The sequence below is a fragment of the Clarias gariepinus genome, chromosome 22, assembly GCF_024256425.1.
Source record: "Clarias gariepinus isolate MV-2021 ecotype Netherlands chromosome 22, CGAR_prim_01v2, whole genome shotgun sequence".
In the NCBI taxonomy this organism is placed as follows: domain Eukaryota; kingdom Metazoa; phylum Chordata; class Actinopteri; order Siluriformes; family Clariidae; genus Clarias; species Clarias gariepinus.
In genome coordinates, this window is record NC_071121.1 from 21,589,422 (window position 1) to 21,842,489 (window position 253,068).

The 253,068-nt window shown below is 38.0% G+C and overlaps 12 protein-coding genes across 18 annotated transcripts; 9 read left to right on the forward strand and 3 right to left on the reverse strand.

Annotated features, from left to right (window-relative positions):
• Nucleotides 1-14,590: 14,590 nt before the first annotated feature.
• Nucleotides 14,591-19,033, forward strand: r3hdml (R3H domain containing-like). Of its 2 annotated transcripts, none has more exons than XM_053483072.1 (6): nt 14,591-14,658; nt 15,192-15,495; nt 15,578-15,696; nt 16,906-17,008; nt 18,365-18,480; nt 18,573-19,033. In XM_053483072.1, exons 2-6 carry the CDS (start codon nt 15,211-15,213, stop codon nt 18,700-18,702), a joined length of 753 nt encoding a protein of 250 aa, XP_053339047.1. In that variant the 5' UTR covers nt 14,591-14,658; nt 15,192-15,210; the 3' UTR covers nt 18,703-19,033. The 2 variants fall into 2 exon arrangements, with proteins under 2 accessions (XP_053339047.1, XP_053339045.1); XM_053483070.1 differs by having other exon boundaries at nt 14,592-14,718.
• A 1,895-nt stretch (nt 19,034-20,928) lies between these two features.
• hnf4a (hepatocyte nuclear factor 4, alpha) lies at nt 20,929-42,800 on the forward strand. Of its 2 annotated transcripts, none has more exons than XM_053483069.1 (10): nt 20,929-21,105; nt 38,864-39,038; nt 39,176-39,270; nt 39,683-39,789; nt 39,889-40,044; nt 40,580-40,667; nt 40,758-40,910; nt 41,049-41,285; nt 41,384-41,506; nt 41,751-42,800. In XM_053483069.1, exons 1-10 carry the CDS (start codon nt 21,057-21,059, stop codon nt 41,891-41,893), a joined length of 1,326 nt encoding a protein of 441 aa, XP_053339044.1. In that variant the 5' UTR covers nt 20,929-21,056; the 3' UTR covers nt 41,894-42,800. The 2 variants fall into 2 exon arrangements, with proteins under 2 accessions (XP_053339044.1, XP_053339043.1); XM_053483068.1 differs by lacking the exon at nt 20,929-21,105 and adding an exon at nt 37,302-37,458.
• A 3,236-nt stretch (nt 42,801-46,036) lies between these two features.
• On the forward strand, nt 46,037-51,648 carry ttpal (tocopherol (alpha) transfer protein-like). Its single transcript, XM_053482015.1, has 5 exons — nt 46,037-46,087; nt 47,874-48,336; nt 48,431-48,624; nt 48,728-48,838; nt 50,237-51,648. The coding sequence occupies exons 2-5, from the start codon at nt 47,895-47,897 to the stop codon at nt 50,501-50,503; spliced, it is 1,014 nt and encodes a 337-aa protein (XP_053337990.1). The 5' UTR covers nt 46,037-46,087; nt 47,874-47,894; the 3' UTR covers nt 50,504-51,648.
• Nucleotides 51,649-57,661: 6,013 nt separating this feature from the next.
• Nucleotides 57,662-84,210, forward strand: pkig (protein kinase (cAMP-dependent, catalytic) inhibitor gamma). 2 transcript variants are annotated; one of them, XM_053481991.1, is made up of 3 exons: nt 57,662-57,970; nt 82,086-82,264; nt 83,512-84,206. In XM_053481991.1, the coding sequence occupies exons 2-3, from the start codon at nt 82,114-82,116 to the stop codon at nt 83,595-83,597; spliced, it is 237 nt and encodes a 78-aa protein (XP_053337966.1). In that variant the 5' UTR covers nt 57,662-57,970; nt 82,086-82,113; the 3' UTR covers nt 83,598-84,206. The 2 variants fall into 2 exon arrangements, with proteins under 2 accessions (XP_053337966.1, XP_053337967.1); XM_053481992.1 differs by lacking the exon at nt 57,662-57,970 and adding an exon at nt 63,602-63,781 and having other exon boundaries at nt 83,512-84,210.
• A 6,022-nt stretch (nt 84,211-90,232) lies between these two features.
• On the reverse strand, nt 90,233-120,800 carry ada (adenosine deaminase). Its single transcript, XM_053482580.1, has 11 exons — nt 120,669-120,800; nt 113,439-113,500; nt 111,354-111,476; nt 106,736-106,879; nt 106,498-106,613; nt 103,933-104,057; nt 99,572-99,643; nt 97,380-97,481; nt 95,093-95,160; nt 94,565-94,694; nt 90,233-92,534 (listed from the first exon to the last, which is right to left on the reverse strand). Exons 1-11 carry the CDS (start codon nt 120,717-120,719, stop codon nt 92,430-92,432), a joined length of 1,098 nt encoding a protein of 365 aa, XP_053338555.1. The 5' UTR covers nt 120,720-120,800; the 3' UTR covers nt 90,233-92,429.
• Nucleotides 120,801-142,557: 21,757 nt separating this feature from the next.
• ccn5 (cellular communication network factor 5) lies at nt 142,558-149,580 on the forward strand. Its single transcript, XM_053481964.1, has 5 exons — nt 142,558-142,678; nt 143,257-143,473; nt 144,566-144,814; nt 147,103-147,323; nt 147,499-149,580. Exons 1-5 carry the CDS (start codon nt 142,610-142,612, stop codon nt 147,784-147,786), a joined length of 1,044 nt encoding a protein of 347 aa, XP_053337939.1. The 5' UTR covers nt 142,558-142,609; the 3' UTR covers nt 147,787-149,580.
• A 4,342-nt stretch (nt 149,581-153,922) lies between these two features.
• Nucleotides 153,923-156,768, forward strand: si:dkey-78k11.9 (P2Y purinoceptor 1). Its single transcript, XM_053482842.1, has 2 exons — nt 153,923-154,981; nt 156,655-156,768. Exon 1 carries the CDS (start codon nt 153,987-153,989, stop codon nt 154,959-154,961), a length of 975 nt encoding a protein of 324 aa, XP_053338817.1. The 5' UTR covers nt 153,923-153,986; the 3' UTR covers nt 154,962-154,981; nt 156,655-156,768.
• Nucleotides 156,769-164,422: 7,654 nt separating this feature from the next.
• On the forward strand, nt 164,423-173,766 carry pfkfb1 (6-phosphofructo-2-kinase/fructose-2,6-biphosphatase 1). 2 transcript variants are annotated; one of them, XM_053483197.1, is made up of 14 exons: nt 164,423-164,596; nt 166,120-166,245; nt 166,736-166,832; nt 166,968-167,034; nt 168,143-168,217; nt 168,327-168,383; nt 168,483-168,604; nt 168,706-168,913; nt 172,077-172,223; nt 172,311-172,415; nt 173,022-173,151; nt 173,252-173,314; nt 173,412-173,476; nt 173,600-173,766. In XM_053483197.1, exons 1-14 carry the CDS (start codon nt 164,494-164,496, stop codon nt 173,657-173,659), a joined length of 1,425 nt encoding a protein of 474 aa, XP_053339172.1. In that variant the 5' UTR covers nt 164,423-164,493; the 3' UTR covers nt 173,660-173,766. The 2 variants fall into 2 exon arrangements, with proteins under 2 accessions (XP_053339172.1, XP_053339173.1); XM_053483198.1 differs by lacking the exons at nt 164,423-164,596; nt 166,120-166,245 and having other exon boundaries at nt 166,768-166,832; nt 168,143-168,221.
• A 1,565-nt stretch (nt 173,767-175,331) lies between these two features.
• itih6 (inter-alpha-trypsin inhibitor heavy chain family member 6) lies at nt 175,332-191,496 on the forward strand. 3 transcript variants are annotated; one of them, XM_053482480.1, is made up of 17 exons: nt 175,332-175,573; nt 177,202-177,237; nt 178,941-179,095; nt 181,229-181,339; nt 182,843-183,090; nt 183,357-183,526; nt 183,615-183,731; nt 183,834-184,005; nt 184,109-184,380; nt 184,549-185,716; nt 187,361-187,387; nt 187,716-187,733; nt 187,816-187,869; nt 188,064-188,117; nt 189,690-189,803; nt 189,981-190,355; nt 190,990-191,496. In XM_053482480.1, exons 1-17 carry the CDS (start codon nt 175,463-175,465, stop codon nt 191,256-191,258), a joined length of 3,471 nt encoding a protein of 1,156 aa, XP_053338455.1. In that variant the 5' UTR covers nt 175,332-175,462; the 3' UTR covers nt 191,259-191,496. The 3 variants fall into 3 exon arrangements, with proteins under 3 accessions (XP_053338455.1, XP_053338457.1, XP_053338458.1); XM_053482482.1 differs by having other exon boundaries at nt 183,360-183,526; XM_053482483.1 differs by lacking the exons at nt 175,332-175,573; nt 177,202-177,237 and having other exon boundaries at nt 179,063-179,095; nt 181,229-181,408.
• A 131-nt stretch (nt 191,497-191,627) lies between these two features.
• On the reverse strand, nt 191,628-200,296 carry gdi1 (GDP dissociation inhibitor 1). The gene is made up of 11 exons (XM_053482484.1): nt 200,069-200,296; nt 198,340-198,447; nt 198,105-198,204; nt 197,417-197,551; nt 197,128-197,326; nt 196,327-196,458; nt 195,865-195,964; nt 195,142-195,313; nt 194,391-194,535; nt 193,689-193,743; nt 191,628-193,601 (listed from the first exon to the last, which is right to left on the reverse strand). The coding sequence occupies exons 1-11, from the start codon at nt 200,111-200,113 to the stop codon at nt 193,449-193,451; spliced, it is 1,344 nt and encodes a 447-aa protein (XP_053338459.1). The 5' UTR covers nt 200,114-200,296; the 3' UTR covers nt 191,628-193,448.
• A 1,981-nt stretch (nt 200,297-202,277) lies between these two features.
• atp6ap1b (ATPase H+ transporting accessory protein 1b) lies at nt 202,278-211,583 on the forward strand. Its single transcript, XM_053482992.1, has 10 exons — nt 202,278-202,434; nt 204,154-204,280; nt 204,795-204,869; nt 206,054-206,244; nt 206,405-206,436; nt 206,528-206,613; nt 207,915-208,156; nt 208,252-208,311; nt 208,420-208,648; nt 209,508-211,583. Exons 1-10 carry the CDS (start codon nt 202,349-202,351, stop codon nt 209,712-209,714), a joined length of 1,335 nt encoding a protein of 444 aa, XP_053338967.1. The 5' UTR covers nt 202,278-202,348; the 3' UTR covers nt 209,715-211,583.
• Nucleotides 211,584-220,558: 8,975 nt separating this feature from the next.
• Nucleotides 220,559-243,669, reverse strand: LOC128510589 (complement receptor type 1-like). The gene is made up of 14 exons (XM_053482991.1): nt 243,583-243,669; nt 243,012-243,130; nt 241,088-241,273; nt 240,877-240,976; nt 240,704-240,777; nt 240,443-240,622; nt 240,157-240,333; nt 227,118-227,315; nt 226,905-227,004; nt 226,731-226,804; nt 226,471-226,650; nt 226,185-226,361; nt 220,791-220,988; nt 220,559-220,677 (listed from the first exon to the last, which is right to left on the reverse strand). The coding sequence occupies exons 2-14, from the start codon at nt 243,070-243,072 to the stop codon at nt 220,574-220,576; spliced, it is 1,809 nt and encodes a 602-aa protein (XP_053338966.1). The 5' UTR covers nt 243,073-243,130; nt 243,583-243,669; the 3' UTR covers nt 220,559-220,573.
• Between the last annotated feature and the right edge of the window lie 9,399 nt (nt 243,670-253,068).

Genomic DNA, 253,068 nt, shown 5'->3' on the forward strand with positions numbered 1-253,068 from the left:
TCCATTATTTCTTATGGTAAAATTAAATTTGGTTTACGAGTGTTTTGTAATACGAGCCAGCTTCCAGAATAACCCATATATTTATATTTACTATATATATATATATATATATATATATATATATATATATGCAGTATATGGACACATTTTAATAAATTTAAAAGTTACAACGTGTGAAATGTCACTAAAGATAAGTACTTATTTATAGTAACAGTTAACAAGTTCCTTTTTTTATCGTAAAAAAAAAAGACAAGAAATAGTTTACATCATTCACATCTGCTTTAAGTTTCCCCCAAACCATAAACCATAACATCCAGTAGAGGGCAGTATAATCAATGCAAGGTGAGACATCCAAAAAACATATGTCCAGTGTGCAGTAAAAGGTCCTCTGTGTGCAAAAAAGAGATATAAAATAGTGAAATATAACAAGCATTTTAACCGATATCTGTTAGACACCAGAATAAGGACTTTTTCTTTCTTTTAAATGATTTTCCTTACAAATCCTATACAGAATCCTGCTGAATAATATTTTCAGATTTCTATGTCTGCTGCAAGTGCTGCACGTTTCGCCCTCAGTGCACTCTGGCTTGGCGAGCATGTGGAGTCTCATTCCCTGGACACATCTCACATTTGGCTTCATTGTCTCTCCATTCTGCTTTCCAGCATCATGCCAGATGGTGCAGTCTGAAATATCGGTATTTCAACGAGAGATGGTCATGAATTTTACTATTGTCTGGCTGTGAGTATACTTTGGATGTGGTGTAGGTGCACAGGGTGCATTTGGATCTTCTTTTTCTTCGTCTTTTTTTTTTTTACTCTTTTTTTTTTAACGAAAGTTTGTGTTGCTTGGACAATTCAAGAAAAGCACAGTTGCCAAAAGTTAAAATATCAAAAAAGAAGGACATCCAGTGCTTGTTTGAGTGGCATTGCTGCTCCATCTGCAGCTTTGCTACACCTTACTTATTGTGTAGGTTTGCCTAGAGGGGTGAAATTCCCTGTATAAAATCACATGCATATATGTGAGTGCACATATGCGGAATTTTAAGACTGTACATTTATTGTATCCGGGTCCTTTTTTGTGTAAGAACATGAACATATTTGTCTCTCTGGCTCTGAGAGAAAGCACTGCATGTGTTTTCAGTTGGATCTTGGGGAAACTGTGTAGCTTTTGCCCTGGTTTCTGTACAATGCTTCTTGAGGCAAAATATTTTCTCTCTCTGTCTATGGAATGATGGAATGACAATAAAAATAAGCTTGTCAGAAGAAGGAACCCTTTCTGTACCCCTGTTGAACATAGTTTTCAGACTATGTAACAAGTAACATCATCAATTGATTTTCTGAAGCAGGTCAAAGTACCAAGGTTATAAACTCACTCATCTTCTATACCGCTTTATCTTGTATTCAGGGTGGGCCGCGGGGGGTCTGGAGCCTATCCCAGGAGGCTTAGGGCAGGAGGTGGGGTACACCCTGGACAGGGTGCCAATCCATCTCAGAGCACACATACACATACACTCACTCACACACAAGACCTAATCTGCAGGTCTTTGGACTATGAAAGGAAACCGGAGTACCCAGGGAAAACCCACCAAGCGCAGGAAGATCATGCAAACCCTGTTCTTGGAGGTGGCAAGGCGACAGTGCTAACCAGTATACCACCATGCCGACTTAACGTTATACACTGAATTCCAAAATTAATGAAACCCTTAAAATTAAACATTACACAAAATTAATCCCGATATAAATATTATTTAGATTGGTAATTTGCTCTGAAATCATGATATGAAAAAATATTTCATAAAAAATGATTTAAATCGAATATTCACCAATCAGCAATAACATTATGATCACTCACTGATAAACTAAAAAAACAGTGTTAATCAACTATAAATCAACAAACTGCTGATAGGATCATAGGCACACAAGGTTCACCCAAGGCAAGCACATCTGTTCCGATCCCACAAAAAAAACAATGCAACAAATAGGAGAAAAAAAGGTCTCAAGCACACCCAGTGTTCCACAGCCTGCCATGCACAGGGCCCAGACAAACCAGCTTCCAAGCTGCCCAAATCCCAATATGATTGACCACCTATGGGATGTGCCGGACAAACAAGTCCGATCCCAAAAAGGTCCCATGCTGCAACCCACAGCACCCAAAGGATCCACTGCCATTGTCCTGGTGCCAGACACCACAGCAGACCCCTAGAGGCCCTATAGAGCCATGCCCAAAGAGGCCCATAAGGGGAAACCCAAAACCTAGGTAGTTATAATGTTAATAGTTTTAATGTTATAGCCGATCGGTGTATAATAGGTGTTATAGCCGATTTTAAGGTCACAAGCAGAAGTCTGAATGCACTATTTAGTTTGTGTTTGTTTGATTGTTTGTTTGATTGACAGAACACTTCACACTGATACTAGATTTGTGCATTCAAACTAGAACAAAATGTTCACAATCATAAAATTTTTACTCTAATGTTAAACTTAAAAGGCATAATTATGAAGCCAGGGTTGCCAGATTTAAGCAAAAATCTCAGCCTGAAGATTGAAAACTTAAAAGGTTGTGGAATTGGAAAAGGGAGATGCATTTTTTTTTTTATCAGTGGTGTGCGTGCGTTTCTGTTTCATTTCCAGACCTTATGAAGACCACACACTTTTAACATGGCAGCATATCTCTGCTGCAGTCTAACAAAAAATTAATTTGATGAATTCCAAACTGTTCCTCATCACTTATTTCCTGTTTCTCATTTCTTAATGGAAAATTCTTCTCTAAATGGTGTTTAATGACGCTATTTAGTTTTTTAGCTAAAAAAAAAAAAAGAAATGGTAAAATATTATTAGGTACTGTTATATGATAGCCATACTGTAAACATCGGCTCTCTGATTTGGCAGATACATTGTTTTTAAAACATAGTAAGTGAGTGTATACCGTCACATTATACACATATACATACATATATATGTACAACTACAGATATGAATATTTGCAACACAAATATAGATTGTAATGTTAAATTAAATCACATGCGTTATCTTTCCTTTAACTAATAATGCATAATTTCATTTACTTTTTCATTTATTCTTTTTTTTCTCATGAGAGGCTTTATCATGGTCAGGGTCATGGTGGATGAGGAGAACATTACAAACCTGGTATGCTGGAGCTGCCTTCTACCATGCATTGCCATAAAAGTTACATAATACACAACTTTTTGAAATTTTGAAATATACTGTACATAGAATAATGGCTGTTTACCATGAATGAATTGGATATAGAGTGGCAAGAAAAAGTATTTACATCTCTTTATCTCAGTCGGTGATCCCCACATGCTTCAAGGGGTCCATCATTGTTCCTGTACCAAAGAAACCTCAATCTGCTTCTCTTAATGATTATCACCCTGTAGCCCTCACCTCAGTAGTGATGAAGTGCTTTGAGCGGCTGGTCAAGGACTTCATCGTTTGTTCATTTCCAGACACACTGGACCCACTACAGTTCGCTTACCGTCCAAATTGTTCTACTGATGATGCCATCTCTCATCTCCTCCACACATCACTTACTCACTTGGACACTAGGAGGGGGAATTATATTAAAATGCTCTTCATCGACTACAGCTCTGCATTTAATACCATAATTCCCTCCACACTCAAAACCAAGCTGGAGCACCTGGGACTCAGCTCATCTCTGTGTCAGTGGATCTCTAATTTTCTAACTGGCAGACCACAGGCAGTAAAGATGGGCGGACATGTCTCAGCCTCCATCACTCTCAGCACTGGAGCCCCCCAGGGGTGTGTTCTGTGCCCCCTGCTGTACTCTTTGTACACATATGACTGTGTGGCCACATCACGCAGGACCTGTCATGGTCCTGTCACATCAACACCGTGGTGAAAAAGGCCCGGCAGCGTCTCTACCACCTCAGACGCTTGAGAGACTTCAGACTGCCCTCCAAGGTGCTCAGGGACTTTTACTCCTGCCCCATAGAGAGCATCCTGACGGGAAACATCTCAAAACATCTCGAACATCTCCTGCATGGTGCTGTTCCCGAACCTTGTTCGGGAACAGCACCATGCAGGACAGACGAGCTTTACAGAGGGTGGTGCGATCAGCAGAGCGCACCATCCGCACCAAGCTCCCTGACATTCACTCAATCTACAGCAGGCGGTGCTGGACCAAGGCCAGGAACATCGTGAAGGACAGGGAGTGCAGGTCAGGGAGCCCAGCAATGAACTGTTCTCTTCATCCACACAAAAATGACATAAATCTATACCTACAGTACTTTGTACAGCTGTTTTCTTTTTGTTCTATATTTCTTTGTATATTTTCTTTATTTTGTATTTTTGTTGTACAGTTATTTTATTTTAACTTTGATTTTATATTTTATTTTATTCTTTTCTAGTTAAATTTACTTTTTATTTTATTTTTCATATTTATTTCTTATTTCATAGTCTTTTATTTTTAGGTCACAAGCAGTTGTCCAAGCATTTCACTGCATATCGTACTGTGTATAACTGTCTACGTGACAAATAAAATTTGAATTTGTATGTGAACCCTGTGGAGTTAACTGGTTTTCTGCATTCATTTTTTTCAAAACAAATCAATAATTATACACAATACATGTAACAATGTGCTTAATCTAATAACCCACAAACACTTTTCTGACCATTTTTTGTGTCTTTATTAAACCTTCAGAGTGCTGAAGTAAAAAGTAAGTAAACCTTTAGGGTTAATAGCTGGTCAAACCTCCTTTGGCAGCATCGACTTCATGCAAGCACTTTCAGTAACTCTTGATCAGACCTGCACAACATTCAGAAGAAATTTTTGACCACTGCTCTTTATACAGCTGCTTCAGCTTAGACACGTTAGTATGATGTCTGGTGTGAATTGGTCTCTTGAGGTCATTCCTCAGCATCTCTATGGGGTTAAGGTCTGGGTTAAGGTCTGGGTACATTTACCTATTTCTGAAGCCATTTTATGGTGGCTTTACTTTGTCATAGTCTTGCACCACCATCTACTAAGCTTCAGCTGGCAGACAGCTACACTGACATTCCATCCACCCACCCATGGAGGCCAATCGTCAGTTACTATTGTATTTATTCCCATCACATGCGCATTCACACACTATGGGAAATTTAGAAACACCAATTAGCCTAATCCTCATATCTTTGGACTGTGGGAGGAAACCAGAGTACCCAGAGGAAACCCACCAAATACAGGGAGAACATGCAACCTCCAAGAACTCAGACTCAAGTCGGGAATCGAACCCAGAACATGAAGGTGCACGCAACAGTGCTAACCACTAAGGCATTGTGATGCCAAATTGACATTATCCTATTGGGATATTTTGAGAAACTTGGAAATTTATTTCAATTCTCATTGTCCAGGCCTTGAGGCAGCCAAACAAGCCCGATTCTTCACAGTTGGAATGATGTTTTCATGTTAGTAAGCTGTGCACTTTTTTGTGCCATACTGTACATAGTGCTGAGTATTCTTCCTAAACAATTCACCTTTTGTTTTTACAGTCCACAAAACAGTTTCCCAGTATCGTTGCAGATTGCCAAGGTGCTCTTTGGCACACTCCAGGTGTGCAGCAATTTTTTTTTGGAGAGCAGCAGCTTCTTCCATGGTGTTCTGCCCTAAACAATCTTGCGTATAGTAAACTTATGAACAGGGATGTTTGCCAGTTCCCGTGATGTCTACAAGCCTTTTGCTGTTACTCGTGGTTCTTCTTCACCCGATTGACGTTTCTGCATTGTCCCCATGTAGTCATCTTGGCCAGGCGTCCATTTCTATGTAGTGTAGCAACAGTACTAAACTGTCTCCATTTATAGCTAATTTGTCTAACTGTCGACAAATGGATGCCTAAACACTTTGAGATTACTTTGTCTCCCTTCCCAGCCTTATGCAGATCATCTACTCTTGACTGTATACTGCTTATGAACAGCAGACTTAGTGTTGTTTATCAGTCAAAGTAGCTCTAAGCTACACCTGCAAACTACCGACTCCAATTAACTTTTGTTGAAGTAATTCATCTATGGGTTCACTTACTTTTTTTTACATGGCAAACTAATGCAGATATGCTCACATATGCCACTGTAAACTCAAGTAGGTGGCACGGTAGTGTAGTGGTTGGCACTGTGGACTCTCACCTCAATGGTCAAGGGTTCAGTTCCTGCCTTGGGTGAGTCTGCATGTTCTTCTTGTGCTTGGTAGTTTCCTTCCACAGTCCAAAGACATGCAGATTAGGCTTATTGGAGCTCCCAGATTATGTGTCCAGATGTGTATGCCCTGCGATGGATTGGCACATTGTCCAGGGTGTATCCCACCTTGTGCCCAAAGTCTCCTGGGATATTCTCCAGGTCCCAGTGACCCTGTATACAGGGTAAGTTGTATAACTTAAGTTATATATTTAATATTTATTTTAAGGCACAAATCATTTTTATCCCAGTGTTTTAAACAAACAGAGCAGGTTTAAACGACAAAAGTGAAATTCAATGTTTTGATGACATTCCCACGTTTCATGACGTTTTTTTTATTTAAATGTATTTTATGTTATATGACAGTTGAAGCAGTACAAGTTTAGCTTGAATGTAAATTGACTTCACTTAGTGTTTCAGAATATCTCAAAGTGTGTCAGGTTCCTCACAGGCTGTACCTTAACATTTGCCAAATACATACTTCTTTTACCAGTAAACTTTTTCAAATACTAATTAGTGATTAGTTTTTCAGTGTTTTATTAAACGCCTTCAAGAGGCCATGTCTCATGCCTAATGTTGCTAGAAAGTCATGGAAGCTACAGAGTTACAGTGTGCCTTTGTACTCAAGCGTCTAGACAGGGTGATGTCATGTAGAGACGGAAGAGAGATTGTTGAGACAGAAGGCTTGATGTTGTTCCTCGAATATCATCCTGCCTAAAACCTGCTGAGACTTTTTGTGACTGGAAAGTGACCCTGCTTACCAGCCAGTAAGTAACTTTTCTTATTTAAAATGAAGCCCATATTTCTAAAAACGAATAAAATATGCTTAGAATTCTTTGTATTTCTAAGTACTGTATGGTACTGTACCGAGGTATTAAGTTACTCCTCATTTCTTTATATCACATTAAATAAAAGTATATATATTATTATTATGATTTATTGTGACAGGCTGATACAATATAAAAAATATGTCGTTTTTTTTATAAAAAAAAGAAAACAGCAACCTCATTTCCCCTCTCATCTGTTCCAACCAGTAATCATCTGGTATCATCTGCACCTGTTTCTCACTGGTTCATGCCTTATTGTTAGATGGTTTTATGCTTGAATGATTCATAGGTCACCGTGTGGCTTACCAAACAAAGTTAGTTAGTTACAGGGTCCTTCAAAGAGCCTGGAAACGTATTCCTTAAGACTATATATAAAAATACAAGAAAGTCTGGCTCTTTGAAAACCAAATCTAAAGAAATTAAGGATGGTTTAAGACTTTTGCACAGTTAATTCAATTGATGTTATTAAAGGGAGCATCAAGTAACGAGAATGTCCACTTGAACTTCTTCTCATTCGTGTGGACTCATGTGGACCTGGGTCAAGCACATGGGTTAATGTTCACATCAAACGTGAAAAAGGGGGGGGGGGGGAATCTTAGTGGGACTAGAGCAACAGTAGATCACTCCACTTCTGGCAGAGAAGGCAAGGAATTTGTGAGTACATTGAGAACAGGTTCACCATAAGTACAGCACATGATATTATGATGGCCACTCAGACTTGTGTTGCATTAATACAGTTTTTATAGAGGTAAATGTTCACAAGGATTCATTATGAATAAATATTCATAAGAAAAATATTGAAAATGTCATAAAGATTGATGAAACCAGGCTTGGTAGAACGTCAAACCAAACCTATACAGTTTGTGCTAGAATTACTGTCATTACCCAGCTTGGACGTGACTGTCTATTATAATGAAAGCGGTGTGCTTTTGTCTCTCCTGCGAGCAAGCAATCAAACCTTCCATTTACTCATCTGCAATTTTCTTCCAGGAAAGGTCAGTCAGTGTGAGCCCATTGTCTGCGTTCAATTTAAACAATCCGTCAGAACGAGCAGCTCAGTAAATTTGTTTTTTGGCCCGCCAGTTCAAAGTTTGGACTGCTGACATGAGAAACGGATCACTGTGCAGCTGAGGCAGAAGGAGCAGCAGGGGCAGGACCTGTAAACTTTGAGACACACTGTAGCTCCATCTCCTTTACCTTTTCCTTTGCAACGACGAGGATAATCGCACAGCTGTGCACCTTTTTTTTCCCCTTCTTTTTAACCTTTTCTGCCTTTGCTCATTTTTTCCTTTAATACTCTCTGGAATTGTGGGCTCTCTTTGTGCTCACAATTCCAGAAAGTGAGAACAGGAGTTTAGATCTTAAGCTCAAACAGACACTGAGTTTACTGTAGCCCCCCTCTCAGCCTCTTTTCTTCTTTTCCCTTTTTTTTCCAAGGGGATAATTGCACAGCTGTGCAGCCCCCCCCCCCAATCCATTCAGTCTATCTTATTCTGTCTTGTCCTCCCACGTGCAGTCATTTCTCTTTTTGTGAGAGGTAGAGACACAGTCGCAGCCTCAGCTTCTCACTATATCGTGGTTTAGCTGGTTACAAAGATAAGGAGTAAGGCTGGGGCTGATTCTTTGCTAGACCAGACTTGTAGATTAATGTAGGTTATCAGTGATGATCATATCAGGAGAATGAATTTGATTTCCATTTGCGCTGATTTTATTTAGACACATACGTAACCAAAAGGCAGAAGTGAAATATGGCCAGTGGGTTATTAAAGGTGATTGTGTTGGATTATTTACACTATCATTATAAATTAAGAGCATATTGTTCAATCATATTACAAACCAAGGGTATACAGCACTGTGCAAAAGTCTCCCTTCACTCCTCTTTTTTTGAGAAATAAATCTCCAGGTTTTCTGAAGGACTTTTTTTCAGTCCTGAACCTCTACCTGAGCAGTTTCAGAGGAATGTTTTTGGTTTGTTAAGCCACACAGGTGACCTATGAATCATTCAAGAATAAAACAAACCATCTAATTTAAGGCATACACCAGAGAGAAACAGGTGCAGACGATGACAGATGATCGGGCCGGTGATTAGTATACTGATGATGCTGAATGCTGAGTGGTTGGAACAGACGAGAGGGGAAATGAGGCTGCTGCTGCTGCTAAATTGTATCTTTAGGTGCTTTAAAGCCTGTCGCAGTAAAACAATTGTGCCCATAATTTCATTTAACAGGAAGTAATGAGGGGTGGGTCAAGACACTATACTGTAATTGTTTTTTTGTTTTTTTTTTAAATAAAAGGACAACTTTTCTTCTTTAATTTATTTTCTTTCGTATTTCTTTTTATTAATATTTATTCCTTATATATATAGTTTTTATTTTCTTTTTAAGGTCACTGGCGGTCGTACAAGCATCTTACTGCATATCGTTTCTGTGTATGACTGTGTATGTGACAAATAGAATTTAAATTTGATTTGAATTTGCTATCTGGAAAAAACATAGGATGAGCATTACACCCTTTAAACTTAAAAAATTGTTTGCACCATGTCATTCCTATATTGCTGAACCATGATGCTTTTTATGTCACGCTATTGGTAGGTATTAGCTCTTATAATCTATCCTCCAGTCTGTTAGGCTAGAACTCATTGGTTGGCCTTGTCATCAACTTGCTCAACAGAAGTCTTAAGTATGTGGCAGAATTGACAGGGATATGCCTGTTGCTAAATATAAATGCTACGCTATACAAGGACGCTTTGTTGTCTGGAGTGCAGGACGTTGTTGTACACATTTGTCATGCTAAACCATAAAACTGGCTAATATTCCACTTCAGTGGTTGCATTTTACAAAAACAAGCCTGCTATACCTCGGCTTTCTGTAGATATATTTGATCAGTGTGTTAATTTCCAAAATAATGAACGTTCAATAATGAATTTAACATTTTTTTTTCTTTATAGCCACACAAAAGGAAAATGCTATAAACAGATGTGACCAGGCTGCACTGAGCTTTGACCCAGGAGTTTTAGCTTGACCCTGGGAACCGCTAACTTCTTCTAACTTTAAGAAAACAACATAAATGGTGGACCCTAAATCACAAAGTGACAGGTGCTTTGTAACTGCACGGTCGGTCATGTTGGGGCATTTTCCTTCCGAGCTAGAACAAGCTTATCATACAAAATTGTTAATGTCAGATTCATTTGTATAGAGCGTTTAACAATATATGTTATCACGAAACGGCTGTACAGAAAACAAGGTGTGGGTAAATCTCCCTAATTATACGTACATCACTACAGTAAAGACTTAATGAACTAAGAAAATGTACTTCAGTAACCTTTGTATCCATCTCTGTGTACTAACATGCTACAGCTGCAACATCAGCCTATTCGTCTCTGGTTGAGAGCAACCTCATATTCATTATGAACGGTTTGTATTATGGTTAAATAATGCCTATAATTCTCCATGCCAGTTCTGGCAGTGTACCTCGGTATTGTTCATTGTGAACACACTCTCAGACTCCTGCTTCTCATGCAAAATGTAAAATATTTAGAAGAACTTTTTCCACAGATTTTCCAAAACACATTTCTTGGTTTAAAGGAAAAATTGTCCATCCTGAAAAAAAGTCAGGTTTCTTTACGATGTTTAGAAACTAAGTGTATTTCAAAGATGAATTCTCGATGAATATTTGCTTTGTTGTCCTTGAATATGCTCGTGACATCAGGGAAGAAAAATTCCACTGATACTAATCAAACCTTAAGTCAATAAAATGCAATAAAATATTGGCGTGTTTTTAACCCGGCAAGATATAAAGACAAGGAACATGCAATATATTAATGCATATCTAGTCACGCATCAGATAAGATGCGAGAAGCCCTTCCTGTCACAATTTCCTAACTGGGTTTGCCACCCCCCTCGACGAACTTGTTCCTTTAATAAATGTAATGTCTTTATGCATTCTTGTTATCATTTACTGTATATTATAGCAGTTTTATACTTCTCCTGCCTCTTTTTTTTATTTGTAAACTTTAGAGATTCCTCACAAAATGACTACAATAAATTCACGGAAACCTTCGCTATTCATATCAATAAATACACATAAAAGAGGGAAGTGCTCGCCATTGAAGTAATATTTACATTGTTACTAAAGATTGACAGCATATTAGAATGAACACTTTAGTGTAAACCTGTGTTTTTTCATCCAACTGTCTTTAATGTCAAATCTGCTTTTAAAAAAACATTAGCAATACTTCCCAGGTAAGCTGTAATGACTTCATATCACCGAATCCTATTAGAGGTAAGTGGCCGTCAAAACCATTTAAATGATTTTCGTTTAATAGTTTAGAAAACAACTACTCTGCCTGACTAAAAAAGCCATATCAGGTGCATCAGACAAAGAAAACAACTAAGGAAATTTGGAATTACTACTGGGTTAAGAAACCATCAACACATTATTAACACCTGGAAGGATAGTGCTTTGTGGAAATGGAATAATAATTTATAGGACTGGGATCTGGGACAACAGCCAGATGGCCAAAAGAAAACCACTTGTTAGTTAGACTAATTAGAAAAATTTTTATTTGCTTTAATTTGCTAGGGAGCTTAAAGATTAAGGACTTAAAAGTAAATATATGTAGATCCTGACTTACAAACAAGTTCCGTTCTGGGAGTGCGTTTGTATGTCAGATTTGTTCTTAAGTCGGGCAAAGTGAGTCTTATACACCTTTGAAACAAATACCAATCCAATTGAATAAATCTCTGTCCCCTTTCCCCATCATGTGGCCACCTAGTGCTTGGTGGGTTTCCCCTGGGTGTCCCAGTTTCCTTCAACAGTCCAAAGACATGCAGATTTGGTTTATTGGCCTTTCCAAATTGCCTGAGGTATGTACAGTATGTGTGAGTGTGTGTGTGCACTCTGCAATGAATTGGTACCCTGTCCAGGGTGTACCTGCCTCATGCCCCAAGTCACCTGGGATAGACTTCAGGACCCTGCTACCCTGTATACTTGATAAGCAGTATAGAAAATAAATGAATGAATGAAATAACACATAACACATGAAGGTCAGATGTTCTTGAACAGTATTGCAAGAACAGTATTGTCAAGTTCATGTGCAAAACTCATTAAGCAGTGATAAAACTGGCTCTCAAAAAGACCATCCCAGAAAAGGAAGGCCAAAACCCTACGTTCATTTATAGTTACCAGCCTCAAAAATGATAAATTAACAGCATGTTAGATTAAAGCTGTTACGAAGACTTTACAGACACATCTCATTATCGTGGATGCCTTTAGCATTGTTTTACAATGTAGAAAGAAATAAAAATCAGGAAAGACCATGGAATTAAAAAGTGTGTCCAAACTTTTGACTGATACTATATCAGAAATGAAGATTATTGAACGGGGAATGTGAAAATATGCATAGCGCAAATCACCCACAAAAATCACCAAATGTGAATATATTAGCTGTTTTGATTATACTCATAACCTTATTAATAATGAGTTCCTGTATGAGTCAAGGCCTTAGGAAAGAGCAAAGCTAAACCCATGACTTCAGCAACCTGCAGTGATTTTCCGCTTTAATTTCTATTAGTCTATTACTAGCTTTACAATGGAGCTTAGTGATGTGTGTTTGTCTGGGAGAAACTAAAACATGTGTCATTTCACTATAGCAACAGCAGGGTGAGCATTACACATCCTCCACAAATACTATAAAGCTTCATGGTGTATGTAGGAAATGCCAAAATAACGTATGCCTCTGGAGGAATCCTCAAAACAAGATTTGCTCGTTCCTCTAGAATGATGTCATGCTTGTGACATGTTACTCAGTGACTGGAATAAAACATGCATTGATTGAGTGTGACTAACATATCATAGTAAAAGACACAAATACATACATGTATCTTACTAATTCTTTTCGAAGTTGAAGGACTGGAATGCTCTCAGTGACCCCATGTACATGGCATGTACCTTGGCACCATGAGCAGTCTAGGTTGAGATGTGTTGCACATGGCATGACTCCTTCAAGGTTCCTAGAATCACGGACATCTGGTGCACTGGCTTTTGTCTGATAGTTGTTTTCATCTCTTTCATCCCCACCATGAGCTCATTATGCTTCTTTCTTGTGTATATGTGTGTGTGTGTGTGTGGTGGATTTTATAACAAATAAAATCTGATCTGGTGGATGACTGATAGGAGTAGGCGCAGTGATTTTTTATTTAATGAATTTTAATGCACAATCTATCATCAAATAATCTCTCCATATTAATAACATTACCATTAATTATCTTTATGACAGAGTGAAGCTTTCAAAGATTTACCAAAATAATATTTTTTTTAGGTAATAAAATGTGATTAAATGAACTAAGGGACAAATACATATGATGTCTGCGACTCTTTCTTTGTTCAAATAATTAAATATTTTGTTATAACTTATTATCCCATATTATTCTCATAGTTATGAATTAATAGTAATATCTCATATTTATGACACAGTTTTTTTTATTTTTTTTTTAACACTGCAATAGTTATGGCTCATTATGTCCTAATAGAAATACTATTTAAGAAGGGTAAAATTATTGGGGTGCATGAAGCAAAGAAAACAACTAGGGAGATTTAAAATGACTGGAACCGTCAACTTTGTGGAAGAAATGCGGTCCAATAAAATCATGAATGGAGATCACTTAAACATTTGGTGAAGTTGCATGGTAAAAAAAAAAAAAATCAATAGTAAAAACATAAAAAGTAAAATACTGAAAGTATAGTAGGATTGGATTTTGGACCAATGATAAAGGTCATGTGGTCTGATGAGTTCCGGAGCGATGGTGCATCACTTTAAGAAAGGAAGTGTGTGAAGCTCATCATCTATAGTGGCGATTGTACAAGCCTCTGGAGGCAGTGTTATGATCTGGGGTTGCTTCAGTTGGTCAGGTCTAGGCTCTTCTGTGGAAATTTGTATATTGCATAGGGAGTTTTTTTCCCCCCTGATGGCTCGGGTATAGTCCAAAACTCAAATTATGAAAAAGTGGTTCTGGGAGCATGCAGAATCATTTTTACAAATAAACTGAAGACCACATCATGTGCTGTAATCAAAGCTAAAGATGATTAAATGAAATTTTAGGTGTATAATTATGACTTAATAATAATAATAATAATAATAATAATAATAATTCTAACTGTATATACTGTATATCATAAGGACTACTCCTTCAGATTTAATCTCACAATTAAACTTTTTCATCATTATGAATATATTTTATTGTTTTTTTTTTAAAGGTCAAACTTCTAACTCCACCAGTTATAAAGTAATAAAATGGTTATGCAGAACAACCTCCAACCCCCAGGTGAAGTTTTACATTCCTATTGATTACTTCTGTTTAGAAGAAAAGGACCATTTGTGGGTTTTGGCTGAGGATCGGCGGGAAGCCTGGCGCTCAGGCCGAGAGTGTGTGCTGAAAAAGCAAAAACTTCCATCAACGTATTTTGTGAACTCAGGGACCATCCCTGTGGGGGCTGAAGAAGCTCAAGTGCTTCTGCTCTTCGACGTCAGATGGCTTCAGCCTCTGCACGTCCTGTTAAGTACGGTCAAACGGTGTTGTTTGCAAGGGCTGTCATTTAACTGCAGGTCTCTGCTCAGTTCCACGCTCAGCTGCTGGAATCCTGACTGAAGGTATGCAAAGACGGGAGCTCTCACGCTTTCGCTAGGGGGATTGTAGGACTTAATCACCAGGTAATCAAAATCTAGTGTGCATACTGTACTATTTATGTGTTTAAGTTGATGGCTTTACATTTAATCACTTAGTTGCAGAGTTCATTTGTTCATTAATATATTTTATATATATTAAATTTCCCTGTTAGAAAAGTTTTTATTGTAAGTTATTTGCACATTTATCTGCTGTATTTATTGTACTATAATGGTTTGCTGTAAGCAATCGTGCTCAATATCAATGATTTCTAACACTTATAGTATATATATTATAAATTATATTATTATACAGTATATATTACTTACATACTACTTATCTACTAGGTAAATTAGACATCACTGTTACTAGTTATGCTGAATTTATTGCAAATAAACTTTATGTAGATCAGTATATTGCTTATATTATTAATAATGTATATCTAAATGTTAATGTCATAAAATCCAACTATAATGCATTACGTTAAATAATACCATTAACCTCCACTCTATCCCAAAAGCTCGTTCCACAGCAGCGCCATGCGTGTGTCCTGCAGTCACCTGGTCTTGGCTGCCATCTTGTGGGTGATGCCATGCACCAGAGCAGCTATGGTTCTTACCAACACCACAGAGCTCTCTCCCCTCCCTGTGGCTGAATTTGGGATTGAACTGAGCTGGATGAACAGGAACAGAAGCAGCAGCAGCGATGTGCCTCTCAGCCGGAGGAAGCGCTACATTTCCTCCAGGGATATGTTGGATCTGCTGGACTACCACAACCGTGTGCGGTCTCAGGTCTTCCCACATGCTGCAAACATGGAGTATATGGTAATGTGCCTGCTTGTTAGATTTGTTTAAAAACTTAATAAATTGGTGATGTTTATTAAAAAACTGGTGTCTGTTTGAAAAGGTGTGGGATGAGCGGCTTGCGAGATCAGCCGAGTCCTGGGCCTCACAGTGCATATGGGATCACGGGCCGGCACACGTCATGAGATACACGGGCCAGAACCTGTCCGTTTCAACTGGAAGGTATTAAGAGCTTGTTGGGTAAAACTTTTATTGGACTCTTATCCTCATCATATATACCTCATCATATAATACTTTGCTTCCCTTATCCAGTGCTTTTGTGAAAAAAAAAAAAAAAAAAAAAAAAAAAAAAAAATATATATATATATATATATATATATTTATATATAAATATATATATATATTTTTTTGGAATAGTCCAAAATACTGAACATATACCAAAGAAATTATCTATTTGCTAGAATACATTATTTAAGATGAGGACAATTGTTTACATGATATGGACTTACAAGGGCCGTTCAAGTCTAACCAGGACTTCAAAATTCAAATTTTTTTATGAATAAAAGCGTAACACCATTGACATTTACAGAAGACTTTAAGCACAGTACAGTGATAAGATTCTTAGCCACAGTTAATTTAAATATTAAAGAAGGCCATACATCTGTGAATAAGAATTCTGTCACTGCAGTTGGTTCTATGAACATTCAGCAGGTGAAGAGCCTGATCCTTGAAAATCAACAGATAACTTGAGAAATCAGCAACTTGAGAAAGAGACATGTCTGTCAGTGAGAAGTGTATACAGAGATTCCGTGTATACGGAATCTTGGCTGGGAGTTATTGCAACACATCCCCATGCAGTCCTTACTTCACGCCAAGCTATTTCCACATGTTAAGGAGTTCCTGGGAGGCCAGCGTTTTAGACATAATGGAGGCAGTCCCATCATGTCTTCAGCGTACTAAGAAATCTTGCTACATTTGTGGTATATAAGCACTAATGCATTAATGCAGCAGGGGATTATATAGAGAAATCAAGGGAGTTTTTACTCTTGTAACTATGTTTTGTTATTCTGTGCAATCAAAAGTCCTGGTTTGACTTGTACACCACTCACAAACAATTTTATGTGCCAATATTTGTGAGGAAAGATATAATTTTTTATTGAAGATATTTTGTTTTAAGATTTTCACATAAAATTTGATTTAAAACTAGATTTGTTTGCTAAAAGAATGAACCCGGTTCTTATAACTTTAAACCCCAGTTTACATCATCTCAAGGCTCCCAAAGGGTCCAAATTTAAATCCTCTCGCAATATAAAAGCATGTTTTATACTGTTCTACATGTACAAATGACCCTAAATGACAAACCAATAACCCCAAAAATGTACGTGCTGAAAAAGATGAGACATAATGTATTAATAGTTTTATTTATTGTAGGTATAGATCAGTCATTGAGCTGGTGAAATCATGGCATGATGAGAAGTATTCCTTCTCCTACCCCACCAGATGCACCGGCTCTGTCTGCACCCACTATACACAGGTATGATTTACAAACTAACAACCCGAAAGCATAAAACTAACAGCTGAAACTTCTGAAGCCCTTCTCCTCAGCCCCACAACACATTATAGGTTTATTATGTTTACACATGTGGTTTATTCATTCATCTTCAGTAACTGCATACGAGTCTGGGTTTGGGTCAGAGTCAATCTGGTGCACACACATTCACACTTTTGGGGCGAAAACGTGTCAAATTAGAGCCAATCCACCTACTGGCACGTTATTGGGAAGTGCAAAGAAACCAGAGAACCTGAAGGAAACGCAAATACCTGTAGATATTGAGAGAATGTGCAACATCTGGAGCCATGTACTTCTAAAGCCAAGAGCTCAATAAGGAATCAGTTTCTCACCATATGTGCAAGTCCAGCTATTGGATCTTTTGACGTAGTTGTGACATACGTTTTGGGGAACTGACCTAAATAAACATTAATAAAGGAAACTCAAACAAAGGGAAAATCGCTTCAAAAAATCCAACAGAAGTAAAGGGCAAAATTTAATTCTGATGCTACTGGTTTGTAATAGCAGTGATATTACAGAGTATTATGTACACAGATCTGTTACATGGGGCAGTAGTAGCTCAGCAGGTTAAGACCAGTGGTTCAAGCCACGGTTGGTCCCTTGAGCAAGGCCCTTAACCCTGTCTGCTCCAGATGTGATGTATCCTGGCTGGCCCTGAGCTCTAACCCCAACTGCGTAAACTGGGATATGCAAAGAGAAGAATTTCTCTGTGCCTTAATGTACCATATATGTGACAGATAAAAGAATTACTAAATGCTGTTTTTGATTTACAGTGGGATTTTTTGGAATTTCTGTACAATGCACTTAAAGACTTGTCTTGGTGCAAATGTGGATTAAATATTAGTTTTTAAAAAGTGTTTACATCTGCACTTATTTATTTAGTATTTGCGTAATGTTGGGAATTTATGTTGAAGTTAATACTAATAATCCATCCATGAATCTACATAGAGGTAACTGGACGTGATGTAAGAAATGTAAGAAAAATGCAATCATATGCATGCGCCAGTCTGGGTCTTAACCCATGCACATTTTTAACTAAAATAGATTTTTTTTAAATCCATTCTAATGTGTTGTTAGATTCTGAATGCCACACCTTTTCCGTTCTTTCTATCCACTATTTTTTTAAAGTGAAAATAGCAACAGTGTACAAAAACTGCAACATGTACAGTAAGAATACAGGAAACAAATGCATTTCAGTTTCATGCAAGGATTACAAATATAGCTACAAACAACTTTGTAATTGAAAATGCACAACTAAGGAGAAATATAATTGATGCAGGGAGTCATTAACCCATGCATCCTGTTCATTTTGAATTGCAGATGGTGTGGGCCAGCACCAATAAGATTGGGTGTGCCATCAACAGGTGTTCAAATATGTATGTGTTTGGTGCTACATGGAAACAGGCCACCTTACTGGTCTGCAACTATTCCATCAAGTAATCCTTAATACAAATGCACTTCTGATTATTAACCCACTATCATGTTAAATACTTAAGTTACAGTAAGTGTGTTTCTGCTTATTTTACAGAGGTAACTGGGTGGGAGAAGCTCCATACAAAACTGGAAGGCCATGCTCAGCTTGTCCTTCTATTTATGGTGGATCGTGTCTCAGGAACCAGTGCTACAGATCAAAATCCAGAAGTCTCAAGATGTTTTAGTCGCACAGATTGAAGTAAATGACTGACCAAAGAGCGCAGAAACACATTGTTTTGTGTTGCACCACTAATAAATCAGTTGATTTCTTTTGTAAAATATTGCATTTTTAAACATAAAAAAGAGAAAATCCCACAGTTGAAATAACAAATCATCTCACACAGACTGGCTGATGTAATTGTTGTAGGGATCCTGAGAGTCAGTCTTGTGACTCTTGTGTTGTTTGTCTCTTGTCCTGTCCATGGACTGTTTGCACTGTTTCGTATGTTTGCATTACTGTAAGAGTAGCATTGCCGTTAGGTTCATGTTGAGAGTTAAGCACTTTTATGGTTTGTGTACACCCAATAAATTTTCTGACCTTATGATGACTTATTTGGAGTTGAATTGTGTTTCACCATATCCAAGTCACCATATTTTATCCAAATGTGTACGAGTCTCATTGAAAGGAAATGATTGTGTTCGGAGAAAGTCCAAAACACTTTCACAAAAAAGCATGTCCACTTATGAGGTTTAAGAAAAGTTCTTAAAAATATATCATTTCCATTTTTTTTTTAATTGATGCAAAACAATGCAAGATCTTACCCCTCCATCATTCGGTTAGGTTTGCTGTAAAAAAAATGGTCAAACTAATTACTTAGGCAACATGGTGTAACTAAGCTATTCATTTTGGCATTTAAATCTACTTTTATAACCCACTTTATCTTAAGTTATGTTGTACTGTATATCTCTCTTAATGACCTAAACTAACTTACTATACAGTATATAGTTACTTCAATATTTATCATTGTCAATGCTTTAGTGCACAAACCTGGATGTTCGAGAAGAAAGAACTCAAACCGCGCTAACATTTCACATGTAAAGTTCATCCTGGCTTGAATACAACAGAATACAATTTCTTTATCTTTTTATTCTTGATTACATTATAACAATTTCCATTATATCGGTTAACAACGTTGGATATTGTGCAACGAAAACCATGGTTCGGTTAAAATGTAAATCTGATCCTGGACCTGCTGTTGGGGAGAGCGTGAAAACAGGCTTTTATCACCTCCATAATGCTTTCTATTCATCCAGCCGAACCACTTGTGCTATAAAACAGGAGCAAAATGGCTTTTAAAACCATAAACTGCGGAACATGACCACTTCCTGTTCATACAGTGAATTAGCTATGGTATTTTTTTTTTATAACAGCATTACCCTGGCTAGTGAGTATAAACACAGTGAGTATAAACATACACCTTTTTAATTCATTAGAAAGATATATTTGTGCTTTATGAATTTTCTTTTTATTGGTTCCTATTGTGACTTAGGATATATTTTGGTGTTGAGTATTAAACAGAAGTCTGTGTCCATCTGTAAACAAATGCAGCCTAATGAATAAAGATGATAAATATGGCACTTGATCATTCATCACATTCATCCTGACAGTGTGTGAGAACTTGTGTGTGTGAAGTAGTAGTGTGTTTCATGAGGACACTGGAAAGTGAAAACCCCAGTGCTGTTGTGTAATTTAATGCTTTCAGGTGAGTCCATCATTTTATAGCCATGGGAAACTAAACACTGATTTATTTTCCACATGTTTCATGTGATATCACTGAAAGAGGATATTGTACAAGTGTAATTCTCTTTCTTATATCTAAACGACCGGATCCAAACTGAACCCATGTGCACTTTGGAGAACGAAACAACACAACCTAATAGAAAATCCCTGTACGGAAGGACATAATGTTGTTTATACGAGATATAATTATTGAAAAGTGGTGTAAATCTTAACCTATTACACTAAATTCGTTATATGGATTATTGAGTTCTTGTAGGTATTAGAATCACTTAAACTCCAAACGTCGATGCATCACAAACAAGTATATCTATGAATAACCTCAGCTTGGACTTCATTCCTTTTTCGAACGGTTTTAATTATTTACGGTTAAAGAGGTGCCTTAACACTGTGTACCTTTTTGTTTTACTCATTCACCAAATCATTCTATCGTGGATAATCTTTGAAAAACGATGCAAACTTGAGAGAAAAAAAACAAAACAATTCTGCTTAAATTAACACGAATTGTCTATTTGAGTTTCTATCATCCTGTTGCTATAGCTACAGCTGTCATATAGATTGCTCCTCTATATGAGCTTGGTTACTGTTTAACCTCCCCACCCACATTTGCCCAGATTAGGAGAATCAATAAGATAACAGGAGTACCGGCCTTCCAGAGCTCCGACAGCACCTTCCTCTAAAAAAAGGCAGTACGCTGCACCAAAACTCTTCCATCCACTTTCCATCTCAGACTTTAGTTGTACTTACTCAGAAAAGGACAGCGGAAGCAAAAAGCGACAGCTGTAGAACACGAGGAACGGCATGGTCAATGTTAACACTCAGGCCGGCACTAATATGGAGCTTCCGTATGGTGAGTAGATACACTTTCTCTCACTCTCTCTCACGCCGTCCTCTCTCTCGTCCTTTAGCTAACGGCTTGGTGTAACAGTGAACGAGGCCAGATGTTTCCCTGCTGACTTCAGGTAGAGAAATCTAGCCATGTGGGACTTGTCACAGACGGAGTGAAAGCCGCCATTAGTGTCGTGAGAGCTTTTGTTGTGTTTGGGAGGTGTGGCAGAGCCATGATGGCTGTAAACAGGGCCTACATGTAGCTACAGGTGAATGTTGCAGAAAGAACTTCCTCTTTTGTGTTACGCTCATGGAAAATGTTTGCACAAAGTAAATACGGCAGATCGTTGAAAAATACGTATTGTGTAAAATGCCATTTTTTTTATACTTACACAAACACGGCAGACAGATTTTACTGTGAGAAAATTTGATGAGTCCGGACATCTGACCTAATGCAAGTCAGACTTCATTTAGCTAGTTGAAACTCTTATTTAACACAGATTACTTACCTGGTGGACTTTGAAAATAATCAGTGCTACAACTCAAATACACAGTTTTTGTTTTAAAAGCAAACTAGTGCTTTAGTGGTCTACAGTAGAGTCAGGTGCAAAAGTTTGCATACCCATAGGGCCCTTCCAGTGAGGTCTTCCATCCTCATGTGTTGCAAACACGACAAATAGCTTCAGTTATTTCTTGTAATATCTATTTTAACTCTTCTTGATAATATACTGTATGCTCTCATGAATGGGTCTTGACAAAAATTACCATCTTGATTTTTGTTTTCTTATTTGTTCCAAGCTACGCCAACATTTTTAACTTTTTGGAATTATTTTTATTATTTTTATTTTTTTTATTTTAACATTTAAATACAGTGTTGGCCAAAAGTATTTAGACAAAAGTTTAATTCATTCTTTTAATTACATTTTAAATGTTTTTTTTAATAAGGACAATTAAAATAAGAATAATTTATTTATCGGGATGAATAATCTGTCTGGGTACAAAGTCAAAAAGACATACTCTGGCGTTCTCTGGGGTCACTCGCTCAATCCATGCCTGCTTTATTTTGTCCTGAAGATCATATAAAGGAGATGGTTTCTCGACTGCTGCAACCTTCTTCACCATCATCCAACAGTTTTCCTTTCAGTTTGAGTCTGGAGATGACACATGCCATGCCTTCAGAAGCTGAATACCAATATCACATTGGCAGTTTTTTCACTAGTTTTTTAGATGCATTGCACAAATGTTTAACCTGATAGGCATAAACTAATTAAATTAGTAAAATCACCTATTTTTGAATTGAGGTGATTCTATAACCTAATAATGTTGACAGACTTTAATAATAAATAAAGTTGAATAATGTTGACAGTCCATACATTAGAAAAGGGACAAAAATCATGTGACCTCAGCGACTTTAGAAATGGTTGAACCTTCTAGAATTTTTTATTTACTTGTTGGTTTTCACAAAATTGTGCAAAAAACAAAAAGCAAGTAGTGAGCAGCAGTTCATCAGAATAAAAGAATATAGTTCTCTTTTATGTCCATAATATATAATCCCCTGCTACACTAATGCACTTATCCAGGCGTTTCACTTATGCTTGGATACTATCAAGGTGGAAAGTTTTATTAGTACACTGGAGCCATGAACAGACTGAGTGCTTCATGGCTGAAATGCTGGCCTCTCAGGAACTCCTTTAATTGTCCAAAAATATGGAATTGGTTTGTTTACAGTTTTCACAGACAGATGTCTTTCTTTTACAAGTCCACGAGACATTATCGGGCAATTTTCAACCATCTGACATTATCTCACTGAATGTTCATGGCAACGACTGCAGTGTGCTTCAAGCCACCTCGTCCAGCATCGTTATTCATGGGCGTACGGCCTTCTTTAAAACACTTGCACCATTCAAATGTTTTACTGCGGCTAAGAATCTTATTCTTCTGGAAATTTCAATTGGTTTTACGAGTTTACAAGAAATTTCATACGACTAATTTTTATTGCTTTAGAGTTTATAGTCCAGGAGCAGCATTTGGGTCCACAGTGAGGCCTTTAATTCCACCTGTTTAGCTGTATGACTGGTTTCTCCTTCAGTTCTAAACCCCTTTGGACAAAAGAGTCTGTCAAATAAATAATTGTAACATTTACATTTTGGCTAAATGCCCTTTAAGCCTCTTTCTGGCGCTAAGAAACTCAGAACAAATGCATTGTACTGTACAGTCGTTTCACAATCAAAGAATGCTTCAGATTAGTGTTGTTCTGCTAATACGGGCTGTATAATTTCAAAATAGCAAATAAAAAAACCTCCATATTTATGATGGATTTACTAAACATATTCAGTAGCAATTGCAGTAAATAATTACCATGTTTAATCATGTAATTACAATGAAACAAGTAACACAAAGTTATGCCAAGAAATGGCATCATGTAAACACTATAGAAGGAAAAGTCAAATATCATACATTATAAAGTGAAACAATTTATTTCCTAGAGAAATGTATTCTTGCACTAAAAGTGAGATTAAGTTAAACAATTTCCATTAAACAATGCAAAAATAATAATCAAATATATTTTCAATGAAAGTAGAATAAATAAAACCAATATAGCAGTACAGTACAACTGACAAATTATCCTATTAAAATAAAAAATAAATTTAATAAATTAAATATTAATATAAATAAATTAAATAAAATTACCATTCCTACATGTGAAAAATTAACAAAAGGAAACAAAATATTGTAAAAAAAAATGTGAAAAGAATTAATTCATTTAAAAAATGTAAAAATCAATTGTGTAAAAAAACCTATTAAAAATCATGTGAAAAAATATGCAAATAAAAATAATCATGTAAAAATATCTGTAAAAATGTATCGTTATAAAAATAAATGCAAAGATGAACCACGCAAAACAATTATATTTGACCAGTCATTTAGAAAATCACAAGTAAAAATCACATGTGAAAATACATTTATCATGTACAAAGATCACTTGTAAAAAATAATGTGACAATCACATGCGAAATGAATTGTTTAAAAATCACTTTACATATAATAAAAATTATAACATAATAAATAACATAATATTCTTGATAATAAATAATCAAGAATATATTATTAATGAAATGAAAATGAAAAATAAATCATTCAAAAAATCACATTAAAGTAAAATCAAAGATTTAACATGGTTTTCTTATATTTTTCCTATTTTGTTATATTTTTATCATGGCACTCAAAACAGTATGGTTAACTTTAACCTCTTTAGCAAGATGCTGGCTGCAAGGACAAGCTTCGATGAATTGCCTAGCCGTTACAACCTGGGCAAATAACTCCCCTGCAAACTTAGCAGGATCCCTGGCTTAAAGTAAATAAAAGACATGCAATCGAACAGGTCTAAAGCGAGGAGGTATGTTTACCCTGAAAAAGTCAAATTACTCTGAGGAGGCGGTCCAGCACTCCACACTTTCAGGGCCTTTTAGGGATTTGCTGAAGAAGATTTTAAGATTGAGCAATGCTGCTAAAAGTGGATCCTACACTCAGTGACTTGATTCTAGGATTGGGAAATATTTTCATGATCAATAAGGTCATATAAAATTAAATATTAAAATACAAAAGCAAACTTTGCTGAGAGCTGGTTTAACAGAAACTATTTCTGTGTCACATGCTCACATTCATATAAATAAAAGATACACCTTGGCAGTACATTGGATAGAATTCACATTATATGTGAATTCACATATACATTGGAAAACCTGAAACCAGTCTAAAAAAATGTGCTGTCTGTCTCTTTGTATGTCTGTTTGTCTGTATTTATGTCTATATATCTGTCTGTATGTCTGCTCAGCCAGCACCATTTTGTAGCTAGCTGGACAGAATGTAGTGAAACCTTAGCAGTTGTTAGGTATCTAAACCTGTGCCATAAATAAAAGCAAAATGTTGTGTCACAGCATTTAACACTTTTAGGGATGAATATAGCAATTTACCCTTGAGTTAGACATGGCTATATGGGTAACTCAACAGAGCGAAAACTATGCAAAAGACACAAAAATGATGATAACGCACCTCATCAAGAAAAATCCTCAAGAAATAGAAATAAAAACTTGACACAGAATGGCTTACTCCAAAAAAAGAAAAGAAAAAGGGAAGTACACTATGAGAACTAAACCTTCAAAGGTGTATGCACAGATCAATGTATGCTTATTCTAGTTATTCTTTTGGGTATTGTTTTTGTTATTATTATGGTTATTAAAACCAGTTTTTCTCATATGTTCTGTGGCGTTAATAAAAAGCAGTAGTGTGAAATGTCACTATGAGATCAAACACGGGTCATTAGAGCAAACAAATCCGCAAACAAAACAGTCCGAGGTAAGGGGATGTAAAATAATCGACTGAGAACATATTGTTATACGCTAAAATCAAAATGCTGAGTAGAAGTGAAGTAATACTTGCCAAATTATGTCTGATTATGGCTAGACTTATTAAAACGTCTGCAGTACTTTTATATCTGCCTAATGTTTAACCTGCATCATAAGTGAAATCAAAATGTTACGTAAAAGCAATGCTATGAACAGTTATGTGCTATGTAATAATCTACTTTAATATCTACATGCACAATGTAAACAAACACCTGCACCAATCGATATTAATTAGAAAAGCCAAACTAAATAATTTTACTGGGATTAGTTCATATTTTCACTGCGGAAATAACAGCGCTGAAGTGGTATATGTGAATTTTAACTTTAAATTTAATCTTCATCAGAACTACTTTTTCAATTTCTCATCAGTGATTCATGCTTCGATTGTCATACTTCGACAAAAGAAGTACAACTTAGCGTAAACAAGGCATAAATACTTATGATAATTTTATTTCTTTGTATTAATACGTTAGACAGAGAGTTCTGCTGTACTGAAAGACAGTTTATATTATTGTAATAATAAAAGATACAGTAGTATTACTGATCACATTAAAGCTGATAAACTAATTTTTAGCTTAAGCCATTTAACTCTTTCTACAAACCCTTTTCCTGTCAAGCTAGTTTGTAATAAAAGTGTAGTCATAGATGTCCATAGATAGATTTAGCATTTTCCTCAGTTAGCGTTTCATCATTTCATCACTTCAGCAAGGATATCCTGAAATGAAAAAATTGGGGGGATATAATATCCATTACAGTCGTAAGACTAAGCTACTGTATGAACTGTTGTACAAAAATTAAATATGAAAGAAACTAGGCTATTGTCTAAATAAAGACACTAATCTTTGCTAGCCAGCTAGTTATTTTACCTAGCAAGCTGATTGTGAGAGGAAACTTTGCCTTGTTTTTTTGTGATACCACCATGTAACTGTCTGTCTGTGAGTAAGTTGTGACTAGTTAGCAGTGCTTTTTTTTTTTTTTTAAATGAATCATTTATTGCCGCTTGCAAAGTTGAAACATTAATTTACTTTGTCCTTTGTGATAAATTAACGGATCTGATGTGTGTAAGAAGGCGCCGCCTGGACTTTTCCGCCTACATGGATTCCCTGAAACTCTTGTTTATCCCATTAACTTTCCAGGAACCCTTGTTCTTTACTTCTGTGAAGTGCTCTTTCTTGATTAGTTTTATCATGGTTATTAAATATTTTACAGATGCTTTAGGACAAATACTGTATTCTATTGATAAACTGAAGATTTACAGCTGAAGCATAATTCCATGGCACCAGGTCATATGGACTACGTTTTGAAGTAATAAGCAGTAGACATGTTTGATCACTTTATCTCTAATAATGGCACAGACCAAAATTTAATATGGAATAAAATAAAAGTTTGATGGTAGTCAGTTACACTGGGAGGGTAAATCATAAGCAGGTAGAAGGTGAGATTCAGAGGCTGTGTGGCTAGTGGTGACTTACAGTACAGTAGGTGGTTAAGGCTCTGGGTTGCTGATTGGAGGGACAGCGGTTCAAGCCGTGTCACTGCACGCATGATCTTCGCTGTTTTGTCATTTGGCAAGACCCCTCACAGGACATCCGGGGTAAAACTTGTGCCAGAGCTTGTAGATCAAATGATCTGAAGGGGAGACCCATAGTATAAAAGGGACAAAACTCAAGAAAAAAAAGACATTTTAGAGTAAGGACTAATATGTGAGGAGTGCTGTTATAGGAAATAAATCAATGCCAGGGGGTGTGATGGACCAGAATGAGAAGTATCAACCATACTGTTGATCATTTTCCTATAATTACTCCTTTAATATCATAGCAACTTGCCAAATATTATTTTTCATTGGCTAATAGTTAATTTATTTTTTAAAATGTAATTAAAATTTAAATGTGTTAAGTTTAATAAATTTTATAGCTGACATGGTGGATTAATGGTCAGCACTGTGGCCTTGCACCTCCAGGGTCTGGGTTCAATTATCGTCTCGGGGTAGTTTGTCCCTGTGCTTGGTGGGTTTCCTCCCACAGTACAAAAACATGCAGATTAGGCTAATACAGTAGGCATCCCTAATTAACAAGATAAAGCGGTATAGACGATGAGCGAGTGAGTAAGTTATAACTTTTATAGGTTTTATAAGATTAAATGTTGTGGAACATCCATGATACAGAACGGTTTCTGTTGTTGTTCATGTTGTAGCATAAAAATCATCATTTCTTTCTCTCCTTTCATTAATTGGTCACAATAGAAAGAAACTGTAAACAGTCCTCTGGTATAAAGACTTTCCCATGGCAGAAAACTTTCAGATTATTACAGCAGCACTGACATTGGGCACTCCTTCCATGAATGCTAAATAAACATCATGGAATAGGAAGCATTCCCAGATTGACAATTACTGTACTGTATCTTTCTGATTATTGCCCAATTTTAAAATCAGTCTTTTAAACAGAGGTATTTTAAACAAAAAATGCTATCCAACAGTGTGTACTGGTACCTAAAGTGGAAGTGGAGGTGAGTAAAGGAGTATTAACTCCACACAATTGACACTATTTGCTGTAAACTCAAGGCTTCTATGAAATCTCAATGTGACAGGCATTAAGGGATTAGGATCACTAGCAGGCAGCGTGCAAGTGCTGCAAGGAGGCAGCGTCTCTCACACACATTCAGAGTGCAGGGTACACACACACACACATAACAGTGAGGCCTGAATGGGCAAGCTGCTCCATAGGAGAGGCTGAGGAGCCTGAAGTCGCTGGGCCTGCATCTGCTGATTAAAGAGCCCAGGATGTATGGAGAACATGGCATTTCGATGAATCCAGGTACTGACCTGCTAGAATGTACTCTCCTTTACATACCTCAAACTGTGGAATGATAGAGATGACTAGTTTACAGACTGTCGTTGTGTTGGATTTGTTTACAAGGCATTTAACTGTCTTGTAGTTTAGGGAAAGATGTTTGGTGCTACACTAATGTGTGAAGGTGATTAGCTGTGTGAAAATGGTGCATGAAATGTGATCCAAAATGGAAAGATTTTGTATCTATAGGATTTTAAAATGTGTAGGAAAGCCTTGAAAAGCATCCGACAGAATCAAATTCATGTACTTATTAAACAGAAAGAACATTTCCTCACTTTCCCATGTTCTCCATGCCTATTTTTTGTCATCTATATAAAGAGTTATACAGTTTACTGTCTGAGAAAGGGTTTCTTGAGAGTTCCTGAGATAGTACATATGCAATGGTGGCTCAAAGGTTAAAGCTCTGGATTACAGGTCAAAAGGTTAGGGGGTTCAAGCCCCAACACTGCCAAAACGTCCCTGTTGGGCTCATTAGCAAGCTCCATAACCCTCCATACTCCAGTGGTGGCCCATCACATCTCACCCAGACCTCTGACTCCAGCTTCCAAACAAGACAAAGACTTCTAAATAGAAACATTTCGTTCTATAGCGGTATTATAATAACAAGGGGTGTGGCTAATGCATTGAATTTGCATATGGGTGTAAAAGGAATTTTACATTCATTAATTGTTGATAATTATTGTACAGGCAATGCTTTCAATGCATACAGTATGACTTTGTGTTAGAATTAAGGCTTACGGTTATTGTGCTATTGAGTATTTTCGAATATCATGTTTGTAGTTCACCTTTATGTTTGTGTTGTTTATTTTTTTTTAAGGAATATTGTTGGATGTGGACAGTTTAGTAGTCTTTCTATACACTGGCATTAGTGCAAATTCTCTATGTTTAATAAGAGTTCCTAAAACCTTAAGAGAGATAAAAATTTAGGGTTCTAGATAAACTTCTTTTGAACACAAAAACACTTATTAACCCATTAACACATGAGATTTTCCACCATGAATATCATCGTTTCTATAGTTTTAATTCTTACAAATATCCTGTTCACATTTGCTAATATCAGTGTAGCGCTTATTCTTTTACTTGTACACGCAGGAAGACCACATGGTGGAGCTACTCGACTCTGCCTGCACCCAACTCAAAGCACAAAGTCTTTAACGAGCCATAGTAGTTCCACTTCTACTTTCTGTTATATAAACTAACTATACTAAATGACATACTAAACAATTTTACATCAAGGTATATTAGACATTATTTACTATATTAGTTAACACTAGCAAAGCATAAACATTACATTAATCAGTAATGTGATGTTAACAAAGCAATGTATCTTAAAAAATGGCATCTTGCGCATAGTACTAAAATTTATCTTGTGTTGACTATTATAAGATTACAAGAAGCTGGTTCAATTTGTAGTTATTATTATTATTATTATTATTATTATTATTAGCATTTATTCCTTGGCACTAGAAAAAAGTTGTATTATGTAACAGCATGTACAGTAAAGCATAGCTAAATAATCTTATTTATTATGTATAATCATTTCAGGAATTTCCTAATTAGAAATCATTAGACTATTAATATTCAAGATATTTTAAATAATAGTTATTATGAACCTTTTCCCCCATCCATGAGTAAAAACAACAAATGGAATTTTTATTTATAAAATCTACACATATATGATGCTTTAATGCCTTTAATGACTGTTTATGGTGGTAAATTTTTTGTTCATTTTATAATTATTTAAAGTTATTATTAAAGTTAATGCAATATCAATTAATACAGGTGTTTACTCACTTTATCACTGTGCTAACATTGTTTATGGTTCTTTAATGCTGATGTATATTTTTTAAGTACTGTAGTAAAAATAATAAACATATTAAGGAAACTTCTTGCTAAAGCAATTTCTGGTGCAAGCATACTGTAAATTATTATTTTTTTGAATGTCAATCTGCTTATTTTTTGTAAAATGCATTACATAACATGATTGGAGAATGAGTGTTACAAAACATGTTGGTGTATAAATTTTGGAACATGTTATTGGAGTACATAAAAAGTGGATAATATAAAAAAAAGATATTGATACATAATGTCAAGAAAAATGAAATGTCAGGAAAAATAATATAATAATAATTGCTTACAGTTAAATGAATAAACTATAAATTATCACAGTGATGATACTGTACTTACAACTCAATCATTGTGAACAAAATCTGAACAACAACAAAAAGATCAAAAGCAACCTACTAAACTTGTACAGTATTTGTGGCTGTAGATTGTATTTATACATAGATTATGATGAAAAGATTATTATTATATTGATTACTTTAAAAAAAAAAAAATTGCTAAGTGTCCACTTAGTATCCCTGAGCCAGCAAATTGGATTTAGCCAACTCGATTCTCAGCAAAACAATGGTTAATAATTGAAAGAACCTTATCAGAGGCCATGATTGATTTACAAAGAGCATTGCGTTAAATGTGTATTGATGCAATTGTTTACTTATTTGATGTTCAGGTAGCTTCTTGGGCTTTTATGGTTTTATGAGAAAAAAAAATGGAGCAGATAGAATTTTTATCATTTAGATTTTAACACCACTAAAATGTTACAAGGTGTCAGGGTGGATTTTATTCACAGGATGTGTTGCAAAGAGTGGTTAGCAAGAAACCTAAAGACATTTCATGATCTTTATCATCGTTTCTGTGAAAAACAAATCTCTGCTAAATTCCAGAGATACTACAGCGGAAAGGAAGATACTAAAATTTTCACCTCCCTTCCTCCACACTTGTCTTTATTACCCTATGATGTAGAAGTTTAAACATAAATACTTTTACGGTGCAGTATTAGGCCCTAGAGGTTTATGATTACCCAGATTACTCCACAGAGCTAGATGTGTTAGGACTCGGAGAACTTCACAGATAATTTTTAATCCTTATGGAAGAAGAGTTATTCTGTTTTAGAAGAATCTTGGGAAATCTCAAGTGTTCATATGATGAAAAAAGAAATCACTCGTTGCTTACAGTACGATAGTAAAAAAGAAGGATCATTTATTAAACTCAAAAGGATTATAATGAAACTAGTGCTTTATATTTTTTGCAGGTGTAAATTCAAGTATGAATGAACTAATTGATTGAAACTAATTTCAGTTGCAGAAATATAAAACAAAAAAGTTAAAATTTGTATTGATAGGTCACTAAGGACATCTTTGTTTTGTCTGTACACCTGATTATATTATGTCTAGGCATGATATTATGTTTTCACTTCTTTTGATGTATTTGTTGTTGTTTTTTTCTCTCTTAAGAAATGTCTCGGAAGAGTTAAGCAAAGAAGCCTTGTTTTGCATGGTAGAAGTGTGTCTAATGATATAATAATGTACATTCAAGCATTAAGCTACCCATTAAGTTATTTCATGAAAATGGATTTGAAATAAAAAGGAATAGCATTTATTAATTAACAGCAGAAAAACATTGCCTGAGCTACACTTTGGCTTGGATGAGTGTTTTCATGGTGTCACAAGAAAGACAATATATTTATCTGTTGAATACAGTATTTGTATGTTTATCTTTCACGATTTGATCCAAAAATGGACATGACCTAAAATGGAAGGGTTTTCTTTTCTTAAAAAATAAGAAAAAACCTTGAAAAAAATTCTGCCCAGTGAGCTTCATGTCCGACTGCCCATGCGCCCACACCACTTAAAATGATGTACAGCACTAAATGAAATGTAAGACTCGCATGAAGACAAAAAACTCCCAATCACATGACCAGATGCCAAGTAATCCTATCATCTTTAAAAGCAGAAAGCAAATTCGAAAAGCAACTACCCGTCTATTAGGAGAGGTTTTGACAGTTGCCTGACATGGTTTCAAATGAACTAAACACTCTTTAAAGCTTCTCACTGAAGAAGGGTTATTTGGGGTAAAAAAAATATTCCTTTTTTGTCTACAGAGAATCCTTAGATCACTAATTAGTCAAGTAATTATCTAACAGATGGGATTACATGCAAAACAATGTCTTATCGGTGACACCTACAACTTGCCGAGTTTGCTCTCTTTTTCTTTAACATCATTGATTTCACTACTAAGCCTTTTTGAATGTAGGACTGCTTTGAAGAGCACTAATCTGGTTTTAATGGAGAGGAGGGGCATATACCCTGCTTATCAGTCCTCAAAGCATATACAGTGATATGATTATGAATGATCTCGTCATATGTTCTTTAAGTCTCTTAATGCACGGAAATGGATTCGAGCTAAAATCAAATCAGTTCCGATTTCTTCTAATGAAGTAAAGTCTTTCACGCTGACAGCCAGTGGTTCAGCATGAGGGCTTGCACAAGCTGTGTGGTTTACAGATAGCAATCTGTTGACAAGGTCTCCCTCATGTCATTAGTCTTACGTACCTGTGCCATCTACCCCAGTTTGTCCATGCTGCCTTTTTTTTTTTTTTTTTACTGGAGCAAGCATATTTTCTTCTCGCTTCCACTCTCTTGTCATTCTTATCAAGGCATCCAAGCATCATAAACCATTTTCCTGGCATCCAAATCGAGAAACCGATGTATTCCCAAAGTTATTCACAATTATTCCAAGAGAATGTTATTCCATATAGGCCATACAGCTGGTGATTCAGCGCCATGTCGCGTTCAGTGGAAATGAAAAAGACTCATTCAAGAGAAGGTACAAATAGGCAGTGGTTACAAATGGAGTTTGGTCAGTGGTCGGAGATCCCTATTGTGAAGATAGACAGGACTTTGTTCACAAACTGGAGTTTGAAGTTTCAAAGGGGGAAATAGGCAGAGGAGTTACATCAGTTCGGAGCAGTCCTTTGACTTTTAGCCCCGGGCGGCATGGGTGACTGATTATAGGACATGGATCTGAAATAGCAGCCTCATATCATACTCAGAGAGTTATTAGGGAAGGAGAGATCCTGTGGATGTCCTCCATAATCCGTTTCCAAGTACACCTTTGTACAGTGATAAAAAAATCAAATAAAAGACGTTACGCATCATGAACATTTTTGGATGTTGTTACATATCGGCTGTATTAGTTTGTTTAAGGGCTGTTTAGTGGAGTCAGTGCATCTCTCACTGCTTGAGCTGGAGGTGATGTGATCGCTGAAGAATGAGGTGAAAGTTAAATCAATTACACTCAATCATGGGTCTTCAAGTTGTTTAAAAAAAAACTCCCTGAGGGCAAGGAACATTTATGTGATTGAGTCATGAAAGAGTGGATCGTTCACATGCTAATGAAGGCAATGAAGGCGCTCACAGTATCTTTGTTTTTTTTTAAAAGACCAGCAAAAATCCGTGAAGGATAATTTTGTAAAATTTAGATAACACATTGGTGCTAATCACAATCTATCATTTTAGACAGTTAGATGTATTCTTGCGTTCTTATAGTTGTTGGCCTGTGAATTAAATGGGCTTTATCAAAATCTAAAAAGTATATAAAAAAGTATACAATATACCAATACATATTGGTATATATATAGTAAATTCAAGGGGTGTTCAAGTCAAAATGGGACTTTTGATTGTATAGAATATCAGAACACAGTTATGAAAATAAAAATTCCCATTACTCTCTATTCTCAGCGGTTCACTAGTGCGTGGATATCATTGATTTAAAGAGTTCCACTTTGACTTGAGCAGCCCTTGTATTTATTATATATATATATAGGGGATGTGGCAATAACTCCCAGCTGAGTTCCTGCAATGTGCAAGTGGTGTTTGTGAATGAGTGAATGATTGTATGTACAGTTCACATAGACAGATGTGTCTCTTCCACAAGTTTTGGCGACAAGTTATTAATGATTTTCCAGGATCAGGAGTTTCACTCGCTGCAATCGGCTCTGAGACACCATCTTCATTCACAGACATATGGACTTCTTTAAAACGTTTGCACCATTAAAATCTTTTACTGCAGCAAGGTCCATCATTTGTATTGTGCTTGCAGCCTTTTGTATATGTATATACTGTACTGTATATCAACTTGGACCTAAGCTGTTCTGTTCCTGGAAAATCCAGGAGTAAGTGAGTGATTTTCAACATAAAAATACGTGCTGAAAAGGTCCGTCAATTTTATTTTACAAAAAAGGTGTGAGAGCGCTTGCTACAGTGTTTTAAATACATAAGAAAGTTACATGTCTAGTTAAGAGTCTAGTTAAAAAGTAGCTTCATTTTTTTTTACTTTTAAAGCCCCAATCAGGAATCATGCCAGAAGCCATAAAAACATTTTTTCCTTATCATTGTATTTTTTGTTGCTTCGGACAATAACAGCTATACAGGGAAAAATAATAATAATAATAATATACTGTAATTATCATACTATAAATATCATATTGGTTTTATGTTCCATTTCCTTACAGTGTCCTCTGTTTGATTCTGAGCTCAAATTCCTGCCTGTGCATAACATAACAAGTTCTCTATACAGTTTTTAACCAAACTAAAAAGAAAAAAAGATTTACTATAGGATTACTTTTACATGCGAGTGAATTGCTTATTTTAGGGATCTAACCCTGCCTGGTTAGAACACTCCGACTTTGCATGTGACGAACAAAGCTATAACCTTGTGAATTAGGTTTTATAGAGGTGTTCAGGGCCATCAGGAAGAGATCACACCACGCTGGAAGATGTGAGTTATGATAAAGATTGTAATGGTAAGCCAGATAAGATTTGCTCAGTGTGAGTCACTGATTTGCTGTGTCAGTGTAGTTAGAGTAAAGCTCTTGAACAAATAAGGAGTTTAGGATAACACAATGTGTGTATATGTGCATGTGTATGTGTGTGTGTGTGTATGTCTACTGCTAAAAAAATAAAGGGAACACTTAGTCTCGTTTTGACTTGAACGTCCCTTGTATGTGTATAGATCTACAAGGGGCCCTTGATTTGTTTTTAACAGTATATATTAAACACTTCATATAAACCTCTTGGATAATTTGTACATGGTGTTGCTTTACTACTAATATCATATGCTACAGTCCAACATATCATTTAATACATAAGCCACAGTACGATTCTGAACATATGGTACCGCATAATGTGTTCCTTGTCCATACCTAAATTGCCAGTTTGCTAGTAAGTTTAGGTGTTTTCCAGGCTACTCCAAACAACACAGCTAATTTTGCCAGCCTCATTTTGTTCCTTATGAATTTTGGCAAGGATGTAGAAAATTTATGATCCATACCATCATACCCAAGTCTTTAGGTAATATAGGTATCTAAGACCAATACGGAGATGCACATACAGTATGCATCAAGCAAACAATAATGTGTGTTTATAGAAAGATTGGGGAGTCCCAAAGTCAGTTTCCTTGTGCATTTTGTGCGTGCACTTTTATAGCACGTAGGTCAGCTCTGGGTTTCTTGTGTGTGTGTGTGGAGGGGTAGATGAAATTCATGAAAGTACATTTACTGCCCTCGTTGACTCTCTGATCTGGAGAACATTGACCCATCGCTTTGTACTGTCACTTTCCCTTCTACAAATATATCCACCCCTGTGTTTGCCCATGCCCTTACACATATGCACTCGCTGTGCTTGTTTGCCCAACCAATACTCTCCCCTTGGGTTAAAACAAGGCTGCATGCCGAATGTAACGATTAAGCTATGCACGGCCTTTCCGTAGGATAGCATCAGTTGCAAACTGGTTAATAACAGTTTGATAACAGTGAGAAAATCTTTATCTTACAATTATCACGCTATTGTATAGGTCGTATCGCTGTTCATTCGAATGATACCTAACTTACTATTATCTACTTAAGATTAAAGGTATACTGGTTTACAGATTTGTGTAGGGAATAATAATTGAGCTCTTGACTTTCAGGCATTTTTTATGGCCTTGTTATGTTCCCGGATCAGGACTTGTCACTTTTTTATCACTTTTTATCACTTGCAGAAAATAGATAAAGACTAAGACCCAAAACAAGACCACTTAGTGTCATGGTAGTTTTGAGAGTTGAGAGTTAAGTATCGCCTTTTTAACCATCGTTTTTTTTTTTTTTTTTTGGCATTAACCATATTCATATCGGTTTATGTTTAGAAAACCAGAGTCGTAGAATTACAGACAGTTTTATTTATGATAACATCTCTGCTACAATATTTGGTAGTTGATGAAATACAAACATTTTCTTGATTTGCATCCAGACTATGTTGTACCATGTGTGGTTGTCCCCAGCTAATAGACCAGTACTTGGACCAACAGCAAGATTTAAACCTGTCGGCCAGTTAGAACACGACTTATTAATGATGGTAAGGTTTAACATAATGTTCAGCGTTCTGTTCTCTATAGTTGGACCCAAAGTGAGTGATCATGTGCATATGGGTTTTCAGTGAACAATGAGTTCTTTTACATAAAGGTCACAATTTGCTGCTTGCAAGAGTCACAGCTGTTGTTTATTGTGTAAGAATTAACAGAGACTTATTAAACATTGCAAACAAGGCTGCCTGCCTCACAGCTTGAATATCGTGAATGCATTCTTGTTCACTTAATCAGAATATTAGTTATGAGTTACTATATATCTTAGATAATATTATGAGAATTTCATATGAACCATATTTAATGCATATATTTGAAAACCGGCTTCGAGGAATAGGTCCATAAATGCAGTTAGAGCAAAATAAAAAGGATGGGATGTCCTTGCACCCAGTGATGAAGTTGCTAAACCTTCTTACATATTGATAAAGAGTGCATGAGAGAGAGAGAGAGAGAGAGAGAGAGAGAGAGAGAGAAAAACAGAGAGCGAGAGAGCGAGACCATGTTTGTCCATATCTAAAAAACGATTCTGATTTAGCACTTGAAAAGCAAGAAAATGATTAACTTAAGGGCCACCTCACTCCATAACTGGAGTGGGAAGGTCTGACCTGTCAATCAAAGTCAGTTTCATCTTTGCTCTAGAGGACATGGCCCATGTCACTCAGAGGTGTCTACCTCTCCAAGGGGTGGGGCTTGCTCTAAAAGAAGGGGGGTTCAAACTCCACTGAAGAGCACAAGTCTTTGCCCCCAGTGTCAGGTAGCTGAGAATGCGTTTGTCCAAAGCACTAGCAGACATGGAGATGGCAGACTACAGCGAGGCCCTGGACCCGGCCTACACCACACTGGAGTTCGAGAACATGCAAGTGCTCGCCATGAGCACAGGTGAGTCCACCTCCCAGATGAACTTTGAGTTCTCTGAGATTATACCAGTTAGTGAATGTTTGGTCAAGTGTGGGATGATGAGGTTTAATGAGTTTCACACTCCTTTATAGACGTTTGAAGATGACTCAAAGTGCGCTTGTGTGCCTGCAGTGACTTAATGCATTTTATGAATGTTGCCCACTGATTCTGATTGTGACAGCAGGGCAGCATGTACTGTATGAGACTGAAATTCAAAGTCTGAGAGAGTTTATGGATACAAGCTCTGTCTTGTAGGCAAGCTAGGATTGTGTTTCATCCCAAGAGTTGCACAGGCAGAAATCCCAATGTGATTCCATCCAGCTCTTCTTACCTCAATTTGGTCGGTTGGGGATAAGATATCTGTTCAGAGTTGTATTTCCAGGGATGTTTGACATTGAAGATGAATGGACCCAGACTGTAGAGGATGTCACTGAACCATTCAGTGGTTTAGTCTCCCATGGCTTGTTTCCATGAGAAATCTAACCGGTTCCATTAACTCGATCCGGCATCTTGATTTAATGTATGTATTCTTTTTTGGGTCATGTTTGAACATCGTGACTGTGACGTGTATTTATTTAATTTTGCATTTAACTGTAATTTCAACTGATTAGTTATGCTTATGAGATCACACATTTAAATAGGGATGATTATGATTTCTAAATCTTCTGTCACATGGTCTTTACCATTCAGATAATGAATCAGTTCAAAAGGAGTCAATTAACAGAGCTATCATTTAACATGTTTCCCTTTGATCAGCTGGAGAAATGTGTTTGGGCTGTTCGACTTTAATGCAATCAATCACTGCTCCTTTGAGTAATCTGACAAAAGCAAACAACAAAAACTTAAAAAAAAAAAAAAAAAAGATGAATTATTACGGATTTTTACTTACTTAAATTATTTTGCCCTATTATCTAATAAATTGTGTAAAATTATCAATGGCTTTTAAATATATGTTTCTTTGGATAGTTTTTTTTCTAAATGTTTTTGAAACTCCCCAGTCAGTTCTGTAATCCACTACATCATTCAGCGTATTTTTTATTTTATTGATTTAGAGATCTTTTTAGCATAATGCACATTTCATTTACAATAACTGCTGGATGGCTGGAGCAAACACTTAAGCATACATTCCTCTACACTTTGTTTAGTGGTAAAAACCAGTTTGCCACTTTGCCATGGCATTCTGCCCACTGCTTTTCTATCATCTATCTGATAAACATTAATCCTTCTGTTTTTTCAGTCTTAGTATCTGATTGTGAGAACTAGACTTACAGACATACAAATTTACCATCTTTTTCTCTTTTCACGTCTTTATTTACACTTTGGTATTAGACCAAAGGATATCCAGTGGAGATTTGTTTTAAAATAAGAATTAAACCTTCTCTTTCAGACTCCTCGCCAGCTGAGGGTGCCAACCTGAATGCTGCCAACCACCTGGGCACCGGGTCTCTATGTGCTATCTGTGGCGATCGAGCAACAGGAAAACACTATGGAGCCTCCAGCTGTGATGGCTGTAAGGGCTTCTTCAGACGTAGCGTTCGCAAAAACCACATGTACTCGTGCAGGTTGGTGATTGATCGCCTTTTTGTCTTGTACAATCTCAAATCTTTATGAGATCTCTTTTGGTTATTGTACTGTATGACTTCCCGGTCTTACAAAAAAAATAGGCTGTTTAATTAAGTGCTTCTTTTTGTACTGACAGGTTCAACAGACAATGCATAGTGGATAAGGACAAGCGTAACCAATGCAGATACTGTAGGCTTAAGAAATGCTTTCGGGCTGGAATGAAAAAAGAAGGTATGCACCATCTTCCTGTTGTATTTGTGACATGTGAATAATGGTCTAATGGCAAAACAAGACTGAAAGCGAGCTTGTGTGGCTTATGGGACTGAGGCTGCTATTGCAACATCAGAGCGAGACAGACAACTTGTTAATGTTCACTCTGCAATGCACTGAAGTCTATGGCCAACTTGTGCTGAGCAAACAGTTCAGAGGCATCATAATTGCACTGCACTGATAAACAGGCCAACCTTGAGCATTTCCCCCCCTTGACTAATACAACCAATGCTAATGCACTCCACCTACTCCTGCTATGTGGACTGATTGATTAAGATCAACTCATTATACAGATTAAATTCGTGTGATGAGCACTCCTTCACCTTTCGCTTCACTAGTCATTCACTTATTCATTTTAATCTCTCCGGCACAGCTGTACAGAATGAAAGAGACCGAATTAGTACCAGAAGGTCCAGTTATGAAGACAGCAGCTTTCCCTCCATCAATGCACTCATCCAAGCCGATGTCCTCTCCAGACAGGTTGGGGCATTCTCTTTAAAATAATAATAATAATAAAATATATATATGTTGTTCTATGGTAGAATTCAAGGCTTAACAGGAACCTTTGCTATGCTATAGATCTCCTCTCCAGGTCCAATCATGAACGGTGACATCAGGACAAAAAAGTTGGCCACCATTACAGATGTGTGTGAATCCATGAAGCAGCAGCTGTTGGTGCTGGTGGAGTGGGCTAAATATATCCCAGCCTTCTGCGACCTCCCTTTGGATGACCAGGTAAGACTAAAAGTGTGTGACAAAGTTGAAGGAACAATCCAGCACTGTAACGAACATCCATGCACACGAGCCGTATAGTGATTTTTAGTAATATGTCAGTAATATTATAACCAAAAATATGCCAAAAAAGTTACAAAGGCTTAGGGTTGATAGTGAGACAGGAGTGAGAAGGGAGTTGGGATGGCGAAGGGGAGGGATCTGAAGAGCTGGTGGTTAATGTGTTTTGATGTCTCTGGTTAGAAAGTGATGAGCTGGTTTGAAAACTTACATGCTCCTTAAGACCTACGGAATCATTAACAATATAAGCACCAGGATGTGGTAACTGATTTGTGGACGTTGCTCATGAATGACACTGCATCTTCTTCCAAACCAATTTTCTCAGCACCCTGCCAGTGAGAAACAGAAGAAAAAAAAAATCTGTGAGAACCTCTCATATGATGATTTGAGATTTGTTTTTTTTTTGTATGTACATGTGTCAGTATGTACAGTGTTTTAACAAGATGTGGTAATGCTAAAGTTAAAGTATGTTTTTTAGGTGGCTTTGCTACGAGCTCATGCTGGAGAACACCTCCTGCTTGGAGCTGCCAAGCGCTCCATGCTTTACAAAGACCTTCTGCTTTTAGGTAAGGTGTTTAACGCTGAAGCACGAATTTGCCTATTAATGCCAGTACTGAATTTTATGCACAGGTTATATGTGATTCTCCTTCTCCTAGGTAATGATCATATAATTCCTCGGAATTGCCCGGAGTTGGAAGTGAGCCGGGTAGCAGTAAGGATCCTTGACGAGTTGGTTCTTCCTTTCCAGGAGCTCCAAATAGATGATAATGAATATGCCTGCTTGAAGGCCATCGTATTCTTTGATCCAGGTAGTTAGTGTATAAGATTCCAGAAATGAGAATCATCCAAAAATGATTGAGAATCCTTCACATTATTGCTTGATCCATCGTTTATGTGTAATTAATACATTCATGTTCTCTCTCTCTCTCTCTCTCATTCACTGGTAGACGCCAAAGGTCTGAGTGATCCAAGCAAGATCAAGAGGATGCGTTACCAAGTGCAGGTCAGTTTAGAAGACTACATCAACGACCGGCAGTATGACTCACGGGGACGATTCGGCGAACTGCTGCTTCTGTTACCTACACTACAGAGCATCACCTGGCAAATGATTGAGCAAATCCAATTTGTGAAGCTGTTCGGGATGGCCAAGATCGACAACCTGCTGCAGGAGATGCTTCTCGGAGGTATTAATAACAATAATAATGAAAAAAAAAACTTCATTTCTTGACATAATCCCAAAGGCAGTACACTTCATTTATGAATTTTTCTATTTTCACGATAGGTTCTGCTAATGAGGCCCCTCATGCTCCTCCGTCTCTTCATCCACACCTGGTCCACGAGCACCTCAGCAACAACGTCATCGTGACCACCAGCATGGCCACTCCAATTCATAATGGGCAAATGTGTAAGCTCTTTCCTCTAGCACGTTTTTCCTGTTCATACTCTCATGTACGGCAGAGCCAAACAAGCTAATCCTTTTGGTGAACTAATCAGGCTTACTTGGTCCAAAAAGCTCTTGTTGTTCTCCTGTACTTTTTCTAATGCCTTCAGAAATTTCAGAGCTCTTACATACATTTGGAGTGCTGTTCTGTGGAACCCTCGGCGTATATTTAATGCATTTTTTTTATTTTTACTTTCTGTGCCCACAGCCACACCTGAAACTCCAATCCCATCTCCTCCACCAGCTTCCAGCTCTGAGCATTACAAACTGGCCCAGGGCGTCATCGCCACCGTGCCGAAACAACCGACAGCCATTCCTCAATCCACAATCACCAAGCAAGAAAGCATCTGACCATCTCAATCACACTTTCTAAATCAAATTAGCCATGGACAACTGTTTTTATCATTTTAATTTTGAGGCAGCCATTAAAAGTTTACTGGTGTAAACCAGTTGCTCTGGGAAGGAGCATATATGCAAGTGGCAAAATATGTATAAAGTACATTTAGGGTTATTTTTTTATTGTTGTTTAAACGTTACAGAAAGCAACAGATGAAACACCCCAGTCACAGGTAATAGATTATGGAAGTCATAAATAATGTGAAAGAGGATTTTTTGTTTTTTGTGGTACATATTTATACTCCCCTAGGAGAAATTCATATTTCAACACGTCAACAAAGAAAATGATCTATAGAAGTTTATATTAATATTATTATATTAAAATTAAATAAATGTTACAACAGGCCTTTCATCTGGCAAAAAAATCAGATGCATATGTTGTACAGTATTTTTAATGACTGAGTTTAATATGAATGATTTTTTTAAAGTACTTAGATAGAGGCTACACTGTTTGTGCCTTACAAGCTTACAATTTGCAAAAAAATACTCTTCATGAGCTGTTTAAATATTTTGATGTATTATAGAATTTTTTTTTATCTTTTAATTATATATTTGTTGTGCCAGTTCCAAATGTCCAGTATTTAAATCTGTTTAGAGACAAAAAAAAAAAAAAAAAAACTGCTTAAATGTCCTACCCTATTACTCCTATTTTGTTTTGTTAGACAGCCGGAAGAGTGTGTAAGTGTAAATGTTCAACTGAAACAGTGTGTTTGGATCCAACATACAATACGGTTTGGGTGAGAGAAAAAAAAAAAGTGCCTTGCTGTACATTCCAAGCTTCAAATGAAAGCTGACGTGGGCCTTGCAAACTGATATTAAATGTCAAGGTTATATTTTTACATAAACGTATTTGGCCTGTTCATTTACTTTCATTAGTTGTTTGTTAATTTATATACCAGGTGCTTAATTAATATGTCACCAAAGAATTATAAAAACCTTAAGCAACCGAGCGTTTCACTCCACCTCAGCAAAATGTCTTCTGTAAATGGCTAATCAACCTCAAAAAAACAAAAAAAACTTTTTTATTACTGATAAAGGGAGACCAAATACCAAAAGTCACTCTGTTACATTATTATTATTATTATAATTGTTAATGTTGGGGATCCTTTAAAAAAAAAAGAATCCAATAAAAAAGACAAATTTTATACATATTGACAGTCATCTAATCTCCTAATCTTCTCAGGCAGTAAACTCGCTGGAAAACAGGACGATAAAAGTGGCGGCCTACGTGGCAGATCATGGTCAAGGATCCTAGTGCTGGGGCGTGTGTGTAGAAACTGATAAATGTCATAAACCAAAATCCAGATAGGCCAAGAAAGAACCAGGCGCCTTCCTTCTAAAATCTGCAGAGTTAATTGCTGGAGGGTAATGTTGGCCTTATCTGTCCTACATTAATGAGCTTACACTTTAATGACTAATGACTAAGTGGTGTTCTGTCGTCATCTGCACACGGCATGTCTACCCTTCAAACAGCAAATCAAACACTATACCACACAGGCTGGGAGCATTCAGTCAGCATTGCAGTTTCGACCAGGAGTTTCATTTCTGAATTAGCAACTATTTAAAAAAAAATTATAATAATAATAGGAAAGTGTATCCTATATAAGAACGATATCAAGGAAAAAAAAAAATTTCTTTCCTGTTTATAATGGTGTGAGATTTCAATGGTAAATTTTTTATTTATTCGCATAAAAACAAAAAATTGTAAAAAACAAATAAAAATGTAAATATTTGCATTGCAAGTAATATGATCTCCATCTCAGATTACAAACTTGCAAAGCAAATTAAAAGGATGCAACAAAGTTGCAGTTAACAAGGTGATACATATTATTAGATAACCAATTATTGGCTAACCATCTTTATACGATAGTGCAGTTGAAATGTAAAATCTATAATAAGGCTTCTGTTCATATATCATATTTATGGACCGAAACTTATGTCAGTACCCAGAAATGTCCTAAGGGGGGCAGTAGTGACTCAGGCAATTGAGGCTATGTGCTGCTGATCAGAGGGTTAGGGTTTCAAGCCCCACTACCATTGGGTTGCCACTGTCAGACCCTGGACCAGATGCTTATATTGAAAGAAAAAGTAGGACCCACTGATGTAAAGGATGGTTCTTGAAAATGGTGTAGAGTGGACAGTGAAAGAGCAGACCAAGATAGGGACACCATGAAACTTGACTATTCAAACCATGACCTACTCTCACTTGATGAGAAAAGCCTAAAAAAAAGTGTCCCGGGGGCTTGATATCCTGTAGAAGAGAAAGAAAACATACTGTAAAGAAAGATGGGTGAGGAAACTTGTTTTCAGAAATAATATGGACTACTTGATTCAGGGTCATTCCATTAATAATGGCTAAAAGTATGATACCAGGACATGAAGCCAGGGACGGATTATGGGTTGTGTGGGCCCCTGGGCAAAACGTGCTCTCATGTAGTTGAGAGGTGTTAAGGATTTAAGGATTTAAGGAGTAGTTTAGGATTACCTCATAATCAGAGGGCCCTCTAAGAGGCCCCCAAAGCCCCCATCCTCCCTAGGACCCCCTGGTAGCCAGAAGCCAGGACCATAATAGGAGGGCCTAAGAGGGCCTTCTAAAAGTAGGCTCCCATGCACCCATTTCCCTTTAAAGTTCCTATAGCAGGGCCGGGGGCCCCCTGCACCCCAAGGGCTCCTGGGCAGCGGCCCCGCTGGCCCGGTCCGTAATCCGTCCCTGCATGAGGCGGGGTGCCAATCCATCGCAGGGCACACACATACACCACTCATTTACACATGCACCTAAGCTGCATGTCTTTAGACTGTGCGAGGAAACCCACCAAGCACAGGGTGGACATGCAAACCCTCTATCTTGGAGGTACGAGGTGACATTTCCACCACTAAGCTGTCACGCTGCGTGGATTAGAACATAAAGTTTTAAAATAATAAGCCATTAAAAGGCATATAACTTTAAGAATCATAATAGATGTATAATTGTTTTAATGGCTGCACACTGTATATGCATATATTTTTGAAAGTTATAACAAGCCTAATTTTTTTTTTTTAATATGCAAATATGCAATTTTACACAAGCAGTAAAACATTCTGCAAAGAAGAGTTGTGACGTGACACCAAACACATTTTAATCGAAGTCTATTTGACTCAGGACAGCAATTTGAATGCTCTGGAGATCAAGTGATTTTTTTTTGCTGACTTTACAAAAATGTGCAGAAAAGATTCTTAGCCAGGACTGTAATTTTTAAAACCATTGGAGTTCCAAGAAGCATTTATGTGTCTGATTTTACGTATATTTGTAAATCTTCTAGGGTTAAAAATGTGAAAAATATTTCTCATATTTCTTTCACAGATAATTCCGAAACATGATGAGGTGTGCCGTTGTGGGAAAATAATCGATAGTGTGGTTAGCACTGTCACTTTGCACCTCCAGGGTCCGGGTTCGATTCCCGGCTAGGCTCGATTCTCCTCTCTGTGTGCATGGAGTTTGCATGTTCTCCCTGTGCTTGGTGGGTTTCCTCTGGGTACTCCGGTTTCCTCTTACAGTCCAAAGATATGCAGATTAAGCTAATTGGCGTTCCCAAATTGCCCGTAGTGTGTGAATGGGTGTGTATGTGTGTGTGCCCTGCGATGGATTGGCACCCTGTCCAGGGAGACCCCGCCTCATGCCCTAAGCCACCTGGGATAGACTCCAGGCCCAGCGCGACCCTGTATACAGGGTGAGAAAATGAGTTAGATGTCCTTAAAACAGATTTTTTTAAATGCAATTATGTACTATGTCGAAACCATATATTAGTCTTATTGCGTGATGTTAATTAAATATAAAGTTGAAATAATGAAATTAAGAATTAATGGATATCACAAGATGTTTAATAAAATACTTTTTACATTTTTTTTTTTAGCATTTTACCACTCAGGGCTTCCGTACCTACACTTAAAACAATAAATATTTTAAATATTGTAATGAATATCTGTTTTGCATAATCCTGTCATGTACCGTATCACTAAGCATCAGCTACAAACAAACGACTTAAACAAATGATTTGCGTCGAATATGGCAACCCGCCTATGCATGACGTCATCGCGCAAATGCCACGGAGCAGCCAATCAGAGAGCGCACTGCTCCTGGACACGGAACTAACTGCGGATTTGCTTAAGCAGGTCAGTTATCACTGCAGTTGTTTTCTAGTCGATTTCGTGATCGTTTAACAGCAAGGAAATAAACAGAAAAATCAGTGAAGTATTTGTGTTTTTATAGCGAGTATAATTCCTACATGAATGTGCGTGATCATCATGACAGAGACTCGAGGAGCTCGTAGCCAGCTGGCTAACTAGCAGCTGGTGTTAGCTTGTGGCTAATTAAATTTCACTGCATGATTTTATACACATGTTTTACAAATGACAGATGAGTTTCAGAGTGTGGGAGATGTCTCAGGTCCGGCCTGATCAGCTGATCTGATCCATTATGTTGACTAGAGCTTGCAGATATTCTGATTCATATAAATATATAACCTTTATTTATTTTAATTACTTCCTAATTACAGTACTTACCTGTTCATGTTAAACTCAGGTAAGTCAAGGTCACGAGGAGCTGACAGATGCAGAAGTAAAAAATAAATAAAAAAAGAATCAAGGGTACATATCTTTTAGGCATTTTAGTTTACATTCCTCTCATTTATTGTCACACCTATCATTTAACCTGTTTCAGTCTATTGAGCTTCACTTTACAGTATCAGACACACAATAAGAAGGTGGGACATAAAAAAGAGATCAGCTGTTTATGTTCCGGGGTAGACCCAATGTATCGCGATTCTTTTGTGCAATGATTCATGTCTTGCCACACTGACACCAAAATTGATAAAAAATAATAATAATATATATATATGGCTTTTTATTATTAAAAACTGTGCTTGTTAAAAGCCTCTGATCTGCCTTTTTCCCCAAACTCTGTCAGTGAATTAGTCTCAAACCCACTCATACAGCGGGTGCTAAATAGTCGAGTACAGTGGTACATTAGCATATGAATGCCTTGCAGATTTTCACCTTAAGAACTAAAATTGTGCAAGAAATGCAAAGCATTTTCGACAAACGAGCGACTTCCGGTCACGCATACTGTACTTACAGTAGCTGATTAAAATTAGTTTGCATGTGAAAAGCCAAGCAAAGCGAGCTTACATATATTTTTAGGTTTTTATTTGCATTTTGTGCAAGATTCAGTGATGGGTCCAAAAAATGTTAGCAAGGACGGTTGCAAAAAGAAAAAAGAGCCAAGTGTTGCGTTTTTAAAGCAGCCGGTGCCAAGAGGAATCATAAATTAAGGTTAAGTGAGGTTTAATGTTGACGTGTATGGTACAAGGCAATGAAATGCAATCAGCATTTAACCAGAATTGCATTTGTCGCAAAATTATTTGCATATGCAAACAGTACGCAATGAAGATCTCTATATACAGTTAGTGCAAATGTTTATACAGTAGGTGGATGCAATGAAGGAGGGTATTGCTTACCATGATATAAAAATTGCTCCAAAGTACATGCCTTTTCTAAATGTTTTGATAAAATTTTTGTCTCTAAAAACAATTATAGTGTTGGAAATTGGTAATATAGGTAATATTTTGGGTGGCTGTAACAAATTATCTGCATTTACATTATTTTCTATAAGAAAATATGTTTTGCAGTATGAAATTTCACTTTAAGAACTCACCTCCGGTACGAATTAAATTTGTACACCGCGGAACCACTCTATGTTAGAAGATTTGAGGCGGTAAAACATCACTGTTTCTTTATAATCCTACCGGTGGCGCACTCTGAACTATTTACACACTGGCATTCTGTGTTTTTGCAAAGGTTGTTTAGAAATAATAATTTTTGTTTAATTTTAAATGAAATGTCTTGTAATTAAAATGAATTATCTATTGTTAAAATGCTGCTCTTTGTTTTTTATCCCCAGACACGCACACACCTGTAGCCAATGGCACATCAGAATGGCCGCAGCGATCCCAGCCCTCCAGTGGATGCGATGGCGGGCGAGCGTTTCCCTGCAGCTCCTCCACCGATCTATGTGTGCACTCTCACCCCAGATCTGGAGGCCAAGGCACGAGAGGAGCTCCAGGAGAAGCCCGAGTGGCGTCTCCGTGATGTCCAGGCTCTGCGAGACATGATCCTGAAGGAACATTCCGGTCTGAGAACACGGCTGGACGACGCCTTTCTCTTACGCTTTCTCCGAGCCAGGAAGTTCGACTACGACCGCGCACTGCAGCTGCTCCTGAACTACCACAGCAGCAGAAGAGCCTGGCCTGAAGTCTTCCAAGACCTGAAACCTTCGACGGTGAAGCACGTACTTGAGCTAGGCTTCCTTACAGTTCTGCCCAGACCTGATCCTCAAGGCCGCTACGTTCTCTGCCTACGGCCAGGTGGGTTGGTACAGGGTTTACTGTGAACAAAAGATCATAAAAGGCCAGAGTTAAATGTTGAACGTTGCATGTTTTGCGTTTGTTTTGGTGACAGGGAAGTGGACGCCGAATGACTATCCGTTTGTGGACAATATCCGAGCCATTTATCTGACTCTAGAAAAGCTGATTCAACCTGAAGAGACGCAGGTGAATGGAATCGTCATCCTGGTGGATTATACTGGAGTTGGCTTGTCTCAAGCCTCCAACCCAGGCCCTCTACTGGCAAAGAAGGTTGTTAGCATTCTTCAGGTGAGTCTTTGCTCCTCAGCTTATTAGCAAATAAACCCTAGGCTCACTTATTTTGTTATAGCTTTTTGCTGTAATTTGTTAATTCTTTTTTTTATTGTTTCAGGATGGATTTCCGATCCGAATAAAGGCAGTCAATATCATAAACGAGCCTCGGATTTTTAAGGGAATCTTTGCAATCATTAAACCTTTCTTGAAGGAGAAGATGGCTGAAAGGGTAATTGATTCAACCTATTTTTTCATTTATGCTCATATAAAATGAAATAAAATAATGTGAAAAAATAAAATTTCATTTATGCTCCTATGCTTAAATGAAATAAAGATGGGGGAAAACAATGTTAAATTGTATTGCGACAACGTATTGCGATTCTCTGAAATCTCCAAAATCTATGTTTTTATATTCAAAGTGAGTCAAAAATAGTCCGCACTACTGTAATATTAAAACTTTTGCGCTTTCCACTCAAGGCTACTGTCTCCCCAGTCTCTGCAGTGCAGGTGTGAATGTGTTTCTTCAGTTCATTTATAACTGCGGTGTGAGCAAAAATGGATGCCCGACTTGTGATTTCCACGAAAAAAGAGCAACGTGCCATGATTTGTATTTTTTGATCTAAGGGTGTACCTGGTGGCGAAACAACTCGCAGTAGAGTGTAAACAGAAGCGTTTGTCTACAAACAGAATTTGGACCGATATTCTAAGGAAGGTAAACGTTTCCTAAAGAGAATTATTACTGGTGATGAGACATGGATTTATCCCTATGAGCCTGAGAGTAAATGGCAGAGCATGGATTGGAAGCATCCTCAATCGCTGATTAAAAAAATTTTTAGAAACTCAACCATCAGCCGGAAAATTCATCAATGCTTACAGTTTTCTGGGATTTTCAAGGACCAGAAGTATTGGAACATTATCAGGGAAAAAAGTTCAACATTGCTCATTACAGTGAGACGCTTATTAAAGAGCTGAAGCCTAAATGTCAGATTAAACACAGAGGACTGCTATTCAAGGGCACAGTGATCTTGACGTGTATGACGATGCACGTCCATACACTTCGGCCCACGCTGTTAAAACTTTGTTTTGAGTTGTTAAAGCATCCTTCCTATAGTCCTAATCTCACTCCATCAGACTTGCACCCGTTTGGTCCCCTGAGAGCAGCTCAATGAGGACATAGATCCATTTCTGATGAATTAGTGTAGACAGCGGTGACTCGCAGCTCAACCTAGGACATTATTAAACGAGGAAAACGGAAAGCAAGGAACAGATTTTAATAAATTATGTATAATAATGTATTATAAATTCTACAGCTCGAGTGCGGATATTTTTGGACTCACCCTTGTTTGTAAACGTTTGAGTGAGTAAAATGTTGCAGTTCCTCTATAATCCTACAGGTGGTGCACTTTAAACTATTTACACATTGGCAGACAGCACAGCTTTCTTTCTGCTAAGCTTGTGAAAAAATCTAAGCAGAACAAGTCATATCGAATCAGGATATTTATCAAATCGTGATTCCTAAATAATCGCAATACAAATCGAATCGGTTAATATTGTATCGGGTGCTCGCTGGTGATTCCCGTACCTAAGATAAAACCTGTACTGATGTCACCACTCTCCACTATTCCAGTTCATCCTGCACGGCTCAGACCTGTCGTCCCTGCATCGTGCCATCCCTCGCTCTGCGCTGCCGCAGGAATACGGAGGCATAGACGGCAGACTGGACATGACAGCTTGGACTCGCACGCTGCTTGACGCCGAGGAGGAGTTTGTAGTGGAGTTTTGCCAGCCTGATCCTTTAGAGGGGGCGCTTATGACCGACCCGTTGCTGTTTGAAGGCGAGCAGCCTGAGGACTCCTACAGGAGCCTGCGCTCGCAGCTTTACTACTGCTACTGATGTCTCGTCAGGCGGCCCGGCGCCTCCTGTTCCTCTAAAGATGTGTTATTTTTAACAATTAGGGTCAGAGATCGGGTTTTATTTTTCTTAAATCCCCGTGGGATTCTTACAGAATACAAATAAAAGGTTGATGGGACGCAGCATTAATGTTTATAGAGCATTAATAAATTACACTTTATAGGAAACATTTTCTGAGACCGCTATAGGGTCAGGAGGTCAGAAGTTGTTTTTTTTTTATTTACAGTATGTATAGCATCATTATTGCTCAAGGTGATGGTACTGGACTTGTTAAAGTGTTGACTGTTTTAAAAAGAATCCGATCTGCCATAAGGACAAACCCGAAATGCCAGTCTACGTCCTTTGCTATTGCTTTGTGCTTATTTGTGAAATGCACAATCATGCAAGCAGCTGGTTTTAACACTACTGTTAAATGTTACAACGCAACAAAGTATTGCCTTAATTTAAATAGGAGAAATTGGATGTACAGTAAGGATGTAAAAGCGTGATGTAAATCCAAAGCAATACTGACGTGCAATTACATTTCGTTACCTCATTTTTGCACTATGCTTTTTAAAAAAAAATCTTTATTTGTCATGTTCGTGCTTGTATTTTTTTATATGCTGTTTACACAAGGTGTATTATGTCAGTGTGTTCAGTGTGTACTGTTACTGCACAGTAAACTTGTCTCATATTTTGACAGGAAGTGGTGGCTCAGGCGGTTTAGGCTTTGGGTTGCTGATCCGAGGGTCAGGGGTTCGAACCGCGTCACCGCCGAGTCACCATTGTTGAATCCTCGGGCAGGACCCTTAAATGTACGTTATGCTCCATACAAACCAGGTACTGCCTGGGGGTTTAGAAAGTAAGCGCCAGAGAAAAAGCTTGTGCCAGATCTTCAAGATTAAATGATCTAATGTGGGGGGCGGGCGTCGGGGGTCAGCAAAACTTTTCTTATATTTTGACTTTAGGTTTACAAAGCATTTCTGTTCATTGCAGCCATATAATTTTTTTAATGGATATTGTGCTTAAATTTTATCATGCAAACGTTTTTATTAATGCAAGCATTTTCCCAAATCTCACCATTCCCTACTGTAGATTGTGCGTGTTGTGGCTTGTACAGCGCTGTAAAGTTATGAATGTAAAGTTATCAGTTGGTATGAAATAAAGAATTACCTTATTTATGAGGCTGGTTTGTCTTTCCTGTTTTGGGGTTTGTCTAAAGTGATGGGATTGTAAGCGTACTTCAAAAATTGTTTGTGTAATTTTTTTCATAAATGAGATTACATAAAACCAATTTGGTCTTAAATTTGCACCATACAGTACATTAAACTCTAGCCCAAATATCACAGATCATCTATAACATCATGACTATCTGCCTATTATTGAGTAGGTCTTCCCCTTTTCCCACCATAACAAGGATGCGTTCCGATGTGTTCCGATACCTCACCATCACAACCAGCGATAAACTTCATCAATTGGATCTACAGTAGCACTTCTATTGGATTGGACTACACAGGCCAGGCTTCACTCCCCATTTTGTGCCACAGTGAGCCTTGTCCACCCCTGACCCTGTAGCCAGGTCAACTGTTTTTCTTCCTTGGATTACTCTGGTATGTCCTGACCCTTGCAGTCAGTGAACATCCCACAAGAGCTGCAGTTTTGGAGTTGCTCTAACCCAGTCCTCTAGCTTTTCCAAGCTGGTCCTTTTCAAAGTTACTCAAATCCTTATGCTCGCCCATTTTTTTCTGCTTCCAACACGTCGACTTCGGGGAACAATTTTTCACCAGCTGCCTAATATATCCCAACTTCCACCCACCATTGTAACGAAATATTGAACGTTAACCTACTGTGAGACGGGCCAAATTGTAAAAGTGAGTACTACAGTAGGTCAGAGCAACTCCAAAACTACAGCTCTAATGGGATGTTTCTGGTCTGTGGAGGTCAGGATATACCAACAGGGGGACCTAATCCATATTGGGCAGGTGTCAGAATGTTGGTCAGTGTATATCACGTTGTTGCATCCAGGCAAGAGCTGTCATTCATGATTGGCTAAACTGGATCACAAAAAAATCAATCAAGGCTTCTGCTTACATGATGTTTAACTATTTGTTTCATCAAGGATAATGATGCACCTGCTTAATAACATGGTGTAGGTTTGACAGGCCAGAGCACAGACATACAGTATAATTACAGTGATGGGGTACCAAAAATACACACACTGGAAACTCCTAGCAAAAATGCTGCCAAGGTGGATTTCAGGGTAACTGAAAGTCTGGCGTAATGTTGCCACCCCTTGTTAGGGACCTACTACAGTAGTTAGCTTAAGGTGGCTTAGTGCTTTGATACCGTCAAGATAGAAAGTTTTCTCAGTGCTTAGAGCCATGATCAGACTGCCTAATTCACGTCTAAAACACTGGCCTCCCAGGAACACCTTTAATGGCCCAAATATGTCAACATGGATGAGAGCGAGGTCAGGACTGTATGAAGGATGTGCCACTAACTCCCAACCGAGTTCCTGTAATGTGCAAGTGGTGTTGGTGAATGATTGGGTGTACATTTCCCACAGTCAGATGTCTTTCTTCTGCAAGCTGGCGACAAGTTGTCCGCTAATTTTTAAGGATGTTCATGGGAACGATTGCAGTGGGCTCCAAGCCACTTCTGTCGGCGATCATCATTAACAGAATGATGTCATTTAGTCTCATAACCGTTCGGTGCTTAAAGTCTTCTGTAACTGTCAACTGGTTTTACACCTTCATTTATGAGAAATTTCATCACACATCCTGGTTTAACTTAAGCAGCCCTTGTGTTTACCCTCCATTTGGATTCTATTAGGATTACATATAATCTGTATAAAGTATTTAAAAGAATGTGCATGGTGTAAATACTGTACTATCACCAATAAACAACGGAAACTACGGTATAAGTTTTGCTTTGTTTCCTGATAAGAATAGCCAGTGGGAATTAGGTAGCTTGGTTAATTGGTATTTATAACGAAATGCGTCAGAGGTATATGTGTGTGTGTGTGTGTGTGTGCTGGTGCCCTATAATTGACTTGCATCCCAGCAAGGGTGTATTTACTGTAGTGTTCTCAGGCTGGGCCCCATATCCCCTTAAAAATGTGAGCAGCTCTCGGGCAGCTGGTGCAAGTCACGGTAACCATAAGGTTTGATTTATATTATACAGTAGGATTTTGAGTACAATCTCTGCTGGAATTGAGTCATCAAGTTTAGGCCCCTTGACTTTCACTTCATGGCTCTAATAATGCCCTAATGCCATAATAACAGTTTTTAAATAAAAACTCAAAGACAGTGTTGTGATTTAGGAGTTGAGAATATATTGCGGCATGGTGACGAGTTTTATTCATGAGCTACATTCAGCCTGACAGAATAATAAAAGAGGGGGTGTAAATATGAGGGCGATACACGGGCACCCTGCAGTCTGGACTGCTCCTGTTTCTGTAGTAACCACCCAGGCTTTGCAGACTTCAGGCTGTTGTTGCAAGACATGCATATTTATTTAATTTTTTATTCTTTTTAAATAAAGTTAAAGTTTCCTATTTTTTATTTAAAAAAAAATTAAAGCTTTATTAAAATCTTTGTCTGCAGTAATAAATAATATTAGAAATAAATAATATTAAAACACAACAGGGTGCTGTGATCCTGCATGACGTAAAGCAGGATTGTCCGAAAAAAGTTAAAGGTATTTAACTCCCCTTATACCAAAAGGATTTTTCCAATATTCACTAATAAATAATTGACATCATGTTTTTTAATGTATAGATGTGAAACAGATACGTTTAATCCTGTTGAGCATCCAGAAAAACAAGATACCTTCTGTTATTTCAGCTATAGAAATCAATCCACCTTGCACCCCCTTAAAATTAATTAGGCAAATTTTATTGTCTGTCCTGAAATTTCAACCAAATACACTGACTATTCCTGCTGAAACTTGAGCCTAATGCTTTTAATAAGAATCTCTTTAATGAAAAATGCACCATTTTAATAAATGCATGCTTTTTATTGTTTAATAACATGTTTAAAAAAAAAAAAAAACGTTATTACTTTATTATGGACCTTTATTATATCCCTATAATTTAAATGTTACTATAAAAACAATATCAGGGAGAAAAAATATAAATATAAATAAATATATATCTCTTACTCTAATATTCTGTTGGAACCCATATGCTTTAATTACTGCTTGCATTTACCATGACATTGTTTTGATAAGTTTGTGCAATGTTACAATTATTTAAGACCTGAGTTGCATTCATTTCTCTCCAAGGTCTTGTATTAATAATGGGAGAGTCAGACCACTGAGTAAAGTCTCCCCCAGCCCCTCCCAAAGATTCTCAATGTGGTTTAGGTCTGGACGAAATCCATCTGTGAAAATTATGCCTCATGTTCCCTGAACCACTCTTTCACAATTTCAGCCCAATGAATCCTGGCATCGTCATCTTGGAATATCCTTGTGCCATCAGAGACAAAATAATCAATTAATAGGAAAAAAAAACCTAATCAAGTAGTTAGCTGAAATATGTTTTGGGCACATAATGTTGCTAAACTTAGACTGACCACCAGAAGCAACCCCAAATCATAACACTGAACTGAGGGGTTGTATGGTAGGCACTAGACATGGGGAGTGTATCAGTTTCTCAAAAATGATAGTTTCACACTATCCCTCCAGGTATCAATGCATTTTTTCGGAAGCAGAGTAACATATTTGCCATGACTACAGGATGTTTTCTGACATAGTTGTTTAGGAAATGAGAATTGAATTTTAAATGTCCCAGTTTAATTTTTCATGCAATAACATAGCGGGTCATATTTATTATTATAAATTATTATGGGTCATAAATGAAATACAACTTACTTTAGTGTTTGCACCAGCAAGGGGCAATGGAGAAGTGAAAGACATGGTTACACTACCGTGTCCCATATAGCTGTGGTGAGTAAATAATAGAGTGTTCACACAATATTGTGTCCAAAGCACAAGTTAAGAACTTTGAGAGAGAGAGAGAGAGAGACACACACACACAAAATCGAGTTTCTGAATGTTTTCTGATTTATTAACAGGACAAAGCTGCTATACAGTCAGGTCCATAAATTTTGGAACAATTGATCAGTCATGGAGTAACAAGGGAGCACGCCACACCTGGCCATGCAACTATGTGTCCAGAAATTTGTTCCATTATACATGATAGATAGATACTTTATTGATCCTAAAGGAAATTGCAGATGTCCAGCAGCAGTGAAGACAGTAACACAAAGACAGATTTATCGATGTTTTTGCACACTGTATATCTTACATATACCTGTAGACAGTAGACACAGGGTAATGTGAGAGATGACCAAAAGTTACGAGTGCAATGCTAAGAACAAAAAAACAACAACAACAAAATACTGTATATATAAAAATAATAAATAAAGCATATGACACAAGTAATAATAATTTAAAAAGGCATAAATAAAACAAGTGAAATGAAATGAAATACTGTGCAACCTTGTTGTGCAATTGTACTTATGACAACAGTGCATATATATATATATATATATATATATACAGTAGTTGGAGAAAATGCAGATCAGTGATTGTCAACAGAGAAACTAGACGTTGGTGATTAGTTGTTGGGAAAAGTGGTTATCAGTGATTGTTGCTGGGAACAATGATGGTTGGTGATTAATTGTTTGGGAAAGTGGTGGTCATTGTCTGGTTGTCAGGAAAAAGGAAACCAAAACTGTATTTGTGTGTGTGTGTGTGCGTGTGTGTGTATTGAAATGGCTGTAATTCCTGAATGGATAATGAATGCCAAACGTTTGTCAAACGCCTTTTAATTCAACCTGAAAGTCGTGACCTCGATCACACACTGCTCACAGTATTTTGTTTGAAATTCAATGAGGTGGTGTACTGAGGCCAAACGCCAAGAAACATATTATCTTTCCAAAATGCTTTGACCTGACTGTCCTTAGCCATTTCCTGAGTGAATACAATTTACATATCACGCCCATTTTTACTACTACTATCAAAAAGCATGAATGATTTAAACGTTTTATAGAAATCTGGGGTGAGGAACTATAGGCAGTAGTGCCATATCAGGAACCGAGATCTCAGGAACACAGTTTAAACAGTCTATGGAAAATAGAAGGAAACATTAACATTGAGTGATGCTAAATATGAACTGGCAGCACAGTGGCTTACTGTTTCGTACTGTCACCAGCACCTCCAGGGTCTGGGTTCCAATCCTCTCCTCAGGTCTGTGTGCATGGAGTTTGCACGTTCTCTACTCCGGTTTCCTCGTACAGACCAATGGACATGCAGATTAGGATAACTGGAATTACCAAATTGACCAGTGTATGTATGACAATCGCGCATCGAGCTGGCAACCTGACCCCTTAAATTACTGCAACCGAAATGACGGATATGTCTCCAGAGTGGGGTGTATCCGTTGCCGAATGTCACGTGTACCTGTTCTACAAATTCTTAAGGTGTCTGTGTGTGTGTTACATTGGGGTTAAATCTATCACAACGTAGAGATCATGGTAGAAAAACAGAGATCATGGGACAGCACTGACCGCTACCATATAACAAAATGATGATTAAATGAATTGTGGTTCAGTAAGCTGGACATTTTTGTGTTTGTCTGTGTTTGCTGTCGGGTTTGGTCTCATCGTTTATATCGGTTTATCCTGTATACAGGATTGCGGGAGCTAGACCTGGCAAATCCCAGGAGACTTAGGGCATGAGGCGGGACACATCCCGGATACTGATCCATCGCAGGGCACACACACACACTCTAAGCAATTTTGGGTACACCTATTCGTCTGATCTGTATGTCTTTGGACTGTGGGAGGAAACCAGAGTACCCAGAGGAAACCCACCAAGCATGAGGAGAACATGCAAACGCCATACACACAGCTGGAACTACTTTCCGAAATAGAAAAGCAATCCACTGGGGGACAATGTGGTCCATATCAAACCTGATCCTTCTACTTTATTACAAAATCCCATTCCTGAGATTGTGTGTGTGTGCGTGTTAGATTGGAGTTAAATCCATCCTGGAAGAAGACTGGACCTCTAGCATGTTCTCACAGAATGATGATTAAACGAATTGTGATTCAGTGAGCTGGACATTGTTGTCTGTGTTTGCGGTGGGGTTTGGCTTTGACAACGGGGACAGACAGAAACATCTCGCTCTCATTGGAGCGACGGAGCCGAGGCGAGGTGCCATTGGCTGTGGACTAAAACTCCATTTTGCAAACAGCTGTTTGAGATCTAACCTCGCCCACTGCTTTTCAATGGGGTTGTCAAAGAAACGTCGGGCTTGACGACTCTGCTGCTGTTGTCTTGTCGTGACGGAGCCAAAGCCCTACAAAATGACGGAACGGAGAGCGTAAGGGAAGAGAGGACAAGCGGGGAGAGGAGACGGTCCGGCCGCGGGGTAACAAGTGGAGCAAATTCAGGCGAATGAAGGTTAGTCGTGTTACGTCTCGTCTTTGGTTTAAACCCCAACACACACACACCTTTAGCAGCTATTACGCTCGGCCATTTAGATGAAACGCATTTAGACAAAAGGAGGGGTTTATTTTGTTTGTTTGTTTGTTTGTTTGTTTTTGCGGCAAAGCGCCAGTCTGTCGTTTGATGCTTTGTGAATGTGAACGGCGTGGGTTTGAATCCCAAATGGCTTCCTACTGGATATTTAGGGCACTACATAGGGACCAGCTTTACTGTATATACATAGGCAGTGGTGCGTTTATACTGAAACAACTTGATAAATTATTATTTATATTTTATTTATTATTTATGTATTAATTGTTGCCTATTTTAGCAAGCCATAATCCTGCACATTTAAACTTCTGAACTTCTAATTGTCAACCTTGTTTCTTGTCAGCATCAGAAATCGTTTTGTTTTGTAAAAAAAAAAAAAAAATCCATATATCCTATTTAACGTTTTAACACTTCCGGTCTAATATTGTCACGTTGGTACGCGGTGACGTCATAGGCTGGTAAATTATTATCCGATTAAATTAAATACATATACATTTTCTTTAAATTTGTTATCCACCAAAAAAAAAAACATCCCAACCCCAAGGACAATCTTCAACCACGGTGTCACTCAACAACCAGGGCTTTTGTGAGGGGAAATATATGGTTACTGCACGTTCAAAAGGTGGGTAGAAGTCGCCAGATGACGTCACATGATGATTTGTATGTCCATTATGCTGTTGGGATTATTTGCCAATCAAAACGTGTTCCATGGGAGAAGGGCGGGCTTTTGGAGGACACCTAGAATAGAATAGAATAGAATAGAATAGAATAGAGTTTTATTAGAATATCAACTTGTTACATACTTGTGTATAAATTTGTGTATCTATCTAAAAAAAAATAAAAAAAAAATAAAAATATTTACACACACACGTATAACAGCCGAGCTCATAGCTCCTGAAACCCTACGATTCAGTCTGCAGAGTGTCTACAGCGATGTTGCATACAGCAGGCAGAAGTAAGGGGTGCTGTAGCTGGCAGCCGGTGTAGCGGTCGTCACTCACCATGTAACAGACACAGTGTTATCGTCACCTTTTATGCCACACTAGGAGGTAATAATGTATTTCCTAGGGAATGGGAATTACCAAGTACCTCCTGATACCTAGGTGCTGCTGTGATTTGTGTTGTGATTTCCTAAGTGTCACAATTTTATAAATATCCCAGTTTGATTAGTTTTATCCCCCCAATTTCATAAAAAAATTAAACAAACTCTGTAAATGATTTCCTCGGGCGATGCTGTGCTGATGATTATACAGGAAAAGCAATAGTTCACTCACTCACTGTCTATACTGCTTTATCCTATACAAAATCAAATGCAAACACGGATAAATTAATAATAATAAAAAAATAATGGTAAAAGATTTTTGCCCCACCTCTAATAGCCATGTACAATATATCTGTAGGTTGTTGGGAACAATGGTGATTGTTGCTGGGAATTGCTTTGGTTGATCATTAGTTGTTGGGAAGAATGGTCGACTGTGATTGATTATTTCGAACAATGCAGGTTGATGATTGGTTGTTGGTGATCGGCGTGATCAGTGATTGGTACAGCGAACTACACTGTTTGGTGATTAGTTGGTTGGGACCAATGGTGGTAAATTATTGGTTGTCATCTAATGGAGGATGATGATTGATGGGAACAATAGTTAATCAGTGATTGTTGTTGGGAATTGCTGTGGTTGGTAATTAGTTGTTGGGAACAATGGCGGATGGTGATTGGTTACTTGGAACCGTGCCGGAGAGCTTTAATGGGTTGACTGTCTGCAAATGTGTCACTTTTCGAAACAAAATTAAATGATGCCAAGATAATATTGGTGATAATGATACAAAAGGAAACTGATTGGCTTTAAAACAATATTAGAGAGAACTTGATGGTCTATTTCAGTTCCAACACCAGCTAATTACAATTTAATAAACACACCATGACACAACATAGCTACACCATAATAAATGAAATTCTTGTACATAACAAGTAATAATGTACATAATGTATGCAGTTAAAAAGAATAATATACAGCAGGCAATCATATAAGCAATAGAAATGTAATAAAATATGTACACTTTTTTTTATAACTGGAGCACTTTTCCTCTTCTGTCGGAAGATAAATATTCCTTTTTTTTATTTACAAGATGTACAAGAGAGGTATTCAAACTGTAGGCGGAAGTCCTCTGGGGCATGGAGGATTTGCTGGTGGGGAGGTGGGAGGTGGGGAGGGATATGCATAATGGATTTTACCGATGTAGGAAACAACAGAAAAATTACACCATGTACACAAGCTGCTGGGCTGTGAACAGAGGAGCGTGTGCACGACAGCGCTGCAGAAATTTGTCTCATCAGCTGTGAAAGATGGAGAGTCAGATTAGACTAAAAAAACAATTTGTGCTAAATGTACACTCACAAGGTGCTTTTTTAGGAACATATACTTATTAATGCAATCACCTTATCATGTGGTATAAACATAATGCATAACGTCTTGCAGATTCCGAGCAAAACCTTTAGGTAATGTTCACATCAAACATCAGAACGAGAAAAATGTAATCTTGGTGAATTTATTCAGAGCACGGTTTGTGCTCAAGCATTAGAGAAACTGCGGCTAATCTGGGGGTTTCACTCTGGATTTTAAACGGAATGGTGCGCAAAAACAGCAAACGTCCAGCAATCAGGAGTTCTACGAGTGAAACCCGCTTGTAGATGGGAAGCACAGAGGAGAACAGCCAGACTGGTTTGTCGTGACAGGAGGGCAAAAGTAAGCCAAATAAGCACTCTTTATAACTCTGGTGTGCAGAAAAACATCTCATAAAGCATGACACAATAGCAGAACCACTGGAACCCAAGGCTAAAGTGGGCGGACGCTCATTTGAAACTGGTCAGTTAAGGATGAGGAAGACATTGCCTTGTACAGTAGGTGATGATATACTGGATGTGTGTTTTATGTTCTTCTAGCTGTATCTGACAAAACGGTTTGAGTTCCACAGATGAATAAAATTTAGATTTTAAATAATTTACCGTTCTGCTAGACTCAGCGGAGGATGACTACATAAAAATCAGAATGAACGATGAGTATTATGTAATCAACTGACATCTCAATAATAAATCAGATTTTAGCTGGTTTTGGGAATATGAATCTAATTGGAATAGGATTGCTTTAGCTTTCAAGCAGCAATTTCTTTTCACAAGGACTTCAATATCCTATCAGACTGTGTTTCTTCCATTAGACCACCTTTTAGAAAGCGATGATTAACACTGACGATAACCGGCTAGTTTTTTTGTGTAACATGAACAAGTCAGGTTTGATTAAGGCTTAAGCATGGCCTCAGCAATCCTCTGTTTGTTCTTGACTGGATTCCTGGTCAAGACACTTTGCAGTGATTGAATATGTAGCGGTAGTTTTTAGGGCGAGTGGTGCATTTACTGGAATCAAAGTCCAGAATTAGTAACCTACATCTAAGCAAATAAAAGTCATGGATAAATGAGCATGAACCATGTACAGTGAGATGTTTAGAAGCATTACTGCATTAAGCTCTTCAAACATGGTCCAGATCTCTTCACCACTTGGGGCATTTTCATGTTAGGGCCTGGTGATCGTTTCTGAGAACACTTGACCCCAAAGCCTGGTTCAGTTTGATCAGGGAAAACACAATGTTGGGAAACATATCGAGCACAGAACGAATCAGATATGGAAGCCGTATTGTACCCGCTAAAAGAAGTGGATTGCTCATCATCAGCGCTGTCCGTCTTCTTTAAAATCTCCATTTTCCTTTTCAAATGCGTCTTTAATATAAATATAAGCCTTTCAGGCGTAATCCTACTTCATAACACTAGCACTATGCTTTCAGGCTCAACCAGCTGTCTGTGCTTGTGTCAAAGAGGACAGGAGACATCTCTTGATTGCGTTGATGGTTTGCTGATTACAAAGCCCAGGACTTTTTACAGAGACGGTTTCTATCTCCGAGCACCCATTTCAGTAATAGCCATCAGAATAGAAAAATGGTTCACAGACCCAAGGACACGGAGTCGTTTATGTGAAGCGTCACTCTCACGAAGGTTAATAATACTTTTATTTTTACTTTTGCTTGACGTATGCATGTCAGGAAGCATGTTCTTGTTTAAATATGGAAGTTCTGCTTTTATCATTAATGTTGTGATGATAATAAACCGGTTTTGCTACCCTTAGTCACTAAAATGATGGAGTAAGAAAAAAGCTTGGCAAATCTTTTACAGTTATTAATCATAATCCTGGAAGGCCACATGATTTCCCAGTCAAAGATTCCTAGTTCGTAATTTCCAAGCTTATTCAATGGAAGCTGCCAAAAGGTCCTTAGTCTCAGTCTCAAAAGCTCTGCCACACACACTCGCTGATGTCCACTGTACACTTACTATCCATCAACCAGCAGGAAAGTGTTCAGATTCTTATTTCTGTAAATGTAAGACCACTGAGTGGGTTTTTTTGTGTCTCGCGAAATGCTGACTGTTTTGTTGCATCACGCCTCCATGGTGTAAGGGTGTAGTCAAGTGGTGGCTTCTTGTAAATAAATGCAGTTTATCTCCTCACACGAGACACTCAAGACTTAACCATCCTGGAGCCCAGCTCTTCAAGACCCCTGACCTGATCTTATTTCTTGCTTACTAGTTGATCTTAAAACAGAAAGGTTTTGAGACTTATCACGCATAAAACAAAGCATGAGCCGTAGTGGACGACGTGTAGGCTGTATGCCAAGAGATTCCACTTTTGTGCTTATTGCATTATAATTCACTTAGGTTTGCTCGCTCAGCCGATGCTTTAGCAGGACGAGTAAACCTTTTCACGTCAGTGGTTTATAGTTGCGTGGACCGTTACCCTGGAGACATTAGATGGAATTGAATATATAACCTCTTCCTATATGAGATATACAATACTGTGCAAAAGTCTTGAGCCAGCCTAGTTTCTTCAGATTAAATTTAACAGTGTAGAAATAGGAACATATGTTTTATCGCAACAGGCTACAAAATGCAAAGTAACAACCTCAGCAGCAGCCTCATTTCCCCTCTCGTCTGTTCCAGCCACTCAACTTTTAGCAACGCCAGTATATTAATCACCAGCCTGATCATCTGCACCCGTTTCTTACTGGTTACGCCTTAAACTAGATATTTTTAAGCTTGAATGATGCTTAGGTCAGTGTGGAGCTTAATAAGCAGAGAACATTCCTCTAAAACTGATCAGGAACAATAAGTCAAAAATCTTTCAGGAAAGCTGGAGAACTGCTCAAGCATACCTTAAAAAATGCAAGAAAGTTTTGCTTTTTGGATGAAAAATCTGAAGAAAAGAACGATGCCTCGCAACGTTTTTTTTTTTTGCACAGTACTGTAAATATAAGCAAGGATTCGAATCCGAGTGATTATTTATTTATTTTTTTGTCGTCATTTTTGATCAGGGTCTCATACAGTTATTTCTGAGTATGACCAGAACAACTACGTACAGTATACATTTGAGGTTTAAACACTCAGCACAAGTCACTTTAACGCCCACTTCCTGATCAGTGGGAGAGAAGAAGAAGAAGAACAGTGCTGCAGCTGTGTGGGATACGCTCAGTAAGCTCAGACAGCGAAAGGAAGAGAGCAAAGAGGGAGAGAAAAACGAACGCTCGTCCATAAAGAGCCGCCTGCTTTTATTTCCTTCTGCGGATTTTCCCTCCTCGGCGAACGGATCGCGGATATCATCCATGCTGTTACGTGACCAGGATTTAACAATGATATGTCTGGTATGTACTGAAATCTGGGCTGACGATGTTGTTCGGTTATGGACACTGATACTGTAAGAAAGAAAGTGGAGGAGTCGAGTGATCCATTATGACAAGTGCTTTTGAAAAATCTAGGGTACATCATTGTTTTAACATGGGTAGATTTTTTCGTGAAATGAATAGATAATGTCTAGAGGTCAACCCGACTGGATGTAGATCAGATATTTGTACAGTTGTTCACTGTGTGTATACTGTAGGTGATCAGTGGTTTATTGGAAGCTTTCACGCAGAAAAGGAAAATCATTAAGCTGAGGCAGACCCAGAGCCTAGTCGTAGTAGTTTAGTCAGGCTTATGTGTATTACAGTGATCATAATGATGTGGGATTTTCCATTGGATTTCAATAGTAGAAACGGACCCCAAAAAAAGGAAACGTTATTCTGCTCAAGGTCTCATCAGATCCACTGCCTCTGGATGTAAGCTGGGAATACACCCTCGATAGAGTGCCAGTCCATCACAAAGCATTTAAATACAGATGTTCAGTAGATTTCGTTCACAGCCAGTGGTGCTTCATTTATGTTGGAGGAAACTGGAGTCCCCAGAGGAAACCCAAACAGATATTAAAGAAACACGAAGATGCAACGCTATGTATTTTCTCGTCGCGTTAATGAGCCCGAACGGATGCCGTGAGGTAATTTCAGATTAAGAGCAATGTGGGAGAGGCATGTGGAAACAGTGAGTTAATAGAGAAAACAAGATCGGTAATTATTTAAAGACTTCACTAGGGAAAATGAAGACTCGGAGAAAGAACCAAGAGCTCATTGGGTACGTTCGGCGAGGCCGATGCTTCATTATTAGAGACATTAAAGATGATGGCTGCGTAAAGTTACACCTCCCAGGGACTCGAGAACTCCCTTATCTTCAATTGTGGGTATTAATGGACACAATTAGCTTGTGGGTTTTTTTTTTTAAAGGAAATGGAGCTTTGTGTGTCTTTTCAGAATAAATTGGATTTCTGGGCAAGCATGACATAAGACCGGGTGAGGATATTAGAGCTTTAAAAAGTGACGTGTAAGTTTCAGGCTTTTTGGTTATCTGTAATTGCTTCGAGGCTCATTCCACACTCCGTACTTATCACCTGCTCTTTCGGATGCCCTCCCTTTGTTTTTCCTGCGTATCCCTGTCTCGCATGCAGCAGTTTCACGACAGCCAGACAAACAGTGTGGACAGACAGGCCACCTGCTTCCTGTTAACCACCTCGCATGAGCTGAAACGCACGTAGATGAAGTCCTAACATGCCAGACATTTTATTTGTCGGAGTCCAGAGAGTTTCTAATAATTTTGTGGAAAGCCTCCGCCTTTGTACAAGGCTTGTTCAAGTCAAACAGGGACTTTTGATTGTGCAGAACAAAAGAACACCATTAAAAAACTAAAAACAGTGTTCATTTCTTAATGCAAGTAATATAACCCCCTGCTACACACGCGCACTTAACCCCTTTCAAATGTTAACCTGCGACTAGGAGTCTCATTTCATGAGAAGTCACCTTTAAATGTCAATCGGTTTTATGCCTTTATTCAAAAGAAAGGTCAGCACAGGTCCCGGTTTGACTTGAATGCCTCTCGTATATAGCTTTGGTAAATGGTGTGTTAAGCCTGTTTACGCTGCAGCAGTCTGCATGTCATAAAAACAGCTTTAGAATACAGGAGGAGTATTAAAGAAACTCTCTTACCTCGGCTAGTGAGCTGGGCTTTGGAAAATTGTTCTAAGGACATAAATTTGTCTTGGTGACAAATTGCAGTGACAAATACCATGCATCATGATGTTTCATGAGCTGTTTCTGGAGAATTGTCCCTTTTTCCTGAATGATATTTTTACAGCTCATTACTCAGAGTAAACCGGGAGGGTGCGGAGGGTTTTCTTCTTCCTTTCAAACGGTTTCAAGAAACTTTACTTTAAAAATGATATGGAACGTATTAAATCATTTTCACATTTCTTCGTATTACTATAAGAGGCGTTTAAGTCAAACTGGCGTAAAAGTCCTTGATGATGAGACTCTTAAAGTATTTGACCCGTGCAAACATTGTCTGTGAATGACGGCCAAGGTAGCTTAGAGCCCACTGCGTTTTTTCCGACGAACATTCACCTGATCATTGAAAATTTACCGATAACTTGTCACCAACTTGCTGTAGAGATGCATCTGTCTGTGCAAAATGTACACACAATCATTGATCAACACCACTTGCACATTACAGGAGCTTGGCTTGGAGGGTAACTGCCAATTCCACCTGTTTGGGCTATCGAAGGAGTTCCTGGGAGGCCAGCGTTTCAGACAAGCAACAGACAGTCTGATCATCTAGATGCTGTCTCGATGTTATCCAAGCACTACTGAAACGTTGGAATAAGTGCATTAGTGCAGCAGAAATAAAGGGAGGTTTTACTCTCATTCTGTTATTCTGCACAATCAAAAGTCCTGGTTTGACTTGAACACCCCTCATGTTATTAAGAATCTGTGCTATGTCGCACTTTTTATGGAAACAGATTGGATTCATTGAGACGAATGTATCCTGTCAGTGAGTACTCGGCTCCCTCCACAATATAAACGTCACAGTAATAGGAGAGGTCGGATTATGTATTTCGACTTGGATAGTGAAGCGTTCCTCTGTTCATGACCTGCTGTCTCATGAGGAGATTCATGAAATTCAGCCCGGATTTCCACCTTCTCATTTCTTTCCTCATCAGTTAGCAGCTGGTTGAGAGGCGACTCCCCTCTCACACTGATTAGCTTTCAGCTCTAAATCACTGCATCAATAATTCTAAACATCACATTGACCTCAAATTGACCAGCAGTCTGAAACACCCTTTTGTGGTTTTTACGATGCAAGTCCAACTAGCTGTAATTTTTTATTTATTTATTTTTTTTTTAAATCGAATGCCGCAGTTCTGAGAGAAATTCACCTCCTAATGCGTTCCTAATGGCCTTCTCCATAAATTTGTTGCTGTTTTCAGATTAACCGGATGGACTACGTCTTTTATTTTTTCCCGAACATCTCGAGACTGTGCTGCACCTAATAATTGTATCCACACTGATTCATGATGGCTCGGAATAATCGTTAATAAAACGTAAAGCGTCGCAGGTAAAGCACGCTAAGCATTTTTCGAACGGCCCGTGCTCTCTGTAGCATCCTCATTATTATTTAATATTTGATCTAATAGTTAAAGGTCTAACAGGCTCCGCTTTCCTGTGTGAACTATGAGCTTGTGCATTAGTAAAAGGCCGGCTGTCACAGGCCTTGATCTCCTGCTTTTTAAATTGTTGACGCTTTGTTGTATGACGTAGCACCCCTGTCCTGCTGTGTCAATGGCCTTATGAGCTAAAAGGCTAATCTATGCATCGTCTTGGGGACCGTGACCAAAACAATTTACAGGTTTTGATCTATCGAAATAAGTCTTCGTTGACGCCAGTACTAGTATTACATTCTACATTTGCCTTAAAAAAATCATAGGATCTTGGAAAATTTGTTTAGGACTTTTTTCATTCATTTACTATATGAAAAGCATATACTGTAAGTGCATGTCACATACTGTATGTTGCTAGATTCCTTCTTTTAACATCAGCTGATGGAGATAATCAGTAGTAGGCAGTTCATGTATCGCCACACTGACACTGGCAAAATCGATTTTTAAAAATTATTATTCCTCTATGTTTTCTTTTAAGGTGGTAAAAAGTTGCAGTTCCTTTATGATCCTACAGGTGGTGCACTCTAAACTATTCAAGCGTCCCATGCTGTAAGAACGAATCTTTTGGGAAGTTTGTTTAGGACTAAAATTATGATCTTTAGAAATCACAATACAATTAATCGAATCGGCATCTACAGTAGGTAACGTGATATCGTATCGGGGATCCTGGTAATTCACATCCTTAATAGCTAAGTTCGAAATGAAATGCATTAGCTAACGTTCACTGCCTTGCATCGGGTAAGGCTGCGATCTCGAACACAGCGTTTTTTTTACATTTACAAATACAATATTTCCTCACTACGATTAATATCATTTCTGATTCGAGATTCCGGCTTAACTGTTTACATGGATGTTGATCTCACAAAATGTGTTTACATCCTCAAAGCCTTTAATCAGAAAAGAAGTGGTTTATATTCAGCATTTATTCTGCAGGAAATGTAAGAGAAGAAGGAGAATTACGGTTGATTAGGCTTCCTATCTTTTCTGATAAATCCCTCCCCCTGCGTTACGATTGCTTACAAGAATATGATTGATTAGATGCTTTATTTTGTACACAGTACGTCCTCTGGCAGAGACCGAGTGCGTTCAAGTAAACACAGGTAGAAGACGGTTGTTCTCACAGAGATCACTGATCAGGAATAGAAGCAAAATTTTCTTTTCGGAAACCCAACACATATTACATGACCTAATATTACCCCGACGTAGGGCAAGCGAATCTATTCCACCAGAAAGAATCTATTTCTTCCAGCAAGGGAGAAACACTTGGATCAAGTGTTTACATGGCTAATATTTACCTACTGAACAAATTCTCAAAGGTTCACACACCGGCCCTTTCATATCAGGGTGGCTAAAGTCAAACTGTTCCAACGGTAGTGTTTACATGATGCATTTATTATACCTATTGGGCTGTTATTCCTATTATTAATGGAACATTAGGGTTAGTGTTAAGGCACCTAGTGTGAGTCAGTCCCTTGTCGTCCAAAATTGCCAGCATAATTTATGATCTATAAGAACAATATTCTGGGCTGATATTTTGTTATATTTGGAATGATTGTTTGTAAATGTACATTAGTTCTCTTTGAGATAGCTAGCATTTGCTTGCATTTAATGCAAACAATGCTGTGAAAAAGTATTTGCCCCTTCCTAAATTTTATCTTTTATTGGTGGCTCTTAAATGATTGACATCATTAATTTTAAAATTACACAAAGATAACCAGAGAACAGTTTTTTTAAATGATATTATTTATTAAGAATAAAAAAAACTAAAAATTCAACAGGTGAGAAACAAAGTAATGGACATGTATCAGACTGTAAAGGGTTACAGAGCAAGTTTTAAAGGCACGGTGAGAGCCATCATCAACAAATGGAGAAAGCTTGGAACAGTGGTGAACGTTCCCAAGAGTAGCTGGGCCAACCACAATTATTCCAAAAGCACAATGACGACTCATCCAGAAGCTCATAAAAGCACACAGAACAGCACCGAAAGAACTACATGGCTTACTTGCCTCAGTTAAGATGGGTGTTTATGATTCAACAATAAGAAAGAGACACAGCAAAATGGCAACAATTGGGTCGTTCCAGGGTGAAAACCACTGCTGACCAAAAAGAACACACAGCCTCATCTTATATTTACCAAAAAAACATTTTGATTATCCCGAAGACATTTGAGCAAATAGTTTGATGAAAAAACGATGATAAAAGGTGAACTTTTTGGAAGGTCTGCGTCCCATTACATCTGGCACAAAACTAATACAGCGTTTCATAAAAAGATCATCATACTCAGTTAAACATGGCGGTGGTAGTGTGATAGTCCAGGCCTGGATGACTTGCCATAATTCATGGAACCTTGAAATCTGCGCTCTACCAGAAAACCCTGAAGGAGAATGTCGGCCATCAGTTCATGACCTCAAGCCACACCAGGGTTATGCAGCAGAACAGTGATCCGAAACGCACCATTAAGTCCACCTCAGAATGTCCCAATCCAATTAAATCCAATTGAGATCCTTAAACAGGCCGTTTATTTTTGAAAACACTCCAATGTAGCTGAATGGAAACAATTTTGCAAAGAAGAGTGGGCCAAAATTCCTCCACAATGACATAAAATGCTCATTGCTAGAACACTTGATTGCAATTGTTGGCGTCGAGGGTGGCACAAGCAGTTATTAGGTTTAGGTTTGGACAGGTTTTTTTTTATCTTAATAAATGAAATCATCATTTCAAAACTGTATTTTGTATTTATTCTGGTTATCCTTGTGATGGGCACTGGTGGCTCAGTGATGTGTTTCTCAACTGCCTTGCGAAATCTTGACCTCAGTCCCCAGCCACTCGATAAAGTGCTGGTCCCAAGCCCGGATAAAATGGGAGGATTACGCCAGGAAGGGCATCTGGCATAAAACCTGTGCTTAGTTGTGTGCAGATCGGATGGATGGTTCACTGTGGCGACCCCGCAAACTCTACAGGGTTCAGACATTAAAGATTTTGAGCTTGCCTTTTTTTTTTTTTTGGCTACTTGCTGCTCCTCGAACATCAAGTGAGGCTTTTATAAAGCAGTGCTTCAGAATCGCGCCTGGCCATCTGGAGAGGTTTGTCAAAAAGAGACGAAGGGGGCACAAGCGTGAAACGGGCGTGCTTCATTTGCGTCTCAAAAGGATCGTCAGTGCTGAACGACAGCGCTAAGCTGTCCAAAGGAGCACATGCAGACTAGAATTCTTAAAGAGCCAGCTGTTGGGAGAGCCGTAAGTGATCCTCAAGGGCCGTGACACTAAAGAGGATTCTGCCTGAGCTTGTGCATTTATATTCCATCCATCAGACCTCTGGCCTTTTAACTTGATTAGATGCAGCTCTCCAATATCAATATCAAGTCTTTGTTGATGAACCACTATGTGCAAACCTTATTAAGCTCTCTCATTTACCTTTTATTTATATTATATATATTTTTTATATTTTTGCCAGTGTAGATATTTGTTGCCATTTTTACAGCCTGAGAAATTTCAGAACATTTTTGCGAACACCCACACACACTTTTAATTTTTGTATTTAAAGCCTCAGACATGGCTGCGCTATTCTAAAGTAAGGAATCACGTCTATTTTAGCTCGTATCAGCACGTTAACTCCTGGCTTTTCCACTGCTGGTGGTGTTTTTTTATTTTTAATTTAATTTAATTTTTTTCTTAAATAGTCGACAGTACATATAGTGTCTGCAGCAGCAGATCAAAATGGCTTCTCGGTTCCTACATAGACAGGGGATGTGTCCTCCGGGCAGCTTTTGATAAATTGAGCCTTCTCGCACAGTAATGTGGGTCTGGAACCACTCTTGCTAAAAATAGACCTGTAGTCGGGAGACTGTAGAGAGCCTGGATTTTCTGTTCGATTTATTGGAGGATTAAACATCACAAATTGTTCAAAGCCTGCATTGTACAGTGGGTTACGCAGGAAAACAGATGGGTCAGTGCTAGAAATGTGCTTCATCATGAATTAGCAGAAATAAAGAAAAGCAGTTCAACAACAGGGACTTTATACAGTATGAGGAAGCCTACCTAAATACTGTAGATCCCATCATCTACAGACAAAAAATGACATCTTAGCAAGTGAACTAGACAAATCGATCTGCTGTCTATAATTATTTAGAATATAACAAATAAGATTAGTGAGCTTATTTCGAAAAAGTTCTTATTCTGTTGACATAAATAAATTCTTAAAACTAGCAAAATTATCTAATTGATCAAGATTTTTTTAGCTTAAAAATGTAGTAATATTTAAAATAGAATTAAGCTTAATAAATCTTTATTTGATTTGTTTATCGTCTATTTTAAGAAAGAGTGTAAATAAATGTAAATTGCGGTTAAGATATTTTCTATATATATATGTATGTGTATATAAGATTATAATAATAATTATTATTATATTCTTTTTTATATATATATATATATATATATATACTGCTTAACTCTAGACTTGTATTCATTATATCCAAAAAAAACCCCAAAAGACACAGCACAAAATCCCCCCCACCAGCCTATTTGGTTTTTTAAATGGCCTGATAAAAGCATGGGAGCTGACTCGATTCCTTTACTGACCTCTTATGCTCTTTTTGTGTCATGTGAGGCTCTAAAGAGGAACAGGCTCTCAGCAATAACAGTCAACGAGAAGGTGGAAGATTTTAATGAATGCTGTTTTCTTCGAAAAATTCTACAATGCTATTTAAAGGGTGTGTTCACATAATGCGGTTTGTTTACGATGGAATTTTGGTGTTTTATTTTTGGTGGGGTTGGTGAGGGTGCAGCAATTTGCATGAAAAAGTGTGCATGAAAAGCATATGTCTGATACTTTTTGGATATCTACAGTAGATGAATATGGTGTAAAAATGGTTGTGTTTTGCCGTGATTGGATTCTCATAGACGCTCGAAGCCTCATCTCCCTTACCTTATCTTTTGTCTTCAGAATTACGGCCAATAAATACAACATTTTTGTTTTGTAATTGTATGTTGCCATTCAGACATCCGTCATGCTGTGATCTGGTCCAGGTTTCTCAAGCTTCCATGTTCATGAGTCAGCAATCTTCTTACCTTACCTTTGGGACCCAATATATCTTAAGTCCCTGGAAACTCTATAGGGCCCAAGGGAGCCGTTCTTCTAAGGCAGTTTTTCATTAAGTAAAAGAATGTATTTGCTGCTCTGTCGATTACATTTCTATGCGGTTACTAGCAGTGACTGATGAATACTTAAAATGCGAAACGGGAACTACATACAATTGACTAACCTGAAGGGGGAAGTGGTTAAGCGTAACGAGCATGTTATATTCCTGGAAGCCTATTGACGCATACTTTTGGAGAACTGTCTGGTTAGAGATAGAACAGACACTACAGTATGTGGACACATGTGCGTGTCTTTTTGTCTTATAAGTAATAAAGGTCTTACACATGTGGTTGGGCTGCAGCTAAGTTGTGTTGTACAGGCCTGGAGGCACCCCACATTTCTTCATATCTCATGAAACGATATAGATTAGATTAAAGTAATGGGAGTAATGGGGAAGTTTTATTGCGACAGTCTTGAAAGTGCATCAAGATACATTTAAACAACCAATTTTTAATTTGTACCAACCTCAGCAGCAACCTCGTTTCCCCTCTCGTCTGCTCCAACCGCTCAGCATTCGGCGTCACCAGTATACTAACCACCGGCCTGATCATCTGCACCTGTTTTTCACTGGTTCATGCTTTAAGTCAGTTTTTTAATTCTCGAATGATTCATAGGTCATGGTGTGGCTTAAACACCTGCTCGGGTACAAGGACTGAACTGGAGCAAGTCTTTCAGGACGCCTGGAGAACAGTTTCTGCATTAAAAACAAGAAAGTCTGGCTCTTTTGAAAGGAAAATATGAAGAAATGCTCAAGTATTAGAGCTTCATTGGCTTGTTGAGACATGTAATAAATCCTTCTGAATTTGTCCAGAGCATTAGATGATGATGATGAATCAGGCGTCTACGAGCCAGGGTTCATCCGGAGAAGATCATTTTATTTTGTGTGGATCAGTCCGCTTAGCCAGTGCAATCCAAAACAAGAGTTGCAAACTAACTGCTTTATACCGAGATGTCACATGAACCTAAGGACAAGAAAGAAACACAGTCAAGGTCCTAAAAATCATGTGAGGGTAAAGTAAACGAAGGGTACTTATAAAAATCACAACAACATGAATAAAATCTTAATGATGGTGCCAGATCCATATTATGTTTTATTATGTATTATTATTATGGGAAATTAGAAATAAATCTCTCAGGCTAATGTGCAGTTTCTGACCGCACTGATTAATGGAAGAATGAGCACTTAGTTGAAAATCAAAACATTTCTGGCATAACCTCTTTCAGTCCATTACATCCATTACACAGAGGAAGCGCATGTGTCGTGAACACAGGGTACTCCTTTTTCCAAGAAAGCCCACATGAAAATCATCATTCTCATCAGGAGCACTGGATTACTGCATTTAAGTCTTGGTCTTGGCTCTTTAAATAAGCGAGTGTTGATTTTGGACCGAGCCATGCCTCTGGGAACTTCCTGACGATCGAGCATCTCATTTGGCCTTTTATGGAGATAACTGATGGCTCCGAGTGGGCCATACATCCCACACTTACTGGACTCCGTGTCCAGACTGTTTACACGTGGTCTGGTCGTCTCCAAATGTTTAAAACGGTTGATTAATTTCACATCTTGGGCCTTCTGGAAGTTGTTCAGCATAAATAAGAGTCAGTTAGAGTCATCAGGAAGGAACGCCTAGCTCTCTGGCCACCAGTATCAGCTGTGCTGCGCTCCCACTGGTAAATGAGGTGTTATTGTCAGCTCTGTAACCAACACCTGAGCCATTTCTTGCAGCTGTGGCCATTTCATTAAGTGGAATGCACTGGATTACCTTTAGTGAGAGACACGGCATCAGGCTGCAATCTGCAGAGGGTGTACAAAGGAGTCGAATGTCAGGTAGTGCAGCCAAACCAAACAAGTCTATCCTTGCCCCCCCCGATCCTTGGATAAAGACCAGCTATATTTAGGAAGCTTGTTTTTCTGCCTAGAATTTCAGGCAACGCCATTTAATCTGCAAGCAGCGACGCTTTATGTTGTTGACAAACTTGCAAAAATATCAGAACCGACATCAAAATGCAAAGACAAAAACCAGCACATTGTACAGTGTATGTCTGTCCCTTAAAGAGGGTCACGGCGTAACATGCTTCCTTGAGTTTTCTGAAAAACAAACAGGCCTACTGAGAATTCTTTTGTGCACATTTTCTTAAAGGGACCGTGTGCTTCTGTTCTGCTTCTTGATGTGCGTCTGGATCACGGCTGCTTGCAAATATTAATCCATTTGCATGCCATTGATGCCTTTTGCATGACGCATTTCAAAGTCAAATAGCCTCAAATGTTGTGCACATGGACCTAAAACCGAATATACTATGATTTATTGATTCTATTTACTTATTCATTTAATTATTCATATTATTTTAATTTTTTTTGGTTTTGTTTTTTGGAAGCCTGGCATTTTAAATAGGTCAGGGACGTTTGCACTGCACATGACATTTCAGCATTCCCCTGGCATTCCCCATGGGCTACTGCTGCACTTTCTCTCTCACTCACTCTGAACCGCAGGATTTGGCATTCAGCGCTACTAAACTGGGGAAGCTATAATTCATACACATTGTCATGGTCGGAGTATTTGACCTGTTTTAAGGACAGTCCACTGTAAACATGCATCATCTTTATATGGGTATATTAAGTTGCGGTTTTAAATAAAGGGATTTAATGGAGATTCTTTTGCTTCTTTTATCTTAAATTTTTTATCTCAATACATTTACAAGGGAATTTACTAATCTATGTCAAAGATAATTCGAGCTGTGCGATTTACGTGATTAGGGTGATGGATTCGGAAGTGATTCCAAAATTATTTTTAGTAAACTTTAAGTGATAAACAGATTTCTGCATCTGTGACACCCGAGTCTTTTTGACTCCTGCAGGTTTGAAAAATGAAGAACTTCATACTAAGTATCGATTGTTGTATAGCAGTTTCATTGCAATTCTTATCTTGATTGTCATTATGTAAAAAAATTGAGTCATCATTAAAACATTAAATTTCACTTCTTTCGATACTTTTGGCCACCTTTATTAGCGGAACGGAAACGCATTTGCTTTATTATCCGCAGATCGGCAGCTTGACTCCCAACATGCTACAGTCGTCCGTAGTTGGAAGCCCAGGGAGAGCAGATTGGCTATGGTTCCTCGGGGCAGGGGTGGCATAGCGGCGCTACCCAATCATGTCAGCAGAAGGGGCGACTAGCGTTGATGGTGTTTTTCACCCCTCCGTATCAATGCGAGAGCACTAGTTCAAAATGATGTGGTCAGCGGCTTCATAATTCTCGGAGTCCCAACCATATCACCAGCATATCACCACAGCTCGACTGGTCATGCATCTAGACTGTTTTGTGAACCTTCTCTAGATGTCCATATCTTTTAAAAGATGTCTAAAGACTGATTTGTTGCTTAGGTATTCGAGTTAAACCCCCCCAAAGCTAGATGGAAAAACTTGAAAAAACAAGACTACTGATTTTCCAGACAAGACTACTGACGACAAGAGGACTGAATAAAATCTTAGTGTGTGTGTGACTATTTCTGGACATGCTGTGTATATCTTATCTTGATGTATCTTATCTCTAGAAGTAAAATACTGTATAACATTCAAACAGAAGCACGGAGAGAACATGCAAACTCAAACCCTCATGGTGCAAGGCCACATCACCACCCTGCCGCCTTTGAAATGTCACTTAAAAATCTTATAACTGCCCAATCTTGATGAGTCCGTTTGTGCCGTAACATGCAATGGAAAGACAAACGCACAGCTTGTGACTAAAAGCTGGCCAGTGACTCTGTACAAACACATCGCTGCCTCAGATGCTTCCCTAGAACGCTCATACTGCCCTCAGGGCTACTGTAGCTCTTCAGGTCTGACTAATGTAATAGTCTCGTTAAAGGCAAAGTGGGATGTTCATAAATACTCCTTTCATAAGCCCCTGATTGTCACAAGGTCCTTGAAGACTGGCTGTTCCCTGTTTTAGTTGCTCTTGAGCAGAGCAATTTACACGACGTCCCGGAATGTCAGACGGAGTCTTTTGTGTTCGCTGCCGTACTGTATGAGCGACCTCCACATGCTCAATACCAGCTGCACAAAGGGACTTTTTATTTGCGGAATAACTTGGCTTTCTTTGCTGACGCACATCACATAAATGGTGTCGATATTTTAAATCTGCTTTTTATTCTCTCTGCATTTTCGTGTGTGAATAGAATTGCTTTTTTTAAACCATTGTGGAGGATTGAGCAGGCATTCCAAACTTGCTAACAGCTTTTTGAAATCTCATCCCTCTTTCCCTTTTCTTCTATACTGCTTATCCTATACAGGGTTGCAGGAAGCCCGGGAAGCTTCTGGCACAAGGTTGGGGTGTCCACCCTGGACAGGGTGCCAATCCATTACAGTGCACAACTGCACACACCACAAACTCATTCAAACACTATGGGAAATTTGGAAAAAAACGATTAACCTGTTGTTGGGCAGAGGGAGGAAATCTGAGTACCTGGAGGAAACCCACAAAGCACTGGGAAAGCATGCAAACTTAAACCCCTATGGTGCAAGGCCACAGCGCTAATCACTACGCCGCCATACCGTCACTTTAAAATCCTGCCCAAAACTACCCAACCTCGGTGAATATTGCTGAAGTGTCACTTGTTTTGAGATGCTTTCTCTCTCACCATGGATGTACAGTCTTATGCAAAAGTTTGGGCACCCCTTGATAAATAAATTTTTTTTTTTTTTTTTTTTTTTATTGAAAAGATGTTATCACAGTCTCTCTTGGGAACGGAAAAAATGCACAATATTTTCAGCAAACATTGATGCATAGTTACATACTTATGTCATAAATTAAACAAAGAAAAAAAGGGCACCCTACATGATCAGTACTTAGAAACACCTCTGGCAGATATCACAGCTTGTGCAAATTCTTTTTTAGCCAGCTAAAAGCGTTAAAATTTTTACACTTGGGATTTTCTTCCATTCTTCCTTGCAAAAGGCTTCTAGTTCTGTAATATTCTTTGGTCATGTTGCATGCACAACTCTTTTAAGATCTACCCACAAATGTTAAATCATGTTTAAATCAGGGGACTGTGATGGCCTTTCCAAAACCTTCAGCTTGCATCTCTTGTGGTATTCCATACTGGATTTCGAGGTATGTTTAGGATCATTGTCCTGTTATAGAAGTCATCATCTTTTTACCTTCCGTTTTTTCTACAGATGTTGTGATGTTTGCTTTCACAATTTTCTGGTATTTAGTGTATTTACTGGTATTTAACTTCATCAGTCCACAGCACTTGTTTCCAAAACGCATCTGGCTTCTGTAGATGTTCTGTTGCATACTTCTGACGTTGCATTCTATGATGGAGACGCAGGTAAGGTTTTTCTTCTGCCGACTCTTCCGTGAAGGTCTTGTGGAACGGTGCACCACCAGTCCTGAGTCTGCTAAATCATCCTGCAGGTCTTTCTGAGCAGCATACGAGCAGTTCTCTCTGAGAGTTTTCTTGATCTTCCAGATCTCATCTTGACCTCCACAGTTCCTCTGAACTGCCATCTCTTAACTGTGGCAACTGCAAGCCGACACCACTTTACTTTATTCTTGTAGCCTTCTTTTGCATTGTGGGCATCAATAACTTTCATTTTTCAGAGTCTTACACAGCTGTTTAGAGGAACCCATGGTTGTTGAGTGCCCACAAGTGTGTGCACAAGGTTTGAAGAGTCAAAGCATTTGTAAAGCTTTGAAATTGGCATTTACTAATGACAGCTGTTGCCATGCATATGATCTAACGAGCTGATTAAGGTCTGAAACCTTATTAAAAGAATTTGAGACTCTAGAACTCTTAGGGTGCCCAAACTTTTTTGTGCCCAAAAATGTTTTTATGGCACAAGAAGTAACAAAACGAGAGCAAGAGAGACTTGAAAATGGACCAAAATCTATTAATCATCAAGGGGTGCCCAAACTTTTGCATAAGACTGTATAGAGTGGTGATGTGGCTCACAGTAGCCTATCTGTCAATTCCGACGAATCCCACTAGTTTCCTTTGCCCCCTTTTACCAACAAGGCATTTCCACCAGCAGAAAGAATGAATGCTCATTGGATTCAACCCCACATTGGACCACAGATCAGAAGGTCCCAGGTTCCATCCCCAACTCCAGGTTGCCCGTGTTAGGCCCTTGAGCAAGGCACTTAGCCCACAATGAGATAAAAATGTAGGTCTCCCTCGATAATCATGCCAGATGCTGTGGTTGACTGAATGGTGCAAACGGTTTAAAGAAGCTCGTATATCTGTGTATGACTCTCCTGGCCAGGGTCAGTTTCCCAATAAGCAAGTGGCGAGTCTTGCTTGGCAAGTGTTTGATGCTGGTCATAGAGCCTAGGAACAAAAGGATATTTTTTTTGCTTTCCTTTCAGTATATGTAAAGTGGAAACGTGTTTCATAGTGACCCGTGACACCACAACAGATTGCAATCCGATTGCAAAGTGACCCTGTCTTTAATGCGAGACTTGGAATGCCGCATGGGATCCAACAGCTGACATGTAAAGGGTGCATGAGCAATAAGAAACCACAATTCATCATTTTTCTTCTGAAATTCTGACGCATCAGGCGTTCGAGCCTAAACAATAATCTAAAGTATGTTCTTCATGACAAAAAGCCCTGATAGCTCTGAATGCAACAAAATATTGTCAAGTATCCAGCCCACATTACGCCCACCATGTCACATGGAAAGCTGTTTTCAGAAGCTACACAGTTAGAAACCCCCATATTTCAGAGACAGCTGGGTTTTTATCTCCACAGGAGGTGTTGCTCCACGCTCTCTCCCTCTCCCTCTCGTTCTCTCTCTCTCTCTCACACACACACACACACACACACACACACACACACACACATAGCTCTATAGTTCCCAGGAAATTACCAAATCAGAAAGCAATTTACTTAATCAAATTGGATACAATCAAATATGAGCAAAACTGGTTATGAATCACAGCACCAGCCAATGCCGCAAGGATCTTTGGTCATGCCCATTTTCCCAGGGTCAGACCTAAACCCTGAGCTTAGTCACGGCGCGAACCCTGAACACTTGCTATGTAAACCGCTTCTCTTCTTTCAGCAAAAATAATGGACTATCTTTAGCCGTACACGCTGTCCGGAATTCACCCCGATTCTTTTAAGATGAATCCTAACACTTCTGGAATTAGCTTTATACAAATCTAAAGATTTACCAGGTGCACTCAATCCTAACCAGAAGGGCTGGAGAAAATATGCATGTGGTAAAGAGAGTGGCACCACCCCGGAGTTACTTGTGCTTGCGTGCGTGTGGCTTGTCCTCATTGATTTCCCTGGAACTCCCCTTTCTTTCGTGTCTCTTTTATCCACGTCCTGTTCCCGCGGTCTCCTCTACTCAGTTTGGCACAGTGCTGTAGTGGACTCCAGGATCCCTGACCCACTTAAATCCAGCCTGGGAAAAACAGACACAAATGAGGATGAATAGCTACTGTGTGTGGGAATATGCCAGGAATACCAACAACCCCCCCCCCCCCCCCACTCCCACCCCTCTACACACATCCACTCTCTTGACTCTTTCACCAACATGAATACCACTAATACCATTTCTGCCTCTTGCCTCAGGTTTTTTCTCGCTCGTTTGCCCGGCGCGTGAAGCGGCCGGTGTAACGGAGATGATCCTAATTGTTTCGTGACTCTAGACGGTCTCAGATGTGCGCTTTTTCTGTTGTAATTAGGCCATGAAATGAGTTCAGGAGCCACTCTATTAAGTTTAGAAATAGAACCTCCGGAGCAATAGTTGCACCAATTCACAAGTTAGTGCTCTTCCTCACGAATATTAAAGTACCAAGGTGTCCAAAGCCAGTTAGCACTAATAGATAGATAAATAGATCTTCTTTTTTTTTTTTTTTTTTGGCTTGTTTTTATAATGAGATACTTGCTGGTATTTGGAGCTTCTGGGATAAATTTCACACCACCTCCATATGTGAGGTTTTTTTTTTTTTTATTATTATTATAGAAATGGCAGTTTCTGGCAGCTTTTTCACTTGGACTGTGTTTAATTTGGTAAATATGACATCATCTTCACATACTAATCAGCAATAGCCGTTCCTATTGACTGATGTGGATTCTACACCGCCTGTCCAAAAAATGAGATCTCACACTAACCATTAAAAACCTTTTTTTGTTCCGGTTCTGCACTACAGTATCCTTCCTGCCTTCAATAATGTGCTGGACAGGTCTTAACCAAAGACAGCAGTGTCCATGTGCTTTGCAGGTCTGTCTTGTGTTTTCTTGTATTACGGTTATGTAATAATAGAACTTCTTTTTTTTTACATTCATGTTGCCAGGGGCTTTAGAACATGTACTGAATTTTTGTCAGAATGACATTTAGGTCCCTGTAAAATGCAATCGCTTCAGTGATGATAAACCCTTTAAACATGCCAGAATTAAACACTCTGCTCATGACAGAATTTCTCTTTTCTTTTGAGTAAAGCAGTGTGCTATTTTTTTTATTTATTTTTTGCTACAAGTGAAATGTCAAGGTCAATACAAGTCCTGGTGGAAAAGGAAAAAAAAACCTTGCTTAGTCTTTTAACAAGCTAGAAAAGCAGTACTCACTCCGCTTCATTAAGCTGAGGACTGTTACATAACGGCACGTTGTACTCCCTTATAAATGAGGGCAGAGCTCATGCTGCCTTCGTGAGTGACATTTGCTGAAGTGCGTGGATTCTTCAAGGCCATTAAGGCTCCCTCTCAAGAAGTCTACAGTACAAAAAGGTATTAGACTTTACATGGAAAGGACGTTAACAAGATAGACGAATCCGAACGGTAACAGCAGTGACGTCCAGTCGAAGACTCGTGATTGGACGCTGATTATAAAGGCTTGAGAAAAGCAAACAAGATGAGATGCATGACACGCTCAGCAGTTCATTAAATCAATTCCATATTCCCGGCTCCAGAGCGGCAGAAGAACGGACGCGTTATTGGATTGTGAGAAGATCTGCCTCGGGGGTCTGAGAGATCATAATTGGCCGTTGGGTGGGTGGGATGAAATAACAGAGTGACAAACGTGTAATGAAGCTTATTGTGTTGGAGTATATTCATTATGTGTCTGGAATGCACAGTGAATTTTGACTGTTTTTATATTTATAAAAGTGCAACTTTATTAGAAACACCACAGTAATAACTGAGCAGGACACCATTTGACTTTCCAACAGCCTCAAATCTTTATGACATGGATTGTACATGGTGTTTGTACACTCCTGAAATATTCCTCCTATGCTGGATCCTGAGACTTTGGGCAAGAGGCGGGGTATACCCTGGACAGGGTGCCAATCCGTTGCAGGGCACACACACTAACATGCTTACTCGCACACTACAGGCAATTTGGGAACTGTGGAAGAAACCATAGTACCCAGAGGAGACCCATTACGCACGGGAAGAACATGCAAACTCCATGTACACAGACCCAAGGTTGGACTCGAACCCTGACCCTGGAGAAACCAATGTAAAATTAGGTGCTGCACTATAACGCATTACCTGTAACATAGTTCAACTCAAATGACACTGCTTGGCCCAGCTGGCGCCAACATGCATCTCCAGTTAATATGTGACTGCGTTCTTGTGTACATGACATGTATTGATCAGGCTCTTGTGGAGATATAAGCTACTAAACGCTCAGACTGTTTCCAAAGTAGGGAAGTGGGGTCACCTGTCTCGTGGTGTTTCAGGCTATAGCGCCCCTGGTAGCACCACTGTGACGACCTCATGAACCAGCTTTGTGTGGCTTTAAGCAGCCATGTTCGTGTTACTTGCGTGAACCATGTCTTAAGCCTTATTAAGGGACCCAAGAACACTTTCCCTGCTCGCCTCACAGTTTGCCACGTTGTGTGCCTAACACTGGGGCAACATAATTGGCTGATTTTTTGAATAGCTATGGCACAAATAAACAGTGCTCATTGTTCTTCTTTTTTATCTTTATGTTTTGCAGGTGGAATGAGAAGACAGGTCATGGGCAGATGATGGACGTTGAGTCATCATACTCGGAGTTCATTAATTGCGATCGCACGGGCCGCAGGAACGCAGTGCCGGACATTAAGGGAGAAGGAACAGCGGTGGGCACCAGCGAACTGACCAAAGACATGGCTGAGATGGACCTGAAGGCAGGAGGTTGGTGTGTGTGTGTGTGTGTGCTGTATTTATATGATCACCCCAGTTGGACAGGATCAAGTTTACCTGATTAGACAGCAGCACTTCCTGTCTGTTATGCATTGCGAGGCCCTCAGGTGAGCGTTTCGTGCCTCTTAAGGTGCACCGAGTTTAAGAAATCAAATTACTCTCTAACGCAGCCTACTTAGAAGAAAGCCAAACAGTTTAAGCCCCTTCTCTTAAGAACCCACTTCCTTCTTACATCATGATAAGCATTCCCTTAAGGTCAGATGTGCTTGTCAGTGGGTCTAGAACACAAAAGGAGTTGAAGGAGAGGTTGAATAGATGCTGTCACCGCAATCGCGCATAGCTCTGTCATCAGCGCTTGGAACAATTCCCACTTCCTTTACCCGCTTCCTCTGTGTGTGGGAACGTTTCCACTCTGGTGAATAATGAGGTGTGGACCAACAGCCCATATATACGATGAACTCAGTGTTCAGTCATGTCATTGAATATCTCATTAAGGCGCATAGTCAAGCTGACTGACGGAAGTAAACCACTCAGGAAATATTATGAGAAACGAGAGCGGTTATTGTTATTACCGGCATTATGATGCACATGGATATTGAATAACTGCCGCAGCAGGCAGCTGTCAATGAATTGATCAGTAACTGGAGTTGTTCATGAGCTAACGTTTTATTTATTGATATGGAGTAACTTCTTTATTCTGGTCATGAACCCGGTCGATTCAGAGACTAATCCTGGCACATCTGGGCACAAAGGCCAAACATACACTCTGGAACATGGTACCCAGAGCATTATACACACTTTCACACCTACTGTAAGATTAGTTTAGAACAGATGGTGGACACGAGCATGTTTTGGAAAGGTGAGCACATGACGGACGGCGCTGTCGGAAACGCGAGCTCTGGGTCACACTGGAGAGCACCGTTACACACAACGCTGTGTCAGCTGGCCTCGTCCCCAAATAACCAGAAATGACCAGAAATCGAACTGAAATGCAACAGATAAATGTAATCCATAATAAATCTTATTGCGGGTTTTGAAATCCCTCGCATTAATAATCGGACAGGGATAGTCCGTGAGTAAAGTGCTCTGGACGGGCTTTACTTCTGCAGCAGATCACATTTATGCACACGAGAACTATACAGAATCACTCTAACATTATAATCTATTTCAGATCTCATTGTTATTGTTGTTGTTATTATTGTTGTATATTTCCACACCCCTGTCGGTATGCGTTCCAGAAGCCGCCGCCGCCGCCGCCGGGGCTCCTGCCACCGAAGCGGAAGCCTCGAGTAGTCAGGAGCAAGGTAAAGAAGGAGCGTCTTAAAGATGAAGGCACTAAAAGAGGAGAACCACTACCTCCTCTCTGGTTCCACACCCTGTGTGAGGTGAGGAGCTGCTCGGACACAGGCGCGCATCGCGTGCCTGAACGCTCTTGCGTCACTGAGAGACTCCAGGAGAAACCACTACACAGAACATCGACACTCTGTTTTGCATAATTCCTGCCATTCCTTACGGGGAGCACTGACTTGTTGATGCCTTTTCCATTTCGAAACTGTGGAAAATATGAGACCCTGGGGTCAGAACTTCATGATCTCGAACCGAGAAACACCAAATAGCACACTAGTGCTGAGGATTCCGAGTTTTTTTTTTTTCTTTCTTTTTTTCTTTTTTAATTAAACAATAACAGGCATAATTGTAACAAACTATGGAACTATTTATTTCCTAATATTCCCTGAGGTCACTAGTTTTGTGTTTCTGTATTACATTATATACTTTACAGTGTATGTAACATTATTAACGATATTTATATAGTACATGAGTCAAAGCTTTCTGCTCAGTCAAAAAAAAACAACTGCATTTCTTTTCTCTTTATATTGTACGTACCTCAATAAATGGGAATGACATTACACACAACGTTCAAGTGTTTCATGGGATCGGGCGGAAAGGGTACACTATATCCTCCACGCAAAACCTACACACTGCTTAAAATATGTGCCTTCACACCTCTATAGTGTCTAGGTAAATGTTCCTTTCTTCTTGCACTTTTTTTATTTTTATTTTTTTTAATGGTGTCAAATAATGTAACTGTCACTATGTTTAATTAGACAGACTCGGAGACATCTCAAGGTTTTCTCACAGTTAATTTTGAACATGCTTAAATACATTTTTATTTTTCTTCTGTAATCCTCTAACATTTAATGTGAAGGCGAAAAAAAAAAATCCTTCTATTATTCCTCATTGATTCCCGTAGCAGCAGAAACGCTTATTAATGCTTAATGTTTTTTTCAACATGTTGTTTATATCACATTAGAATGTTAGTTATATTCAGTTTATTATAAAAAAAAAAATAATAATAAAAAACTTAAAATGTAGCAAATGTTTAAAGAAGATAAAATTTATTATTCAACTATTCCAAAAAAAAAAATAATAATCAAATTCATAACCGTAGCCTTGAGCACGACTAAGGCTAAGATATTAGATTATTAGGTTTGGATAAAAACATTCTTTAACCATGTGCAACAGCACCACCCCTGATTATAGGAAAAATACACCGTCTGACCCAAAATTGGTCACACACGCAAAACCTCAACAGATGTGATGACCTGGTCATTAAGTTCATTTAGGTTGTCAGCGGACAACCTGAATTTTATTGCCACATATCATGGCTGAGCCTCGACCTGAGCAAATGAAGCAACTTCAGATCATAAGACTGCTTTCAGAAGCTTGTGCAGTGGCCACTGTGCATTAGGGATGGAATCGTCGTGGAGCAGCTGAGATTATATTATGACGATTTCTAGTCAACAAGCTTACGTATTCTTTCATAAAAAAAAAATGTTAGGTTGATCTGCGAGCCACAAATGCATTGCTGTCTTCAATTCTTCATCGGAAGTGACTCTTTCTTTCATAGGGCTGCTTTCAGGGGACCAAGTGGGTCCAATGTAGCAAGATCAGGAGTATAGAGAGGATGCTTTAACACCTCAAAATAAAGTTTTTGCAGCGTGTCAACAGTGTGGGCAGAAGTGTGCAAACGTGCATCGCCATGCATGATCACAGCGGCCTCGGACAGCAGTCCTCTGTGTTTAACCTGAAGTTTAGGCTTCGGCTCTTTAATACGCATCTCGTTGTAACGAGCACTGTTAATTGTTGAACCTATGTTGAGGATGTTTTCGTTCCATACTCTCTTGCAAAAAGAAAAACAATATATTAATTTTGGATTGCCATGATTTACCAGGTTGTAAAGCTGCCCATTCATCTTGGCCAAAAGCTTCTAGGTCCTGTAAATCTCTAGGTTGTCCTGCTTAAGCTTTTTGCGTCTCTTTTGAGATCTCCCAAAAGAAATTGTGAGACAGGAGACTGTGAAGGCCACTCCAGAACTTTCACATTTTCCCGTTGTAGCCATTGCAGGGTCTCTTGGCCTTGTGCTTCAGATCACGGTCATGTTGGAATTCAAAGTATGCCCAATGCGAATCTTCTGGACTGATGCAGACAAATTGACCTCCAGTATTTTTTTGATAACATGCTGCATTCTTCACCCCCTTATGTTATATTTTAATGACTTTTCTCCAAATATAGCTTTTAGATCTGTGGCCAAAAAGTTCAGTTTTGGTTTCATCATTCCTAATGACGTTGTGCCAGATGTTTTGAGGTGCTGTTTGGTATAACGTAAGCCGGCTGTTTTGCGTCATTGATGCATCTTTTTCCTGGCAGCTCGACCATGCGGCTCATGTTTGTCTAAGCATTTCCTATTGTGCATCTTGAAACAGTCACACCACTTTTTTTTTTTTTTTTTCTCAGATAATCCTGTGTTTCAGCTGTAGTTGCTTGCGGGTTTCTCTTTGCATGCCAAACAGTTTCTGAAATATTTGCTCTTCTACTTGACATTGGCTTCGTTTCAACAGCATCTCTAATTTTCCTCTCCTGTATCAGAGTTTGAACAAAAGAGATTGGAATTAAAAAAAAGTTTGGTTGTTTTGTTGTGTACTTTTCCTGGTTTATTTTTCTCTAGGATTATTCAACGGATGTTTTGCCTTCCACATGGCTTAGTATTCAGCCACATCAGCCCAGTCCTGGATGATACAGTATGTGCAGCGGTCTTTCCAAAGCCCTGAAACTGATGGGCTTTTTAAACCAGAACACTGACTACACTCGAGCTCATTTCAACTATTCAAATGTATTTAAATTTTAGATCAGGACCCCTTAAGTGATTACAGGGATGATGATGTACAGTACTGCTTGTCAATGTGTAAATAATTTAGAGCGCACCACCTGAAAATAGCAACGTTTGTATTATTTTTACTATTTAATTATTTATTATGTAAATTAAAAAAACATAAAAAAATCAATTATAACTTTAAACTATTAAAGTAATTAAATGTAAATAAGTAAATAAATCAAGTAAGTAAGTAAAAAAAAAGGTATTACTTTATGATTGGTCATATTCCCCCAAAAACTTTTTTACATATTCTGCAAGGGTGTTTTTTTTTTTTTTTTTTTTCCCCACTCATTGTCTATAACGCTTTATCCTGTATTCAGGGTCACGTGGGGCCTGGAATGTATCCCAGGCGGCTTAGAGCACCAGGCAGGGTACTCCCTGGACCGGGTGCCAATCCATCGCAGGGCACCAAGCACGGAGAGAACATGCAAACTCCATGCACACAGAGACGGGAATCAAACCCAGACCCTGGAGGTGCAAGGCGACAGTGCTAACCACTACACCACTGTGGCGTCTACTACATCTAATTGAGTTATTTGTTAGTTAATTAATTAATTTTCAGAAATTTTGTCTCGCAAAGAATAAGCTGCATCGATAATGAAACAGTCGTAAATTTCTAAATCGATTTGCGACTAGAGGTGGAAAAAGTCTTTATTTTAGTGAGTGAAAGCATACAGTAAAACAAGACTTTTGAAGCTTAGTACGGTGATAAGCGTCTTAAAACATCTGAATGCTGCAAGTGTTTTAAAGAGAGCTGTACGCCTGTGAATGACGATTTTGCACAATTAAAAGTCTTGCGTTGTATTGAACATCCCTCGTAGCTAGCTAATTGAACACAAATGTACAATGCCTAATTAGTTAGCTAATTAAATAGGCAGTTAAATATTAACTATAACTAGCTAATTGAGTAAACTTAATTAATTATACATTAGTTTTTTTTTTTATTTAAAAAAGCAGTGAGAGAAAAAAGACCAAAAACTAAATCTATGGTGTTTGAGATTCACAAGTACTTTAAAGGTCATGATGGAGACATTGGCGGCTCAGTGGTAGGATGAAAATTGGAGGGTTGTGTCAGGAAGGGCATCCGGTATAAAACCTGTGCCAAGTCAAGTGTGTGATGGGATGGTCAGCTGTGGCACACCCCTATCACCTACAACAACTTAAAAAAATCTAAGAAGTAAAATGTCTTTTTTTCTTCTTTTCTTCGCAATTTAAATAAAGCAGAAATCTTCCAAAATAGCACTTAAGTACAGTAACTATTATTTTCCATCTCACTTTACAGCTGTCGAGGCGACCTCCTCTTTAGTCTGCTAATCTGCGACACAGCACTTGTCTCAGTCTATGGGAGGCCTGTTTCCGCTTGGATCTCTATGGAGACGGTTGGGAGGGAACTTTAGAAAGCATTTGCATTCGCTTTCAGTGCTATCAAATTTAAGCAGAGGCTTAGAGCAACCATGCAATTAAGCTGAGAACCACCATGTCAGACCGCAGGGCTGTTCTGGAGAGAGCCGAGTATTTATCTTTCCAACCCGCTGCTAAAAACAGACTTACAAAATGCCATGTTTTTCCCACCAGCTCAGTAAAACAGAAAACAAAACAGACAGAAACGGGGTTTTATTTATTTATTTATTTATTTATTTATGAAACCAGTGTCCAAAAATAGGAATAGAAAAACAATTCACGGCACTTGAGATACAGTATGGTATAGCATGAAGATCAGGCTAATAGAATTTGGACCAGAGATCCTACCACTATTGTAAAATTGGACATAAATTCAATGGTCTCCACTGGCCTCCACAGTCCCTTGGTGGACTGCAGTGGTGGATGGATGGATGGATGGACGGACATGATACTTGTGGTGGTAGCCAGCATAACTAGTCTACTTCTATCCTCTGCATCCTCTTCTCTCACACCAACTAACTTCATGTCCTCTCTCACTGCATCCATAAATCTTCTCTTTGGTCTTCCTCTAGACCTCCTGCCTGGCAGTTCCAACCTCAGCATCCTTCCACAGATATATTCACAATCTCTCCTCTGAACATCTCCAAACCACCTCAATCTGGCCTCTCTGACTTTATCTCCAAAACATCTAACATGGGTTGTCCCTTTGATAAACTCATTCTTGATCTTATCCATCCTCGGATAGGATCAAGAACCTCAACATCTTCAGCTCTGCTACCTCCAACTCTGCCTCCTGTCTTCTCTCTGGTCTCACCACTGTCTTGAACACCTTTCCACATAACACACCTGACACTTTTCTCCACCCATTCCAACCTGCCTGTACCCGTCTCTTCACCTCCTTTCCACACTCTCCGTTACTCTGGACTGTTGACCCTAAGTACTTAAAGTCCTGCACCTTCTTTACCTCTGCTCCCTGTAACCTCACTGTTCCACTTGTTTGAATGTAGGACCTTCTTTAAAATGTTTGCACCGTTCATGTGTTTTACTGTTCATGTGTTTTAAGAGTCTCATCATTGTACTGTGCTTAAAGTCTTTTGTAACTGTCAATCAGTTTCACACCTTTATTCACAAGAAATTTTAAGTTAATTAAAAGTCCTGGTCTGTCTGGAACGCCCCTCGTAGTTGTGGGTGACCAAGGCTCACTGGTGCAAATGGGGAGTGAAGGCTGGCCTGTGTAGTCCGATCCAATAGAAGCGCTAATGTAGATAAAAATGAAGAAAAGGTTAAAGCTGGTTCCAATAGAAAGATGCTTTGGTGTCAAAGGGAGAGACTCAATATCAGGCAAGTGGTCATATAGTAATGTTATGGCTGTGCATGTGCCTCATTCTTTAATTTTTTTATCTATTGCCTAAGAAACCTATAAAGAGTGAAAAGTGTGAAGTATGCCACGCTACCCAAACATTTTTAAAACCTTGTTTTCATATTTCTTAAACTTAGGACATTTAATGGATATCTGGGAGTTACTATAAATACACACATCTGTACAGTGGGGTTGAAAGGACACCACTGTGAGACCATGTTTTTTATGTCCAGTATTTATTTATTAATTTTGTTCTAGTTTCTAGAAAATTTTAGAATTTCAACATTTGAAGAAAGCAAATGTTCAGTATTTTAAACTTTTAATATGCAAAATTCTTTTTTAGGTTCATTTGCTAATGTAAGCAAATACATGTTTACAATCAGATTGTCCCCATCTCTAATTCCTCCTGAAAATGTACAGATGACACTCTGATGGATTTTTCTCCCAAATTAATAATTTTCCCACAAATTTCCCCCCAAAAATAGCTGTACCAATGACTAAGAAACTCTTAAAGACATGTAAATGTTTCTAAGATTATACTTTTCATTTAAGTTAATGCTGTCTATAATATAATTTCTAATAAAACCTTTAAAACTGAAGAAAGAATGCACATAAAAAAGAGGCAAAGAGATGATGTCTTGGTTGTTGCTTGTGATTACATAATACAAACCTGATATTGTTCATATTTAATTATCTATAGTTAATGTAATGTGGTGCAATGTCTGCCCCCTTGTGTTAAGACAAGGAAATACAACAAAACAATTAGAAGGATGTTCAGTATCAAGCAGTAGTTCCCAAAGTATCATTTAGATTTTTAAATTTAGTGACTGTACTGAAAATCATAAACCATCATCAAAGTTTTTAATATTTATTTCTGAGTTCTTTCAGTTAATATCCTGCTATAAGTCACTCAAGCTGAATGATTTTAATCCAAAGTACAACCTAAATCCTAAAATTATTTTATTTATATCCACTGTGCTTTAAATTAATTTTTAAGATAAGAAATGGAAGGCTCTATTTCTTTCAAATAGAAATTACTGTACAAAATATTACTGAAATAAATTTTACTAAGGGTATTCACGGTAGAGATTGCAGGTTAAAGAGTTCGGTGATAGCAAAAGTTTGACAGCCCCCTGATATGACTGCACAAGAAGCAGACAAAAGGTGTTTCATAAGAATAAATGCAGGATTATATTATTATATATAGATATAAGAAATACATAAATCTAATCCTGATAACATGGTTTAAGGAATCTTAATATGTAACACATGTTAATAGCAAAAAGAGTAAATCAAGTGAATTTAATGAAACATTGTTAATCACCCCACACATTGCAAAACTGTGTATTACTCTGACTCAGTGTCAAGTGTCTCCTGACAAAATGGCTTAATGTCACATTTAATTGGTCTGAAACCTTTTTTATGAAAAGTCAGTTGATAAAGTAATCCCTGGTAAAATAAGCTCTTGCAGGAAAAAAACAGGCATATTGTAAAAAATGCATGTCCTGTATTAATCCTTATCAATTATTCACAAATGCTAATTACAGCAATTCTACAAGGGACGTTCAAGTCAAACCAGGATTTTTGATTGTGCGGAATAGAAAGGACACAGTGAAAACTCCCTTTATTTCTATATATAATGCTTTGCTATCCTAATACACTTATTAGTATAGCAGAGCATTATTTGTGCTTGGATACCACAAATGTAGAAAGATTTCTCAGTAAGCCAGAGCCATGTTCAGACTGCCTGCATCTCATCTGAAACGCTGGCCTCACAGGAACTCCTTTAATGCGCAAAAGATGTGGAACTGGCTTGGAGTGAGGTCAGGACTGTACAGTGGATGTGGCAATATTTGCCAATTGTAATGTGTGTGCAAGTGGTGTTGGTGAATGATTGTGTGCACAGTTCCCACAGACAGATGCATCTCTTTTGTTTGGTGACAAGGTGGATTATCAAGGATTATGCACTTAACTCACGGGAACGACTCCAGTGTGCTCTGAGCCACCTCGTAGAAATCTTTCTGCATTTGTGGTGCAGATCATTAATTATTTTTGTACATCCTTCTTTAAAATGTTTGCACCATTCATGGGTTTAACTGCAGCTAAATCTCATCACTGTTCTGTAAGGAGAAACGCCATCACTAACCTAGGTTTCACTTAAACGCCCCTTATATATCTAGATCAAGATCAAGAGATAGAAAAACTGAGGGCCAAATCCTATTTAGTGCAATAATGCAGCTCTTTATGCAACACACACCAACACTGTTGTGAACAAGGACCGGCCCACACACTGTCTGATTTATTAATGTACTCGAAATATTATAAACACGTATTTCAAAACACATATCTTTAGTCATATTGGTAAAATGTGCGTGTGTTGTGTTAAAACAGATTTACAAACATTAACAATATTAGAAAAGAGCAAATACAGAACAAATATCTAATTTGTTTTTTATAAGAACATTAAGAAATGTTATCATTCAAAATTTCTAAAATGTATTAGTATTATTATTATTAACTACAACAGGTTAATCACATGTAATGGCGTAAACTACCCTCTAAAAATGTTGGCACCCTTTATATAAAAAAAAAGAATGTATTTTAAAAAAAAATACAAAAAGAATGCAGTATATTTTAAGCTAAGGGTACATTCTTTTTAAAATACTGCAATTTTATCTCTGGTTTCACCAAACATCCCTCAAACATCACTGATGCACCATCAACATAAGCTTTATGAAGGGTGCCAATAATTCCTAAACATTTTTTTTTCTTTTTACATTTAAAAAATCTCTAGATTTTAATTCCAGCTTTTGATTTTATATTTATTTTGCACTATGAGAGATTTATGGTCATGTTCTGACCTGGTAAAGAGCTGTAATGGGCTGTAAAGGTGTCTGCACTGCAGCCACAAGGATTCGTGTTTCATTGCTTTATATAGTTAATATTCACTGTGTTTTACATGTGTTTAGGTTCGTTACCTGAGGTGTTTCCTTCACATGTCAGTATGCAAAAGATTTTATTAAAATATGCTACTTACTAAAATATATGCTATTTAATTACTGTATGGTAAACAAAGAAGAAGGGAATGCTCTCTGTTAGTTAGGGAGCTTAGTTATGAGATTGAGTTCCTGTGGGGTTGTCCTGGAAAGGCTCGGTCCGCTTGGGGGTTAGCTGATCTGTGACTAGAAGCTGGCGTCATTGATCATGCCGTACGCCTCATAGAGCTGATTCAGTAAGTCCTTCTTCTCCTTTTCGGGCAAGAAGCATGACTTGGCTGCATTTATGTTCTGCAAAACAGAAATGAGAGCAAAGTAGGAATATTTGCCAGACTGAGTTTGTTTTATAATTGTTTAATTTTTATTGATTGTATTAGATATCCCTGTTTCAGCACGGACATCCTGTGGCTTCTGTGGAATGATATACACTAAGTTACTTTATACTGGCGTGCAGTTGTTAAATTATTAAATCTCATTGGTCAGTTTTATCAGTATTGATTATAATTTTTTTTATGAGAAGTGTTCAAGACTTACAATATGATGAAATTTCTCATAAAACTGACTATATAATGACTGCTCTGAAAAAAGTGTAAGCTATCATTTAATTCACAGGTTTATATTAATATTATTTTAGATTAATAAATTAATAATATTCAACACCTTATTCAAAGTGACTATGGTATGGCAGTATTGCAACTCCTCCAAAATAATTAATAAGATTTTAAACAAAGAAACAAACAGTTTGCTAAAGATTTTTGTTCAGACACATGGATTTATCTTTTTTTTTTCCTGACTTTTATCCAGTGTCAGTGATTTGTAATGGTTACATTTTCCCATCAAATCAACATCTGTAGAGTAGGTCAGCTTCTGCTTTTTAGTTTCACAGAAACATGACAGATTGCAGATCTTCTTGTTAACTTTAAGAAATAGAAAGTAACTGTAGAGTAACTAGATTTGTGCATATTTTATAAACTGAACCTCAACTATAAGTCAATAAAAATACAGTATTGTATTTTATGTGGTGCGGAAACAACTCATGAAATAGCATAAACAAAAGATTTTGGATATCTCCAAACAGAATTTACACAGATATTCTAAGGAAGGTGAACGTTTCTTTAAGAGAATCATTACTGATGATGAGATGTGGATTCATCACTATGAGTCTGCGTGTAAACGGCAGAGTATGGAACGGAAACGAACAAAACGAAAATCTTCAAACGACAACCAGGAAAAAGTCAAAAAGTCTGCTGGAAAATTGATGCTTACAGTTTTCTGAGATTCTCAAGGACCAGTATTGGAACATTATCAGGAAAAAGGATTAACCATAATCAGCACTCATTACAGTGAGATGCTTATTGAAGAGCTGAAGCCTAAACTTTGAATTAAACACAGAGGAATGCTATCCAAAGACTTTGTGATCTTGCATGACAATTCTGCCCACACTGTCAAAACATCTTGCTCTGACAGACTTGAACCTATTTGGTCGCATGAAAGCAGCCCTACAAGGACGAAGATTCACTTCTGATTAATAAGTGTAGACAGTGGTGCATTGGTGACTCGTAGCTCAGCCTAAAACATTTTTTTTTTATTGGAGGAACCTGAAAACTTGACAGATGGGCAAAGTGTATTGAAAATTATGTCTTTTCTGAAAGTGAATTTAAATCAAGTTTACAGCCAGAGGATGGATAATGTTTGACTCACCCTTGATTAAATTAAATGATGCAGATTAAATTAAAGAAATGTGATTAAATAATTTTCTGTGACGGGCTGCAAAGTGCCTACAGATACAATTAAATAATTGTTTGATTATGTAAAAACCTCAGCAGCAGCCTTATTTCCCCTCTCGTCTGTTTCAACCACTTAAAACTCAGCATCACCAGTATACTCAGTATAATCACTGGGCTGATCACCTGTCATCATCTGCACCTGATTCTCACTGTTTCATGACTTAAGTTAGATGGCTTTTATGCTTGAATGAATCATAGATCACTATGTGGCTTAACAAACAAAACACATTCCTCTGAAACTGATCAGACTGAATAAGAAAGGCTTTCATAAGAAGCCTCGAACAATATTCCTCAAGACAACATTAAAAATATAAAGTCTGGATCTTTGGAGGCAAAATATGATGAAATAAGGGGTGGCTTAAGACTTTGGCATAGGTCTGTGGATTAGCAACTAATATAAATTTGATTATTAATCTTTTTACATTAACCTAGGTTGTTGGATGATCTAAATCTACATTTTCTCCCAAACTAACCAAAATCAAAATTGTTTAGAGAGTTCATACTAAATAAGACGAAAAAAAAAAGGTCTCTTACCAGCTGCATAAACTCTTCCTCAGTAAAGCCCATGAACTGCTTCGCAACCCGGTAGTCATCATCCAGTGTGTTTTTCAAAATTATAGGATCATCAGTGTTCAAAGAGTAGTTTGCTTTGTCTTCTTTGAACCTGCAGAGATTTGTGAGTGAGTACTGGAAGCTGAACTGTTAGTTTTGAGAGGCAGGTAAGCCATGACACTCTCACTGGGACTCACAGACACACGTAAAGACTCACAGGGACGTGTAAGAAATACAGCAACACAGCAAATTCTTCACTAATTTTTTAAAAGTAGCGCTACAGTTTCTCCAGAATTATTGGCACCCGTTAACAAAATGAGCAAATCATTTGTGTGTATGAAATTAGCATTACACACATTGTAATTTCACTCAGACAATAAGAAAACCTTTATTCATTCTGGGCAATCATATTAATAAAGTATCATATTGACTGACTTGGAGTCAGTTTGTTAGTCATTTCACTGCTTTGCAAGAATACAGTACATTTGAGTTCACACTAATCAGATTTACCTGATGAGTGGATGCTTAGTGAAGTCTGGATCACAAGCTCCTGTCATTATACTGGAGATTGGACATGTCTGAAACACCAGAGACGCACACGATTAGCAGAGTCATCTAAACGATAAATATTAGCACTGTATAAACGTCCTGCACTCATTCTCTCTTTGTGTGATTGAATTAAAATGGTTGTGCAGGATTGTAAGTAAATCACTTTAAATTCTAAGACAGTCTGATGACACACTGATTTCCACCAGGGGGAGATGTGACACCAGCTCACTTTTTTTTTTTTGTTGCTTTTATTTAATCAGCACTCCTCTCTCAACATCTCATAATAATTATTAACATAAGCTCCATACTGTATGAATATAAGGTAAAGTAAAAACATGTTTACATTTATTTGCAATTACAGTTTGTAGCCAGCTTACATATTACAGTAATATTTTCCTCCTATAATTTACAAATTAATTTATTCCTGTACATATCGATTTCTTTATTTAGTACTAATTAAAAATATATATTAGCAGTGACTTTAACACTATACTATAAATAAGGCAGTTGACTATAAAGTATTGTACTTGTAGTGTACACTGTGTATTATTAAATATTCTGGGTTTAAAAACACAAATCATACCCCACACATCATTTTAAAAATGGATTATGGTAAATCTGTGCCCACAGTAACACTAATGGATGCATAAACTCTTTAAATAATATTTTTTTATGCAACAGCAGACAAAGTACTCAGGCTTGAACATTAAAACATTTTCCCCCTTATCATCAGGTTTCCTCATGTTACTGAAGCAATCATGCCAAAATTACACAAAGCTTCATCAGGAAAACAGTCAAGAATGTAACTTTAAAATGTATGACTTTAACAGCTTTGATTTGTAGAACACTTCCTGGCCACTAGATACTTTATGGTCTAGTGTTATTATTATTATTATTATTATTATTATTATTATAATTAGTAGTAGAATATAAAAAATAAGATATACACCAATCAGTCATATCATTAAAAACATTAACATTAAAACCACCTAGGATTTGGGTTCCTCTTGTGCCACGACCTCTAGGGGTTTGCTGTGGTGTCTGGCACCGGGTTCGCGGCAGATCTTTTAGGTGGTCTGAGATGTGGTGTGGGTCCACCATGGATTGTACTTTGGTCTGGCGTATCCCATTGGTGCTCGATTGGGCTGAAATTGGGGTGTTTAGAACTAAGTGTTCTGGGGCTGGTTCCATCATGGGGAGCATTTACTTTTTTCGTGATTTGTGCTCCATTTTGTGTCTTTTCTGTGGGATTACCTTAGATGGGCTGACCTTTGGTCCTCACAGGCATGAGTGACACTTGCGTGTCCATGATCCTGTCACCAATTTAACCCATTTCCACCAAAGCAAACCATGTGCTAGTTCATGTGTGGTGCTAGCGTCGGTGTAGAGCTAGTTAAATAGCTAACCTCCGGGCTAGAGTGTCACATCAATATGTTACTGTATACGTTCATCTACGTCTCTACTTTCCCAGAAATGCTAGCGGCCAAAAATAAATAAATACAAAATGCTAGCAGCAAGCACAACAACAACATTGGTGAACTTCGACATGCCTTTGCGAGCAGTTCTCCTCATCATCTCCTCAGCAGCTTTAACATTAGAAACATGCATCTGGGACCATTGCATATTGGGTATTATTTTTAAAACTTTTAGCTGGTAATGATAATACCACCCCTAGCCCCTTGACATAAGTGGTTCTTTGTTCTAGCCCAGTAAAGTGTTGGTGCCATGGAACCATTGTTTTCAGCCTAAGAGCTCCAACCTCATTGGGAAACGCCATGGTGGAAAGAGGGTACATGATGTTCAGTTCACCTGCTGGTGAATTATTATGGCTGATGAACAATATAAAATGATACTCCAAATATAGTAGGAAAATGCAACTGTGTATGCATGACTAAAAACTGTACCTGCAATTTAATGCAACCGTATTTTTACTTTACTGTTTATACATATGAAACTTAAGTAAAATAAGTAAATAAATAAAATAATAATATTTGGACAAAGAAAATAATATTTCAGTGTATTTAAAAAATTCATATGCATAATACTGCTAATATGAGCTTAATTACTGGAAATTAGCAAATATTTAAACATCATGTAATAATCTTATCAATCAGGTGTTTACACAGTTTAAACTGCAGTTTAACATTAGAAAATAAAAATTATTTTCAATAGAAAATACAGTAATAAATAAATAATACAAGGCAACCTCTAACCAAGACAAGAACTGCTTTTGGCACTGTGTTTATACCTCAAAGTGCATGTTCTGTTTAAGCAGCTGTTTGTACAGAACTTCGTCGTCGACTGTATGATAACCATGTCCGATCCGCTCGGCTTTCAGCACCTCGACCGCCTGTATAAAGTATAAAAACACATGTTAGGAACATTTGAAGAAAAAAGCCTAACTGAGAATTTTAACTGAATTTGCATCAGTTTACTCTAAGCCTTTGTGTACGTTTCCTAAATCCATCCAGATTATATTCTTAATGTATTTTGTAAATAGAAACATTGAGAAATGTAAGTGCAGGACTGAGTTGGTGCGCTGCTTTCTCTTCAGTCAGTCAGAGGCCAAGTGTTTGCCTTGGTGTGTTATGATGATAAATGAGGGGAGAACCGAAATGACGCAAAATGATTCATTCGCCATGGGGCCATGGTTTGTTGGACCATATTACTTCATATACAGCAGAGAAATCTGGGAGCAGAAACAAACCTATTAAGGGTATATATGTATAGCTGAGCTTTCACTCTCTGTTTCACTTCATTTAATTCTTTAAAAACATCATATAAGTTGTACTTTAGGATCAAGTACAATAAATAAATGTGTAAATAAATCAATGACCCCTTTCATTATAATTTGACTAGCATGTGTTCTGTTTTTAACAGCCTTTTTAAAAACAATAATCTGATGATTAAGGAGAACTAGTACGAGATAATTTAAAGAATTTTCCAGTAGTAAGAAAAAAATCACTATATTATTAACTCCTTTATATGACTTAAAAAATAAGCAATGACTGTATAATAATAAAGCTCCACAAGAAAATGTCTAAGGGCTTAGTCAAGACTTAAGCAATACTATTAGAAAATAATTTGTGTAGCATGCAAAAAGGGTTATGACAAATGTGACATCATTATACAATAATGTGCAAAAGTCTTAAGCCACATCTTATTTCTTCATATTTTTACATAAAGAACATGCAATGTGTTTTCTATTTAATTCAGGGCAATAGTTCTCCAGGCTTCCTAAAGTTCCTGAATTTTTGCCTCTTGTTTTTGGCTCTCATTTCCAGTCCAGTCCCTGTACCTGACCAGTTTCAGAGGAACATGTTTTGTTTGTTAAGTCACACAGCGACCTAAGAATTATTTAAGCAAAAAAAAAAAAAACATCTAAAACCACGAACCAGTGAGAAAACAGATTAGTTATGCTGAATCTTGAGTGACTGGAACATATGAGAGGGGAAAACAGATTGCTACTGAAGAACCCATTTTAAATAATATTTTAGGCACTTTTCAGCCTTTCTCAGTAAAACATTAATTCCAATTTCTTTAATTTAATCACTTTAATTCAATCTAATTTAATTTAATACAAAGAAATGAGGGGTGAGTCAAGGCGTTTACAGTCTTGAGTCAGTGACCAAAATGAATGAGAAAAAAAACAATGTTTTAATGACACGCAAATTTTTTGAATAACAACAATCAATATAATAAGAATAGTTTGTTATTTTAAGCAATGAAATTGCTATACAACAATCGATTTATCGATTAATCATTTATTTATTGATTTAGTATGAAGTTAGTACTCTTTAAAACCTTCTTGATTGCTTTATGAAGATCATGTACAGGAATCTGTAATTGAGAACTTCCTAATTTTTTATATTTTTGTACAGAGGTGGAAACCCTGGCATCAGAAAGTAAAAGTCCTGTGACATATAGTGTTTGTTCCACTCCTTAACTTAATCAGCCTATTTTATATTAAGTCATATGTTGTCTTAATACTTTTGGCCACTGCTGTAGGTTTGGGGATACATATCCAGCAGCACTGCACTTGTGAATAATGCTGATTGTTACTTGGGAGGCAAATAACATTTTACATTAAACCAACTGCTGCAACTGTAATTATATATAAAAAAAATCTCACTAAATCAATGTTACATGTTTATCTTTACTCTAAAAGAATCTAACATTTAAAATCTCTCAACATTACACCGCTATGCTGTGTAATTGATCTGCTAAAGTAATCAAGCTTTTCTGAAGAAGTCTTTAACCTGTTGACTTTGTGTTCCTGCCTTTACAGCATGTACAACCTCCACATCTTGATAACCGTTTATTATTAATTCATAATTGTTTTATCATATACAGAGTAGCCAAGGGTCAGTGTCATTGTGTCCGTGTATGAGCGCAGGAAGTGGTGCATACTGTTCCATAAGGAAAACAAAGAAGCCTCACCTCTCTCACAACAGATGGAGGGCCAGCCTCTCCTGCATGCACTGTTCTGTGGATGCCACATTTCTCTGCTTCCTGTCAAAGACAGATGCTGTTATACAGGTTCAAACTGCTGAGTTGATGAATTCTCGACTCTGATTGGTCAGTTTTCTCTGACAGTAGTGCAGCTGCAAATTACAGTTCTATTATGCTATCGCTTCTATATTTACATTTTTTGTCCCTTAAGGGCTTGTATAGAGGAGGCTTCACATGATCTAAGCTTCATAACAACCTAATTAAAACTTTTTATATTATATATTTATAACGAAGTAATCATTAATATTATTAATACAATTACATGCATATTTTAAATTTCCAGTGTCAGAAATGTATTTATTCATTTTTTTAAGGTTTTCACAACAGTAAAGTCTAGGGACGAAAAGACTATGGTGTATTGGAATTAGCAATTTCTCTGCAACAAGCTGCAACAAGCTGCATGTTCCACAACTCCCCTCTTAAATGAAATATGAGAGATCTTTTTTCAGTCCAAGTTAGTGTGTGCACACGATACAACATTAAACAGGTTTCCACTTGTGTACAAACCAGTAAACAAGCATACTTGCTTTTTAAATCTGACCCATATCTGATTTACTGACCAAATCAGATTTTTCAGATTTTTTTTCTTAGATCTGAACAGATCCACATGCGCACAGGAGAAATGTGTCACGTGATGTGTTTAAATTAACTATAAAAAAGGCACATTATCCTTAATATTACCTTTTGTTCATTGGTGTCTGTAGTGTACCAGCAACTTTTAGGGTGGAAATGTTTTGTGGAATTAATCAACATACGTTAAGGTTTAATCAATAATTTCATTCGTTTTTATTGGTTCGCTTGCATGAGCTTTACAAGGCCAATGATTGGATCTTAAGGTGATAATGAATGAATGTACGCAAATTAGATGTGGATTGTGTGAATATTATTTCTTGTTCATGGTCATCCTCTATCTTTTGTAGCAAAATGGTGATAAGGGTCGTGATGTATTGAAATAAATATTGCATACGTTCCGATTTGACTGTTTAGACTGAGGTTGCATTGCAAAAACAGATATATCTGATTAAGTATCTGATTTAACCATATGAAAGGCCTTGTTCAGACTACAGGCAAACCTGATTTGTTTCCGTGAACTCCGATCCTCCCACTGTCATCACTGTTGAAAGTGACAAGGGCCTGTAGTCACTAAGCAGAGTAAGAAATCCTAAGTGGCCAAAAATTATCAATGTGATGCAATTTTGGTCCTTTTTGGTCCAATTTTGGTTTCAGAGCAATTCATCAACATTCATAAATTAGGAAATCACTCCTATCTCCAACAAAATGTGGGAGAGCTCTGATGGTGTCATAACTGTTTAGAAGTAGTGAGAAAATAAGATTAAGGCAGAGATGTACACAGAGGATGGACAATTTAGTAACACTGAAAGAAACAGATTTCTTAAAATATATGTTTAAACAAAAATTTTAACACTTTTCACTTTTTAACTAACATTCCATATGCAAGAATGTTTCTGCAGGTGTGTGCTACCTTATGGGTATTTAGTAACGTAAAGCTTTGAAACATTGACACAGCTGATGGTAATAATAAATCACACTCTGCTCTTACAGCACCACAGATCCCCACACAGGGTGAAATTAATACATTTAATATACTTACAGTGGGAGAAAAAAGTATTTAATCAGCCACCAATTATGCAAGTTCTCCCACTTAAAATGATGAGAGAGGCCTGTAATTTTCATTTTCAGCCTGGTGCAGGTCTACAATTTTGTTTCCATTGTCCTTTGACAGCACTTTGGTCTTGGCCATAGTGGAGTTTGGAGCGTGACTGTTTGAGGTTGTGGACAGGTGTCATTTATACTGATAACAGATGCCATTAACACAGGTAATGAGTGGAGGACAGAGGAAGAAGTTGCAGGTTTGTAAGAGCCAAAAATCTTGCTTGTTTGTAGGTGACCAAATACTTATTTTTCACCATAATTTGCATATAAATTCTTTAAAAATCCTACAATATGATTTCCGGGATTTTTTTTTCTTATTTTGTCTCTCATAGTTGAAGTATAGGTACAGTATGATGAAAATTACAGGCCTCTCTCATCTTTTTAAGTGGGTGGCTAACTAAATACTTTTTTGCCCCATATTATATTAAATTATTTTAAACAACTGTTATTTGAGATTCTCCGTTATAAGCAGCACTTCATTAACACTGTGTATCCCAGTGTTTCACACTCCTCTAGGGTACATGCGGAAAACTGACAGGTGGCATTGATGTTTTCACAAATTGCCTCCGTTCATTATATCTTTAGACATAACAATAGGGCAGAGTGTTGCTTTACTTATTTCTTTACATGCAAGCAAAATGCTTTCATCCTCTCTATAGTTTTCTCTATAGTCATTTTGACAATTTGACAGTCCTACAAAACTCTATTATAGGGGCTTTAAACAGTTGTGATTTGACCAGTCTGATTAGGATAACATGTAGCCAAGTCACGTATATATAAGTTTCATCTGTGTGCATAAAGCTTTCACACAACTGGTGCTGATTTCACCATTCTGCTTTTCGGTTTTACAAAAACCTGTTAAACCTACCACACCCACTATAAAGTGCAGCTTACTTTACGGCTCTCAGTGTCGTAAAGAGTGACGCCACACGCTTTCCTTGGCAGAGTTCTAATCCTCACTAAAAACAAGAGTAGAAAGCTTCCTAAACTTTTATGTCCTATTCTGAGCTATAAATATTTTCGAATTCCAAGAAGTAATTCTGAGACGCTTAGCTAATACCTGCCCAGGTAGGATTTGGCTCTGCTCAGACTGCCAGCCCAAATGTGATGCATTGTTGTCCAATCTGCATCGGTCGCTGTGGTAATGACACCGGAGGCTCACATGCAGTTAAATGTGGTTAACCAGATATGCAAAAAATCGGCAGTCTGAACAAGGCAGAAGTGAAACAAATCAGATTCCATGTAGTTTGGGCTGTTCACACTAGCATGAAAGAACAAGCAATAAATTAAAAGATAGGGCAACTTTGACCAGCAGTGTGAACGTAGCCTAATGCATTCACAAGACAGAGTTACACAATATACTTGTGTTCTCCATCTTGACAATATGATAAGTAATGAATTTAAGTGATTTTCTCTCTCAAGTTTATGGCATAAACAGATGTCTTAACACAGCCATGTTCCAAATGATCATAGACCAGGAATGCACCCTGGGGCCGCTTTCATTTCCTTCATATTTTTAAGCATCTTCCCCCCCATGCTTAGCTGTGCACAGTTCCCAGTGCAGCATGTTCCTCAATATTACTCGATGTTCCAAATAGTAAGCCATGTTTTTTCTGAGTGTAACAACAGTCTCATGGCTGAAATCTCTAACTGACAACACGTAACTTACCCCCTGGCAGAAAGGTTTGTCTGAAAACATTCAAGGAATCCTGGGGCTTTTATATGAACAATAATTAAAAAGAAACTTTTGAAATCATGTCATCAGATCTTTGGAGAAACTACTGCATGTTTCCTGTTTCTGTTTTACACTAGGTCTTCAACCGGTTCCTTATAGCACTAAACTGCACTTTATGGTATTAAGTAAAAACCTATGAGTGACTTGCGGTGTTACAGGAGACCTTGAATGTATCAACAAGTTACAGATAAGCAATGTGATAGCCTAATGATATGCTTGTTATCTAATTTCACTATGGTGATTTCATAATAGCTCTGATAAAGGTTAATTAATATCTTTCCTCGCTTATAACACCCACGGAGGTCAAATGTGAAGAAACATTATGGCTCTCTTACATCATGCAATGTCAAGGATCCCAATTTAGAAAGTTAATTTATTCCAATGTTAAACTTAATTTACTCCTAAAGAAACACGCATGTGTATCAAAACAAAATGAGGCATTTGACTGTTATCACTCTTATTGTTTTTCAAATACAAGTAGTGGCCTTTTATACCAGAGCAACATGTATAGCACTGTTACTATTGGAAAATCACACTTGCACCCCCATTCTAGACCACCCTGGAGAGAGGACAATACCCCATCACACACCCCCCGGCTTTCTCAGACATCACTGGCTGACACCAATCACCACTGGAACAATGCATCCTACCTTCTAGCTCCTTAGAATATAAATTTCAATTGTGAAGCAGAGTTTCTCTCTGAATAAAAAAAAAACGTGGTTAAACTGACACTGGTCACTGGACACTAAATTGCTTCCAAAATAGTACACAAAAATCAACAAATCATGTAATATTTTTTAATTAAGTCATGTTTGTGTAGGTGTTAAAAAAGAAAAAAGCATATGTCATTCTATATATAAATTGTATGAGACATGTGTACCTCATAGGCTTTGCGGTGGCCAGGACAGGCTAAACAGTTTAGAGACTCATCTCCTGCTAAATCTATGGCTACTACGCCATCGTTCCGATACTTCTTACACAACTCCGCCACTTCCATGGACCAGTCTGCATAGAGAAAGAACACAAACACAAATGACGTATTAAAGCATAATATGGCAATAGATTAGGAAATAAAAAGACTACTTAGTCATTTAAAAAAAGAAGGTCCATTTATAGCCATTTCATGATCATATGGGTGTGTTCTTCCTGGTGCAGTGGCTTTTGTGTGTTACACAGGATGCGTCAGTAGTGTGAAAATGCAGTGAGCGCTGACTCAGATTTCAGAAGATCATTTGATATTTATATCACACACAGACATTATCTCAAATTCTCATCTACTCTTCGGTCTCTACACGAACTTTCGCATCATCAAACTAGTTTTGGCGGTAATCACATGTAGAGATGATATTTGAGTGGTATGCCGTCATGGAATAATCCCAATAAAAATTGTTGTAAATAAGTACAGTAGTGGTTCATACCCTTTAAAAAACAAAAGAACAAAAGATGTCTTGGCCATCATTTCTGTATTGTTTGTGACCAAATTCTGTTGCACTTAAAAACTGAGCTCCCATTAACTTAGTAATAGCTAGCATTGCTAACAGCTCACTCTTTATTTTAAAAACATGCTGTAGGTAATCTACAATATCATGTAGTATTTCTTTTTGGAAAGCTCAGTGGCTAAAATGCTGACCTACAGTGTGGATCAGCAGGACGCAGGTTCATGTCCCAGCACCACCAAACTACAGTACTACTGTTGGGCCCCTGAACAAATCCCTTATCAAGGTGCCTGTCTCTCTCCAGGTCTCTCTATGAATTACATCTTAATGACTGGTTTCTTGGATGTACGTGACAAAGGGTACCTGGCCAAAAGCTTAAACATGCTGATAATAAACAGAGATCTTTAGACACCATGCACGTGTGTGTGTGTGTGAGTAAGAGAGAGAGAGAGAGTCCTGGCTGGTGGTTAACTGGCAAATGTATCGAGGTGCGGCGGACACAACAAGCAATAATTCTTCTTTTTAATCCATTTTAAAGCTTAACAATTCAGACACTCTCTTAAACCTAAAAAACACTCTGCAGACTTTGATAGTCAATAAACTTAAATAAAATAAAAGAAATATATATTTTTGTAGTTTTTTTCTGTGCGACCCAGTACTGGTCAGCAGCCCGGTTGTCAGGGACCACTGCTGTAATGCACAAGTGGGACTTGGGAATAATTGTGTGTACAGTTCCCACAGACAGATGTGTCTCATCCACAATTTGTTGACAAGTTGATTTTAAAGGAACAGGTGCTCCACTCACTGATTGTTCAAGACTGTAATAGGTTCCGAGCCACTTCGGCTAGGATCATCATTCATGGATGTACAGCCTTCTTTAAGACTTATGCGCCATTTACATGTGTTACTGCGGCTAAACGTATCATCACCATACTGTTCTGTAATTGTCCATTACAGGGTAGATGCGACAGTGTGAGGTTGATCACTTTCTAACAACGGTATGTTTTTAAGCATTTATCTTTTTATAAATTTAATGCCTTGGCAATTTGCTACAGAGGAATCATTTGTTAATTAAAGAACCAATGTCATACTTTTGATCTATTAATAGTTACTTTAATACAGTGACATGATTTCTTTTGTTAACTGAAGAAAGCCGTCATAAAGACTTTCCCCTAGTGGAAAATAGGGATCTGACGCTGGAGACGTTCCTTTCTAAATTAAGACATTTTTAATCGGAGCCATCATGGTGGTGTAGTGGGTAGCACTGTGGCCTTGCGCCTCCAGGATCGGGGGTTGAATTCCCGCCTGTGAGTGTGGAGTGGGTTTTCTCCCACAGTACTAAGACAGATTAGGTAGATTCGCCTAATTGGCATTCCCAAATTACCTGTAGTGTGTGTATGTGGCCTGTGATGGATTGGCATCATCTCCTAATTTGTGATGTTAAAGTCATGGTCTTTATAGTCTAATTCTCTATCTTCTTTCACCAAAGTCGTATGTGATGTTAGTTTACATATGATGTATTATACAGACAACTTGCACAACAAAGTATGTTGCAGTACAGTACATACCGTATATTAAACTTCCAACTGTGTAAATTACACACTGTTCCTATTGACAATTTGTGATCTAAGTATGGATAAAAAAAAACAAAACAACAGAAGTAAAGATTTACTGTTTGGGAAAGAAACTGAAAGCACACTGAGCACCAAGCTACTCTACTTTCTCTCCACACCTCCTCGTTTGAAATACCACACTATAGAAGGCAGCAAGATGATAGATGGCAGAAAGATGATAAATCAACGTGATGTACTAGCAAGCATGCATAGCACATAGGTGTTGATCTCTAACTGGCAGACTCAGTTAAGCCTGAGCTGAGAGATTCCTCATAGGGCCTAGCAGTGAATTAAGCTTCTCTACACTCTCACCCAGATCAACATAATGTACTTACAGAGGGCAGGAAGTGAGTAAGAGTGAGAGTGAGAGAGAGAGTGAAGGAGGGGGTACGTTACTTGGCATGTGCCGCATGCAGCACAAAATGGACCTGGCTTTGATCTTGAATTTGTTCTCTCCCTCCTTCAGGCCCTCATTCACAAGACGCACCACATCATCTGGGGTCACGTCACCTCTGGTGAGAGAAACAGGAGACAAAGACAATATAGTCAAAAAATAACTATAAACTACATTTATTTTTTAATTAAATGAAGATGTTATTATTTTAATATATATAATCATTTGCAGATGCCTCACTCTTCCTGGTCCCATCCGATTGGCTCCACGTTGCAGTTGGCCATAAGATGTGGACTGTACCTCACCTCCACGTAAATCACTCCCTCTTTAGCTTTGGTCTCCACAAACTCATAGGCGATTCTCTTAATAGCCTCTTTGTCCCCCCTAAAGTCACAACATAAAAAGGGGTAATTCACACGACAAACCAAAAGACTATACTGTATGTTGTGTAGCTTCTGCATGAGTGTGCAGCAATAAAAGTGAAACAACTGTGTTAAATATCTAACTAGTTCTTACTTTGCCACATTCCCACCTGGGTATACACACCTACATTCCCACCACCGGGGAATTTCCAAACATGAGCTGGGTTTACAGATTTACTCATATAATGTATTTGATAATGCTTGACTGAAATGTACATTGAAAAGCAGGATGTGATAGTTTCAGAAAGTAAGTACATTCTACAATCAGGAAGGAAATTCTCTCAACTTTTGACCTAATTATTTTGTAGTTTTTTTTTCTACCCACTGACAGGGACTTTACACTGGTAGGCACTTGACATAAAGAATGTCTCTCACCCACACACACACACACACACACAGAGGTGAAAACCTAAGCGCAAAAGTGCAAACAACAGCAGTAACACTCCCGAGGTGTCCAATATTACCAACAAACAGCCAGTGTATGTTTTCATTTTAAACAATCAGGAGCCACACACTATTAAAAAAAAGTCAACAGCAACTGATTAAATAAGTGAGATGGTATATGGATGCTTATTAATTGGAAGTTCACTCTGCACAAGCACAGGTGTCCTGCAGATAAGGCTGGACTATTAAAGCTCCTGGTTAATGATCAGAATGTTGGTGGACTGGCACCGATGGCCCCTTAAACAAGACCCTAAACCTTCTTTGCAGAGGCAGTGCTTTTGTGCTTTTGTGCTCTGTCGCCAACTTTCTAACAAGCTGTGATAAGCAATAATAATAATAATAATAATTACTGTATATAATAATACAGTATAATATAATATAATAATAATTCCACTGTTCTGTAACATGCTACTGTATATATTTGACAAAAGTAAATAATTCACCGTAACACATATAGAACGAAGTCTAGCATGAGCCAAATCAACTGATAATTTCTCCATATTTGGATTTTTTGGGGCTCTACTAAAAAAACATTCTTATCAGAATTACTGCATTGTGGAAAAGATTATAAAACTGTTTAGTTTCTTAGTGGCACAACATGGCAAAGTGCTAAGAATATGACGTTTAAGTTATTAGCTTTGGCTGGAAAATTATTTATTTTTACAAACAGATGCACAAAGGTTGAAGTGTCCAGAGAGCAACATATGAAACTCTCCAAGCCTTCGCTGTAAAAATCCTACAATCCTTGGCCGATTTATCTTGTTAATCTTTTGCCATCTTTTAGATGATCTAATGTATAAAGCAGGCAAATCTGTGAGCAGCACAATGTTTGTTGCTGTGGAACCACAGGCAATAAAAGTTCACTTGCCAACTTGCCAACTTTTCAGAAAAGCTTGAAGTGAGATCTTGTATATAAGGCCACTGTGGCCCAGCCACACTGTGGTATTGTGGCCCCTTTGTGTAAGCCCAGACATTCTGACTAACACTAGCCATACACCTTACTGTGCACGGCTCAGCTTCTGCATATTTTAACGTTGCAGTGTTAAAGTGAAACAACAGTAGCATGTAACTGAAATGGGGCCTATTGTATAGTACCCTACCCACCACCCAAAATGCCTAGGTGCTCTTCCACAACTTCATGTAGGCAGGCATGGCGTTTATACATAAGCCCTATACATAAGCCATCTCTCATTGGGCCAATTCCTTTCTTCATTTAAATTCAATATCTTTCACTTCTTCTTTTTTTTTTTTTTTTTACTTGAAAGGACCCTCCTGTCTTTGGGGCTCTGAGTCATCCTACACCCTCCACTATGACACCCCTGAGGCAGTTCTGATTTACATACAGAACAGAGACAATTATGATATTTGCACTGAATTTAATCGTACACAAAACAATGTATCACTATTTATATTCATAAGAACGCTGAGTTAACACAACTGATTAAGAGAGAAACACAAAACACATGCAACATTATGTAAAATGCAAAGAGAATGTATGAGGACAACTAAGGCCATGCAGAAACTGATGAAAAAGAGGAAAATTGAAATATTATGAATTTTTTGTTAGAAAAGTCCAGCAAGAGATTAAGTAGGTGTAAGAGAGATAGAGAGATAGAGAAAGAGAGAGAGAGAGAGAGAGAGAGGATCAAAGATTTAAAGAGTGCTTTATTGGCATGACAAATATGGACATTCGTAAGCTCAGAATCAAGTCACAAAATAACAGACATAAACAATAAATATACCCACATTTAACTGTGCAGTCAAAAACATAAAAAATAAAAGTGACACTAGTGAAAAAGTAAAAAAAAGATATTAATAGTAGTATTTGTATTATTATTATTATTATTATTATTAATAATAATAATAATAATAAAAATAATAATAATAATAATAATAATAATAATACCACTTGGCTACTACTAATAATAATAGTAATAATTATAATAACTATAAAAGATGAAAACGAGGGAAAAACAACAAAGAATGTGAAAAGTACAGTCAAAGTGGAATTATTATTGATACAAAAGAAGGGGAAAAGTAAAGGTAAATGTACTTTTACTAAATATAAAGTGCTGCATGAATGATTGTGAATCTGTTTCTCTCTTTCTTACATATGCACGTGATTCCCTCTCAATCTAGTTTTTATAAATATAAAAAATGCTACATCATTTTATGAATGATTAATCTTGGTTTAATCGGTTTTAAATAAATACTGATGTGTATTTCCCTCTTTGTATAATACTGTTACCACACTCACTCAGTCTGTTAATCTAGTGGGTAACTTTACTGCAGTCTGGAAATGCGTTTAAATGTCAATTTCTTTTATTATAATGTTGATCTGTTCAGCACTGTTATGACCTGTTCAATTATTATCCCTGCTTTTGCGTTTGATTGATGCCCTCATGCAGCTGTAAATTTGTGCTAATTTCAACTAGATTACTTCACTTAAAAAACAGCTCTCCGGCTGCAAAACACCTATAAATTACAGAATGAGGCTGGAGATAAATGATTTAGCTTGTATTTCACAGACAATTGTTTTGAACATGAAAGCATGAGAAATTGGAAAGGAGGGCATTAGAGCGTGAGAAGACGAGGGATCGTGTAAGCCTCATGTTCACTGGGTAAGAGCTGGCAGCTACAGTATGCTTAGGTTAGTTTATTTGTGTCTTGTAGTTAATATAAAACCATACGATACTAATTGTACTTGCATGTCTATAGGATTCATAACGTTATGTTAGCATAGTGCTAAAAGCGTTAAACCCTAGCTAATATTAGATGCTAATTAATGTTAAATGCACTTATTAGCTTATACTGTATTTTGAGTTGCAGCTATCTTGATTGTGTTTGTGGCCATTTGCAGGTGATTTGAAAAAGTGGAAAAAATGGTAACGTTTATTTCGTGCTTTCTTTAATAAACATCTGAAACTAAAATAGATGCTTCGAGGGTGGTTATTAAAGCAATCTGTCAGACTAGGATCAGCTAGCAAGTCCACTAACAAGGAAAGAACAGTATTAGATTATACGCATGGACTAATAAAATTATAAAATAAATTACTTTAAAAAAATGTATACTAACCTTGCAACTAACCTTATTTTGCAAATAATTACATGTCTACTCAAGGTACATAATTATTTGTATCATTTATGATTATGTATTATTTATTATAACTTATATTGATAGGATGGGGGGAAATAAGAATAACATAAGAAATAAGAAAACATCAGCCAAACATATAAAAAAAACAACAACAACTGACATTGTACAGTACTGTGCAAAAGTCTTGAGCCAGCCCCATTTCTTCATATGAAATTAAATGGCATTAAATTAAATGATGTACATTAAATGAAAAAGATGGGAACGGGTTATTGCGACAAGCTGAAAAGTGCCTGAAAATACTATTTAAAAATAGTTCTGTAACACCAACCTCAGCAGCAACCTCGTTTCCCCTCTCATCTGTTCCAATCACTCAGCATTTAGCATCACCAGTATACTAATCATAGGCCTGATCATCTTTCATCATCTGTGCGTGTTTGTCACTGGTTTGTGCCTTAAGTTAAATTTTTTTTTATGTTTAAAAGTTCAATTAAGTGGGTTGGGAGCCAAGAAATCAGAGGCTCATTGGGACCAGGGTGCCAATACTAATGCATTACATGTAATGAGGACTTTTTATTGTAATTACAGTAATAGTCAATTTGTACATTCTGTGTACTCTGTAATAAAAAGTTTATATGTGTGGAGTCATCGGAAACTGAGAAACCCATGTTTCTCACATGCAAAAAGATCTCAACCATAATTACATTCACAATGTGCCATCATCATGTCTAGGAAAGATGATGTTGCATGCAAACCACATTGGTTTAAAAATAAAAATCTAACCTGCAGTCAGTAATTATGCTCTTTAAAAAAAAAAAAAAGCCTTTAATGCGCTTACTGTGTTAATTCACAACCTAAATCGAGGCCTTTATTATGTTTTAACTATGGTAATACTTACGCAATGACATGCATGTACTGATTGAACTTGTCCAAAAATTCAGTGAGACTTCCCGGCTTAGCCATTGTGCACAGGCTGGTCATCCCAGGCAGTGTAGGTGCAGGGAGTTTGATACCTCGCCTCCTGAAACACAGCCAGATTAATGTGATCACATGCACTCAGGCATGCACATTGCTTTCACAGAGGTCTCATTACTTCTTTTTCTAACAGAACAGAAGTGTGCATCGTCACTATGGAGCATGTGATACTTAATATAGGCTATAAACCTTCACAGAATTTGAATACAGTGACAGAGATTAATATCCTACCATTAAAACATTAAGTGCATTTAGTGCGCACGCATATCCATATGATCTATGAAGATAAGCCTAAGTTTGTTCATGAGTTAGTTGCATGTGGCTCTCCTTGGTGACAAATAAACTATTTGAAAATATACAAATGCCAGACCATTCAGATTTGAAAACAAAATCTGTGACTGATTAGTTTGTATGTGTGAAAGTGTATACAAGAATCAGATCGGTACCAGTGTTGACAGTTAAAAGGGGTGTTCCAAGTCCAATTGTGAGTTATGATTGCGCAGAATACCAATACATTTTCAAAACAGAACATATTTCTATAGATATTACCCAGCTACACTAAGACACTTATCCCAGTGTTTCACTAACAGTGCTGGGGGACGTTACTTTTTATAGTAACTAACTACATTACAAAATTAGTGCCATTAAAAAGTAATCAGTTACATTACAGCGTTACATTCTCATAAAAGTAACTAGTTTGAGTACTTTTCCACTGCAGAAAATTAAAACTCCTTTGTGATTCCTCATGCATGTTGTTTTAGTCAAGACCTTTATAATTATTTTACGATCATCACTCAGCGAAGTTTGGCCCATAATCTGTTAACTACTAACAGCAGAGCTTGTAGGACAACTTTTTCACACGCACACATGCACACACGCACACACACTAATGCGTTGGATTAGTCGGTACATCAATAAAAGTACAGTAATCTAACTCTACTTTGTAACATGTTACACCCAACAGTGTTCACTAGTGCCTAGTGCTTAGATACAATCAAGATAGAAAGTTTTCTCTGTATGCTGAAGCCATGATAAGATTGCTTGCTTCACGGCTGAAATGCTGGCCTCCCAGGAACTCCTTTAATGGCAGAAACATGTGGAAATGGTTTGGAGTGAGGTCAGGTCTGTACAAGGGATAAGGTAATAGCTCCCAGCTCAGTCCCTGTAATTTGCCAATGTGGTTGCCGGTCAACGAGCCGCACCTGGTGGCGTTTTTATATAAGGGTCCTGATACCTCTGCATTTTGTGTGATCATTTAGGTAGCATGAAAGGTATCAGGGCCAAAGACAAAGAAAAAAAGACAAAGAAAAGAAAGAAAGATAGACAGACAAGCCCTTTTAAGAGAGGGAGAGAGGCAAAGACCCAGCCTGTGTCTGCCTAAAACGCCGGCGAATAAGGTAGAGTGAGAAAGCGAGCGACATGCCTAGGTTTAACATGCGCTCTTAGTTATAATGCAAAGCACATATTAAGAAGATCTCTCCAATAAATCCCAATAAGGTATCGCATAAAAGTGCGTAAAAACTGAAGTTAAATATCATTTGTCTTTAAAAGTTAGGCTTCTGCTGTATAATGTGGAACAGAACATATCTCCATCACACTCAACCATCATTATGCATACAAGCAACATCTGGATGATTTATTTTCCTGTTATGAAAGACTAGTTCGGTTGTGAATCTGCCAGGTCAATGAAACAGCTATCTGAAGAGTTATACAGCCACAGCTGTAAAAGTTGAGTGGGTTTGTTTTATGCTTTCCTTATCCTAGAAAATTGTTTTCTGGAGCTGTTTATTTCAGTTTGCACAATCATGTCAGTTTACACAAATGTTATAGAATTTGCTATGTTTCTTTAATTTTCTTTTTATCAAATTAAATTATATCTGCTGATATACTAAGGATAATTTATAATTGACATTAAAATACTTATTCATCAAATTAGCTAGTTAAATACATTCTTGTTTTTTCCAAGAAAAATACCCATTGTATTAATAGCAATAAAATTTCCTCTTACTTGGCCACATCAAGTACGGTCTCGATCCGGATGGCACCATCAAGATGCACGTGCAGTTCAACCTGTGGGACGATAAACAAGACACAATATCTGTTATAAATCGTCTTATTAACCAGCACAAAAAAACAACACGCGGACAGATAAAGTATAAAACTGTGGAGAAATAACATGGTCTTTATGGAAATGTGGAAATTGTAGCATCCTTCCCAAAGCATTACTTGGCCTAAACAGATAACATGCTGTATACAGGCATTCAAGTCAAACCAGGACTTTTGATTGCACAGAATAACAGAATACAGCTGTAAGAGTTAAAAACTACCTATATTTCTTTATATAATCCCCCTGCTAAACAAATGCATTTATTCCAGCGTTTCGTGCTTGGATACCCTCAGGAAATTTTTCTCAGTTTACTTGATCACATGATCCAGTCACTGAATATTCACAAGAACCACTGCAGTGGGCAGCCACCTTCGCTGGGATCGTCATTCACAGAAATATGGCCTTCTTTAAAACATTTGCACTATTCGAATGTTTTACTGCGGCCAAGAGTCTCCTCACCGTACTGTGTTTGAAATCTTCTGTAAATGTCACCTCAAATCCGGTTTGACTTGAATGGCCTTCTACAAATAAAAGGTGCACTATATATTTTTTCACAGGCTTTCTGATTATGTCTACAGATATGCATCAAGACCAGGATCCCACAGGAGGGCATGAAAAAAAAAAGAGCCAGATATAAAGCTTTGCTGGAAAGAAAAGAGCAGCATTCTTTCTCTCATTTATTTATCCTTAACTGCCTGGGAACCAACTATGTATGTTAAGTATTTCAGTAATGGATTAGACAAGCATAAATAACTATTACTGTTTTATTGTGCAAACAGGATTAAAAAAAAACAGGCTTGAGAAAGAACCATGAGTAAGAAAAAAGGGGGAAAAAAGGTTTTGAAAATTATCTTCATTAAAAACAGTAAGTTGGGAAGTCACTGTAGTATTAAACAATTAGTTCTTATTAAATGTGAGTCAGATTTCGATTAGCAAAATGATAATGGGTCTAACTGTTGATTAAAGTCAAGGTAAATTACAAATATCCTACTGATTCAGTTTCTGTTTGTGATACTACGTGTCGCTTAGTCAAAGTTCTCCTGTTGTACATAGAGTAATAGGTTTTGCACTTTGCCTAAACTCTACATGATCCACCTCTCTTAGTGATGCATTTACACTTTTTATTTATGACACTAACAGTTCTGGTATTTCTAGCTGAGTTTCAGAAGAATTCTGCATCAAGCAAAGAAAACAACTCAGAAGAAATGACGGGGTTAAGAACTGTCTGGCACAGTATTGACACCTGGAAAGATAGCATTAAAATCATGACTAAACATGATCAGAGTTTGTGTTGTACCTTTCATCAGTACAGGAGCTTAGCCAAATATTAATGCAACTCTGATCGGAAATAAATGTTATGACAACAAGTTGATGAAACAATGCTATGGCATTGTTCCAGCTTAATATACAAGTGTGTGTGTGAGTGAGAGAGAGAAACATGTTTTGGTTTAAGCAAGAGTCTGGTTACGCCCAATACTGGCACAACCATGATTAAGCCCCAACTAATCACAGTTGTGCCGATATTCACTACAGTCACCTGATTGTAAGTGAGATATTAATTTTATACAACAGTTCACAAATCTTGGACACAAATATTAGCTGGAAAATGATGAGTGCGACTTCTCGTGCACTGTTGCTTCTATTAGTTGAAAGTTATTTCGCTTTGTTTGGACTGTCTGTATCAACCAAGCACTGGACATTTTGTCATGTGGTGTCTACTTGCAGCCCAGACTTTATAAGGTAGCCTTTCTCAAATAAAATTGTACTACAAACTATGTAGTAAATGATTATTTACTATATATAAAATATTTCTTTAAATCACAGCATGGATCTGGTCAAGTCAGGGATCAGATCGATGCTTGTGCGTTTTTCCCACCGTAGTCCTAAAACACATACAAACACAGATGTCCACACCCTGGACCAGTGTAAACATGTTCATTGTGGGGGTGATGGTCATGTTGTGCAAAGCACATCTGTTAAGAACATGACTGGACCTCTAGGGTTTTGAAAAAACCTCTCAAAGGATTTCAACCATTTCTAGAAAAAAGTGTTTGGTCTTAGCTAAAGAAAAAACTATGTGCTACATTCGGGTAAACTGTAGAGAACTCTGTGTATTTTATAGAATGCATTCCCAGATGTTCTGTCTTAGATTCAAGACCTTCGCTGTGTGACCTTTAACAAGGACATAGTTTTCATGAGCGGGAGTGGATTAGCATCCGTATGTGTGCCTATTATAGCCATATTTTCTGCAGCAAATCATTGAGAATACATGATCTACTGTAGTCTTTTGCACATTTTAAAAGACAAACACGGATGGAAACTATAATGAATGTCGCACTGCAAAAGATTTCGGTCACCCTTCACTCCTTTATATTAAATTAAATTAAATGATGTAGATTAAAGAAATGAGAACAACTGCTGCAAAGAAAGATACAACTTAAACATTGGCTGTTTTTGTAACAACCTAAGCAGCATAAAATAAAATTTCCCCACTCATCTGTTCGAACTGATCATCTGCAGCTGATTTTAACGTGCCTTAAGTTAGATGCTTTTTTATGCTTAAATGATTCATAGGTCACTGTGTGAATTAACAAAGGACAATCCTCTAAAACTGCTCAGGTACAGGGACTGGAATAAAAATGTGAGGCTAAACGTCCTTCAGGCAGCCTGGATAACTAAAAGACCACTCCACAACCTGGAGACTAAAGGAGCCTGGAGTCTCCACAACCAGGAGACTAATTACCACATAAAATAAAAAAATAATTAATTTTATAAATAAAAAGAAATAAATACAAGTCTTGCTCTTTGGAAGCAAAATACGAACAGGGGTGGCTTAATACTTTTGCACAGTGCTGCATATGTTGAGCAAAATCAGCAAAAACATTATACAATAGCTGGGAAAATGCTTAGCAAGTAAATGGCACATGCTGTGATTAATTCATGCAAAGTATATAGCATTTTACTTTCATTGATTTTCATTCCTGATTTTTTTAAGAAACGTTGAGCATGCCGTCCATGCAACAAGCAGAGGTATTCGCTTAAATCAATCAACAGCTTAACAATTAGACTATTAGGACTGAACAATGTTCTTAAGATGATGGGGGGATAATATCCTGTATTTGTCACACTTCCAGACAAATAGGTATATTTATTTGTGACTTTTAAATTTTATTTTTCACTAAAGAACTTTAGCCTTCTAGTGTTCATGTATCTGTCCCCTTAATTCGAAAAATGCTAAACAGAAAGGCTGTGCCCCTTTTACTTTAATCAAACAGACTACAAAATACACCGTGTTCACTTTCATCTTCAATAATTACATCCACAATAGTGTTTCACATGTGCCATCTCTATAGTGCTGCTGACTGTGGTTCTGCTACACTCACTCACTCATCTTCTATACCGCTTTATCCTGTATGCAGGGTTGCGGAGACCTAGAGCCTATCCCAGGAGGCTTAGGGCACAAGGCGGGGTACACCCTGGACAGGGTGCCAATTCATCGCAGGGCACACACACATACACAAATTACGGGCAATTTTGGAAATGCCAATATCTTTGGAAACCTGCATATCTTTAGACTGTGGGAGGAAACCGGAGTACCCGGAGGAAACCCAACAAGCACGGGAGAACATGCAAACTCCATGCACACAGAGACAGGAATCGAGTCTGGCCGGGAATCTAACCCAGACCCTGGAGGTGAAAGGCGACAGTGCTAACCACTACACCACCGGGTTCTGCTGCACTTGGCTCTAAAAAACAAAACAAAACAAAATCCCCCTAGAAAAATCCCTTTTAAGAGCAAATAGACCGACAGACAGACATACAAACAGACAGACAGATACTTCTTAAAAGACAATTCCAGAATAAAATAGACTATTAAAAACTTTTGAATGAAAAAATTTTAAAATAAAAGTTAAAACAAGCAATTAAAAATCCAAAAGCAATGTAGAAATAAAAGACACAGACAAAGCTACTGGATGGGCTGCCACTCGCTTAATCACCCGGAAGTATAATAAAATAATAAACAAATCTGCCAATATATAAAAAGAGATAAAAAAAAAATACATGATAAAAGTTTGACACAGCATGACACACAGACACACACATGGTGACCTCTCCACACTACTGTATATCACCCTCGTGATGAATGGAGCACAAAGGCTCACGTTTGCTACAGCGGACATCATAAAGCTCGTATCAGCTGAACTATTGTATAAGTTCAGCCTCATGCTGAGTCAGTAAAAAAAAAAAAAAGGTTCCAAAGTGCAGTGACTTTTAATCAGCATTCTGTTAGGGAAGGGTCGGTGAAATTTGCTTTCGGAAATGTCTTTTCTTGTCTTTGCTTCGCAGCAACGGCATCAGCGCTGCATGATTAATTAGGGGGGAAATCACAATCTTGATTCATACATGCATATATACATACAGGCCATCTTGTTTCTGAATGGATTCAATTCACTTGCATGTCAAGATCACGGTCATGGTCAGATCGCTCTAAAATTACGTGTTCGCTTGATTTAACAGTCAAGCTCACAGTGTAACACAAAATACTGTTAATTAACCAATCTGGCCAGATATTAGCAAAGGATTCTGTAATACAACTCTTCCTTCATCTCTCTTCCTCAAATTCAAATAAAAAAAATTATTTGTCACATACACAATCATACACAGTACGATATGCAGTGAGATACTTAGATAACTGCAGACGACTGAAGTGACCTAAAAAATAAAAGACTATTAATAGGAAATAAATATAAAAAATAAAAATGGAATTAAATAAAAATTAAAGGCCATTCCGTTATTTACATGCGCTCAATCTCACAACGCTCGCTGGCTGAATTTCAGCCAATCAGAGGCTAGGGGAGGGACCATACCAGCCATTCGGTAACTAGAGGGGGATAAATTCTGACGACCTGTTTTTGATTGGCTCCTTTTGATGTTCTCTGTGCCCCTCGATTTGCATGTGACAAACCTGTTCTTGAGTTTATCAGATAAAATATATTGTCATTTATCATTGCATAGATTATATTTGTTATGTTGTTATTTTTATCAATAAATGCCAAAAAATTTAACTGTATGAGACAATTGTGATTTCTATTCCCATCGAGGAAAAATTATGATTCACAATTTAGCAAGAATTGTGTAGCTCTAAATGGCATCACTGCCGGATCAGTAGACATACAATGACGATATGACCTGCTTGACCCTTTTACTGCCAAACCACATGGAGAGTATCCCAGGACACTTAGGGCACAAGGGGGTGTGACAGGGCGCTAATACATTACAGGGTGCACACACCAGCCAATTAGCCTACTCTGCATGTCTTTGGACTGTAGGAGGAAACCGGAGTACCTGTCGAAAACCCACACAGCATGGGAAGAAAATTTAAACTTCTTGCACACAGACCCATGTCAAGGATCACGCCCTTAAATCTGTGAGGTCACAGTGCAAGCAGTGGAAAGTGCACTGGGTCAGGTTAGTGAAAAGATTAAATAACATGTTCATTTAAATGTACCTTTACTTTTGCCTTGACAGACATGATGTGATCTTTAGTGACTGTATAAAATTTGTTGATACAAAGTTTTAAGGGGCATTCAAGTCAAACTGGGACTAGTGGTGCACTTTCTCGTGAATTAAGGCGTAAAACCGATTGACATTTACAGATGACTTCACACACAGTATTTTGACTCTTAGCCATAGTAAACCATGTGAATAGTTCAAAAGTTTTAAAGAAGGCCGTACGCCCGTGAATGACGATACTGGCCGAGAGGAACGCCCGATCTTTGAAATTCAACAAATAACTTGAGGCCAACTTGAGAAAGAGATGCAGAATTGCAGAGATGCAGATTCTGTAGAAACTGTTGACGCAATCATTCACGAATATTACTTGCATATTACAGGAAACTGTCTATTGCCATAACCTCTGTAAAACATTTTACAGAATTTCCGTGGAGGCCAGGGTTTCAGACATGACGCAGGCAGTACATGGTTTAGGCGTACTGAGTAAGGTTTCCTCTTAAGCACTAGTTCTGTTATCCTGCCCCATCAAATCATGATTTGACTCAAACGTTTTTAAATTAAAAAAAACTCAACTTCTATAAAAAAAAGAAATTCTGCAAATGTTAGGTCTGCTGATTAATTTGTTTATATTTTTAATTAACAAGTCTGTTCTTTTTTTTTTTGCACATGATACAAAAAAAGCACATATTTAAGCTGGTCAGTCGTATGCATAGATTCCGATATGTTATCACATGCAACATTAAAAAGGTACTTCTGATGTAACAGTGTCTGTAGGTAAATTTGATAGGGTAATAATCACATTATTGAACCTCTACTTTGATGGAAACTTTGCAGCACTTTTGTAAGTTGCTCTGGCCCAGAGCGTCTGCTAAATGCCTAAATGTAAATGCTTGGAGTTTGCATGTTCTCCCTGTGCTTTGTGGGTTTCCTCCAGGTGCTCAGGTTTCCTCCCTCAGTCCAAAGACATGCAGATCGGACTAACGGGCATTCCCAAATTGCCCGTAGTGTGTGAACCTAGTTGGACTACAGAGGTTACTAGATGGATGTCATATTGTGCTGCTTAGGACTAAGAAAGAAACTATACTACTGCAAAAAAAAAAAAGAAAAAAAAAGTTAGTTTTGCTTGTGGTTGGTGTGATCATGTGTTTAGTCCTGAAATAAGGGATGTACTGTTTCCTAAAAATGATTGCGGGTATGTTGGAGTTTATAAAGGCATAAAGACACCCTACATTCACATTTCTAAAAAGAAAATGTGTATTATACTGGAGGAATGATCTGTTTATTACCCAGAATGCATTACAGAGGGTTTCTAGTGATTTCTATTATTATTATTATTATTAATAATAATAATAATAATATAGTTTCTTCTACTATTACTATAATTATATTAATAATAATAATAATAATATTATAATATAGTTTCTTCTACTATTACTATAATAATAATAATAATAATAATAGTAATAATGAGTAGGAGAGTAGTGTCAGTCTGAATGATGCTGGTCAGGTGTCTGTCCTCAACAACACAAACGTTCATATCCAAACCGTTAACGCGTTAACACCGGTAACACTTCCCGCGAATTAACACCCCGAGGAAAAACAAACAAACACACTCACCTTAGGTTTGTCAAACGTGACTTTGGCTGTGTTTACACTGGTCTCCGCCATGCTTCTCACTTAAACACACCAAACTAACTGTACTGAGTGTTGAAGAAACTGAAACGAAGTTGCTGAGTTGCTCAATTGCACGCGCTGGAGATTGGAACTTTAACCCCTCCCCATTTAGTCTTTCACCGGGTTGCCAGGCGTGTGAAAAAAAACGCATCTGCGTCAAACTTTCTAATCCCGACACTATTATTACTCACACATGGTCTCTGGGGGCCTGGAATTAACACCCTAAGTAAGGGTACTTACTTAGGGCACAAGGTGTGTTACACCCTGGACCCGGTGCCAATCCATCGCAGGGCACACAGACACACACACATATACACACGCTGATTCATACACTCCGGTCATTTTGGGAATTAACCTAATCTGCATGTCTTTGGACTGTGTGAAGAAATTGGAGTGTTCGTGTCTATATATCAAATAATCCAAAGCGAATACTGGTATATACCGTATAACTCAATTAAAGAGAAGAAGTGCTACTGATGATCTGCATAGCCATATTGATTTGATGTCACTCCGTAACCTAGAAAGGACTCGCTTATCTTCTATACCGCTTAGTCCTGTATACAGGGCCGCGGGGGGACATGGAGTCTATCCCAGAAGAGTACCTGGAGGAAACCCACCAAGCACAGGGAGAACATCCAAACTCCATTCTAACCACTAAGCCACCATGCTGTGTTCTGGAGAGGACTTTGTAATAAAAGAAGCTAAGTAGGTATAAGAAAAAGTGCTCAAGTACAATTAAGTAAATATTTTACAATTGGTCCTTTTTATTTGTCTACAAAAATATATACACTACTGCTCAAAAGTTTGTGACCACTTTCTAACTCCATAGTCTTTCCTGATTTTTATTTCATTCTACATTATAAAACAATCCTTTAAACAGTTAATGTTGAGGTGTCTCTTATTCATGATCTGTAAAGCTTTCATAACGAGTCTAATCCGAGGTGCTTTTGGTTAATTGGGGATTTTTGAGGCTGGTTACTCTAAATGAAGTTCTCCTCTGCAGCAGAGATAGGTTTTGATCTTGCCTTCCTGGGATGGTCTTCAGGAGAGACAGTTTTCTCATGGTGCTTGATGGGTTTTGCAAATGCACTTGACAATACTGTTCTTGCAAGAACTATTCCATAAAGCTGACCTCCGAGTCTTAGAATACCAACTGTCTGTTGTTGTTGTTGTTGTGATATACAGTAATTACCTAATTTCATGTGTTCGTTCATATTTTTTAAAACACCCGTATTGTTGTAGAATGTAGAAAAAAAATCACTAAATGGTAGTGTGTGTATATATTGTTAAGATTTTCAAGTTTGTTACATAGCTAGCTGGATCATGTTAATTGATTTGCCTGTGTAGCTTGCTATATGCTTCTTACATGTTGGGTGTTGCAACTTCTTATCTTTATGTGTTTCTGCAGGTTGGAGGTCAAGCAGGGAAGAGCCAGTATCTCCTTGGTCTAGGGGTTATCATCTGTCTCCATGCCTCAGATAATGCTGCTGCTTCTGACTAAGCTTTTTGTATCTGATGTGTAAACTTTTGAAAGAAAAAAACTATATTTTTTTAAATTTGGTTTCAAAATGATTATTATTTAAAATGATAATTTTTTTAGTTTTTTCATCGATCTATAGTGTTAGTGGGTTAAATGCATTTTTTCACTTTATAACAAATGAGGTGATAAAAAATATAACTAGGTCAAAAATCATATTTTATTTACAAAATCCAGGAAAAAATACTTTGATTGAATTATATCAAATGAATTTCGTTACAGCGAACCCAAACTTAACTACTGTGACAAGAGTGCATTTCATTTGTTAAATTCAAATCTTGGTTATGAGTATATGTTTTAGAAAAAAAAAAAAGTCGCCTGGCCCAAACAATTACTATAAATATATATGTTTATATATTACTTATATGAGTTATTTATTGTGCGATAAAAGAATTAGCAAAAGTGTATTTATAGACTAAGTACAGACTATATCTTCCATGGGGGTTAGTTTTTATTTGTTTTTTGATAAAATATATATTTTTTTATTTTTAATTATTATTACATATGTAAAAAGGGTATAATTAGTTACATTAGTTATCTTTCAGAGAGTGTCTAGAGCTTGTGCAGCTACGTCACATTGTCATGATTTTGTTTTGTACTCACTCCTTTAAATCATCTAGACAGCTGTCTTAGTTTTAGCATTTAAATTTTAATTACATGAATGTGTGGTATGACAGAGTTACTATCCCATCCTCTATCAAACTGTAGGAAGGTCTTTAACGTAAATAGAATATAATTTTAATCCGTGCTCTTCCTATGGGACTTGGCTAATGAATAGACAGCCATATGTTAAATGCTTCAATAAATTTGGATTTAAGTATCTGACTCCAGGACAATTCATTATTTTTGTCTGCAAAGTATAGTCTTTGGCTTTCAACCTTTTATATGCATTAAATGGCCAACTGATTTAATTTTATTATTTCTACAGCACCTTTGCAGACTCCCTTATGCAGAGCGACTTGTGTTTTATTTCATCATATATCTAAGCAGTTGAGGATTAAGGGCCTTGCTCAAGTACCCAGAAGTGGCAACTGGGTGGTGCTGGAGTTTGAACCTTGCAATCATGCGAGTAACCTAACCACTACACTACCCGTGACTTATGATTAGCTAAGACTTTTCTGCTGCTCTCTTTACCATATTTCCGAAAACAACCACTTTTAATATAATCAACCTTTTTTTTTTTTTTTTTTAATTTATCATTTATGATAAACATGTGGCTATGCTTTTTATAAGGTTTCTTAAAGGGGATATGCAAATATATATATATTGTATCATTTGCGCAGTGCTGTAAGGTACTTTACATGTGACACATAACTGAATGTTAATAAACTCACGTGTGAAACTACATCAAATAGGTTTTAAACAGATTACAATTAGCATGAATTTTTATTTAAAGACATGAAGGTCAGCTTTTCTCAAACAATTTTTGGAACAGTACTGTGCATTTGCAAAAACCGTCAAGCTCCATGATGAAACTCACTATACAGTAAGTGTTAAATGATTTTGAGGTCCTGCCACATTGGTAAAAATTGGAATAAACACAATGGTAATCACCACTGGCCTCCGCAGTCCACAGGAGGTTCCCTCGGGATGGATGGAATCTTATAGTAAATTGAGTATTTGTATACATATGTATAATATTTGCATATATTTAACTATTTTCATAAAACTGCATTATCATAAATGCTGCCAAAAATAGATTGTGGGCATATCTGTGAGCTGTGGTGATCAGAGGATTAACTAGTTATATATTGTATGCAATTGTATGTATCCGATCAGGTAGCCCATGTGGAGGGATATTCATGGAACAGGCAACCTGATTTGCGCACTGTAAGTAAAAAGAAGGAGCCGTTAGGTCTTGAATGGTTTGTGCTGTCGGGGTCACGTGGAAAGCAAGTGGCCCGTTTTGAGCCACGCCCCTTCGTTTTTAAACAGTAACCCGAATTACTAAGAATGCCACGTTTTACTTGTTTACAATTGGATTGGGGATTATTTTAACTTTGAGTTGCGGTCTGGTCAACAACTAGCAAGACGGAGATAAAACTTTAAGCTTATTAAGATATTTTCAGAGACAACAAGAGCTCAGTGAGAGAAGCCACTGCAGCAGCCAATTAATTACAATATACACTACAATAACTGAATGATTAGTATCAGAGCAAACAGACCTTTGATCTATAATCATGCATTAATAGAGTTGCAATATATATTGGTAAAAAAGAATGAATGAATAGAAATTTTATTATGGTAATACTTAGTCCCGGTTTGACTTGAACAGCCTTTGTATGTTTGTATATGTTCTGAGATTGCGTTCCTTTTATTTTTTCAGTTATGGTTTCCACAGAACATGACTCAATAATACAAACATAACAGACCATTAATCACAATTTTATTTATTACTAGAGGTATTAAACAGTATCCGGGTGCAGATCCTGATACCCGCATGATACCATTACCCGCAAGTAAGCCAATCAGCTCCCTGCCACTCCACATGCTACTCCAGTGTTTCGGCAGATATACACTACCGTTTAAAAGTTTGGGGTCAATTTCTATCTCCATGATCGTTCCTGATTTTTATTTCTTTCTACATTGTAAAGGAATGTTGAAGGCGTCCAAAAAATGCATTAATCTCCTTTAAAGAGTTAATGGTGGATGTGTCTGCTACTTATGCTCTGTAAAGACTTCATAACGCCTCTAATCTGAGGTGCTGTTAATTGGTCATTTTTCAGGCTGATAACTCTAAATTAACTTCTCGTCTGCGGCAGAGGTAGGTTTTGGTCTCGCCCTCCTGGGACGGCCTTCATGAGGGCCAGTTTCATTATGGTGCTTGACGGATTTTGCAAATGCACTTGACAATACTGTTCTTGCAAGAACTATTACAGAAAGGCCGACGTCTGTGTCTTAAAATAACAAATAACTGTTGTTTTTGTTGTTGTTGTTATGTAATTACCTAATTCCATATGTGTTATTTTATAGTTTTAAAATCCCCAGTATTGTTGTAGAATGTAGAAAATAAATCACTAAACAAAAACAAACTTCTGAACGGTAGTGTATTATTACCTCACAGTATGTCATAAAAGATGATGATGTTTTCTATTGTTACATTCAATGACTCTGCCAACTGTTACATGGTGAGGTACTCCTGCTACACTGGCCACCCATGGCAGGTTAAACTGTAAATTTTATATAGATTTATTCTGTCATTCATTCATATTCTGTGTACCGGGTCGTGGGGGCCTGGAGCCTATCCCTGGAGACTTAAGGCACAAGCGAACAAGCGAGTCCACAGTGCTTATACACCACGCTACTCTGCAGCCTATTTTTTTGTTTTGTTTTTAATGCTTATAGCAAATCTTTGGGCTTCTTTTGGATATTACCTAGTGGATATGGCCCTGATGAAAAAAAGACTACCCTGACAGTTCACCACAGTTTTGTCTTCTTTATCCGCGAAACACACCTCGAATATTAAAGCGGACCTGTCCTGAAAAATCCCCCTTCTATTTTTGTTCGTGCTGGGGCTTTTTTCTTTAATCTGCCTTGTAAAATATGGTAACCTCCCCCAGCTTGTTCCTCATCTATGCTGTTCTGAAGGGGCTTTGCCTCGGCAGTATTTCATTTATGTTATGAGTGTAAAATGTAAATATATAAAAATATTATCTGGGGTTAGATAGCTCGAGCTGAAACAGACACACTATTGGAAAGCTCTGAGAAAAAACTGTCAGGGAAATAGTAAAATATGGGACGTTTTCTGTTTGCTGTTGTGAAATGCATTGTTAAAGCCGTTCAACACTGCGTGATTTATTCCAACCGCTGGAAAACACTGTATAAATTATTTGCAAATATTTGAAGGCACACGCTGTTATTAACATAACTCTGACACCCTATAAGGAGTTTATACACACATATGTAAACGACTCTAGTGCTATAGTTACCCACAAACCCTTTCTCTGTGTCTAAATACCTGAATATGCCTAAGAAATACAAATGAGCCTACTCAATGCATTAATTTAACACACTTTATTGATGAATACATACATGATTTACTTTATTTGATACTTTCAAAGTTTAAGTTTAGTGAAATAGAGCTCATGTTGCTTTTACTCTTGGTAGATTCTAATGACTTTACAGCAAAAACTAATGCTTTTATTTATTACAGGTTTTTAATTATTTAGAACAAACTCATTTGAATTAGAGTACATTATTTTAAGCGAGAAGGATTTTAAGGTGGCATGCTAAAAGGTGGCACGTTTATTGGTAAGATTATTTCTTTTTTGGTTGTGCAAACTCTATTTTTGTGTAGAACGGCATTTATGCAATCTTTATTATAAGGCTTTTTCATGCCTTTTCTTACGGCCTATGCTAGTAAAATAGCCGTTTTTTTAGTGACTGGCAAATAGTAGTAGGTCAACACCAACATCTTTTCAGGAGTCATTCTATAATTTTATTATATAATTATGTGTGTTAATGATAAATATATTTATGCTAAATATTTTAGTAAAAAATGTCATACCACTCTAGTTCCAACAAAGTTTAGACACTAAAGAAATTTGCAATAAAACCTCAAAGTAGTCACCTGTAAAGCCTCATCATATTTTAATCTATTGAAAACGCTACAACAACTCATTATTTGATGATTTACTATGTGAAGTTAATTATGTGTTGATAATATGTACTCATTTAAAATTTTCCCAATCCCAAAAGGGTTGGGACTGTATACCAATGTGTACCATCAACATCCATGTTAATAACACGTTTTAAGCATTTAGGCACTTAAATGCCTAAACGCCAGCTGCTCAGGTTTAGCTAGCGGGAGTTTCCCCCATTCTTCCATTAATAAGTCTTTAGGTGCACATGTGTACCGGACTGCGTTGCCGTAGTTTGCACTTCATAATGCGTCACACATTCTCAACTAGAGCAGACAGGTCGGTGAATGCAGCTATGCGTGTGTAATCCGAGCAGAATGCGGTTTGGCGTTGTCCTGCTGGAAAATACAGGGAGTTTTCTGAAAAAGATGGTGTTTGGATGGCAGCAAATTATTTTCAAAAAAGAACACATTTTTCTGTAGGCCTTCAAAGATGTTCAATTTATGGTCACTGGCACACCTTCATACCATGACTGATGCTGGCTTTTAGACCTGATGCTGATAACAGCTTGGATGGTCCTTTTTCTCTTTGACCCAGAAAACATGATAGTTGTTGTTTCCAAAAACTATTTTAAATCTTCACTCATCAGACCACAAAACATGTTTCCTGTGTGCCAGTGTCCATCTCAGATGCAGAGCCCAGAGAAGTTTTTGGACAGTATTTGATGTACAGCGTCCTTAAGCTTTATTCTTCTCTCTGGCATACATTTTAAACAAAGAGTTTTTTCTATAAAAGCTCATTGTCTTCATTATGTCTTCTATACCACTTATCCTTGCCATGAAGCCTATACCAGGAGACTTCGGGCACAAGGTGAGGTACCTTCATCACAGTGTGCCCGTGCATACACACATTATTGGCACTTTATGAATGCCAAATGGCCTAATCTGCATGTCTTTGGTCTGTGGGTGGAAACCGGAGGAAACCCACCAAGCACTGGGGAGAACATGCAAACTCCACATGCATAGACCCGAGCCAGGAATCGAATCCTCAACCCTGAAGGTGCGAGGCCACAAGGCTAATCACTACGCAATCATGCCACTTAAGCTCATTGTTATTGTTACTCTTTACGAGTTTAATTAAAATATGATGTTAAACTATGATGTTAAACTATACAGTCAGCCAGGCGTGTCCTACGTACCACCTGCAACTAGCACATAATTTACACTAAGGGTATTAACTAGCCTGAACCACTATTTGTTCTATGGAGAAATATCTTTTGATTTGCTTATTTATTTGCACTACCCTATGTGAAATGTACCCCAAACTATAAAATTGGCTTTCGGGTATAATAATAATAAAAGACGGCATGTGACTTTAAGTTGTAGCCACTAGATGCCAGCATTGCAGTAGTAGTGAGCACACAGTGAACCCAGGGGTCTGTTTTCATCAGTACATTGAAGCAATATTACTCAGGTTTTCATGTTTACTCGTGTCTGACTGGGCGTTCTCCAGGATCTTGGGTTTTGTCCTGTCCCTTCAAAGTAGATGTATGTTTATAGAATGATTATGCAAAATTGGCCGTGGGTGTAAATGAGTATGTGTGTGGTATAACTGATGGTAAAATAAGATATTGTAATGACATCGATTTGAATATACCCAAGTTGCTGTTGTGTAAAACCAGAGCACCAGCACGAAATGCACGCAGTTAGATGTGTCGCATTAACAGGAAGCCGTTGTGACTTTAATTTACAGATGTAACCTTAAAACCGTTGCTGCCTTCAAGACTTATTTCTGTACTTTTACAGCAGAGCATTGCTCAAAGCAAGCTTTATGTTTAGAAAATGACACAGAGAGCATGGAACCTACACCAGCCTTTTTCCATTACACAACCAACGAGAAATATCCCATTCAATGTGTCATACATGAGCCGTGCTCTAATAGGTGGCAAGAATGCGTTGGCCGACGAGAAACGTGGTCCCCGTGCTGCGAGGATATCGCTTATGGAGCTTCTGACCAGATGTGAAAACATTAGTTTTTCCAGCGGACATTTATTTATGTCTTTTTCCTCTTAGTGTGTGGTTTTCCTCGCTGCCACCTCCATCTGGCAGCCTTTTCCTTGTTGCTCGTGCTCTTTGCTGAAACTAAATCTAAATAATCTCGCTAAATCAAACAGTGGTTTTATAGATAACCATTAACATTAGGCATCTTCAACTCTAGTCCTGTAGGGCCAGTGTCAAGCACAGTTCGAAACACTTAAAACACACCCACTGGACCTAGTAATTAACACATTAGTTGAATCTTGAGCGGAAGAATTACCTTGAAGGTCTATTTGCAGGCAGAAAACTGCCATTTCTTTTCCATTGCCTCACTCTTTCTCCATACAGCTTATCCTGTACAGGGTCATGAGATATCCAGTGGACTCGGAGCACAAGGTGGGGTACACCCCGAGCGGGGTGCCAATCCATCACAGGGCACACACACACTAGGCAGTTTGGAAACACCGTTAGCCAGCTCTTTCCTTCGGGAGGAAACTGGAGTACCCAGAGGAAACTGACCAAGCAAGCACAGGGAGAACCTGCAAACTCCATGCAAACAGTCCCGAAGGCGAGACCCGACTGCTTGACCCTGGTGTGAGGCCACAGTCCTAACCACTACACCACATCCATTTCTTTTTTTGAAAACTCCCTATAATTCCATTAAACCATTAAGACAAAAAAAAAAAATCGATCAAGATGCAGAAGATAACAAGAGTAGCATATCTTGTAACATAAAAAAGCAACGTAATGAAACGTAATGAAAGGTTTGAAGGCTGACATATTATAATGTCCCTGAAATGCATGACTGTTACCATTTTAGCCCATTCATTGGCATTAGAAATCTACTGACCATTCTGTCTCAGAAGTGCTTGCTCACTTGCAGAAGCCACATCCTGTGCTCAAAATATTGACACTCCAGCCGCATTTTATGAAGCGGCTGCACAATGAATTCAGCCCTTGTTCCCTGTTTATTTGTTCTTTTTTAAGGTTTAGAAAAGGACAATAAAAAAAATTGTGTTTGCTTTGTGTGTGTTTGTTTAAAGACTCTTTTAAACAGTTCAAGTTAAATTCCCATAAAACCCACTCTGAACTAATGAGTCACGCAGAAACAACAATCTAGAATGGAACACCATACTTTCATTTTTGTAAGTCACCAGGGAAAACAGGTTAACACAATTTAAAATGGTCCCCCCACGCCCCACCTATAAAGGAGCTGGAAATAACCCACTGGTTTCTGGAAAGTGGGTTGAAAATTTGTGCGCAGTCTTGGCGGCAAGTCACACCTTTCCGAAATGCTTGCAAAAAGCAATGACTTGTCTAACACAAATAAACAGGTTACTCTTTAAGTGATCATCATGCATATGATTACATTCATTTATGCGTAAGAAAGTAAGAAGTATTTAAACACTTTTGATTGTGCTATTTAATATACTTTTAGTTTATGTACAGTTGCACAGTTTATGCATTGTGTATTTTGACTTTGTTCAGTACACTGTACAGTATATTTATTCATTTTTTATACAACTTATCTCATACTGTACTGTGTCACTGGAGGACTCAGGACACAAGGTGAGATACATCATGGACAGGGTCTCAGTCCATTGCACAACACACAAGCACACACACTTGTTTGTGTGCATTGGAAATGCCAATTATCCTAATGTCTTTGCACTGTAAGAGGAAACCCACCAAACACAGGGAGAACATGCAAACTTCACAAGCACGCAGACCTGAGGTGGGAATCGAACCCTCACCTCTAATGGTGCGGAGCCACAGTGTTACCTGCTACGTCGCGGTTCCACTTTTGTCCAATTTTGACGCCTTTGTGGTGTATTGAATATACACCACAACGGACTGTACTGAAAGTAATGCAAAAGTGGGCCTAATGTTTTTTTTTTATTATAATCAATTGACATAAGTGTAGAACATGCACATTTGTATTTTTGCCTCATAGTTGAACCTAACTCTTGAATCCTCGTTGAAAATCCCCTTTGAGGCAGTCGATGGTCTCCCACTGCATGGTTTGTCTTCAATGCTGGTTTCCCTTTCTTTAAACATTTGATGCATGATCTTGCCCATGGTGTCATCTCCGTAAACATTCCGAAGCACAGCGGGAGACGATTAAATGATGCCTTCAGCACTCAGCCTGCGCCCTCATGCCCTCACCTCCCAGAATGCCTTATTTAACAGTGCCTAATTAACTTCCAGAATATCTGACTTTTTTATTTCTCATAATGACAAACTCTCAAACATTCTGATATCATAGTACACTTTTGAACTCAGAGACTCGCTGATATTTTTCAATGATAATCACCCAAAACGTCTAGCTTCATAATGCCCTATTTAACTCTAGAACTAACTCCAGAATCTTTTGCTTAATAATAATGATGAATTCTCACAATCTCTGATGTCATAACTCCCAGAAACTCTGACAAAATCCGTACTGAACATCTGGCTCAAAGACCTGACGATCAGTCACTTTGAATCACAGTGTGTTGTCAAAAGTTGCATTTAAACTGAATCACATTTTCCTGTGTCTGACAGAATGGGAGAGAGAGTAAGAGAGAGAGAGAGAGAGAGAGAGATTTAAATCTCTGCTATTTATATTCCAGTTGAATGCATCTGAAGGTCTCCCACCACATAATATATTACTTGTTAATGCACTGTAGGAGACATTCTCTGGACAATATTTTTTAAGTAACCAATCGTCTCCTAAGACAATGCTGAAAAATCATAAAAAGTGTGCCAATAATGCTTATTGCACATGCTGTACAAAGCTGTCTTTGGACTTTATTTATGGAGTTCAGCTGAATACTATTTTATAATGGGATGGAAATCCAACTGGGGCTTTTGATTTTGCAGAACAATAGAACATAGTCATGAGAGTAAAGCTACCTGTATTTCTCTATATAATCCCCTGCTACAATAATGCACTCATCACATGGTAATGCGTTTCACTCGTGCTTGGATACCATTAAGGTAGAAAGTTTTTTCAGAAGGCTGGAGCCATGATTGGACTGCCTGCTTCACATCTGAAACCCTGGCCTGCCAGGAACTCCTTTAATGGCCCTAACATGTAGAAATAACTTGCCGCAAGGTCAGGACTTTATGTTTGATTGGGCAATAAGTTTCTGTAATGTGCATTTACATTTAGCTGACGCCCTTATCCAGAGCGACTTACATTTTTATTTTCTTATACTTCTTCTTTGTCTTTCAGATGCCACAGCGAATCATCTGCCTCCATCTAACCCTATCCTCTGCATCCTCTTCTCTCTCACCAACTAACTTCATGTCCTCTCTCACTGCATCCATAAATCTCCTCTTTGGTCTTCCTCTAGACCTCCTGCCTGGCAGTTCCAACCTCAGCATCCTTCTACCAATATATTCACAATCTCTCCTCTGAACATGTCCAAACCACCTCAATCTGGCCTCTCTGACTTTATCTCCAAAACATCTAACATGGGTTGTCCCTCTGATGAACTCATTCTTGATCCTATCCCTCCTTGTCACTCCCAAGGAGAACCTCAACATCTTCAGCTCTGCTACCTCCAACTCTGCCTCCTGTCTTTTCTTCAGTGCCACTGTCTCTAAGCCGTTGAGCATCGCTGGTCTCACCGCTGACCTGTATACGTTTCCTTTCATTTTCGCTGATACTCTTTTATTGCACAAAACTCCTGACACTTTTCTCCACCCATTCCAACCTGCCTTATTTTCTTATACATTTTAGGATTAAGAGCCTTACTCAAGAGCCCAACAGTGGCAACTCGGTGGTCATGAGGTTTGAACCCAGCTGAAGTCCAATGCCCTAACCATACCTATACAAGTGGCTTGTCCTGCAAAACAGAATGCTTTTTTCCCTGAGAGCATTCCACTTGCTGTACTGTATATTCACAGGAACACTTGCACACCTGGATTTGGTGACCCCTGGGTTAGACTGTGACTTTTGGCAGACACCCTTATCCAGAGCGACTTAGATTTTTATCTCATTATACATCTGAGCAGTTGAGGGTTAAGGTCCTTGCTCAAGGGCCCAACAGTGGCAACTTGGTGGTTGCGAGGTTTGAACCTGGGACTCTTCGAACCATAGTCCAATGCCTTAACCATTGACCTACCCCTGAGTTTTTTTACACTGTCTTTCATGAGCAATTTTATCACAAGTCCTTGTTTGACTAAATCTTTACTCGTATATAGGGCACACAGAAAGTGAAGATACTGCCAGGACGGAGTTTATTTGGATCACAGGAAAGAAATCTACAATCAATATAAGTGTAAACTATGAAGGAAAAAACATTGCTTCAATGTTCAGACATTAATCCGAATTTCTGCGTGACTGCGTTAGACCAGTTGATCTGCATGGAAAGAGTAATCAAATTCAACACCAGTACTTAAGTACAACACAGCCCAAATGGTGAAAGCAGCAAAACAGGGAGAATTTTTCAGTAATTCTGTGAGCCAAGTCATGCCAGTGAAAAACGTCGATGCGTATGAAATTTACCAGAACATTATTTGGCAGAGAATAAAAGCGAGGATCAAGTTCAGTTAGTAATGGCACATAATTCCTGATTGTTGAATATTTTTAAGCTTGTTTATAAATGGTTAAACTATTAGTAGTGATGAGCTATGGGTTCCAGTTTTCCGAATTAGTGATTTGAAGTTTTTTCATATTGTGCCACTGAATGACGAAATGTTAGCCATGCAATACCATAAAGACAAAAGAAGAACAAGAAATCACTCTAGATGCATGGCAGGAGAACTGTGCAGCTTGAAAAAATTATCCACACCCCTTTGATGCATACTTTCCGATAGCTGCAATGCAATGTCCATAAAGCTGTCAATGCAGGTGGATGTGTGGGTGTATGCCATCCTGCAGGGTGCAGGTAGATTTCCATGTCTGCGTCACTAGCTGACCCTTACTCGAGACATTGGTCTTAATCACACATCCAGGGCTTTCCTGTGACGCTCCTGCGGCCTTTTCACACGTCTTAATAGAATGTGAGGAATCCCGGTACTGTTTCCTCTCTGCACAACTCTGACTGCCGACTAAAGCTTGGCAAGTATCTCACTATAATTGGAAGATGGAGTGTTCACATAGCTGTGCACATCTGGGGTACAGCTGGGATTAAATGCTTAAAAAAAAGAATTCCTGCTTATGACAACAACAACAACAAAAGCTGGAAATCACCTGGAAGACTTTGATGTTTAGTTCTACCGAATGCATTTGCTCAGTCATCTGTAATGCAATTAGAATTCAACAAAGCAAATGTATGGGATTGATGAAGAGATATTTCCTTTGCTTACTCTACTTTAAGACAAAAGTTTAGTAATGTAATAATATAAGTGTTGCCATGCAGCCCTACCTAATACTTGACAACCGTTCGACGTCATCAAAAGGGAAATTCCAAAAGCAAATATTTTGGGTTACATAGACACTGTATTATCTCTTATACTGTTTAATTCTGTATATAGGGTCACGGAGGATCTGCAGCGTATGCCAGGAGACATAGTGCACAAGGCAGGGTTTCAATCCGACGCAGGACATACACATACACACATGGGAACATCAATTAGCCTAATCTGCATGTCATTGGACTCACTTGCTCACTTATACCGCTTAATCTTGTATTCAGTGTCGCGGGGAGCCTGGAGCCTATCTCAGGAAACTTAGGGCATGAGGCGGGGTACACCAACAGGGTGCCAATCCATCGCAGGACACACACACACATACACACACTCACTTACACACTACAGGCAATTTGGGAACACCAATTAGCCTAGTCTGCAGGTTTTTGGACTGTGGGAGAGCACAGGAAGAACATGAAATCTCCATGGAATCAAACCTGGCCAGGAATCGAACCCAGACCCTGAAGGTGCAAGGCGACAGGGCTCACCCCTAAGCCACCATGCCACTAGATTCCATAGATGTCACTAGATAAAATATAGTGCCGATTTTAGTGGATCGACTCTGAGATTGTATGTAAGTGACCGGAAATTCCACCACGGTTGTAAAAATGGGAATAAATATAATGGTCACCATTGGCCTCCATAGTCCCTAGTTGAATTACAGAGGTTGGATGGATGCATTGGCCTCCATAGTCCCTAGTTGGATTGCTAGGTGGATGGATGCATTGCACGTAAGTGTCTTTCCTCTATTTATCAGATCATGTTGCTGGAGAGCAGATCATGTTGTTGGCTAGCTTCTTAAAAGGGGAAATTTTAAGCCTGGGGAGAACACCAGGGATAGATGATGAAAACTGAGTGACATTGCACAGAAAATCAGGAAAGTTGGCCAAGAGTACCCTACTACCACCTAGTTTGCCAAAGGAAGCACAAAGAAGCACAGTGTGCACATTATGAACGCAAAAACTCTGAAAGTGATCCTCGCACACCACTTTCAGGGATGCATCCAAGACCCAATAATCACCTTGCACAGGAGGTATGTTTAGACGTTAAATAACCTTACTTTACTGCTTAACAACGCTACATTTTTGAAAAGTAAAAAAAAACAACACATTTTTACTATACTGTCATGTTAAATTTCACCTTTATGTACATAAGTGATAAGGATGTGTTATAGACCAAAAAAAAAAAAAAGACTGGACAGGCATCTGTTTTTAATTCCCTCTCCTTATTGACTTTGGTACAGAAGTGTTGCAAATATGAGGATAATGACATTCTTCTGTTCTTACACGCAATTCGAGAGTCTTGTTTATAATACTTTAGGAGTGAATGAGCTAGTGTCTAGAAAGGACTGACTTGTATTTTGTCTGGTCTTACATACCAATTAGTCAAAGTGCTCCTCTTAATCAGAAGATGTGGGAACCGAGTGTCTGTTTGGATATAAAATTGATGAAAGAGACAGAGAAAACTACTTTGTATGAGGTACTGAGCATGAATGCATAGATCCTAACAATAACAGCTGTTTTATGGTTGAACGTTATAGCAAATTGTATGGACAAGATCATGATTGTGTCATGCCATGTAATGTTCACATGTCTTTGCCATATGATGTTATGACAGTCTCATAAGAACAGAACAATCCACTGTTCATTGCTTGAGATAGTCTGAAGCTGTTCATCCATCACTTCGAGTAATCCTCACAAGATTTACAATGTGATGCCAAAATTGGGGGCCAAGTATATACACTAGGAGTGTTCTGTGGGAGTTAAATTATGTCAACTGGACTTCTTGTTGGATTGAAACGTTTCACTACTCTTCCAAGTAGTTTCTTTAGTCTGAGAAAGGATGGTTAGGGACCTAAATATATCCTCCAAGTCTGTTTCTAACCTGACCTGAATAGGTGCATTGATGAACAATACAGGAGGTGAGATCGGTTTATTTTAAACCCACCAACACACTGAGGCAGAGACTAACCACCCTGAGAGACTGGTCCACCCGAAAGCCAGAACCCCAAAACACAAGAAGAGAAATATAGTGTATGTAGTGCTGTGATGATGGTGTAGTGATTAGCACTGTCCCCTTGCACCTTCAGGGTTCGAGTTCGATTCCCGGCCAGGTTTGATTCCCGTCTCTATATAACTATATTTTATCTTTGTTTCTGTGCATAGAAACAAAGATAAAATATAGTTATAGCAAATTGTATGGATTTTTATGTTCTCCCTGTGCTTGGTGGGTTTCTTCCGGGTACTCCGGTTTTCTGTCCACAGTTCAAAGACCTACGGATTAGGCCAGTGGTTCTTAAACATTTTCTGTCATTCCCCACTTAAGGGGGTGGGCGAATTTTCAAGACCCACTTGTCAACAATATGATAACAAAATCGGCCAAGATTACTATTTTTTAAAATATCAATTTCTAAACCAATAAGATCAAATAACACCAAGTTCAAAACAGATAAAATACACGTGCAATTGTTATAACAGGCTTACTTCGTAACTTATCTAGAGCTTTCTTTCAAAGTACTCGAGATCATCGCAAAATGCCGCACACCAACAAAAAGCGTAGAACGATATTGATCTTCCCTTCTGTTCAGCGCCTGAAGGATCAAAAAGCAACTTTGTTGCCACACTGGAAACTAGAAATGCCAGACTGGTACTGCCTAAATGTTTAACAAAAATACAGAAACATCAGCATACACATTGAAATAAATGAAATTACATATATAATACCGAATGTTTCCTTATATATTGTTCCTCTGCAATTAACATGCCGATGTTAAACCGTTATTGTTGCACTATGGTTCCACTTTTTCTCTGATGTTATTTTAATTTACTTGTATTAATGATCCGTTTCTTTGCGTGTGATTGTTTAGTTTCGAGTGTCTTTATTGTCAATAAAGAAAAGCATAAATTAGAATAGGTACTTTCCTATTATTTTTCACTAATTCCCTCCCGTTATTGCGCCCCACCTGTCATGTCCGTATTCCCCACTAGTGGGGTGCGCCCCACACTTTGAGAACTACTGGATTAGGCTAATTGGCCCAAGTGTGTGTGTGAATCCCAAATTGCCCGTAGTGTGTGTGAGAGTGCGCTCTGTCCAGGGTGTACCCCGCCTCATGCTTTATGTCTCCCGGGATAGGCTCCAGGCCCCCATGACCCTGAATACAGGATAAAGTGATACAGATGATGAGTGAGTGAGTGAGAAGGGCAGTGAAAAATATTCAGAGCTAAATATTGCATAAACCAAACAGCCTTAGAACAAAAGGAACAACACATCTTGACCAGAATCAGCACTTTAAATGCAGGTACACTGCATTTAAAAGTCAAAAGATACACATTTGACGATAACACTGTGCACATTTTAAACAAAGATTTTGATATACATGGCTGAAAAGTGACAGGTGAAAGAAGCCATCTACAGTATATGAAGATTTAAACCTATCCCTCTACAAAGTTGGATGCCTCAGACACACCCTTTAACCATCCACCAGGGAAGCTAAACCTACAGTGTGCTACCATCAAACTCTAATGACTCCCCCCATTCTCACCTCACACAGCTGGAGGATACATTTGGGCTTCCTAATGAACCTTTTTCAGACAGAAGAAGCTTCTTGGATGAGTGGAAAACTGTTTAGAACCAACCAAAAAGTTGTCGGGTTGACAAGACCCAACTTCCAGACAACTTCACCTGGACAACTTAGAATCTTCATCGAGATATTCCTTAAAGAATCCCTAAAGTTGGAGTGGGAATATGAAAGGATGGCAAGAAAAGCAGCAGACTACAGGAACCACCTGCATTTAAACCAATGTGGACAACGTAGTAATGTCATCATGATCTTGGACATCCATCATACATACAAAACTGAAGAAAGACCCCACCAGTGATTACAAGAAAAAGGTTATAGACTGCCTAAAATAACTGGAAAGGATGGCACCATTGACAGGGTGACACTGCCTGTGTTCTGTACCCTGGAGAGGCCATTACTTACCCAAGATAAATAAAGTAAGAACCCTCCTTAGATTCATTGTCAGCAGCATTAGTTCTGTAAGGTATAACTTTGCTAAATCCTCCATCCTAGTTTGTTGGAAATACTGACCACCACCACCAGAACTCAAAGATCAGTGAGCTGAAAATATGAATGAAACCATGATATTGTTTAATGTCCAAGATCTTTTGTTAAAAAAAGGTTGAAAAATGACAGCTCCCCTGACACCAGAAGCAGCCTCAACCTGAAGCAGATGTACTCCCTCCTCAATTTGTGTCTAAACACCATCTACAGTACTTCACTTACAGAGGTGACTACAGTCAGAAACATAGTCATTCCATCGTTTCCATTTGTCACATATTGTTGCCAACCTGTACATGGAAATTAATCCATTGGGTCAGATATTTCAATGACACCTGGGTGAGGATTTAGATCCAAGAGGTACAGACTTCCACCGACCACATAATCACATTGGACGCTAACTAACTAAGTTTACCAGGAAAGACACCAAGGACAACAGACTGGCTTTCCTGGATTGTACGGTTCTCATGGAGTACAGCGGAAACCCAAAACAGAAATCTACAGAAAAACCCCTAAATTTGCTGTTTGAGTTTCACATTCATTGCGACACAAACTAGGCGTTCTGAGCGGTGAAGAATATCGTGATGAGTTTTGTACTGGAGAAACCAAAACCCCCCTTTCATATTATGATGGCTCAGCACTTGAGGAGCAACACTTCATTTTAAAGACAAAAGAGACACTTTTAGGGATAACAATGTGCACATTTTAGACAGAGAGGATAGATTGTTTGAGAGAGTGGTGAAAGAATCCATCTGTATGAAAGTGGGAACTGTTTGTAAGCCTTAAAATGATTTGATAAATAGATATAAGGATGTAAAATGTTGCATATTCATAAGAATAGACTGAATACATTGTAATCATATGTGCAAGTGGATACTTAAATAACTGTACATTAGGGTGCCACAACAATAAATGGGTAGGTTGTAATATTAATAAAAGTAAAAAACTAAAACAAAACAAAAAACCGTGCATCAAGCTGCTTATGGGATATAAACGTATATGATTGATGTATTAGTGAGAACCCCTTTTTTGACACCAAGCATTATGGAGTTTGCAGAGTTAGTATACAGTGTAACTTTAGTTTGGCAGAAAAGACTTCCTGTGGCTTTCTTTGCTCGGCTGTTTGATCAGGAAGTGGTGGAGGGGATGTAAGATGATCTCCTTTAGTTTATGCAGCATCCTCCTCTAAAAAACCAAGTCCAAACCCTCCAGGGGGAATCCCTAGTACTAAGTGTGATTAACTTGTTTAGTCTCCTGGTTTCACTGGCCCTGATGCTGCTGCCTCAGCAGATACAAATATTGCACTAGCAACAGCAGACTGGTAAATTATTTGCAACATTTTGCTGCAAACAGTAAAGGATCTGAGCTCCCTCAAGAGTTAGAGTCTGCTTTGTCCCTTCCTATGGACAGCATCCAAGTTACATTTTCTAGTCTGTTTTTAAGGTGGACTCCGAGATATTTGTAGCTCTCCACCTCCACCTGGTCCTGATCCCAGAATAGAACCAGGAGTAAGAATTAGCTCACACACCAATCCACAAAACAATCCACCAGACCCTGTGTACAACCCCCAAAACTGCGCCTTAGAACTTTGAACAGGGAGACAGAGGTGTATAGTGTGAAAAACTAGGGCAACAGCAGTCTCTCCAGAACCTTCAATATGTGAGATGTAAGGACAATCAGTCTGTAGACATTTAGAGTGGGAGGAGATCATTTATCTGGCACTGGAACAAGGTAAGATATCTTCCACAGCACAGAAATCTTCTCCAGACTTAAGCAAGGGTAAAAAGGTGCTGTAAAATCTCACACAGCTGGTTAGCACAGAAATTTAAAACGTTTATTTCATTCTATAATGTTTGGAAATAGAGATAGGGTGAGGGAAGCAGAGAATACTTTCATGCTGTTGGACATAGTAGAATAGATGGGGGGTGTTTTAGGATCTGTGTTGAAATCCATGGTGGGATTAGAGCATGGAACTATGGACTGTGACCACTGGTGTCAGTCACTGGTGATGGTTTTCAGTCTTGACTTAATCATGCATTCATCTTGACTTAGTTTTTAGCTAGCCCTGGCCTTTGACCTAGTCCTGGCCTGAAAATAGATGTCCAGAAGTAAATGAAACTTTGCCTTAACTTCTAGGAAAATCCATTCCTTGGGGTGCTTCCAAAAGCAATTCTAGAGTCTGTTGACACCTGAGTTCTCTTATCCAGAATGAGTTACTTTTTTAATGTTATTATATATCTAAGCAGTTGAGGGTTGAGGGCCTTCCTCATGGGCTCAACAGTGGCAACTTGGTGGTATTTGGGGTTGAACCTGGGACCTTCCATAGCTATGGCAATCAGGCTAAACTATCCGCTTTTCACTCATACATGCTCATTGGATTTAGAGAATGCAGAGAAAGTGTTTATAGATTTAATTCAATCACCTTCTGCTTTGATAGCACCAAACAAAAGTTGATGAAAATCCAGTTGGTGTGTGAAAATGATTTCTCATGCTCCCAGAACCACTTTTTCACTATTTGAGGCCATCAGGCAAGAAAAACTCCATTGATATGATAACCCCATCATTCAGTACATTCAGGTCATCAGCTGATTTTATTTTACTGCCATGTAGCATTGCTGAGCCTAGACCTGACCAACTGAAGCAATCTCAGATCATAACAATGCCTTCAGAGGATTGTACAAAAAAGCTTCCATTCTTACCCTGATGCATTGACCGCTCTGGAAACGACTTCACCAAGTGTTTAAGTGATCTCTGTTCATGATTTTTTCCCCAACCACAATACCTCCACAGTTGACGATTTAGCACTCTTCCTCCAGGTGTTGAGTGAGTGTTTTCTTTCCCTGATGCAGCCTATTAATTTGACCCTTCTGATATTCCACCTTTTTTTTTTGGCCAAACAGTGTATAATATGCATGCTCAATATATGAATATTAACGCATCCAACCCAGTACCAAGGTAAAAAGTTCAAATGACAAAACACAACATATTTAACTTTGTTTTAAGAAGTATTTTTTTTAATTGCCAAAAATTTCTTCATGGACATGTTGGTTCAAAGCATGTTACAGTCCATTTCATTTACCATTTATTTAAAATGTGTCCAGGGGGTTGAACTGTATAGAACAAATAATATTTGAACTTCTAAGTCCAACTATGGAAGGGTTTTTGAGTAAATAGTTAGTTGAAATTTCCCTAACATAAGAGGACAAAATTCTTCCCAATGGATGGTCTGCTTTTTGAATTAAGTTGTCTTAATGCCAAGACTGCCCTTCACAGTAACACTCCACTATTCCGGGACATTCCAAGCTTGTGAGTTTTGGAAAGTGCAGCAAAATAAACCTGAGAGCTGAGAGGACCAAAGTTTTGAGACCAGACCACATTCTTGACATTTGCTGTATCTGGCAGACCACATGGGTCCCATCTGGATTAATGTACGGTGAATTTCCGCTGTCTATGTCTATATTTAAACCCGTGTTTCTAGTCACCGTGAATTTTTATATGGTTATTTGCCTGGACACTTAATTTGAACAAAAATGTTTAAAGCCTTCTGGAAAGGGAAGATACGTATCACAGGTGGTGTTGAGTTTTAAAATACAGTTCCTTACTAAAATAGTAACTATTCAAGAATGCGTCCTACTGAGTCATTTCTACTTGTTTTTACAGCTCAAAGATTACCGTAACTGTTTTGTATGTCCTGTACTGTAAATCTCCAGTATCATATTATGGGAATCCATTTGCAGTTAATTATACATTATTTATTCACTTCTGTTGTTATTTGCTTTCCCTTTCAGTTTTGATTTTTTTAAAAATCATCTTTTGATTACATCTGTTAGTCATTACCATAACACTGAGTCAAACTTAAAACCCAGATGTTTAGAAAATGCTCCTCACATCATCATTATCATAAACCATAAACTACAAGTGCTGATTGTTGGATAAAACCTTTGAAGGCTCATCATCTTATCAGACTCATTTAACAGGAACGTGTTGTGGCAGCCAAGAACGTATCCCATTCCTGCGCCTGCTTTTGCTTCACAGCTTGTTTTTTGGTGTTCAAGTGTAGCTGTGAGGAGGAGAGAAAGTGCAGAGCGGACCTGGCCAACAGGGATGTGGAATTTGAAACATTTTCTGATTACTGGCCAGCCACTGTTTACACCACAGACAGGCTGTGACATCAGAGGGGGGGGTGACTTTATAAAAGTGAGTGTGCACAGAGCCAGCCAGTGAGCAAACAGCAGCACCGGTAGCTCAGCATTCTGCGTTGGGACAGTGGGATGGACAAAAAAGTGCAAAACACATACACGCTGCTGGCACAGGCGCTACTGTTGTACCTGTGCTCCCAGGTGAGAAGCTCTCTCTCCACCTGATACACTATCTGGGGGATCTGAGGTGTTGAGGTAATCCATTATTGCTGCTTATTTAGTCAGTGGAAGTTGAGTATAGTTGAAACTGTTTTTTGTTTTTTCTTTTAAATCTGAGTGCTTGCTTCACCTATAGTTTGTTTCTGCTCGGCAGTTCTAAATGTCAGTTGGATTACAAAAACTTGTGTGCTTTGTGTTTATATGCTGAACTTTTTTCTGGTCTGATCTGGTTTCAAGTTCATGTCTAATTGAGAACATATTTTTATTTCCTCTAAAAACTAAAGCCTGGTTTCCAGGGGATGTTTTTCTCATTTTCTTTTTAGTTCTCCTTAAGCTTCAGTGTAATAAGGTCTTTGCTTTGGTGGATTTGCTTTCCAGTGAATTGAACCCAGATGGTTGGACAATTTTTAGCAATAAACATCTGAACTAGGCTGCTCTGAAGTTTCCTACAAAAGAAAAATATCCTCTTTCCTAATGCCATTACTTTAGCTGGGGCTGCATATGCATTTGAGAAACTGAATGTGGTTTCATAGTAGACCGCATCCTTTCTACTGCTTTAGGTATGCTGTCAACAGTGTGCCAAGCCGTGCCAGTGTCCCAGGCCTGTTCCAGTCTGTCCTGATGGCGTCGCTCTCGTCCGGGACGGATGTGGATGCTGCCAAGTGTGTGCCCGGCAGAAGGGTGAAGCCTGCACTGACATACTCGTGTGTGACAAGCAGCAGGGCCTGGAATGTGACTACAGCGCCAGCTACCCCGGAGATCCAGGAGAGTGTGTCGGTAAGTAGTGAGATTTACTTCCCTGTGCTGAACAGCATGTCTCGGTTTGTATCCAGGACAGGATTTGTAAACAGAATTAGCAATCCTAGTTCCAAACAGGAGTACAAATAAGGCTACTATGTGAGAGGATTTACCTAAAACAGCCCCTCCTCAAAAAATGTCTTGACAGCTTTCTCGCTTCCACTTCCTTTACACTGTTGACACTGAGGGTGAAACTGTAAGACCTGTATGACTAGGCAAAAAAGAATGTAGTTTACAGTCAAATAGATGTCGTATATCACTGCAGCAGCATAAACTTATTATAGTGTTTAGATCAAATACCTGATGTATTGATGGTTAAAAAAATAATTTGAATAACTTTAAATAATACAAAAAAAAAAAATAATTGTAATAAATTTCACCTAGTGTACCTTATCAAAAATTTTACTTTAATTTATACCAAAAAATGATGTAGGTTAAATAAATTTCAGCCTTCATTCAGAGATATGTGATATTATGAGAAAATGATCATCAACCCTGAAGCTGATTATTTTGCCATTTCAGCTTGTCCTGAGCTGTTTCATTATTCTTATCCCAAATTGATAAATTAATGAAAACTAACAATTTATTTATTAAAAAGTGAGTAAAGCATACTTAAAAAACTGTTTAAACTTAAATAGAAAGCTGAATAAAAGCTGGTAATACTGTCAGTGTTGCTGTTACAGAAAATTAATCAATATATCATAGTTCCCTGTTATTTATATTCACATATTCTATTGTAGCATTGAACAAAGATTCAATTAAATACAATTTTTATTTGTATAGCACTTTTAATAATTGTCATTGTCGCAAAGCAGCTTAACACAATCAAAAGAAATTATGAATGTTTGTATGAAATATTTGTATTATTAGATAGTCCCTGTTTATTGTTTACTATTGTTTATTGTTTAATATAAAACAATATTACACACATTTACATATAAAATAAAATTGCATTTACAATATCCACTGTTCATCTTTGTAACATATTTGACATTATGCCATGGAATTCACCTTTTTCATCCATAAACTATGTTTGTCTGTAAACCTTCGCACTATATTTTGCACCCTAAGGTCAGGAAGATCTGCGTTGTGAGCTGAATGGCGTCTCTTATCAAGACGGTGAGGTGTTCCAGCCCTCCTGCACCACACAGTGCAAATGTACAGGTGGAGGAGTGACCTGCGTGCCCCTGTGCCCTGAAGATATCCGCCTGCCCAGCTCAGATTGCCCATATCCTCATAGGGTCCAGCTGCCAGGAAAGTGCTGTAAGGAGTGGGTGTGTGAGAGCTTGGACAACAGAGTGTTACAGAATGATCAAACAGGTAAGGTTAAAAATAAAACAGGCAATTTTTATGTTGCTTACATTCAGTACTGTGCAAAAGGTCTCGATTCACCTCGATTCATTCTTTCATACTTAGCTTCAAAGAGCCAGATGTTCTTGTATTTTTAATGTAGCCAAGAGGAATAGTTCTCCAAGCTTCCTAAAGGATTTTTTGGCTCTCATTTTTGTCAAATTGTTGGCTCTCATTTTCGGTTCACTCCATGTACCTGAGCAGTTTCAAAGGAATGTTTTTGGTCTGTTCAGCCATAAAGTGACCTATGAATCATTCAATCAATAATAAAAAAAAAACTTAAGGTATGAACCATTGAGAAACACGTGCAAATGATGACAGATGATCAGGCCGGTTATTAGTATACTGGTGATGCTAAATGTCGAGTGGTTCCAACAGACAGGAGGGGAAATTAGGTTACTGCTGAGGTCTTTATGTAATTAGAAGATCTCACTGTTCCCTCATCAGCCTCTCTTCATTTCTTGCTTGAAATTAATACGAGAATTAATACGGCTTTTCATGTTACCAAGAAAACTTTAAGTTTTTCCACCATGAAATTGTTTTTGTGTTGTTAAAAACTTCAAAGAACCATTAAAGTACTGTTAAAAGTCACTAACAGTGGAAATTTCTTTGGGAAAGAAAAACAGCTCCTTACAGAGGAGAACTTCACCATCACTGATTACACATTTTTCAAAATCCCTTTATGTCTGTGCAAGCTGCTATTATATAAATGATAAAGTATTAGAACAAGTGATTTAACATAAACCTGCTATTTGCCCTGGAGCATGAACTCTTGGACAAGCTTACTATAAAAATATGAAAATTATGCAAAACCTTCTGACCAGTGAGAATTGACAAATCTGGTATGACAATTAATAAATAATATATCATTCATAATTATCGTTAATATTTAAGTCACTCCCATCTGAGTAAGACTAAATTTTTTTTTAAGCCTACCAGACTGTAATTTTCACAAGCGTCTAGAGACAAAGCTAGCCTTCCCCCTTTTTGTGGGATTTTTTCATGATTCATAAAATGTTGGTCTTTTATCCCAGTCATTGCACAAGCCACAACTGCATGGTTATCTAAAAGTGGTTAGTCACATTCCACACTGAGCTTTTTTTTTTATTTTTAACTGAGATCTTAAGCAATTACTTGAAAATGTCTTGCCAAGATGGAACCACCCAAACAGGAACTGATTCCAGAAACTTTCCATGATTCATAACTAGGCTTGTGTTTGTTAAAGCCAGTAATTAATGCTGAAAACTGGCCCGCTGTTGAGTGGACATGATGAGAGGCTGGCAAAACTCTGGTCACTATGGGGACATCTGGAAATTTCAACAATGTCACGGAAGTCAGGCCAAGAGAAACAGCACCTTTTAAGGCTCTCTTGCATGCAAGTGCAGGGACGATTAAAGTTACTCATATAAGCTTGGCAAATTTGTAGCTGATTTTTAAAACTTTGGGTTAAAGTATTTACATTTGCATTCTTTTTATCAGATGATAATTTAACCCTGAAAACTCAAGCGGCACAAATATGTGCCGGCCGCACAGCATGGGTCAATGATATTTAAAAAAACAAAACAAAATGGAAACCTTGCTGGTGTGTGTTAATGGAGAGGCTTTAAATGGTGTACAGTATATAGGTTTTTAGATATGTCAGCTACAACTAAATTTATTATTACTTTTATATCATTACTTTTTGGTCACAGAAAAAAAAAGAAACAACCAACAAACAAAAAGAAAACAATAAAAACACGTGATCATGTGTATCTGTGCTATGTCTTTGCAAATGTGACAATTTTTTTTTTTTTTTTGGAATTAAATCAAATGAACTAAAATTTAGGATTATATTGCCTATTTTGTGCTGAAAAAAAGAATGTCACTCTATACTACAAAATCCTGAGCCCTATACATGTTTATTAAAAAAAACAACAGCAAAAATGGCTAAAATGCTCTGAGCTGCCCTACACGTTTTTCATTTCGAATTGCCGATGAAGATCTCAAATGAACAACATTTACTTTCTTTAACTACTAGATTATTATTCAATTATTCATTTTCAATCTTTTACAAACCACAATGCATTTGTATATTCAATGTACCAGAAAAGGTGTACGTTTATCAAAAGTGGAAAATATTTGAATTGCACAAAAAACATGATCATCAGGATAGAAACATTCTTGCAGTCAGATCAGTTTGTGTTAGTAACTTTTATTGCATTATCCACTGAATTAGTAATTCAATGTTTAATCAAATTGTACCTGGTTTATTGTTACAGCTTACAGACATGCCAATGCTTTAACTGCACTTCCTGGTTACCGGACCAGCCCCAGCGTAAACTGTATATATCAGAACACGGAGTGGAGTGCCTGCTCAAGTACTTGTGGCCAGGGGATTTCCACTCGTGTAAGCAACCAGAATGCAGCCTGCAGACCTGAACAGCAGATCAGAATGTGTAATATCAGATCATGCCAGATATTGCCACATCAAAGACCTGTGGTGAGCCAATGTTTATTTACCAACACTTCAAATACTTATTTATACACAAATACTTATTATCCATGATAATGGATTGTAAGTTTACTGCACTTTGTTGTAAAAGGTTGTTATGATTGCATTCCTATTGGAGAAGGAAGCATACACTAATTAAGTTTTTGTTCCCCCCCTGCAATAGTGGCCAAGGAAATGCCAGTCTAGCTACAAGTCAAATGTTCCCACACACCTGCTCTATCAAGGCTGCTACAGCACACAAACTTACCGTCCCCGTTATTGTGGCCTCTGCACTGACGGCCGATGTTGCACACCTTATCAGACCCAGACCGTCACAGTGACCTTCCGCTGTCCAGGGGGCCGCCTGATCCGCCAAGGTGTCATGATGATCAGGTCCTGTGTTTGTCATAAAAACTGTCCCCATTTATTTACTGAGAATTACAAGTCTTGGAGTCTTGGTCTGTGGGGATAGAGACTCTAATGCAATGATTCCCACAAAAAAAGGCTGAAGCCTAGGAAATAGCACTTTGCACATGACGCAGTATTTTCTTTTTTTTTTTTTACCAGGAATGGATTAGTAAATCTTGTCATAGAGAAGACAGATTTATTTTAGGCAACTGGCTTCTTTCTTGCTTTTCTCCTGACAAACTCTTTTAACAAATCCACTAAAATCCAGATCATAAGCAAGCTTTAACTCAGTTGTTTAACAATCCATTGGGCAGAATGAAAATTATTTGGCTTTCTTTCATATTTTGTAACATTCAACAGTTTGGGTTTTGTTAAGGCACTGCTGTGTGATTAAATGGTTTTGGTTTCCACAGCTAAAGTTCCTGTTCAGGGTAACCAAATGAAGGTAAATTATTACCTCACTCATTTGTTAAATTATATTAAGCCATAAAATTAATATAATTAGATGCGTGGTCGATTTAAGTCACAGTAAATTTAGGTGTCAAACAGCTAGCTGTCTGCTAGACATTATTAAGCTAATTAGCTAGCTGTAATTGTTGTAATTTAACTTGCCACACGCCATATAGAAGTTGACATGGTTAAATTCAATCAAATGCAAAATAACAATAGCATGTAAATTCATCTTAACCACCTTAGAATTTTAGCTAAGCTAAAGCTAAGCTAGCTAACTTGTGGTAACTGAGGTAGGTAGGCATGTTCCAACCAACTGCTAAGTTCTGTTTGCTCCACTTATGGATTTACAAGGTTTTAGGCTGAGTTTAAGTGCCAGGATTAAGATTAAGATTCAGTTATTTGTTTAATTAATTTACTATAAGTTAAATATACCTTATAGTACAGTGAAAAGATTTTTCAAGTATCCCGGGTAGGAAGCTGTGGACAGAGCCCAGGAATACAGCACCCCTTGCTCAAGGGCTCAACAGTGGAAGCCTAGTCCTGTAACCCATAGCCATAACCGATCACCACGTCCCCAAGATGGCTGCTCTTTTGAAAACCTATGGGTGATGTCATGGAGGGTTTATCCACTCTTTTTATACAATTTTGGTTCAAATTTATGCCTACTTGGCAGGCGCACTGCCTAATAGCTCTGGTCACTGAACCATTCCTGTCGTTATGTATAAAGAGCTCGTGATTACACATACATTTCTATTGGCCTTGCTTGATAAGGTAGCGGACTGACCTGATTCTTCACTTATATTCTATGTATATAGACCTGCTCTTTTTTTAATGTGGTAAAAATTTTATTTTTTACATCTTGTACAGATCTTTAACCCATTCCTCTTAGTTAGGATCGTATAATGGCAGCTATCAGTCTCGACCGCTTATAGCTTCTTACTGTATGTAAATTAATTATCATTCGGACACTTACGGTCCTCCAGTGTTGAATACTTTTGAATGTTTAAAACTGGAAGGTCAGTGTGGACCAACATTTCCAAAGTTTCTTCCAAGCTTCGACCTTGAACCCTTATCAATATACAGCCTTATACAAATGCCAGGAAGCTTGAAGTGCAATACATTCTTTCGAAAGTATTGTAATATTGTTCATTCCTATCCAGAAGGCTATTGTAACATGATTTTCTTTCCTTCCATTCTTTATCCAGACGTTTCTTACATCCAGGCTGTCACTAGATTAAGGGTGAAATATTGTACGGTCTAACCTTTTTAATTATTATTATTTTAAAGAGACACCAACTGTTGTGTTGTGAGACACATTATTTTGTCCATGTAATTTCCTGTAAATATTTGTAAATGCACTTATAATATTTTTTATATGTTTATATATATATTGGTTTGTAAATTATGTGTGCTCATAACAATACAGATTACATGTCTGATTCAAACAAGTTTCTTTTATTTTCTCTTTTCTTGAGGTTATGCTCTGAGGATCATAATCTACATCATAAGATTTTACTTTTGTAAATGCTGACTGTAACAGAAGTGTAGAAAAAGTGAGATATATATATATATATAGCACCTAAATAGAATATTGGGTATTTATGGATGTTGTGATATGTTCACCGTCACCTTTCAGTACAGTCTGCCAATGGTGCTTAAAAGTTTGTGAACCCTATTAAGCAGATGATAGTATATACATTTTTTTTTTTTTTTTTTTTAGACTGTTTGGAACCTCTGAAATTACTGGTTAACTTATGGCACTTTCACATTAGGCACGATAGATTTGTACTTTGCCCAGGAACGATTGCTCTCCCCTCCCCACTCCCTCACTGGCCAGCATTCACATTATTCTTCTACTCTGTACTCTGGTACACTTGTGTATTTTTACCATCCGATACAGCAGGTGGCAGTATGCACCTTAATGGTTTGTGAGCTACCATTTAACACACACAAAGGACGCCAATCCTGATCATTTCAAATCACTATGCCTAATATTATTGATATTTTGGGAATGTCAAGAACAACACTTTCCAACTTTTCAACTTTATCAGCTATGGCTATGTAAGTCATGCTACACACAGAGAGATATTGCGGGGGGAGACAGGCAGCATTGATGGCACCGCATCCATTTACATTTTCAGGTACGATTGGCTTCCAAATCTGATTTGACCTTTTCCAGCAGACTTAGTCACAGTTCCTGAGTGCAATATGATTGTGTTCTCACTGATCAAAATGATCCAGACTTTGGGGTCAAATGTACTTGGAAATGATCCCAGTGAAAACACCCTCTACAGGTGAAATCATAGTCAGGTGTTTTTAATTAGTGGAATGACAATCAGGTATGAGTGGGGCCCCTGATATATTTACGATACAAGAATCTATGAACGTCTGATCTTCACATATCCTGTTTGTAGTTGTGTATCATGACTGAAACAGCTGATGTTTCTGAACCTAAAAAAAAAAATGTTGATGCTCATCAGGCTGAAAAGCATTATAAAAAAATCTTTAAAGAATTTGAATTTTACCAATCCATCATCAGACAGTTTGTACACAAATTATGGAAATTCAGGACCATTGTTCCCCTCCCTAGGTTGATTTTTAATCAACAAGATCACTCCAAGAGTGTAGGAAACCGAGAGGTCACAAGGGAACCCAGGGAAACTTCTAAGCATCTAGAGGCTTATTTTACTTTGGATAATGTTAAATGTTCACCAGGTCCACCATTAAGAGAACACTTGAACAACAACGTAGTGCATTGCAGGGTTGCGAGGAGAACACGACTGCTCCCTAAAATGAACATTGCTGCCCATCTACAGTTTGCACAAGATAATGTGGAAATGTGTATTTTGAGGAATGGTTTTGTCAATGGATTGAACCAAAATAGTTTTGGGCAAGGGAAGCTAAATCACAATCAAAATCATCTTGGTCAACTCCCATCTGAAACCTGTTAAAATACAGTGTTAAGTGAGTTAAAAAGCAATGAGCAGTGCATGAAATGCCACTAACATTCCAGGAAGTGACTCAATTCTGTTAGTTTGCCTTCTTGTTGCAGAAACAAATTACTATTATTATTAATCAAGGATTCCAGTATTGTACAAGTGTATTCAAAAAAGTGCTTGCCCCGTTTAGAAGTGTTCACCCCATACACCAAACGGGTGATGTTACTAATTATACACCAGACCGAGCAATCTGATAGGACGAGTGGCATTTCCCGAGTAGTGATAATGGAGGGTCACACCACTAGGACTTTTACCTACATGTATCACTTGGTAACACAAGTGTTCTAATGACTTTTAATTAAACCAGCTGTCAGTCGCAGCACGAGTGAAAGTAGATCTGGACGGTCCGCCATACTGAAGAGAGAGCAACTACCTGGCAAAAAAAAAAAAAAAAAACATGCAAAAACAGTTGCACTTTCAGCAAGAAAACACATCTGATAACAGTATGTCATCCTTAAAAAACAATTTGACTGCTTAATAGTTGCTTCATTCTAAATTGCTTCTCCAGCATCTGTTTTCTTTTATTTATGGCTATTACTGTATGCTAACTTGCTCCTAACACAAGGCAGAATTCCAAATCGCTCTCCAACCGCTGATCAAGGGCCTACTTAGTATGTTTGTTACAGTGGATTATAGATTTTTATTTAATACTATTTGTGGTTCAACCCTGGAACCCGTAAATTAAAGGAGCTGATATTCTAGGGCGGAATAAGTGGAATATAAAAAATATTTTTTTACTTGATTTATAGCCCTGTTCAACACCTCTATGGTTCATTCTCTTTCTCTAGTGACAGTCAATATTTTAAATTACTTTCACCAGGTTTATTACACCAGCTTCCAGGTTTATGGGTCACCAGCTTCGCCAGTCGTGGTTAGTTAGTTCCGCCAGACTCGGGAGAATGCAATAGTTCCTTCAGCACACAGGCTGCCCCCTTGTGCTCACGACCACATAACAGCCGTGCTATATCTGTGAGGGTTCGCCATTAGAAGGCACTGTGTTTATTATGTAGTTTTTGGTTGTAGACTCAGTTTCCCAGAAGGCACCTGAACCGAGGAAGCTCATTAGCTTTGTTATAAATAGCTGTTTGTTCTGGGAAACTGGGTCGACCATACTATCTAGCTTAGCAGCTAATGTGCACAACCGCTAGTAGGCTTAGCCAAGCCTGTCTCGTGTATGTTTAGCCCCTTGTATGTATAGTCCCCTGTGTTTAGTCCTCTAGTCTGTTTAGTGTGTCTTGTCTCGTCCGGTTTGTATCCCGTGTCTATACTGTATATTAGGTTGTGTAATCCCTTGTCTGTGTATTAGTGGATTATTGATTTTGTTTATACGTAGTATGCTCCCAAGTAAAGCCAACTTCCTTTGTTCATGTTTTGTTCTCGTTAAAAGACTCTTTGTTACACCTCATCCCCCTCTGCGTCTATGCCTCAACACCATGCCCACAGTCCAACACCAACAGTACATGACAATATCCAGCAGTATAGTACTCCCTCTTGTGTAATATTACCAAGTAGCACAACTTTTCAGCCTACCTGGCTGAGGAGTTGTGCTTATTAAAAAATTAGCTGGTTTAGTTAATAGATCGTAAAACACTGTACAGTATGTGGCAGAACGTTAACTTTTTGAAGCCAGGGTTTCCAGCTATGCACATTACTGTCTAAAACAAGGGAATTCTCAAGTGATTTGCAAATTTCTGTACATGATTTTCCAAAAGCAATAAAGCAGTCGTGAATTAAGCGAGTAATTCAGACTTCTTTTTGATTTTATGCCCAGCCAGATCCAGCAGATCTTGAGAAACAAAGGACTTCATACTGAATATTGATTGTTGTTTAGGTATTTCATTAAAAAAATATATTCTTATAAGCTTGATTGTCAATATTTAAATCAAGAATGTCATTAATTAATTAATGTTTTTGTTCGACAACATGATGTATTGATCTTTAAGAAGTTATGATATCTGAAATCAAGGCATGTTAGTGAAGTGCAAAACTGTGACACCAAGGGTGAAAAAATAGACAGGGATTTTTACAGAGGTGGATTTTTCAATTTAGTTGGATGATTTAATTATAGCCTATAACGCGTTACTTTACAGACAAGCAAACTGATTAACTGAGTTTTTAAGCTGGAAAGAAACCAAAATTTGGTCAGAGTAGCATCTCCCAAACTAGTGATAAAACCACTAGCAGCTTCCGCAACATTCGGTTACTGTACAGCTATAACATATGAGGGGTTTGCAAGTCAAACCGAAACCTAAAATTTCTTGATAATAAAGGTGTAAAACCGATTGATGTTTACAGACGACTTAACGCACAGTAGATGGATCATACTTTTTTTTTTTTTTTTTTTTAAGGGTGCCTTAGTGCATTAGTGTAGCAGGGGATTATACAGAGAAATAAATCATAGAGAGTTTTTGTTTTGTTATTCAAGTCCAGGCTTGACTTGAACGTCCCTCAAAGTTACCCTCATATTTTTAATGAAATTACAGTATAATAAATTTTTTAAAGCAATTATAATTACTAATTATTTAGACACTGATAAAAGATCAGTAAATACATAAACAATTAAAATGTAAAAATAGCTGGGTAGCTGTTTTTACATGATCAACTGTCTGCTGTAACAAAGTATTGTTGCTTTTTTTTTTTTTACTCAAGACACCTGCTTCTGAGAACCCAACTTCCTGTTTGGGTGGATGTATTAACGCGCCTTTCAGAAAAAAAAAAGCCCCAGTTCCATCACGTGTGCTAGTTGGATGCATGTGCCGAAGATTTCGATCGCAGTTCAAGCAACGAATGCTACTCTGACAGACGAAAACCGATGGCCAACTTTACTTCTAACGCCTGCTGGAAGATTAACTATGACTTCCCGAAGATCTTCTTAACTGTTGTATATGTTATCACTTTTATTTTTGGACTTCTTGGCAACTGCTTGGGCTTGAAATCAATTTTTACAAACTGGAGGAAGATGGGAAACATTAAAATACTGGCTTTAAACCTGTGCATTACGGATATCATGTACGTGCTTACTTTGCCATTTCTGTTGACCTATCAAGTGCGAAAACAAGGATGGATATTTGGAGACCCTTTCTGCAAGGTAACAAGATTCATATTCAACGTGAATCTCTATGGGAGTATTGGATTTCTCACCTGCATCAGCGTGTACAGGTATCTGGGCATTGTGCACACTATGAGGGTAAAAGGCAGGATAAACGTGAGGCATTCTATAGGAATATCTGCACTGGTCTGGATTGTGGTTTTGATTCAATGCCTGCCTGATGTGTTTTATGAGAAAACATTCGAAAATAGACTTAAATGCTATGACTCAACTACTGATGATTACCTTGATTCTTACCTAAAATACAGCATTATACAGACTGCTGTTGGACTTGTTATCCCTTTTGTCATAATAGTCTGTTCCTATGGCCATGTGGCTGTGATTCTAGTCACCAAGAAAGACATCGGAGACAGCGCGCTGAAGGTGAAGTGCCTCAGGCTGGTGGTGATTCTCGCCCTGCTCTTTTCCATATGTTTCATCCCTGTCGTCATCTTCAGAAATCTCAACTTGATGACTCGCATTTCAAAAAAGAGGGGCATCTGTAAGCCATGGTATTCCAGCATATACATCGCCAAACAGATAAGCGATGGACTAGCGTGTCTGAACAGCGCCATTAACCCACTGGTGTATCTGTTGAACAGTAATAAACTGCTGAAGAGGTATTTCAGTTTCAAGGGAAAAGAACAACAAGATCCACGTTCAATTGAACTCTCACAACTGCGATCAACAGAGGACTGAAATCAACTTGCACATCTAAAGTGAGTGATCAGTATAATCAGGTCATTCCAGTGTGGTTTCTCTATGAACATGTAGTGCGAAAAAGTCTTAAGGCATGTGTGTGGTTTTTTTTATTTATTTATTTTATTATAACTGACTAACATTATGATGGCACTTCAGGTAAAGCATTGTTTACTATATACAAGGGGTGTTCAAGTCAAACCGGGACTTTTGACGAATAAAACAAACTTAAAAGAGAAAACAAACTTCCCTTCTTTTTCTAATACCCTGCTACACTAATGCACTTACCCGACGTTTCATTAGTGCTTGAATACCTTTAGGTTTGATCAGCATACCGGAGCGAAGATCGAACTACCTGCTTCACATCTGAAATGCTGACCTCACAGGAATTCCTATAATGGCAAAAACATGTGGAAATGTCTTGGAGTGAAATGAGAACTGTGCGGGGGATGACGCAATACGTCCTATCCGAGTTCTTGTAAGGTGCAAGTGGTATTGGTGAATGATTTTGTGTACAGTTCACACGGACAAATGCGCCTCTTCCGCATGTTGGAGACATGGATCAGGTCTTCCACTCACTGAATGAGCTCCGAGACACCTCGTCCAGGATCGTCATTCAAGGATGTACAACCTTCTTACAAAAGGTTCGCATAATTCAAATTTTAACTGCGTTGAAGTCTCATCATTATACTTTGCTTGAAGTCTTCATACATGTGAAGTTTTATCAGAAGGCCGGCTTTGATTTGAACACCATTCTTAAAATAAGTCTGGTCTCTGCTAATAAAGCAGTGTGCTCTATGCTGTTTCTGCAACTATGGGCATTTTTTGCTGTATGATTTTATTTTTATTTAGTCTTTTTAAAATGGACCTTAACCAAAATGATATGGATATGCTTTTAACATACTGTTTTTTTTTTAGCATTAAATGCTTGTCCCTATAAAATGTCCTTACTGTAACCTAACGATAAAGTTATTTAGAGTGAAGAGTCAAAGACAATCTGATAACTAGGGTTTATACATATTTCCTTACACTATTCAAACTCATTTGCATATTTCTTTTTGAAATTCTCTAGAGCTGCTTTGTGACACTGACAGTAAATAAAACTGAAAAGCCGATTTGTCTTAACGTCCATTTAGGAAAAATTTGTAGACTTTTGTACCATATTTACTGGTAATCAAATGATTTATATATGAATGGAAAGTAAATTGAATAATAACTATTTAAATATTTTTGTTGTTAAAAATTATTCAATTATTTTCATTGCTATAATAAGTGTCGGTGAAATGTTTTGAAAGATTTTTTTATTAGTAAATATATAACCGTAAAAAATAGGCAATACCAAAATTCACAAAGCCACTGTCAGGTTTCAAAATCTGCAACTAATACCTGATCTCACTGATTATATCAGTTATAAATTTAGTTTATCTTTTTTTCTACTTTTTTTGTGTATACTGTATAAAATCTTTATTCATTGCCCAATAAAACCTGAACTCTGTGTATTGTTTTAAACAAAGCAGTGCTTTCTGACTTAACCGTTTATACCATTTTCCCATGATTTCTTTAATATGATAACATATAAATACATAACATGAGCTGCTATATTAACACATGAGTTTTTAAAGATCATTTCCTACTCTTTCTGCAACTGTGGTCTTTTTTCATCCATGTTCTCCCAATTTTGGTTATCTACCAGTACAATCCCACCAGCCAGTTCATCCGTATCAAGCGGAGTATGGGTGAAGTCTTACGCATGCACATAAAGCAGGGCAAGGGCATCTTTTCAAAATGTTGTACATGCTGGATCACAGGTTAGTGTTACATACCAGAGGAAAGTCCTGCCTATCCTCTTGCACATTGGGGGAGTTGGTGTAATTTTAGCCACTTTCATATTTTCTTGAAATAAAATGTAACGGCATTTGGTTAAATATTAAAAATAATAATATTAATGTTTACTTATATGGTAATAAAGTTCTGGATTAAATTTAAACTATAGAAAAAGATTTGACAAAACACTTCTTTTGGTTGCTGCATAGAAAAATAACGTAAATCAAGCGACAAAATGGTAAGCAAATTGCACTGTACATTAATTTAACTTCAATCCAGCACCAGATGATGCATAAAAATGTCGTTTTAATATTTAATTATTAAATATTATGACTAAGATAATAACAATCAGCAAAATCTAAACGTATACGCAATTCAACGTCATTCGCCGGATGGCAGCAAGTAAATTGCTATGATAGGTTGGTACCACCAAAAAAACAGCCAAAAAAACCCCCTGTGGCTGATGACTTCCCCTACACAAGCTAACAAATTGACATTATTCGTTAGAGAGAATGCTCCACCCGCTCCACACACTTCCCCCGCTCCCACTCATAGAGATCAGACAAATTTTCTGCCCTGTATGGCTGTGGTCTGTACCACAGTCAAGATGCATTCAATTACTGGTTAATAGTGTTCCGCCTTGTCATCCGGAAATGATGATTTTGATCCCCATTGATGCTACAGCCACCCATTAAAGAGTTGGTAGGTGCTAAGGTAATAGATAAAGGGAAAGTTTCTTTCCACCGCAAGAAAGGTTGTAAGGAAACCTCAAGCAAAGAGAGTGGTTTTGCTTGAGTCACTTTCCAGACACATTTATTTAAAAGAGCATGGTTCATATGGACACAAACATCTCAAAGAGCTGGTACAAGAAGCAAAAATGCAGAAACATTGAAAACAGAAAATAAAAAAATTACTAAACTGTGGAGAGCTTATGTAGTCCGGGTGGCCGAGGTAGCCCTGAACAGACGCTCTATGCCCAATTAGGCAGAACTTGGTACTCGGAGGAAGAAGGAGCCAACAATTCTAGCTGTGGTTGAAGCTGTTAGTCAATAGGGAAGCTCTTTATCATAAGCGGGGGCAATTAACACGTTCAAACCCACACACAACGCTGACTTTTATAACACCTCCATATATATGGTAGCTTTTAATTGTGTCTGCCAAAAGATTCAGTGTAACCAAATAAGTCACGGCTTCTTCCGAGAAGATGACCTTGCTTTTTTATATCATAATCTGGAGTAACTGATCAAAAGCATGGTGGTTGGGCATCGACAGCCAAGCACAAAATCCCCAGTGTAGCACTCCTTAAAGCATTATGTTATATCATAATCATCATCATGGTATCATTCTTATAAAAGTCCCAGTCCCAACCTATAAACACAATATTCTATATAAGAAAGAGGAAATAAGCAGAAAGAAAAGAGAACTGAATCCTGATTACAGATACGCCAACCTCCTGTTTCTAAAAGTAAGAGATGCACAGTCATAGTAAAGTAATTTTCCTGTTAGTGGTAAGAATAGTATTTATTTCATACCGGCTAAAAATGCATTATACAATCACCATGTGCACATTAAATGCTTCGGCTTATCATAAGTCTACTCCTGCAGTGACATCTGCTGGCTATTTTAGGCTTGTTTGTGGACATTTAGCCTACCGCCATCTGTGAGGGTTAGTATTCAATGCTATAAAATTTCAGCACTTTTCTTCACCTTCGCCAGCTTTAGCACATACATATTAATCCATTAAATTACACCAGTGGCTGAATTGCAATTGGAGGGAAATTATTTTAAAGATATTTCTATTTCGGTTATCCATTACTGTTGCACGGATGTGTAGAATCAATGCCAAGGCCCTCGGCAACTTTTTTGCTGGTGATTTATTTACCCTGATGTCCTGAAAATCTTATTAATACCACAATTTATTAATACGACAAACATCTATACATTTATTTTACGCAGTCGCAGTGTTAATTTAACACTTTCAGAGTTTGAGTCTGACTGGCCCTGATCTATAAAAACATATATGTAGTCTTAATTCAACTGATCTTGCTGTGTGTGTGTGTGTGTGTGTGTGTGTGTGTGTGTGTGTAAATATGTTACAGTAATAAGGATTAAATGACACAATGTAAATGATGTATGATTCAAATGTAGTTGTCCATCATTTGTACAGTTGAATTAAATAAATCAATCAACATTTACAGCAGGGAATGTGATGTTTAAGCAATATCATGCAAGAAGGATTGCTTTTGTAATGAATATCAGCACAACGACTTTTGTTAGATGCTAGTTAGCTTTGTAGCTTGTGTTAGCCATATAAAAAATCGACTCACATGTTTCAGAGGCAATTTGGAATGAAGCAATAACTAAGGAGACATAGTGGTGTCTGAGATGACATAATGTTATTGAATGTGTTTACTCTCGGTTTTGAATGTGGTAGCTGCTCTCTCCTCTTCTTAGTTCTGCGGACCATACCCGCCTATTTTCACTTGTACCGCACCCATCAGTTAGTGTAATAAACCATGATGTGGCGTGATACATACAGTTAAACGGCTAGAGCTGTTATGCTCTATTATCAGCACTCATGGAGTGCCTCTCGTCTAATCAGATTACTTGTTGTATAAAAAAGATGATTTCTCTATTAGATTACTGTACCAGCACCTTCAGCAAAGACATTCACAATTTATCCTACAACAAAAACTGAAATATGATTGTTGAAATACGAACCACTTGTAACTATGTTGTAAAATCTGTGTATGTGTGTAATTAGCAGAGAAATTCATTTCGGTCAAATAATATGTTGAATTATGTTAGTTATGTTCTGCATGTGATCAGCGGCGAATGAGTATAAAAGCTAAAAGCCACAGCATGACCTTTGCTCTTGTTATGTGTGATATGTGTATGTTGTGAACCTCTTGGCCTGGACGGTGTTAAAAGCCAAGGTCAGACTGCTCAGATCATATGTCTGTGCATAATAAGGGAGGGTGTGGGAACCCCAGCCAAAGCCTCTCAGTCACAGCGTACAAGAGCATCCATATGAACATACGGAATCAAGCACATGGCACGGTGGTGTGTTCAGACTCACTTCTTTTAGTTTTTCTCCGGCGATGGATATGTTTCCGAAAGTGATGCGAATGCGAACTGTCTGTGACAGCACAGGTAAGGACCAGGTAAATGGACTAACAAGAGATGATCCATAAGTGAAGCTATAGATACTGTACAGCAGATTGTAACACCCACACCATCCAAATAGATTACTTCTATTGTTGATACTAACATGATACAGGGATGGTTAGTGAGACACAGTGTTTGATGTCAGTAAGCAATGTAATTATAAAATAATGGTTTGTTCATGGGTTATTAAGCAAGAATAATGAATCATTACAGAGACTTGCTTATTATTGCACATTATTTACATTTTTTAATTGTAAGTTATCCAGGTGATACATTCTCTATTAATTAATATCTCATAATTAAGGTAAAACTTCTATTACTTATTAGGTCCATTTGTCTCATAGGTCCAGTGCAAAACTACCATTAGACATCAAGCATGTCACACTTTGAATGAACCTCCTGATTTGTGGGGGCACGGAAGCTGTTGTAAAGGCATTGTTTACTTTTCTCTCTCATTTTCCACATTGTTTTCTATTTACAGACCACGCATGCTGTTAGGAGGAAAGCTCTCTTGGGTTTAAAACTGCCACTGCTAACATACTGAATGTGTAGCGTCACTCCAGCTGGTCTGGTTTTAAATAGCACCAAACATTCATTGAGTAACTATAATGAACTTGTATTTATATATCATCTGACCTTTTACCTTTTAGCATCTGCTGAGTTATATAGTCCCTGTATAAGGACACATAATACATAACAGTGCTAGCTGTTCTCGTTTATAACATTGCAAACCATGCAAATACATATATTCTCAAAAGTATTTGCTCTCCTGCTTTCCCATGCATATGAACTTGAGTAACATTCAATTCTTAATCCGTAGGGTGATATGTAATATGATGTTGACCCCGCCCTTTGCAGCTATAACAGCTTCAACTCTTTTGGGAAGGCTTTCCATGAGGTTTAGGAGTGTGTTTATGAGAACTAATTCATCCCAAAGGTGTTCTATAGGGTTGAGGTCAGGACAAGTTCTTCCTCATCAAACTCGTTCATCCATGTGTTGATGGTTAAATTGTTCAAAATTGGTATGCTCGGTATACCAATAGTCTCGATATGCTGAAGCATTAAGAGTTCTTTTTCACTGCAAGTAAGGGGCTAAGCCCAACTCCGGAAAAACAAGCCCACACCAGTTCTAACATGACTGGGACAGCGTCTTGACCCCAACTCGATAGAACACCGTTGGGTTGAATTAGAACGGAGGCTGTGAGTCAGGCCTTCTCGTCCAACATCAGTGTCTGACATCACAAATGGAAGAATGGTCAAAAATTCCCGTAAACAAACTCCTAAACATTCATATTAATATTAAACCCTATGGATTAAGAATTGGATGTTACTCATGTTTATATGCATGTGAAGACAGGCTAGTGGATACTTTTGGCAATATACTGTATGTAAGGCTGTCATTAATTGAGCACAAATGTAATCGAAAGGTCTCCATGTACTAAGATCGTTATCTGTGTGCTAAGAAGCATGTGGTTTTGAGTGAAATACCAACTACAACCTGAAAAACACGTCTTACACAGCTGTGGTTGCATTTTAACCCTAATCAATAAATAGGTCAAGGTGAACTTTCTAAAATGTGAGCATTTTATGTGGCAGAAAAGCACGTCATAGATCCACTGAGGACGCACAGAAATACCACAAACACTCACAGTTCAGCGCAGAAGATTTAATCTCATGCAAGCAACTATTACCACATGTTGGTTTTGTTTTTACTCAAACAACACCCTGTAGATGCTACACGTTTTTTTTTTAAGCAAGTAAAGCTGCTGGAGGTCTCAGTAAATTAATGCCTTATTTCACGTCCACAGCCATTAAGCAAAAGCACTGGGTTAATGAGGGGTTGTCGCAAAAACTCCAAGTGAGACACCGTGTTCCCTGCTTCTTAACTACACTGGTGTCTAGTCGTCCGTATGTTTACCTCCAGAGAGCCCCCTCCCCCCCACCTAAACAAACAACAACTGAAAGAGGCAGACGGACTGGAAAACAGTACAAATCAATTAATCTAGATATCAATCTCTCTCTCTATCTCTCTCTCTCTCTCAATGCCTCCTTGATTTACACTTTCTGGCCAAAAAATCCTATCCCTTCATGGATTTAACTATGCAAGAGCCTTCCATTAGATAGTTGGAACCTGGAATAATAGTGGTGAACCATCACCTGTGAGGACTAAATGTGGTCATAAAAAAACATTATAAATCAGTATACAGTAAAAGGAGATCACGTAAATGCTTAGTGAACTCAAACATAAACAAAACAACAGTATAACTCTTGGCTATGTTTCTTAGTGAAAGTCCGAGCATTTTCACATTCAAACTGCGAGGAGAAGAAAACCACTTATCAATGAGACTAATCATAAAAAGGCTTCGAGTTGCAGAGAGCATAAAAAATAGGCCGTGAATAATTGAAACAAGGTTTTGCACAAGGGTAAGTAGTGAGTTTGATAAAGTGATGAACCCATCATGCTTAGTGCCTATCATAGAATGCCAGGATTTATTGGACTTATATTTCGAAAGTCTGATTCAGAGAGCATGAGGCATTATTTTCACACATGGATTGGCCACCATAAAGTCCAGACCTTAAGCTGATGATTATGAGGCGTCGTATAGGGCTTAAATCAAACTTCACTCATGCACACACACGAAACACTTGCATACACATACATGAAACAGTCACACATACATATATACTACTAACTGCTCAAACAACTACACACAAACTCTCCGTGTACACACACCTATGAGATGCGCGCAAATACAGTACACCAAAACTCTCTGCACACACACACCTATGAGATGCACGCACATAAACAAACAAACTGTCTGTGCATACACACACTACAGATATTCATTATGAGAGTAAATTTAGGCATTTTTACTGATAATAATAATGATAATGACAATAATAATAATAATAGTAATAATAATGACAATAATAATAATAATAATAATAATAATAATAATGATAATGACAATAATAATAATAATAATAATAATTTGCATAAATAATTGTCATCTGCTCTTTGCAACATAGAAGGATCCATCGAAAACCTTGAATGAATTAAAAACCTGTGTTGGTAGATAAACATTTCTCTTTTAGTTTAGAAGAGCCAGACACCAGTGACTCTTAATAAACATTTTGCAGTGTGGCCTAGGAGCGCACAGTGCACATGACCAAACATGATTTAAACCAGACTCCAGCTGTCTAACCTTGTTAGGGATAATAACCAGTCTAAGACCGCCTGGTCTCTTAGTCTTTTTTACCGAAGAGCATTCATGATGGTGTTGTAACAGTCCAGCTGCTTTGTGTTGCCTTATTCATTTTGTTTGATTAAACTTTGCACTAATGCATCTAATGAATGCAAAATTTGAGGAATCTTTTTCAAGGATACTGGTTACCATGGTACTATAATTTAATATGCTGGGGATAAACTTTCACTCATATACCAAAACAGATTTGAATAAAAGGCGGCTTGACTTGACTGCACTTGAACAGGGTGAACTGGTCAGATATAAAGCTTGCAAGACAAGCAAAAACATGTACTTTAATTTGAATGCATTTGCAGCATTCGTTCGGGATGCACTGACTTAAATTAAGCTACAAGTTTACTTTATTGGGAAATAAAACCATCTAAATTTGTTTAGAAATGATTGTGGCCAGATACAAAGAAAAATAACTGCATATCTTAGTTTTTTTTTTTAAATAGGATTTTCTTTACTTTATGTAAAAAGAAAGAAAGAAAGAAAGAAAAGTTTTTGTCTTGTATTTGTGACCTTGTGACAATCTTTTGTTAGCAAGTTAATATCATTTAACGGGAACTTTTAATTCTGCAATTACAAAATAATAACACGAAACTGTGGTATCTTAAAGTTGCGAGTCAACTTCATGCAACTGTGAGTTTTTAGACAAAAAAATCTACATGACCATGACCAATTGATGTCATAAACTGAACTGGTTAGCATGCCTGTAGTGTTGGTGTGACTCGGTTGGGGGAGGGGACAGCCTAATCAACAAAAGCACAAAGTGACAGTAAGAAAAAAAAGGTGTGTAATAACTCATAACCACAGTTACCTGCAATCGAAAGACCGGATGTTGCATTCTGTAGGAAATCTGGGTGCCTTTTTTTTTTTCTTCTTTTTTTTTTAGATATGTGGTGAAAACAAAATGATTGAAAAACAGTTCTTGGCAACAACCAAACACCTACACTTCCAGTTTAAGGTCATAACTGTCTAGTTTGCATACAAATACAAATTTTTAAAACGGTACACGGAAACAGATGCTGTTGGTCGTTTTTGATAGATGTGATATGGACACAACTGAACCTAAAGTCTTGGTGTTTCCAGATGGTTTATGAGTCAATCCAATAGACCTGCTTTACTGCTCCTCTTATCACAGTCTCCTCCTCCTTTCCCTCCCCATACTGCCTTTTCCAAGGCAACAGTCAGGTGACCTCAGAAGGAGCTGGACTCACAGGAGTTGCTTTGTGTATGGGTGTGAGACTGTGTGACTTGATGACTTTAGGCTTAGACGGAGAACAAGTTAAATGTTATATGACATGTCTACAGAAAAGACAGAACTCATGCAGACCCCCTTGCTGAAAATCTGGGTCCCTGGGGCTGGAGGCTCACTGGGCCAAAGGAGAGGCTGTGAGTGTGAACCAAAAATTGTTTTTGCTCTTTTCTTCTTTTCATCATGTGTTTTTGGTCTTAGTCCGCTACTTCTTTAGGGCTTAGTGGAGAATTCACATCTCCAGTAACAGACTACTGCTAAATATTTTTTCAGTTTGGGTGATATATTGTCATGCACTATCATGAACAAGCAGACTGTTCCTTCTTTAATTGATTGCTATGGTTTCAGTTATGCTTTCAAACCACATGTTTGATTATTGTCACAAACTGCAAATGTGGACCCTCACAAGTGGAAAAAATTAGTTAAACACTTACAGAAATTTTGCAGCAAATTTTGCCAGAAAGTTTAAATAGTGTTGCAAGTTAATGATTGCTCTTTAAGTGACTCACATGTTCTTCCTGAGAAATGGGGGGCAGGACCGCATGCTGTGAGAGAGCATGGGGAATCTGTTAGCCCTGTTAGCTCTGTTAGCCTAATCCCCAATAGTGTTTAATAAACATTTTGTTGGGAAAGTTGTTCCTGGATATAAAGCCACGTGCAAAATTTGTCAAAATGTTCACCATATATAAGGATATAATCCTTTTCATGGTTACAGCCTTCAGGAATTTCAACTTCCTTTAATAGCGCTGGGCTTCCTGAATGTCTTTGCGACAATTGCCATCCCCTGCAGTGACTTTGACCTACCAAATGACCACAGGGATAAAGAGAACTGCAACAGACTGATAAAAAAGTACAATCTGTTTTTTCATGTGCAGCACATCAGCATTATCAGTCCAGTCCAGCTGTTCCGTCACACTAATATTTATTTGCTGGCACCAAAGGTCATATCCCTTTGCTGTCTAGTCTATCAAAGTTTTTTTCGTCCCAGCCATACAGGAAATACTTGTGAGCTAGGGAGATTTCTTCCGTTTCAGGGAGAGAAAGAGCGGGTACTGCAGCATTCCACTAGAGCACCCCGGGGCTGATTCCAACACACCCCCAGCTCTCTTCAGTTAGCCTTCAGACCATCAGAACAAAGTTGATGGGGTCAACAAGGTGGAGTCCTCAGTGGGGGAATCATAGGTTGAGTGTGAAAAGAAGAAAGGGGGTGGGGTTGGGATTTATTCCTGCCTCAAGAAAACATATGAAACAAAAGAACTGGATTAGGTATAGGGTAGTAGGGTGGGATGGCCTGCTGGGAGAGTCTTCACATTGTTCTTCACTATAAAGCCTTCAATTAGTAACTTCTTGAGTTCTAACTGCTACCATTTGGAGTCCTGACTTGTAGTCTGTTTATTTACCAGTTCTTCCAGGTCCTTGGTCAACCATAGTTTACTATTTAGAAAACAACATGCTTTCCTTGTGGGGACCATGAGATAGGAATTTGTCACTCATTGACCAAGCCTATCAGATCAAACTACTTCAACCAATGCTATACATTTTTTAAACATTGAGAAAATACGTAACGTTTTTGTCATATAAGGATTCTTTAACTGGTACAGGTCTTATCCTATGACGATAATACACTGTTGTACTCACTATGATATTGATTACTCTGCAGCGTCACGACCCCAGTTCACAAACTCTCCAACTATGATTGTAATGGTGGGGCTGCCTGCCAGAGGGAAGACTTATATCTCCAGGAAACTTACACGCTACCTCAACTGGATTGGGGTGCCAACTCAAGGTGATTAATCAATCTGTAACAGAAAATGTAGGTTCCATATGGTTTTAGTGTCTGAACCATGACTAATACTGCAAATATATGAACTTGTTGGGTCCATATTGGTAAGACTTGTTGTATCTGCATATCATGCAAACCATCTGCTTCCTGTAGGGCCACGTCTGAACCAGCTGATCAAGTATAAGTAGTACCAGAGTACTACTTAGTATTACCTATATGATTTGGTTAGATATACAATAATAACATTATTATAAAGGAGTAGGGATTTTTATTATTTGCGGCATATGAGAACTGAATTTAGGGGACTGAATTTTAATGCATTAAGGCATAGTTCTGATTGTGGTCGATTAGGATATAAAAGGATGAGTCAATGTTTCAGCAAACGATGATGAAATCAGGCATTGTTGCAAAACTGAAGAAAAAACCAATTCTGAGTAGGAAACCTAAGAATATCCTAAGATTGTAAGATATTTAAAAATATGTTTCTTTGCAGTCTTTAATTTGGGCCAGTACAGAAGAGAAGCAGTCAAGTGTTACAAAAACTATGAATTCTTCCATCCAGATAACGAAGAGGCCATGAAGATCCGCAGGTATGTCGCAAGATATATTATATATTCATTTATTAATAGTAAATACATAACGAGTTATACATGTAATGAATGCACAGGAAGAGCTTGTGCATGGAATATTATTGTATGGTAATGTTGTCGTTTTGTTTTGTACAGGGCTTGTGTTTTAAAGGCCCTCAAGGACATTGCCACCTACTTCAATAAGGAGCATGGACAAGTAGCAGTGAGTAAGAGGGAAAACGATAGAGCTGCTTATTAAAGCACAGTACCACAGACTTTTATGTACATTGCCATTTACAGTGCATGCCTCAAAATTCGAGTATACAATTGTAACTAATATTATAGTTATAGCTACAGTACTGGTATGGCAATATAAGCAAAAGACAGACATGGAAGCAACATGCTTACCACTGTTGCCTGACACTTCCAAGTTAGGGGTTCAAATCTCACTTCTGTGTGTTTGGGGAGTAAGTTTACTTCAGGTACTCCGGCTTCCTCCCACAGTTCAAAGACACTGTGTGCTTGTGCCTTATAATGGGCTGGCACCCTATCCAGGGTGCTCCCCTTGTGTCCTCAGTTTCCTGGGATAGGCTCCAGGCACCATGTGGCCCTACACAGATTATGTGCTACTGTATAGAGGATGGATTTTGCTCTTCCAATGTGGGAAAGAACCTTTAAAACTTCCTGCTAGTTAAAAAAGTAAAATACAGTAAATACATTTGAATGCATGTAAATATATGCAAACACACTAATATCCTACATTTTCCCCAAAACTGCTTTAATCATTTTTATGGGTATTACCTCAAGGAATTTTAACTTATGTGCAGAACAATTTTGACTTAAATACTAAGCAACATTGTTGCACTTTTACCATCGTTACAAATACAGGTTTTATTGATTAATAAAAGAATGTATTGTTTTTAATGTGTTTTTCTCATAAAATAAGCGCATACATATTGTATCTTGTAATAGGTCTTTATGCCAATATTGAGTCACTGGCTTAAATTGGCAAAAAAAAAAAAAAAAAAAAAAAAAATACTGCACAAGAAAATTTTATCTAATCACCATCCAACAGTAAAATCAGATTTCGAGCTCCAAGTAATGTGAAAACACCCATATTTCCTTATTATTTTATTATGGCTAATCTTTTTATCATAAAATTCAGCTTGATTTTAATATCAGGTTAATATTTGCACTGACTTTGTAAAAAGCAAAAAACATTTCCTAGTCATTCCATCTTTTTTTCTGTTGTTTGAATGTTTAAACAACAGAAAAAACACATAATGAAGTGATGAAGCTGAAGCAATGTCTAATGAAATCATTTTACACAGGTGTTTGATGCTACCAACACCACAAAGGAAAGAAGAGAAATCATCACCAGCTTTGCCAGCGAGAGAGGCTACAAGGCAGGTGCAGGGCTTCCCACACATACAGAAGAATTAATGCTTCTCCAAGTATAAAACAAATAGCATGTTCATTCTCACAGTTCTTCAGCAGTAAATCATTTATTTTCAGGTGTTTTTTATCGAGTCGATTTGTGATGACCCAGAAATCATTGAGGCAAATATAATGGTAAGGGACAGTACAAGAACTTAATGTTCTCTAATCTAATGCGATATTTAATAAAAAAAAAAAATGTTCACTGAAATCTATTTTTGTTGGTTTTGACAGGAAGTGAAACTAAGCAGCCCTGACTACGAGAACTGTGACAAAGACAACGTGGTGGATGATTTCCTGAAGCGCATTGAATGCTACAAGATGACTTACATCACCCTTGATGATGAAAATGACAGGTTAAAAATCTCACAAGCATTTAAAAAACAACAGATTATAGAAATTACCCATTTATGAATTTCAATCAGTTTTTTCCCACTTCCTGTCCTTTATGCATTAGGAATTTGTCCTACATTAAGATCTTCAACGTGGGCACCAGATATCTGGTGAATAAAGTGCAGGACCACATCCAAAGCCGAATCGTATACTACCTCATGAACATCCATGTTACGCCACGCTCCATCTACCTCAGTAGGCACGGGGAGAGCGAGTTGAACCTGCTGGGCCGCATCGGAGGGGACTCTGGCCTTTCGCCACAAGGCAAAAGGGTTAGACAAGATCTGCTTTGTGAAATCTGAATGATATCTTCACTGATACTAAGGATAATGAATAAGTGTTAGATGGAAAATTTAAATCAAATATCTAACAACATATTGACCACTAAAATATTAAGGTTGAGCAAAACATTAAATCATGAGGTAGCACGCCTTATGAAGGTTAGTTTTAAGGTCCACCTTAAAAAAAGTCCACATTATGAACACCTTAAAAGTCCATAAAAATCCACCATAAGACATTCAACAGCAAGTAACCTGGTGTGAGGGCAGCACGATGGCTTAGTTGTTAGCACTGTCGCCTTGTACCTCCAGGGTCCAGGTTTGATTTCCGGCCAGGTTCGATTCCCATCTCTGTGTGCATGGAGTTTGCATGTTCTCTCCATGCTTGGTGGGTTTCATCCGCGTACACCAGTTTCCTCCCACAGTCCAAAGACATGCAGATTAGGCTGATTGTCATTCTCAAATTGCCTGTAGTGTGTGAATGAGTGTTTGTATGTGTGAGTACCCTGCTATGGATTGGCACCGTGTACAGGGTGTACCCTTCGCTCTGGGATAGGCTCCAGATGCCAATGCGACCCTGCATACAGTATAAAGTATAGACGATGAGTGATTAAGTATTTAGGTTGGGATGACTAATTTTATGTCTTTTTGCCTTTTTCTCTTAAAGCTTAGCCCTGCTAGACCATATATATACTCACTATCCTTAAAGATGTTACCAAACATATTGTCCTTGAGCATCATTATATGTACAAAAAGTAATTTGTGTCCTTAATCTTATCAGTGCTTAATGTTAAAACGCAAGGCTTCAAATCTAAGATACGTAATCTGGCAACAGTTAAACACAAATTACAGTAGCAAATATTTGCGTCATATACATATTGTTGGGTTTTTTAATGATAAGTGTATGGTCAACCAAACACTTGTCCAAACCAACCATTATATAAGATTTCTACACCATTTATAAGTTCTCGGCTTGTGTTTACTAAGCATCTCAACATAGAAAATTGCCACAAAATTCTTAGAAAAATTCTCTGGAGGTGTTTTAATTGGTTGTGAGGAAATTCTGTTTAGGCAGAGATGTGTGTGGAGGAGAGACGCTTTGGTAACACTGAATGACATTGAGCTCATAAAAAGATAAAAATGGAATTCTTCTTAAAACAGGTCTTGTGTGGTCCAACTGGTCCATCAATAAACGTTGCTGTTTCTATAGAACCTAAGTTGATTGCTAAAATTTTTTAAGAACAAAGGGCAAAGATAAAGCTTTGCATCAGTGATAATTTGGCAATGTCGGTAATAATAAATGAAACATTTGTTGCTCTTGCAGCGCCACAGATCAAGCATAGATTCATACATTTTTCCCACAACGCAGCAGGAAGTCAATGAAAAATATTCTGCATTCATGTGGATTGCTGGAGTAAATTCAAATTCAAATTTATTTGTCACATACACAGTACAATATGCATGGAAAAGCTTTTACAACCACTCGTGACTTTAAAATTTTTTAAAACAATTAAGAAGAAACAAGAATAAGAAAGAGAAATAAAAGAGACGTAAAGTAAAAGCAATTAAGTAAGTAAGTAGGAGTGAAGTAAAAAAGAAGTAAACTGAAAACATCATCACAGCAAAAATAGTATTGCTTCACATAAGGGGCTAGTGGTTAGGGCATTTAACCACTCACCAGAAGGTCCCAGTTTCCGACCCAACCCCCACTAAGCTACCACTGTTGGGCCCTTGAGCAAGACTCTTAACCCTCAACTGCTCAGATGCATATGGAGATAAAGTCACCCTAGATAAGGGCATTACAACAGTTTTTTTTAGATTTTTTTCATTTGAGCAGTTCATTTGCATTCTTCACTTCATTCACTTTCACATGTTCACACTTTTATTCTAGTACCAGGGACTGACAGGCATCATTGATAGTTTCACAAAACCTCCCTCTTTTTATCTTTAGAGATAAGAGTAGGGCAGAATTTTCCTTTAATTATTTCTTTACTTTTTACTACCTCCTCCGCAAGCAGAAACGCTCTCATCTTCTCTCCAGTCTGGGTTTCTTTTTGATGTCATTTTTTTAAATCAGATTATGACAGTCCTACACAGCTCTATTTTACTGTAGCGGCTTGAAACAATCGTGAGTGGAGTTATCTGATTAGGATAACATCATGCAGCAGTGTCATGCATCTATAACGCTTGTCTTTGTGCATAAAGCTTTCATACAACTGCCGCTGATTTTAACATTTTAATTTTACACAGATTAGAACTACAAAAAAAAACACCTCTAAATTACAACATACTATAATGTGCTGCCTACTTTGTGGCTCTCATTGTTGTAAACAGTAAGGTCACGCACTTTACTAGATAAGGAAGCTTCATAAATAACTTTTCTTATAACTGGCCTGTAGATTTGATTCAAATAGAAATGCCAAATGTACATTTGCAAAGCATTCCACTTTTCCTGTACTTGATGTTTATGTATGTAACCATCCTCAAAAGTCTTTAGCTGTAGGTACTACAGAGGTCCAGAAAGAATATGCATTAAAAACTTGTGATCGATCTAATGTATATGGCCCAAAGGATGGATGGATGGATGGATGGATGGATGGATGGATGGATGGATAGATAGATAGATAGATAGATAGATAGATAGATAGATAGATAGATAGATAGATAGTCAATTGGTCAATATCACAATATTTTTTTAAAAACTATAACAATAAAAGGTTTTATAGTGAGAAAATAAATGTTGTGGAACTAAAATGTGTGTTTCTTATAGCTTACAATAGATACAAATATTTCTAAGAAAAAGATATGTTCAATTATTTTTATTGTTACATTAATGCAAATGTATAAAATTATTGATCTTAAACATGTGCATAGGTTCTTACAAAATTGTTTACTTTACATGTTCATTTGTTATAAGATATCATTTGTATAGAATTGGCATTATTGTGCAACCTCCCCAAAATAAGCCAATAACGCACTCAAGCTTGGCTAAGACTCACTAACTCAACTCTATGGCACCATCTGCTGGGAAAAAGAAATCATCATTAGAAGACTTCCTCGGCATCAAAAGCACCTTTAGATCCCCCACATGTGAAGTGTGAAGAATCATAATGAAGCTTGTTTAGTAAAGACTAAACTACTCTTCTTTGTTTGTCAGTATGCTAGTGCTCTGTCAGAGTTCATCAGAAATCAGTCCATAAACGACCTGAAGGTGTGGACGAGTCACTTGAAAAGGACCATACAGACGGCCGAAGCTCTGGGGGTCACTTACGAGCAGTGGAAAGCCCTGAATGAGATTGATGCTGTAAGATAGAATACCTCATGTGAACACTAATTACAGCAGATCTATCAGAGGTACATGTGGTATGATGGCAAAATCTTATTTCTTAAGGGTGTGTGCGAGGAGATGACTTATGAAGAGATCCAGGAGAACTTCCCAGAGGAGTTTGCGATGAGAGATCAAGACAAGTATCGCTACAGATATCCCAAAGGAGAGGTAAGATTTTTTAAAATGCTGGAATGCAAAATTTTTCCTAAATCCTTATGTTTCTTGGTTCAAGTTTGTACATGATTGTACTCGCCCAAGAGACAGAATTTTGTATTTGTATCCAAAACTTTACAATAAGATATATAAGTATATCTGTGATTTACTTTGACAGATTTAAAAATGTGTCTAGTTGTGGATATGGTGAAGACATTTATAGAAGGAGCCTCCAGTGCCAGTACTTTGCAACAGCTAAAGCTAAAGCTGAAAAGAAGGTTTCTTTAAAAAAAAAAATAAATAAATAAAAAAATTGGGTTGGCCTATTATATTCTACGAAGAGAGGGAAAGTGAATTTGTCACTTGGAACCCAAAACCTACAGTAGATGGTTATGTTAATGTTTAAAAAAAAAATTTGCACATGCTGTTATAGGAAAATTATCAAATTTCATGTTGTAATTTATATTTAAATTCTTTATTTAAAATGCCATTTCTAAAATAAATAAATAAATAATAAATGGTATAGACCATTCATTGGTGAGAAGCCAACATAGGATGCTAATATGTCATTTTAAAATCCTGTTTACCTTAAAGCTAACATTTTTTCTCTGTGTTGCACAGTCTTACGAAGACTTGGTACATCGTCTAGAGCCGGTCATCATGGAGCTGGAAAGACAGGAGAATGTCCTCGTCATCTGCCACCAGGCAGTCATGCGTTGTCTGTTGGCCTACTTCCTAGACAAAAGCGCAGGTTAGAAACAAAAACCAGGCATTTAGAATTCATGACTCTGCAACTCTCTTAGAATTTCAGAATCTACGACTCAAATTTGTTTATTCGTTTGTTTCTGCAGAGGAACTTCCGTACCTTAAATGTCCTCTCCATACTGTACTCAAACTAACACCAGTGGCCTACGGTAAGTATCAGAAGTCATGCTTTATATTATTTTATAATAACCCTAATTTATTCATTTATTTATTTTTTTTTTCATTCATTTTATTACTTGCATATAGGATGCATAGTGGAATCTATTTACCTTAACATCCAAGCAGTCAACACACACAGAGAAAAACCTGCGGTAATCACCCAAATGCATAACAGAATAAACATAACATATACAATTGACAGAGCAGAATTATTTCTGAATATGTTCATAAAACATATTTTGTTTATTTATATATTTTATTTGTTTTTGTTTCAGAATGTTGATGTGACAAGACGGCCAGAAGAAGCACTTCGCACTGTTCCAGAACATTTTTAACACAGTCTGATGCAACACAGTCAACTTTAATGCATCCGTAAAGATAATTCTTTTCTTTTCGAGCTTTTTCAATGACGAAGGAAAAATAAACACAATATTTGTCCTGATTGTGTCTGAAATTTTCTACTTCATGTCATTTTTTTTAAAAATATAGAACTGTTATATAAAAGCAATATATTGTTGTACTGAACATTAGCAAAGCTGTGAATTAGATTTTTTTGGAAGAGATACTGCTTTGAAGAGAGTTTCCTTTTAAATATGTGGTAGGAGGGAAAGACAGCGAGAGAGACATCAGGAACTCGGACAGAAACCAAACAAATACTCATTTGTGATGTATATACAGGTTAACAATCTGACCAGAGCTAAAACACCTTTTTATTTAAAATGTTTTCACTAAATCCCTATGGTTCAACCACAAGCAAAGCTGTTTAAAGTTATCTAAATAAATACTCTGGTCCAGTGAAAAACACTTCAGTCCAGTTAAAATAGAAAAGGGCTAGCGAGGAAGTATTGGGATTGGTGAGGTATATGAAATTAAATACGAAACCCTTTCATTCCACCAGATTGCATCCTATATGCAATTTTGTGAAAATGATTCCTCATGCTCACGGAACCACTTTGTCACAACTTGTCCTAGCCCTCACCAACTGAAGCAACCCCAAAGCATAACATTTGGCCCAGTGGGCCTTATGAGTGCATTGTTTCAGTTAATTTCCTTCTTACCCTGATACGGAGCCCATCACTCTGGAATAGGGTCAGACAGAAGCACATGATGTTTTTTCCATTGCTCAAAATTCCAAATTGAAGCCTTTTTTTCTGATTAGTTGTTTTTCTTATAGTCACACCAATTTTGTGAGCTTTTGTCACAATATGTATGTGGAAATGCTCTTATATATTTTTTTTTTTGATGACTTGTCCACTCGCAGTGTCGACAATTTACCACTATTCTTCCAGGTTTTATTAGTGCATTGGGCAATTCTTAACCCAATTCCAGTCATTTTAAAGATTTCTTTACCAGAAAGTAATTTGACCCTTCTGAAATGCTGATTATTTATTTATTTATTTATTGCCAGGTGTAGTGTATGTTGGTGGGTAATTTGAAAAAGATTAATTTATTCTAGATTCACATGGAGCTAAACCCTAGCACACCTCCATATTTTTGGATTGTGGAAAGAAACTAAGGGACCTAGAGAAAACCTGGGCAGATGGGGAGAGATGACCTCTGTTTTGCCTTTTTTGTTATTGATATTTACTGCTGCCATATAAAAGGTAAAGTAAATACTTTCAAAGCACTGAGGATGCTTTTAACATGCCTTTCCTTAACATGCCCAGATAAAAGGCTCTAGAGACCGTTAATTAACACTTTGAACTTTTGAGAATTATAGCAAAAGATAAGAGATTTTGATTGGTTAATGTTTGGTTTTTATTCTATTTATTATTTATTTAAGAAAGCTGAGATAAATAAGGGAGACATTCATGGGTTAACCATGTGAGAATACTTGGGGCCTCCAAGCGATGGCAGGACTGCGCGAAATTTCCAGCAGAGAGCTGTGCTTGAACTTGAGCCAATAAACCCCCCTCCGCTCCGCTGCTCTACAGTATATGTAGGCTTCCCACAGGTACGAGTCTGCACCACACACTCCCGCGCTCTCCCGCGCTCAGACCTGGATGACTTGTGGAGGTACAGGGGAGGGATTTACGCTCCGAAAAACAGAAAACGCACAGCTTCTTGTCCCACGATGCCTCATCTGGGGGTCGCATAAAACTGACGAAGACTGAACTGAGACGGTAGATTAATTAAAGATGATTGTGAGCGTGCAGGAGATTACGGTGAGGCTGCTCGTGCTTGTGGTGTGTGTTGGAGGAGCGGCGGAGTGCAGAGCGCATCCAGAGGCACGAGGAGCCGCTTTCACAGTGAGTGTGTGTGTGTGTGTGGGATAATCTCAATTTATTTATCAAAACATGAGTCTTAAAAGATGACAATTCTGTTTTTTTGGAAAAGTAGATGGCATGTGATTTGTTAGAAAGTCTACCTACAGAATGACTTTCCGATTGCGTCACAAATTTGACAGCTGTTTTTTTTAGTTAATCGGAATTCTGAAGACAAGGTTAAGTATTTATAGTAAAAGGTCTTTTCTTTACCTACCAAGTGTACATGAAAGTCAGAGTTTCTTAGAAGGCTCATTGACTCCTGTCTGATAGAGGAACATCTGTTGTCAGGATTTATAGCAAATAATAAAAAAAAAATCAGGTTGTAATTTTTGCAAATTTCTCATAACTTGAGAAAAGATCTTAGTGAAATTAGTCTTCATACCTGTGTCCATGCAGGTGTGATCCCATTTAGGAACTTTTTTGTTTTCGGGGTGTAGACATAAACTGAACATCTTTGTAAGAACCTTCTATCATCATCCTTGTAAAGCAGTTTATTAATGCTGTGCCACACCACCTTAGTTGCCAAATTATTTATTTATTTATTTATTTTGGTAAATAAATGCTATAGTTTTAGTGTTCTTAAAAATGTGGTGTCACCAAGTGTCCTCAAAAAGAACTTCATTGTCAGATGATTCCCACCACGATATATAGACATCAGAACATTGGTCACACACTTACAGTAATACTGTACATGTTGATGATGACTAAACTTGTGCCAAATCATTCATGTAACTACAAAAGAAAAAGGTAGAGCTAAAATTTACCTGAATGTTTATTTTTAGCCCTTTACATGGCTTTTTTTTTTTTTTTTTACATTAAGGTCTATAGTGTATATCACAAACTGAACTAGTCATAAGCGTTTGAGAACTGTTCATTTTCATTTGGATTCCAATTAAATGATGTACAGTATGAGTTGTTTCCAGGTTATTAGACTTTTCTGTGTTTACTTGCACAAATACAGCCAAGGCACACACTGAGTGTTTTCCAATTTTCCATATTCATGTTGTATTTCCTGCATTCTTTCTTGAAAAGGATATACGGTAATACACTCACACAGTAATCGTCTATGTGCATAATTAATATGTGAAAGTCGTCTGTGTACAGTACTGATATTTACCTCCATTTGCGGCGCTTTCATGAATGGCTTTGATTCAGACTATTTTAATACAACCTCGAGCCCCAACCACGTCTCATACGCTGGCGTCGCTGTGATGGAGCAAAGCGAGTGGCAGCGAACAGGGGTGTTTTCATTGGTTCATTAGTTTATTGCTGTCACTTATTTATTTATTAGCCTATTTATTCATTCATAAAATGTATTTAAAAATTTTTTTATATGTTACTAACCACACTTCAGCTTGTGGGCAAACTCTCATTGGTCATGCTTGTTTTAGAGTCAGGTAATTCATACTTGTGCCAAACACTAGTCTAAACAAAAAGGCAGGACTCTATAATTTGTGTCTACAGTATGTGGCATAAACATTCAAAGAACAAGATTTTGTCACGCACCCTTGGCTGCAGACTCTGGAAGAAAAAAAACTCTTTGAAATACAATCTAACATTATTTCTAATCTAACTCTAATAGTAATTATGTGGTGTTGCTTCTGTTTTAGAGATTCAAGCGTCAAAGCAATGCAGCAAAACCTGCAGTAAGTACTGTACACGATACCACAATTATATCAAGTAAAGGATTTTATCATGTTAATCACAATTTCTGCCAGTGGTTTTTACTGAACCAATAAAACCAGCACTGGAAACACTGGAACTGCTAAAAATATGGTAAACTATGTTTAATTGTTTAATAATTTCACATTCGTCCTGCCAAAGTTTTCAGTCTAATAATAATTTTATGTGGAATCGTTCCATCTGCTACATCATTTGTCTCACTTAAAATATTTAAGTGTATGATGTAAAACCACAAATGAGGTGCATGTTTGATTTTTCCTTTTCGCTTGGTACTCATGTACTGTAACTGCCATAAATAGAGTTTCAAGAGAAATTCATGAGAAAGGTCACACCTATTGATTCACCTTCTTTCTAGTAAACTTCTTATACATTCCCTTTTACTACTAGCTATAAGTTTCCACAGTCATCACTCCCAAGTTCCCTGTAATCACAGGGATACAGTTGATCTAGCACATTTATAAAAATGCAGTAGTAAATCTTGAGGTACGCTTCATTTATTCATTGTACATTACATTAAACTAGAAATGAAAATGTGCAAAAGTCTTGAGTCCCCCTCATTTCTTAATATTAGATTAAATTATGCAGATTAAAATGAAAAATAAGTGGGAAAAAAATCTTTTACCGCAACAGGTAGACAAATTGTGTCTAAAGAAACAATTTACATACAGGTGTTTTATGTAACAACCTGAGCAGCAGCCTCGTTTCCCCTCTCGTCTGCCAACCATTCAGCATTCAGCATCACCAGTATACTAATGACCGGCATGATCATCTGTCATCATCTGCTCCTGTTTATCACTGGTTCATGCCTTAAGTTAGATGTTTTTTTAATGCTTGAATGATTTATTTATTTCACTGATGCTGCTCAGATACAGGGACTGGACTAAAAAATGAGAGCCAACAACTTGCTAAAAATAAGAGCCCTTCAGGAATCCTTCCCTAATAAAAGGAAAATCTGGCTCTTTGGAAGCAAAATATGAAGAAATTGCTGGGTGGCTCAAGACCGGTCTACAGTATGATTGGTACAGCATGGAAAATTAGGGGTGTAAAAAAGTTATGTCTTTTCTTAGAACATTTCTTAAGAATTTCAATTATGTTCATAAAGGCTTAAATTTTTTTTCCTATGAATAAAAACTGTCTAGCAAGTCATATTTATGTAATACTTGAGTATGTTTTTCCACCAAATATGTCCAACAACTGCTTACTTTCCTTAAAGTACCCATTTGACTAAGATTGCAGATGAACAACCACAGCAATTTAGATTAACCCAACTTGCAGGGACAACTCATTTCCTCATATAAATGCTTTTATCAGAATTGTAGAGTACTGTAAAGACTGGCGCCTTTAAATTCTATTCAAGTGACTACATCTAGCTCTCTTTAAAAAAATCACTATGTTGCAGTGTTCAAAATTTATTTTCAGATTGCAACCTTCATATCCTATGGCTAGATAACATCAGATAATGATCAAATATGACCAAGGACCTGCTTCAAAATATCAAGATTGAGAATAGAATAAAAAGGACAGTTCTTATTATGTACATAACTTAAATACGTATATATAAAACACTTTTAGATGTATATGTGCCTTCAATTGTGTGCTGGAGACTTATTGTGGTGCATAACTCCAATATCATTTCCTTTAACTTTTGATATCTATGATGCTCTAGCTAAAGATCACAGATTACCACGTGCGATGCACAGTCATCTCCCGCTACGCTCTCACCACAGTAGAGAGTACAGTGTGGAACCAGCTCCATTTTACCAAAGAGGCAGCGTTTGAGGTCGACTTGCCTCCATCAGCCTTCATCTCCAACTTTACCATGTGAGTTATAAATGCCACTATTGGTTTCTCTTGTTCTTGTTCTTCTCTTGATTTTAAAATCAATTGTTGAACAACAAAATGCTGACCTAGAAAGTAAAGGTTAAGTAAAAGGGCCTACTTGTATGGGCGGTATAGTGGTTACCACCTCCAGGGTTGATGGTTCGATTCATGGCTCGGGTCTGTGTATATGACGTTTGTATGTTCTTCCTGTGCTTTGAGGGTTTCCTACAGTCCAAAGACGTGCAGATTAGGCTAATTGGTCGTCCCGTAGTGCATGAGTGTGTTGTGTGTGCCATGTAATGGATTGGTATCCTATTACAGTAAATTATAAAAGATAATTTAATTTAATCATTTAATTTCAATAATATTTAATTAGAGAATTCAACAGCACTGTGGTTTTACTACGTAAGGCTTTAAATGGTTCCTAAAGTACATAGAAAGCTAAATTAAGTGATTAAATATTTCTGACTCATTCTTCATAAAACTGTTTTTGTAGACAGCACAAGAAAGATTCTCTTAGAGAAATGAAAAGTTTAAAAATGACTCTTAAACCAGTAAGCAGTCTATTCCCGAAATAAAACATCAGAGACGTTCTCTCTAAGCACCGCTGAAGGAAAGAAAACACGTTTGTATATGACTAAGAGGTCTGAAAACCACTTTTCCTTTAAAAAGATTCCTCAGGGTAAACAAGATGCCCGCAAATAAGAAAATGGCAGGCTGGCAACTTGCGCAACCAGGAGCTGAATTTGGGGGTGGAAGTGGTTTACTAATCGGGAACCTTTAGGATAGATGAATAGTGGGCTTTGTAGCAAGAAGTCGGAGAGCTAACAGAGAAAATGCCATGAGCTAGCAATGTGTCTCCTCCTCCTCTTGCTCACCGGTGTTTACTAAGGCATGCAGCCAAGGAATACACCCTCACATATCGTTACGTGTACACAAACACATTCATTACACATGCAAGTACAATACACCTACACATGTATACAGTTCTCAGAAACCGTTCCAGTGGTTGAACACTTCTCGGATAAATCAAGCACGCCTGTTTCTATTTGCACATAAAGCTTCACAAACCCAAAACTATACATACAAATGCTGATACTTGTCTTTGGAAAAGTGACGTTATGCGTGTTATAACTGAGACCTTTGTGTTCAGTATCTTACTCTGCCATAAACAGCTATTCCAGATCTCTCGCTGGCTCACACAGCAGACATACTGTACTGTTGCATGTTTTCCACTGGCCATTAAACTCCCTTTTCAGTATTGCTCTGTCTGAGACAAGGCCTGTTTCAATGCTGCCTGTTTATTTCGCTGGGTTTGAAAATTCTTTATTTAAAGATGTTTAGGTAAAGGGGTCAGATTTATATTTAGGCTCTTCGCACCAGCTTAATTTGGATGCATAGTGTGTTACACTGGAGTAAGCATGAGAGAAAGGACTATAGGGGAATGGAGATACAACATAACAGGACATAACATAACATAACATAACATAACATAACATAAGGTAGATGTGTAACATAATGCCACGATCTTTACCTGTAAGTAAGTTTCCTAAATATCTGTATCTGTACCACTGTGTCTGGATTTAAAACTGAACCTGACCAAAACCAGCTGATTATTTAAAAAAAAAGAGCTACTGTAGAAATGCCAACAGTTACAACATGGTTTTCATATTTCCTCAATCTCAGCTGCACAACTTCTCTTAACAAGAAAAACATTTTTCACCAATCAAGTTACACCACATGTCTTTGTCTTTGACCTGATGGATTAAACCGGAGGACCCAGAGGAAACCCATCAAGCACGAAAAGAACATGTAAACTCCATGCACATGGGACTGGAGGCAGGGTCGAACCCCTAACCAGGAAGCGACAGTGCTAACCACCAAGCAACATATTCTAACTGATTGGTTCTAATTCCTAAAATAAAAACAAACTCATAGTCTTATTTAGATCACCAGGCAGTTACTAAGGATTCATGTTAATAAATGAACTGCAAACGCAAAACACATTAAATGCAAATATTCTTTTTTTCACCTGAATATCTCAAGGTTTTCACGCGACTATTTGCTTTAGTTTTAACCTTTTTTTCTTTTTTTTTTTTTACCTTTTTCTCTTTCTTGTGAATGACACCTTAGCACGTCTAACGGTAAAGTCCATGTGGCCGAAGTGAAGGAGAGAGCTGCTGCCAGGAAGATCTATGATGATGCCAAGAAGCAGGGGAAAACAACAGGACTTGTTGCCACCAAGTCAGTCCAAAAGTGTATTTGATACCTCATCTGCTGGGATTACGCCATGTTTCTTTTGGCATTGACTGAGTGAGCAGACATTCACTTGAAAATGCTATAGGCCATATTTCTATTTTCAAATTTTTGTTAAAGGGGAAATCAGGGGTGTCAAACATACAGCCCATGGCCTAAAACGCATGCAAATAATTTTTATCTGGCTCATCAAATTAATTAATTGAGTGTTCTGAAATTAATTCAGTCTGTGGACTTTAACTGAAATTAAAAAAATTTTACAAAATAGTGAGTCTCTAGGGACTGAAATAGAGGAATCAATGCAGGAGAATCTCACCTACTGACAAAATGTAGTAATGATATAAATATGCAAATCTAATTTAACACAAAGGAGGTGAATACTTATGCAAGCAACAATGCATTTATAAATACCTTCAACATAATAAAACCTTGTGCTCATAGATTACAGTACTTCAGTGTTTCAAGCTTTTGGGGATTTTGTGTGTTTGGGACTTTTATGCTAAAATTTGTCCAGGACTTCAGTTCCCAGAATACACTGCACCACAGCCTTCTTGTCTTAATTGTGTTCATCTATATCTTGTTAAGTTTTTGGTTAGCGTGTCTATTTATAGTCCCTGTGTCAGTTGGTCATTGTCTTGCATCTGTTCTGTTCATAACCCTTTCTGTTCCCCATGTGTTTTGCTTTTGTTTAAATAACTGTTGTTTGGATTATTTCTTACTACCGTGTTTGTTCATATTTAGTTAATTTTTATTGGTAAATTTTTAACAGCTGCACTGTGCCATGTCTGTGAATCATTTCATGACAGGATGCAAATCCAGAACCAACAGACAAACAGGTTTAAATAGGCAAGCTAATGAAACGTGAAGGGGTACAGGTGAATACGTTTAAGCATGCTCGCTGTGGTGCAGTGTATGCTCGGAACTGAAGTCCAAGACAAGGTTCAACATAAAAGTCCTAAACAGACAAAGCCATAAAAACCAGTACATTTAGGTATTTGGCAGATGCCCTCATCCAGAATGACTCATTATAAATCTGAGTAGTTGAGGGCCTTGCTCAAGGGCCCACCAGTGGTAACTGTAGTCCAATGCCTTAACGACTGAGCTACCCCTGAACCCCATGAACAGTAGTAGTCCATAAAGTCAGAGCCTTTCAACGGTTTAAAAATAATAATAATAATAATAATAATAATAATAGTAGAGTAGTAGTTTTAGTTAAAAATCCTTTTTTTTTTATTGAGCCCACTTAAAAATGGGACGGAGTGTATTGTGCAACACCTACAATGAGTTTGACACTCCTGGTTCAACGCACATGCACAGTTCATTAAAGTTTTTTATTGACCCTTTGTGCTGAGCAGTATGCATTTCATATTAGCTCCAATTATGATATGACATATAAGCAATATTCATGAATGAGACTTTGTTAATAGTGCCACAGATTTGCTAAGATGTACACTCTTTACTGTTTTAGTACTCTGTTCCTTTGGTTTATAGGGAGCGGGAGATTGAAAAGTTTCGGGTGGCTGTCAGTGTACCTCCTGGAATAAAAATGCACTTTTCCCTGATGTACGAGGAGCTGTTGACACGACGGCTGGGGCGCTATGAGTTGGCGTTGGGCCTCAGACCTGGCCAACCCGTGCAGAATCTCTCTGTGGATGTTAGTATAGCGGAGATTACTAAAATCAGCTTCCTTAAAGTGTTACCTCTTAGGACCAGTCGTCTCTTCACCAGCACTGATCAAGGTACAAGTTAAAGACAAATCCATAATCACAAAGTTTTGGTTTGAAACTCCAGGCCCCTGCATCTTTATTGTGTGATGTGCAATTTAATAACTTCTACATCTGTGCTCTAAGTTTGTTAGAAGATCTACCTCCCTGTATGAGTCTAACTGTGCCAAGGAGCCTGTTAGGCTTTTTCATTCCTTGAATCTTAGCTTTTATTGAGGCAGGTAAATAGACTTTAATAATATCACTATGCTAATGCTCATAAACTGTGTTCATCCTTGCAGCAGAGGCTGAAGCACCCCCCTCCACTCACGTGCATCAGAACTTACACTGTGCTCACATTCATTACAACCCCAGCCTGCAGCAGCAGAGGACCATCTCCCCCAAAGGCATCAATGCTGACTTTGTCCTCCAGTATGATGTAGAGCAAAAAGATCTCATGGGAGACATTCAGGTTATAACACTATCATACACAGAGCAACTCTTCCTAATATGCCAATAAACGGTTTTCAGATTTGGTACCTTTGCTTCTTCTTTTTCAGGTGCACAATGGCTTCTTTGTTCACTACTTTTCTCCACGGGACCTGCCGGTAGTTTCTAAAGATATCATCTTCGTCATTGATATCAGTGGTTCCATGATCGGGACAAAGATCAAACAGGTGTCATTAAGGTGTCATCTTTTCAATTATAAAAATGTGATTAAATTCAGCATAAAATTCCTGGCCACTAACAAGGTATCTTACATCTTTTTCTACGCCCAGACTAAGGCAGCAATATCTGCAATACTGGGTGACCTACGTGAGGGCGACTATTTCAATCTCATTACATTTTCTGATAAAGTTCAGATCTGGAAGGAAGGACGCACTGTGCTCGCCACGAAGCAGAACATACGTGATGGACGGGAATTTGTCAAAAAGATCGCTGCAGATGGTTGTACGTGTCTATCACAGTCCCTACTAATGTCCATAATGTCATATACAGTATTTGTCTTAAATGTATAGACCATCTTTTTCTTTCTGCATTTCTTCCTCTCCAGGGACAAACATCAATGCAGCTCTTCTCTCAGCAGCACAGCTGATCAACTCCTCATCTACTGATAGCCATTTGTCATCACCACGACGAGTTCCCATGATCATCTTTCTGACTGATGGAGAGGCTACAATTGGAGTGACTGCACAAGAAGCCATTCTGCATAATGCCCATATTGCACTAGGTTCAGTCTCTCTGTTTGCCCTGGCATTCGGAGACGACGCAGATTTTCCTTTACTGAAACGGCTGGCTTTGGAGAACCGTGGGATAGCACGGATGGTATGCAGCCATAAATTGTTGTTTTCCATAATCCACAGGACATAGTTTAAATAATTTAAATGTTTAAATATGATGAAGAAGAGGTACTTCAAGAGTCGTTAAGATTAAAACCAAATAATTAGCAAATGGCCAGCGAAATGTAATAGATTGTTCTTCTACTTCACTCAGGTATATGAGGATGCTGATGCTGCACTCCAATTAAAGGGTTTCTATGATGAAGTAGCAAGTCCTCTACTGTCAGATATTCAGCTTTCCTACCTTGACAACCAAGCTTATGAAGTCACAGGCGCCCTTTTCCCCAACTATTTCCAAGGCTCTGAGCTGGTAGTCACCGGAAAGATTAAAACGGACATTCAGCATCTGAAAGTTTCATTGACAGCGAATGGCTCAAAAGAGAAGGTGAAGGTAGAGAATAAGTTTGTACTGCCCAAGCTTGAAGTAAATGAGACTTTGGCATCATTGGGTTGTACCACGGAACTGCATAGAATCGGCAACTTTGTCCATCGCCTTTGGGCCTATTACACTATCAAGGAACTTTTAAAGGCTAAACTTAACAGCTCAGATCCACTCATACAACGCTTGCTAGGAGAGAAAGCCACCAACCTTTCACTCAAATATAATTTTGTCACTCCAGTTACCTCTTTGGTCGTGGTTAAACCAGATATTGAAGAGCCAAATCCAACCACTGTTTCTACAACAACGACTACACCCAAGCCTGTCACTACCACTACACCAATTGTGACAATCACGCCTACACAAACGTCAAGTACCTCAAAAATGACTTCTACCACCGAAGCCTTAATAAAAAAGCTGAGCAAATCTTTAAAACCCAGTAAAACGTCTATCACCAAACCATTTCGGCCAGATCAGCCTCTTCCTAGACATCCAGTAAATACTCCTCCAGACCTAAATGTGGCAGCCTCATTGCCTAAGAGAACCACAACTTTACCACAAAATGCATCCAAGGCCACATCTGCCCCTCTCCTTAGCAAAGCTCCCACTGTTCCCACCAGCACAACGAGAACTGATGCTTCCACTTTCATTCCACTCAGTTCAGTTTCAATGCCGAGTGTGGCTGAACCCACAACACCACCCAGCTCAGGAAACCATCAAGTCCTGCCTATGGAGAAACCCACATTCTTATCAGATACTGAAAATTTTGCCTCACCTGATGTTCCTGCATTGCAGTCAGATTTTCAGGACGTCCCATCTCCAAATGCCTCATCCAAAGATCCTGATCAGGAAATGAGCATCTCCACTCTTCTGGCTGCCTCATTTGCCCCTATGCCAGGGATGACAGATGCACCGAGTCTGTGGGAAGCTACTGGTGTTTTAGGTAAAGTCAAATATTATACACTTGCGTTTTAAGTGACGTACTAAATGTTTGGTAACTGTCATGAAGCAAAAACATTGAAGTCCAAATAACCAGCCATCTACATGATTTATTGGGCTACTGAACTTGGGGTTAGTAGACCATAAAAAAGAAGGTCCACTAAATAGATCACAAAAACTTATGCAGTGGGGAAAGTAGGCATATTTTTCTACTTTTTCTCAGCCATTGCATCTGAATCAAGGTCACTGTGGTGCACACACATTTTTGATGTATGGGAACTATTTTTAGTACTATCTCCATTTCCCTCTGGTTAATCTTTGGAATATATTTTGTAAAAGATATAATTCTGTAGATACTTTCCTTTTTTTTGTGGGGGGGAATTAATTCCAGTACTTTACTTTAATTAAGTACAGTACTTGCTACTGTATAAAAAAGATAAATAATTAAAAACTAGTCCAACCTTGTTTAAAATATTGTGACCCTGGCAAATCGGTTGCCTTGACAACCATGAGGCAGCATGATACTTGCCCCAGTAGGCCTTTATTACTGTTTGTCGCAGGTCTTATTTTTCATTACAGCAATAACAAATTTTAGGCGCAGTCGGCAGTCGGCGCTACTGAGAAAACTATTGAGTAAATGTAGAGTAGGTGTGCGGAATTGCACACAGAGCGTTGACATATTTCCATCACACAACAGCTTATGAGGGCCATTCAAGTCAAACTACGGCTTGTGATAAAGTTTCTTGAATGAAGCTGTAAAACCGATTTTTAAACAAATGTTTTACAGACGACTTAGAGCGCTGTCCATTAATGATTTTAGAGTCTCATTAATGGACTGTGCTCTAAGTCTAACCATTTGAATTTTTAAAGGACATCCATGAATGATGAACCCAGCTGAGGTGGCTTGGAGCCCACTGCATTCGTTCCCATGAACATTCAACGAGTGGAACGTCTGGGCCTTGAAAATCGACAGATAACTTGTCATCAACTTGTGAAAGAGATGCATCTGTCTGTGGGAACTGTACACACAGTCATTGACAAACACCACTCTTAGAGTCATTGCCACAACCCATGTGCAGTCCTGACCTTGCTCCAAGCCATTTCCACATGTTTGGTCTCTGTCCAAAACCCGCTCGCTCACGCTCCACTAACATGCTCTGGCTCCAGCATACTGAGAAAACTTTCTACCTTCATGGTATTCAAGCACTAGAGAAAGGCTGGGATAAGTGCATTAGTGTAACAGGAGATTATATAGAGGAAATAAAGGCAGTTTTTTTTTTTTTTTTTTTACTTCTGTAACTGTGTTCCTTTATTCTGCACAATCAAAATGTCCATTGTGTATTGGCTAGGTTTTAGTACATACTCAAAGGCTGTATATTTATGTCTAACAGATTTGAAAGATAATGTAATTCTGCAGTGTCTACCATGTAAAGTGCTATACAAATAAAACCTTCAATCAATGAAATGCAATGGAACAAAGAAATCCAAGAGCTACAATATATTGTTTGAAAGTGTGTAGCTTTGATTTCTATGAAGAAATCAGTTTGAGTAAAGATATATTTTGGCATCAAAATGTTTAACAAGACACTCTTGTGGTATGGCTTCTTTTTTTATTAATGTCTTAAACATTTTCTTCTCTGTCTATCAGATGTTTCTACAGCCATCCTGACAAAAGGTAAAGCAAACACTTTTACATGTACTGTATGATATGCATCATCAGAGACTTCTAGGGATTTATCTTTACACATGGTACTGCAATTCTACTGTACATAGTTAAAGTATAATTTAAATAATTACATGTCTCAGTAGACTCTTTTTATTGAGACATGTAATAAGTCTGTATGTTAAAATGACTACAATATTGGTAATTGAATAAATGATCGTGGTTGAGAATGAAATGTAGGTTTACCAGTAAGTAACCAGTGTTTTAATTTTGTTGATAAAATGTGCATAAAGCATTTAAAAAACCTATTTATTCTTTTTTTTTTAAATCACATACACAGATGCTGATGATATCAAAGGTATGTACATTTATTAATAAATTAATTTTCCTTTTTTCACACTGAAGAGATTTAACAAATGCCGAATTGATCCATTTTGTAGAGTATGACGTCTCATTTGAATACGACGCTGACTACATCGTCCATTACGATTCTTGTAAGTCAGAAAGCACGCTGCATGGACATTATGACTTCCTAAAGCAATATATTACTTCTCAGTCATTTATTTATAATAATTATTTAATATATACTGTACTATACAGTATACCTTAATCCTTTTTTCTAGACTTCTCCATGTAGTCTTTACAGGATGAATTGAATTTCATTTAAGTTTCTCTTTTCTTCTTCCAGCTTCCCCAGATGACACAGACATCATAAGTTCTGTGGGAATTTTCTCCTCCTCGGGTACATTTTCTTCTTTTGCTGCCATGTGGATAAAACATTTGTAGCAGATATACAGTAATGTGCAAACTCTTGAGCCTCCAATCATTTCTTCATATTTTGTTTCCAAAGAGCTAGACATTCTTGAATTTTTTCAATGTAGTCTTGAGGAACTTCATGCTTCATGAAGGATGTTGTTGGTTTACATTTTCAGTCCCTACCTGACCAGTTTGAGATGAATGCACAAGGATTTTTTGTTGTTGTTTGTTTGTTAAGCCACACAGTAACCTATGAATCATTCAAGCATAAAAAACATCTACCTTAAGGCATGGACCAGTGGGAAACAGGTGCAGATGATGACAGATGATCAGGCCAGTGACTAATAGACTGGTGATGCTGAATGCTGAGTGTTAAAACAGGCCTTAAGAAAAGAAAATATATTTCTCTATATATTAATTGTCAAAATAGGAAATAATTTCCTGTTCTAATCGACTGGTAAATTGAAAATATTTTACAATGTAATTATTCTTCATTGCTACACTAACTGATACTAACTACAGTAATAATTACCAGGAAAAAATATATTCATATTCAAAATGATATTCACAATATACAGAATAATATATTGTATTAATATATTACAATATATTGAAAAATACATGAGGAATTGTCGCTTTTCATATTTTGAGGAATTCCAACATATATCTTAATTTATGTAATTTTATATTTAACAATATTCTTTAGAATACAGTATATTGCATTTGATTGAATATATTAGTTTCTATATATTTTTTCACAATATGCTTATAAGTTAATCTAGTTCGAACAAAATGGACTTTATAGGCATTAATCAAAGCACACCGACAAAGTAAAAGTGTGTGTATAATTCTTAAACATGCTTAACGTTTCAATAATGTATACATATAATGATCTTCACTACGCAAGTATAATGTACATGATCCATTTATATATTGCAATATATTAATGAATATAAGCACTAGTTTCCTATATATGGAAATGTATTATTTAAAATATTGCATTATATTTTAAAATATATTGCCATATTTTTTCCCCATAAGACGAGAGGGGAGATGAGGCTGCTGCTGAGGTTGTTACATATACCACCATTTTTTACATTGTATCTTTAGGCACTTTACATCATGTTGCGGCAAAATGTTTGTTCCCATTTTTTATTTATTTTAATCTACAGTATTTAATATAATTTATTATAAAAGAATGATGGGAGGGAGGGGTTCAATATTTTGCACAGTACTGTAATTGGATGAATTTGTGCACTTTTGAGTTTTAAGATCTATATTCCTATATAAGATAAGATAAGATAAGATAAACCTTTATTAGTCCCACAAGTGGGAAATTTGTTTTGCCACGGCAGCAAGTGGACAGTACAAAGTACTTTCAAATTAAGAAACAACAGAATAAAGTAAAATAAGATTAAAATAGGGGAAATCAAATAAAATAACAAATACTAACTGTATAAATACAATCTGGCTATAAAATATGGACATCTGTGTAGTAAAAAATATTTACATAAATATATATATAGACACTAATTCCTTTTTAAATATCTTTTCAAAGTGGATGGAGACCCCCATTTTGTTGTTATGCTCCCAAAGATTCATGAAAATCTGTGTTTTACTGTCGATGGTGAGGAAAACGATGTGTTGCGTCTTCTGGAGGACCCAATCAGAGGTAAATATAACAGTGTTCATTTTACATAGCAGCAACTCTGACAACAGTTTAAAAAAACACACCATTTTTAAAACTTTATTCTATCACATTAACTTGCCCATCATGTAACTGCAGTAAAACAATCCTCTCATTTATTAATTCTAAGTGAACACAATGTCTTTTAAACTCACCCTGCAGGCATTACAGTGAACGGCCATTTAATGTTGGCGCCTCCTAAGATTGGGATTGAGGACCGCACTCGCACCTTCTTCAACAGGATAACCATCAGAATTTCAAAAAGTGATATCAGGATCACCTTCACCAAAGACACAGTGGAAGTGAAGGGAGAAGGGCTTGAAACTCTGCTTACCAGTCAAAAGGGATCTGTGACACTCCCAGGCTTGAAGATTGTGCTTGATGGACACCAGAGCTGTTGGATTGAGCTTGGAAAAGGCATTGTGTTTCTGGTCCTGATCCATCGATATAGTCACCCCACCTATTTCCAGATGGAGCATCTAGGATTCTATATAGCTGATGGCCAGGGCTTGTCTTCATTAACGCAGGGTCTACTCGGTACGTAGCACAACATATTCTTATTCTTATGGTGTCCCAAACAGTTATCCACTGAGCAGACTTACAAGTGACACAAAGCATATATCTGAGCATTGGAACATTACCAAAAGTTTGTTTTGGTGTTCTCATGAACTCATTACATATTTGGCTCTTGGTTTGATCCTATAATATGGGTTCTCTGGTTTCCTCCTACCTTCAAAAAAAACAAGTCTATAGGAAATATGTTAAATGAATGAAGCTATAAAAGTGTGTAGGCAGGGTGCCTTCCAACAGTCTTTATCACAAGTGATGCATTTGCGCCATCGTTGAACCCAACTCTCAGATCTTTTTTGAAAATCCCCTTTGTCGCAGTTGATGATCTCCAACTGCGTCAGACATTCATTGAGATGACATCACTGACAGGTGCATTGTGTGCAGATGGATGAAGAAGATTAAGTAAGGGGAAACCAGTACTGAAGACAAACCACAGATTGGCACATCAACTGTGACAAAGAGGATTTGAGAGTTGGGTGCGACAATGGCGCAAATGCATCGCTTGTGATGGAGACTATGTTGAGTTTTACCTTTATATAGAGGAAGAGTTACATCTTTAAGATAAGATATGAACCTGAGAACTTCCTCTTCCCTTTTTCAGGCCAGTTCCAGCACAGCACCATAGAGGTGGTGAGGATATCAGATCGACACGGTGCCGTGTTCCACCACGGTCAGATCAGCAACAACAGCACACTGGCCTTGGGATTACTCAAGAAAGGGGACGAACAAATTCCAGTCAGCTTACAGGATAAGACTTTGAAGGACACACTACATAAGCGCCACTGGACCCAGTGCTGGGTCGTGCCCAAGGTGGAAGTGGAGCGGCTTCTGGAGCGGCCTTACCAAAGCTATGTGGTGGATGACCTTTAAATGCTCTGTGGTTACATTTTAAGCTACTGATTTAAAGCAGGGTTATACAATAATAAAGGACACTACCAGTGCAACAATGCAGTTAACATGAAGGTGTACAGTATGGCAAGGTTTGATGTGAAGCTACAGTTATAGGTGAAATTTACCAAAAAATAATTATATCAAAATTACTAATAAATGTATTTCTGGAATTCATAAAAAGGATATTGATTATGTTTTAAAACAAGATTTTTTAAATTAATGTAACAGTTATAGGTAATTTGTAAAAACCTATACAGTGTGTGTACAAAATACCCAATTAAATGTGTATTTTTGGAAATGTGGTACCCGAGCCCAGTTTCACTTCCTGAAAGAAACCCATTCCAGACATTCACGTTTTCAGCAATTTATTCACATTTGAATTCGTGTTGTTGTTGTTTTTTTTGTTGTTGTTTCATTCATTGCACAAGACTGCTCAAACACTTGTGATGAAGTCACATCTTAGTCGTCAACTGTTTCACGTTCATATTCCAGTGTTAAGTGTTTAGTTCCATGAGACACGTAAAGGGAAATAAATAAAGTGCAAAATAATATTTAAACAGCTACTAGAGTTCAACAACAACAACAAAAAATAAAAAGACAGTAGATCATTTCAATAAGAGCTACGCACACTGGCAAGATTAATGCTTTTTGATCCAGTTTCCAGTGTTAATGTTATTATTATCATTATTTTTTTGGTCAGTTAATAAGACACATGGAGGAAAAAAGTGTGTGTGTATGTGTGTGTGCTTATAGTAGCATAGTATTTAAACAGCATCATTGTGAGATGAGATGTTCAACAGAACCATTTGCAGTAATGAAAATAAAGGAAGAGAAAGAGAAAAAGAGAGAGAATAACACAAAGAGCACTTTTTGAGAATAAAACATTGGAATAAACCATTTGTGGAGTTTCATCATTTATAAATCACACAAGGAAGAGAGTGATGAAAGCCCAAATCCTTGTGTAATTTAACAATAATCCTAACGTCAAATCGATGTTAAGACTTTACATAATGTTTCCTTTTTTAAGTAGGTATAAATCATTGCTCTGGCTGAGGAAGCATGATGGGGAAAAAAACAATCACTCCAGCACAAGTTCAATCGAAACCAACACGAAGAAGGAAGAGAACACACAACTCCAAGTTCTTAAGACCAGGGTCCAGCCTAGTTTAACAAACCAGAACACCTCACCTAGAAGATATACAAGTGTCAAACCACGAGGGGGAACGATATTTATTAAAGGTAAGATTCACATCACTATGAATCCTATACAAACTGCTGCTGCTGTAGATCCTGAACGCGGCTTCTACGCGGGAAACGGAAACGTCACGGTAATAATGGCTTTTGGACTCCAAATCCTAACTGCATATGTGTCCACGTACCCATCCTCATCCAAGCCGAGCGTGTTCGTAGAGGCTTCAGGTTCAAAGCGAAGTTGTTCAGAAAGGAGGCGAATGAAAGATGCATGCATGCGTGCTGCTAATGTATATCTATGTGTATATATATATATATATATATAAAAGGCAAACCTTCGTCGTGTCCATAACATACGTTCAGCTAGCAAAAGGCTTTTAAACATGATTCTCTGTAAGTTTTAAGAAATCCTCTTTTTAAACGGTTCAGGAACTAAATCTACTAGATTTTTGTGTGTTTACAGCGATTTCACAGGATTTTCTTGTTCCGAAGGGTTAATGGAGTTCATAAAGACACGAGGGCTGCTGTGAAAGGCATCATTCATAAAACCAGAACTACCACCAAATAAATAAGACTCGGATATGTTTCACTTCGGCAAGCCCGGAAATGATGCATACCTTGTTCACGGAAAAAAAAAACAAAAAAAAAACGTAAGACTGCTTTGTGAAGGACGAGCCGAGGGAAGTGTGAGAGCGTAAGGGCGTTGTGCCTCTGTGCTAAAATGTACATAATTTGGGGAAGGAAAAAACAAAACAAAAAAGGAGCCGAGAGCAAAGAGGGAGCAAGGAGCAAGGCAAGTAGAAGGAAACAAACGTATAGGACAGCTGAACTGGTTGCCGATTGCTACAATCCTGCTTAACTAAAAACCAGCATGAAATCATCTACTGATCATCTCAAGCCCAATCATTTCAATCTGTCCCGCTCGCAGCTGTCCTCATCTACTGCCTTCTCCTCCCCTCCATCTCGCCTCCCTCTCCCTCACTGCTCTTCCTCCCCGAAGACGTCGTTCTGTTTGCGCTTCATGTTCTCGAAGTCGAAGTCGCTGCCGGTCATGCGCTTGTAGATGTCCTTGATGTCGTTGCAGGTCGTCTCGAAGTGAGTGGTGGCATCGTAAGACCGCGAGGCGAAAACCTGCAAGACATCAAAACGCCTTATGGATCTGCTACGCTTCTAAATTTCTCACACAGGGTTCGAAAATTTACAAACCCGAGCGCTCACCTGGCTGTCTGAGCCGTCATCTGTGGGTTCGTACAGGTCACTGATTGCCACAAACCTACAGGGTAAAGACACAATGATATACCACAGTAACGTTTATGATAATTGTCAAAGTTGTAAAATTTATACATGTTTAAATATTATGGTTATAATTATAATAATTAATAACTAATAAAGAATTATTCATAGTAATGAACAGAGATGGCAGGAAAAAAAATCACATATCGCGATTAGTTGGTGTGGCGATTCATGCCTCCCTCAACTGACTGCAAAAATGTCTTTTTTTAAATAAGGAGGACCTCCTGATTCAATGTTATCATGATACCTACAGTAGGTGCCAATTCGGTTTTGTTTTACGATTCTATATCAAGATTTTATGAATATTCTGATTCATTCAATACGACAACAATATATATGTGAGCTCCAGAGAAATACGGTGCAAAACAAACAATTTCAGCTAATACATTTGCAATTGGTTAAATTTCTAAACTATGAAACTATTTAACTTAGATTTAATGTTTTTGGAGCATGAAGGCGAAGGCCTTTTTACTTTTCCTAACTCTTTGTAAGACTTCTAAGCTTCTACAAGTTAGTTTAAGATGTTTTAGTGTAATGGTACTTACTCGTCAGAATATATGCCAATTAAAACCCTAATTTAGAATATCCCTGACATATAGAGACATATTGAGTGTGCAGAAAACATACTTTTGGTCAATGGGCTCCAGCAGCTCGAGTGCAGGTTCGATTTCAGCTTCGGGCTCGGCGGTCTCCACAGTGGTGCTCACAATGGCGATGTACTTGCCCTGGGCAGCCACGTTATGGGCATAAGAGATCATACACACGTAGATATCTGTGCAGAAAACAATAAGGGGGCTTTATGTCACACTACATAAATACACTCTGATCAAGTGAAGCTGTTTAGTCACTAAGCAAACAGTCTTCTCAATTTATTTGAACTGTGACCAGCTTGAGATGATGCCACCCTCTAATGGTGACAATGTGTAATTACAATACAAGAACTTCAGATGTATTTGTAAACAATTTAAGTTGTAGCTCTGTGCAGAAGGTGCACTTGAGCAATGCCGATATAGCTTGTCTTTATTTTATATTATAGTTATACAGTAATCCTGGGTGAAGGTGTTCCCTTAGTGGAAAACATAATGATGGTTACAAACTCCAGACACTGGCGACTCCTTATGTAAATGTTATACAAATCGCCACCACATCAATGAGGAGATGCTTGTCATTGCTAAACAAGATGTTTAATTCATACAAGTGCCTTTAAATAAACTGTTACTATAAAAACAAGCTTTAATATAAACCCATGATTTGAACGGGTTGAACTGGGCAATGAGTATAGAACGTCAACTAACACCTTTAACACCTCTAACATTGTTTTTTTTTATAAAATTTTTTAAATGTAGCCAGAGATGCAGGTATTGTGTTCAGCACTGACCTGACTTGCGGTTAACTTGGTTCTGCGGGATGATGATCTGACACGAATTGGCATCGTTAGTGTTCTTTATGGGATGGCTGAGGACGCAGATGACCCGGATCACCTGGCCTGCTTTGCGCACACGGTCCGGGATGTAACTGGGGTCACAGATCAGCTGCTTGCATCGTGCAATCTGATAAGAACAGAAGGAAGATTTAGTTCACCTAGATTAAAACGACAAGAAACAAAAGTTGCTGTGACTTGCTGTGTTCGAGTCAAACCGGGACTCCTGATGAAATTTCTCCTGGGCGGGGCCGTAAACGGGTGACATTTACGGAGGACTTCAAGCACAGTACGGTGATAATACTCTGTTTTACTCAGTAAAACATCTGAACATTTTAAAGACGACGTCATGACAACCGGCATTAATCAAAAGTCCCGGTTTGACTTGAACACCGTCTGTAAATTTAATGTAGTTTTGTATGAATGCTGCTTCAGCTTAAAATGATGAAAATTGTACTCCTTTAGTTGGTCGTGTTTTACGGTCGATGCCATGACTAAATCATAAATATTGGCACCTCTGGACTCTGGAGCAGCGTTCTACTTTCAACTGGTAATCGCCAAGCCATTTCTATTGATGCTGTAATCGATTTATATGCTCATTGATATCAGCTCAATAAATACATTCATGTCAGTAAAAGGCAAACTCAATACTGCACAAGGGAATTTAGCGGTTGCGTTCACCTCTCCTTCAGATTTCACTCCGATCACGTGGCTTCCTTCCATGACGATCTCGTCCACTGGCTTGTTAAGCATGTAGGTTCCTCCATAAATAGCACTTAGCCTGTTAACGCAAACACAGAACGATGGTCTGACACATGCTCACGTGTCATAACTGAAGTACTGAACAACCCAAGTGGTTATGCAATGAAATAATGAAACAAATCCTTTAGAAGTGCTGTAACCATCATAGAACTCGAAATTGACATCTTTCTAACACTTAGTTTGACTTGTAGATGAGTAATTATTTATAATCTCAAGATCTTGTGTTTTAAAGCCGAGGTTCCCTTATGAGTCTGGTTCCTCTTTATGAGGTTACTTCCTCATGTATTTTGTGTGTGTGTGTGTGTGTGTGTGTGTGTGTGATGGAAAATCACTAAACATATGAAACACTCAGTTCACATGCCAGAGCTGTGGTTTGCTCACCTGGCGAAGCCCTGAGGCAGTTCCCCCAGGCCGTACAGAGGGTACAGGTAAGGGCTCTTCCCGTAGCGGGCCAACGATTCGCTGTACAGCTTGATGCGATTAATAGTCTCCAGGCATGGCTGCTCAAGGTAACTGTTGAAGAGAAAATCCCAAAGACTTTCAAGATCTAGAATGATTCGAATGATGCACTGAAATTTACAGTACTGTCTCAAAACTCTTGAGTCACCGCTAATTTCTTTATATTTTGCTTCCAAAGACCCAGACTTTCACATCCTTTAAATTAAATCTTAAGGAATAATTCTCCAGGATTCCTAAAGGACTATTCGCATCGCATTTTCAGTTAAGCCACACAATGACTGATAAACCATTTAAGCATAAAAAGAAAAACATAAAAAAAAAACGTAAGGCATGAAACAGTGAGAAACAGGTGCAGATGATGAGAGATGATCAGGCCAGTCATTAGTATACTGGTGATGCTGAATGCTGATTGGTTGGAACAGACGAGAGGGGAAACGAGGCTGCTGCTGAGATTGTTGCATAAACAACTAATTTATAAATTGTATCTTTAGGCATTTTGCAGTCTGTCAGAGTAAACATTTAACAAGTTAGTTAATTTAATCTACATAACTACATCAAATTTTAATATGAAGAAATGAAAGGTGGCGCACAACTGTTGCGCAGTAATAGAGCGTATAGTTAATTATGCTTATTTCCCCAATAAACTGCCAACCTTAAATCCTATCCATTTCAAAATGTCTATAAGAACGACAGTATTAATAACGTGCTAAAACTCCTTCATACTCGTCTGTTCTGTAGAGGGCCAAGGCGTGTCCGGTAAAATCGATAACATCCTGGCCCAAGTCAAACTTCTTGTACACCTCTCCCATCGTGGTCTGCTTGGGATCGACGCCCTCGAAAGTCTTCGGGTCGTTCTCATCGAAGTTGGCCACGAAGACCAGGAACTTCCGGAAACGTCTCTTCTCAAACATTCCCATTAGATCTGGAGAAAGGGGATGACAGAACATTAATGCGTTGGTGCTGGAGTTTAATCTGGACTCTTTATGTGAGGTGAGATTTAAAGGAAACCTACTGGAGCCCAGGGCTTCGGTCTCTGTCGAGGGGACTTTGTAGATCTTTCCTCCTTTATATACAAAACTTCCTTCCACCACTTTGAAATCCAAGTATCTGGTCACCTCGGTGTACAAGAGCATCTTAACTAGCTGGCCTAACAGACATGAGATAACAGACATGCTTTAGCGCTTATTGACCAAATGTAGTGTGAATAATTCAAAGACAAACTATAAAATATGTAAGAAATAAAGCTAACAGGGTTGCCAGTACAGGAAAATGATCAATAACTGCGTGTTGCGATGTTAACCAACATGAAGCTGAGATACTGGTACTATCCTGAAGTATCCTGTTCCAATTCCAATGATAATTTTCTGTTTATACCAGAGTAATAAGGCAAAGGTTTATAAAAATTTAATTTTCAATGATTATTTTTTAATCCAATTGAAGTTGTGGAACATCCACAAAAATATGTATATCTCAACAATAAGTTTTATATTACGTGAGCTTTCACCATACAGATCCCAGTGCATGCTGTTACTATAGAAACAATACCAGATTTTGTGCATAAGCACACTGAAATTAAACGTGTGTCCTAAACTGCAGCAGGCATTATCGCATCCAACTCGTTCACACTGGGATATACAGTATAAAACATGCATGTATGCCCTTTTAGTTAGTTCTACAGCTAAATATGGATGCTTCATTACCATTGGCCATGAGAAATTTCGGGATGAGGTCGACGTTCCAGTCTCTTCCCCGGCCCATTGACTCTGGGGGGCCGTCTGGAAGCTCAAATCGCTTATAAAGCTGTGAGGGATTAAATAATTAGACAAATAGGTAAATAAATGGGTTATGTGACCTTGTAAATATGTGCCTATGTGTGATTAAACAAAAAAAAAAAAAAAAAAGTAGGCGGAGCAGATGGCGAACGTGTATCCTCACCTCCTCCAGTGGGGTGATGGAGGAACTTTCACCTCCATAATATGGGTTCCGGTCCATGTGCAAAACTTTCTTTCCATTGACTGACATGATGCCAGAAAGAATGCATTCCTACAGAAAACAAGTAGTTATAATATTATTATTATTAATATCATTATCACTATTATCATCCACCATGAGTTCATTTTCCATAGTGCTTGTTCTGTATGTTCGCTGGGGGCCTGGAGCCTATCAGAGGAAACTTGGGGCACAAGGCAGGGGACGGGGTGCCCACCCATTCCATTTACAGCATTTGGCAGACACCCTTATTATTCAGGGTGACTTACATTTTAATCTCATACATCTCAGCAGTTGAGGGTTAAGGGTCCAGCTGAAAGCCCCACAATGGCATCTTGGCTGTGGTAGTTTGAACCTAAAAACTTTAAAAGCCTTTTGTAGGTTTAACATCTTAACCACTGAGCTACCCCAAATAGCTAAGCCGCAGATAGGTCTTTAGTCATCAGACACACTCATACAACAATTCACACACACACTATGGTCAACGTGGAAACAACAATCTGTCTACATTGCATGTCCTTGGACGACAGGGAAAAACGAAATAACCAGATTAATATAAAAATAAATTATATTTTGCTATAATAATAATAATAATAATAATAGTAGTAAATGAATTTACAAAAACAATGCTACAGATAAAATTCTTATTTTACCCCCAAGTAATATATTTTAATTGGAATTTTTGTACGTCGTTTAAATTTAAAGCAATAAATCTTACCAAGATTATGGTTAAATAAATAAATAAATCCTTCATTCTAATTCGTGCATTGCATTCTGGGATGCAGCTCCACCCAGTGCATCTTCATATCACACACACACACACACACACACCAAGCTCAGTGGCAACCAAACAATAAACTTAATTCTGTCTCCATGCATTGCATCTCTATAATAATCACTAATACAGCTGAATATAACAGTAATGCTGCTGTACATGTGCATCATATTCATCTTTTTTTGTTTAATTCTGGGAGTAAACGTGCATTATGGCTGAATCCTAAATGGCTTCTTCCTCCCTACAGGAGAGGAGTACACTAGCTCAGGAGTAAAATAATGCTTTAACACAGAGATTATAGAAATGCGCCAAATTAAAAAAAAAAAATTTAAATACGAGCAACAATTACATGTTTTTGACGCACAAACATGACACCTGATGCCTTCAGGACAGATTTATATTTATTAACACATCAAACAATGTTAACAGATGCACAATAACAAGAATAAATCACATTCGATCAATATAATTACATACAAATAGATAGAAGAATATATCGAGTCACGCCTTATCAACGCCTACAATGATGCAAAAGCTTGCATTTCTTCTCCCATCCGCATTTCGCAAGCCCCGCCCCACGCCTTGCGATTGGCTAATCACCACCTCCTTCAAACAGTCTGCTGATATGAAGTTAACGGGAGCGCAGGAACCCAGAAATACTATCCAATGACCGTGCAGGAGGCGGGGTTTGTCCGAATATCGGTGTGGAATGAAATAACGCCGGTGCTGAGGATGCGTCAGCACCAATAGGCCCTTATTGATTATCGCGCAGCATCGATTTACAAGTAAAAATAAAGAAAAATGAATTAGCAAAATAATAATTTATAAACACATGCTTGCATTGTATACATTATAAAGTATTTCTCTATATATTTATACATATTAATATAAGCTACTCACTGTGAGGCCAGTGCCCAGGACGATCACATCATATTCCTCATCCATGTTGTATTACAGCAACGCTAAAAATCCCTCCGATTTCCAAATGAAGGTGTCAAAACAACGTACAATATACTAGAATTCTTAATTTTTGATGCTTTAATGCAGTCGGCTTGCGTGTTAAGGTGGATTTCTGTCTCACTGTACGGCGCGCGCACGGAGGAGGAGGAGAGCACCAGGGAAGATGGCCCTGACTACAGCACCGCTCCTCCTACAGTCTGACACTTCCGCGTCATGATATAGTGCGCGGGGTGTTTCTTCCCCATCATCGCGCGACATTAATAAATAAATAACTCACTTAAAAAGGATTATGTATTCAAACCTGTATCTGTATTGCAAAAGGGAATGTAATACATCGTAAAGATAGTCTCGAGTTACTTATTTAGTGTTAACCCACAGTTGGGCAGGGTGCACCAGGGATACTCATGATAATAAAGCGGTAAAGAAGTGTATCCTTCCGCCTGCAGCCCTGCTGGAATAGCGGCTTCTGTTAGGGGAGAGTGGCTGATGGCTCAGCTGTGGGTGTGCAGATTACAACAAACAAACCTGTTGCTTATCTTTAAAACCTTGTTTTTCCTGTTGGATATAATAATTTCTTTTATACAGAACCCCTCAGGTGACATTCGGGTGGTGGTGGGGGCAGATCCTTTGGCTTTATACTGTATCAGGTGGGAATTGGAGCTGGGCCTTCTGATGAATAATAAAATTACCTATTTTACAATCAGTGAATATTGTGGAGACATTCATTGGTGTAGTTGTTAGAACTGTGGCCTAATGCCTCCAAGGTTGAGGGTTTAATCTCCTGCCTTGGGTCTGTGTGCATGTAATTTGCATGTTCTCCCCATGCTTGGTTGGTTTCCCCCAACAGTCCAAAGACATGATGTTACTTGCTCTTCCCAAATTGCCCGTACTGTGTGTGTGTGTGTGTGTGTGTGTGTGTGTGCCCTCCGATGGATTGCTTCATGCCCAAAGTCTCCTGTACAGGATAATTATTTTAGAAGATGAATGAATGAATAAATGAATGAATGAATGAACTTCATGGCAACCTACACTATATGGTTGCTTTCTGTAATATAGTGCATTTGGTTACACAAGCAATCATTTACTATTTCCCAGTTTTTAGTTATTATTAGATTTTTGAGACTGTTTTCAATACATGAGTGATGTATTGATGGTATGTCTTTCCTTTCTTGGGGGGGGGGGGGGGGGGAGGTTATATCAGGACTTTTTTTATATGAAACTGTAATATGCAAAAGAAAATGTTGAAATTTTGCACTTTGGTAAAGTGTATACATATATATATATATATATATATAAAGAAAATCTTATTTGAATGAGCAAATAATGATGCCTGTGCTCCAAAATCTAGGAGCACTCACAGAAGAATGAAAAAGGAAAGAAAAAAAGGACTAGGATGAATGAAATAATGAAATCAGGCTTTCTTGTGAGACATCAATTCTCACACCCATCATTGCCTTTGTGATTTGGTCTAGGGCAGTGCTTGCTCGCTGATTAAGGGCCATTGGTTCAAGCTCCAGCATTACCAAACTGCCACTGTTTGGACCCTAAGCAAAAAGGCTTAACTTTGTTCTGTTAAAGGGAGGGAGGGTCCATATCATGACTTTCCTTAAGAGGATGGAATATGCAGACCAAAACCACATTAAAATGTTGAACTGTATTGCAGTGTTGTGTACAAACTTCAAATAAATGCTTATTTTTCTGTTTTGAATGAGCAAATAATCACACCTGTGCTTCACCATCAAGTACAGTAGCATTCACAGATGAGTGGAAAAGAAAAGGAAGGAACTCTGGAATGGGAATGTCCCCAAACCTTTGGCCATATACTGGATCTGCATTTATCCTTAATAATACTTTGTCAGTATAACACTCAAGTTTTCTTTTAAACCCATTAAACCCAAATAACACAATTTCTCAATACACTTTGGTCTTTATTGTGGGTGGATCTCCACTAAGCTTCTTATATATATATATGTATACAGCTCACTTCATGAATATCTCGCCTCAGCAGACGCTCATGTGACCGTCGCTGCGAATTCCAAACGAAACCCGCCCTCTCCATAGGCACACTACAGAGGCCCTGACACAATGGCTTCTCTGTACTAGATAGTGCACAAGCTGCCACAGCGGTTTGAGATCAAGCCCCGGTGTTATGTTGAAGCGTTCACGTGACTTGTTGTGAGGAAGCCGGAAGTTAGTAGTTGAACTGAATGTACCTCTACAATGGCGAAGTTTGGAGTTTTATTAGTGTTTTCTTTATTATGTACCTGCAGGGGACAAGTGCCTTTAATCATGTGGAGCAGCGATGGGTAGGTTTTTGTGTTTAATATTGTTAAGTTAATCTTATTTGAACCAGTTTTGAATCCGAGGCTAGTGTGGTAACTTGGCTGTCAGCATTAGCAGCCACAGTGTCTTAAACATGACTTAATCAGCTATTGTATTAAGATTTTTATTTATCATTGTCACTTTATTATTGTGTCTTGGACTGTTTTAAAGCTAATTTTTTAAAGCTTTATATGCCTGATAAAGTTTTTCTGGACCACATACAGTGGAATGCTACCTCTTTAAATCATCCATGTTTAATCACGTGATAATAAATAGCTTAGTTGTATTTTATTATAGTTTATTTTTGGTCATTTACAGTATTCTTTTCCAAAAAAAAAAAAAAATGCAATTTTAATTAACTTTTTATTTATATGATGTTAGTTTGATATGAGTCATTTAAGTGTGACATATGCAAAAACATTTAATTCAAGCAGGGGCTAATACTTTTTCTTAGCATTATGAGTATGTGTATATATAATTTTCCCCCCTGCAGTAACTAATGCTTACTAAGCTATACAATGACAAGCCATAGTCCTTAAACTACATTAAAATTATATCATGGTAATCTTACTCCCCTTAGTGAAAGACTTGCAAGTTAAAGGACTTGCAATATTGCACAGATCATGTAGAGATGCACCATTTCATTACCCAGAATTGGTGTATATAGTCATAGTGTTCTGAAATGCTATTATAATGTCATTTTAATATTTCCAGTCTGTTTAATTTTATTATCTGAATGTGCATGTTGTTAATTGACACCACACCACACAGACCTTGCACAAAAAGACAGGATGCTGTCTTGGGGTGGGTGATCACTGCCCAATGATCACCTGATGTAAAATGAGAGTGATACCTAGGTTTACCTAGGCTGATTTTATTAGCTTCACGACTGAATTTAAAAAAGGTTGTAAAGCTTTTTAAGTTTTCTCAGTGAAAAACCAAGTGTAAACAATTTAAACATTATTAAAAACTGGACTCGTTTCTAGACTGCACTACATTATATTTCAATATATTTGATTTTACTATATATATTTTTCTATTATTATCTTATTGCCTGTATATTATGTAAATTTAAAAGTTTTTTAATTCTCTTACTGCGCACTAAATTTTCTTTTGAACCTTCTTATGTAATATTGAGGTCAGCAGCACTCATATAATCATTTTACATTTCATATCATACTGTGTATGTGACACATAAAATTTTAATTTGAAAATAACTTACAATATAAGAGTTTAACATAAATTAAATTAAACAAAAATGTACATTTTAATTAAGCAGTACGTATCTCTATTATGTAATTTGCTCTAATAGTTTTTTTTTGCAAACAATTCACTCCAGTCACATGAGATGGACAAGTGTAAATTGTTTAGAGCATTACACTTGTAGGATTGTAATAACGGTGACGTTTTACCACTGCAGGTGCCTCCAAATTCTCTAAAAATCAACTTGACAATGAGCATGATTTTCAGGACAAATCTGCGCTTGTCAGTATAACACTTGCAGTGTTTTGAGACTGGTATAAATGTGTGTTCTGAGTGAGTTTGAGACTGATTCACTTGCAGAGTTTTGAGAAAAAGGCTGATCAGACACTTAATTGCAATAATGCTAACATGTTGTCATATTGATTATTTTTAGGTAAGTATAAAATAAAAATAATATAGTATTGGCAGATGTTTTGTCTAAATGCTGCTTGTTTATGTAGGTACACCTTGCCACCCCTGGATGTACCAACAGCCGGTGAGATTGTCTCAGGTGCGAAGTTGGCATCCTATCTAAAATCAACCTTGACAACTTCGCCACACAACCTGCTGCTGTTTTTACAAGACAAGGTGAGAACCATGATCCTGACTCAGCTCTGTCTGAGTCCATTCAACCTAGTGTGATGCTGAGACACGGTCTCACTTCCTCTTGGAGTTTCCATAGGAAACACCAGAATTGCCACACTTTTTTTTACTAGAGGAACTGGACTGTAACGACTAAGAGTATTACATAACAATGGAAGAATTGAAATAAGGTTAAATTTTCAGGTCTGATTGGTCACAAGGAGTTTATTTAGTTTCTATATTTATATTGGAAATGTGTTTGTTCTAACATGCTGTTGTTTCAATAGTAAGAGCTAATTCCCAAAAAGCATATACAATATAAATAACACTTGTGATTATTTTTATCATGTTAGAAGGAGTCTGCAAGTGTCTACAATTGCCGTCAAAATCTGTTAAACTGAACGATTTGTACACTAATGTGTAAATGATTTTAGAAAAAGGATGCAACATTGAAAGAGCTGTTAAACTTGCAGAGCCTTCGAGTTTTATTAACACTTTAAACGGTTCTTCCTCTGCGCAGTTGAGCATCGATGATTTCACAGCATATGGTGGTGTGTACGGAAACAGGGGCGAAAGTGTGTTCACAAACTTGGAGGTGAGGCTGAATGTTTAAATGTATCATTAAAGTATTTAAACAAACCATTATCTCATATTGTTTTTGAATGTGTTTTAAAGGGATTGTTTTCTTTCACAATGATTATTTATACATTGCTTAGCCAAAAAAAAATCAATCTTAATTTCAGAAGAGTTAAATAATTGGGCTGCATCAAGCAAAGAAAACAACAAAAGATTTGAAATGACTGGAACTGGGTTAAGAACCCTTCAACTCATTATCAAAACCTGGAAGGACAGTGCTAAATTTGATCAACTTTATGAAAAAAATGTGGGCAGAAATAAAATCATGAATGGAGATCACTTAAAGTTTTATAGTTAAAAAAATTTAACCTAAATTTTATGGTTAATAATCAACAGTAAACATAGCTGTATGGATACAGGATTTGGACAGCGGTGCGGCCATAAGAAAACTACTTCTCAGGGAGACAAATCAGGGAAACGACTTTAGATTGGACCTTGGAGCGATGGAGAAAGGTCATTTGATTTGATGAGTTTGTATTGATTCTATACCAGAGTGATGTGTGATAATGCTAAGAAAGGAAATGCATGAAGCAACACACCCATCATGCATAGTACAAGCCTGTGGATGCATTGTCAGGTCTAGGCTCAGTAGGGTTACGTGGCAAACAATAAAAATTTAGTTGATGACCAGAATGCACTTAGTGACCATGGTATCACATCTGAGCAGTTTTTCTTTGCTGATTTCTTTGAAACTGGCATTTTCCGGATTCAAATCATGAAAGTGTTGTTCACGGAACATGAGGATTCATTCCCACACATAATTTCACCACCATACTGTGCAGCGTAATCAAAGCCAAAGGTGGTCAATGAAATTTTGGAGTTTTTTTTTTTTTTTTTTGGGCCGGTCAGTTTGGGTTTGCATTAGGAGTACAGCCAAACAGGATAATTGAAAATTAATTATACTTATATTGTTAATGCCTTGTTCTACAGGTTTAAATTAAATAATTAAAATCAGACATGAAACATGAAGTTGCAATGGTATAATGTGTGCATTCCACCCTTAAGAGGCATTTAAATTATGAAAAGAAATCTGATAAAATAAAATAAATGGGTCTTTTGGACTTGGCCGAGTAACTGCATGCACAATGTTTTAAGAGGCTAAGAGAATTTATTTTCTTCTGTTCATTGTTGTTTGTACTTCAGTCTGCATTGCAGGCATCCAGTCCGTTTGTGCTGCCAGCTCTGGCCTGGACAGCATCCGTCTCTGTGGAGAAAATCTTCCAACAGGAGCTTGGAGTTCCTGCGTTCACCATTGCTCCGTCAGAATTAGGCCAGCTCCAGCTGAACACAGCACAGCCTTCTCTACTCGTCATCAGGCTCCCATACCTCACTGGGTAAGAGCATTTGTGATCAGTTGAGATTTGCTCTAGTATAAAATCTCCCTAACTTACTAACCTCCTTTTGAGAAACAATACAGCCTATTTGTCCATCCATAAAAACAAGTGCAGCTTGTACTGTATATAGTATACTTAATGTTTTTTGTTTGTTTGACAGTTCCCGAACTAAAGAGATTCTTAGAAAAAATGGTCAGTAAATGTGTCTATTATTTAAGTTTGTATAGTTTGTATGTATACATGTGTGTATTGTTTGGATTTATTTATTGCACTCTGTTGGTAGATGAGACAATTGGGAATGTCCTGACAACACTGAAAGCTCAGAGCGTGCCTTACACTGCTGTTTACACCGGCCTGAGCCCGTCTCATGTAAGGCAGCACCACACAAATCGCAAGCATTACAAAACAATCATTCAAATTCAACTACAAGCATTATTATAAACTAATAATAAACTAATTAGCCTTTCAGTTTTAATTGTGGAGTGCTTTAAAAACAAAAAAAAGACCTTGGGCCTTATTTGTCCTTTAGTTAAGTTACCCAAACTAAACTAAAAAGGTTCCCCTGAATTTACAAAAGATTAGGAAAATAAAATGGGAAGGTTGTGTCAGAAAGGGTATCCGGTGTAAAACCTGTGCCAAGCTTGTATGTGCAGACTGGATGGACTGCTGTGCCAACCCCTTGCCCCCTTGGAGCAGCCGAAAGACCAACAACAATCCATGAAAATGATGTAGCTAGTTGATGGGATTCTAACGAATTCTGAATTTCTTGTGTAAACACTGGATTTATGCCTCTGTATCAAGTCTGGGCCGTACAGTAGCTCTCACGTAGGCCCATAACCTGCGGTTCAGTCTACAGCATATACTTATGTAAACCTCCCCAAAAATGTAACTACATGCAGACCACAACAACTGTATAGGGTCCACCTGGAACCATTAAATTTCCATCTTGTCCTTCTATGCTTCCATTCCTCCGTTGAGCTGAAAGTTGTACTGGCCCTCTCCTCTGAGGTCTCCACTCTTTTCTGTTTGCAGTAATTTCAGTAAAAGTAACTGTTGTTCAACATCTACAATATTAGCCACCTAGTGGTTTTGACAGAGGAACTGCAGAGTGAGACACACCTGCCCACAAGTCTAACTGCTTACAACGCCATAGGCCGCGTGTGTAGGCTATGGCATAGGCTCTGCAAAGACTTGACACAGAATTTTAAATCAGTAAAAACTATTTACTCATGAATCCAATTTAATAAATGAGGCTCAGTGTGACAAAGCAGCTTTACAGAAATCTAAATCTGTATTTGTCTAAATCTGGAGTCTGGTGATGAGGAAGACAGCAGAACCTCAAAAGGGAACCCATCCTCTTTAGTCACACCAGATTATGAATCATTACTCAACCAGAAACCCTTCTAAAGTGTGTCCTGGGATGAACACAGCGCTTATCATCTTTAGGATGAGAAAAATACGAATCTACAGTATAACAGTACTATTGTTTTAAATTTATTATGACAAAAGTGATTGAAATGAGGTCCACTTTGCAGTACCTTGTGGTCCTGTCAGTCTGAGTAACCACACTCTCAAACCCTTACTACGGGAGTTATATCATACCCATTTTACTCAATAACACAAGTTTCTTCCCTGTTTATTAGATTCACGCTGTCTTGCTTTGTCTGTAGGTGACTGAGGACACGTCCATGGCTTGGGATTCAGCAGGACGATCGCTGCTGCAGGCTCCAACGGGACCAATAGTGAAACCTCCATTGACTTTTAACAATCTCGATGGAAAGCCTTGTATTCTGCTCTGGGCCGATGAACTAAACGTCAGCAGTAACGGGGTGTCTTTTTTGGACTTGGGTCCTCTAACTTTCAATGGTTCGGTCTCCCTGAATGGTTCTTTCTGTAACGAAACTTTTTCAAAGTGAGCACTTTATCTAGAAGTGAATGTAATCGTATTTAACGTAAAATTAACTCTTTTAGCAAAACATTTACATTGTAATATATTTTTTGTTCCAGGCTTGTCCTGAATTACAACAATCTCTCAAATATCCTGCATGTCCAAAATCTCCAGCTTGTGTGAGTATTCAAATCCTTCCCTGGTGTACTCTCCTGCAAAATTTGTTAAGCAGTTTTTGTGAGGCAAATAAAAACGTGTATATAATAGCGAAATACTTTAACTTCCAGCTTCTTGATGAACAAGATCTTCTTTCCGGTGTCGGCTCGTAACTGGACGGTCATGCAGGAGGTGCAGCTGATTTATGACGGCAAGACGGCCATCTTCAACGCCAGCCGTGGAATTTATTCTCCTGCTGAGTATTCCTTCCACTGCCAGAACGTGAACAGTTTTAATAGCCCCCTACTGGTGCCACGTGACCCGAACAATCCATGGAAAGTTGTCTTCACTGACTTCCAGGTATTTTGGCACTCCACAGCAGCACTGTCCAGTATGTCTTACATGACACATCAGCTCTTAAGATGTGTCAATTATAGCTACAGTACATATTGTAATCAAGGTGCATGCAGAAAAAAAAGGATGGGAATCATCGGGGATAACCTAATACAATATTATCACAATCTCTAGGTGCTGATTCAATTTACATTGTGATTTTGTAAATATCCTCATTTTCCCTTTTTTTTTCTTCAAAATTTTCGTACAATTCAATTCAAACTTTGCAAATAATTAATTTGCTGTGTAAAATTTAGAAACGTGCGCCACCAATAGTGTCGCAGAGGAACAGCAATGTCTCTTCGCAGTCAGTGTGGCGATACATGAATTGCCACACAAATAAATAGCGATCTGTAACCAAATCAGAAACAGAATCTTTTTATCTCTTAACCCTATTTACTTTGTTAAGTATAATTTAATTCCTACCATCCTGCATGCCCTGAGATATTTTAATCTCTTGGTTCTTAAAGAGTGTTTAGAGATTTTTTAATGCCGTTTTTTTGGAAATGTGGAAAGGGACAAAAAGCTGTGCAAATCAGACTAAGGTAGTTATGATTAAAAATGCCAGCATATGTAATGAATGAGCATTTATTATATGATTTGTGATGAACTGTTTAAGTTGTTTGAGCTGTCTAATGAGCATTGTAAGATTTTGGCTCGCTATAAACTAATGTTTATAATCTTAATTACAGTACAGTGCATATTCCCATTGTTATTCACAAGTCTGGAAAACTGTATTCCTTCGTAGAAACATTTAGATTTCTGAGCTTAAAAACCTTCCATGCTAAGAACCTTTCTTAAATAACAAATATCATTTTCAAACCAGATCCAGGGCTTTAACGTGACTGGAAATTTCTCGTACGCCAGCGACTGTGCCAGCTTCTTCACCCCGGGAATCTGGATGGGGCTGCTCACGTCTTTGCTCATGGTTTTGATCCTGACCTACGGCCTGCACATGATTATGCAGCTGCGCACCATGGACCGCTTTGACGATCCTAAAGGCCCGAGCATTTCAGTGCCTCAGACAGAGTAATTCAAAGCCAAAGTATGCCTTAATTTTTTTGTTTCATTTTTACCCTGTTTTGAAACTCATTCCAGAAGTTGTAGAGCTCGCTCGCTCACTATGCAAGGTGTTTATTGTCCTGTAGTCAGCACTCCAGCCTTGTGCTGTTTTTGGTACAGAATCAGATTATGGTAGTTCTTACACTTTTCTTTCACCATTTGTTTCACATAGGTGCAATTTCCCTTCTGATTTAATGTTTCCTGACGCCACAGTACTTCTCGTTAAGTATTCTTTGCACTTCTAGTAGACTGTTTTTTGTTTTTTTTATTCAGCTGTGTTCTTAATAATGTTAGATTGCCATGCTGAAATTGAATGTCTCATACATTGCAAATATTTATTTCATACAGATGTAGTACTTACAAATATGTCATGTGCCAAAAAGCTATCTTTTGGTAAATGCTACTGGAGTGTCTTTTTTATTACCAAAAACAAAAGCCTGTGGTTTAGGCATTAATATCTATACTGTACTATAGTGCTAATTCTTCCCTAAAACTTACCTTTTCACACAACATCCCCAAGGTACAGCTAAGTGAATATGACAATTAAATGCTAGGATTGGATTTGCGTTAAGGTGCTGCCCAAAATACTTAATTGCTAATAAAGGAAATAATTTTTATTTACTTAAAGAACACATCATCCTTTTTTTTTTTTTACCAGCTCGTAGTTATGCAAAATGATAATAAGACAAAAAAGAAATGTTCCAAAAAAAAAAACCAAGCAAATACAATGTCCTCCATCCTGAAAACTTTACCTAATCAGAAAGTTTATAGCTTATTGTTGCCCTCTGATACCCAACACTGACACTGGAGACTCCTTCCCGAAGTGCAAAATACATATTATTTATTTTGCAAGTCCCTGTGTAGCTTGTTTAGTATAGAAGTGATATTAAACAATCTACAACCTATAATGTATGACAACTGTGATGGATGGCACCCAGTCCAGGGTGTACGCCACTTCTTCCTCAAGCCCCCCTGTGATAAGCTTCATGCTTCCTGTGATGCTGTACAGGCTAAACGGTATAGAGTAAGTGAGAATGTATGACAAGTGCGTTAATACAAACGTGATCTTCCTTGCAGCTGACACTGCTGTCAATGCTACTGTTATAGAAAGTTAATCAACACTGAACAGTCAGATTAAAGAAGCCATCAATGCTGTAATCTGCAACAGTTAACAGGAAACTGAATTTAAATGCGATGATTTAAGGTAGCGCTCTTTGTCTCTGCGTGACGTTGAAAAAGGATGTGATCCATATAAGCAGCCTTTTTAGGCATTGTTCAGGGTCTCAAAAATCCTCTCACAGTCCTAATTTGAGGTAATCACGTGTTCATTGTAGTTTAAATGCAGCTGAGAATAGAACTGTTGCCTAAAATGTTTAAAAGTATTTTATTTTACTTTTAAAATGTTGTCCATTTTCAAGTTTTTAGTAAATATTTAAATTGTAAAAACATGAACATTTACCGTCTAGAAATGAATTTGATTTTCTAATTAATACAACATATCTTTGTGATTATTATTACTTTTTTAAATTCATATTATTGTAACTCCAGAGGGCGCTGCCTGTGTCATCACATCTGTTTCATATTTGCTGGATATATAATGTAAAAAGCACATAGCAATAAATTAAAGGTTATATGTATATTTGTGCAACTTAAAGTGCTACCATTATATGAACCTGGACAAAAGAACTATTTTGATGATGAAATACATTTATTTATCAATGAATGTTATCTTGTTTGACATAAATATGGGGAAAAAACTTATATCTTGTATACCATATGATTTCTGTGTCTCAAATACACTGCCTGGCCCAAATAAATGTTGCCATTTCCGAAGAGGAAACTTATTGGGCTGCATTAAGCATAGACGACAACAACTAAGGAGATGGCTTGAAGACATTATCAAAACCTGTAAGGGTAGTGCTAACCCATCAACTTTGCGGAAAAGGTGTGGTCATCAAAAAAGCATGAATGGAGATCACTTAATCACATGGTGAAGTTGCATTAGGACAAAACGTACTGTAGAAATCACAGCTATGTTTTATAGTCAAGTAAGAGCATCTCCATAATCCATACACAAAAATGGTGTGAGTGGTAAACACTCACAGGATTGGGACTAAAAGAAAACCACGTTAGTGAGACTAATCCAAACAAATGCTAGAATTTGGATTAACTGAAAAAGGTTTGTTGAGTTCAGGTTTGGTAAAGTTCACTTTATGTAGCATAAATCACGTTTAATGGTGCAATATATGCACTTAGTAATGGGAAAGATTAAAAATATACAAATTTATAAACCCATAAGGGAAGCATTTCAGGGACAGGTCAAATTTAGTGTTCTTTTGACCTGAGTGTGTAAAAGAAATGATGCAGAAAGTATGTGGTTTGTTGTTGGTTAAATATTATGGAAAGTTTGATAAAGAGTTAGTCAACTGTGAAAGACCTGAACTAAATTAAGGACCTCATACCAACAAAATGTGCCTACTTTCTGAATAATCTAATTAAAACAAGACATCTTATACTGTCTGATGATAAAAATAATAAAGAAAAAATGATTAAAAAGGAGACAAATACATTTTAGTAGTTGAAGATTTTATGCTTGCAACAATACATTTTATAATAAATGAATTTGAACAGAACACAGCAGGATTTAAGCAGTCTTGGGAATTTATAATGTATTAAACTTAACCTATGATATACACTAGTTGTCTTGCTAATGATAACGAAGCTTTCCTGGACGATTATGTGAAACATATGACGTCATTCAATCCACAAATATGTCAATTTAAAGCTTGCATATATATTATGTCTAATTTAAAGGTAAAACATTTACTTCTATTTATTTCTGAGGCTTGATTTCTGAGTTGCAGTGACAGTTTAAGTTGTACAAAAATAAAAATGGCATAATCTTTAGCAAATAATGTTGTTTCTAAAATATGCTTTAAATAGCCCTTATTTAAAGAACCTCTAGTTGCACAGCTTACTGTGGATAGTGCTTTTACTGGATTTTCAAAGCACATTTTTATGCATAATTTATTATAATTTTTTTTTTTTTACATATACAGTACAATTGTGTATTTCTAATCACAATATGTAAGAACAAACAAATTTAAACTTGCAATTAACAATAGTTCATGAAGTTAAAAAGAAAATCTAGATTATTTGTTTATTTTCCAATATTGTCTATTACTCTCGAGGTTAGGCTGTTATGCTGAATATCAGCACGGCTGTGATGCGGCTGTAGGCACAAGGATATATAACATGTGTGCTGATATTCATCACAACAGCATGACCTCTAGTTTGATATTGTCCTAATGCAACAGTTCCACAAACATCATTGATTATCAACATATTAAGATATTTTTATATAACCAGGTGTTTTGCTCCACCATCATTAACTAGCTACTGTCAGAGCTGGCGACCACACCCTGGAATGTGCAGTTTTTTGCTTTATTGGGGGTCTGGGGAACCGGTCAGTATCTGGTGTGACCACCAGAAAATGTGAAAATGTGATGGGCAGGTTTGGTCTTCAGGACAGGAATGTAGAAAGACAGATGGTGGTGGACTTTGCAAAGAGGATGGAAATGGCAGTAGTGAATACTTTCTTCCAGAAGAGGCAGGAACATAGGGTGACATATAAGAGTGGAGGCAGAAGCACTCAGGTGGACTACATCTTGTGTCTACGTTGTAATCTAAAAGAGATTAGTGACTGCAAAGTGTTGGTTACTTTAGGGGTGTAGCCAGACAACACAGAATGGTGGTGTGTAAAATAACACTGGTGGTGAGGAAGGTGAAGAGGACAAAGGCAGAGCAGAGGACAAAGTGGGAGAAAGGAAGAATGTTGTGTAGTCTTCAGGGAGGAGTTGAGACAGGCTATGGGTGGTCAGGAGGTGCTTTCAGTTGACTGGACAACTACAGCCAATGTGATCAGGGAGACAGGTAACTTGGTGTATCATCAGGTAAGGCAAAAGTAGACAAGGAGACTTGGTGGTGGAACGAGGAAGTCCAGGAGTGTATACAGGGAAAGAAGATAGCTAAGAGCATATGAGGACTTGTATGCTAGATTGGATAGTAAGGAGGGAGAAGTGGATCTGTACAGGTTGGCAAGGCAGAGAGATAGAGATGGGAAGCCTGTAAACGAGATAAACGAGAGCCCCCTGAACTGCTCAGATGTATAATGAGATAAAAAAAAAAATTAAGTCGCTTTGGATAAGAGCGTCTGCCAAATGCCTAAATTTAAATTAATTATTTGGACAGTAAGCGAACTATAATGGGTCACGTGTGTTCGGTAGTGAAGAAATGATGAAGTTCTTGACCAGCCCCTTAAAGCACTTCATCACTATTAAGGTGAGGGCTACAGGGCGATAGTCATTAAGAGAAGCAGGAAGGGGTTTCTTTGGGATAGGAACAATGATGGACTCTTTGAAGCATGTGGGGATCACCGACTAAGATAAAGAGAGGTTGAATATCTCTATGAACACAGGTGCTAGCGGGTCTGTGCAGGCTCTGAGGATCCGACCCGAGATGCTGTCTGGTCCTGCTGCTTTCCTGGTGTTCACTCTCCATGAAGGCATCACTAGCGTTTTTAGCTGCAAGCGTACAAAGTGTTCAGCTTGTCTGCCAGAGACACGTCTGTGTTTGTCATTAAGAAAATCAAGCTATGAATGACAAATTATGAAATTAATCTATAATGATAAATTAAGCCAGGTCATACCTTGGATTTCTCTAACCTTGATGAAACATGTGAGAAGGATCATCAGACTGTAGCTTGGGGTCTCCCACCTCATTTGGACCGGTACAATTATTTTCACCGTGATTTCTTCAATTGAATGCTAAAACAGAGATTACAATATTTTTAGTAGTCTAGTTGAGAAAAAAAAATAAACACAAAAATGATTTAAGTTAGTTTTATGGTCTATTAATCTTGACATTAACATGTCATTACACTCTAAGGTTACTTAAAGACCAAGAACATGAGAGGTATACCTATCATTGCAACCTAATTTTTTTGTATCATTGGTTGTTCAACTATAAGAAAAATTACATTAACATTATGTAATTAACATTGATTGTTAAGCTACCTATATCCAATTTTGCCCAGAGGAATTAATGTACCATCAACAAACAAAACAATCTCACTAAACAGCTGAACCTGTTGAAATGATCAGATATTTTGCCACACCCCTGCCAGAAAATAAGTGACTCTTCCTGAAAGAGATATTATAACAAGAGCCAAAATGATGTCATTTGGCTGAAGGCATTTCAATAAAAGGCAGTCGTATTGGCATACTCAAAATATCGTGCGCAATGTTCAGCCAAAGCTACAGTGTCTCTAACACCAACAATCTGCTAATAAAACCAGAACTAGTTTAATTAAGCCATTGGGTTCTTGGAATCATTTGATCATGGGCAATTTCTTTGAAAAATTAAGTGCTATGAACTTTAGTCTGTCTACTAGCCTTTTGTTAATCATTAAGCAATTTTTTGTTTTGCATAGGAAGGTATGAAGTGTGGTCTCTTTAACAGCATAAAATGTTCTTGATAAACAGAGTGAAAATATGAAGAATGCATTGCATTGAAATATCTAAATATTTGTACTGTATGTACTGTAGTAGGTTATTAAATAACCATGTATGCACCAACATCAGAGAACTTTGTGCATTACCCTGGCATTAATGTGTAGTAAGTATTGCCATTTATGGTATTCCTTAATATTATTGTGACTACAAAATATGTTTTTTTGTGTGTTTTCTCTTAATCAAGATTGTTAGCCTTTAAGTGTTCTTCCATCCATCCATCTAGAGACCAATGTAGTCTAACTAAGGACCACGGAGGCCAGTGGTGACTGTTGTATTTAATATAATATTCACACATACACACACACATTAATAGAAGAACCTCTTTATAGCTGGTACTGTGAGGACGAACAAGCCTGAGCTGCCAGTTCTTCTAATGGCAAAGGCAGTTTTCTCAGTGCACCATAGCTATAACTAAACTGCATGCTTCACGTCATTGTCACTTTTAAAACACTGGCCTTCCAGGAACTCCCTAATGGTCCAAACAGGTGGAAATGCCTTGAAGCTCTCTCGGTTCCCAGTGTGCACTCAACTCCCGGAAATCCATCTTTCCCAAAAGTTGGCCACAAGTTATTTATTTATTTTAAAGGATCAGACATTCCACTTGCTAATTGTTTATGGGAATGACTACAGTGGCAACCTCAACTGGGATCTTCATTCACTGACGTGCGGTTGGAATACTGATGTTTGGAAATCAGATTTTTTTTCTACTGACTTTATAACAAAGTCCTAAAATAAACATATAATAAAGTTTGTTTACAAAAATAAATAAAAAAATAAGGTAAAAAAGGTGGCTAAGATTTTTGCACAGCACTGTATATAGCTTGTTTTTTATCAACAAGGTTGGAAAGTGAAGGTCAGCCCATGATGTTATCTTGGGCTGACCTTCATTTTCCAACCATGTTGATAAAAAAAATCTCCTTCCATGTGTTGACTCATTACTGAATGTTTCTAGAGCAGGTGGAGCTGAACTATAACAGCCAGATGGCCATCTTCAATGCCAGCCGTGGGTTCCATTCTCCTGCTGAGTATTAGTGACTGTTAGGTTTAAGTTTAAGAGTGTTTGAACTGTTAAAATGAATTAAAACGAGAAGAATTATTGCTTTTTGTGTGCCCGCCGTACCTCAACACACTGGTCGACTGAACACTTACCGAGAGAGATGGACAAACACACATGCAGTTCTAGTGTCTAAAGATTTCTGTTAATTCTCAGCAAAGAGATCATATTTAAGCTTTTGGCCAGGTGCCCTGTGTCACGTACATCAAAAGAACCAGTCAACCTGTCAGTCATAAGAGAGACCCAGAGACAGACAGATGATAGGAAATACATATGAATTTTAGGGTTAAATAAAAGGGACTCAGCAGACACAAGCTGTTTGTTTTCTCAGAATTCTGACTTTAAGGCTAAAAAACATATGATCCTATCCATCCTGTCAGTAGCAGCTTCTTTAAGTCCTGTAAGTTGCGAGGTGAGGACTTCATGGATTGTTTTTAAAGCACATACCACAGATGGTCCTGTGTTTCTCAAACCATCTTTGCACTATTTTTGCAGTGCGACAGTTTTTCCTGCTGGTTTTATCCTGCTGAAAGAAGCCACTGACCTCAGAGAATATCATTTTGATTAAGGGGTAATACTTGGTCAAAAAAGTAGGTGGTACATATCAAAGTAACATCTACACGAATGGCAGGACCCAAGATTTCCCAGCAAAACATTGCCCAAAACATCATAGTGCCTCCACCGACTTGCTTTTTTCCCCATAGTGCATCCTAATGCAATTAACTCCTCAGGTAAGTGACGTATACACACACAGCCAGCCACCATCTCTCACTGCTCTATGGTAGAAGATTTTGGTGGTGGAAATGGGTCAGCATGGGCATCCTGACTGTTATGCAGTCCAATACACAGACAACGTGTGATGCTCTGGCACCTTTCTATCGGAACTAGGATTAACTTCAACTGAATCAGACTACATGGTCCAGTTTTTACTTTCCACATGCAACAATGATCCTATCCATGTTTAAATTAGCGAAGGCGATGTCCGATGAATATGCTCTGGTCCCATCCCAATGAGACGTGGCGACATAGCTTACAGCAGGTTATGGTCGCTGAACCGCTGGATGTCCAGGTGGTGCTCCAAAAATAACGTGGGCTTTATAGACAATTGGAAGACCTTTGAGGGCAAAGCTGGCCTTTAAGGGCGGGATGGTGTTCATCCCACTCGGGAAGGTGCTGTTCTCATTTCCTGTAGTATAGCTCATAGTCTCAGAAGAGGCCTAGTTAATCGGTGACAATCCAGGCAACTAAACCAACCCTCTGCTAGCTGCAAAGAGTCATCACTTAGGGTTCATCATATTGAGACTGTGTCTGTTTCCCGAGCTAAGCAAAACTGTAGAAAGACTCAGAAAGTCTGTTATAGTAATTTAATTAACATAGATACCACAAACTCGGATCACACTGAATGTGCAGCCGGCACCTCTGATCTGAAGCTAGATCTCTCGCATCTAAAGCAGTTCAGATCTGGAATTTGATATACTCTGTTTAACTGAAACCTGGATTAAAGAGAACGAGTATGTAGCTCTAAATGAAGCTAGTTCTATATATACTAGCTATATACAGCTATATATACCAGCCTCGGTTAACTGGTAGAGGAGGAGGCGTCGCAGTTATTCACAATGATAATCTGTCTATCGTACAAAAACACGGACACAAATTTAATGCGTTTGAAATTCTCTATAGTAACATAAGTGTAGCTAGAAATATTAGGTCTGCTTAGTCGATCCCGCTAATTTTAATTTACAGACCTCCAGGGCCGTATTCTGAATTTTTTAGTGAATTTGCAGACTTCCTCTTTAACTTACTGTAGTTATTTCTGTAGCCCAAGCGTTAATTGCTGGAGATTTTAATATTCATTTTGAGAATACAGAAGACCCTCTGAGAACAGCATTTATGTCCATACTGGACTCAGTAGGAGTAAATCAATGTTTAGTAGGACCCACTCATAAAGCAGGTCACACTTTAGATTTAATATTATATTATAATATAATATTTTTCGGATTAAGTATAAAAAATGTATTCACAATTCCACTGTCTGAAGCTATATCAGATCACTATCTTGTCTCAATTAAAGTGTATCATAGTGATAATGTACGCACTGCGCCGCGCTATCATATTAAACGTACATTCACATCAATGTTTGGGTCGCCGTCTGACCCCACAGAACTTGATCAGGCGACTGAATATTTAGAGTCGACGTTCCGTTATACCTTAGATATTGTAGTTCCAATTAAAAGTAAAATGATTAGAGATAAGAAACTCGCTCCATGGTATAACGACCACACACGCACTTTAAAACAGGCCGCTCGGAAATTGGAATGTATGATACTTATATATACTGTAAAATAATGTGTGTTGGAGTTCAGAACTTGTTTATCATTTATCATGATTCTGAGTTATTTTGTTGAAACTTAAGTTGTCAAGCATAATTGTTGCTCTGTATGATCAACAAGTTCTGAAAGTTCACTCAAAGAACCTATCTTTTTAGGATGGCCTGTACATACAGTACTGTGCAAAAGTCTTAGGTACCATATTATATGCTGTACCAATTATACATTATATACTATATGCTGTACCAATTATAAATTATATATTATATGCCGTAGCAATTTTGTTTGCACTATTTAAATGTTTTATTTCGAGTCTCAAGCTTATATTCATGAGTTTTTTTTCAAGTGTCAGTTTGACTTAAAACCTCTAGTATTTATATTTGAATGTTACCTGTTTCTTTATGTCATATGGTTATTTTCCAAAACTGTTTTTTTTTAATCAATATATTTTCTAGGTGCAAACACAACTGTACACTTACCCAGAGCATCTAATAGCACAGCCCCAACTAAATTCCACTTACATTGATATTTTAGAACGTACAGACGTACTTGCATTCAAATTTACTTGAGTATAAAAATTACAGGGCTTGTATTGGCTCACAGTAGCCTTTAACTCGTAATAAAAAACGTAAGAAATGGGAGCGTTTCAGCAAAAGGTCCTATGTTTTAAGTTATTAAACACATTTAAAGCTGAACTTTTGATCTATTCTCATTTATCTTTTTATATCAAAAGCAAATGTCTTTAGCATGTAGCAAATGGGGAATTATTGGCTTTGCTTCGAATAAGGTCATATACTATACATACACAATTATTAACATCTGTACATCCATGTAGTTATTTAATCAACCAAACATGTGGCAGCAGCACAATAGAAGAAAATCATGGAGACACGTGGCAAGAGCTTTAGTTACTGTTTACATTTTGTAAAGTGTGTGTTAAAGCATGCCTATTCACCATATAATTTTTATTATCACAGAAATGTTTCTACCGGATCATTACCAGAGTGACGTTTCATCATTTATAGCGTGGGAGTGGCAGTGGGCCATCGAGAACCATACTGTGATCAAAGGTGTACTTGACTTTTAGGTCTATTCACATAAGTGAGAATAGAGGGTTCTCTCTCCACTGTTTCATCTATTTTACATTTAAAATAAAATCTCATTTGCATGGAGACCAAGAAGGCTTGTGTAGAATGATATAAAGGTTCAGTCAGAAATAGCTCAGTATTTAGTTTGACTATGCTGAATCCAGTGTGCTGCATGTATTCCATTATTGTTACTGTGTAATAAACTTTATCTTAGTGAAGATCTTTGACGTCAGGTTTTTCACATGCCATCACTGCAAAAAATGCAAAAAAGGAAAAGAAATTGATTTTAAATATATTAAATTAAACGTTTATTGGAAAATGTCGATTCTGAGAACAAAGCCCTCCAGCATAACTCACATAAACACTGAGGAGGAGGAGGCTGAAATGTTCCATCAGAAGAACAGGTTATTGATGATTCTCCAATAAGAGTGTAACCTTTACTACAAGAGTATGTGACTACTTCACCATAACCATAATATTCATCCTCTATATTATATACTCCATTCTCTATTTTAGAAGGTGGTAAACATTTTGTTTCTAAAAACAAAACAAAACAAGTTAATTTGCATCAAAAAAATTTCAATTTCAAATTAACACAAATTCAACAAATTTCATTACGTTCACAAACTGCAGCTCTCCCATCCCAACCTTCAGCCAGACACCTTCTAGTTTTCATTCCAACTGACATATATCTACAAACAGAGAGATTGTACAAAACCATGTTTGTGCATTTTTCTGTGTAAATTTGAACAAAAACTTACACGTAAGGCAGGTGACCACAACTTCACTCACCCCTCATTACACTCAACGGTGATTATTGCACCAAATTCAATTCCATCTGGAGTTAAATATCTTCCATTTGACACGTCACCTGGATTTTCACAGGACTTTTCTAAAAATACAGAAATGTCTTGATTTTCATGCTTTGCACCAATAACTATGAAAAATATATACAAACACAATCCGAAAAGGTAAGAATGAAGAAATGTCTAAATAGAGAATTACTTTTACACTGAAGGTCTAGTGTAGTCCACTGATTTCCTCTGCAGGTGATTGACCTGGAAGCTCCTGAATTAACAGGCACATATCCAGTTAAACAACTGAATGTTACAGTGGATCCGTCAGGGTATTCATTCATTTGAGCAGATTCGTAAATCATGTTTTCGCCAACGGGTGGTTTGCTACATTGAGCTGAAAAGATATCTGAAAAAAAAAGAACACAGGCACATATCCAGTTAAACAACTGAATGTTACAGTGGATCCCTCAGGATAATCCCTTAGAGCTGATGCTTCCATGAAAATCATGTTTCCCTAAACAGAGGGTCCCTTACACTGGGCTGGGCAGATATCAGATAAATATCATATTAGTACGATGTTAGCAAAGTAAAAAAAAAACAGGAGAAATATGCCAAATTTCAAATTCCAAAGTGCAAAGGTCTATGATGGTGTCTAGCAGAACAATAATAAAATAAATTTTCCTCTTAACCATTAAAATGTTATGTTTTTCGCAACAGCAGCAATATCAAGGATTTGTTCAAATTTGTCAAGATTGGGACTGGTACTGTATCATTTATGGTGTTGGGGGACATTACTTTTTAAAGTAGCTAATTACATAAAAAGAATTACTGTCATTACAAAGTAATCAGTTACATTACAGTGTTACTTTCTGATAAAAGTAACTAGTTTGAGTACTTTTCCATTGCAGAAAATGAAAACTCCCTTATGATTCCGCATGCATGTTGTTCTAGTCAAGACCTTTATAAAGCGATGTTTGGACCATAGTCTGTTAACTACTAATACCCCAATCTCACCTACGCAGTTTCGCGCAGTGGCCGTAAGTACAATTCATCATTATTCACCACGAGCTTTGGTGCTGTAATTTGATCTGATGCAAACATGCTAATATTTTCATGTAACATGTAGTGACGGTGAAATGAACGCTGTGCTGCCAATCAACTATGATTGTATACCCAAATCATATTTGATTTACAAACAGCTGCGGTCACTTATATTGCCATTGGTTGAAACCCTCAATAAAAGCAGTCTACCTACACTAAACAGAGAGAGGGATTAGATGGAGAAGATGAAAGAGAAGAGGCAACGAAAGAAAAGGGCACCAAGTTTCTCATCAGTTGAACTTGAAATTTTGCTCGACGAGGTGTTCACCCACATTGCAACACTCTTCGGCAGCTTTAGAAACAACGTGTTCAACAGCACTAAAAAACAACTCTGAAGTGAGATTGCAAGGAAGATGGCTGCCTTCGGTTCAGGTGCACCCAGAGACTGGCAGGATGTCAGGAAAAAATGGCACGATTTTTCAAGCATTGCCAAGGTGAGAGCTGCTGCAGTCCAAAGAGATCGGGTGCAAAAACAGGTGCTGGGTCCAGTTCTGTGTCGCCACTAACACCACTGGAGGAGAAGGCACTGGCAGTATTGGGAGAATCAGCGTCTTATAGAATCCCTGGGGGGATTGATGTGAGAAGAGGTGATGCCGGGCATGCCTCATGCTCACAGACCAGACCATTGCCACCTCCCAGTACACCATGCTCCTCGTTTACTCAGAAGCCTGCAGCACCATCCTCTCCTGGTAGCAGCAAGACTGAAGAGTGCACTACTCCACCGTCTCTGGAACGTGTGTCCTTGCCAGGACGACGCCGCTATAGCACAGCACGCAAACTGTCACCATGCCGCTGTAGTGAGGAACTCGTAAATCTCGATGCGAAAGGTTGGTGGTGTTGCAAAACATTGAGAAAAAGTTGGATAACATTGAGCGTCGGCTGACGGAAGGAAACGACCTCGCATGCCATTCATTGGAGCTAAAGAGGGCCAAGCTGGAGCTGGCCAAACAACAGCATGCCCTGGCAGAGGCGCAGTACAATAGACCTTTAATCACAGTACCAATCTTGCTGCCATCTGAAGGCAAGCCAGTTTTTCGTTGTTCATATTTTGATGTTCATTTCCTCACAGTTGCTAATCTGATGATCTGTTTTCAGATTTTGTTTCTTTTATAGATGCTGAGCAACAGTCACACCGGAGTTCACTACCTATTAGATAAATCAAGATTAATCAGCAATACGACATTTTAGCTTGGACATCCAGTTAACCTTTGACAGAGATATTCTAATGTTTAGACCTATACAACTTTGGGAGAAGCATGTCAGTCATTGGGGTTGTATAGCGCACATATGTAATGAATATAATGAGACAGGTCCACTGATGACGCCATAGCCCTGACTCTGCATACTGCCCTCACCCACCTGGAGAAGAAAGATACGTATGTGAGAATGCTGCTTTTAGATTATAGCTCTGCATTCAACACCATCGTCCCCTTGAAGCTGGACAGGAAACTACAAGATCTAGGATTGAGCAGCTCTCTCTGCAGTTGGATTTTTAACTTCCTGTCCGACAGACGCCAGATGGTCAGACTGGGCAGTATCACCTCATCCTCTGTCACAATAAACACTGGTGCTCCACAGGGGTGTGTACTGAGCCCTCTACTGTACTCACTCTACACATACGACTGCACGCCCACTAGCAGCTCCAACATCGTTGTGAAGTTTGCGGACGACACAACAGTGGTGGGTCTTATCACCAACGGTTATGCCGTCAGTGCCATGACACATTGGTGCCAGGAGAATCATCTCTCCCTCAATGTCGGAAAGACCAAAGAGTCGATAGTGGACTTCCGGGGGTGTAGAGGGGCACATTCCCCCATCATCATCAACGGTGCTGCTGTGGAGAGAGTGAACAGCTTCCGTTTCCTGGGTGTTCACATAGCAGAGAATCTCACATGGTCAGTTCATACTGACAAAACAATAAAGAAGGCGCAGCAGCGACTCTTCTTTCTCAGGAGACTGAAGAGATTTGGCATGAGCCCCCGCATACTCAGGACCTTCTACCGCTGTGCCATCGAGAGCATCCTCACTGGATCCATCACAACCTGGTACGGCAACAGCACCGCCTACAACCGGAAAGCTCTGCAGAGAGTGGTGCGGTGTTCCGAAAGGATAATTGAAGGTGAGCTTTCCTCCCTTCAGGACATCTACAGGAAGCGGAGCCTGAGGAAAGCGAGGAGGATCATCAAAGACTCCAGTCACCCCAGTAACCACCTATTTAAACTGCTCCCGTCAGGCAGGAGGTATGGAAGCATTTGGTCCCGAACCAGCAGGCTGAAGGACAGCTTCTATCATCAGGCCATCAGACTGCTGAACACTGACCAATAGGTCTTCATAGACACTACACTGTCACTTTCACACTGTCACTTTATAGTTACTAAGCCACTTTATGCACTCCATACTGCACATAATTGCCTTTTGCACAACATTTATTGCGGACATTCTTTATACATTTAAGACTCCGGCTTAAATGCACTGACCAATAGGTCTTCATAGACACTACACTGTCTCTTTCACACTGTCACTTTATAGTCACTAAGCCACTTTATGCACATAATCCCTCCATACTGCACATAATTGCCTTTTGCACAACATTCATTATTCATTTATACACAAGTAGACACACTCTCACAACCGTGTGTGTATGTGTATAAACATGTATGCATATGTGTGTATGTGTATATGTATATATATATATACAGTATATATATATATATATATATACACTGTATATATATATATATATATGTGTGTGTGTGTGTGTGTGTGTATGTATACTTGTACCCACTCTTTTTTTCATTTATATTATGTTTTATTTATATATATATATATATATAAATATATATATATATATTTTTTTTTTATAATACTTGCACAATATTTATACTACTGTATTAATCATATGTATATTTATTCTTCTAATTTTACACCACTCTTGCTTGTGTAGTTGCACATAAGAATTTCACTCATATGTACTGTACCAGTGTACCAGTAACGTGATGTGACAATAAAAGTGACTTGACTTGAGATGACAGTAGAGGTTCGAAGCATTACAATCACACCGAAAAATTAATGGATGCGTGATTTTAAATTCCCAAGTTTATTTTCTTATTTAACTAAATCAAATTTCATCATGAAATAAAATGTGTTAAAAAAGTTAATCCAGTCATGGATGATTGCTAATAAGAAATAAAACATATTTTAAACAAAGACATTTTTAATCAACTGCTGCCTTGCCTCAACCCCGGCAGCATGCAGTGCAGCCCTCTGTGGAGGATTGAAGACCTCAACGTCCACCTCTGCATCTTCCTCCTCATTCGCCTCCTCCTCCTCCCCCTCTGGTAAAGGTGCGTTTCCACGCAGAGCCATTTTATGGGGCATGGCTGTTGCCACCGTAACTGCGCAACACCTGTGAGGCTTTATGCGCAATCCTCCTGCAGCCTTGTGCAGACACTGAAAGCGCAGCTTCCAGAGTCCAATTGCACGCTCGACGATGTTGCGAGTGTGAATGTGTGCAACATTGAAAGCTCTTTCAGCCGGAGTCTGTGGGTTGGATACTGGTGTGTTGGATACTGGTTTGAAGAGGTACATTCCTAGAGGATATCCACTGTCCCCACGGAACACGCTCTGACCCACGGCAGAATTGGCCCAGACAAAACTGTCATGGGTGCTGCCAGGCCACTTCGCCACCAGGTCATTGATTAGACCCCTGTGGTCCACCACTACCTGGATGTTTATTGCCGCATATCCCTTTTGCGACATGTATGCCTGATCAAGCACTGATGGAGTGGATATTGGGATTAGTGTTCCATCCACTAAGCCTAGGACTCTAGAAATGCCCGTAATGGTATGGCAGCCCTGGTGCAGATCCTGGACCTCCTAGGATGTTGCTGGCAGTCGGATCCAATCTCTAGCATGGCGCAGAAGGGCGTTAGTAACAGAGAGGACGCACCTCCACATGGAGGGTTTGCTGAGGTCGTAGCCTTCTCCCAAAACCTCCATGAAGCTCCGGGTAGCATAAAATCTTAGCGCTGCAAGGAGCTGAACATTATGACGTAAAGCGTACGAGCGACTAGCGTCTTGAGCTGAAACTACGTTAAGAATGAGTTAAGGTTGGTCTAGAAACACCAACAGTGCAGATATATGGATATTATGTTAAAAAAAAAATTAAAATCTACACTTTAAGAAACTGCTTATGATTCTTCAGTCATCGTATTATCTTCGCTTAACATGCCATTATCATACACAGCTGGGTAAACACTTGTTAACACAATATGACTGCATATTGACTGTCGTTAATATTGACAGTCCTCTTCAAACATCACAACAAAGAATTGTTTATGACAAGAATGTTATACAAGATGGTAAGAAATAATGTAAGGTATATGCTTTATCAACCTAAATTTCTTATTCATAAAATGCATATAATGCCATAATATAAAAGGAATAACTGTCTAATTTTAAAGTCAGAACATCAAGATAATAAAACACTGATTAATCTTACTGATGCACTGAGGAGGAGATGGATTCCATCCCTTTACATCGCATACCAGGTGGCCGTCTCCTACCATAATGTAACCTTCATTACACTTGTATTGGACAATATCTTTATAGCCGTAGGATGATGACTTTCCTCCAACTCTAACTGCATTTTTAATGTCAGGTTCTTCACATGCTATCACTGAAAATACAAAAAAGAAAAATAAATTGATTTAGAAAATTATTAAATTACACATCTTTTGGGAAATATTAATTCTTAACTGAGAACAAAGCCCTCCAGCATAACTCACATAAACACTGAGGAGGAGGAGGCTGAAATGTTCCATCAGAAGAACAGGTTATTGATGATTCTCCAATAAGAGTGTAACCTTTACTACAAGAGTATGTGACTACTTCACCATAACCATAAGATTCGTCATCTCTATCATATACTCCATTCTCTATTTTAGAAGGTGGTAAACATTTTGTCTCTAAAAACAAAAGAACAAGTTAATTTGCATCAAACAATTTTTCGACTTCAAATTAACAAAAATATAACACATTTCATTACGTTCACAAACTGCAGGTCTCCCATCCCAACCTTCAGCCAGACACCTTCTAGTTTTAGGTCCAACGGACATATATCTACAAACAGAGAGATTGTACAAAACCATGTTTGTGCATTTTTTTTGTGTAAATTTGAACAAAACGTACACGTAAAGCAGGTGACCACAACTTCACTCACCCCTCATTACACTGAAGAGTGATTATTGCACCAAATTCAATTCCATCTGGAGTTAAATATCTTCCATTTGACACGTCACCTGGATTTCCACAGCACTTTTCTAAAAATACAGAAACGTCTCAATTTTCATGCATTGCACCTTAAACTATGAAAAATATATACAAACACAATCCGAAAAGGTAAGAATGAAGAAATGTCTAAATAGAGAATTACTTTTACACTGAAGGTCTAGTGTAGTCCACTGATTTCCTCTGCAGGTGATTGACCTGGAAGCTCCTAAATCAACAGGCACATATCCAGTTAAACAACTGAATGTTACAGTGGATCCGTCAGGGTATTCATTCATTTGAGCAGATTCGTAAATCATGTTTTCGCCAACGGGTGGTTTGCTACATTGAGCTGAAAAGATATCTGAAAAAAAAAAGAAACAAAAAAAAACCCAGGCACATATCTAGTTAAACAACTGAATGTTACAGTGGATCCCTCAGGATAATCCCTTAGAGCTGATGCTTCCATGAAAATAATGTTTCCCCAAACAGAGGGTCCCTTACACTGGGCTGGGCAGATATCAGATAAATATCATATTAGTACAATATTAGCAAAGTTCAAACAAATCAGGAGAAATATGCCAAATTCCAAAGTGCAAAGTGCAAAGGTCTATGATGGTGTCTAGCGGAACAATAATAAAATATTTTTTTCTTTTAACCATTAAAATTTGATGTTTTTTGCAAAAGCAGCAATATCAAGGATTTGTTCAAATTTGTCAAGATTGGGACTGGTACTGTATCATTTATGGTGTTGGTGACGTTACTTTTTAAAAGTAGCCAATTACATAAAAAGAATTACTGTCAATACAAAGAAATCAGTTACATTACAGTGTTACCTTCTGATAAAACTAACGTACTTCTAAATACAGAGTACCGTTAATTGACATGACAGAATCTCAACATTATGAAACACTGATTACTCTTACTGATACACTCAGGACGAGGTAAATTCCATCCATTTACTTTACAGATCAGATGACCAGTTCCTTTCATTTTGTACCATAAAAAAAAACATCCTTTGTGCATATGTGTATAAATCTGAACAAGGACTAATGATTATGTAAAGGTATACAGCTTTACTAACACCTGATAATCTAACTAATATCTTTTTTGGGATCAAATTTTTATTAGTTTCATGTAGAAAGGATCATATACAATACTGTACAATCTCAGTCCGATCCTCCAAACCCCCTCAAACGCCCACCCGCTCCCACCCCCAAGCGGTCCCCAGAGTCCAGGCCAACTTATAATCAAATTGCAATCAAACGAAATAAAGTGCATACAATAATAATATTAATATAAAATGCAAATAAGTCCAAAATACAGATATAGATATTGTATGTGCAATACAACAAACTAAGGATAAGCAGAGTAGCATAAACAGTAAATCACCAGAGGTTTACAATTTTCAATTATATCCAAAATTGCCAGCTACCGTCTTGAAGTTTTCTTATTAAGCCATCTGCAACCGCTTCCCATGCCTCAATGGTTGAGGCTCTAGCTTTATTTATTCTGGCTGTTGAAAGTTCTAACCTCATATCATGAAACTGAAATAACCAGTGTCGCACAGATAAAGTGTGTGGAGGGAGCCATCTCTGAGCAATTATCTTTTTGGCAGATGTTAGTCCTGCCAGCCAAATTTTCCTTTGTATTTCTGTAAAACCTAGGCTAGAGTCGTCATTTAGGAGAAGTACCATTGGTTGCACTGCTATCTCTTTTCCTATCATATCAGACAATACTGATGAAATCTTTACCCAAAACTCGTAAACCTCCTCACATTCCTATACCATATGCATAAATGTTCCCAATTGCTGGTGGGAACAAAGATTGCAGTAGGGACTTTGCGATACTTTAATTAGGAAACGTTTATTTGGTGTCCAGTATAATCTATGACAAAATTTAAAATGAATTAATTGGTGGTTTGGATTTTTTGACGCATGGAATATATTTTTCCATACAGTATCCCACTCAATCTGGTTCACAGATAGCTCCCTCACCCAAATCATATGCAGTGGTAACTGTTTCTTGCTAACTTCAAGAAGACGAGAATAGACCGCTGAGACTACCTTTTGCTGAGAAGAGTTAGAGAGCCAAGTGTTAACTGGATGTGCTTCAAGAGTTGACCCCCAAGAGACTCCATATGCTCTGAGTGCTGAACGCATTTGTAAGTACAGAAAAAAGAATGATGCAGGTACATTAAAGGATGCAACTATATTTTGAAAACTAAGCATACCCTTATCACCCCATATGTCAGCAAAAGTCCTTATTCCCTTTTTTGACCACTGTTCTGATTTAAATGGTTCAGAACCACATTTGGTATTTCTATTACGCCATAAAGAAGTCTGTAGATGCCATTTATTATCGTACCTTAATAATTTCTCCACTGCTCTGAAAGTGTTAATTGTGTTTGTTACAATGGGTCCGAATGGGTTTGCAATACTTTGAAGAGAGTCCAGAGAAAAATACATCTTCGAGTCTAAAGCCCAATCCCAATTCTACCCCTTACCCCTACACTTAGCCCTACCCCTCCGTTTGGCGCGTTCACGTGAAGGGGTAGGGGTGTCTCATTTCTCTTTTGGTTGGAGGGGTAGGGGTAAGGGGAAGGGCCAGATAGCCCTCCAAACGAAGATTTTTCGGGACCTCACTTCAAACGAAGAGCTAAGCGAAATTTTCAAGATGGCTGCTCACTCGAGCAAGCAGACCCATATACAGTGGTGTGAAAAACTATTTGCCCCCTTCCTGATTTCTTATTCTTTTGCATGTTTGTCACACAAAATGTTTCTGATCATCAAACACATTTAACTATTAGTCAAAGATAACATAATTGAACACAAAATGCAGTTTTTAAATGATGGTTTTTATTATTTAGGGAGAAAAAAAATCCAAACCTACATGGCCCTGTGTGATTAGTACAGAGACAGCGCTCGTTAAAGTAGTAAATGACATTCTATTGGCCTCTGATCAGGGTTGTGTAACTATGCTTGTACTACTTGACCTCAGTGCAGCTTTTGACACCGTTGATCACGCTATTCTTCTTCACAGATTAGAAAATGTAGTGGGAATTAAGGGTACAGCCCTCTCCTGGCTCAGATCCTATCTGACCCATCGTTATCAGTATGTAGACTTAAATGGTGATTATTCTGCATGTTCTCTAGTGGAGTTTGGCGTTCCGCAGGGTTCAGTTTTAGGTCCACTGCTTTTTTCCCTTTACATGCTTCCTCTGGGCAACATAATCCGTAAGCATGGTATTAGTTTTCATTGTTATGCTGACGATACACAGTTATATGTCTCAGCAAAACCTGATGAGAAAAAACAGCTTACTAAAATTGAGCAATGTGTGCAGGACATAAGAAATTGGATGCTAATTAACTTCCTTCTGCTAAATCCGGATAAGACAGAAGTTCTAGTCATAGGACCGCATACAGCTAGGAATAAAATTTTAGATCACACCGTAACTTTAGATGGCCTTTCTGTTCCATCAAATGCAACAGTGAAAGACCTTGGTGTGATTATTGATTCCAGCCTTTCATTTGAAGCACATGTAGATAAAACTACCAGGATAGCATTCTTTCACCTCAGAAATATTGCCAGAATAAGAAATTTATTGTCGCTAAACGACGCAGAAAAACTAGTTCATGCTTTTATCACCTCTAGGTTGGACTATTGTAATGCCTTACTGTCTGGTTGTTCAGCTAGATGCATAAATAAGCTTCAGCTAGTCCAGAATGCAGCAGCGAGAGTCCTCACGAGAACCAGAAGATATGAGCACATCACCCCTATCTTATCTTCACTCCATTGGCTCCCTGTGAAATTTCGCATTGATTTTAAAATACTACTCTTGACATATAAAGCATTAAATGGTCTCGCGCCGCAGTACCTGAGCGAACTGCTAGTGTCTTACGATCCGCCACGCCTACTTCGATCAAAGGATGCAGGCTGCTTGTCAGTACCGCGTATTACGAAAAATACAGCTGGGGGCAGAGCTTTTTCTTACAAAGCCCCAAAGTTATGGAATAGTCTTCCAAATAGTGTTCGGGACTCAGACACAGTCTCAGTGTTTAAGTCCAGGCTAAAAACCTATTTATTTAGCCAAGCATTTTTATAAATAGATTTGCCATAGGTAAAGGAGCAGATCTGGGGGACTCATGGACGTAGAGTATTATGGTGAACTGGTATGTTTGGATGCTGTCTTCCTCACTCTCATTGATCACTCAGGTTTGCTGACGGTGAGGTGATTGTTTGCTTTACATGTCAGGAAGCCCTCATGTTTGTGTTTCCTTCTGGCTCTCCCTTTTAGTTATGCTGTCATAGGTAGTCCTGCCGGAGTCTCTGCTTGCACTCTACAGTTAATATACATTCACATTATACATCGTGTGACTGTGACCATACCTAACTGCCATCTCTCCTCTTCTTCTCTTTCCCCCCTCTTTCTTTTTCCTCTCTCCTCCTGTCTCCCCCTTTCACTCTTTCTCTCTCTCTCTGTCGAGCTACACATGTCGTTCCTGAGCTGCCAGTGATCCAGACTCCCTCTGCCCTCCGGACCTGTCTGACCCATCCTGGTGCCCCGCTTCTGGCTGAAGATCTCGTCACATGGATGCCCCGTGTGTCTCTCTGGGATGCGTCCGGTGTCTGGGAATGATTCTCTCTACCTAGAAAATGGTTCTGGCCTTGACTGGTGTTGGCAACTGTTTCTCTGGGGACTTGACAGTTCGATAGTTCATAACTGGAACTTCTTACAAGTCTACCTGGGTCTTCAATAACTACCTGGACTCCATATTAACATCAATTACCATCAGCTATTATAGCTGAACTGCCTCCCACCCTACACACTGTATAAATGCAGATCATTTACTGCTTTCTGTTTCACCCAAATGAGGATGGGTTCCCTGTTGAGTCTGGTTCCTCTCAAGGTTTCTTCCTATTACCATCTCAGGGAGTTTTTCCTTGCCACTGTCGCCCTCGGCTTGCTCACCAGGGACAAACTGACCATTTTGATTCATACAAATTCACATTTCATACAAACTTAAATAATTCTTTTGACTGTGTAAAGCTGCTTTGCGGCAATGAAAATTGCTAAAAGCGCTATACAAATAAAATTGAATTGAATTGAATTGATTGCCTTCCTTATAAAAAAATAACTTAACTGTGGTTTATCACACCTGAGTTCAATTTCTGTAGTCACCCCCAGGCCTGATTACTGCCACACCTGTTTCAATCAAGAAATCACTTAAATAGGAGCTACCTGACACAGAGAAGTAGACCAAAAGCACCTCAAAAGCTAGACATCATACCAAGATCCAAAGAAATTCAGGAACAAATGAGAACAAAAGTAATTGAGATCTATCAGTCTGGTAAAGGTTATAAAGCCATTTCTAAAGCTTTGAGACTCCAGCGAACCACAGTGAGAGCCATTATCCACAAATGGCAAAAACATGGAACAGTGGTGAACCTTCCCAGGAGTGGCCGGGCGACCAAAATTACCCCAAGCGCGCAGAGACAACTCATCCGAAAGGCCACAAAAGACCCCAGGACAACATCTAAAGAACTGCAGGCCTCACTTGCCTCAATTAAGGTCAGTGTTCACGACTCCACCATAAGAAAGAGACTGGGCAAAAACGGCCTGCATGGCAGATTTCCAAGGCGCAAACCACTTTTAAGCAAAAAGAACATTAAGGCTCGTCTCAATTTTGCTAAAAAACATCTCAATGATTGCCAAAACTTTTGGAAAAATACCTTGTGGACCGACGAGACAAAAGTTTAACTTTTTGTAAGGTGCGTGTCCCGTTACATCTGGCATAAAAGTAACACAGCAATTCAGAAAAAGAACATCATACCAACAGTAAAATATGTTGGTGGTAGTGTGATGGTCCGGGGTTGTTTTGCTGCTTCAGGACCTGAAAGGCTTGCTGTGATAGATGGAACCATGAATTCTACTGTCTACCAAAAAATCCTGAAGGAGAATGTCCGGCCATCTGTTTGTCAACTCAAGCTGAAGCGATCTTGGGTGCTGCAGCAGGACAATGACCCAAAACACACCAGCAAATCCACCTCTGAATGGCTGAAGAAAAACAAAATGAAGACTTTGGAGTGGCCTAGTCAAAGTCCTGACCTGAATCCTATTGAGATGTTGTGGCATGACTTTAAAAAGGTGGTTCATGCTAGAAAACCCTCAAATAAAGCTGAATTACAACAATTTTGCAAAGATGAGTGGGCCAAAATTCCTCCAGAGCGCTGTAAAAGACTCGTTGCAAGTTATCGCAAATGCTTGATTGCAGTTATTGCTGCTAAGGGTGGCCCAACCAGTTATTAGGTTCAGGGGGCAATTACTTTTTCACACAGGGCCATGTAGGTTTGAATTTTTTTTCTCCCTAAATAATAAAAAAAACATCATTTAAAAACTGCATTCTGTGTTTACTTGTGGTATCTTTGACTAATAGTTAAATGTGAAACATTTTGTGTAACAAACATGCAAAAGAATAAGAAATCAGGAAGGGGGCAAATAGTTTTTCACACCACTGTATGTAACAAATTTTTGCCATTAATAAGAATTTTTATGACAAGTTTTCATAATATGTATATTACCTTTAGTCTTGTGTTTGTGTTTATGGTGATGTTTTGTAAAGAAACGTTTGCAAAAAAAACGCTAAAGTTTGCTAGCGGATAGCACCAATTGCACGATATTACAAAAAATTTTTTTTATGTCATATACTGTACACTTTACTGCATGCTACAAACAAATATGAAAATTCAGTAGCACGGCAGTTTGCAGAGCATTTGATAACGCATTGTTTTTTTTGCTTACGGCCATATGTGTACATGTAAATGAACGGATACGTGTGATGACGTATAACAGTGTTATAGTGGTGTCCCATTTCTTAAAGGAAATATTTTAACCCTTCCCCTTTCCACTGCATTTCAAGGGACAAGGGGAAGGGGCGAGGGGTAGGGGATGGGGTAGAAAATTTAATTGGGATTGGGCTTAAATGGTCTCACAATTGCTGCTTCTATTTCTTTACACGAAGTGGAAATCATGGAGTCAAACTACGACTGCACGCAATTGGAATACTTTATGATATAGCTCAAAATTAGGCAGGGAGAGACCACCCTCCATTTTGGTACGTTGCAATGTGGACAACTTTATCTTTGGTTGTTTGCCATTCCAGAGAAAGGTACGAATTAAAGAGTCCAACCTTTTCCACCATTTTAAAAGAGGTGGCAACGGAATCATGGCACTGAGAAAATTAACCCTGGGTAATATATTCATTTTCACGGTTGAGACTCTAGACTGCAATGATGCAGGAAGTGTCCTCCATCTGTTAATATCTCTTTTGAGCTCTTGAAGGACTTTATCATAATTTATATGGACAATTTCTTGAGAAGACTGTATAAAATTCCTAAGTAAATTATCTGATTCGTGATTGGGATAGCTGTTTTTATCTGGGTGCTCTGAGCTTTTTCATTTAATGGTAGAAGAGACAATTTTTTTTCACCAATTAATCTTGTATCCAGACAGTTTCCCAAAACAATCGAAGGTTCCAAGTGTATTTTGGATTGCGCCAAGATCTGAGATATTACATGCTGGGTACCCCTAATTGAAATAGAGCAAATCTGTTCTTGTCTTATTTTTTGGGCTAGAGGTTCGAGAGATAATGCAAATAACATTGGTGAAAGAGGACATCCTTGCCTTGTTCCTCTCAAGATATCAAATGCCTGGGAATGTAGGCCGTTTGTTGCTATAATTGCTGATGGATTATTATAAATTATTTGTACCATATTAATAAATTTCTCATCAAACCCGAATTTACTTAGCACCCTCCACAATTAATCCCAATTTAATCTATCAAAAGCCCTATCCGCATTCAAGCATAAAACTGCACAAGGGTGATTTCTATTTTAACTTTCATTAATTACATGTAGCAGCCGACGAATATTATCTGCAGCTGACCGATGTGGAATAAAGCCAGATTGATCACTATGAACTAATTCACTGATATATTTTTCAAGACATATAGCTAAAACCCTAGCGTAAATTTTTTAATCAGAATTTATTAATGAAATTGGCCTAAAATTTGAACATTTAGTGTGATCTTTATCTTTTTTTGGAATTAAAGAGATTAAAGCTGTATTCCTTTTTTTTTTCAAAGTGCCCCTTTTGGATTGCCATATTCACTGCAGCATGCATAATTGGTCCTAATAGATCCCAAAGTGGTAAAATTAATTCAGAAGGAATCCCATCTGGTCCGGGTGATTTCTCTTTCTTTACCATTTTCAATGCTCCATGAAGCTCCTCAAGTGTTACAGGTTGTCTCATTCGCTGAGATTCACTTTGTGTTAAATATGGTAAATCTATGTCATGTAAAAATTTGTCACATTCAACCATGTCTATACTTTCCTTAGGCTGATATAACTCTTTAAAGTGATCCACAAAAGTATTGTTTATCTCCCTTGGGTTAGTTATTAGGCCTTTTGAAGGTGAATAAATGGTATCAATAATAGCCTTAGCTTCACTTTGTCTCAGTTGTAACGTCAATAACTTGCTGGGCCTTGGCCCATTAAAATAAAAATTCTGCCGAACTCTATGCATAATAAATTCCGCCTTTCTGCGAAGCAGATCATTTAACTTGGACCTGGAACTCTTTAATTCACTTTCCACAGATTTTGAGACCTTCTCCTTCAACTTCATTTCTTGGTAGCGGCAAATTTGTTCTAATTCCTTAATTTGTGTTTTTCTTTCTTTATTTAAATGAGATGAAAAAGAGATAACGAAATCTCTAATAAAGCCTTTTGTAGCCATCCATACTATCATGTGATTATCCACACTATTAACGTTGATATTTAAGTTTTTTAACTTATTTCTAAAATCTATTAGAAACTCAGAGTCTTGTAAAAGCGTTGTATTGAATTGCCATCTTGCGGATCTATCATGTGAGCGATGAGTAAACTTTGTCAGCAGTGGGTTATGGTCAGAATTACAATGCTTTTAAAACACGTCCTAAATTCACGAGAACATAGAATATAATCTATTCTAGAATGTGTCTGATGCCTCGAGGAAAAGAAGGTGTAATCTCTAACCGATGGGTTTTACACACGCCACACATCTATGAGATTCAGAGTTTGCCCAAAAGAATTAAAGTTTGCTGAAGTTATCTCTTGTGATTTGGTAAATATATTAGTGGATTTATCAAACATTAAATCTGCAAGTGCGTTCATGTCTCCTCCTATAATGAGTGCATACTCATTTAACAATAACAACTGATTTGCTAAAACCTGAAAAAAAAGGCATCAAAAACTGCTGGGGCGTAGATGGAAATAAAAGCTATTTTCTTACTTTGAATACTTGTACAAAAATAGCTCAATCTGCCGGATTTATCATTACTACAGTTTTCAATAACAAGAGGAAGGTTTCGTTTAATGAGTATAAGAGACCCTTTTGTTTTTGTACCGTCACTGGATGCAGCAATAACTTCATAAAATTTATTTTGCATACGAGGAACATCAATTGCTTTTAGATGGCATTCCTGGACTAGAGGGACATCTACACAGTGTCTGCGCAAATAATCCAAAGACTTTGTTCTCTTTATAGGACAATTTAAACCCCTGACGTTAACAGATAAAATTGAGATATTAACCATTGTCAAAGAGACGGTAAGACTTAACTGTGTTGAATATCAAATAGTGAATCGTTTTAAACATAACATCTTTGTTTGCACCTTTCGTTATTAACAAAAAGAAAAAAATATAGGGCTGGACAAAACTCTCCCCTACCCTCTCCCACTGACCACTGGCTATTCCCTCTCTTGTGTATCGGAACCGTGACAATATCATACGTCCCACTGATCTAAGACCCGCCTGCTTCCTCCTAGGTCTAACCATGAAAACCAAATTAACAGGAACAACAGAATTATTAAATACACTTTCAACTGAAAACACACTATTCTGCTTAATGACGTTCCGAACTCGTGATATCAGAAACACGGAAACGCTTTCACAAACAGTCCTACCAATAATAATGGCTGATTAATTATCAGGATGGTTTGTGTCCATCTCGTATGGATTGACATTGGCGAAAGTCAGCTGCCTTCTTGCCCGCGAAGTATTGGCGCTCTGCAGTCGGAACTCCTCTGCTTCTTGTGGCGAAGAAAAGGACTGTTTCTTCCCGTTGTGCGTAACGCGCAGAATAGCTGGGTAAATCAGAAAAGATTGAATTCCCGCTGCTCGCAACTCCTTTCGTGTATCAGCAAAACTTCTCCGTTTCTGCGCGGTGTAAGCGCTGTAGTCAGCAAAGAATCTCAGCCTATTCTCGCCATCCAGAATTGGTCCCCTCTTGCTCACCTCTCTGGCTCCGTCCAAGTTAGCCTGCCGATCTCGATATCTCAACACTTTAAAAATCAAAGTGCGAGCTGTCTCCGTGGATCTCTGCCGTCCATAGATGCGATAAGCTTGTTCAATTTCTATCGGCTTATTTGAGAGCGAGGGGATCCACTTTGGGAGCATTTCTTGAAGAAAGCGAATCGCGTTACCTCCTTCACGGTTTGGTGGAAGACCCACAATACGTACGTTGTTGCGTCTTTCTCGATCTTCCAATTCGGCCAGCTTTATTTGAAACTTGGATACATCCGTTTTGCAGCCAACGACATCCTGTTTTAGGCCTCTCGTCTCGCATTGAATATAGTCCACCTTGTCGATAAGCCCGCGCACAACTGTCATCTGTGATTGGAATTCCGCGGTTAAAGATTGTATACACTGTGTCACATCTTTCATCGCGATATGCACTGCGTTCCGGACAGCTTTTTCTAACATAGTTTGTTGTTTCATCAGTGCTAGCGAAATAGCGTCTGCCATGCTTTCAATGCCAGTTGAAGATTTCATCCGTTTCCCAGTCTGGGTTTTCACAGGCGAGGGGGCAGCTTTCTTGTTAGCATCCATCTTGTTGACGGGTGTATTTAGAATGTTTAATTTAAATATATTAACCTGTTAAATATTAATAAAAAGAGGGGGCATGCCAGGAGCGCTAAAGATCTGCAGCCATCACGTACAAAGCGTCACGTGATTTCCCCATCTGACTAATATCTAAGGTAAATCACAGGACCATTACTGGACCCCCTGCAGTTTGCTTATAAAGCAAACAGGTCTGTTGATGATGCAGTCAACATGGGACTGCACTTCATCCTTCAACATCTGGACAAACCAGGGGCTTATGCAAGGGTCTTGTTTATAGACTTTTTATCAGCTTTTAATACGATCATCTCAGCACTGCTTCAGACCAAACTAAACCAGCTCTCTGTTCCTAGCTCTATCTGTCACTGGATCCACAGCTTTCTGACAGACAGGCAGCAGCTAGTGAGACTGGGGAAATTCATGTCCAACAGCCACACCACCAATACTGGAGCCCCTCAGGGATGCGTTCTCTCCCCACTGCTCTTCTCCCTCTACACCAACGACTGCACCTCTACAGACCTCTCTGTCAAGCTCCTGAAATTTGCAGACTACAATCATCTGCCTCATCCAGGACGGTGACGAGTCTGCATATAGAAGTCAGGTTGAGCAGCTGGCTGTCTGGTGCAGTCACAACAACCTGGAGCTGAACACGCTTAAAAAGGTGGAGATGATCGTGGACTTCAGGAGGAACCCACCTGCACTTCCCCCACTCACCATCATGACCAGCACTGTGACAGCAGTTGAGTCATTCCGGTTCCTGGGCATGATCATCTCTCAGGACTTGAAGTGGGACATTCACATTGACTCCATTGTTAAAAAGGCCCACCAGAGGTTGTATTTCAATTCAATTCAATTCAATTCAATTTTATTTGTATAGCGCTTTTAGCAATTTTCATTGCCGCAAAGCAGCTTTACATAGTCAAAAGAATTATTTAAGTTTGTATGAAATGTGAATTTGTATGAATCAAAATGGTCAGTTTGTCCCTGGTTTGTCCCAGTTTGTATTTCCCTCGCCAGCTGAAGAAATTTAACCTGCCACAGGAGCTGCTCACACAGTTCTACTCAGCCGTCATTAAATCTGTCCTGTGCACTTCAATAACTGTCTGGTTTGGCTCAGCTACGAAAGCAGACATCAGAAGACTTCAAAGGACGGTTCGTACTGCTAAAAGAATTATTGGCACTCCCCTGCCATGCTGCATGAACTGTATACATCCAGAGTGAGGAAAGGGGCTCAGAATATCACTTTGGACCCCTCACACCCAAGCCACCTTCTATTTGAACTTTTGCCGTCGGGTCGACGCTATAGAGCACCAAACACTAGGACAGTCAGGCACAAAAACTGTTTTTTCCCCAGGCAATCTACCTCATGAACAGTTAAACATCATTCTAACTGTCAATAAATATATGTGCAATATTGTGTACAGTACCAGTGTAATATACTGTATAATACCACAGATTTTAGATATTTATGTAACTTATTTAAAAGTATCTTACACCCACCTCCATTTGATGTCAACCTTTTTTTTGTGTGTGTGTGTCGTGCTGTTTTGTCTTGTCATTTGTTTTTTTGTTCTGGAATCTCTGTCACTACAACAAATTCCTTGTACGTGCAAGCGTACTTGGCAATAAAACTCTTTCTGATTCTGTTTCTGACCTCATTATACTGAGCAAAGGCTATTGCGGCAAAAAGAGTCCCTCTGGAGTTAAATATTTTCCATTGGGCAACTCACCGAGGCTTCCACAAGACTTTTCTAAAAATATAATAATGCCTTAATGACCATGCATTGCATTATTACTAAGACAAATAAACTCCAACAGTGCATATATATGGATATTATGTAAAAAAAGTTGAAATCTACACTATAAGAAACTGCTTCTGTTTCCTCAATCATCGTATTATCCGCGCTAAACATGTCATTATCATACACAGCCGGGTAACCTTGCTGTGATTATGGGTAGCCAAAATAAATAAATAAAATGCTTTAACATGCTTTAACATTTCTAGATTAATCGCCTGTTAACTGTTGTTAACACAATATGACTGCATATTGACTGTCGTTAATATTGACAGTCCTCTTCGAACATTACAACAAAGATTTAGTTATGACAAAAATGTTACACAAGATGTTAAGAAATAATGTAACATATACACTTTATCACCCTAAAGTTCTTATTCATAAAAGCTTATAATGCCATAATATAAAAAAAAATAACTGTCTAATTGTAAAGTCAGAACATCAAGATAATAAAACACTAACTAATCCTACCGATGCACTGAGGAGAAGATGGATTCCATCCCTTTACATCGCATACCAGGTGGCCGTCTCCTACCATAATGTAACCTTCATTACACTTGTATTGGACAATATCTTTATAGCCGTAGGATGATGACTTTCCTCCAACTTTAACTGCATTTTTAATGTCAGGTTCTTCACATGCTATCACTAATAATGCAAAAAAGAAAAATAAATTTATTTCTAAAAATATTAAATTACACATCTTTTGAGAAATATTAATTCTTAACTGAGAACAAAGCCCTTTAGCTTAACTCACATAAACACTGAGGAGGAGGAGGCTGAAATGTTCCATCAGAAGAACAGGTTATTGATGATTCTCCAATAAGAGTGTAACCTCTATTACAAGAGTATGTGACTACTTCATTATAACCATAAGATTCGTCCTCTCTATCATATACTCCATTCTCTATTTTAGAAGGTGGTAAACATTTCGTCTCTAAAAACAAAAGAACAAGTTAATTTGCATCAAACAATTTTTTTTATTTCAAATGAACAAAAATGTAACAAATTTCATTACGTTCACAAACTGCAGCTCTCCCATCCCAACCTTCAGCCAGACACCTTCTAGTTTTAGGTCCAACGGACATATATCTACAAACAGAGAGATTTTACAAAACCATGTTTGTGCATTTTTTTGTGTAAATTTGAACAAAACTAACACGTAAAGCAGGTGACCACAACTTCACTCACCCCTCATTACACTGAACAGTGATTATTGCACCAAATTCAATTCCATCTGGAGTTAAATATCCTCCATTTGTCACCTCACCCGGACTTCCACAGGACTTTTCTAAAAATACAGAAACGTCTAAATTTTCATGCATTGCACCTTAAACTATAAAAAATATACAAACACAACCCGAAAAGGTAAGAATGAAGAAATGTCTAAATAGAGAATTACTTTTACACTGAAGGTCTAGTGTAGTCCACTGATTTCCTCTGCAGGTGATTGACCTGGAAGCTCCTGAATTAACAGGCACATATCCAGTTAAACAACTGAATGTTACAGTGGATCCCTCAGGGTATTCATTCATTTGAGCAGGGCTGTAATTCATGTTTTCGCCAACAGAGTGTTTACCACATTGAGCTGAAAAGATATCAGAAATCCAGTTAAAACATAGGTGAGGTAGGGGTATAACAGTAAGAATAACAGAGGGGAGCTAGTTATTAGGGGCAAAGCTTGTAGGATGACTTTCACACACACACACTAACTGAATGACTGCTGTCAGACTCACGGATTACATAAATTGTCAGAATAATGGATTACAAATTTAAAAATAAAAATAAATAACTAAGTACTTAAATAGCTGGCCTAACACGTTAGATTACTCCTTGCATCAAAAAAGTAATCTAAGTACTCTTATTTTGTAACGCGTTACACCCAACACTGATCATTTAACTGTACATCTCTGGAAAAAAAAATAACTCTGCAAAAACAGCAATTTGGAAAACATGAAAGCTGTAATTGCAAATTGGGGTTATTCCACCAAATACTCATTTCTTAATGTTATTTAGCCAATATTTAACACACAATAAGTATTAACATAATTTGTTTACAAATCATTTGCATTTTGTTTTATTTAAGTAAGTTCCTTGTTAAATTCATGCAAAAAGAAGCAGAGCATGACGTGTTGTCGGAATTGTGGAACTGGTATAATCAACATCCGTGCACGCGTGTACTGTTTACTATAACACTGTGGCCACTTGTGTGCGTGTAAAACATATTTTATTTTGTGTTTAAAAGCGCGCATGTACTGTTACTTATAATACTCATGTGTGCGTTCACCTAAAGCAAAAGAAAGGCTTATTAGAATCCATTTTCTACCTCGACCTGTCGTTAAGTGTGCGCGCGTGTAATTTGACACACTGTGCTGGTTCACACTCTGTGTGTCTCTCTCTTTCTCGCCTTTAGTGTGTGTGTGTGCGCGCGTGTGTGCGCATGAAGCACCCCCTCTCTGCTTCACACATACACAAACAAACATAAACACACACTAACACACACTCTGTCCTACACAGAAACTCTGCTTTGTCGCGATTCTTTTCAAAGGTAACGTGCGGTTCATTTGTTTTTGTTTTACTTTACAGCAGTGATTTTGTTAGTGTGTCGCTCACACGAGTGTCATTATCGATGTTCCTTGCTAATTTTTTCGACAAAACAGTTTTTCCGTTAATGTCTTTCTGTGTGTGTGTGTGTATGAAATTCAAATAAGAGAATGAAAAAGGTTTATGATGAGAGGGGGAAATGGGAGGGGCTAAAAGTAAGAGTCTCCTCTTACTTTAGCTTTACACACACACACACACAGCGCCTGCATGCATAAATGGAAACACTTATCTGTCTGAATTTATTTTTACTCTTTTTTTATGTAAAGTGCAGGTTAATTAGTTTTATTTTTCTAGTATATTTTTCTGTATTTTTTTTGGAGGGGGGGGGGGGAATGAATAATTTGAGTTTCCATTATTTCTTATGAGAGAATTTGCTTTGATTTACGAGTGTTTTGAGTATGAGCCCGCTTTTGGAACAAATTAAGCTGGTAACCCAAAGTTCCACTTTATATGCAAGTCATCTGGGTTATTCAAATTGTTCTGTTATGTACATCTTCTGGTGATTTCTCACAACCGTGTATGCTTTCCCCTGAAAAACACTGGCAGCATGTGACTACAGGCAAGCAGTTTTTCCTAAAAGGTTTTCTCAGTCACACAATACACATTTGTCGCTTATATGATTCTTAAAACAAAAAGCTAGATAAAAACTTCAGGCATACAGATTAAAGAGCTGTGGATAATGAATTATGAAATTAATCTAAAAATGACAAAACAGATCATACCTTGGATTTCTCCGACCTTGATGAGACATATGAAGAGAATGATCAGACTGTAGCGCTGCATCTCCCAAATTGTTTGGATGGGTTTAGTTACTAATGTAACAGATTTTTACAATTTAATCCTACAACAGGGTCAATAATATTTTTAATTGTCTAAAGGGATAATATTAACACCAAATGGCAAAAAAAATTTTAGCGTTATGTTAGCCTCATCAGTCTGTTGACTGTCATTACACACTAATGTAACCTGAAGACCAAGAACATAAGAAGTAAATTTATCACCACAGCTTCCCTTCTGGGTTCATTGTTTAACTAACTATAAGATGTTATAATAACATTAAGTGCAAAAATGACCAACTGCTGGCTAACATGCTAGACAATTTAAACAAATAATGTTTGTCCATGTAAACAGGGGCTGTTTGTCCAAGGTCCTTCTTGGTCACAAATCTAACAGAGATACTTACACAGCTTGAAGAACCCAAAAAGGACAGAAAAGCAGCAAAGTATCAACATTAGGCTACAAATATCTATTTTTGCCCAGAGGAATGACTATGAACAAACAAAACAATCTCACCTTTCAGATCAGATACTGAACAGCTAAACCTGTTGAAATGACAGCAGGCTGTTATTTATCACCAATTCCTGGGTGAATGACCAGAAATTGCATCACACCCCTGCCAGAAAAGGGTTGACCCTTCCCGAAAGAGGTACAGTAGGAGGAGCCAACATGATGTCATATCATGTTAGGTATTTTAACGAAAGGCGCCAATTTCTGGGTGAATGATCAGACATCGTGCCACACCCCTGCTAGAAAATGAGTGACTCTCCCCAAAAGAGGTATATTAGTAGGCACTAACATAATGTCATTTGGCTGAAGACATTTCTATGAAAGGCGGCCACATTGGCATACTCATTACATTGTTTTGCCTTTATACTTCACTCATGAGTAGTGTGTGAATGAGTACCCCAGTGTTCACTTATGGGTACGGTGTCTCACACCTAAAGATCTGCTTATAAAACCAGTTACATTAATTCATTGGTTGATTAGATTCATCAAACATTGATTTTGTCATGTTTAATGACTCTTCCTGAAAAGAATATTTTAACAAACAAAATCTCCCTATATAGTATGCTTACTCATTTTGAATTCAATACTATAAACATCAGTCCATTAGCTTCTTATTAATTAACTGTCTCTGTTGTGAAATGTGTATGAGCAGGAAGTACTGTGGCCTCTTCAACACAAGTAAATGATTTTGTCTCAATCAATATATCAGCCAATACATATATATTTTCATATCAGCCACTGTTCTCTTGTTGGGGTTAGGGATATTTCAGTCATTAAGACCTTAATTTTTTGATTCTAGAGTTTTTTAACCAATGCAAAAATATGAAGAGGATTTTTAAATTGAGGCAAACTAAATTAATATTTAGTTAAAAAAATATAAATATGTAGTTTGCCCACAGTGCCCAAACTACCACTAACTAGTTTGCTGACCCTGATATTACTGGGCGTGATTGGCCGCCCAAATTGGCTGACCTGAAGCCCATAGAGAACCTATGAGGTATTGTTGAAAGGAAGATGAGGAACACCCCATCTAACAATACAGATAAGCTGAAGAATGCCTCATCTTAAATAATGAAAGCAACCTCATTATTTGAAGTGAAGTGATGCATGCTGTGCAAAACTTCATAACATAGCACAACCCTTTGTTGTGGTTTGTTGTGTACAAAAGTTGTACATAACATAGCACAACCCTTCGTTTTACCTCACAGCCCACTCTCTGCAAGCTCTCCACATGGAGCTAGAGGACCATCATGCCAATAAACTTTCGGTCTTTAGGACGATACCGCATATAAAGAATAGTATAAACACTGTCCCTTTTAAGGCTTAGGACCAGAAATAGCCCGGATGGTAAAGACAAGGAAGGCAAGAAAGTGGAGCTGAACAATGGTGAGGCAGAGCATGCAACTATGAACCCATACACAGAGATGTAAGACCCCTCACTACAGACTGTCTACATAAAAAGGGGACACTATGAAATGAGATTTGTGGCAAAAAAGGATTAAAAATAAAGTATTAAACAAATTAACCAAAAATACATTCAAAGTGACTAAAATGATTTCAAAAAAAAAAAAAAAAAACTTACAATAATACTACACAAAAGAACTTGCTTTTGCTTATACTACACAAAAGAAAATTTTTCCATTATTGAACAGTTTTTCCCATTTTGTCTTCCATTTTTTCCAGTTTCTTTGTTAGTTTTAGTTTCTTTTCACTCCAGCCAGATACAGTGTGATAAGGATCCTCCATTGGCTCTGGGTCTCACCTTTCTCTCTCGCCTTTCGGTTGGATGGGGAAGCTGTTTTGGTAAAAGCGTACTGGGCTGGATGCAGATGAAACCATGGTTTCTTTTGATGTCACATTTTATTAGCTAAAACGTTCTCTTCTGGACCTATGTCTTAACACCACCTAAGTCTAAGGTGACTTCTACAGAAACATGGCTCCCCAGTGTCATCTATTTTGGCTAAGCTAAACAAAGAGGAAGTGTAGAAGAAATTACTTAACTCCTCTCCAGAGACATCCCTATATAATGTCATATATTTTAGTGAACATGAAATCGTCAGAATATGGACAGGTATGTCATATTATATTGCTGCATGCAAATGACAGAGAACAAAAACAATATTCATTGTCTGGGAGCCTGCACCGATTGTGTGAATATCACAGTATACAAGCTGTATATAAGCTTACAGCAACTAAAATGACTGTCTTTGTGGTAAAGTTATTAATGGTAAACATTTTTAATAAATTTTGACTTGGAAAAAGAAACAAGTCGTGGTTTACGGGTACCGATTAACATGTATCACGCATGCACTTCTTGTTTTGACGCCGAGCGTCACGTGATCACAACTAAGCCAACGGTTTTTCTCTCTCTTGTGCTGCGGAATTGTGGATAATTGTCTCCCCTGCTGGGTCTTAGTGCGCGTCTCTCACTGGTATAATCAACATCTGTGCACGCGTGTACTGTTTACTATAACACTGTGACGATGTGTGTGTGTGTGTGTGTAAAACATATTTTATTTTGTGTCTGTACGCATGTGTGTACAGCGCGGTTGTGAAACAAAAGCAAGTCTCATTAGAGAGGTTAAAGATCCATTTTCTCTCTCTGTATCAGCCTGCTCTCTGTGTGCGCGCACGCATCATTGGACACCGTGCCCCAACCTCCCTTCCCACACACACAGACCCCTCCTACTTTCGCCTTCACACACACACACACACACACTCTGCTCTACACAGAAACACTGCTCTGTCGTGATTCTTTTCAAAGGTTAAGTGCAGGTTAATTTGTTTTATTTTTTACTTTTCCAAAAAACAACAACAGTGTTTTCGTTGTGTGCGAAAAGAGTCGAGGTAGGGTAACTGTGTAAGACGAGAAGGGGGAGAGGGGCGGGGCTCCAAACACATACAGTGCCTGTGCGTACAAACGGAAACACTTATCTGTCGGGATTTATTCATTTATTTATTTATAGGGCAAAGTGCAGGTTAATTTGTTTTATTTTTACTTTATATTTTGTGTTAATTATTTTTATGTATTTTTTTTTGGGCTTTTTTTGGTTTACGAGTGTTTTGAAATACGAGCCAGCTTTGAACGAATTATGCTCGTAATTCAAGGTTCCACTGTATGTGAGTTGCACACAATACCCATAAATGGTCCATTCATACAGTATATTGCAATATATTATTAAATATAAGCACTAGTTTCTTATATATGTAAATGTATTATTTAATATATTGCATTATATTTTACAATATATTGCCATATCTTTTTTTCCATAAAGGAATTCATTGGGTACCTAAACTCACATGAGGGTAAATCCCTCACACACAATCGACTCTCGAATCAAACTGTTGAAAAGAATGTTTGCATGATTTCGGTTTTGCTACAGGCACATGGAGGAAAATTAAGACCTATAGCTCACAGTACTGTACAGTACTTCTCAGCTAAACTTGATCATGCAGCAGCAGGATTACACGCATTTGCACCAGCTGAAAAGGCAGCAGTAGCCAATATACATATGGGTTACAGTAATTTGATGTTTCTAGTTCCTCACCGAATTTCACTGCTTTTATTAGAAAAGTATAAGTGCTAAATTGTGTGAATTGCCAATCCTCACAATAAAAAAAGATGCATAGTTTTAAACCCTGCAACTCTTGCAAGCCGAAGGAGATGACCATAGCTGGGCTGCAACTGTTAAGTTTGTTCATTTAGGATGATCCATAACAAAGTTCTGCAACAGAATCCAGAATTACAGTTGTTCATGGATGAATCAGCATTGCATTATCCAGAAAGAGGTACTAACAGAGTGGAGTTTGCAGTAGTGACAACACATGAAGTTCTAAAAGCAGAACCACTACCAACAAATCTCTCTGCACAGGACATAGCTTTGACTAAAACCTGTTAACTAGCAAAGAATAAAACACTTAACATCTGCACTGATTCTACATACAACACCCCATAATGACAACATGAAAAGTTTACTTGAGATTTTTGCAAATTTATAAAAAAATAAAAAAATAAATTGAAAAATCACATGTACATAAGTATTCACAGCCTTTGCCATGAAGCTCAAAATTGAGCTCAGGTTCATCCTGTTTCCCCTAATCATCCTTAAGATGTTTCTGCAGCTTAATTGGAGTCCACCTGTGGTAAATTCAGTTGATTGGAGATGATTTGGAAAGGCACATACAGTATCTCACAAAAGTGAGTACACCCCTCACATGTTTGTAAATATTTTATTATATCTTTTTAAGGGACAATGCTAAAGATATGAAACTCTAATAGAATGTAAAGTAATCAGTGTACAGCTTGTATAATGGTGTAAAGTTGATGTCCCCTCAAAATAACTCAACACACAGCCATTAATGTCTGAACTGCTGGCAACAAAAGTGAGTACACCCCTAAATAAAAATGGCCAAATTGTGCCCAATTAGCCCTTTTCCCTTCCCGTTGTCATGTCACTCGTTAGTGTTACAAGGTCTTACAGTAAGTGTCCTTGGGGAGCAGGTGTGTTAAATTTGGTGTTATCGGTCTCACACTCTCATACTGGTCACTAGACGTTTAACATGGCACCTCATGGCAAAGAATACTCTGAGGATCTGAAAGGAGGAATTATTGCTCTACACAAAGATGGCCTAGGCTATAAGAAGATAACACCCTGAAACTGAGCTGCAACACGGTGGCTAAGACCATACAGTGGTTTAAAAGGACAGGTTCCACTCAGAACAGGCCCCGCCATGGTGGACCAAAGAAGTTAAGTGGACGTGCTCAGCGTCATGTCCAGAGGTTGACTTTTGAAAATAGACGTGTGAGTGCTGCCAGCATTGCTGCAGAGGTTGAGGGGATGGGGAGACAGCCTGTCAGTGCTCAAACCATATTCCGCACACTGCATCAAATTGGTCTGCATGGCTGTCATTTCAGAAGAAAGCCTCTTCTAAAGATGGTGCACAAACATTTTGCTAAAGACAAGCAGACTAAGGATATGGAATACTGGAACCAGATCCTGTGGTCTGATGAGACCAAGATAAACTTATTTGGTTTAGATGGTGTCAAGCGTGTGTGGCGGTGAACAGTTTATTGAGGAAACCATGAATGCCAACATGTACTGTGCCATACTGAAGAAGAGCATGATCCCCTGCCTTCGGAAACTGGGCCGTAGAGCAGTATTCCAACATGATAATGACCCCAAACACACTTCCAATACAACCACTGCCTTGCTGAAGGAACTGAGGGTAAAGGCGCTGGACTGACCAAGCATGTCTCCAGACCTAAACCCTATTGAGCATCTGTGGGGCATCCTCAAATGGAAGGTGGAGAAGCGCAAGGTGTCTAACATCCACCAGCTTCGTGACGTGATCAAGGAGGAGTGGAAGAGGATTCTCGTGGCAACCTGTGAAGCTCTAGTGAACTCCATGCCCAAGAGAGTTAAGGCAGTGCTGGAAAATAATGTTGGCCACACAAAATATTGACACTGGACACAGTTTGAACATTTTCATTAAGGGGTGTACTCACTTTTGTTGCCAGCAGTTCAGACATTAATGGCTGTGTGTTGAGTTATTTTAAGGGGACATCAACTTTACACCATTATACAATCTGTACGCTGATTACTTTACATTCTATCAGAGTTTCATATCTTTGCCTGTCTATATAGGGTCTCACAGTTGACAGTTCATGTCAGAGCACAAACCAAGCATGAAGTCAAAGGAATTGTCTGTAGACCTCTGAGACAGGATTGTCTCGAGGCACAAATCTGGGGAAGGTTACAGAAAAATTTCTGCTGCTTTGAAGGTCCCAATGAGCACAGTGGCCTCCATCATCCGTAAGTGGAAGAAGTTCGAAACCACCAGGACTCTTCCTAGAGCTGGCCGCCATCTAAACTGAGCGATCAGGGAGAAGGGCCTTAGTCAGGGAAGTGACCAAGAACTCGATGGTCACTCTGTCAAAGCTTCAGAGGTCCTCTGTGGAGAGAGGAGAACCTTCCAGTAGGACAACCATCTCTGCAGCAATCCACCAATCAGGCCTATATGGTAGAGTGACCAATTAAGCTCCAGAAACATTTCAAGGATGATCAGGGGAGACAGGATGCGCCCAAGGATGCCCTCAAAGGCTGTGAATACTTATGTACATGAGCTTTCTTAATGTTTTTATTTTTAATTTTTTTTTTCATGTTATCATTATGGGGTGTTGTGTGTAGAATTCTGAGGAAAAAATGAATTTAATCCATTATAGAATAAGGCTGTGACATAACAAAATGTGTAATGCGCTGTAAATACTTTCCGGATGCACTGTATACACTTGGAGGAAACCCACCAGGCACACAGACCCTGAGGTGGGAATTAAAACTGGCCCCCGAAGTTTGCATTTGGAAGCTGTTGCTGTAAACACATACTGTAACATGTGGTCAAGGGAGCTCTCAAAGGAGGTAAAACAGACTATCCTGAGGCTGAAAAAAAATCCATTAGAGAGATAGTAGAATTGTTAGGAGTGGCCAAATCAACAGTTTGGTACATTCTAAGAAAAAGAGTGCACTGGTGAGCTTGGGAACTCAAAAAGGCCTGGACGTCCACGGAAGACAACAGTGGTGGATGATCGCAGAATCCTTTCCATGGTAAAGAAAGACCCCTTCATAACATCCACTCAAGTGAAGAACACTCTCCAGAAAGTAGATGTAGCAGTATCTAAGTCTACCATAAAGAGTAAATACAAAGGATTCACCACATGGTGCAAACCATTAATCAGCCTCAAAAATAGAAAGGCCAGAATTTACGTTGCCAAGAAACACCTGAAGAAGCCAGCCCAGTTCTGGAACTGCATTCTTTGAAAAGATGAGACTAAAATCAACCTGTACCAGAATGAATCGAAGAAGAAAGTTTGGAGAAGACTTGGAACAGCTCATGATCAAAAGCACACCACATCTTCTGTAAAACATGGTGGAGGCAGAGTGATGGCATGGGCATGCATGGCTTCCAATAACACTGGGTCACTTGTGTTTATTGATGTAACAAAAGACAGAAGCAGCCGGATGAATTTTGAAGTGTATAGGGATATACTTTCTGCTCAGATTCAGCCAAATGCAGCAAAGTTAATTGGACGGCGTTTCACAGTACAGATGGACAACGATCCAAAACATACTGCAAAAGCAACCCAGGCGTTTTTTACAGCATAAAAGTAGAATATTCTGCAATGGCCGTGGCAATTACCAGATCTCAACCCATTCTAGCATGCATTTTACTTGCTCAAAACAAGACTTAAGGCAGAAAGACCCACAAACAAGCAACAACTGAAGACAGCTGCAGTAAAGGCCCGGCAAAGCATCACAAAGGAGGAAACCCAGCGTTTGGTGATGTCCATGGGTTCCAGACTTCAGGCAGTCATTGCCTGCAAAGGATTCTCAACCAAATATTGAAAAGTAACATTTTACTTAGGGTTATGTTTATTTGTTCAATTACTTTTGAACCCCTGAAATGAATGTTTAATTGTATATTTTTGTTCAACCCCTTAAAATAAACCTTAAAGTCTGCACTTCAATTCTGTTGTAGTTGTTTCATTTCAAATCCAATGTGGTGGCATGCAGAGCCCAAATCATTACGATTGTGTCACTGTCCAATTATTTTTGGGCCTAACTGTATATTTGCCACACTTGTCATATGTGCAATTCACAATGTTGAACGAGGACAAGTACCCGAAAAAACTGCTCACCCACAGCCACAAAAACCAGGGACGGATTATGGACCGGGCCAGCGGTGCTTTCAGGGGGCCCCCGGCCCTGCTATAGGAACTTTAAAGGGAAATGGGTGCATGGGAGCCTACTTTTAGAAGACCCTCTTAGGCCCTCCTATTATGGTCCTGGCTTCTGGCTACCAGGGGGTCCTAGGGAAGATGGGGGCTTTGGGGGCTTTTAGAGGGCCCTACTAGGAGGCCCTAGGGAGGAGGGTGTAGTGTACCTTTAGAGGGCCATCTGATTACAAAAAGGGACAGTTTACAACACAGAAGGCTGATATGGTGAAAAATGGAACAGTGCAATAAGAATAGTGCAAGTGTGCTTATTTTAATTGAGTAAAGTGACATTTTAAAGAGCAATATAAAACAGTATAAAAACAGTGAACAAAACAGTATAAACAAGAATGTTTTTAGTTTTTATGCAGTTTTAGAAAACTACAGAAAACAATGGTCAGTTCAAAACATTCTGAATGACTAATTCTGTAACTTTTTTTGGTCTTATTTAACCAATACAAAGTTAATAGTATTCCAAAAATATATAAATTACATTAAAAATTTTATGAACAGCTTGTGGTACTATATTCTTTTAAATAATTGTAATTTGATTTTGATTATGGGTTTAATACAGTTAAGGCTAGAATGAATACAGTTACAGCTCTATTGGACATGCGAACATCAATCTAATGTTTTTTTTTCTCACTATACAACAATAAATCTTTTTGTATTACAGAAAGGATTAGTTTTAGATGTAAAAATAATACAATAGCTATAACAATTCATTTCATTGTTAGTTTCCGGTCGGAGCTATATATCCCTTTTAGCCACGACCATGACTCAAACGTGCATGGATGACGTCAGTAACCCGTGGCAACGCAGTAGAATGTTTAGAAAAAAATATTTGTAATATTGATATTTAACAGGAAAAGAATGGAATTTTAATATGAAGGATTATTTTGGCTGCATTACTTAAACGCATTAGAAAGAACAATAGCGTTTAATATTAGCTTGTTATGATTCCGATAGAGGTTGTAACATAGTCTTTAAACAGACAACTTGTGCAGCCAATCATGAAGAGCTTTCGGCACGCCCCAACCTTTCGACACGCCCATTACGCCGAGCTGCAGCTACCCCTGTCTCATCCCAGACAATGCTGGCGGGTTTTTTTTTTTTTTTTTTTTTTGAGGGGGGGCCCTCGCGAACATTTTGCCCAGGGGCCCACACAACCCATAATCCGTCCCCGTCAAAAACCTTTTACAAATAGCATTTACAGATTTTTACTAAGAATAGACTTACATACTTTTTTTCTTTCTAGGACAGGTAAAACGTACACTGAAAAAAAAGTTAAACTGCTGTCATTGATACAAAGTATGTTTCTACATTGATCTGATGGGAATTTTTTATTTCCTATATACGAAACTGATATTTTTACATTGCTTAAAAGCAAACATTACAGCCCCTGTTTAAACTTAAATGTAATCCGTTCACTCAAAGGATGTTTCTGCTTCAAACCAAAGGTTTGCCGTGTCACGTGACCTCATGACGTAGTATTATCGCGGACTGAATCACGTTTTTCATAGTTTTTTAAAAGAAAACAACAGGTAAGAAAGCAATGTCATTTGTATGTTAAATGTATCTCTTCCATGAGTACATTTATAATTTATGTCAGGAACAACTACTTTGTAGATTGAGTTTTGCGTCCGTGTTTACTAGCTAAAAACAACTATATTACCTACAGTAGCATTAGCTAACTAACGCGGTTATTTTCAAAAACACCCACG

What these genes read in the sequence shown, in the direction of transcription:
- r3hdml (XM_053483072.1), top strand. Translation starts at nt 15,211, where the DNA reads ATGCGTGTGTCCTGCAGTCACCTGGTCTTGGCTGCCATCTTGTGGGTG. An exon ending in CTGTCCGTTTCAACTGGAAG is followed by an intron (nt 15,697 to 16,905) that starts GTATTAAGAGCT and finishes TATTTATTGTAG; the next exon opens with GTATAGATCAGTCATTGAGC. An exon ending in TCTGCACCCACTATACACAG is followed by an intron (nt 17,009 to 18,364) that starts GTATGATTTACA and finishes TTTGAATTGCAG; the next exon opens with ATGGTGTGGGCCAGCACCAA.
- pkig (XM_053481991.1), top strand. Translation starts at nt 82,114, where the DNA reads ATGATGGACGTTGAGTCATCATACTCGGAGTTCATTAATTGCGATCGC. An exon ending in GATGGACCTGAAGGCAGGAG is followed by an intron (nt 82,265 to 83,511) that starts GTTGGTGTGTGT and finishes TATGCGTTCCAG; the next exon opens with AAGCCGCCGCCGCCGCCGCC.
- si:dkey-78k11.9 (XM_053482842.1), top strand. Translation starts at nt 153,987, where the DNA reads ATGGCCAACTTTACTTCTAACGCCTGCTGGAAGATTAACTATGACTTC.
- pfkfb1 (XM_053483197.1), top strand. Translation starts at nt 164,494, where the DNA reads ATGTTATATGACATGTCTACAGAAAAGACAGAACTCATGCAGACCCCC. An exon ending in ACAGATATCCCAAAGGAGAG is followed by an intron (nt 172,416 to 173,021) that starts GTAAGATTTTTT and finishes TGTGTTGCACAG; the next exon opens with TCTTACGAAGACTTGGTACA. An exon ending in CACACAGAGAAAAACCTGCG is followed by an intron (nt 173,477 to 173,599) that starts GTAATCACCCAA and finishes TTTTTGTTTCAG; the next exon opens with AATGTTGATGTGACAAGACG.
- ttpal (XM_053482015.1), top strand. Translation starts at nt 47,895, where the DNA reads ATGGCACATCAGAATGGCCGCAGCGATCCCAGCCCTCCAGTGGATGCG. An exon ending in AGGTTGTTAGCATTCTTCAG is followed by an intron (nt 48,625 to 48,727) that starts GTGAGTCTTTGC and finishes TTATTGTTTCAG; the next exon opens with GATGGATTTCCGATCCGAAT. An exon ending in AGGAGAAGATGGCTGAAAGG is followed by an intron (nt 48,839 to 50,236) that starts GTAATTGATTCA and finishes CCACTATTCCAG; the next exon opens with TTCATCCTGCACGGCTCAGA.
- itih6 (XM_053482480.1), top strand. Translation starts at nt 175,463, where the DNA reads ATGATTGTGAGCGTGCAGGAGATTACGGTGAGGCTGCTCGTGCTTGTG. An exon ending in CTTCACCAGCACTGATCAAG is followed by an intron (nt 183,091 to 183,356) that starts GTACAAGTTAAA and finishes TCATCCTTGCAG; the next exon opens with CAGAGGCTGAAGCACCCCCC. An exon ending in TCGGGACAAAGATCAAACAG is followed by an intron (nt 183,732 to 183,833) that starts GTGTCATTAAGG and finishes TTCTACGCCCAG; the next exon opens with ACTAAGGCAGCAATATCTGC.
- ada (XM_053482580.1), bottom strand. Translation starts at nt 120,719, where the DNA reads ATGGCGGAGACCAGTGTAAACACAGCCAAAGTCACGTTTGACAAACCT. An exon ending in TCACGTTTGACAAACCTAAG is followed by an intron (nt 113,501 to 120,668) that starts GTGAGTGTGTTT and finishes ATCGTCCCACAG; the next exon opens with GTTGAACTGCACGTGCATCT. An exon ending in GCCACCGCAAAGCCTATGAG is followed by an intron (nt 99,644 to 103,932) that starts GTACACATGTCT and finishes TGTCTTTGACAG; the next exon opens with GAAGCAGAGAAATGTGGCAT.
- hnf4a (XM_053483068.1), top strand. Translation starts at nt 37,344, where the DNA reads ATGCGTTTGTCCAAAGCACTAGCAGACATGGAGATGGCAGACTACAGC. An exon ending in GGCTGGAATGAAAAAAGAAG is followed by an intron (nt 39,271 to 39,682) that starts GTATGCACCATC and finishes TCTCCGGCACAG; the next exon opens with CTGTACAGAATGAAAGAGAC. An exon ending in AATTCATAATGGGCAAATGT is followed by an intron (nt 41,507 to 41,750) that starts GTAAGCTCTTTC and finishes CTGTGCCCACAG; the next exon opens with CCACACCTGAAACTCCAATC.
- gdi1 (XM_053482484.1), bottom strand. Translation starts at nt 200,113, where the DNA reads ATGGATGAGGAATATGATGTGATCGTCCTGGGCACTGGCCTCACA. An exon ending in GAGTGAAATCTGAAGGAGAG is followed by an intron (nt 195,314 to 195,864) that starts GTGAACGCAACC and finishes TGTTCTTATCAG; the next exon opens with ATTGCACGATGCAAGCAGCT. An exon ending in CCAAGTTAACCGCAAGTCAG is followed by an intron (nt 194,536 to 195,141) that starts GTCAGTGCTGAA and finishes TTTTCTGCACAG; the next exon opens with ATATCTACGTGTGTATGATC.
- LOC128510589 (XM_053482991.1), bottom strand. Translation starts at nt 243,072, where the DNA reads ATGCAGCGCTACAGTCTGATCATTCTCTTCATATGTCTCATCAAGGTC. An exon ending in ATCTTCTCCTCAGTGCATCG is followed by an intron (nt 227,316 to 240,156) that starts GTAGGATTAGTT and finishes TTTTTTTTTCAG; the next exon opens with ATATCTTTTCAGCTCAATGT. An exon ending in ACTAGACCTTCAGTGTAAAA is followed by an intron (nt 220,678 to 220,790) that starts GTAATTCTCTAT and finishes CTGTATTTTTAG; the next exon opens with AAAAGTCCTGTGAAAATCCA.
- atp6ap1b (XM_053482992.1), top strand. Translation starts at nt 202,349, where the DNA reads ATGGCGAAGTTTGGAGTTTTATTAGTGTTTTCTTTATTATGTACCTGC. An exon ending in AGGCTCCCATACCTCACTGG is followed by an intron (nt 206,245 to 206,404) that starts GTAAGAGCATTT and finishes TTTGTTTGACAG; the next exon opens with TTCCCGAACTAAAGAGATTC. An exon ending in AGAGATTCTTAGAAAAAATG is followed by an intron (nt 206,437 to 206,527) that starts GTCAGTAAATGT and finishes CTCTGTTGGTAG; the next exon opens with ATGAGACAATTGGGAATGTC.
- ccn5 (XM_053481964.1), top strand. Translation starts at nt 142,610, where the DNA reads ATGGACAAAAAAGTGCAAAACACATACACGCTGCTGGCACAGGCGCTA. An exon ending in GTTACAGAATGATCAAACAG is followed by an intron (nt 144,815 to 147,102) that starts GTAAGGTTAAAA and finishes TTATTGTTACAG; the next exon opens with CTTACAGACATGCCAATGCT. An exon ending in TGCCACATCAAAGACCTGTG is followed by an intron (nt 147,324 to 147,498) that starts GTGAGCCAATGT and finishes CCCCTGCAATAG; the next exon opens with TGGCCAAGGAAATGCCAGTC.